The 284,110-nt window shown below is 53.0% G+C and overlaps 5 protein-coding genes and 2 long non-coding RNA genes across 9 annotated transcripts in view; 4 read left to right on the plus strand and 3 right to left on the minus strand.

The window, feature by feature from the left end:
* Positions 1–37,611: 37,611 nt before the first annotated feature.
* On the minus strand, positions 37,612–43,595 carry LOC311192790. Its single transcript, XR_014617357.1, has 3 exons — positions 43,532–43,595; positions 38,695–38,758; positions 37,612–38,002 (listed from the first exon to the last, which is right to left on the minus strand). It is a non-coding gene; the product is annotated as an uncharacterized lncRNA (long non-coding RNA).
* Positions 43,594–55,583, minus strand: LOC311192789. The gene is made up of 5 exons (XR_014617356.1): positions 55,522–55,583; positions 53,462–53,583; positions 51,924–52,035; positions 45,875–45,949; positions 43,594–43,699 (listed from the first exon to the last, which is right to left on the minus strand). It is a non-coding gene; the product is annotated as an uncharacterized lncRNA (long non-coding RNA).
* A 939-nt stretch (positions 55,584–56,522) lies between these two features.
* Positions 56,523–58,446, plus strand: LOC311192967 (uncharacterized protein; the record flags this gene model as incomplete). The annotated part of the gene is made up of 3 exons (XM_084265659.1): positions 56,523–56,885; positions 58,155–58,292; positions 58,408–58,446. The coding sequence occupies 3 exons, from the start codon at positions 56,523–56,525 to the stop codon at positions 58,444–58,446; spliced, it is 540 nt and encodes a 179-aa protein (XP_084121785.1).
* Positions 58,447–61,108: 2,662 nt separating this feature from the next.
* PRPF40A (pre-mRNA processing factor 40 homolog A) lies at positions 61,109–83,450 on the plus strand (the record flags this gene model as incomplete). Of its 2 annotated transcripts, none has more annotated exons than XM_084264944.1 (24): positions 61,109–61,189; positions 64,322–64,352; positions 64,612–64,634; positions 67,110–67,187; positions 67,295–67,405; positions 68,378–68,498; positions 69,684–69,708; positions 70,062–70,373; positions 71,446–71,551; positions 72,434–72,498; positions 73,021–73,185; positions 73,872–73,980; positions 75,064–75,214; positions 76,042–76,175; positions 76,536–76,650; positions 76,799–76,902; positions 77,016–77,132; positions 77,881–78,018; positions 78,585–78,680; positions 79,587–79,673; positions 79,763–79,859; positions 79,957–80,018; positions 80,765–80,899; positions 82,387–83,450. In XM_084264944.1, the coding sequence occupies 24 exons, from the start codon at positions 61,109–61,111 to the stop codon at positions 82,477–82,479; spliced, it is 2,556 nt and encodes an 851-aa protein (XP_084121070.1). In that variant the 3' UTR covers positions 82,480–83,450. The 2 variants fall into 2 exon arrangements, with proteins under 2 accessions (XP_084121070.1, XP_084121071.1); XM_084264945.1 differs by having other exon boundaries at positions 76,811–76,902.
* A 2,651-nt stretch (positions 83,451–86,101) lies between these two features.
* Positions 86,102–227,472, minus strand: FMNL2 (formin like 2; the record flags this gene model as incomplete). Its single annotated transcript, XM_084265733.1, has 26 exons — positions 86,102–86,211; positions 91,111–91,234; positions 92,064–92,162; positions 92,644–92,745; positions 92,994–93,157; positions 93,312–93,441; positions 93,709–93,789; positions 93,971–94,039; positions 94,708–94,942; positions 96,048–96,250; positions 96,840–96,964; positions 100,274–100,471; positions 100,878–101,193; positions 102,486–102,587; positions 103,950–104,099; positions 105,159–105,269; positions 109,023–109,097; positions 117,992–118,085; positions 120,316–120,392; positions 121,803–121,911; positions 129,586–129,738; positions 131,678–131,761; positions 134,447–134,523; positions 138,236–138,316; positions 146,724–146,807; positions 227,356–227,472. The coding sequence occupies 26 exons, from the start codon at positions 227,470–227,472 to the stop codon at positions 86,102–86,104; spliced, it is 3,270 nt and encodes a 1,089-aa protein (XP_084121859.1).
* A 21,273-nt stretch (positions 227,473–248,745) lies between these two features.
* On the plus strand, positions 248,746–275,304 carry STAM2 (signal transducing adaptor molecule 2; the record flags this gene model as incomplete). Of its 2 annotated transcripts, none has more annotated exons than XM_084265138.1 (14): positions 248,746–248,785; positions 257,248–257,332; positions 260,671–260,746; positions 260,950–261,063; positions 263,543–263,689; positions 265,291–265,360; positions 265,601–265,787; positions 266,924–267,018; positions 267,745–267,827; positions 267,994–268,081; positions 268,853–268,907; positions 269,516–269,669; positions 271,136–271,305; positions 271,899–275,304. In XM_084265138.1, 14 exons carry the CDS (start codon positions 248,746–248,748, stop codon positions 272,122–272,124), a joined length of 1,590 nt encoding a protein of 529 aa, XP_084121264.1. In that variant the 3' UTR covers positions 272,125–275,304. The 2 variants fall into 2 exon arrangements, with proteins under 2 accessions (XP_084121264.1, XP_084121263.1); XM_084265137.1 differs by having other exon boundaries at positions 260,968–261,063.
* A 1,928-nt stretch (positions 275,305–277,232) lies between these two features.
* CACNB4 (calcium voltage-gated channel auxiliary subunit beta 4) overlaps positions 277,233–284,110 on the plus strand; it is a gene marked incomplete at its 5' end in the record, with an annotated part of 92,859 nt that continues 85,981 nt past the window's right edge. The window contains one exon of the mRNA XM_084264768.1: positions 277,233–277,340. Coding sequence (XP_084120894.1) covers positions 277,233–277,340 — 108 coding nt within the window. The remainder of the gene's footprint in view (positions 277,341–284,110) is intronic.

Genomic DNA, 284,110 nt, shown 5'->3' on the forward strand with positions numbered 1-284,110 from the left:
CAGAAAACTGAGACTAAGAGAAGGAACCATGACACCAGCCACGTGTCACTCCCAGTCTGCACGAAGCAAGGGCTGGGCTGTGTTGTGAAGTGTATTTCAAGTCTTTTCCCCCCCACCCCATCCCTTTTTCTTTAAGTATATAGTTTAGGAGCCTTGCACAGCCAGCATGATGTTGTGTGGACACAGGGACAGCACAAGGTATCTGCCCACAGCAGGAGCTGCTCAAATCTGGTGATGGTGCCAGGTATAAAAATCAATCCTTCAGAAAGCATCAGTCCAGTCTGGGAGGGCAGAGAGGGGGATAGGAAGGGGGATAAGATGCTAACTAGGGAAAAATAGCTTTCCTGAACTGATCTCTCCAAGAGAAAGTGACAGCTGAAGGGCAGCAGCCCTGCCTGGGGCTCTGAACCCCCTGGAGCTGTGATGCCACCACACTGACCAGCAGGGAACACCAGGCACGTCAAGGGGTTAAGGGGTGCAGCTGACACTGGATTATGATGGGTTTCTCTTGCAGGAGAACCAGACCAAAGGAACAAACCCTCCTCTCAGGCTCCAGCAGCCCGTCCTTTGTCCGTGTTACTGTGCAGCAGCTGCAGGAGGTGGGCAGGAGGGGCTGTCACAGCTTGGGAAGGGATGAATGAGCAAAGCCAGGTGCCATGGGCAGAGTCACAGGGACAGGGAGCAGCTCCAGCAGAGCTGCACCAGGCACTCTGCACACCCTACAGCAATTAGCCCAGTCCTAATTGAACAGCAATGCCAATATAAGCAGCAGCCCTGCTGATCCCTATCCCAGAGGCACCAGGGTGGAAAAGCCCTTTAAGCCCACTGAGTCCAACTGCCCCTGTGCTGTCCTGACTGGCAGCTCAGGGATCTGAGACAGGGGCAGTTGGACTCGATGGGCTCAAAGGGCTTTTCCAACCCTGTGATCCTGTGGTCCTGCCCCTCACACAGTCACTCTACCTACCCAGAGGAGGTGTGAGCTCAGGGTAAGCACCCTTCTCTTCCCAACCCCCCAGACCAGGCTGAGGCAGAGCTAGCAGAAGCCAGGCTGGCTTTGAGGAGATGCCTTTTCCCACCAACTCTCACATCAGAGACTGCAACAGGAGTAGCAGAGCCAGCAGCAGAGCAGGAGGCTCTCACTGCCCTCACAGGCTCTGGTTTACACTGCAGCTTTACCTTGCCCATCGCTCTGAAGTAAGCACACCTTCAGGCTGCCCTGCAGAGCTCAGCAAGGAGAGGCAGGGAAACCCCCAGCACATCACCAGAGCTGTGATGCCTGTTGGGCCTGCAGCACTGAGAGTGATTCAGAGACTGGGGTGTATTTATGCCACTATGCACATCACACCTTGGGAGCCAAAACCAAAGCAGAATAGAAGGAATTGTAATAAACCAGCATTACTGTCTGACTGCTTTACTACCTGTAGAGCTGAATAAACCCAGAGAGCCATGTTTGCTTTCCTGTGTCACAGACAGACTTCTTCCTTGCTGAAATCTCCCAAATCAGCAGCTACACCCAAGAGCTGCTCCCCTCCAACAGTCATTTCCCTGTTGTAGCTTCCCATTGCTACAGAGTCCTCCTTGCACCTCTGTGGGATGCTGCTTTCCAGAAGTTATGGGAAGTCAAACATCAGCCAACGTATTTAACCCCAAGCACGAGTCTGGCCTGACTCTGAGGCACCTTCAAAGCAAGAAGTGTCCATCCCAACCCCTGCAGAGAGAGTGGCTTCCAGCTGAGACCCTCCCAGCCCTTCAAAAACCACTTGGCACCATCTCAGTGAGCTTGTCTGTGGTAGTTATTGGCCAGTGAGAACACAGCGGTGTGGGCACTCTCCATCCAGAGGTCTGGGCTCTTGGGGAGAGCTGACAGGTGAAGCAGCAGAGACCTGAAGGGCTCCCACAGGGCTGGCAGCAGTGGGAAGTGTGGATGGGGTGTTTGTAGCCTGGGCTGCGTTGTGACTTGCTGGTGAGATGGGGGGGGCAGAGATGGGGGGGGCAGAGATGGGGGGGGCAGAGATGGGGGGGGCAGAGATGGGGGGGCAAGAGATGGGGGGGCAAGAGATGGGGGGGGCAGAGATGGGGGGGCAGAGATGGGGGGGCAAGAGATGGGGGGGGCAGAGATGGGGGGGGCAGAGATGGGGGGGGCAGAGATGGGGGGCAAGAGATGGGGGGGGCAGAGATGGGGGGCAACCAAACATGCCTCACCTGGACCGACACCACACAGCACTGCAGGGTTCCAGGCCGGGTTGGATGGGGCTCTGGGCACCCTGGGCTGGGGAGGGTGTCCCTTCCCACGGCAGGGGGGTCACTGGGGGGGCTCTGAGGGCTCTGCCCACCCACACCAGACTGGGATGCTGTGATTCAGTAATCAGTCACAGACCAGCAGAGCTGTGACACGTTTGCAGACACCACAACAAGGGGCAATGGACTGACTGCTCGGTAACCTGCAGGGCCAAAGCTTACAGCCCAGCACTGGAAGGTGAGGAGGCAGCCTCACCACAGCATGAAATGACACGCCAGGGGAGGCTGCTGCTCCTGGAACCCAACCTTCAGCTGGGCAAGCCAGCCCTTTGAAGCCTGGATCACTGCTGGCATGAGCATTCCCTGCACGAGGCCAGGGGCTGTCAGCCCTGCCATGTGTCCAGCCCTTCACTTTAAGCTGTTAAGCTGTCTCCTTCGTGCTGTACCTCTCATCCTCAACCTTTGCAAAGACATGCCCTGTGTCTTCAGGCACCCACAGGGATGCTGAGCTGATGTGTGGTCCCAAAGCCAGCAAGCACAGCTCCCACCCTGCCTGGAACACACTGGGCCAGGGTGGGGACCCCCATGGCACTGCCCAAATTCCCTCTTACACCCCTCTCAGGCCACAGGGAAGACTCAAGAAGCCCCCAACAGCCAGTGCCTTCATCCAAACACCCAGTGTTTCCAAGGGAGAAAGGCTGCCCTGTGCTCATGCCCAAGGCTCTGCATCTGTAAGCAGGAGGAATTTACCCTGCAGTTCAGGTGTCACAGTTTTTCATCCCAGAAGCTCCTTTCCCTGCACACATGGGGCAGTTTCTCAGCACCACCACTCATGTTGGGACAGAGTTAAAGCATCTGTTTGGCCACACAAGAGAACTGTTCATCACAGGCAGGAACAGCCACAGTCAGCCAGGTCACACATCACAAGGGAACTCTGTTACCCAGAACAGAGAGCAGGAAGAAAATCTATATATTCCTCTAAAATAGGCTCTTTCTCCTGGACTGGAGTTTTCACAGTACCTCATTCTTACTATTTATTTCACCCCCACACCAAAGGGCCGTTGCTCACCTTGGTTCAAGGAACAAACAGCCCCTCAAGCTCTGCACCAGGCACCCCAGCCCTCCTCCCAACCCCCACCAGCCCCAAGGCTTGCCAGGGTCAAGACTTCAATCAGTTATTTCACAGCAAATGGAGATTAGACAAGGTGTAAGAGCACAGAGGCATTTTCTGCCAGTGATGTGAAGCAGCTTAACACATTCATCCCGTTCCTTGGCCAAGCATCCAGCTCCTCACAGCACCTGAGCACCCACCAAACACACCCAACTGCAAGGAGGCCCTGAAAGGTGCCTCAGTTTCCAGAGATTCATTAAATGTTTCGCTTAATTAACATCTATTAAGTGTCCAACATCACAGCAGCAAACAGGAGTTGCTCTCTCTGCACACAAGCCCAAGGTGCTCTCCAACCCACACCCCCCCAGCCCTTGGTTGCTCAGAGGGGAAACATTTGCTGGTGAAGCAAAAGCCACAGGAAAGGTGTGGAGGAAAAATCCCTCCCAGTAGCTCATGGGGACCATACACAAGCACCTCATCTCCCCTCTGTTCAACACCCCCAGGGCTGGGGACTCAGCCCCTCCCTGGGCAGCCTGTGCCACAGCCCCACAACTCTGCCAGGGAAGAACTTTTCCCTCCCAGCTGAGCTGACCCTGCCCTGGGGCAGCTTGAGCCCATTGCCCCTTGTCCCATCTCCTGTCCCCTGGCTGCAGAGACCATCGCCCACCTCTCTGCACCCTCCTGGCAGGGCAGGGGAGGTGGGGAGAAGGGCTCCCCTCAGCCTCCTCTTCTCCAGGCTCAACACCCCCAGCTCCCTCAGCTGCTCCTCAGAGGATGGAGCAGCAGAGTCTGCTCTGTGAGTAGCAGACCCAGCTGGGAGCAGCTGCTCCAGGCAGGCTGGGGGTTGTGCCATCAGCACCATGGGGACCACACAGGATGCTTGAGGGGTGATGCCAGACCTGACTTCATTTTTCAGTCAAAGATACAGGATGGAGGGGAAAGAAAGGAAGAGGGAGTGCTATTGCCTCATTTTCACAGATTAATTAAGATGAGAACACCATTGTTGGGGGAAGGAGTCCTTTAGTGTAATTAAGCTCTTCGGCCTCACCTTGCAAACAAGCAGCAGCTACAGCATTTCACCAGGTCCAGGCTTCAGCAGAAGGAGGTGCAGCCAGGGCTGTCAGACACAGAAACCCTTGCAAAGACCCAACATACTCAATATAAAGGTGACAAGAGTTACTTTAAAAACAGAATTAGTTTTTAGCTGATGGGGACATAGTTTCACAGCCAAGATCATGCAGAAAAAGGGCTTCCTGGCATTTTAATAATGGCAATTTTTTTACAGTCTATTTCTGTAGCACCAGAAGTATTTCAAGTAGTTACAAAATCACCAATGATTTTTAATGAAAGCCAAGAGCTTTTACAAAGCCAAAGCAAGATGCTGGGTGCTGTATAAAAGCAGCTGTGAGCAGAAGAGGGCTGGTTCTGTCATGCCAGTGCCTAAGGGCTGGGATCAGGAAGGTGAGCTCTGCTGAGCTCAGTGCTGTACAAATCCCAGCCTGGGCTGGGTTGGGAGGGACCCCAAGGGTCCCAGAGCTCCAACCCCCTGCCACAGGCAGGGACACCAACCTCCAGGCCTGGAGCTACACAAGGCTGACCAGGGCCCCAGCCAACCTGGCCCTGAACACCCCCAGGGATGGGGCACCCAATAACCTCACCCTGGGGAAGGCATCATCAAAAACAGGTGCCTTGGGGTGACCTGCCCCAGGCTTTGGAAGTACAGAGCAACTGGGAGATCAGCTGCTTTGGCATCACAAGACATCAGCTGGTTATCAGCTTTGGGGTGCTGCAGGTGCTTTCTGTGAAGTCTAAACAGGAGGAGAGTGAGCTGGGGGTACCAGCAGCCCAGCTTTCCCAAGTGTAGGGAAATTTATCAATGAGCCCAGGGACAGGAGAAGAGGTAATGGTGTTAAACTAAGGGAGGGCAGCTGGGGGGCAGAAATCCTCCCCAGGGAGAGGGGAGCCCCTGGCACAGGGTGCCCAGAGAAGCTGGGGCTGCCCTGGGATCCCTGGCAGGGCTCAAGGCTGGGTTGGATGGGGCTTGGGGCACCCTGGGCTGGGGGGTGTCCCTGCCTGTGGCAGGGGGCACTGGGGGGGCTCTAGAGTCCCTGCCCACCCACATCAGGCTGGGATGCTGTGGAAATACCCAGGAGCACAGGTGCATGTTGGAAAGGGATGCCTGGGCAATGCCACCATGAGCAGGGCAGGCAGCACAACAGGGGGCCCAGCCCAGCTCAGCCCCAAGGAGAAGAGGAGCCCGAGCTCCTGCTGTGTGAGCAGCAACTGTGGGGCTGCAGGGACCCAGCAGGAAGACGTGCTGCAGCTCAGCTGGAGAGCCACATTTGCTGACAGCACAGCCCAAAGTCAGGGTAACCCTGTAACTGGGTGATGCACCCAGTGCCCATCGCTGCTGGGACAGACCTGGGGCCAGCTGGCCAGCAGGACAGCACACTTGGAAACAACTCCTCCAAGCACTGAGGAGTTCTGACTCCCCCAGCAAGCAGCAGTGTGGGTGCTGATCCAGAGTGGGGGGGGTTCTGGAAGCCTCTGCTGCAGCCTTTCCCCCTCACTGCATCACCACAGCACTAATTACAGCCACGATCGATCCTGCCCTGGCTTACAACATAAGCCACTTCTCATGGCATGTGGCAGGGCAGGGACCCTACACACGTGCAGAACAGCAGGGTTAAGGGTGTTTCACCTTGGCAGTGAGCAAGGAGCCCCGGAGCATCCTCTCCCTGGGCTGGGGACAAGGCTCTGGTCCCCCACCGGAGCTCTGCAGGGGCTTCAGCCACAAGTGTAGGGAGAGCTGGGTGGGATGAGCATGAAAATGCAAATCAGTGTACTCCACTGCAGGCATGTGGCTATTTTTAGTTCCACAGAGCACTTTAGATCCCCACTGGGTTCAGCACAGCTCAGCAGCCAGCTCTGGAACTGCCTCAGCCACAGTGTTATCAGCAGCCACCCCCCAGAGCCCAGCCAGCTCCCCACGGCACAGGCAGCAGTGGGACCTGCTTCCCATGGAGTCACTTTGAGGTCCCTGCCCAACCTCACACACTTTATAGATATTACAGAAATGCTGGGGTTGGGAGGGACCCCCAGAGCCCCTGGGGTCCAACCCCCTGCCCAAGCAGGGTCCCTAGGACAGGGCGCACAGGGCGGTGTCCAGACGGGGCTGGAATCTCTCCAGAGAAGGAGACTCCACACCCCCTGGGCAGCCTGTCCCAGGGCTCCCTCACCCTCACTGGGAAGAAGTTCTTCCCCACATTGGGGGGGAACTCCCTGGGCTCCAACTTGAGCCCATCGCCCCTTGTCCTGTCCCCACAGACACTGGGAAGGGACTGGCCAGTTCCCAGTACATCCAACCATCCACGTGCCTTCTCCTGATGGCATCTGACCGACAGGTCATCATCCCTGGAGCCATTTATTGATGTAGCACAGGCATGCAGCTTGCCCAGGGCTGGGGGATACTCTGTGATGATGCACATCCCTGAGTGCCACCATCCCAAAGCAGCAGCCATGGGCTGGTACACACACCCCATCCCCCTGGCAACTGCAACCTGAGAGGAGCAGCAGAGGCTGAGGGTCAGTTTGGTCTCATTTTCATCTGAAGACCCTGGTGGGTTTGCTAATGCTGTTTGTGGCTTGAGACATCCCCTCTGTGCAGGGGCCTCAGGGGACGTTTTGCTGTTAGCAGAAATCCTTCCAGAAACATTTGTCTGCTTGACCAGTGTTACTGCAGCCTGTTAACAGGCAGCCCTGAGGAGACAGCAGGGGAAGAAGGCTCAGGTCCACACAGTACAGTCCTTCCCTGCAAGGGCAGCAGGACTTGGGAGAGCTGCTGCTGGAGAGACACTCCCCAATAGTCCCTGCTAACCACAGGGATGTTCAGAGGGCTGGAGCAGCTCCCCATGGAGAGAGGCTGAGGGAGCTGGGCTGGGTCAGCCTGGAGAAGAGAAGGCTGTGGGGGGACCTCACTGCAGCCTCCCCGTCCCTGAAGGGACCCCAGGAACAGGAGGGGAATGGGCTTGTTAAAGGGCAGAGACTGGCAGGACAAGGGGCTGGAGTGAAGCTGGAGGAGGGAAGGGGGAGAGGAGAGACTGGGGGGAAGTTCTTTGCAGAGAGAGTGGTGAGGGGCTGGAAGGGGCTGCCCAGAGAGGGGGTGGGTGCCCCGTCCCTGGGGGTGTTCAGGGCCAGGTTGGCTGGGGCCCTGGGCAACCTTGTGTAGCTCCAGGCCTGGAGGTTGGTGTCCCTGCCTGTGGCAGGGGGTTGGAGCTCTGGGACCCTTGGGGTCCCCTTCCAACCCAGACCAGTCTGGGATTCTGTGACTAACAGAACAGATACCCTGCTCTAAAGCCATACTGGGACAGGATCTGCTCCCTCCTTCTCAGGAAGCCAACACTACTCTCTCCTCACCATTTCTTGAGATTCTTCACTCAAACATTGTAGAATTTCAGATAAACTCCTGATGCCTTGAGAGCCCCTTCCCCTTCCTTGCTCCCTCCATTCTCCTCAATTTTCCCAGGCACCTGGGAATAAAATCCCAGGATCAGGACCAGAAAATTAGAGTAGAATGGTTCTGTCTGGGAGTTTGGGATCATTACTGCCCAATCAGCCATCAGGAGGGTTCTGAGGAAGCCTCTCCCAGCTCTACGTCTGCACAGGCAGAGCTGAGGACGGTGACATTCATCTCACACCAGAGAACCATTGGCACATCCAAATCCTGCTTTAAAGGGGGCAGAGGCAGAAAAAGACTCCCCAGATTAAAGTAGGGCTTTGGCAGTATCCAGCCCCAGTGAAGAGTCATGATTTACAGCTGCAGGAATTAGTAGATGAGTTTGGAGAGAGTTCCTGGGTTGCTGAGACAGGTTTCAGTGTCTGTCCCTCCTGAGCTGCTTGGAGGAGTCTGGCTGAGGCACCACACAGGGTACACTGAGCACCCAGCCAAAACCCAAAGAACACCACAACCCCAAATCAAGGGACTAGCACTTCACACTGCCAGAGAAGCACCCCTTGCCTCTGAAGGAGCCACACAGAACCCCACCCAAGATCTCCATCTTCACAAGCAGCTGATTTATTCCTTGTTCAGACCAGGAGGAGGTGAGGGCATCATAACCACAGCCCCAGCCAGCTGCCCCTTCTCCCCAGTTCCCTTCTGTCCCCACGTCCTGCCACTGAACCCACAGCCTCACATGTCCCCATCCCCATCCCCACCAACCTCAGGCAACCAGCCAGCGCTGCCACTGCTGTGGTTTGTTACAGTCCAGGGTTAAAGGAGGGGGAAAAGAGGAGAGCAGGGGAGGCACAGAGAGCAAACAGCAAGCAGAAGCCTGGAAGGAGCTGCAGATTTTCAAAGCACCCCTGTGCTGGTCTGTACTGAACTTCTGTGCTGGTGGTGGAGCCAGAGGAGCACAGGGTTTAGCACAGACAGCCCAGCAGGTCCAGAGGATGGGCAGGATGTGCAGAGCTGCCTGTACCCACTCTGGCTGGACAGAATCCAGTGGCAGAAGCCATTGATCCCTGTTTGTGCACAATCAATGAGGCTGGTTAATGACTTTGGGGTCCTTTGCAAGGGGGGATTTCATTAGTGGTCAGCACGTTAAACTCCAAGCAGCGTGGCCCTGAGGTGAGGCACAAAGCAACAAACCCAGGCAGCAGCTGCACATCTGACAGTGCATCATGAGGGAAACCCTCCCTCTGCCAGGAACCCACAGCTTGGGATCATCACCCTGCAGCCACTGCCCCTCCCAGGGGATTTTGCTGCAAGGATGTGGGGCTCACACTGTGCACCAGGACAGGGTCCCTGTGGGTGCCTGACAGATGGGGACTGTTGGGACACCCCTTCCACTGATGGGACACCTGAGAGGGGCCTGAGATGTGGCACTGTCATTCTGTTAGCACTCACTGGGACATGAACAAGTATGTTATCTTACAGGAGGAGACCTGTGTGACAACTCCCAAGACACATTTAGTGGCCACAACAAAGCACTCGCCCCTCTGAACCACAGCTGGCAAAGCAGAGCACCTAGATCTTAAAGGAGGAAAGCCTTTCTCCTTTTCCCTCCCCAGCACTGCAGATGAACCCTCAGAGCTCTGCAGGGGCAGCTCCAGGGCATGCTCACTGCTCCTGGCTTGCACTCCTCACCCACCTGCCCTCCCACGAGCATGGCAGTGACAAGCACGATGTGCAGCTGGCACCAAGTCAGTAGGACCCCCTGGTGCAGGAGGGGATGAGACAGGGGACAGGAGCTGTCACAAAGCCCCTGCAAAGAAAAGCAGTGGGGTGGAGAAGAAAGAAACAGGCTTTGGATTGGGAACTGCTGCCTGTGAGCTCCTAGGGAAGGGGACTCCCACGTGCTCCAGGAGCTGAACATACAACCTCTGACCTGAGATCACAGAGCATCTCTGAACGTGTTAACCCCATGCCAAGGGATTCACTGGTTCCCAGAGGCTCTGAGAGCAAAGGACCCTCAGGGATGCTTGTCACAGCCCCCAGGGCTGGTAGCACAAGCAGCAGCTACAGGAGGGGAGCTGGGGGCTCATGGCAAGCAGGGTGCTCCTGCCAACAGCCATGGGTGTGCAGAGGCACCGTGTGCCACCAAGGGACAGCAGTGCTCACCATTCCCAGTGGGAGAAGCCAGCCTGCCCCAGCAGCATGTCTGGGGACACCTTGAGACCACATTGCTTCTTCTCCATGAACTCCACACCAGTATCTCTCCTCCCCTCTCTCCAGGGGTTCTGTCCCACCAGCACTGCTTCCCAGTTCCAAGGGCAGCAGTGCCTCTGTGACAACACCAACTACTGTATTATTCTAGAATGACCCTCCAGAGCATTAATTGGATAAATTACACTTCTTAATTTAGTCAGAACAACATATTAGAGAAGTGAAGATCCATAAACCCACTGGTGCACCCCCCTATTTTATTTAGGAGCACCTAGAAACTCTTGTTGCCCTGTATTTTCCCTTCAGAGCCCATACTGCTAGCCATGCCTTCAGAACACGTTTCTGCAGAGCTCTCTTCTAGTGAGATCCCTACTTGACAAGCTGTCCATCAAACAGAGCCCTGTGAGCTGTGAGGATGCTGTGTGCCACACAGCAGCCCAGAGATCCTGACCTGTAGCTGTTTGTTTCCCAGGCTTGTCAACCAGCAGCCAGCTCGTGCCATGGTCTGGAAAAGCCTCTCCTCAGGAAGGCAGATGTGCTTCTGGGTTGCTTGGAGGAAAGCAGTTCTCTTTAATCAAGGCACAGCATAAAGAAGGCTCCCTTGCTCCTGCCCATCATTGCTTGGTTTGGGTTTCATTCTCTAAAAATTGAGATGTAGGCAGTGTCCAGACTAAACTGAACAGGGAGTGATGGGTCCCTGGGCCATCTGCTCGACAAAGGGAAGGAAAACCCCTTTACTCTGGGGCCAAACACATTGAACATCAAGTTTCCTTAACCCAGACTGAGGCAGGACTGGGTGGGAGGAGATGGGACCCTCTGGAGTCTCATTCCCCAGAACATCCCCTGGCAGCCCTTAAACACTGACCAGCTATGAGCCAAAAGACAGAGGGATAAAAGCTTCAAGGGACCTATCTTCACCTTTGAAAAGTAACAATAAGGCTGAAGTCCAAAGCAATTCTTCCCTGGCTGGGGAAGTGTCTGCCCTGTTAGAGGGAGGACAGGGGAGTGCCTGATGGAACAGGCTGGGGGGTTCAGTGTGGAAGCACAAGGGCTGGTGTTTGCCCCAGAGTTTCATTGTCTAAGAGATAAAGGGGAAAAAATTACATCTATTGCCACACATCCCTGGGATATTCAGGTAGCCACGAATACCCAGTGCTGACCTTCCAGGGATTACTACAAGGCTATATATATATATATAGCATGTGTTTAAGGCTACACAGATCAGCTGTGTTTTCCTCTGTCAATCTAGGAGATTTCAGTGTGAATGGAGTTGGTTCCCTGAGCTTTGGTCAGGACAATTAGACAGAAGCTGGTGGCAGCCTCTGCTCTGGCTCAAGAACACACAAGAGCAGAAGGGCAATGGGATCCTGGGCTCCATCAGCAGAGGGGTGGCAGCAGGGACAGGGAGGGGATTGTCCCTCTCTGCTCTGCCCTCCCCAGCTGGAGTCCTGTGTCCAGAGCTGGGGCCCAACACAAGGAAGATGTGGGGCTGGTGGAGAGGGGTCAGAGGAGCCCCGGGGATGCTCAGAGGGCTGGAGCAGCTCCCCATGGAGAGAGGCTGAGGGAGCTGGGCTGGGTCAGCCTGGAGAAGAGAAGGCTGTGGGGGGACCTCACTGCAGCCTCCCCGTCCCTGAAGGGAGCAGAGGAACAGGAGGGGAATCAGCTTGTTAAAGGGCAGAGACTGGCAGGACAAGGGGGATGGAGTGAAGCTGGAGGAGGGAAGGGGGAGAGGAGAGACTGGGGGGAAGTTCTTTGCAGAGAGAGTGGTGAGGGGCTGGAAGGGGCTGCCCAGAGAGGGGGTGGGTGCCCCGTCCCTGGGGGTGTTCAAGGCCAGGTTGGCTGGGGCCCTGGGCAACCTTGTGTAGCTCCAGGCCTGGGGGTTGGTGTCCCTGCCTGTGGGACCCCCCTCGGGGTCCCTCCCAACCCAGCCCAGTCTGGGATTCTATGATCTGTGGAAAGTCCCCCTCTGGAAAGGTTTCCAGTGCTGCAGGCAGAGTGCCTCATTCTTCATCACCACCCACTCTGACAAGACCCACAAGGAGGACGGATGGGGGCTGGCTTTACAGACAGGACATCTCATCCAGTGACCAACAGTTCCACACATCTCAGACTGTTAATTAAGCTGAAGACATTATTAAAGAACCCTCAGAAATTGAAGAGTCACTGCCTGCATGAACAGAGCTCCTGGTATCTCGGGGCTCATCAGAGATGAGCAGTGGGAGATCGCTCAGGATGCTCATTGCTCATCAGCTCCCTGAGGCTCGTGTGCAGGGGAGATTTTCCCTTCTGGTAGGCAGAGCAAGTGTCACATCTTTCAGGAGAGCCTTGTCAGAACAAACCCTACCAAAACAACACCAAATCCTGACACTGTAAGGGTTCATTAGGACAAAAGGCTGGATTTCATTACCTGTGGAGTAACACTGCACCCAGAGCTTTAATTATCAGAGACCAAAGCAAAGGGACCTGGTCAGTGACTGAGCTGCCATGGGAACACACAGCTGCCACCCCAGAACTCACTATTCTGGTCTGGAGAGCAGAGGTCCCAAAGATAAAGAGTTTGAGAGCTCTCTGAGCCTGGCAGGTTGAAGCTGTCTGTGCTCAGTCTCACCTGCAGAGGCAAGGCAAGCAGTTTGAGAAGGCTCTGTGGGAGATGCAGGGTACTAAAGCCCTTGGGAAAAGGCTGAACTGCCAGCTGGTCACCTGCCCCAGTAAGGGTGCAGAGAGTTAAGGGCAAAGGAGTGTGTGATCAACTTAACCAGCCCCAGTGAGAGAGAACACCAGGAGCAGAGTTCTGCCCTTCAGACAGAACACCAGGCAGCAGTATGGGCCTGAGGGCAGAGCAGCTGGAGAGCTGTCAGGCAGAGAAGGACCTGGGGGTGTTGGGTGACTGGAGGCTGAACATGAGCCAGCAGTGTGCCTGGGGGAGCCAGGAAGGCCAAGGGCATCCTGGCTTGTGTCAGACCCAGCGTGGCCAGTAGGTCTGGGGAGGGGATTGTGCCCCTGGACTGGGCACTGGTGAGGCTGCACCTGGAGTGCTGGGTCCAGTTCTGGGCTCCTCAGGATCAGAAGGACAGGGAGGTCCTGGAGCGAGTGCAGAGAAGGGCAACCAGGCTGGGGAAGGGGCTGGAGGGCAAATCCTCTGAGGAGCAGCTGAGGGAGCTGGGGGTGTTGAGCCTGGAGAAGAGGAGGCTGAGGGGAGACCTTCTCCCCACCTCCCCTGCCCTGCCAGGAGGGTGCAGAGAGGTGGGCGATGGTCTCTGCAGCCAGGGGACAGGAGATGGGACAAGGGGCAATGGGCTCAAGCTGCCCCAGGGCAGGGTCAGCTCAGCTGGGAGGGCAAAGTTCTTCCCTGGCAGAGTTGTGGGGCTGTGGCACAGGCTGCCCAGGGAGGGGCTGAGTCCCCAGCCCTGGGGGTGTTTAACAGAGGGGAGATGAGGTGCTCAGGGATCTGGGTCAGCACAGGACGGGAACAGTTGGACTCGATGGGCTTAAAGGGCTTTGCCAACCTGTGATTCAGAAGAGCAGCTACATGAGTTAAGGAGTCCTGGTTGTGAGATGAAGGATAAGGAGCCCCCTACCCACCCAGCCTGCTGAATCCCACCCATCCTTCCTGCCCACCATGCTTTACTGCCCTACTGGAATTACACCAGCAGAACTGTCCCACCCTGAGCCTGAAAGGGTGTGAAATTCAAGATTTATCTATTAAAAACCCACAGAACAAGCATGGTGAGCAGCAGCACTCCAAAAGAAAAACTTTCTAGAAACAACTCCTGAGTCTGAGAGGTTTCCTAACGAGCTGGGAAATGAGAATCCTGCCCTTTGGTCGTTATATCCTCCAGCCTTTGACAACACCATCCTGCTTTGATTTCTCAGCACAGAACCACACCTGGAATGGCAGGACATTGCCTCCAGATGACCTGCCATCACATCAATAGATTTGCTCAGCAAAGCTGTTATCTCCTGAAACAGATAACCAGGAAACTTTGCATTTTGGAGCTTAACCACCTGATTAGGGGACACAAGTACCCACCCTCACCACAGCCAGCCCCAACCCCAACCTCAACAACGCCCTGACAACAGGAGCCATCCTGGGTTATGGAGACTGAGAGGTTGTTTGCAAAAGGAAAAAGCTTGAATAAAGTTTATTTTATTGGCATTTGTTGTGCCTGTCCAAGGAAACAGGTTGAAGTCCTGTTGCCTACAGTTTCCAGAGGGCTGATGGGCTCAGAGTATTGACAGACATAACGAGGGCCAGGCTGCTATTGCATATAAAACTTAATTGAGGACTCATCTTGGCTGATCTTTCTCTTATCCACCACAGCAACAACCCAATTAAGCATCTTTATTCCCCCCACAGCAGGGGCAATGCAGTGTTTCCCAATGAATCTCAGGTGTAGAAGAACAAACTCCCCAGCCCATGGTTTTAGCATCACAGGAGCCCAGCAGCACTGCCCTAGGGGGCTGTGTCTTGCCAACCCCCTTGTCTGCTGCTCCAAGTCTATTTGCTGCTGCTGAACCAGCAGCCTCTTCCTATTTGCTTTTTTTCTCAATAAAAAGAGGGAAAAAGAATAACATGAGTCATAAATTGTAGAACAGATTTAAGTCCACTTTTCTTGCATGCTCAAAGCTTTTTTTTTTTAAACAGAGAGAGTGGTGAGGGGCTGGAAGGGGCTGCCCAGAGAGGGGGTGGGTGCCCCATCCATCCCTGGGGGTGTCCAAGGCCAGGTTGGCTGGGGCCCTGGGCAACCTTGTGTAGCTCCAGGCCTGGAGGTTGGTGTCCCTGCCTGTGGCAGGGGGTTGGAGCTCTGGGACCCTTGGGGTCCCTCCCAACCCAGACCAGCCTGGGATTCTGATTTGTGCAGGTTTCCACATGGTGCCTTTAGGTGATGAGTGCTGCTGGTCACACCAAGCACCAGCCACCTAAATACAGGGTGCACTGATGGCACCCAAGCTTTTGGTGCCTTGTTTAGGAACAGCAAGTGGTTTAACACACATGGGATTGGAAAACCAAGGCACTCAGATGAACAACTTATTCTTGCCCCAATCCTACCTCCTGCAGCACACTGGAGGCAGCAGGGGGGTCTATCACCCAGGCACAGGTAAGCACTGCTGGATCAGTCTCCTGTCAGAGTCACAGGGATTGGAAGGGCCCCCCAGAGCCCCTGGGGTCCAACCCCCTGCCCAAGCAGGGTCCCTAGGCCAGGGCACACAGGGCGGTGTCCAGACGGGGCTGGAATCTCTCCAGAGAAGGAGACTCCACACCCCCTGGGCAGCCTGTCCCAGGGCTCCCTCACCCTGTCTTGTCACTCCCAGAAACCCAGTGCTGGGAGTTTCATGCTTCATTAAGTAGATGAACATCTATTTATTACAATAATGCCTCACTCAGAGCCCCACATGTCTTTCAAGGAGCTACTTGGAGGCTGGTGCTCCTCTCAGAGCTCTGCTTTGTTACTCAGATACTTCCTCTCATCCCAGACCAGCTCTCTCACCTTGAGCACTCATCCCCTCCCAGGCCTCAATCAGATCTTTACACTAGTTAGCTTAATTGACAGCAACAGGTTTCAGACATCCTTAATTATGATTAAAACCATAACAGGGCTGTACATTTTGGGGAGGAGGTGAGTCATATCTACCTTTGTACACCCCAGGCCACCTGCACATCTTGCAGAGCTCTACCCCTTCGAAATAACCATCACCCCATCCCTAAATGCAGACACCACACACATTTTACTCTCCCTCTGCTATAGGGAGCATCTTCCCTCTGACATCCCTGGGACACTGAGTGGTCAGAGTGAATCCAGACGGTACCATGCATCATTGACAGCCCTTGCTCCATTCAGAGAGAACAAACACCTTATTCAGCTACAACTTCCAGACATTCAGCGACAAACACCACCCTTCCCTGCCTAGTTCATTGTGAAAGTGAGGATTTATCTGTGTGCTCAGGTCTGTAAAGTGCCTGGCTCTGTTTTATCAGGCTGTACGCAGCTAAGAGAGAGCTGAGTAAGTACAATTACCCACAGTGATGATAAACTACATCCTCTGTGCCTTATTCAGAGCAATTCTTTGGAATTTCAGAGCAAAATTTGACCAAGTAAGGCATCTGAGTCCAAAGTAAAGCTGAGCTATAAAACTTATAGTGCCATCTTCCAATGCTGGGGTTTTTCCAGTAATTAAAAAGAGAACACACAAACTTAGTCTGCTGTTGATTTATAAGGGCTACTGCTTATTTCACCAGCAGACAAGGAGTTTCTTGTGAGCAGAGCCAGCAGCTAAAGCATCAGCACTAGGTAAACACCTGATGGGTGCAGCCTACAGGTGCTGGGACCCCACCAGCCCTCATCCCACAGCTCCATCCCCAGTCAGGACCAGCTCAGGGCAGGGCTACGCTTCCACAAACACTCACCAAGCAGCACACAGCCTTAGGATAAGGAGTATCACTGGACCACAGAGCTGTAGGGGTTGGAAGGGCCCCCCAGAGCCCCTAGGGTCCCACCCCCTGCCCAAGCAGGGTCCCTAGGACAGGGCACACAGGGCGGTGTCCAGACGGGGCTGGAATCTCTCCAGAGAAGGAGACTCCACACCCCCTGGGCAGCCTGTCCCAGGGCTCCCTCACCCTCACTGGGGAAAAGTTCTTCCCCATGTTGGTGTGGAACTTCCTGTGCTCCAACTTGAGCCCATCATCCCTTGTCCTGTCCCCACAGACACTGAGCAGAGGCTGCCCATGGCCCCCTGTGTCCCACCCTTCAGCTCTTGATCCCCATTGATCAGATCCCCTCTCAGGCTGCTTCTCTCCAGGCTGAACAGCCCCAGCTCCCTCAGCCCATCCCCTTCCCAAGTACAAGGGACTCAGGAATCAGAGCAAAGTGTTCAAGTGAGGACAGCCCAAACCAAAGGTCTCCTCGGTGGCACCTCAGATGTGCCCAGCTCAGAGGCACACACAGTCAGCTCTCCTGCACACTCCTCTCCATGCAGCCCACGGGTTCAATTAGAGGAAGCCATCCTACCTGCCTTAATTGCACTTCCCATTACCACCGCTGCTCAGCTGCTGCGACTCTCCCTCTCCTGCCTGGCAGCGCTGCCAGGAGCTGCATCCCCTCCCCGGGATGCTCATTAGCTAAAAGCCCATGAGTCAAGCACAGGCCCTTTTTCTATTTTGCCTTTTAAACAGCTGGGCCTGGGGCTGGTTCCCAGCTCATCCCCCAAGTGTCTGCAAGCTCCTGCCAGCCCAGTGGTCCAGGGATGATGCTCACTGGGACCTGACCACACACAGCCAGCACCAGCACAGGTCTGACTCTGCCTTCTTAAAATTGAAGACTGCTGGTCCTCCAGGAGGAGTTCCTGTAAGGAAGCCCCATTAACTGCCCCATCCCTCTCAGAACAAATTCAAATCAGCCTGGAGGGGTGAGAGGAAAGGGTGTTTGCATTACCTGGGAGCAGCCCTGAAGCAATCTGCCTGAACTCCTCCCACAACAGCAAGTGAGAGCAGCTGAGCCTTTGTGAGGGCTGTTTCACCAGGCTGGGCTGCAGCAGGGGCAGGGAAGTGCATCACCCCCTGCTCTGAGCTGTGCTTTGAAGGGGAGGCAAGCAGCCAGGCTCCAGAAGGCACACAAAGCACAGAAGAGCTTTAGATCAGAATAATCACTTCAAAGTGCATGGTGTCTGCCCATTAGAACACTTTTATGTGTGTATATCAAAGCACACACACGACCCCTCCAGCCTAACCCTCTTCTCTGGCAGTACAAGCTGCACAAGCCACCCCCAGGCAGCAGGACAGCCCCAGAGCCAAAGGCCACGCTCACCCAGGAGCTGTTCAGCTCCTCACCTGGCACCACAAGGCAAGAGTGTTTATTCCACCAGCATGCAGACCCTCCACAGACTCTGCAACCCCACGGCAGAGGGATGGGCTTTCCCTCCAGGCTGCCAGCTTGGTCCCAGGTGATGGATGCTGACACGTTACCTGCAGCCAACACGGGCAGCAGCTCTGCAGTTTGCCGCCCTGTACTTGCTAAGCCCAGGCTTAGCAACAGTCTCTCCATTTTAGACACTCTCATTGGACTGTTTTTCACAGCAGAAGTCACAGGGCTCCAAACATCAGCTCAATCTGATGCTCATTTAAATGTTCAGAGCTCTGCTGTTGCTTCTCCTGGTCTGATAAGCTCTTTTGTTACCAACAAAGTCCTAATTCATTTAGCATCGATGCTAAGAACTGATCCCTCCCAACAGCCCAGGCTCAAGCCTAATAATTCCCAGCAGGAAAAGTTAATTGAACAGCCTTCTGGCTGAGACAGCATTTGATTTTCCTTTTTTTCCAAAGCCCATCAGCATCTGCAGGTGTTTTGGCCACTTTCTGGGAACAAGGAGAGGGAAGAGTGCTCCCACCTCAGAGACACACATCAGCCCTGATGAAGAACCATTTGGAAAATGGCATATGGCTTTTACAGGAGGGGGAGGTAAGGAAGCATGTGCTAAGGAAATCTGGTAACCTGTAGGCTGCTCGACAGACTGAAGGTCACTGGACAAGGGAAACAAGCTCAGTAAAAGCAAAGGGAGAGAGTGGAGACAAAAGTTACTGTGTCTGGGAAGTGAAGAGGAAACGCAAATTCACAGCACTGAAACTACATGGGACTCACCTCTGGAAAGTGGGCTGTTCCTGCTGCAGGGCTACAGACATGAAAGGCCTGGAGCATCTCCCCTGGGAGGAAAGGCTGAGGGAGCTGGGGCTGTTCAGCCTGGAGAGAAGCAGCCTGAGAGGGGATCTGATCAATGGGGATCAATAGCTGAAGGGTGGGACACAGGGGGCCATGGGCAGCCTCTGCTCAGTGTCTGTGGGGACAGGACAAGGGGCCATGGGCTCAAGTTGGAGCACAGGGAGTTCCCCCCCAAGGTGGGGAAGAACTTCTTGCCAGTGAGGGTGAGGGAGCCCTGGGACAGGCTGCCCAGGGGGTGTGGAGTCTCCTTCTCTGGAGAGATTCCAGCCCCGTCTGGACACCACCCTGTGTGCCCTGTCCTAGGGACCCTGCTTGGGCAGGGGGTTGGACCCCAGCGGCTCTGGGGGTCCCTTCCCACCCCTGTGACTGATCCTTTACTTTTCACCAGTTGGGAGCTGTTGGTATCAGTTCCACTTCCAACAGGTGGACACCCATGTGGATGATGCCCAAGCAGTGACCTGGAAGCAAGACAAGCCCAGAGGTGATGACCTGGCAGAGCTCAGTGATGTGCTCAGTGTACATCACACACAGCACCATCTCCTTAGACACCAGTGGATGCTTTTGGAGATCACAAGATGCAGCTGGTCACTGCTCCCAATGGAGAGGGAATCATCTTGATCATTGTGTGAGGAAGTTTGATGTTTCCCATGTAGAAGGAATTGTTTCAGTGAGGATGGTAGAGGTGCCAGCTAGAAAGATTATCTTACAGCTGAACTGCCCAGGGATCAGGGGTTTACCTTGGCCCCCACCTCCTCCCCTGTGCTGGTTTACAGGCTGGGATCCACAAAAAAATTCCAAGGACTTTTTGGTGACAGCAGTGGATAGTCAGGATAACATAGTTCTCACTGCAAAGGCTGTCTACTGTGCAGGTAGGTCAGGCACTCTGGGGGACAGCACAACAGACACCATGCAGATGGCATTATTCCACCCCCAGCCCTGCAAGCCACCATCCCAGCTGGGACACAGGGTCTGCCAGGGGATTCCCACAGCTCCACATGTCCAACAGGGCACATCTTCAGGGCAGGAGAGCTCCATCCTCTGCCCCAAAGCCAGCTCCTAGCACAGCCTGAGCCCTGCAGGGTGGGCAGGCTGCAGCTCTCACCCAGCACACGTGCACACACTCCCACCCCTGGGCACCAGAGGGCTTATCTGGAATATTTAGACTCCTCTGCCCTCAGACTCAATGAAAAGCACATGACTTATTCCTGGTATTTGTCTTTCATCTGCAGGTAACTTCTTTGTCACAAGATAAATTCCACCTGAGAGCTTTGGCTCTGCAGGGGATGCCCAGGAGCTGAGGCAGAGCTCAGCAGGCTGTGGCTGAGACACTGGTCTGCAAAAGCCAGTCAAAGCCAAGCTGCATCAGGGGGACTCTGTGTCCAGGTTAAATTACTCAAGGACTAATTAACTTCCCCCCATTTGTACTCCTGCCTCAAAGCTTCTGTTGTAAGGGTAGCCCCACCTTTCCCACCTACACCCTGCGTTTCCCTGTGCCTCTCAGAGGGACACAAGGGCACCCAGGCCCTGGGAGGACAGAGATGACCAAGGTTCACACGGACTGTGCAGACAGAAAACACCCCCAGTTTCTCTCCTGCCCCCTTCTCCTGCCAGGTGGGGTGCAGGCAGGAATTCAGACCCCCTGCACAGTCACCTCCATCAAGAGCTCTGCAGCCTCACTGCTTTCCCCCTCTGGTTTTGAGGGGGGAAAAGCTTCTGGCAGTGTTCTTCTGCTGGGGGCCAGGCTGGAACCCTGCTCTGACTTACCTGTGCTCATTAAGACATAAAAATAAGACCTGCTTGTTACCCACACAGCCTGAGCAGGCAGCTGAAGCTCTGTGTCCCATCAGACATGGAACACTGACACTGCAGGCTCAGAGCATCCATCTCAAATTGCTTCCTGACTCATCTCCCCTTCTGGGGAACTCAAGAGAAAATAAGAAAGCAGCAACCAAAGCAACTATCTCCTTATTTTCTGTTTCTTTGTTATTATTTCACCATTGCCACCTGCTGTGCAGTGCTTTATGCTCCATTTCTCCCACTCTGGCTATTTCTAGCTGGAGAGCAGTCATTTGTTTTGTTCAGGTGTGGGAGGCATCTATGCACTGCTCCCCAGTGATGGGCAGCTGTGAGACCTGAGGCAGAGGAACACAGGGAACATCAGCCCTGGAGGCAGAACAAGCCTGTCTCACCCTGTCTCACTCTAAGAACTGGGATCTTCTGCTTTCTGATTCCAGGAAAAAGGCATGGAGGAGCAAGACTCATGTGAACCAGTATAGAGAAGCATGCTCCAATCTGTACCAGTACAGGGCTGGGAGACAGGGGCAGAATGAAGACCCCACAACCCAAGGGGAAGCAGCCAGCCCCCTGTTACACTTAGACACAGGTCTATGGGGCCAGGTTGGATCCAGCCAAGTCCTGAGGGAGCTGGTGGAGGTACTCAGCAAGCCACTTCCCATCACTTATTAGCAGTCCTGGCTAAGCAGGGAGATCCCAGGCGACTGGAGCTTAGCCAACATGACACCCAGCTACAGGAGGGGTCAGCAGGAGGATCTGAGCAACTACAGGGCTGGGGAGTGTTATGGAACAGATCAAATGCCATCACAGGGCATGTACAGGACAACCAGGTGATCAGGCACAGTCAGCACAGGCAGGTCCTGACTGACCAACCCGATTGCCTATGACAAGGGGACCCATCCAGGAGATGAGGGAAAGGCTGGAGGTGGTGTCTACCTGGACTTGAGTAAAGCCTTTCCCCACAGGTCCTGCACCTGGGCCATCACCCCAGGCACTGCTACAGGCCTGGGGAAGAGCAGCTGGAAGAGGAAAGGACCTGGGGTGTTGGCCAACAGTCAGCTGAACATGAGCCAGCAGCGTGCCCAGGGGGCCAAGGCAGCCAACAGCATCCTGGCTGGTACCAGCAACGGTGTGGCCAGCAGGACCAGGGCAGGGACCCTCCCCTGGACCCAGCACTGGTGAGGTACCCTGAGTGCTGGGTTCAGTCTGGGTCCCTCACAATAAGGACACTGAGGTGCTGGAGGGGGTCCTGACAAGGGCAGAGGAGCAGTGAAGGGTCTGGAGCAGAGCTCTGATGGGGAGAGGCTGAGGGAACTGGGGGTGTTCAGCCTGGAGGAGGCTGAGGGGGGACTTGATCCCTCTCTGCAACTCCCTGAAAGGAGGGTGCAGCCAGGTGGGGGGTGGTCTCTTCTCCCAAGGAAGAGGAGAAGAGGAAATGGCCTCAAGTTGTGCCAGGGGAGGCTTAGACTGGGCATTGGGAAAAAGCTTCTTCACCCAAAGGGTTGTCAAGCACTGGAGCAGGCTGCCCAAGGAAGCAGTTAATACCTCTAGAGCTGATGACTCACTAGACATGTAGACATGGCACTTAGGGACATGATTTAGTGGTGGACTAGGCAGTGTTGGGTTTACAAGTCGACTTTATGATCTTAAAGCTCTTTTCCAGCCTAAACAACTCCACGGTCCCACACAGCTACTCCAGAACAGCATCTTCAGAAGATGTGACCAGCCCAGGAGGTTTCTCTGACCTTAAACCAACTGCAGCCACCAATTCCCCTCCCCAGACTGGCAGCTGCAAGACCTTCCCCTGCTCTTCCATGGAGCAGCTCAGGGCTGCTCCAGCTCCCCTCCATTTCCAGCCCCAGGGATCAATCTGATGCCTGAAAACCAATTTTCTTCCTTTTTGGATTTCTACCAAGACCAACCCCAGAAAGCCTGTCACTTGCTTTATAAGCTCAGAGGAATTATTACAGCAGCTGCCAACGGTTCTGGGACACACACAGAGTCCCTCAAACCTTCATATTCATCTTCACAAGAGAAACCCAAGGATTTCTCCCCTCCCCCCAGCAAATCTCAAGGCTCCGATCCAGAAGCAGGTTGTATTGAACAGGAGTCCTCTAAGCAAGATAATCTCTGCTCATCACACTCAGTGTTGCTAAAAATAGAGGCTGGAGAGGCACCCTGGGATGATGTTGTTAGAGGAGTCCACTTGTGCCCATCAAGTACATGATGGTCCCCACCACAGACGTGATGCAGAGGCAGCCTCAGCATTGGCCCCAGGGTTTGACAGGGCAGCACATGCTCCAGTTCTCACAAAACCCAAGAGAAGAGACATTTTCTCTCCACATCCTCCACTGTCAAGGACCCCACTGCTGGAAACAGTGTACACATCTCTCTGGGGGCTGTGGTATTCAGGGTAATGAGGTGCTTCTACTGACTAACCCCTGATGCTGTGATGCTCACCCTGGTTTCTCCAGTTCCTGGCTCCTCCAGGATGCTGCAGCTGACCACACAACAAGGAGAAATTTAAGTGAACAAGATGAGCAATTCCTAATGCCCTTTTACTGAGGCACAAGACACCAAAGCTGGTCACCACCCCTTCTGCTTGCACCAGGGAAAGCGATGCAGGGAGCACCAGGGGCTTAATATCTCCTCTTACTGCTGCCTAAATATCCATCTTCATACAGCAGTCAGTGATCACTCCTTCCTTGGGTGTTTCCCTAGGCAGGGGGTGGGTAACACTGCAGTATCAGGACCTTATCTTCCCTTTCACAGCGGAGTCTTGGGGTCCAAGTTCTCCAGGCTAAGCAGGAGCAGTGCTTACACCAACCCCAGCAGCCAGAAGGCTGAAAGCAAAGCCAGTGACCCTGGCTGCAAACCCCTTTGTTTTGGCCCAACTCAGCCAGAACCAGTACAAAAAGACTCTGGGCAAGTCACTCAGCTCTCAGAAATGACTGTAAACTCACTGTGGATGTAATTAAGGATGAGTTAAACTGACCATGAGGACTGAGGGTAGCTGAGAACTTCATCATGCTCACAGCAGGTGAGAGCTAATGCTCAACACCAGAGCAAAGGCAGGACCTTCACTGCCCACACCCCAGAGACACAGAAATGATGACTCAAGATGACTCAAGTAGGGCAAAACACAGGATTTGCCATACACAGGTTTCACTGGGAAGCTCATCCTCAGGAACTGGCATCTTCTGGGGTGTATTTGGCCAGTAGGTCTGGGGAGGGGATTGTGCCCCTGGACTGGGCACTGGTGAGGCTGCACCTGGAGTGCTGGGTCCAGTTCTGGGCTCCTCAGCATCAGAAGGACATGGAGGTCCTGGAGCGAGTGCAGAGAAGGGCAACCAGGCTGGGGAAGGGGCTGGAGGGCAAATCCTCTGAGGAGCAGCTGAGGGAGCTGGGGGTGTTGAGCCTGGAGAAGAGGAGGCTGAGGGGAGCCCTTCTCCCCACCTCCCCTGCCAGGAGGGTGCAGAGAGGTGGGCGATGGTCTCTGCAGCCAGGGGCCAGGAGCTGGGCCAAGGGGCAATGGGCTCAAGCTGCCCCAGGGCAGGGTCAGCTCAGCTGGGAGGGCAAAGTTCTTCCCTGGCAGAGTTGTGGGGCTGTGGCACAGGCTGCCCAGGGAGGGGGCTGAGTCCCCAGCCCTGGGGGTGTTTAACAGAGGGGAGATGAGGTGCTCAGGGAGCTGGGTCAGCACAGGACAGGGACAGTTGGACTCCAGGAGCTTAAAGGGCTTTCCCAGCCCTGTGACTCTGCATTCAGCTCCTCCTTCCACTCACAACCCAGCAGCAGCCTCTAACACATCAGGACTAAATGAAATGTTACAGTCCCAACCCCCATGGCCAATTTTAGCCTTTTGCCAATAAGAACCCTTCCTTTTCCACAGCTCCATCACTGTTGTTGTCCTTTGTGACCTGAAGTTAAGCAAACAAAGCCCTTCACACCCTCCTCTCACTTTCCTTCTGACCACTGTGAGCACTGAAAGGTCACACAGCTGTGTCTGGGAAATCACTCCACTGCCCAGCTTCTCCTCTCCTGTGGCAGGTGCCTGACATTCCTCAGAGGGATTGTGTCTTCTGTGCCCTCTGTTCACCTGCCATCTCCTTGGGAGAGGCAACATGTGTGTGAAGCCAAAGCACCTCCCAGGGGTGGCTGCAGGGATCTTTCCCAGCAGCAAAGGAGCAGCTTTGGGGGACCCACCAGAGAAACAACAGAACCCTCTCTGAAGGGAACCCAGATACCTTGGGAGCACACCAGTGGCACTGGAAATAAGCCATAAACCACCCCCAGGGCAGCAGGAATAGCACAGTTACCGAGCTCATGGTGGGTCTTGTGAAGCATCCCACCCCTCACCAGCACCTCTGTCCTCCAGCAGGACCCTGGGCAGCCCTTAGCCTCAGCACACACAGGGGCAGGAATTAGTTCTGTGATAATTAGGCATCCTCCCAGCTTCCTTCCCCAGATTCCCACTTCTGGTGCTGCTCTTGCCACACCTGGGACACTCATGGATCCACATGGGTTCACGATACGAATATCCCTGATGTCTCAGGCATGTCTTGTGAGCAGCCCTGATCTAACCTAAGCCCAATCTTTGAACAAGAATGACATCTGACACAGCTTTTGTGTTCTTAGAGGCACTTGGAAGGTTTTATTTCAATCTTACATGGAAGGAAAGGAGATTTTCCAAGCCTGTGTAGCCACTGTGAAATTGCACTATTGTCCTGCAGCCAAAGCCAGGCTCCACCTCTACCCAGGGGCACCAACTGCTCCTATAGACCCTGCAACACACCTAACTGCCCCCCACCCCCCACTGCCTTCTGTCCTTTATTCCTGAGATACAGCTGCTTTGTGTTGCAGGCACAGCAAGGGTAAGTGCTGAGAGCTCGTTTTGAGGGAGAAAATCAAGGAAAACTTGTCTAACTCAGGAAGAAAGTGTAATTCAGTGAATAAAAACCTGGGAAAGTTCCCACCACTACCTTGATCCACAGCCCCAGCTCTGCCTGGATCAGAGAGGCACAGCCATGTACCCCACAGGGGTTAGCACACCCCAGAGAACATTTCAGTATGTCATCTGCAAGTGGCTCCAGAGAGCAATACCAGCCTTCCCTGGACACAAGGCAGGGAAGCAAGCAGACTGGGATGGAGCAGAGGAGAACAATTAACCACTCATCCCTGCAGTGGACTGCCCAGAAGCATTGTCTTTCCCCCAGCCTAGGAAAGAGCATTGTCTGCTCTGCTGTTTGGCACTGGTCATGGGACCTGCTCACGCTCCCAGTCACCACTTCACACCACCCCATTGCTTAGGGACATTTGTCTTGGAAAGGGATGGATGACACTGTCCACACTGCTGGCCTGAGAAGGGACAGAGCCACCCAGCAGCACTGGCCACCACGCTGCAAGGCTTACAGCAACAGAGCAGCAGGCACAGTGGCACGTCCATCAGCTCATCACCCACAGACCTGAAGTCCCAGGCTCATTCCCAGGGGAAGGGCAGTTCAGGAGCTCCCTGGCTTTTGAGGGCCTCACAGGTTTTACACCATTTCCACCAAGACCAACACAAGCACCCCCTCTCCAGCTTCCTCTTGAGCAGCACTGTCAGTACACACTGACTTGGCACTGGACAGGGAGGGACCTGAGACTGAAGCGAGCACAGAGCTGCTGTTAGTGAAGCCAACACACACTCCCACCCCCAGCAATGGCCACTGATGGGTCCCCACAGCTCCCCCAACACAAAGTGATGGGGACACCAGCTTCAGCCCCACCTTGTAAAGGCAAAGCAGAGGTTTAGCAGAGCCAAGTGCTGTGTGGAATGGCTTGCCCTGCAGAAGCACACATTGCCCATCATCTAGCCTGGAGATCTCACCTGTTTCTTCCATGCCAAGCAAGCCCAGGCCTTCCTAGGAGGAAGACACACCAAGTGCTGTTTGCAGGTATGGTGGCACAACCCAGCTGCCCAATATTCTCCACTTGTAGCTCTGCCAACCACCCAAATCCCCAGCTTTCTGCAGAAAGTTACCTCCTAAATACTTAAAAGTTGAGGCTATCAGTATTATTTGGTCAAGCACATACCCTGGTGGAGATCATTCATCCCCCCTGAGACACAGGAGCATCCCTTGCTGTGGCATGAAGGGAAAATATTCAGTGTTGGCAACACCCTTGGCTTCAGGACTAGTTGTGATCCCCACACTCCTGCTCCTGGCACAGGAGACCAGTACCAGGCTGCAGGCTGTGTCTCCTAAGCACAGGTTTGTAGCTGGAAATCACACCTGGTAGTGCAGGTGTGGGTTGGCAGCACTGCTGATCCCCCAGCCCACGGTGCAGGAACATGGGAGATTGTTATTTTATGAGTCCAGAAAGGATGGGTTAGCTGAGTCAGCCAAGGCACCCATCAGTGACTGAGCAATGAAAAGCATCAGCAGTAGCTCCTGCTTCCTCCTTCCCCACTAGAACCAGCCCAGCATCTGGTGCCTGTGGAAGGTCTCCTCTCACATAATACATCCCCAAGAATCCTTGAACTGTTCCCAAATTCAGCTGCCTGGCAGGTACAAGCACGTTTCAAGGAGCAGCAGCCAAAGCAGATTGCTCCTCACACAGCAGGTTCAGGGCTGGTGCTGCTCCTGCTGAGGTCAAATGCCAAGCTCACAGCTCCACAGAGAAAGGCTGCTGATCAATAGGAGAGCTGCACCACAGAGCCATCAATTCCTTGCCTCCAAGGGGACCCAGATCCTCTCACTCCAGCTGAAGACAGTCATCAAGGTGTCTGGTCCTTCTAAACATCCCCTAATTGCCTTCCCTGAAGTATTGGGCTCATTTCACAAAGCCTCCCTTCAATCTTCTCCCCCCTTATAACTCACTCCACAGGCAACACAGCAACACACAGCAGCCAGAGGGACACAGATCATCCCCACACCTCCTCATCACTCCAGAGGTCAGCTGCTGGGATGCACAGTCCAGTAATAAGAGGACTTAGACTGCTGCAAGTAACCTGGTCAGTAAGAGCACAGGAGCTTCACACAGAGCACCCACAGCTCCCACCTAGGAGGGCAGCAGCTTCACCACCTTCACCACCATCAAACCCTCCAGATGACTAAACAAAGCCACCTCATAACTCCCAGCAGTGAATTAAACCTCAATGACAAGACAATTCCCAGCCTCCTGCCTTCATTACCAGGAAGCAGGACATTGTATCACAGAAATAAACTCCCCAGGAGGGTTTATCTTTGATGAGTTTGCCCAGAAATCTGCCACTGACAGGAAAATTCACAGGGTTTTTCTGCCACAGGCCCCCACTGCTGCAGGGAAATAAATGAGCCCTGGGCTCTGTGGCAAAGCTATTCTGATTTTCAGCAGCTTTCAAGTCACCAACACAATCTTGTTCCATCAAGAGAAAAAGAAGGCTTAGTTCTGTACAACAAAACAGTGATAATATTGAGGCCAAAATAAAGCCCAGAGCTAAAAAAAGGTCACTGAACTCACACTGACCTAGTGAAAAGGACAATAAGAGCCTCCCTGGAGCTGTAATTCTCACTCAGCCATTCAAACTGCTCCCACACCTTTATGGACAGAGCTTCAAAGCTCAGAGGCAGAGCCCCAGGACAGCTTTCTTTGGGAAAACAATCCCTAACAACAGCTCAAACGAGGCACATCCCAAAAGGGTACACACCAACACATCTCTCCTTACCACTCAAGCTCTTCACACCTTCTTTCCAGCCTGTTCTCCAATTTTTTTCCCCCTAACCCAAGTGATGCCCTGACTGACTAGACACCATCACCCTCCAAGCCCCACAAAGAGAAAGACAACCAACCTGAGCCAGGGCTGAGTCCAAAAAGCCACCATCAGCAGCAAGAAGCCAGGTCAGCCTCCTCCACATCCAGGAAACACCTCCTCCCCTGCCCCCCAACCCAATTTATATGGAGAGCAGCTACTACCAGGTGTAGGCAATGCTCATCCCACCTCCTCCCCATGGGGCTGCACCTGGGGGGGTGACACTACGAGCCTTGCAGCAATCACCGAAGCCTGAGAGATGCCACCTCTGTGGGAAACACCCAGCCCTGCTCTGCTCCTGTGCCTCCCCAGCTCAATCACTGGACAGGACACCATCATCATCATCATCATCATCCTCTGAGGGCATTTTTCATCTTAAGGGGAACAAACCCAACATCTGAGAAGCCTCTGACTCCAAAAAATGACAATTCCATGTGGTATTTGTGCGGGTGATTAATCATTAGCAAACAACTTCTTAATTAAGGCTGCTGATTAAAAGATGTAAACATCAAAGCTGCACCTGCTTCCTAAATTGATCTGTGTTAAAGTGTAAATATTTGATCTATAGGCAGTGGGAAAACAGAATGTCACTGGTGTTTAATCTGTGCCGCTCGTTAGGGATGTGTATGAAGCTCTGGGACAGCAGGGACTGCATCCCAGCGTGGGACATGAGCCACTATGAAGAATGAGCCCTGAGTCAATTAAAAATTGAAGGCTGGTGCTTTCCTAAAGGAGAGAAGATGGTTATTACTGCTCCACCACTGTGAGAGTGATCCTGGAGTCAGAGATGAAGCTGGGCTCTGCTGTGACATCAAGTCCACCTTCCCAATCACACAGAATCACAGCATCACAAGGGACCCCCAGAGCCCCTGGGGTCCCACCCCCTGCCCAAGCAGGGCCCCTAGGACAGGGCACACAGGGCGGTGTCCAGACGGGGCTGGAATCTCTCCAGAGAAGGAGACTCCACACCCCCTGGGCAGCCTGTCCCAGGGCTCCCTCACCCTCACCGGGAAGAAGTTCTTCCCCACATTGGGGGGGAACTCCCTGTGCTCCAACTTGAGCCCATCGCCCCTTGTCCTGTTCTCACAGACACTGGGAAGGGGCTGCCCATTCCCCCTGCATCCCATGCTTAAGGCATTTATAAACATTAATAAGGTCCCCCCTTTGTCTTCTCTTCTCCAGGCTGAACAGCCCCAGCTCCCTCAGCCTTTCCAAAGAAAGGCTGAAGAGATGCAGGCGAGCGATAGCGCCCGTAATTATGTCAGAGGCTAAAAAAGGCCTGAAAACAGGGCCTGAAATGAGCACTGCTGCTGAGTCCATTATCTGCCAGACACTAAATGACAATAGTTTTACTGCATAATTGCACTTTTATTGCTTTATTGCACTCATTAAGAAGAGCAGCCTTTCCCTCTCTATTCCTTTCTGACTACTTGTCTCCATTGCTCCTGGCTGCTGGCCTAAATCCCTCAGCCAAACCTCTCTGCAGAGCAGCTGGCAATGGTCTGGAAGAAGCTGGCTGGTCCCATGGCGTGTCCCTTTCCTGTTCCCAAACACTAAACCCTGTTCGGTGCCGGCTCTGAGAGGCCTCAGCACTGATCTCCATGGAGCCCCTTGCTGTAATTGGCACAGGAATCACAGAACCACAGAACAATCGGGATTGGAGGGGCCTCTGGAGATGACCCAGTCCCACCCCTGCCAGAGCAGGGTCCCCTGGAGCAGGCTGCACAGGACAGCGCCCAGGATCACAGGGTTTGGATGTCTCCAGAGATAGATGGAGACTCCCCAGCCTCTCTGGGCAGCCTGGCCCAGGGCTCTGCCACCCTCCCAGCACAGAAGTTCCTCCTCAGGGTTAGGTGGAGCTTCCTCTGCTCCAGTCTGTGCCCACGGCCCCTCGTCCTGTCCCTGGGAACCCCTGAACACAGCCTGACCCCTCCTCCTGAGCCCATCCCTCAGGGGTTTCTCAGCACTGAGAAGATCCCCCTCAGTCTCCTCTTCTCCAGGCTGAACATCCCTGAGTCCCTCAGCCTCTCTGCCTCAGAGTGATGTTCCAGTCCCCTAAAGAAGGTCATTGCTGTGTCAGGAGGAAGGGAAATGGCTCCTGCATTCACGAGGGTGTGAGGCTCTGGCCATGGGACCATCACACATGAGGCTTTCACCTCTCAGAGTTTCTTTTTGCTTGCCAGACCAACCCCCAATCTCTGGATACACCAGTGGCTGTTACATCTCTGACCACCCCTAAACCCAACGGGTCAGCTCAGGCTGGGACTCTCCTCCTAATTTCTTTTCCTCCTGGGCATATTCCCCTCAGTGTGGGTCCGTGCAGAGCTAACGCTAGCAGGGGTGCTCTCAGGTGTTGTCAATGGCACGGCAGCCACGCACTCAACATGGAGTAAATCCCTAGTATAATTATGGTATTCTAACCTGTGCAACAGCAAAATGTGAATGTAGCCCTCAAAGATAGGTGTAGGGAAGACAAAGGCTTGTCACCCACCAAAGAAATGACTACCAAGGGAAGAAAATCTCCACCCTCAAGTCCTTGGACAACCTCACAGACTGAAATCCACAGTCCTGCAGTCAGCGGGGTGGGATTTTGGTCAAGACCAAGGGGATTTCTCCTACTTTTGGCAAGATGATCTAATCCTTTCTGAAAGGCCACATACCAGAGGAGCAGTAATTACCACCCTCTCCTCAGAAGGACACTGCCACTCGCTGAAGCACCGTTTTACACCAGACCCAGGACCGAATCTTCATGCACTAATAAACAACTGAATTATTGACACGAAGTGCATGGCTGTGCTTGTTCCGCTCGCCGTGAGGGTTAAGATTGCCAGAGGGGATGGAGAGTCCCAGCTTGTCCTTTGAGGGCTCGTCACACCAGGCACACTGTGGTTATTTGAGTGCAGGTCACACCGACTTGGCTCGCGCTGTTTACTCAGGAGTTACGTGCAGGCAGGAAGGACTCATAAAGTCGGGCCCAGGGGCTGCCCACTTTTTAAGGCAAAGCAGGGCCTGTGTTTAGAGTTCTCCACAGCACTTGGCATAATCTTTCTCATAAAAGGTGGTGGACTGAAACTCCTGTTGATCTCCTGTCGGGGAAGGCAGCAGGCCTGCCGGCGGCCTAGCTCTCTTCACCGAAGAAACAGGCCCCGCCAGCGGCCTGGCTCTCTTCACCAAAGACACAGGCCCTGACAATATCCTCGTGTTCCCATGAGACAGGAAAGTTCCTCATGCTGAGAGGATTTTAATCATCACATTCCCAAAACACAGTGGCCTTGCAGACAGGGTACAGACTGCCCTAAATGAAGACGAAGTTATGGGAAGGTACTTGGGAGTAACGGAACATGTTAAGAACCAGCCATAGTAAGATGGTCAAAACAGCAGGGGTGTGGATGCTTTTAGACATCCAAGGTAAACTGACAATGTTTAGCTATAAGATATGCTTAACAGACCTCATTACAATCACTAACCAATCAGTGGGGTGTAAACAGTGTATGCAGCCAATTAGCAGGTTTTTAGCTTGCCATTTGCAGTAACAAATGTCCAGAATCTGTGTGATTTCACCCAAGAAATGGCTTCACCTTAATTCATATCGAATTGGGTTTGAAGAGTGGAAGTAGAAGCTGGTCAGAAGATACTGAGGTGAGGCACGTGGAGAACTAAATATACTAGACTTGTTTGGTAGGCAGGGTCCAAAAGTTAGGGTAAGGCTAATAGAAACAGTAAGTCTGGCCAAAAAACCCAACAGGAAGGTGGGTTGAATCACTCTTCACTAGCACCCTGCCCACCCACTTCTTTGGGAGCTTTGGGTTGCTACACGTTGCCTATCTGCACCAAACCTGGTGTCTCTCACCTCAGGAGCAATGTGGAAGCCCCAGAGAAAAGCCATGAGAAGACTGGCTTTGTTGAGCATCATGGGACCATAGCACCATGCTTGGGCAGGAGCTACAGAAGCCACAACAAACTAATCAGCCCCAAATGAGGGCAATCACTGAGATCCCCACGTAATCCAGGCAGTAATCCCACCGCCAGCAGGAGCCAGCCACTGCCTTGGCTCCAGCACGCAGTGACCAACCAGTGAGAAGGGGAAATGTTACCCAGGGACTTGATGATATTTCCCTCATTTTGACTGGCATCACGTTTTGAAAGGGGCAGCCAGAAAACCAAATTCACCAGGTTGCTCTTGCTGGTAAGAGCAGCAAAGGTAAGAGCAAAGATATGTGCAACAGCAGCTGAAAAAGGAGTAACTGCTGTGGTTTGTCTTCTTTCCTAACATTTTAATGTCTGTAGGTCAGGGTTTTACTCCCAGTTGCCGAGATAAAGTGGCCCTTGGAGCCCTTAACCATTTTTTACTCTGTTCTGCTACAGGACCTCACTAACACCCAGCTAAAGCTTTGCTCAGCATCGCTGTCACACACAAGAGGGTCAACTCAAGGTGTAGCAGACATTGAAGTGATTCAGACTTGACCATATAAAACAGCCAGGGATCTCCTGGAGAGAGTCCAGAGGAGGGACAGAGATGCTGAAGGGCCTGGAGCATCTCCCCTGGGAGGAAAGGCTGAGGGAGCTGGGGCTGTTCAGCCTGGAGAGAAGCAGCCTGAGAGGGGATCTGATCAATGGGGATCAAGAGCTGAAGGGTGGGACACAGGGGGCCATGGGCAGCCTCTGCTCAGTGTCTGTGGGGACAGGACAAGGGGCGATGGGCTCAAGTTGGAGCACAGGGAGTTCCCCCCCAATGTGGGGAAGAACTTCTTGCCAGTGAGGGTGAGGGAGCCCTGGGACAGGCTGCCCAGGGGGTGTGGAGTCTCCTTCTCTGGAGAGATTCCAGCCCCGTCTGGACACCGCCCTGTGTGCCCTGTCCTAGGGACCCTGCTTGGGCAGGGGGTTGGACCCCAGGGGCTCTGGGGGTCCCTTCCAGCCCCTGTGAGTCTGTGATTCTATGATTCTGTGATTAACATCATAAATCCCAGACTTGAAATCCTGGAAGTAAAAGAGCCTCTGACACAAAGTTACTGTCCCAAGAAGGTGGGATCCCTCCCTGGTGTAAACTGGCATCCCTTCCCACCAGCTGACAGCAATGCAGCACTTACACAGGGCACGTTACTGGTCAGATCCAGGTAGAGAGCATTTAGGGCCTGGAGTATTTTATATCTTAATACTTTCTCCTAGGTTAGTTTATATCTTTATTGTGAAGACATTTACAAGAAGGTGTGAGTAACGTACTGGTAACAGCTGCCTTGGCACCACAAAGACACACATCTCTAGACAGGGTTGGAGAGCTCTGAATGCCAACATGTACATGTGGAAACAAGCAAAGCACTGGTGGCTCCCACAGGGTAGTAAAGTACAACCTCTAGAAGGAAGGCTCATTAGTAAAGCAGAGTGAAACCTGGGAACTGTCCAAAGGTGATCAGTGAGGAGTCTGGCTGCAGTGGGATGTTCGTCCAGACCCTGGTCTGGGATGCTGCAAAGAGCCAAAACCAAAAAGCAAAAAGCAATTCTCCCTAAATCAGCTGATGGGCACCCAGAGAATTGACAATGCTGTGACATGTAATGCAACCAAAAAGGTCAGTTCTTAGAAAATACTGCCCCATATACAAGAAAAATGTTGAGACCAACAGCCCCGGGCACTGAGAGGTTAATATTGGCACTGAGAGCTTAACATTGGTACTCAGCACTTCTCATCCCAGGGTCCCCAATTGCAGAGGGTGCAGGAGGGAGGTCAGGCAGCTGTGCCAAGATACTGCAGTGACTCAACGGGGCAGCTGAGAGGCTCTTCTGACTCCCAGCCAGGATGTTGTGCCCTCACACACTCAGTTGTGCAGGGTAATATTTCAAGAGAGCCGCTCAGCGTGCTGGAGAGCAGGGAAGTTGTATTAAGGGCATCAGTCAGGGAAGCAGCAATACATTATTCAGAGAGTTTCTTCGGCGTTCAGCTCTCTGCTAGATGCCAAGGCAGCTCTCCAGATTTTATTCTTTCAATTTAGTGGGAGAGCTGCAAGAAAGAAAAGAAAATCCAATCAATAATCCAAAGCTGCACTCTCTGCTATTGAAATAGAAGTGGGAGTATTCAGCCTGCAGCCCTGGGAGTCGTGTCGCGCCCTTTCGTTAAGTTTTGCCTGAGATGTCATGTTCCCCGTGCCCGTTCGTGGTGCAGAGCTGCCCCAAGCACTCAGTAATTCATTAAGAAGGGGTTTGGACTTTGATCAAGACTAGTAATTTGTATGTGATAGCCCAAAGCCCAAGGAGACAGTGCTGGGAACAGGCAGCACTACGAGGCAGCGGCAAATCCCGGCGCCGTTAATAACTAATGGGAAATAATCACTTCTCTGGGGCGGTGACAACAGGCTCAGTGCTTCCCAGCTGGGTGTGAGGGAAGTGACATGAAACCCAGGCCAAGCAGCTCCTTAAAAGCCAGCAGTGAAAAGGCTACAGGTGGAGAAGCACAGTCGTAAGCTGATCCAGACCATAATGCTACTTCCTGGGGTGAGGGACACTCTTCTGTAAGTCCTGCAGCAGTTGCTCAGCACATCATGTCACTCGTGTCGCTGGTGTGACCTGTGGAGACCAACCAGGCGTTCCCTCCATGGCCCCATGGCAGCAAGCTGCAGGCATGGCTACCCCGTTAGCCAGTTTGGCTACTGGGAGGGAACTCCCCCATCACTGGGAACCGGGCCCTGGGACAAAGACCCGGTGCTGTGCCCGGTGCAGCAGCCGTGCCGTGCCGGGTCGGGGTATATCATATACTACAGTATCTCCACAGGCCGTGTGTACATCACACCCTGGTGTAAAGGTGTAGCTGTGCATTAAGTCACTCAGGCCAGAGCTGCAGGTTACAAGCACATGCCCAGCATTAACTGAAGCCTTTGCTTCCACCGTGGAGCCCGTGGGCAGGAGCCAGGCTGTGCAGAGGCACCGGGAGCACGTCAGTCCCACAGCTCACAAAGCACGATGATAATGGGGCTCTGGGGGAAAGGGCCCTGCAACCAGGGCAAGCACTTAGACAGTCCCCTGCCAGGCACACAGCCTGCTTACAAGAAGGGCTTTTCACAGCCAAATGCTAATTGAATCACTCAGAGAGGCCTGAAATTGTTCTGCCAGGCTTTAATTTCTCTTGGTTTTGATACAGCTCTTCAGGGGACAGAGCAGGGTCCTGGTTTCTGCCCTGAGCACAGTAAGGGTGCCACACGCTCCTCATGCTGCCGACAGACCAGCTTGGCCCCCGCAGCCCTTGTGTTGGTTTGGAGGGGGTTTCCACTCAGAGTGAAATCAAGGCTTCACTGTCACCCAGGGTGTCTGTGCTGCTGCTTCCCAACCAGAAATCCCAGCAGGGTGCCTGCACAGAGCGTTCCTCAGACCCTCGGGCTGCAGGAAGGAAATCCCAGCGCAGCCAGGCCAGCCCCAGTTCCTTCATGTGCCGTTAGCAGAGCTACCCCTGCTCCAAGCACAACACCCTCAACCTCCCCTGGCAGGACCAGGGCTCTGCATCAAGGGCAGAGAGTCCAGCCTCTCCCCCCAGCCCCAACACTCCCAGCTGGGGGCTCCTCCTGCCCCATGGGGGCTCCTCCTGCCCCATGGGGCTCAGCAATTTTGGTGCTAAAGCAGTTTAAGGGCATTTTTGTTAGGTCCATGAGATCTTCAGGCGTGTTTTCGCTGGGCTTTGGGAAAAGGGGAGGTAGCACACCTGGGAAGAGCCTGGGGCCATACCTGTGAGAGCTGTCACCTCTTCCCTTGGGGCTGGGGTGGGCTTGGGGGCTGCCTGAGCCCATCCTTCTCCTTCAGACCCCTCATCCTGACTCGTGAGCGCAGCACCACGGTGTGTGCTCAGCCATGAACACCTCACCAGCAATTAACATCCCAGCACTAATCAGGGAGCGAATACTGTGCAGGATGTTATTTGTCTTTGTCCTCCTCCAGAGCTGGGACGTAGCCAAGAGCCCCAACCCCCCCTTCTCCCAGACACAGCCCCAGCCCTTGGTCCTTGTCTAAGGGGAGGCAGCTGCCAGCTCGGTGTTTGTTGCTCTTCTGTGAGTGGTGGCACCGACACCTGGCAGGAGCTGAAACCTCTGCCTGGGCAAAGCAAGTCCTTGGCTGCCACAGATGCTGCACATCTGGTGACAACTCATTCTGCTGCCCTAGGATGTGCACACAGGGACCATGGGATGTGAGGAGCACATTCAGAACTTCCCCAGAGAGGGACAAGGACCAAGGAGACCAAAAGCAAACCATGGGACACAGCAGTGAAGATCTTCAATCAGGAAACACCCTCCTGAGGACTAAGGAGGAGGACCAGCTTTACCACCAGCTCCCCAGGAAAGGCTGCTTGGGGCCAGAGGGCAGGGGGATGGCAGCCTGCTCCATGCCCAGGATCTGGCCCCACAGTGGGCTCTGCTGTTGTCTTTGACTCTTACACCTTTTAGGCTGGTGACAGACAAACAGCTGTTGCAGCCACCATCACCTGAAGCAGGGTTCAGGCTGTAGGTGCCAGCCTGGCCAAACCACCCCTTGTGATCTGGGTCTATTAGTCTTCTGAAGGTCAGCCACCTTCAGGGGAGGCAAAGAGCTGAAGTGCTCAGGCTGGTCTGGCTGCATCCAACAGCAGAACTTGGAGGTGTGATCCTCAGGCACTTGCTTATGGCACCTCCACAGCATCCGTCAGGTTTCTTGGATCACACTCTTGGATTCAGCCATGGGAAGTCCAGCCAAGCTGCACTTTCTGGACCTCATTCCAAGAGTTTCCAATCAGTGAAGAATTTAAACTCGTTGTGGAACAGCCAAAGAGGTCTCATCACTGGGGCTCTTCAGCTTCCTTGCCATTGTAATAAAAGGCAGCATGAAGACTCACCCATGGGTGGGCTCTCCTGATGCAGCATCTCATGTCCCCCTGAAGATGAATCAAGGGGAATCAACTTGTTAAAAGGGCAGATAATGGCAAGACAAGGGGGATGGATTAAAGCTGAAGGAGGGAAGGGTGAGATGAGATATTAGGGGGACATTTTTTACAGAGAGAGTGGTGAGGGGCTGGAAGGGGCTGCCCAGAGAGGGGGTGGGTGCCCCATCCCTGGGGGTGTTCAGGGCCAGGTTGGCTGGGGCCCTGGGCAACCTTGTGTAGCTCCAGGCCTGGAGGTTGGTGTCCCTGCCTGTGGCAGGGGGTTGGAGCTCTGTGATCCTTGGGGTCCCTCCCAACCCAGACCAGTCTGGGATTCTATGATTCCCTGTGATGGAAGTGCTGGTGACAGTGGCTGTGCTCTCAGCCCCACCAGTCCTGGGTACCACGCGGGGCTGGGGTGAGCTCAGGGCCTCTGGTCTCACACACCTGGTATCTGTATGGTGCACAAGTCCTACTGAATGAAACTGGCACCACCTTGATGAATTCCCTGGCTCCAGAAGCTGGCAGCGTGGCTGAGGTGAACTCAGAGAGCAGCTCTGTGCTGGTACCAGAGGGTGGGTGAGACCTGAGGCTGGACACGCAGCAGGGGCAGAGGACGCCACAGCTCGTGGTGCAGCAGATGCTCCCCTGGTTGACTCGCTGCATCTTCTGACCACCTGGACGTGAAAACCAGCCAAGTGACAAGAAACTCATCCCCAGCACCAGGACTGTCCTTGAAGATGGGACTTGCAGCTGCTGGTTTAATTCAGGACACGACGTGCTGACAGGTGACGCCGAGCAGTGAACCACAGCCCCGCTCTCCAGACAGCCCCGCTGCTCCAGATGTGAACTGTTAAACACAGGCAACAGAGAAGCTGTTTTATTCCTTAGATAATCTTCAAATAAAGCCCAGATTTGACTGGGAGAGTGCTCTCTCTTTGTAGCACAGGCTCCTAATTTGTAGATAAACCACTTTCCAGGGGATATTCATCAGCAAAGGGATTATCTGTACATTTGTGCCCGTAACCATTTGCAGTTCTGACTGAATCACCAACAGGTTTAGCAGCAGTGTGAGCAAAACATCTCCATCCACTGCAATAAGGGAGATGACAGGATGCTATTCATCTGCCTTCTCTAGTGAGTATCACACAGAGGGGCCTTCTGACAGCTTGGAAGGAGATGGAAAGGGAAAATAGGCAAGGAGGGAAGGGAAAACACATCTCCCTGTGAAAAATGTTTGTAGGAAAAGTGACAGCCTGAGTTCTGCCAGTACCTTGCACCCAAATCCTTACTCACTGGTGTATGCTGAGCTACTCTAACAAGGAAGGATGGCAGAGACAGAGAAACATGGACCCAAATCCCTGTTGTCCCAGCAGCCTCTTACATTCCACCACCCACATTTCTAAGCCCCATTCTGCAGAGACAGAACAGAGCTCTGCCATGCCAGCATGATGCCCTGAACATTGGGCTGCAGAGGAACCTGGGGACCTTCTCCCAGCTGCTGCTTCTCACACAGCTGTACTTCACAGACATCACTCTTACCCAGAGGTTCGAGCCCGGCTCTCCCAGCATCCGTCACCTCCAGGCTGCAAGCTGCTCTCTGCAACTCAAATCAGATTAAACAATCCCAGTGAGGGAAGACAGATGCTACCACCAAATTCTCTGGGATGTGGGAATTCCCACATTTCTATCTACAAGTCAAGATTTGTGGATCTCCACCCTGGGCCTCCCAACTGCTGGTATAATGGATCTCCTCATCGCTGTCCATTGTTTTCACAGGTGGTCTGTGCTCTGTGCTCTGCTCGGATGGACGTGCCCCACATCCTCAGCCCAGCTCCAAAGCTCTGCAGACACAGCCCTCGAGCAGCAGGACCCTTGGAGGCAATGGAGAGCACCCAGGGAGTTCTGTGTTATAGTCATCTTGATGCCCTACACAACTGTAAACACCAGTTACATTTGTTAGAAAACAAGCCTGTGACAAACCTAAATTCAATTCTCATTTAAACCAGATCCATTTCACCTCAAGTGTGGGACACAGGGGAACATGGGCAGCCTCTGCTCAGTGTCTGTGGGGACAGGACAAGGGGCGATGGGCTCAAGTTGGAGCACAGGGAGTTCCCCCCCAGTGTGGGGAAGAACTTCTTGCCAGTGAGGGTGAGGGAGCCCTGGGACAGGCTGCCCAGGGGGTGTGGAGTCTCCTTCTCTGGAGAGATTCCAGCCCCGTCTGGACACCGCCCTGTGTGCCCTGTCCTAGGGACCCTGCTTGGGCAGGGGGTTGGACCCCAGGGGCTCTGGGGGGCCCTTCCAACCCCTGTGACTGTGATTCTGTGATTCACTTCCTTTGATTTCATTGTCTTCCCAACATAAATACAGCAGAAACTATCCGATATCTTTTGGCAGTGGGCTGTTTAAGATAAGTAACACCACAGGCCCTGCAGACCGCGTGATGAAAAGGCTCGGTGTCATCATGATGACAGAAGTGGATGTTCCCAGGGTTGTGAAGTCCTACAGAGAACAATCAAGAAGGCAAGCTACGATCCCTCACGTAGCTGCAGGGCTGCCTTTCTGATGGAAATGAGGCATCAGAAACGCCTCAGAGAGGGTTTGATGAGGCTTTGCCTAACGAATTGCTGGGTGTGCCTGTGCGCTGGCAGCGCTCTGGGTTTGCTCAGCTGCTGAGGTGGGACACGTCTGCTGGGTCAGAGAACAGAGGGTCTGCTTTCTCCTCACAGAGTCACAGATCACAGGGGTTGGAAGGGACCTCAGGAGATCATCGGGTCCAACCCCCTGCCAAAGCAGGGCCCCTCAGAAATCATGTCCCTAGGCACAATCATGTCACAAGGAGTATGGGATGTAGCGCTGAACACTGAAGGCTCAGAGGAGGAGGATGGTTATCCTTTCTCACTGAGCTGGGGGACAGACAGGCAGGGCTGGGGGTGCTCATTTCCTGGCTGCCTATTCCAAGCAGGTCTTGCTTTGCTCAGCTGCCAGCCCCAGACTGGCACAATGGGGGGCTGGTCACTCAGAGCTGAGGGGAAGATGCCTGAGCAATCCCACAGAGCGCAGGAGGACGAGGGGTAAATATAGAAGGGACAAAATAATCCCAGCAGACTGAGGTGAGAAGCAGCAGCTGTGGGCAGGGACTGCTGAAGGACACGGCCGTGCTTGTGGCACTTCTCATCTCCCCTGGTGATGTGCCAAGGAACCTCTTCTGCATTTGCATCAGGTTTGAGGCCGGTTTGGCTGATAACACAGGGGAGGTGCTCAGCATATCTCCACTGAACACCCCAGCTGTAGTGCTTCACTGCCTGGCTGCTGAAAGGTGACAGCAGGAGATGCCTGCGAGATAATTGCACTATGTGTTAATTATCAGGCTGCATGAGGAAGCATTCATATCTAGCTGGATGCCTAAGTCACCAACAGGAGAGTCCAAATGCTCCTTGAGAAGAAGGCTCTGAGCGTGGTTGGGATTGATCCCTCCTGATGGACAGCTTTACTGATAGCACCTCCAGGCTAACCCACTGGAGATTCATGAATCTCCAGGGTTTTGGGGAAAAACCCACCCCAGAAACTGCTGGATATAGAAAAAGTGTGGCAGCTGTGGAAGTGCCTGGGAATTCTGCTGTTTGTTTGAATGGCATGAGAGCATTGCCCATGATGTTCCACTAAGGACCTCAGAAGTACCACACACTGTCAGCTAAGCAGGACCACAGTTACACTCAGTGACATGTGCAGGATAAAACCAGTTCCCCAAAGGGTTCCCATTAACAGGACTCGTTTAGTATGTACAGAGAGTTTTTGGGCCGTGGAGAAAATAAAGGCTCCAAAATCAATCTCTCTTTACAGGTAGATGATGCACATCTTAATGCCTCCATAACTCACTGGAACATTATCAAATGACTGGAGGAAACCCCATCACTCATTCCTGGGAAAAAACTACTCAGAGGAGAGATCACTGTGGGCCCGGGGGAACCTCATGAGGTTCAACACTGCCAAGTGTTGGGTGTTGCACTTGGGGTGGAGGAATCCCAGATATAGATACAGACTGGGAGAAGAGCTCCTGGAGAGCGAGAAGGACCTGGGTGTGATGGGGGATGAGAAACTCCACATGAGCAGCAGTGGCTCCTGCAGCTGGGAAGGGCGATGGGATCCTGGGCTCCATCAGCAGAGGGGGGGCAGCAGGGACAGGGAGGGGATTGTCCCTCTCTGCTCTGCCCTCCCATCCCCAGCTGGAGTCCTGTGTCCAGAGCTGGGGCCCAACACAAGGAAGATGTGGGGCTGTTGGAGAGGGGTCAGAGGAGCCACAGAGATGCTCAGAGGGCTGGAGCAGCTCCCCATGGAGAGAGGCTGAGGGAGCTGGGCTGGGTCAGCCTGGAGAAGAGAAGGCTGTGGGGGGACCTCACTGCAGCCTCCCCGTCCCTGAAGGGACCCCAGGAACAGGAGGGGAATGGGCTTGTTAAAGGGCAGAGACTGGCAGGACAAGGGGATGGAGTGAAGCTGGAGGAGGGAAGGGGGAGATGAGGTATTGGGGGCAGTTCTTTTCAGAGAGAGTGGTGAGGGGCTGGAAGGGGCTGCCCAGAGAGGGGGTGGGTGCCCCATCCCTGGGGGTGTTCAAGGCCAGGTTGGCTGGGGCCCTGGGCAACCTTGTGTAGCTCCAGGCCTGGAGGTTGGTGTCCCTGCCTGTGGCAGGGGGTTGGAGCTCTGTGCTCCTTGGGGTCCCTCCCAGCCCAGCCCACTCTGGGATTCTCTGATTCTGTGACTCTATGATCACCATCAGGAGTTGTTTATTCCTTTGCTTCACATAGACAACAACATCAGGTAATGCACCAAGAACTGGATTTTCTCACTAACTCCCTCTTCCTGCTGCTGTGGGTACCAGGAGGAAACGATGAAGATTTATTATGGAGCAATTTCCTCACAGGCTTGGCTGCAGTCCTTGGCAAAAGAAACCTACATCTGGGTGTCTTAATTTTACCTAGTGCAGTTGCAAAGGCCCTAAAATTTAATTCTTATAAAATCTGTGGTTAATCTTTGTGGAGTTTCCTCAGGAGAAGCTAAACAGAATGAAATTACAAAGCCACAAGTCAAACACCACCGAATATCCAGTTGGACAGTAAAATGTGAAGCACATTTGTAGGGAACAGGAAAAACCCAAAAGCAGAAAATGAGGCAAGCAAAACGACTCAGGGCAAAGTTTGACGTGCTGTCCACCTAAACCATGGGCTCTGTAATGAAAAGGGGAGTCCTCAGTAAAGCAGAGCTGTGATTATCAAAGTGCTGCTGAATTCCATGTTTCCAAATTAGCAGAAAAGCCCTTTAACAACTCAAATGAGTTACCTGGAGGTGGGGATCCTCCCTGTGGGCATCTCCTGCCCTTCTCCTGCTGCCCAGATCAGTAACCCAGGCTGGCATTAAGATGGTGGGGGTGGAGAGTGGCCCCTTTCAATTAGGCATCAGAAGCAGACTGCACCAGAGGTTTTGATAGGGACAGTAAGGACTTTCCTGGGGCAAACACTGCTGGTGTTTTTCACACCTAGATGGCTCGGTGACAGTTGCTTGCTGGGTTTCAGTCATCCCAGAATTCAACACATAAATGTCATTTATGGTGGAAATCACAGAATCACAGGGGTGGGAAGGGACCTCCCTTCCAACCCAGACCAGTCTGTGATTCTATGATCCCAGCCCTCTCTGCTTTCCCAGAGAAAAAGAGGCCAGAAAAGGAAAATGTCTTTGAAAAAGCCCCATTATCCCCACTCCCTGGGATCAGAGCTCCACTCTGTGCTCACCATCCCTGCTGGCCAGGGCAGCGTCTCAGCCAGTGCCCAGGTTGGTCCTGCTGAGGGCAGGGCAATCAGGGGGCACTAATGACAGAGGAGTAACGAGGACAGGGGATTCACAGCAACCTTTGCTGCCAAGCTCCCTGATCTTCCTCAGGGGTTTTAGCTCAATTCAGAGCACAGTGACTGTGACAATCACATCTGCCCCGCTCAGTGGGCAAGACTCAGGCTTCTTCAAAATGATGGAGAGAAATGACCACTGATATTGGCACCTGCTGTTGAGTTCAAACACTTCACAGGCAGCTCACACTGAAAGCAGGCCAGGGCTTTATCCCTCAAGGAGATGAGGAGGCTTTGGGTGTACATCTTAGGAAATTCTGCTTGGGAAATAACCCTGAGTAGATGTCAAGAGGTGTAAAAGATGAGTGTCTGAAAACAACCCCACCAACCTGCAAGATAACATGTATCTAGATATAAATCATGAATATGAATCCAGCAGAAATCCAGACTTGGGGTGGGGGGAGCGTTATTAAAAAGGCAGCTATTTGTCATTATTTGTCCCTTTTAGCATGACAAACACCCTTATTGTCTCCTGAGCCTACCTAATTGCAGCTGGGAGGTTGTTGCCATGGATGCCAGGAAGGTATGCAGATGCCTGGATCCCATTTTTAATCTCTCACCAGTTCTGCATCCGGAACCAGGGGCAGCGCTGCTGGAATTCAGACCAAAGGGAGCAGGGAGCTGCCAGACCAGACTCAGCCACTTTGCCACTGGGTAAAAGCAGAACACAATCATTTTGTAGCCCGAGCAAACCTGGTTTTTGGAAGACTTCAGCTGCTCCAGCAGCAAATGATGCTGTGGGGAAGGGAGCATCTGGAGGCCCCTTCCAACCAGTGTGATTCTATCAAAGCCAGTAAACCAGCAGAAAGATCAATGTTGCAACTGGGAGACCTTCCCTAGGCCCTGGGGTGAGCGAAGCCAGCACTGACAGAAGGCTGATTGGTGATGGATGTGTGTATGAGCTTGGTTTAGCAATCTACAGTTGGTATAATAAAATTTGGCAATAGAATTACATTGATATCAAATCCCTAAGGCTGGAAAAGATCTCTAAGGTCACCAAGTCCAACCGTCTGTCCAACACCACCCTGGCAACTAACCCACATCCTGGAGTGCCACAGCCACACGTGCTCTGAGCCCCTCCAGGGATGGGGACTCACATTCCCTCAGCTGGGAGGGCAAAGTTCTTCCCTGGCAGAGTTGTGGGGCTGTGGCACAGGCTGCCCAGGGAGGGGGCTGAGTCCCCAGCCCTGGGGGTGTTTAACAGAGGGGAGATGAGGTGCTCAGGGAGCTGGGTCAGCACAGGACAGGGATGGTTGGACTCCAGGAGCTTAAAGGGCTTTTCCAACCTGTGACTCTGTGATTCTCAGGGTGTTCCTTGGCCTCCCAGAGACTTTCCCCGGCTGTAGCACAGGCCAAGTGCCAGAAGGGGAGGACCGATGGGATCAAAAGCTCAGTCTGGATTTCCAGAGCCACTCTGGCATCTCCAGTATGTGTTTGAGCATCTGAATAACTCATTGCTCAGGGTGTTCTAACACAGTGTTTGTAGGTCAGGGGTTTCAGCGGCAGACGTGCAGCATACACCAACTGCTGGGAACTGCTACGTAGAGGGAAATTTAATCCAAATCTGGGAATTATTTGGAAAAGCTAAAAATAAACTTTAAAAATCCCCAGTGGATGTTGCATGTTCTCTAGGAAGGGGAGAGGATGATTTCACACACCGAATAATACAGGAACAGTGAGTCATCTGCAAAATCCTGAAGACATTTCAGCCACGGCCAGGGGGATGAGGCTGTGTGGAGGGACTGGGGCTGAAAGATCACACTTCCAGCCCCAAAGGACTGAGAAAGCAGCTGGAAGGGGTAACACCACCCTGGCACGACTGCACAACCTCCCCTCACACTGTGTCAGTGACATGGAGCTGGACCAGTCTGACTCTTTGTGGTGCAATACGAGCTGGGGAGCTGCTTTGGCAGGGGGTTGGACCTGAGGAGCTCTCCAGGTCCCTTCCAACCCCTGTGATGCTGTGATTTCTATAAGGCTGAGTGGTAAGGAAAAGCTTTAAGCTGCAGTGAGGATGAGGCTCTGCTCAGGAGGACCGGTGCAAGGCTCCATGTCAGGGATGGGGCTGTGGCAGGGGGGTTGGAGCTCTATGATCCTTGTTGTCCCTTCCAACCCAAGCCATTCTAGGATTCTGTGATGGGCTGTGTAGATGAGGTGCTCAGGGATATGGGTCAGCACAGGCCAGGGATGGTTGGACTCAGTCTTAAAGGGCTTTCCCAACCTGGTGATTCTGTGTCTCCAATGCAGCCACAGACCAACCTCAGAGTCTCACTGTGACAGGGTCCAAGCACTCTGCTTGTGTACTTCACAGATGGGGAAACACCATGCAGGCCACTACTCCCAGTACACTCCAGTTCAGCTCACAGCACTCACTGGTGAGCCCCACACGCCCCAGGAGGAGGTCTGTCCCCTTCTCTTCTGGGAGCACCACTGCCTGCCTCCCAGCAGCAGCCCTGCTCTTCCCCACCATCAAGGCAGGGCTGTGCTCTGGCAACAGTCCTGCTGTTTCCAGCTGCATTCTGTTCAATAGAAGCATCCTCTGAAATGACTGGACCAGGCTCTGCAAAATCTCATCGACCTCAGAACACCTTTCTTTCTAACTTTCTTTCTAACTCTTCCATTAGTGGTGGTTACAGGAGGCTGGAAACGGGAGCAGCTGTTTGCTCTCCCACCCACCACGTCGACAGCTGGAGGAGGAACAGGACAGACCTTGTCTGACTGCTCTGTGTAACAGGCACCAAACCCCAGTGTGAAGTACCACAGGCTGTGTGTTAGCACAATGGGGGGTTATGTGTTCTGACTCTAAGCTGTCAGTCAGGACATACCTGCTGTGCGGGTGGCTGCTCTGTGTTCGCAGCGTTGAAGAGCGGCCCTTCCATGGACACGGGTTCATGGTTACCCTGCAAAGCACCAGGTGTAGCTCAGGTGAGAAACAGGCAGGATATCTAACTGCAACAGCCTTCTGGGTGGGATGAGGTGTGAGGGAAAGGTACTGCTGGCCAACCCCTGATGAAAAATCCCACGTGCTCTTTGGAGAGCAGGGCAATCCCCCCCCCGCCCCTCCCTTGCCCCCAACTTCATGCTGCTGCTTTCCAACAAAGCTCCTTTTCCAGATCAACCACCTAATCACAGAATCACAGGGGTGGGAAGGGACCCCCAGAGCCCATGGGGTCCAACCCCCTGCCCAAGCAGGGTCCCTAGGACAGGGGCTGGAATCTCTCCAGAGAAGGAGACTCCACACCCCCTGGGCAGCCTGTCCCAGGGCTCCCTCACCCTCACTGGGAAGAAGTTCTTCCCCACATTGGGGGGGAACTCCCTGTGCTCCAACTTGAGCCCATCGCCCCTTGTCCTGTCCCCACAGACACTGAGCAGAGGCTGCCCACACCAGAGGATGCAGCCAGAGCACCCCAAGCAGCCCCTCCTGCTGGGTGGTATCCCCTTTAGGAAACACCAACCCACCAACTTCACAACTTTAATGGATTCACTGAACCTCTGCCGCAGCCAGCGATGCTCACAGTGACTGTCACGGTCCAGGACCATCCCAGGGACTGAATAAAACTCCCAATAAGATTAAGCTCATTTTTATGCAGGAGCATTACAGATGGAAAAGCCTACTTGCTGTGACCCATTAGAAATTTAACTGTTCTGTGATTCCATGATTCTATTCATAGTATGTTTGATTCTCTTACATGGAGAATACTCATTCCATGTCAAGCCAGGAGCATCAGAAACAAGGCAATGCATTTTCAGCAGAAGCCTGATGACCAACACTCTTCTGTGTGGCACAGCTCCACTTACCCTGATTTTTCAGCTTAAAATCCCAGCAGACCATTACCCACAGAGACAACACCCTGGATCACAACACCCCGGATCACAACACCCCTGACTCCTTTCTAGATGCATTAAGAGGTTTCCCTAAGAAGTGAACCCCAGAACTGCAATCAGGTGCTGATGACAGCACAGCTGGGGGAAGAAAGAAACAACAAAAAAAACCCCACAAAACCCAAACCAGAAAGAGAAGAAAATAAAAAGGTATTCAGGAAGGTTATTAAAAACCTTCATTTGCCTCCCAGAGGGAAAGGCCACGCTTGGGTATGGAGTGAGCTGCATTTCCATGGCTATTTCCCAGCAGCCGTTTGAGGTCCTGCTCTGACTTCTCCATCACACTTGACATTCACTTGAAAGGCTGGCATTGTTCCTCTCAGCTCCAAAAGCCTTCCTGCAGACAGGTGCCGGAAGTGACAGCAGCCTCCTTCAGACCCAGGGAGAATGCCCAGGCATTAGAAGATTTATCTGCCTCCTGCTCCCCCTGTTTGTGATTTAAATGCAGCTCTATTGCCCTTTAAAGCTTTATCCCTGTGCTTTTATCTTTAGCTTCATTAGTCTCTTTAGAACACATTTCAGACGGGCTTCAAAGCTTTCCCATGTAGAAAATAACATTTGCAGATAACCCAGGCTGCTATTTTATTCTGATTTTTCTCACATTCCCCCCCCTCCCTGCTTTTATTTCCAGTATCTAAAGGCTTCAAAGGTTCTAACTGTTGGCTGAGAGGGCTGGATGCTATTAAGCAGATGTCATTACTCTCTTAGGTTTTTAACATTTCTCTTGAGAGATGTTTTTTTTTTCCCCAACTTTAATCCTCTCTTATGACTTCAGGATTTGTTTTTCAACCAATAGTCCAGAGTACATTTTTATTTCTAGCACTTGCTAGTAATGAAATACGGATTATTTGTCTTAAATCCATGAATTCATCAGCTATCCAGCAGCAGGATCAAGCAAGGAGCATCGCTGCGCTATGCTTCATGGCATGACTTGTATGAAACAAACCAGCATATGAACACAATAAAGTGGGAGATGCAATCATTTAGCACAGAATCCCTTTATTAGCTTTATCAGACTCACTAATGAGTCCCTTGCATCAAATCTAACCAGCATTCCACTGGAAAGCAAATCATGTGGAAGAAGTCCAACAGTTACAAGACCTGCAGACACACAAATTGCCTGGCTGGGAGTGAGAATTCCCCTGGGCACACACCACACAGGAGCTGTGAGCAGCTCCCTGAGGGGAAAGCCACTTTTTTTCCTTAATTATCAGACACTTGGGCTTTGCATTGTGCCTTGTCTTTGGCACAACTGCCTCTCATCCTTCATTTGGCACTGGGTTTAGGTTGTACTGCACCTCACAGCACCTGATAGCTCAACTCTCCTCCTCCTGAGCTGACAGAGGTGTTGGAATTCAGCTGGTCTCCCCAGAAATTCCTAAATCCCCTCAGGAATCTCGAGAAGCTTCCAGAGCCAAGATGCTCAAAGAAATTTCAGCCCCCCTAAAGCAGACATAGAATCCCAGAATCCCAGACTGGTCTGGGTGGGAAGGGACCCCAAGGATCACAGAGCTCCAACCCCCTGCCACAGGCAGGGACACCAACCTCCAGGCCTGGAGCTACACAAGGTTGCCCAGGGCCCCAGCCAACCTGGCCTTGAACACCCCCAGGGACGGGGCACCCACCCCCTCTCTGGGCAGCCCCTTCCAGCCCCTCACCACTCTCTCTGTACAAACATCTCACTTCTGGAGACATTCCTGTTCTGTTTCCTCTGACACCCCTCACACAAAGTGCTCCCTGGAAAGAACACCCTGTTCACTCTCAGCTTGAGGCTTTTTTTGGGGAAAAAACATTACTTTCCCTCCCCCACCACCCCCTCTGGATCCATCCTGCTCCAGGTCTGCTGTTTTCCATGATGCCAGTGCAGGTGGAAGCAGAACACAGTCACAGTAACATGCCATGGTAATATAGCACCCAGCCTCAAATACCATCCCACAGGTTGTAAGGACACTGCTGGAAAATCTGAATGCATTGCTCATGAAGAGTGAAAACTAAATGAAATTATTCAGAGGAAGAAATAAGCTGCAAAGAATGTGTGTGGAATGTGGGGAAAAGCTCCCTACAGTGCTTTTCAAAGGAGACTAGGGTGATCTGCCTGGAATAGATCAGACTTCCCTGGGACTCCTTGCAAGGAAAGAATTAAAAAACCCACCAAACAAATAAACCCCCAAACAAATAAACCCCCAAACCTAAAATAAAACCCCTCAAAACCAAAATAAACCCCCCAAAACCAAAATAAACCCCCCCAAAACCAAAATAAAACCCCCCAAAACCACAACATCAAAACATATTTTAAAAAATCCCAAACAGATATATATATATAAAAAAATCAATTCAATGCTTGAATAACTTATGAAACTCTAATGGAGAAAAAATACCTCCTTCTGTATCAGTTCAAGCACACCCCTTGTGGAACAATCAGCTGCAGCAGCAAACCAAACCCATAACTAGCTTCATGCAGAGTCTGATTTCACCTGGTTTTGGGCTTGGTTTTCTTAATGTCCAGAGAGATTTCCTTAACTGGATGTGCTAGAAGCCAGTAACTATCATCTCTCCAGAAACTCAGGCTCTAGTTGCTAAGGCAACCCTGCCTTTCAGTCCTGCTTGCTCTTGGCTTCACACACCAACAGTTGAAAAGACTTCACCAGTGTGTATGAAGCAGGACAGAATGCTAAACAGCCCTCTCAAATTAAAACCAAACCAAAGCAAACCCTTACAAGTGTTGTTTCCTGTTTCCCTTAACAAGCTGCTCCTGGTTTATCGACTGACTCCTGAGGCAGACAGGCTGGAAGCTTCCCTTACATCTGCTTTTCCAGCCCAGCCTCGAAGCTCATAGCATGTACAAGCCCTCACTCTGCTGGCCACACCACAGACTGCTGTGCTGGCTCCCAAACCACAGCTGTCTAGCAGGCACCTACAGAGCATCTGAGAGCAATTTATTGTTTACTTTAGACAGAAAGTTTAAGCTTGTGCTGCCCCCAAACTGGGGAGCAGCCCTGGGAGGCTGGTTCCAGTTGGGTGCTTATGATCTGCAGTGTGGTGCTAAGGAGCAGCCACAGCTCAAAGCTCACTGGTTCTGCATCTCCACTCAAGGAGCTCATGTTTGGCTGCAGGAAAATGGGTTTCACTGTAGGTACCCTCAGAGTGCAATATCAACAGTGCTGGGCAACAACAGAGTGGGTGGAGATCAGATGTTATTATACAAAAATGAAATCTCCCTGGGTATCTACTCTCTTCAAACAGGAAGACAAGTAACACATGAGACACAGTGTAACTCAGGAGAAGGAAAAGCATTTGCAGCTGTAGGAAGTACACTCCAGTTCCAGTTGTTACGTAGCAGCAGCAGCAGCAAGATAACCATGACATCACTCTGACAAATAAACTAATGCTCACTGTGGCAGCAGGTCTGAGCTTTTTTCCTCTAGACCCCTCTAGAAGTGAGTTCCACAAGCTCTTGAGCACAGCTGTTGGGTATTGACTCTTGGTTTAGCAGTACATCATCTCAGGGAAAGTTGTTTAGGTAGGAAAAGAAGTCCTTACACATGGCAGCACCAAGAAGACAGCACCAGTTTTTGAGTTCTGACTAAATCCTCACTCTCACTACACCATGGTTAAGTTCAGCTCACACTGCACTCAGGCTCCTCAGTCCTTCACTCCACTACAGCTGCACCAGCTGCCCCCACAGCTGCACCTTCCCAACCAACCTGCACCACAGCTCCATTCCATGTTGCAATGGCACAACCCCCCCCTGCTCTGCCCTGCTCAGGCCCCACCTGGAGTGTTGTGGGAAGTGCTGGGCTCCCTGGGATCAGACAGCCAGGGATCTCCTGGAGAGAGTCCAGAGGAGGGACAGAGATGCTGAAGGGCCTGGAGCATCTCCCCTGTGAGGAAAGGCTGAGTGAGCTGGGGCTGTTCAGCCTGGAGAGAAGAGCCTGAGAGGGGATCTGATCAATGGGGATCAAGAGCTGAAGGGTGGGACACAGGGGGCCATGGGCAGCCTCTGCTCAGTGTCTGTGGGGACAGGACAAGGGGCCATGGGCTCAAGTTGGAGCCCAGGGAGTTCCCCCCCAGTGTGGGGAAGAACTTCTTGCCAGTGAGGGTGAGGGAGCCCTGGGACAGGCTGCCCAGGGGGTGTGGAGTCTCCTTCTCTGGAGAGATTCCAGCCCCGTCTGGACAGCGCCCTGTGTGCCCTGCCCTAGGGACCCTGCTTGGGCAGGGGGTTGGACCCCATGGGCTCTGGGGGTCCCTTCCCACCCCTGTGATGCTGTGATCCTATGAAAACAGGACCATGAATTATTTGGAATTTTTCCTCCTTTACCACTCCTCCAGCCTCTTCTCCCACTTCACTGAAGTATCTATAATTTATTTATTGAAGTACCTATATATTGAAGTGAGTTCACAGGCAGCATTTTTAGTATTAAGGTTGCCTGATTACACACAGAATTTGAGCTGTACATTCATATTAGACCCATTTCCTCTAAAAACAAGAGTAGTTTGCCCAACTTTAATGAGTGCATCATACTTTAAATAATGCACATTTCTGCAATAATCACCTGAATAATAAATAATCACAAAATCCTGCTCCTAAATCTGTGATACACTGTAACAGCCCTACACATTAACTGCTGGGCTTTAACAGCCACTGAGCAACAGGACTTCCTGACTCTCCTCTGAAAGTAAAACTAAAACTCAAACATAACCACTTCTTAAACCATTGCAAAGGCTCCCAGCTATTCTGGCAGCCCACACAGACAACTCTAGCACAAGCCAAATCATAGCCCTCATTAAGCTCATTAAGCTGTCTGGTGAATATAGTGTATCCCTGCAATCAGCAAAGGAGGAAACCTGCCTGCAGGCCCTCTGCAGAGCCCAGCAATGAGAACACACAACAGCTGGAACACAGCTGGCTCTGTCCCAACCAACTGCTCAGCTTTGCAAGATGTTTTCAAGCAAGAGATCAGTTAAGGGCTGTGTTTCTTGCAGAACTCTTACCTCTGTGGTCTCTAGGATATGATTCCATCTCTGAGCACAGACTGGTAGGGGTTTCTATGGTGTAATTGTGACACAACTTGTTGCCTTTGCAAAGGACACAGTTCAACCCTCCCTAGAAAACAGAGAAATCATCCTGGAATTAATTCACAAGCACAAGTCTGTAGAACTTTTTGCCCTCTGCTCACAGCACTGCTTGCCTCCTCCCTTCTAAGAACAAGTGAAGAAAACACCTCCATGAAACCATGTCTGAAAGTGGCTTTTCCAGAACTTTAAACCCAAACATCTTTCCTGCAGAAGAAAGTGCATTAGGACAGTGGACAGGGGATGGTGTCCTGTCTGTTGGGAGCTGCTGCTTCAAGGTAACAAACCCCCAGCAGAGCCCAGGCACCTTGCTGGGCACACAGACACACCTCAGGTAACGTCTGCATCTTCACAGCTGCTCAGACAGCATCTTCTAGAGAACACCAGCTAGGAAGAGTTATGAATTCCAGGGGTTGGAAGGGGCCTCCAGAGCCCCTGGGGTCCAACCCCCTGCCCAAGCAGGGTCCCTAGGACAGGGCACACAGGGCGGTGTCCAGACGGGGCTGGAATCTCCCCAGAGAAGGAGACTCCACACCCCCTGGGCAGCCTGTCCCAGGGCTCCCTCACCCTCACTGGGAAGAAGTTCTTCCCCACATTGGGGGGGAACTCCCTGGGCTCCAACTTGAGCCCACTGCCCCTTGTCCCATCTCCTGTCCCCTGGCTGCAGAGACCATCGCCCACCTCTCTGCACCCTCCTGGCAGGGCAGGGGAGGTGGGGAGAAGGGCTCCCCTCAGCCTCCTCTTCTCCAGGCTCAACACCCCCAGCTCCCTCAGCTGCTCCTCAGAGGATTTGCCCTCCAGCCCCTTCCCCAGCCTGGTTGCCCTTCTCTGCACTCGCTCCAGGACCTCCCTGTCCTTCTGATGCTGAGGAGCCCAGAACTGGACCCAGCACTCCAGATGCAGCCTCCCCAGTGCCCAGTCCAGGGGCACAATCCCCTCCCCAGACCTGCTGGCCACACTAAAAATAATCACTTCAAACTTACAGTTCAGTTTGAGGAAGTAGCAGTGACTGGCAGACAGAGTTTTGCACTTACAAGCACATTCAGAATCACATCCTAAACCCCAGAACATCAGGAGGTGGATGAGACCTCGAAAGATCATGTATCCAACCCCCCTGCCAGAGCAGGAGCACCCAGACTAAATCCCACAGGACCTATAAAACAGTAAAGCAAGGCCATGGGTTTTCTATATTATTATTATTATTATTATTCCTGCTTTTGGTCCTGGCAAAAGCTAACAACAGCCTCAGCAAATTCAGTGTGTTTCTTCACAAAAGGACAGCTGAAGCTTAATAGAAAGAGGCACTGGAATTGAGAAGCAAGGAACGTGGTGCAAGTATCATTTCCCTCCTGCCTTTGTCCCCTTCAACACACAGAGCTGACAATTTGCTTAATCTAATTAGCTTTTTTAATAACTTGCCTACAGGAGCCAGCTGAAAGTGTGAAGATAATGCTTACCTGGAGGAATCTGAGGGCTGCACACACTGCTCTGCTCTCCCACACAGCACTCAGCTCACCTTGGACAACCAGTTGAGAACTTAATACCTTATTCAGCTGAGAACTTAATTAGTGACTCTCACCTAAACCCAGAGAAATTAAGACTAATTAGTACTCTTTCCTCCTGAATGTGGCATTTCATATTTAGAGAGTTTTAAAGTAATCTGTGTGTTTCACACACAGCTAATTGAGCTCTGACATACCCAAGTGCTGCTCCTAATTAAGGGATAACGAGCTGACTTGATGGGGGCATTGGGCAGAGAGGAAAGGCAGTGGTCTAACTAGGAACAGCTTCTACCCACACCCCCAAGTTCAGCACAGCTGTGCCCCTACAGTAGGATGATCCTGTTGTAGGCTCACACAGGGTGGAACTCTGGATCCCCATGGGCTCACATGGTAAAGGGATCCTGTTAATCATCACATGGAACTTGAGACTCCTACTGAAGGGAGTTGGTAAGCAGCAGGAGCAGGACATGTGTCCAGAACCCTTCCCCTTGAGAAGCCAGCACACTTGTTTGCAGGACCAAACCACCCCCAGCACGCTACACCTGCAGGGCCACGTTCACAACCGACTTTGAAAAGCTACCAACCACCACAGACTGTGCCCAGCTCTATTTAGAAACTCAATAACCCATCCAGCTGACACTGCATGTACACAGGTAGGTAAAAAGATTGACCCCTGCTGTACAACTTTTGTCTCAATACAATCAACTCCTCCCCACCACACTTTCCAGTAGGTGTGTCTGTCCTTACACAGCTCTAGCCACATACCACATGCAAAAAAAACCACCCAACCCCAACAGTTTGACTTTTTTTTTACCATTTTATTGAACACCAAGAGTTACATGTTATTCTCAGCTGAAGTTACAGGCAGTTTTTAACACTGGGTTAATGTTCAGCCCTCCTTTCAGTTCCTCCCCCTCTTCTCTCACCATTTCCAGCACCAAATCTGACCACAAACTGATGGGGTAGAGGGACCAGGTCTGAAGTGTAAAGGCAGGTTCTGGAGCAGTGCAGAGGGCAGGTAAGAGAAGACATGAGGAAAGCATGAAACTCATGTTTTCCATAGTCTGTTGGCTCAAGCCAGGCTCTAGCAAACTCAGCTTATATTATCTAAATAAAAAAGCAAGGGGCAGTGGCTTTTAATTAAGATGAATTAAGCATTCACAGCCAGGCTGGTTGGGCTTTGGGTACCCTGGGCTAGTGGAGGCTGTTCCTGCCCGTGGCAGGGGTGGTACTGGGGGAGACCTGAGGGCCCTGCCCACCCACACCAGTCTGGGGTTGGGTGGTTACTTTGAATCCCTACCCACATCCATTACACTATCTAGAACTGTATTTTAAAAACCTTCTTATTCATAAAAAAATGGATTTAATAAAAACACAGCACAGACCCCATGACAGAATTTGAGGCAGCAGAACATGATCCCTAAAAAAAGAATAAAACCTCTCAGGCTTCTTTCACAAATCTTCTTGGAAAGGGTAAAGGTTTCAGCTTCTGAAGAAGCCCTAATTTCACCTAGCTTTGGTGAGACTTTTCAACTACCTGAACATAGAATGGCCAGGGCTGGAAGGGACCTCAAAGATCACAAAGTTCCACCCCCCTGCAACGGGCAGGGACACCTCTCACCAGCCCAGGCTGCTCAAGGCCTTGGGCACCTCCAAGGATGGGGCAGCCACCACCTCCTGGGCACCCTGTGCCAGGGCCTCACCACTCTCAGAGGGAAGAATTTTTTTCCTAATATCCAATTTCAACCTACCCCTTTCCAATTTAAACCCGTTCCCCCTCACCCTATCACTCTGTGCCCTTGTAAACAGTGCCCCCCACCTTTCCTGTAACCCCTTCAGGGTCTGGAAGGTGCTGCACGGTCTCACCAGAGCCTTCTCTTCTCCAGGCTGCACATCCCTCACTGTCTCAGCCTGCAGAGCTGCTCCACCAGCACCCCCAGACACCCTAAACACCAGCGACTGCCGTTTCAGGCAGCACCCTCCTCCCTTTCTGTGAGAGGGGGGGAAACACTTACACACTGCCGGGGGCAGGAGCTCCGCCGCGTCCCAAAGCCCCCACAGGCCGCGGAAGGCCCCAGCCCGCGGGAAAGGGGGTCGCTACCACCCACCCCTCAGGCCGCATCCTGCCCACCGCGGCCTAAGAGGCCGAGGCCGGCCTGGAGGCACTAGGCCCGGAGAGGCCTACCTCAGCCCCGGGGCGGGAAGCGCTTCCCCGCCTCAGAGGGGGCGGGAGCTTCCTCCCCCCTCGCTGAGGAGGGGTCGGGCCTCTCCTCCCGCCCAGCTCTGCCCCCGAACGGGGCGGGAGGAGAGGCCCGACCCCTCCTCAGCAGCCGCCAGCGAACACGTCCCGCTCCCCCCTCCTCAGGCGGCACCTACCACCGCCGGTCTAAGGGGGGGAGACAGACGAGGCGCCGCTACCCCGCTCAGCACATACCAACGCGCGAAGGGATGGGGGGGAAGAGGGGGGGTGATACAGCCAATAAGGCCGAACCTCCGAGCCGGCGCGTACCACAGAGAAAGGGAGGGGGGCTGTGGAGAGAGAGGATGCCACCTCTCGGTCAGTATAAGGGAGAAGCGATGAAAGCGATGCGTTCGTCTTCCTCTCCCCGCCCCCCCCCCCCCCTTCAGGCGTTCGTGGTACCGCCCGGCTCCTCTCGGGCCCGCCCCCCTCCCCTCGCCCACGTGACCGCCTCCCAGCGTTCCCTCCGCTCCGACCCGCCGCGGCTACTTCCCCCCGCGCGCCAGCTCCGCGGCCCGCCGGGCCTGCGCCTCGGGTCCCGCCGGCAGCGGCCTGCTCCCGCCGGGGGAAGCCTCCGCCAGGCCTCCCCGCGCTCCCCTCCGCCCCGGCCGGCCGCCTCTGCTCTCCGGCTTCCTCCCTTCCCCGCCGCCGCCGCCCTTCTCCCGGCGCGGGGCCTTCTCCATCCATCCATCCGCCCGCTCCTTGTTGCTGCCGCCGCTGGGCTCCGACGCGAAGGGAGGCGGAGAAGAGCTCGTCGCGGCCGGGCCGGCGGCCAGGATGTCAGGTGGGGACTCGGCGGCGGCGGCCGCCACCGCCTCCCCGCAGCCGCTCCCCTTCTCCTTGCCGAAGCCCCCTCCCCTCATGCAGCTGACGCCGGGGGACGCCGTCCGCCCCGTCGCTTCCGCCGCCGACCAATCGCCGAAGAGCACCCGGCTGGCGGGACGCCCGGATTGGCCGGCCGGGAAGCCAGTCAGCCTGCTGGCCCCCTTGCTCCCGCCCCGCGGGGAGCCCGAGCCGCTCATGCCCTTTGGCCCCTCGTCGCGGCAGCCACTCAGAGGGCGGCTTCTTGGCAGGTGCAGCGGGGGCAGCCTGCTCAGCCCCTCGATGCGGCCCGGCGGCGTCGACCGCGGGTCCCTCATGGTGAGTGGAGGGGGGGGGGCGGCGGGGGGCTGGGCCGCGCTGGGCCTCCCCGGGCCGGGCCCTGGGCCCCGGGGCCGGGTCTCGGGGCGGCGGGCCCGGCTTTGTGGCGCGAGCGGCGGGGGGGAGCTGCGAGGCGCTGGGCCCTGGCGAGCTTCCGCCTCCGGAGGCGGCGCGTTGGCTGAGGGGAGGCACCGCCCGGCCCGCCCCGGGCTGCCCCGGCCCCGCGGGGGGCTGCCCGCGGCACCCGCCGGGGCTGGGCAGGCCCCTCGGGAGGCGCGGTGGAGCTCGGGGAGGGCCGGAGGGGGCTTTGGGAGGGGTGCTGCTGCCGCCCGGGGCCCGTCCGAGGCTCGGTGAGCAGGCAGGCTGGCGGTGCGTGGCCCGGGGCGCTCAGGGGAGGTGGGGAGGGGGGCTGGGAGGTAGCAGGCCCTTCCCGCTGCTTGTGTTCTCAGCGCGACCCGCCCGCTCCCAGCCTCGAGCCCTCCGGTAGGAAGCGGTGATGGCAGAATTGGTGTTAAACGCGTCAAAACGAAGCGTTTGGGGGGTTTCTTTCTGCCAAGGCCCTTTCTAAAGTGTTGTTTAGCTGAGGAGTGGGTTTTGCATCGGTTAACCAGTGTGCTTTCCTAAGCACAGCTCTGCATGTGTGTTTTCTTTGAGTTTAAATGCTTTTCGGGGTTTATCCTGAGGTAGTCTCAGAGCTCTTGCTTCTGACTAGAATAGAAAGTGCTGAATCAGTTATCATAACTAAAAAAATCAGGGGTAAGTGTCTTTACCCATCTCAGTGCTGGCACTGGGACCATACCAAGCCTTAGAGCAGCAACGGGACTCAAGGTTTTAGGAGGTTGTGGGGACAGTAGTCAGTGGAGAAACTATTTCAGGTTGGGAGTAGAAGATACTTTGTTTCTCTGACTGGGGTGCCACAGAGTTACTTGCACTCATCCCAGCTGTGTGGAAGAGCATGCAGAACCAGTTGTGTTCCTAAATGCAGTATGTCTTCTTGTGATGCCATATGGTTACATGATGAAAAGTTAGAGGGGTTTTTTTTTTCTTTAGGATGCTGGTTTTGAAGCTTTAAAAGGATTTGTGGGTTATGATTAACTTTGGCCCTGGGGGACCCATGAAGGACCCTGCATGCTGTTCTGCAGCATCCCTCTGAAATCACCCAAAGCCATTTTCAGCTCAGAGTGGAGCATCTCGTTGTTGTTAATGCCTCTGGGGGCTTTGGGGTGGCTGACTTCATGCTGCTAGCTCTCACTTCTTGCTGCCTTTCAGATGGGACACCCAGGCATGCCACATTACCCTCCCATGGGCATGCACCCTATGGGCCAGCGACCACCCAACATGCCTCCAGTTCCTCATGGCATGATGCCTCAGATGATGCCCCCCATGGGAGGACCACCAATGGGGCAGGTAAGGCACTTGGACAAGGTTCTTCTCTCTTTCTTTCCTCCATGATGATGCCAGGTAAGCCCTGAGGTCAGTAAGTCTCACACAGGTTAACAATTCAGGGTGTTCTGTGCCTCAGTTCCTGTTCATGCAGAAACATCTCGTTTGTGATGTGTAACTTCAACTGTAAATAGCCCTGGGTATGGAGCTGTGATTTGTTTCTTCTTAAGGCTTTTTGTTTGGGTTTTTAATGCATTTTAAAGAGTAAGGTCTCAGCAGTGCATGCTAGAATCATGAAGTGGTGGCTCTTCTCAGAGGTGGTGAGGGCAGAGAACTCTGTGTTTCTTTAATTCTTTAGCTCTCTTCTGTGCAGAGGAAAATTAGAGGGAGATGAAAAACAGATCTTAAATCTTTGCAGACTTCCTTCTTGAATCCTAGAGGGTGACTGAGTTCTGTGGCATATACTGTTGTTGCTCAGGTCCTGTGATTGGAAAAGAAACTTGGCCATTCAGCTGGACAGGTGTGAACCTGGGCTGACAGAGTAGCCAGAATCCTGCCCAGGCTCTTCTGCAGACTCCAAGCTTTTCTTTTAAATGATCAAAGACCTTTTCCTGTCTGGTTTCTGATTAAATTCTGAACTTCTAAAAGAAGCAATTCTCTTCCTGACTATAAGAAATGTTCTGGTGGCACTGCTTGTGGCAGTGGCTTGCATGAGTAGAAACTGATTGTCATGGACTAGATCAGAAGGATGGAGTGGACTGGAACAGACAGAGGGTGGCAAGAAAGATTGGTCCTTGGAGAAAAAGCCTGCAAGGTCGTGTTGGTAACTCAGAGTGTGTACTTCTTTTTAACTGGTGTGTAAAGGCTTGGCAGGAGTCCCTTCAGAGTGCTTGTGCAGCCTATTTCAGCTTCTGGTGTAAAAATCATGCAGGTTTAACAGAGGAGGAGGGTTTGAGGGACAGCAAGGTAGCTAACAGCCATGAGCTTTTGTGATTGTTCAGTGGAAACTTAAACACAATTCTGTTTTATTCTTCTGCTTAGCAGTTCTTTTGTAGTTCCTGTTCTGCTGTTCTCACTCCTGAGTATTGAGTATTTCAGTCTTTAATGTTTTAGTGAGCAATATAGAGAACTCAGGGCTCTTTGTTGTAGAATAAAAAGCCAAGTATAAATGTCATGGCAAAGAGATCAGAGGCTCAGTTACCCTGCAGCCTTTAGGGATGGGGCAGGGCAGTGACATTTCCACACCAGAGCTATTGCCCTGGCAGTGTCAGACCATCCTGGCTTGTTTCCTTGAATGATAAGCTCTTTCTTCCAGTATCTTTCAGTGGTTTATTGGTGAGGCTTTGCCAGACTGGATGTTTTATAGCTTGTTCCTCTCCTTTCTGAGGTGAGCCCCTGTAGGAGAAGTTTCTTTGCATAGGTAATAGCAATGGCCTGTCAGCATCATTCAGAGGAAGGTCTTTCAGAAGAGAATCCATTCTCCTTCCCATTTTTTTCCCCTTCAACTTTGGGTTAGTGTGAAGCAGAAATGGAGCAGCACACAGGGTGTTTCCAGGACCTGGGCTGGGGCTTTAAGAAGTTGCACACACTCAGAGCCCACTTAACCACAAGTAGTGGTGGGGCAAAGTGCTTTCTCCTCCTGCTTCTGCAGGAGGGTAGGCAATAGGAGGGGCTGCCTTCCAGGCTTTCCTTCCTCCCAAGAAAGCCTCGTGGCTTTGAGGGGGGAGCAGTAGCCCTATCACATAGCCCCCTCTCTGCATGAGGGGAGTGGTAACCTGGTGCTGTATCCCTGAAGATACAGGGGGAAGGGGTCACCTTGGCCAGCCTGCCAAGGGCAGTGGAGGTGAAGGGGTGCAGGGGGGTTGCCTTGTGGAGGCCTGTTTGGGATGAGTGGCCAAAAGTTCATGTTTGTTGTGGCCTGAACAATATACTTAGTTCATTTGCCCACTGCTTTTACAGCTTGTTAGTTCTTAAAAGCCAGGATCAGCAGAAGTAATGGGAAACATGCAGGTATTGAATGTGTGCAGGGTACCATTGCTAGCATCTGCCCAGGGCATCATTTCAGTGATGCCTAACTGCAGCATAGCTGTCCATCCCTTTCACACCATAAACATACACACTGGACAAAAGCTACCTTATCTGAGAACATCAGACCACCCAGCACTCTCAGATCCAGGGCTGGTCTGGAATGTTTCATTTCTGTAGCACAGTACCTCCTCATTTCCAAGCTTACACACTCCTGGATAGTTTGTCTGTATTGAGGGTTTTTTTCCCTGGACCATTGAAAAGGATTTCAGAACACTTTTAGAGCTTTGATGTTTAAATTTAATAGCTTGCTTCATCTTGAAGTTGCTTGCAGAAATTGATTCTTCCACTATTCCTATTTGTGAGGCAGGAGGAAGGGAGAGACAGGCTGAAAGCTGACCAAAAGTGTGAGCAGAACTGATTTTAGGCTCTGAGTTACCTTCCCTTGGTTGAGTTTGTTCCATGTGGCCTTGGAATTTTGGAGAAACCCTTCCCACCCTTTCTTTTTCCTGCTTTAGCTTGGCATTTCAGTAATATCCTATAACCAGATCATCATTTGCTGTTGTCCTTCATTAATAATTCCTTATCAGACTTTGGAGTACTTTAGACATGTTATTCCTAATGCCAGTTTTGTGGGAGTGAGCTGGAAGAGTGTGATGAATTCCACAGACCTGGCTTACTTGTGGCTTCCAGGTGCTTAAAACTGGTTGGGTGTGGGGTTCTTAAATTAAAAACTAGTGCCAAAGAACTGCTTTTAAATAAACCCAAAAGAATCCTCCTAAAATATCTACCTCTAAAATGCTGTGTGATTACAGATGCCTGGAATGATGCAGTCAGTGATGCCTGGGATGATGATGTCTCACATGTCTCAAGCTGCTATGCAGCCCACGGTCCCGGTGAGTTGTAGCTTTGCCTGGTTTTCCAGGGGTTTGTGTCACTTGGGTCACTTGTTTTCTTCAGCTGGACTGTGCAAAAGGCACTGCTGATTGCAGTGAAGGTTTATTTATGTGTAAAAAGCTTTCTGTGAGAGGTAGAGCTGGTCATACTTGGTGTCCTGATGCTTTTCATCCATCTTTTAAAACGTTTTTGTATCTCTGTCTGCTTTTGCTGCCTCTTCTCTGTCTGGATTCTGCTTCCCATGATGCTTCCAGCACCCCTGGTCTTCCCTTGCCCCTCACCTGCTTGTGGCTTGGCAGGAACCTGTGTGAACTCTGGCTGTTTGGAAGGTTACTATGTTACCTCATACCTGACCACTATATATCTCATTTTTATAAGAGTTTCTGAAATCCCGTGTGAGATCTTGAGTAAATGTGATTTGAGTAAAGCTTGCTGAGATCAGTAAAAGCCTGAAGAAGTTATGTGGGTGGAAACAGGCAGGTAAGTGGACAGGTTACAGATAGAGTCTTTCTCTGAAGTGGGAAAGGCTAAATTTCCTTCCTATTAGCATCCTCTCTTGTAAAAGGATTTCATGTCACCTGGAGTTGTGCCAGATGACCCAGAATTCATGTGAGAGAGGGGGTGTTAGTTGTCTGAAGAGTGGAGAAGAGTTCAGTGCTTGGGCTTTATCAGACACTAGAGAATCTGCTCGTTAATGAACACGTTTATTTCTTGCTGCTGGTGCCTGTTTAATGAGATGTGGGTGTGTGTCACAGCCTCAGTTTAATGCAGTGATGGTCAGTAGCTCCTTAGGCACGTCCTTGGGAGCCAGGCTTCCTTAGTTCCTGTCCATGTGTTGCTCCTTCCTAGTGCACCAAAGATTGTAGAAGGGGTGCTAGTGATTTTCCTCAGTTTCCCTGACAGAAGATGTTGTGAATTGCCATGAGTGCTGCTCATGGGGAAGTTGGGAAGACTTTCAGATCATGAGGGGAAAGATAAACATGTTAACAAGTGGCCTGGCCAGAAGAGACCTGAGAGAGGAAGGAGCAGTGCTAAAACACTCTAATTTGGAATTCTACTGTATATTTTTTACATACTTTGGCCAGATCACTTGCTTTTCTAATACTGGATTAGGAATAAGTCTTGCTTTAGGTAAACTCTGTGGTTATATGATATTTAAGAGGAAAAGTAGAGTGGCAGAGGGCTCCAGCTCTTAATTTTGCCCTTACCCTTCTTGTCAGTGATAGCAGGAGCGTGCTCACACCTTTCTGCATGCATATGAAAAGGCATTTGTGTGTCAGGGCAGCTTCTCCTACCTATAGCATGCATGCCACAGCCTGGAAAGTACTTCTAAGAAATAAAAGATGATTTCACTGCTTCTTAGTTGAAAATAATTTGTTCATGTGTAAAAAGTCATGACTCCTTAGCAGCCCTGGTGATTGGCTTGGTAAACTTGGAGAGCTTGTTGACTTGCTTTGCCTGCCTGATGGAAAGTACTTCCACCAAGTGTAAAGTGTGATTAAGTCTCACTGAGGCCAGCTGGATGAGTTGTACTCACATCAGGGCTCTTTGGTCTTGGCTCTTTCACCCAAGAGTGGTGGTCTTTCAGCCTGCTCCTCTACAGGTTCAATAGCTGTGTTGTGGCCTCTGGAAGTGTTCACATCCATGGCTGATTAGAACCAGTGTAATTCCTAAAAGCTATTTCAGGCAGATTACTGACCTTACAATCCACAGCAAATCAGGATGGGGTGGCAGCAGGGACAGGGAGGGGATTGTCCCTCTCTGCTCTGCCCTCCCCAGCTGGAGTCCTGTGGCCAGAGCTGGGGCCCAACACAAGGAAGATGTGGGGCTGGTGGAGAGGGGTCAGAGGAGCCACGGGGATGCTCAGGGGGCTGGAGCAGCTCCCCATGGAGAGAGGCTGAGGGAGCTGGGCTGGGTCAGCCTGGAGAAGAGAAGGCTGTGGGGGGACCTCACTGCAGCCTCCCCGTCCCTGAAGGGAGCAGAGGAACAGGAGGGGAATGGGCTTGTTAAAGGGCAGAGACTGGCAGGACAAGGGGGATGGGGTGAAGCTGGAGGAGGGAAGGGGGAGAGGAGAGATTGGGGGGAAGTTCTTTGCAGAGAGAGTGGTGAGGGGCTGGAAGGGGCTGCCCAGAGAGGGGGTGGGTGCCCCATCCCTGGGGGTGTTCAGGGCCAGGTTGGCTGGGGCCCTGGGCAACCTTGTGTAGCTCCAGGCCTGGAGGTTGGTGTCCCTGCCTGTGGCAGGGGGTTGGAGCTCTGGGACCCTTGGGGTCCCTTCCAGCCCAGACCAGTCTGGGATTCTGTGATTGACTGTAGGCATAGGGAAGAGAACATGCCTGAAGAGTGACTTGCTGGAGACACAGGTTGGACACCAGCCTTCCTTAGCTCCTAGACACAAGCACATGCACAGGGTAGCTCAAACAGCTCATAAGCAGAACACCCTTTAAAGGCCTAAATTTTGCCAGCAGTTCACCTGCTTTAGTCTGTTGGATAATAACAAACAGAATTAACCCAGTATGATTTGTGTTCTCCTTCTAACAAATTTTGCTGTTTCCCTTGGGTTGTTTGTTAACAATGTTAGAAGAAGGGAGCTGAAAGACAAACCCCAGCAGCAGATAAACCCAGGATATATTTTTGCCCAGATCAAACAAAAGAAACTGGGAAAACTCTGACCTCTTAATCCTTTCTTTCCTTAGTTTGAAAGTATTTAAGAAAGGATATCTGTAAGAGCTTTGGTTATTTGCAAGCGTTTTGGTGAATGCAACACTAACACATTCAAAGGCTTATCCCATGTAATTGGAGCAGAAGCTTAGTAATCTACTCCAGAAATTCAGGATCTCCTTTTTCTTCCCAACCTACTCACTTGGGAGATAAAGATGGGTGTGGGAACTATGACAGGGGACCCCTGGTGTAGTTTATTGTGTATATTGTCTTTCTGAAAAGTAGCTTAATGTTCCTCATTGCTTATTTAAGGAGCAGTAATTACTCAGTGGGGATGGGAAGCTGGGAATCCGTAGTTTAGGCAGTAGAGCGTTTTTGTTGCTGAAAGCACTTGTTTGGGGATGTTCTGTGTTTGTTGATGATTTAATTACACGTGCACTCAGTACTTAAATGTCTGTTGATTGTTTCTACAGCCAGGGGTGAACAGTATGGATGCACAAGTAGGTAAGTAAGAACAGTTTGTTACCTTTTCGAAATATTTCACCAAAAATGGTGAAACTTTAAAGAAAAAATATATATATAAATATATATATGTGCACACTGTTCTGTAACATGTGGTTTAGCACTTCAGTAACTGACTGCTTGGATCCCCTGAAAAACTTGTTTTCTTTCAAACACTGATTAATTAAAGAGTCTTTATGCAGAAAGATAAACAAACCAACCCCCTTTTTAATTATTTTTCTCTTTTAATTTTATTTTTCAGGTGTGACACCTCCTGGAACTCAGGTATGTGAAAGCCAGAACTCTAGAAGATTGCACTGTGCATTCCTGGCTTTGCAGCTCTAAAAGTAAACCTTGTGTCTTACTTTTCTTCCCATATGGAGTTGCTTTGCTTATTTGACTGCCAGTCTGTAATTAATGTTGGTAGCTACAGTGTGTTTTCTCTTCCCTTTCCACTGCTTGCTGAGTGCTGCAGCCTGTTTGTTTCTAGTCCTTCTGATTGCAGGCCAGCAATATGTTTTTCTCTGCTGTTTTTAGGTGTCTCTGCCCTACCTGAGCAGGGAGTGAATCATAGCCTAGACACCAGTGTAACTCCAGAGCTGGCTGTTTCCCAATTCCAATCTCTAAGTGTTGGACTAGAGAGCTACTCAGTGTAGACTTGGGGCTTTATTTGCAGTGAAGAAGACTGAAGATTGTTCCTTTTTGTGCTTTTCTTTTTTTCCTTCCACATCAGTGACCAGTTTATGAGCAGTTTTTAGCTGGCTTTGATGTTTGGGCAGCATTCTGCTTGTTGCACGTTAATGAATATTTTACTTTGACAGTTTGAATGTGAGAAGCAGAATTTGATAGGCAATGATTGTCCCCCTTTTGCTGTTCCTAATGCAGCCATCCTTAGCAGGAGAGTCAAGGTTCTGATCTTGTTCAGTCCTGTGTGGTTTACTGGAACCTTTGTTAGCATCATCAGCTACCAAACACTGAAACAGTAGAACAGCCTCAGTGTCTTTTGTTTTGGGTTTTTTTTGAAGAAAGGAATGCTCTAACCTCAAAAGGTTGGCTTTATTGGTTTTGAAGCTTGCTAGTAATTTGGCTTAAGTTCCCTCTGCCCTAGATGTCTTGGTGTTATTTGCATTTGCTCTTGTTAGTGTCTGTGTTTGTGGCGTGACAGTGTAATTCAGTAGTGTAACTAGGACTAAATGCTGGTTGCCTGGAAGGTGATTGAATGTAGTTTGAGCTTGTGAAGGTGGTGGCTTGCAGGCCAAACCTCCTTCCTTGGTCTTCCACCTTTCCATCAGATGGGAAATGTCTGATGGAACAGAGCTGGCGCAAAGTAATCTCAAGCTTTAAATTGGTCTTTCATGGCACCTTGAATGGCCACGAATAACTTTCAGCCACTGTCAGGTTTCCATTTAAATTCTGTAAATATTCAGTTACTTCTAGAAAGGTTTCTAGACATTTAACTTTCTAGTTTTTGAGATGATGGAGAAAATATTTTGGCCAGATAACTGTTTCTACAGATTTCTTCTCTTGGTTATGTGGCCTCCAGGATACCCCAATGTAAGTTTCTGCTTTGAAATCTGGGGACCTTGTACCTGGTTTGATTATTAAATGTCAGTGAAGAGCAGTTGTGCTTTTGAGCTCTGCATTCTGTGGCATCAAACAAGGCAGCTGGACCTGTACAGAAGTTTCTTCTCCTCAGCCATTGCCAGTGACTGAAACAGTAGGTGGCTGAAGCTGTGTTCCACTAGCCCTAATTTCAGAGGGCTTAGATGAAGAGCACTAGGAAGGTACTCCTCAGATCAGGATATTCTTGAAGCAAATTTTCCTTAGGTTTGAAAATACTCTGGGCTTCTGGGACTCTACCTTAGAGGTGTTTGTGTCCCGTTAGCTCAGAAGGGCGATGGGATCCTGGGCTCCATCAGCAGAGGGGTGGCAGCAGGGACAGGGAGGGGATTGTCCCTCTCTGCTCTGCCCTCCCCAGCTGGAGTCCTGTGTCCAGAGCTGGGGCCCAACACAAGGAAGATGTGGGGCTGCTGGAGAGGGGTCAGAGGAGCCCCGGGGATGCTCAGGGGGCTGGAGCAGCTCCCCATGGAGAGAGGCTGAGGGAGCTGGGCTGGGTCAGCCTGGAGAAGAGAAGGCTGTGGGGGGACCTCACTGCAGCCTCCCCGTCCCTGAAGGGAGCAGAGGAACAGGAGGGGAATGGGCTTGTTAAAGGGCAGAGACTGGCAGGACAAGGGGGCTGGAGTGAAGCTGGAGGAGGGAAGGGGGAGAGGAGAGATTGGGGGGAAGTTCTTTGCAGAGAGAGTGGTGAGGGGCTGGAAGGGGCTGCCCAGAGAGGGGGTGGGTGCCCCATCCCTGGGGGTGTTCAGGGCCAGGTTGGCTGGGGCCCTGGGCAACCTTGTGTAGCTCCAGGCCTGGAGGTTGGTGTCCCTGCCTGTGGCAGGGGGTTGGAGCTCTGTGCTCCTTGGGGTCCCTTCCAACCCAGACCAGTCAGGGATTCTGTGCTTCTATGCTCATGTTCATTCCTGCTTCCTTTTTCTAATTCCTGCCTCCTTTTCTGGGCTGCTGGCTGGGAGGGGGACGTTGAGAGACTCTTGATCCTTCCTGTCAGAAGCGTTTCTTGAACACAGTACTGCTTTCAATGTGTTTAGATGTTTGCCTTGCTGCCTGTGCTGCTGAATTAATGTCTTTTAATGTATGAATTCAAGTGAACAACTATTAACCAGAATGTCTTTTCAGAGCTCTGTTTTGTTTCGCCCTCAGACAACACACCCCGTAGTTTGCGCAGCCCAGCAAACCGCCACCTCCAACAGCTCTGTTAACGAGGAGCACTCTAAACAGGTTCATCTGCTTTCCACTAGTACTTAACTTTTAGTGGGGTTTAGATACCATCTCAGTCAGTAGTTATTCTTCATCTTTAATGCTTGGGGTTTGGTTCTTTCCCCTAGAAATCTACCTGGACAGAACACAAGTCGCCCGATGGCAGAACGTATTACTACAATACGGAGACGAAGCAGTCCACGTGGGAAAAGCCAGATGATCTCAAAACACCTGCTGAGGTAAACCAAATCCAGATGAAGATTGCTGGACTGTGTGAGACTGTGTGAACACAAGAGTTTGCTGCTGTAACTCTCAGGCAGGAGGGTCGCTGTGCCAATAGATTTTTATTTTAGTTTAATTTTCCCTCCCTGAGAGCCAACTTGAAATCAGAAATGTTGCCAAAATGTTGGTATGGCATCCCTTGTGTTGGTGGAACTTGAGGCTGCGACATGGACAAAGTTCTCCAACAGCTTTATCAATTTTTAGATAAGTTTTCTGCATTAGCTGTCTAATACTTGAATCAGCAATGTGCATGATTATCACTGGAGAGGGTTTTCCTGGGGAGGTATATCACAGAATCACAAGGTTGGAAAAGACCTTTAAGCCCATCGAGTCCAACCATCCCTGTGCTGACCCAGATCCCTGAGCACCTCATCTCCCCTCTGTTAAACACCCCCAGGGCTGGGAACTCAGCCCCCTCCCTGGGCAGCCTGTGCCACAGCCCCACAACTCTGCCAGGGAAGAACTTTGCCCTCCCAGCTGAGCTGACCCTGCCCTGGGGCAGCTTGAGCCCATTGCCCCTTGTCCCATCTCCTGTCCCCTGGCTGCAGAGACCATCGCCCACCTCTCTGCACCCTCCTGGCAGGGCAGGGCAGGTGGGGAGAAGGGCTCCCCTCAGCCTCCTCTTCTCCAGGCTCAACACCCCCAGCTCCCTCAGCTGCTCCTCAGAGGATTTGCCCTCCAGCCCCTTCCCCAGCCTGGTTGCCCTTCTCTGCACTCGCTCCAGGACCTCCGTGTCCTTCTGATGCTGAGGAGCCCAGAACTGGATCCAGCACTCCAGGTGCAGCCTCACCAGTGCCCAGTACATTGCCTTGTATTCACTGATCCTCTAGCTATTTCTTGGCATAGTGCCTGTGTCTCACTTGTAGCTATCCTTTTAATTTTAAAACACCATTGTGAGTTTGATTTTTTTTCTGTTTTCTGTCCATTAGCAATTGTTGTCTAAATGTCCCTGGAAAGAGTATAAATCTGATTCTGGAAAGCCCTACTATTACAACTCTCAGACAAAGGAGTCACGCTGGGCCAAACCCAAAGAGCTTGAGGACCTTGAAGGTAATGTGCATGGAAATGGGCAGGGAGTGTGGCAGTGAGTTGCAAGCTGTGTGTGTCCTTGACTTTGGGCAGAAACTTGCTACTGAAGTGTATCAGTCAAGCTTCTTTTTAATATGAAACCTAGTTAATTAAAGTGTATGTAAATAGAGCTAATGCAGGGTGAGATGTTGATGGAAAGGTCTTGTCCTGTGTCCTCACCACCTCATCACTGTCCCCTTTTGCCATGACACACCCTTAGTTCTTCCCTGTTTCTGTGCTGGCAGCCTCAGCTCCCCCTCGTGTCCCTGAACAGGAAGGGATTGGGAGGTGTGGTGCTGGGGTTGGTCAGGGCTGTGTTAGCTCATGCTTCAGGCCTTTGTTTTAGGGCTCTTGTAGGGTTTGACTCCTGCAGCCAGTGGTCCTTTGGAAACTCAGAGGAGCTTAGTAGGATTTGTGCCCAGACTGGTGGGGGAAGATGGGAGGCAGAGAGGAGACTGTACTGATCCATGTTCCCTTGGGAATCTGGGGTAAAAGGGTGCCAGGCCTCTGGAGTGCAATGTAGCGTTTAATTCCTGAAGGATTACACTTTGGGTTGGTGTCTGGGAAGGATTTTGTGAACAGTGGTGAGCTGTATACTTAAAGCACTGGTACTGGCTGTCTCCTGAAAGCCAGAATTGTGTGAAAAGCCTTGACTTGACCAAAATTATTCTGAGAAACTATGACCAGGCAAAAACATTAGTAACCTGTAATTGCTTTTTTGTATTAGAAATGCTTTTGTGCTCCTGTTTTTTGCTTTTAGCACATTTTTGTTTAGCTTTGTAGGGAGATAAGGACTTGATTAAAAACCTATAAAATCACTGGGGTAAGAAAGGAGCATTTTAAAAGCTTTACAAGGAGTAAGCAGGGTGACAGCATAAAAGAGGAAAGATCTGTTTCTGTTCTTTTAGCTAGGAGTTGAAATAATTACTTTAAAATGAGTAATTCTTCATACACCCTAATATTTATTTGAAGGAATTTCTGAATGGTGTTGGAGTTGATTTCAGCCTTTAAAGGGTACAAATATTAAAATATTAAAGAATATACATTTTTAAAAATATAAACCATAGCAAAAATATTGAAAGCTCTGCTTTTAAACCATGCTAACAGTAACTTTTTGACATGCATTTTGAAACTGTATTCTGATTGCTTTTCCCTTTCTTCCTCTAGCAATGATTAAAGCTGAAGAGAACAGGTATGTCTCTAATGGGGTGCTGATGTTTTGTCTGTGGAGCTGTCTGCTTCTTAAGAGTCTTAAAACATTTTCCTTGCAACTTTGCATTCCAAGTAGTGGCTTTGTACATAGGAGCTCAGGCAGTGTATTCTGAGTCTCTAACTGAAGAGATTGATCTATTAGCTGCAGAGTGTGAGGAAAGCTTTTACTGTCTTTGAGCTAAGACCATGTTGTGTCCTTCTGAGAAGCCTTTGTAACAAGACCTAAACCTCTCACTCTACTTACTAACTGAATTAAACTCCTTAATGGTTTAGGGAAGCCCTTAAGGTGCCCTGTGCTTGTCCATAACTGTTCCTGGTTTCTGACACCTGTAGCACAAAGCCTGAAGAGTCAACCACAGCAGCATCAGCTCCAGCTGCTGCAGCAGAAGCCACAAACACAGCCAGCACAGCCACCACCGCTGCCGAGCCTGCTGCGGGCGCTGCCGCCACCGCCGCCTCTGCAGCACCCGGAGCCTCTGAGGCAGAAACTGCTGCAGCTGCTTCTGCAGCAGAGAGTGAGAGCACTGGCACTGCCACAGCTGAGGAGCAGGGACAGGCCACCTCTGCACCTGCTGCACAGGAACAGAGTGGGGAAGGCGCAGCGACCGCAGCGGATGACTCCTCCAAGCAGGACGCCTCCGCAGAGTAAGTGAAGGCAGAAAGGGTGAGGCTTTGCTGCAGTGTTGTTCTTTCTCCTGGGATCTGGTGTATCTTCAGTTTTCAGTGGTCAGGCTTTGGCAGTTAACTGTTTCTTCAGGGACACTCCTACTGGCAGCAGGGAAGCATGGCAAGTAAGAGAGAGGAAGGGAATTTTTTTAAAAGGGCAGAGACTGGCAGGACAAGGGGGATGGAGTGAAGCTGGAGGAGGGAAGGGGGAGAGGAGAGACTGGGGGGGAAGTTTTTTACAGAGATAGTGGTGAGGGGCTGGAACAGGCTGCCCAGAGAGGGGATCCCTTCCAACCCAGACCACTCTGGGATTCTATGATTAAATCTATTTTTAGAAAAATTTAACACTCTCACCAGCCTTCTCCCAGAGCTCTAAACCCCCCAGTGAACATCAAGGGTGTGAACAAGGTATACATTTTTGATAGCTATTAGTTTCCTGGGGTAACATTATATGCTCACCCTGTGTGATTCCTCTTCTCTCAGTCTCTGCAGTTGGCTGCCATTAGAAGGAAACACAGTACTAAAGGAATACTAAATGCAGTTCTATCTGTTCTGCCAATAATGAGATCCTTTGGGTTTTAGTAATGGAGGAATTGATCATGCAGAGAATTACAGCTTGGCGCTTTTGTCCTAAACAAAAAAGAAAACATGCTGAGGGTTATTACAGCCAGCAAGAAATTAAGGGCAAGAGGCAAATTTTTAGGCACTCCACTTTATGTTTTTCTATAATATATAAATATTCTGGCTAAATTTCAGTGTTTTATTCTTACAAATCATGTTCTGATAACCTGAAGAGGAAGGCAATTGTGTGAGTGATAATTCTTTTCTGAATCATTTGCTTATTTGGATCTGTTGTGTATGGTGCCTGTAAGGGAAAGTCTTGTACAAACTGTGGTGTTCATCATGTGCAGAGTTACTATTTTTCTTTGAGCTGCCATGTAATAAGCTCATTTCTACTGATTATGGTGGCTTATACATCTTCAGTGGCTCTAACTTAGGAAAAAAGATGCTTAAATAATAAAACCACTGAATTTTTTATATATATATATAGTGCTGTGAAGAAAGAGGATGATGATTCCCAACCAGTGAAGAAAACCTACACATGGAATACGAAGGAAGAAGCAAAGCAAGCGTTTAAAGAGCTGCTGAAGGAAAAGGTACTGTGGCCAACTGATCTTAATACTCTGTGGAACTGTGACAGCTGCATTTCCCAGACATTGCTAGACTTTTTTTTTGAGAAGTCCTCACTCTTGTGGAGGAGAACTTTCGAGCTAGACAAATGAGGGAAGAGAACACTACAGTGAAAACAATCTGTGTTTAAGTCTTTTTGAGCTCTTTGGGTGAGGGGTTGAGTTTTGCTCAGGGCTTTCAGTGGAGTTATTTCATGTGTTCTTCCTTTTACATGATCCCCACACTAATTCAAACCTTTTGGTTGTCCAGAATTCAGCCTGGAACACTCAGTGGTTTCACCAACAGCTTCCTTAGGTGCTTCAGAGACAATGCAGGGGTGAATATGGAAAAGGGACAGACAGAGATGCTTGTGCAGTGTTTCCACAGGCTGGTCTGACTCAGACACATGTTGTTTTCCCTGTGAAGTAGTAATTCTAAAACTACATGCTGTGGAAATGAGGGTTGCCAGTATTTTGTCTGGCAGTGAGGTACATTTCTGGTAAAACTGTTGCCTTATTGTCTGAGCCCTCAATTTTTTAATCTTCATTTCAGAGATGGAGGTGGAGCAGAATTCAGATGAGACTCTGGTTTTCCCTCAGAGCACATGGGATCTGTTTGGTTTGTGTAGTGAGTCAACAGAGTGGTGCAGCAGACAAACTTCCAGGAGAAGTTATTGTAGGAAGGGCAGTCATCCCACAAGGACCTTGTTTGGTTTGCTGTGGTAACTGTTAATACAAAAAAGAGTAACAAAGAATGTTGTCTTAACCTCAGCAGTGTAGTGCTTTTCCTGGGGGCTGTTCCTTAAGGAATTGGGTCGTCTTGGATGTTGGTTCCAAATCTAATGGATTGATGATTTGGTGTCTTCACAGCGAGTCCCATCCAATGCTTCTTGGGAGCAAGCTATGAAAATGATCATTAATGATCCCAGATACAGGTACTGCTCAATTCTTTCCTCATTACATCTCTATACAAATCCCATTTCAGGTCCTTTGATTGTTCTGATTGTTTTAAGAGATGTTAGTGCAGTGGTGAACATGTGCCATTGCCAGGGACTTTTTTATTTCCTCCATAAAGAAATGCAAGTGCTAGGCTTGACTGCTCATTTGGAAAAGATGTGGCTGCTGTTGGTTGCATTTTGTGCTGTTTTGGGAATAAAAACATGAATTCACAGTGGTGGAGCTGAAGGCTTCCTAGGTGACTTCTTGGAATGGGTGGCTGCTGCAGACATTGGCAGGAAAGTGTTTGATACCCATGACAAAAAACAGCATTGTAATGTGGAATGTGACAATGCAGCCTGGAGGTGTGAGAGGAGCTTGTGGTTTATTTCCTGCTCTGTTAGCAGGTGCTGCTTTCATTGCCTTTTGTGTAATTATCTTTTTTGGTTCTTCACTTTCCTTTCTCTAACTGGATTCCCCTTTGCATAACTGACACTGTTTTCTTTTCCTCTGACACAAAGTGCTTTGGCCAAGTTAAGTGAAAAGAAGCAAGCCTTTAATGCTTACAAAGTTCAGACAGAGAAAGAAGAGAAAGAAGAAGCCAGATCCAAGTACAAAGAAGCTAAAGAATCCTTCCAGCGCTTCCTGGAGAACCACGAGAAGATGACATCCACCACCAGATACAAGTAAGACCAGTGCTGAGGGAACTCCCAGCCTTCACTGTTCATGATCAAATCTTGCTGGCCTGCTCTTGATGCATGCTGACCTTTGTAAGCACTCAGCTTGGAAAGCCTGTCACTAGGGCTTGGGGAGGAACACAAATACTCTCTTTTTCATAGACTGTATTTAAGAGCCAAGTGAAAAGCAATGGGTGATGTGCTGATGGTAATGGCTTGAGCTTCTAATAAGTAGAAATAGAACACTGACAGGAATCTTCTAATCCATCTGCCATGAAGAACAGAGTAGCTCTGATGGCTTGTTCCTGCCCAGAGGGAGGTGTGTCTGATTGGTAAGCCTGTCTCTGAAAGCTTCAGTACCTGATTGCAGGGGATGTTTGCTAGAACAGCAGCCTGCACATGAGCTAGCCCTCAGATAAACGTACTGAAGTCTTGCACTGCAGGTGAGCTTCCACATAGGTGGAGAGGAGCATGTAGTGGCATCAGCTTTAACTTTTAACTCTTTCCTTTATAAGAGTTAGAAAGGTGCCACACAAACATTACTACTAACACTAGAAAACACAAAAACATTACAACTTACACTTAAAAACATTCCTAAATGAGCTTAGTTCATTTAATGTTCCAGTTAATCTCTGATGGGACACGTGAAGTCAGTGTTCAGCAGTAAATGACCACGTGCTTTGTGTTCTGTGCAGGAAAGCTGAACAGATGTTTGGGGAGATGGAGGTCTGGAATGCCATATCTGAGCGGGATCGGCTTGAAATCTATGAGGATGTCTTGTTTTTTCTGTCTAAGAAAGAGAAGGTAACCTGCAACTCTGCCATCTCTAAATTAGTTTGTACCTTTTCATAAAGAAATCTGACAAGCAGCACAGTTCTGAGGGCTGTTCAGGGACAGTCGAAGTGCTGGCAGCAGGGAGGGGTCTGCAGGAAGGGCATGGAGAACCAAATGGGGACATTGCTGCATTAGTGTGACCCAGGCTGTGCTTACCAGTGTATTCTATCACAGGGGTCAGAAGGGACCCCCAGAGCCCCTGGGGTCCAACCCCCTGCCCAAGCAGGGTCCCTAGGACAGGGCACACAGGGCGGTGTCCAGACGGGGCTGGAATCTCTCCAGAGAAGGAGACTCCACACCCCCTGGGCAGCCTGTCCCAGGGCTCCCTCACCCTCACTGGGATCTGCTGGGGGACAAGACAGACCCCTGATTAGATTCTGAAACACCAATTTCTTTGGAAGGTAGTTGTTCTTAGTGAGATGTAGAGCTGCTAACTGCAATGTGTTTAATTTTTAGTTTGATTTTCATAAATTACATGGTAGCTTTTATTCTGAATGGCCCTGAACCAGTCTGTGAAACTGTCATGGGCCAGTTCATGTTCCCTGCAGCTTGGAGTGCTGCCAGCACCCTTGGGCAAGCAGAAAACAGGTGATTAGAAACAAATACTGTAGCAAGACTGTTTCTAAATGGATTTAAGTGAGACTGGTGTGAAGGTCCAGGCTTCCTCACAAAGGCAGAGGCTGCTGTCCCCACAGTGCCACTTACTGATTGGGCTGAGATGGGCACTTCTGGTCTGGAACTGCTCTTCAGCAGCACAAGGATGCAGATACAGAACCTCCACTGAATGTGCTGGCGCTGTCCTAGCAGTGTCTGTGAAGAGCAGCACTGTTTGGAGAGCTTCTCCAGCTCTTGGGCACAGTCAGAGTACAGACAGGCGTTACCTGGGGCTGCCAGCAGCAGTGAGCATGGGAATGTATGTGCATCTGAATTGTCTTGTGTTGCTCTACACATAAAAGGCTAATTTTGTGTTTCCTTGGAGAACAGATGTTTATCTCTACATCCTCAAATTTAACAGCAAAGGAAAACAAATAAACAACTCCTTGTTCTCCTCAGGAACAAGCCAAGCAGTTACGGAAGAGGAACTGGGAAGCACTGAAGAACATTCTGGATAACATGGCCAACGTCACCTACTGTACGACTTGGTCAGAGGCTCAGCAGTATCTGATGGACAATCCCACGTTTGCAGAAGATGAGGAGCTTCAGAGTATGTAAAAAGCCTGTGTGTCCCTTTGGGAAGGGGAAGGGTTTGTCTCAGCAGCCAGGACTCCTGACACGCTGTGATGGCTGCTGAGCACTGTGTGAAGGACCCTGTGTTGTCTGGCTCCCAGGAAACAGATGTCAGCTTCAAAAATCATTCCTGATTAATCTCAATGATAAAGGAATCCCTCTTTTGTGGGGATTGAATTGCCTTAGTAGTTTCTAGCCTTTGAAATTTGAAGTAGTATTTGACAACCTAGTCTGTGTTGCAGATACTGATGCTGCCTTCAACTAGACTAGAGTGAGGTCCTGCAGGGTTTGCTTTCCTACTGGCAGTAATTGTTTCTGTTCTAAGAAGGTGGTTTCCCCATTATAAGCACATTTTCCTTCTGGATAAGTCAATCCTGTGTTTTAAGAGCAACATGTGAATTTACACAACTGCTAAAGTGCTTCACAAAGATACTGTCTTCTGTCCTGTGTTTAAGATACGCAGGGTGATGCAGGGCCATGCACAAGTGCTCATCCACAGCACTCCTCTGCAAGGCTTCTGTGCTCTTACACAGAAACACAGGGATTGGAAGGGACCTCAAGAGATCATTGGGTCCAACCCCCCTGCCAGAGCAGGGTCCCTAGGGCATACCATGGCTCTGATCATCTGATCATCTACCCAGGCTGGGAAAGGTTGGGTGTTGCTGCTGTGCAGGTCTTCATGTGCTCAGTAACACTTCTACTCACAGTAGCAACTGGCAACTCTTACAGTATGAAACTGCCCACAGTTAGTAGGAAGAAGCACCTGATTTTTACTCTCATGGCTCTGGTGTGATCTGTTGCTAGACATGGACAAGGAGGATGCGCTGATCTGCTTTGAGGAACACATCAGGGCACTGGAAAAAGAGGAGGAGGAGGAAAAACAGAAGAGCCTGCTCAGAGAAAGGAGGAGGCAGCGTAAGAACAGAGAGTCCTTCCAGGTTGGTGGGCCTTGTCCTAGGCTGCTTGTGTGATCAGCTGGTCTGTGCAGGGTGGGCTGATGGGTGTGTGTAATGCCTCTGTTCTCAGCCTTGTAGCATTTTCTCCCCAGTGTAATGTGGCTGTTGGTGAGACAGGGGAAAGGCAGAAGAAGTAGGTTTGAATGGGAAGGAAATGGAATTGGCATGTGGTAGCTGGTGGAGGAAGGCAGGAGGGAACAATGATGTAAAACCATGATGTTTTTTTAGTCCTATTTTAACAAAAACCTGAATTCCAGTTATCAAAACTATCCATTCCAGCTGCTAGCCAAGTGTGACTATGAGAAGTGACCACAGATTCCCTCTTTTGCTTGTATTTTGCAGCTATTCTTAGATGAACTGCACGAGCACGGGCAACTACATTCAATGTCCTCTTGGATGGAGCTGTACCCAACCATAAGCTCTGACATCAGGTTCACTAATATGCTTGGTCAGCCTGGTAAGAACACTGTCTCTTCCAACCCTGTAGAAAGTGAGGTAACAGTTTGATGCAGGGCAGAACAGAACAGGGTTATTTGTATATTTTTTTTTCTAACTGTCTAAAAAAATGCAGCTCTTTTATTAGAGCTAGCTTTTGACTTATCTAGTTTTTTCATCAGGATCAACAGCACTTGACCTTTTCAAGTTTTATGTTGAAGACTTGAAAGCTCGTTACCATGATGAGAAGAAGATCATAAAAGATATCTTAAAGGTGAGAAGGGAAAAGCCCCCAGGAGGTGGGTTTTGTTACTGGGTGATGGGATTTCGTGTGTCAGTGCTGAAGTGAGAGGTCCTGACTTGCCTGATGAAGCAACTTTCTTGCAGGACAAAGGCTTTGTGGTTGAGGTGAACACTTCCTTTGAAGATTTTGTTACAGTCATCAGCTCAACTAAAAGAGCCACAACGTTAGATGCAGGAAACATCAAGCTGGCTTTCAACAGTGTAAGTGTTAATTTATGGCAAGGTTTGAACACTTGAAATCTCTTCCAAAAAGACAAATTGGTGCTTATTGTCACTGTCTGGCTGTGGCTACTTCTGTAATGCTTTGGTGACAGGAGCTGGGACAAGGGGCAATGGGCTCAAGCTGCCCCAGGGCAGGGTCAGCTCAGCTGGGAGGGCAAAGTTCTTCCCTGGCAGAGTTGTGGGGCTGTGGCACAGGCTGCCCAGGGAGGGGGCTGAGTCCCCAGCCCTGGGGGTGTTTAACAGAGGGGAGATGAGGTGCTCAGGGAGCTGGGTCAGCACAGGACAGGGATGGTTGGACTTGATCTTAAAGGTCTTTCCCAACCTTGTGACTCTGTGCTGTGCTTTAGTTGCTATGATGCTGAATAGAGAGTGAAGATTGTGAGTGTGTCTTTAGTCAAAACAGAAACACTTCAACTGGAGAAATCCCATGACAGGAATCAAGTTATGATCTCTCACTCACACACAACGTTTCTTGTGAGGGGTTTGTGTGTGTGTTTCTGTACTTGGGGCTGGCAGGGTGTGTGAGCTCTGGTTTAGGTTCTGTTGGAGAAGCAGTTGGTGTGTGCTTTAAAGGAAGCAGCTGGCTCACTTTCCTGGCTGCCCAGTGACTAACACAGAATGCTGAAGGTGAACTGTCGTTGGGCTGCCCAAAAAATGCCCCAAAGTGAATTATTAGCCTTGGGGTTTGGTACCTTTCAAGTGATGGTGGAACTTGGGTTTGATGCAGCTGCTGGAGAAGGCAGAAGCCCGTGAGAGAGAGAGGGAGAAGGAGGAAGCTCGCAAGATGAAGCGGAAGGAGTCTGCCTTCAAGAGCATGCTGAAGCAAGCCACCCCTCCCATCGAGCTGGACGCTGTCTGGGAAGATGTATGTATCCCCTCCTCAGCACTGACCCTTCCCAAACCACTCACTGCTGCAGGCTCCTGCTCCTAGGAGTAAACTGAGAGTCTCTAAGCTCTTGGTGTTTCTGTGTGTCAAACTCAGTCCTGTCACTTCTGCAGTGACACCTGTGAGTAGCTCCATTCAGTCCATGGGTTCATTTAATACACTTTAAAACCAAAAAACCCCTAAACCCAACCAACCTATGGAACAGAACCCACCACCCCCAAAAGCCCTAATCACACAGAGCCCCTGAACTTCATTTAAATGGAGAGAAAGCACTCTGCTTAGTGAAGTGTCTGCCTTTGTTCTTGAAACCCCTTCCCCTCAGAGTGTACTTTGTATGATGGTGCATGCCCTGAGGAGCTTGTGGGGCTTGGGTGGGTCTGACCCTGTGTGCTCCACATTAAGGTTTGCTCAAGAGGGTTGTGGTGATGAAGGTGGCACACAGAAAGTCCAGCCCTGTGGCAGCACAGTGACTTCCTTCAGCTGGTGAAATGTCCCTGCTGGTTGGCTCCCTTTCACTTCTGACCAGCTGCATTTCTTTCCTACAGATCAGAGACAGGTTTGTAAAGGAACCAGCCTTTGAAGACATCACACTGGAGTCTGAAAGAAAAAGAATATTTAAGGATTTCATGCACATACTAGAGGTAATTATTGCTTTAGGCTTTCCTGATTGGAGGATACAGGAAAAACTCAGAGTTGATAAGCTCTTGGGTCGTTGGGGGAGAGAGGGAGTTGAATGGATTCTGCTGACTGGTGCTGCTGTGGATGGTGCTGCATAAAGGTAACGAACAATAAAACCTCATCCTCCAAGTGAGGAACACATCCCAGGTCTTTGATACGTGGTGGTTCTCTTATCTGCTTCTCTATGAGACTTCTAGAAGTCAATTCAGCATCAAAACTGCTTGGTTTGTACTAGAATAAATGTGTATTGCTGTGATTTCACCCAAAGCTTGATGACACTTCTGCAGTGTTTTGTTTGCTGGAGGTCTGGGGGCTCAGGACACCCAAAGCTCTGCAGATGGAGCTGCTTAATTAGTGTTACTGCAGCCTGTGCTCTGCTGAGGCGCAGGAGGGACGCTGTGGGTTATCTCCCCTGTGGATGGGCTGGCTGAGAATGACACTGCACTCCTCCTCCTCGAGCAAGGTGCTGACTTCTTCCTGGGCAGCATGAGCCTTGAGCCCCAGCCCAGCTTCTCTGGGAGTTTGGGTTTGTTCTCTGGAGTTTGTCAGTGGATTTTACCATGCCTTTATTCCAGGGTCTGACCTTTGGCAAGGCAAGGCCTGCAGTGCTCTCTAGGCTGCCTTGAGCTGGGGCTTTAATTGGGAGCACTGCAATCAAGATGCAGGTACCAGGAGCTGTGTGCACCCTCACCTTTGAAGCTTGCTGCAGCCTTAGCGCGGCAGCGCAGCGGCTGCGTGGGGTTTGGTGTAGGGAGTGCTGGGTTTGCTTTGATTATAGCTGTAGGTGCCTTGGGGGTGGTGAGAAAGAGACCTGTGGTGGTTTGCTGTGTGCTGTAGCCAGAGTGACGTTTGCCTTCCCTTGTACCCAGCACGAGTGTCAGCACCACCACTCCAAGAACAAGAAACACTCGAAGAAGTCGAAAAAGCATCACAGGAAGCGCTCGCGCTCCCGCTCGGTGAGGCGCTGCCCCCGGTCCCAGGGTCTCCTCCTGTCCCTCCTGGTGATGCTGTCACCTTGCTGATGGTGTTGGGTTTGTGCCTGCAGGGCTCAGAGTCTGAGGATGATGACAGCCACTCGAAGAAGAAGCGGCAGCGCTCGGAGTCCAGATCGGTCTCTGAACGCTCCTCCAGCGCAGAATCCGGTAGGAGACCGGTTGGGGTACGGGTGGGGTGATGGTGGCATCGTCACTGGGGGACTCTGCTCTACCCATGTGTGTTTGTTTCTCCTCCTGTCTGCAGAGAGGAGTTACAAGAAGTCAAAAAAACACAAGAAAAAGAGCAAGAAGAGGAGACACAAGTCTGTAAGTGCCAGTAACTGAATTTGCCATGGGCATCCCGAGCCCTTACAGTTTGAGTAACCCTCTTTGGGGGTCAGTGACCACCCAGCTGTTGTAACAGTGTGATGTCAGGCTGGAGGAGGGTGGTGGTGATGTGGTGACTTCGTGTTGCACGTACACACACACACACATTCTGGGTTGTACCACTCCCCTGGCTCCAAAGCACTTCAAAACCCATGTGGCTTTTGTCTCTGTGACATTGGAGGGTCAGTGGTAGCTGTGTGGGTGGGCAGCACTCCCAGGGGGGCTGTGAAGTGAGGGGTGACATGCAGCACAGCTGGGATGGAGTGTGGAGTACAGCCACAGCCCTGCCAGCAAGTCCCTCACACAGCAGGTGACAGTCCAGCCTGGCAGCTTCAGAGCGGTCAGGTCTGGGTCTGGCCAAGCAGCTCTGTAACAGCAAAAGTGTTTCCCAGGTTTTCGCTGTTTCCAGAGATCCTGGGGAATAAACATACCCTGGAGGGATGTATTATGGGGTGTCTGGTGTCCTTGCACTCACTGGGAACAGGGGCAGTTCCTCTGTACTGAGCAAACCCCTCTCCCCCTCCTTTGGGGATGTTTATGTTACTGCAGGATGTGCTTGATCCAGCAGCTTTCTGGGATGGGCTGCACAAAACAAAGCCAGACTTTCCTGAGCTGTGCTGCTTCTGTAACTCAAATGTTACTTTTAAATACAGGAAACATGACTCTTTCCCCCTCTGTTTCCACAGGATTCACCAGAGTCGGATGTGGAACGAGAAAAAGACAAGAAGGAACGGGAGAGGGAGAGTGAGAAGGACAGAGCCAGGCAGAGATCCGAGTCCAAACATAAATCTCCTACTAAAAAGCGACCTGGAAAAGATTCTGTAAGTTTCTTTGTTGCCTTCTGGCCTGGTGCTTTGGGCTTTGTACTGGTGGGATGCCACAGGGCGGTACACAAGCTTTGCTGGTTGCTTTAAGGTGCTCAAGCTTTTCTTATGTTCCTTTTATAGACACCAAGGACACTGCTTGCAGAGCTTAATCCCAGTGATCCTATTCCCTCATCTAATGGGGGTTTTAATTGCTGGGTGAAATTACTGTTGGTTAAGGTGCTGTTTCTTGTTGCTTTTCTCTGGGGCTGCTCAGTCTGGAGAGAAGCAGCCTGAGAGGGGATCTGATCAATGGGGATCAATAGCTGAAGGGTGGGACACAGGGGGACATGGGCAGCCTCTGCTCAGTGTCTGTGGGGACAGGACAAGGGGCGATGGGCTCAAGTTGGAGCACAGGGAGTTCCCCCCCAATGTGGGGAAGAACTTCTTGCCAGTGAGGGTGAGGGAGCCCTGGGCCAGGCTGCCCAGGGGGTGTGGAGTCTCCTTCTCTGGAGAGATTCCAGCCCCGTCTGGACACCGCCCTGTGTGCCCTGTCCTAGGGACCCTGCTTGGGCAGGGGGTTGGACCCCAGGGGCTCTGGAGGGCCCTTCCAGCCCCTGTGGTTCTGTGATAAAGCATGAATGAGGCTCATTGGGTTCCAGCCACGCTGCAGTGTGGTCCCTACTGTGGCACATCCGTGTTCAGGAGTGAATCACTCTCCTCCCTCCACCCCGGGGCCGGGTTGGCCTGGGCAGAGCTGGGCAGAGCTGAGCAGCACCCCTGGCTGGCGGCTGACGGGCCGAGCGGCTGCGCAGGGGGAGATGGGCCTGGGCCAGGCTCAGCTCTTGTGTTTCTAGGCAGGGAAGGCTGGGCTGCCTGTGCTGGTGGCTGCTGTCCTGCCTTGCTGCAGGCCTTTTGGGTGGCTTCTGCCAGGGGCTTCAAACATTGTTTTCAACACATAGAAGTGTTCAAATGAAAGGTCTGAGCTCCTTTTGGTTCAGCATCTTGGGGGGGCTCTTCAGGAGAGAGCTGCTTGCCCCACTCTGCTTGCTGTCCTCATTGTACTGTATTTGGTAGTGCCCCTTACATCCTGCCTTTGGAGAGGAGATGGGAGCACATGTCTGCTTGGGAGGTTCTGGGCTTAAAATAAGCTGCTCTGGCCTCCAGGTACCTTTGGAAAACCCGATGTGGTGGCATCTTGGGCAGTGTGAGCTTGGGTGTGGTGAGCAGAGGCAGCCTGCCCACAGAGCTCAAGGGGCTGTGGTTCCCCTCTGACCCCCCTGCTCCTCCTGGCTGCTGCCATGCTCAGGTTTCCAGTGATGCTGGGGCCAAGCAGAATGGGGCTTAAAAGCATCTCAGGGCGTGGGAAGTGTGTGCCAGGGCTTCAGCTGGCAGGGAGCTGTCTGCACCCTGTGTTCCCCAGGGCTGCCTCTGCTCCCACCGGGCAGGAACAGTGGGGCACAGGCTGGAAGCAACTCCTGACCCTCCCTTGCTTCTCTCCGCAGGGGAACTGGGATACTTCTGGCAGTGAGCTGAGCGAAGGGGAGTTGGAAAAACAGAGGAGGACACTTTTGGAACAACTGGATGAAGATCAATGAGAACATTATTTATACCAAATATGTTTACATTGTGGCATAATAAAACAACAACAATGTCTGATCCGGGACGTGGGTTCTGCTCTCCTGAGTGCCCCAGGCGCAGGGACCGCGGGGTTGAGTTCCACAGCAGCAGCACTAGAGCGACAGGCCTGGCTTAAGGGAGAGAAAGGAATGAAAGGGGGTGTGGGAAGCTGAGCCCCTGTCCTGGTGCTGCCAGGCAGGACGGGGGCTCTGCTGCTGCTGAGGGAGCCCTGCGAGGGCAGCGCTGCCAGGGGCTCTTCTGGGCCTTGCTGGAGCAAAGCCCCTCTGGTGGGTCCTTCTTCTGGCAGTGGTGATGCTGCTTCCCTGGCTGCTCTAGGAGATCAATTTTGGTTTTAGAAAGAGATTCTTAATATAGTTTCTTGTTTTACTGATTTGATTTTGAAAAGGGGAAGGCAGGGGAGTGATGAATCCAGTTCTTCCTCTGTCTTGCAGGACAGTACATGATACTGGAGTAGCTCTGTTGTGAGCTGTGTCACCCCCCAAATTCCTGTTGAGCTCTTGGGCAGGACTCACTCCCTGGCTGAGATCTGTGTCCCTGGGGGCTCGGAGGGAATTTGTATGGCAACATTCTCAAGCTGAGGCTCATGTGGGTGCCAGCAGAGTCCTGCCTGTTGCCCCACCGCTGTCCTGAGCAGTGACAGGGCTGCTTCAGCATTTATCTTCACATTAAGAAAATGAATTGTAACTGTTCTTAATCTGTTGCCTTAAGAACCTGCTGAAGAATGTCCCACTGCAGCCTGGCAGCAGGACCCTGTCCCCCCACAGACCCTCCCTCTGCCAGGGAAGCTGAAGCCCTGTCTGTGCCCTGTGTGCCCTGAGGAAGGTGGTGCCAGCGCTGGGGGCTGAGCAGTGCTGCTGGGCTGCTCCCCCCTCGCTGCTGGGAATATTTTTGTACATTTTTATCACTGATTAAACCTTGTCTCCTAGTGTGTATTGTAGTATTTATTTCTCCTTTCAGTACTCTGGTTCTGGCTGTTGTGCTCGTGGTCACCCTCACGGGGTAGAGTTCAGCTTCCTTTTCAGCACATCCCTCCCCACAGGCTCCCTTCACCCCTGCTGTCCCTTGCTGGAAAACTCCTGGGACTGCTCTGAGTGAGGGAAGTGCTCCCTCTCCAGAGCACCTGCTGAGCCCAGGGTTTCCCTGCACAGCCTAGAATTGCTGCCTCACCCAAGGGACCCATCCCCAGCTTTGGGGAAGGGGAGGTGAAGGGATTCAGTGTAGAGGGGGGTGTGTCATGTCACAGCCTGGCTTGTCTGACTGTCCTGTCCCTCTGTGACGTGTAGCTCCAGGCCTGGAGGTTGGTGTCCCTGGCTGGAATGCTGTGACCCTTGAGGGTCTCTTCCAGCCCAGCCCAGTCTGTGATTCTATGATGATCTGTGTCTCTGCACCAGGCACCCACCTGCTGTGGGCCCAGCGCTCCTGTCCTGGCTCCACCACAGTGATGAGCAAACTGCTGCTGCAACTGCCTTCCCTGGAGGCTCCAGAGCCCCTGGAGCTGTGGACACAGAGTGAGGGGTCCAATAACCAATACGGACACACAGAGTGAGGGGTTCAGTAACCCATATTGACACATAGACTGAGGGGTTCAATGACCCAAAGCTCTGGCTGCTGCCCCCCCTCCAATCCCACCCCAACCATGACAAACCCCCAGGGATGATCGGTGTAGTAGTGTAAATAGTTTATTTACTCTTATGCCAGGAACAGACCAGGAAAGTAACATGAACTGCTTTATAAAACACTCCTAATATTGCTAAAAGAAGCAGATCTAGCACTAGAAAAATATTAAAGAGAACATGCCAGCCCTACAGTGACTTTTTACCTTCAATTAAAAATAGAAATACCTTTGCATGTGAGCACTGGTGCTTTTAACCCTTTGCCTAACAGTTAATTACATTAATTGGCAGCTTTCCTTAGGCAGCTGAGGCTGCTCTGCTGCTGGGGAGGGAGGGAGGCTGGGCATGTTCTCTTTAGCTGCAGGAAGGTGGCAGTTTGGGCAGTAAATTCCTGTAACTAGGTGAGCAGAGGTCAGTGTGGTACCACTGAGCCCCCCAGACTGGCTGTTGAGTTAAATATAAAACCAAAAACTATAAGTTAAAATAACATCCCGATTGTATAGCACAGGCTGATGCAGTATTACTGGGGGATTTTTTTTTTCTTCTTTTAAACAGTATTTACAATATTACCCAGAGGCCAAGGTGGGAGTCAGAGAAGTGTAAAAACCATAAAAAAACTGCACCGATTTTGTAGCAAAATATCTGTACATTTAAAAACAGATTATCATATAACTACACAGTATCTGGGGAGGGAATAAAAAGGGACCTTCACCAGTGGTTCACATAAGCACAACGTAAAAGAAAAAGGAGTTCAGTGGTTAAATACTATACAATAAACTTTACAAGGACCGAGAGCCCCGGGCGGGGACGCTGGGAGCACGAGGCGGTTTGGAGAGAGCAGAGCTTGGCCCAGCCCTTCGCTGCTGAGCTCACGTACCCAGCCGGCTCCGTCCTGCTGCTCTGGGACACTGGTGCCACCAGCCATGGAGGGGTGCAGGGGGCTGCGGGTGCTGCAGTCGGTCTTGGGGCTCTTTGGAAGCCTTAAAAACCGCGCTGGTGTAACCTCTGAGTATCAGGACTTCTAGGCTGGGCTTCCCTCTGCCCTGGCAGGGAAGTCGAACCAGATTGTCCGAGGGACTCGGGGCGGGTTTCAGCCCCAGGGAGCTGGGCACAGGACGGGTCTCCGCACCACCACCGAGCTGCAGTGGGCCTAACACTGATTACTGGCTGTTAATACCTTAGTGCTAATTAATAAATACACTGTTATGCCAAAAGCTGCCTCCATGGTGAAGAACATCCCTGTGCCGCAGCCACCCGGCTGGGTTCAGCACCCCTGGCCCCACACCATGGCCGGCAGCACCCAGAGGTGAAGACTCGTTAGCTGATGATGGCTGACACACATGGGACTGCAGTGTGTGTGTGTGTGGGGGGTGTCCATGTGTGGCAGGAGAAGGTTTGGGGCTCTGCTTGGAAGCATTTGATATTAAAGCCCTTGAATGTCTTCCCTTGTTGTGAGCTGGACCCCCAACACCACCAGCACATGCGGGAGGGAGCGCCCAGGGCGGGCAGCACAGGCAGAGCACAGCTGGGATGGGCACCCTGGTGCCTGTCACACCCCCCCCCCACACACACACGCACAACCCATGGGGGTGCTGGTCAGGCTGAGAGGAGACCAGTCACTAAACTCATCTCTCATCAAACCCAACTAAACCCCCACAAAACAAGCTGTATTTTACATTTTGGTTACAAACACTGAGTAACGTATCAGTGTCCAAAGATACCCAGTCAGCTCGAGTCCTATTGCTTGGGTTAATTTGAGCAGGTACTTCAGGTTTAGGCACTTGTTAGCTAGGGTAGAGCGGAGAGCCCAGCGCTGGCGCTCCCGGGCACTCCTCCAGGCCTCCCAGCCCCTTTCAGGGGGGAAAGGGACCCGTTCCCGAGGCTGCCGCTGGGGCAGGACAAGAGTTCCCAGGGCCAAGGCACGGCTCAGGCGCCCCCTTTTCCTGGGCAGCCGCGGGGCCCCGGCTCACATGGTGATTTCGGCACCGTTGGCAGAGCGCAGGGTCTGGTCATCGAAGCGCCGCCGGACGCTTCTCCTCACCGCGTCGGCCCGGCGGTACGGCTGGTTTCTAAGATCTGCGGAGAGGAGAGCGGCGTTGGTCAGCAGGCAGGGCCCCCCCTCAGCACACAGACACACACACAGTCTAGACAAGGAAAGGTCCTGCTGGAAGCCAATCAAAGCAGCTTGTGTAGGAACAGGAGAAGGGACCTTTGAACCCAGCCAAGAGCAGAAGGGAGCAAACGCTGCTGTGCCCTTTTACTACGCGCCCAAGCAGCAGGTAATACTGGTGAAACTGGGTGGAGTTACGGTGTCACGGTAGCATGGGCATCTCCCACCCACGGGTTTAGTGTTTGTTATGTCAGGGAGAGGGGCAACACCGACTGAAACCAGTCAGCTGGAGGTACACCTGGGCCCTTTGCGGCCTCCCAGTCACTGGAGGGGCTGAAGGGGGTTTCTGGAGCGGGTTGGAGATGGGTGACCCAAGGCATGATGGTGCAAGTGGTCGGGGGCACAAGTGGGGGGGGATGGTCCCTCAGCACCCTCTGCTTTAAAGCTGGGCACTGATGGAAAGCAGCTCTCCCACTGCATCTGGCTTGCAAAGCTCCAGCTGCCACCCTCTCCCACTGCCACCATCTCACCTGGCTGCAGAGATGCTTCATTAGCCGAAGGCAGCGGGGCAGCCAAACCCCTTCCTCCTCCTCCTCCTCCTCCCTGCTGCTGCTGGGGAGGCAAGAGCTCGGGGTGGGGATGAAGAGGAGGGGATGCTGAGCAAGCAACGCATGGAACAGCGGAGCAAGCTGAGAGGGGTGTGCTGGGGAAAGCCTGTGACATGAGCTGTGACATGAGCTGTGACATGAGCTGTGACAGGAGCAGCTGTGATACAAGGAGCACACGGTCCACTCGAAGTCTAATTAAATATTAGTTAATTAGTTAATTTCTCTCCTGGAAAACCAATTTGCATTGGACTGGGCAACCCCCCCACCCCTCCTTTTCCTGGCTGATACATCCCAGATCAAACACCACTCTGGACCGTGGCAGCTCTGGGTGCAGCCTGGCAGAAGGTGCCTCAGCTCGAGCTGCCCGCTCCCCGCTCGGAGCTGCTGGTTGTCCCTCTGTCCCACCCTGGGGTCAGTGGCAGTAGCAGGACCCAGATGGAGGCAGCAGAATTATCTGGGGGTGGGGGGGAGAAGACGCTGTGCCTCAGCTAAAGGAGAAAGGGCCGGAATGGAGAGGGTGTGACAAGAGTCAGCAGCCCGGGGTCCCTGCCGGGGGGGTGGAAGTGAAGGGTCCCAGTCTCCACTGGCCTTTAGGCTCTCACCAGTATTAGCTTTGCCACATCTACCAAGAGGCTGCCTGGCATACAGAGAGAGGAGGAAGCTAAGTAAAAAGTGATGCTTGCCAGCTCTGGGTATCCTCCACCACCGGTGTGCTAGAAGAAATCCTTACCCTCGAGTGAACATTGGGAAATTTAGTGATATTATTCTTCTTTAGGGCTAAACAGAAGAAAAAACAAAAACAGAAACAAAAACAAAACAAAACACAAAATGATGGTTAAGTAAAAAAATGGGATGGAAAATGAAGAGCAAGTCATGTCAGCGTTCCAAACTCCCAGGCACTGTGAGCCCACAGAGCAAGCGGGGGTACGGCCAAGGCTCCGAGAGGGGTTAGACACGTGGGGAAGGGTCAGGAGGGCCGCCCCCCCCCCCACTACCCCAAATTCCAAGCTGCTTTGAAGATTGGCTCCAGGAAGATACTACAGCAATGAACTGGACAGAGCAGATACCCGCTGAGGTGAGTACAGTCTGCAGGTTTATTAGAAGCATTCACAAAGTTACACGTGGTGAAAGGGAAACACTGTTGTCTTCTTAGGCCACTGAGCCCTTAAAGGAAGACAACAGTGCCAGAGACATGCTGGGTTAGACACCCCCTGACACGTTACACCACAGGACACACAGTGAGCCGCTCAGTTCCGTGTCCAGCCTTGTGCTGTCACCACCTCTGCTGCTCCGGCACGCAGCCGAGCGCTTCCCCGGCCCCGCTCCTTCCCTCTCCCCACCCCGGCTCATCCCCAGCAAGCCCAAGCCTGGCACTGCTGGAGGTCCCAGTGACTGGGAGCTGGCTGGTGCCCAGTGATGGGCTCTGGCTTGGGTTGGCTGCAGCTGGCACGGAACTGAAGGCAGTTAGAGGTGGATGTGACCGAAGGAGGAAGGATTCTCACGCCGTTCACTTCACCGCGCCTCTCCCATGCAGACAGACATGCAGGTGCTGGTTAGAACATCCACACAAACAGCCCCTTGCAGGGGACAGACAACCCTAGAGACCCCCCTTCCACACCAGGAACCAACCCCCAGCACGTCCCACCGCGGTGCATGCAGCCCGCAGAGCGTGCGCTGGCGTGTCCGGCCGCCGCGCTCCGTGCGTGTTACACGGGAGGGTGGGCAGGCAGGGCACGACCCATGGGTGGAAGAGATGACATAGAAAAGCCAAGTGACCCATCGCTTTTTGACTCCCCAGTTTGACAAACTGTAGGAAACCCTTCTCGAGCCCAGAGAAGGGCAACCAGGCTGGGGAAGGGGCTGGAGGGCAAATCCTCTGAGGAGCAGCTGAGGGAGCTGGGGGTGTTGGGCCTGGAGAAGAGGAGGCTGAGGGGAGACCTTCTCCCCACCTCCCCTGCCCTGCCAGGAGGGTGCAGAGAGGTGGGCGATGGTCTCTGCAGCCAGGGGCCAGGAGATGGGCCAAGGGGCAATGGGCTCAAGCTGCCCCAGGGCAGGGTCAGCTCAGCTGGGAGGGCAAAGTTCTTCCCTGGCAGAGCTGTGGGGCTGTGGCACAGGCTGCCCAGGTTGAGTCACCTTCCCTGGATGTGTTTAAAAAAGGGGAGATGAGGTGCTCAGGGATCTGGTTTAGCTCAGGATGGAATTGGTTGGACTTGATGATCTTCAAAGGTCTTTTCCAACCCAGTGATTCTGTGAAACCCAGCAGGGAATCTACCATGACCTCCAGCACTTGCTGTTCTATGGCATCTGTCCTGAGGGTGTGAGATGCCTTTGGCACGCAAGGATGGCCAAAAGCAAGGCACAGAGGTGATGGGATGGGACAGAAAAGTCACTTGAGACACAAGAACATGCAATGGAGGTGACATGAATACAACAACTCGAGGTGGACGCCGGACATCGGGATACACTCAACATTCACATGGTCCTGGCTGAGATCCATACAAATGGAGAAGTATCGGGGGGGGGAAAAACCTCTACAGCGACCTTTGTGTTTTCTAAGAGCATCAGATGTGAAAGAGGAATAGTTTAGTAATGGAATTCCTCAGTGAGAACAGGTTCGCAGAAGAACCGAGAGCCCCGCTTGGCGGTTCGAGCTGTAAAGGGCACAGTCTTCAGCACTGCATGGGAACAACAGGCAGACAGACAGACAGACAGACAGACAGCCGTGAGCAGCGGATCTGCGGCATTAGTACAGCGGCAGCGCTCGGGTGCGGCTCCCCGGGGCGCTCCACCCGCTCCTCGGGCACCGCCGCCGCGGCCCGGCGTGGGGGGGGTCTGGGGTCACACTGTTTGCAGAGGGGGCCAGGGGACCCTCGCTAAGGGTGCTGCAGGACAGGGTGTGTGGCTGGGCAGTGGCACAGCTTGGCTGTGCACCCAAGGGGGCACCAGCCCATCTAAAGTGGCACATCTAAAGTCCCATCATTTCTGTGCCACCACTGGAGACCCCAGGACCAAACTCCAGTGACCTCAGTCCAACCAGCCTGCCTGGCCCTCACCTTTATGTCTCCTGCCTCATGGGCCCCAGAGACCCCCAACCCTGGGACCTCCTCTGCACAAGACCCTGGGAAATGTTTGCTTTGAGTCTGGTGCTCACTCCCCTGGATTGCCTTTTGCGTGGGGACAGGCTTCTGCCAGCCCACCCCACAGCACAGGAGAACCGCTCCTCCAATTAAACCAGCTTCCAGGAGTGCAAAGGAGCTGCAGGAGTGGTGGCAGATCAGCTACTACAGTGACTCTGCCCTTGAAATAAAGAAAATGACCTGAGGAAGCTATTAAGCAGGTTAAAGAGTTGTGGAAGCTTCAAGCATTTCAGCCCTAGTCAGGCAAAAGTCCCCCAGCTTTCCCTGGAGAGCAGTAAAGCAGCTCTGCTCCCCTCCTGCAGGAAAGACTCACATGAAAACCACTCAGGAGCAGAAGCCAAGGAAACCCTGCCCAAAACCCTTCCCTTGAGCTGCTGTGCAATGCCAATGCTGCACTGCCGAGCTATCGGGGTGTTGAACTCCCGTCCTGTCACTCCACAGGTGAGGAACGTGCTGTGGAGTGAAAGCATCACGCTCAGAGCAGCTGGACAGCCTGAAAATGATCTGACTCCTGAGCAAAACACGGTTCAGGAGGCAGCTCTTGATCAGCAGGTCTTTGCACTGAAGCCCTGACTGCCCCTGGCCCTGAGAGCAGGTTCTGCCCCGCTCCCTCCAGTTTCAGGTCATACGTCGTTCGGGTTTTGCTGCCACTGCACTGATGTGGTACAATCCCTGTTAGTACATTTTAATGAGAACAGAGGGTCTTAATGAAGTTAAACATCCATTATTTGTTCCATTTATGGGGAAAAAAAGGGGTTCTAGGAAAGATCTGCACAGCATGCACATCCCCACCGGAGCACCCGCCGAGGCCAGGCCCTGAGCTGGCTACTCTAAGGATCAGAGACTGAGTACAGACCCACATGCTGCAAGAGGAGAACCAAGAACCAGAGTGTGTGCCCGAGCCTGGGCAGGCAGTGGGCACAGAAGGGCAGGTTACCAGGGCCTGTGTGTTACGTACCATCAGCAGGAGCATCTACACCTGGTTCACATCATATACACACATCCTAAGCTGTGCTCAAGTGACACTTGGCTAAGGACACGGAGCACGGTAGCTACTAGGCAGATACACAGCTGTGTCCTCTGTGGAAGGGGCTGGGGTTACAGAACAGGAGGTGTTTACCTGTTATAATATCTTCAATAGCACCGTCCTTCCCTTCGTACACATGCCTGTTGTCCTTGACTTGCCGCCGCCGGAGCTCTGCAATCAGCTCCTGCTGCTGCCTCTTGGTTTTATGTGAAGGGGACTGAAAGCAGAGAGGAGAGGACTCATGAGGACCGACCTCCTGCCACCCTGCTTCTCTCTTCCTGCCCAGTACCCATCAGCAAACCCTAAATCCTGTTGTTCTGCCCAGTTTTGTGGGACCAGGCAAACAGGCGTGTGCAGTTAGCTCATGGCCCAGGGAGAGGATGGGCAGAGTCCCAGGTTAACCTGGCTGCCAAGCTGCTTGTCCTTCTTACACCTGAAGCCCCCATCCAAACCTTCTCATCACCTGGACCTGGAGCTCCAAGCTCTTACTGCTGGAAAGCATGAGGGGAGCAAGGAGACCAGGCTTTCCTTCCGAGGGCAAAAGCTTGGCTGGGATTGAAGGTCCCAACAACATTCTCTGGCAAATCTGAAATGTTCCCCCAGGAGATAAAACCCACCCCAGGGAAACCCCTCCAGAAGGTAACATGGGGCTCAGTCTCACAGCCATGCTCCAACTGGGAAGGACAGGGACAACGGCTCCTTGTCCCTACGCAGTGGGAGGCTGCGCACTGCACGCCCAGGAGGTTTTAGCAGACACAGGGCCAGAGCAGAAGAGAGTTTAGCTAATGGCAACGTGGATGAGATGGCTTTCTGCCTCTGCAGTTTGTCTTCACTTCATCCTGCAGAGCTCAAAGCAGCAGAAACACACCCCTCTGTTCTTTCAGCTCATTTGGTTCCCTTCCCATAAGGAGAAACTCCCAGCGACTCACTGGGAGGCACCTGGAAGCTGAAGAACTGAAGCTCCTACACAGAGCTGATGTTTCTCCATGAGCAGGGAAAGCCTGTGAGCATGACAGCTCTGCCCCTGAGGCCTTTCTGTTTCGTACCTTTTGGTCCTGTTGCTCCATCAAAGCTTCCTGCTCCATCAGTTTCTCCATTAAGGCCTGCTCCTGCTTTTTCCTCAGCTCATTCTCTTCTTCTGCTTGCTGTTCAGCACAAAAACCCCACAGGTTAAAGCTTCCCACTGCTCATCCAGATCCTGTATTTTACAGGTGAGCCAGACTGTCACTTGCTACCACGGGGCTTTCCCAGGAACCACGATTAGGAGGAACAGTGGAGCTGCCTCTCAACACTGGGCTGAAAAACTGGGCTAGGAGAGACCCTCCTAAGTGGCCCAAACCCCCCCTCCCAGTCCCCAAAAGACACACAATGATGGGTTACAGGCATAAGCTGCAGCCACCCCCTGACATCTGATTTCTGAGGACTTGTCCTGCATCTCAAGACAGCCCCATGTTATGTTTCAGCCCTGGAAATAACCCCAAGCCAACAGTTTGTGCTGTCAAGGATGGTTTGCATGGCGTCACAGCTAGAGGGAGATGTGAGCTGTTTGGTTGGGCACCCTAAGCCACCCCAGTGCTGCCCAGGGTTCAGAAGGGCAGAAGAGAAGAGGAGGATGCTCCTGTTTACCTTGTAGGCCTTCACAAACCGGACAAACACTGGGAAGAAGACTGAAGGGGGTGTTGTCTTGGGATTCTCCCCAAAGTACTTCACAGCATCATCAAAGGCATCCTAGGAAAAGCACAGACTCATTGCATCACCCATATTCCAAGGTAACCTCAGCCCCCCACTTGCTGCGGTGTTCAGGGTCTAGATTTCTCCTGTGTGTGAAGCCCCTGGCTCAGAGCAGCTTGTCTACACCGAGTGCTTCAATTTGGGAACTACCACCCAGCATTGCTGCACCTTCTCCTCCCGCTGTGTCCAGAAAGAACACCCTTCACAGTGACAGGTCTCACTCACACCAGAGAACAAGGAGATACCTGGGCTATTTTGGCATCATCCTGCAGCTTCTTGAGCTTCCCTTCGTTGTTCTGGATGAAGTCCTTCAGCATCGTGTTGTGGTCGTGCATGGTGTACTCGCGCTTGGTCAGATCCAGGCCCCTCTGCAGCTCCTTCACGTCCAGGAGGACGTTCTCAAGGGATACTAGGACATAAAACAAAGATGCTGCCTCACTCCTGCTGTGCAAATGCCTGAACCCACAGCTCCAACAATTCCTCCCCTTGGAAAGAGCACCCACAGCCCATGGGTGTTGTGCTGTGAAGTCTCTCTGTGGCCGGGCACGGGATGGGGATGGTACCTGCAGCAGCCTTCTCCACGTAATGAAGCTCGTTGTAGAAGAGGGACACGTGCTGGTACTTCTCCTTGACCACGTTTGAGATGTAGTGGAGCAGGGTCTGCTTTCTGTCTGTGGACTTTGTTTCTAGGAGCTGGGGAGAGAAGGGAAACACGTCGCTGGGTGGAGGGGCAGCAGGCTCCGACTCCACGGGTGCTCCTCCACCTGACAGGGAGGGCTGTAAAAGCTCAGTACAGCATTTAGCAGGTGGGTTTTCAAGCTGCAGAGCCTCTGAAGATGTGTGGCCTTCCAAGGGGCCCCTCAGGACGATGAGAAGCAAAGCCAGCTCATACCACCAGCAGCCACATGGAAAGCATTTCCTCCCAGAAGGCTCTGCCCTCGGCACCGCCGCCTGACTCACCAGGTCTAAACTCTGCAGTTTAAATCCATACACAGCTCCTCTCTTACTGCTGTTCATGTAGTTTCCAAGGGCCAAGATTATCTGCCAGGATGAAACAGGACACAGCCTGAATTTTCACAACAAGTGCAGGATGCTTTAGAAACCTCCAGAAAGGTTTAGAACCCATCAGCACCCAGATACGGATTCCATACACAGAAAGATTCCATGCACAAGGGATGGATGCACTGGATGAGCTATTGAACAGATCTAAAATTGGACCTACCTCCAGTATCTTCTTGAGCTTCTGGGATGACTTTATGGAGACAGATGCTGCTATTATTGCATGGAGTTGCTGCAGGTAAGCATGGAAGAGCTTTGGTTAGCACACGCCCAACCCACGAGGAGAATTCAAACTGAAACAATCACATTGTGACCCACCCCACCCCCCGTTGTCTGTCCTGGGTGCTAATCCTGCCCTGACACGTCAGGATTTCAAACAATTCACTTGCACCACAGATTTACCACACTCAGATGTGGCTGGGTAAAACTATTCCCATTTCAGTCCTTAGGGCTCTGAAAGATACATCAGGTGGAATGGGACACACTGCAAAGAGCCCACGGACCAGTACTGGTAACAACTTCCCCTGGTGATACAAACAACTGTATTTTAAACTGGTTTTAAGCTTCTACAGGGTCAAGGAAGAGGATGGTTTGGAGCAGCCCAGGCTACAAGCTGCCACACACACAGCACCCACCAGATCTGACTCACTGATCTATGAAAACACGGACAAATGGAGAAATCCACTCTTGGAGTGTTCCCAGTTGTGTCCCCACGAGAAGTCCCCATCACCCCACAACACTCAAGCCATCTCAGACAGATTGAAATCCCTCTGCCCTCCACCTCCTGCCCCACAGCAGCGCGCGGGCGCGATGCTCCCGCCAGCCGAACCCTTGGGAAGCCCTGAGCCCCACACAGCCAGCGCGGCGCCCCGGCGTCCCCAGGGCTCGTCCCTCACCCACCGGGGTCAGCATCTGGATGCTTTCTGCAAAGTTGCCTATGAAAGCCATGATGGTCATCTTCTGCATCAGCCTCTCGATCTTGCTGAACTGCATCATGAAGCGGTCCTCGTCGGACAGGTTCTCGATGGGTTTCCTCTCACGCTCGTAGAGCCGCAGCACTTTCACCTCGTTCTCCGTGGGCAGGAACCGCATGAGGCACTCCACAAAATCCACTGGCAACGTTTTCAGGTCAAACCTACGTGAGGAACCAGGAGGAGGGATGTTATCCTGCACAGAGTGGTGACAGGAGATGGGACAAGGGGAAGGTTGCTGTACTCTGCATTGGTGAGGCTGCACCTGGAGTGCTGGGTCCAGTCCTGGGCTCCTCAGCATCAGAAGGACATGGAGGTCCTGGAGCGAGTGCAGAGAAGGGCAACCAGGCTGGGGAAGGGGCTGGAGGGCAAATCCTCTGAGGAGCAGCTGAGGGAGCTGGGGGTATTGAGCCTGGAGAAGAGGAGGCTGAGGGGAGACCTTCTCCCCACCTCCCCTGCCCTGCCAGGAGGGTGCAGAGAGGTGGGCGATGGTCTCTGCAGCCAGGGGACAGGAGATGGGACAAGGGGCAATGGGCTCAAGCTGCCCCAGGGCAGGGTCAGCTCAGCTGGGAGGGCAGAGTTCTTCCCTGGCAGAGTTGTGGGGCTGTGGCACAGGCTGCCCAGGGAGGGGGCTGAGTCCCCAGCCCTGGGGGTGTTTAACAGAGGGGAGATGAGGTGCTCAGGGATCTGGGTCAGCACAGGACAGGGACAGTTGGACTCCAGGAGCTTAAAGGGCTTTTCCAACCTGGTAACTCTGTGATTCTGTGAATGCTGGAAAAGTAAAAGTGAGACAGCCACCAGAGGCAGCTCTGCCTCCAACATGGCTCAGCTGCACATGGGCCTGAGCCAGGAAAGCCAGAACTGTGAGGCAGCTGTGAAGTTCCTCCTGCCCTGTCTGGGGTGGGGGGCACAGCCCTGCACATGCAGCTCTGCACAAGGAGATGTGACCAAGGGTACCGTGCTGACATGGACACTGCTGTGGGACAGCCTGGTGGATGGGGCCCTGGGCAGCCTTGTGTAGCTCCAGGCCTGGAGGTTGGTGTCCCTGCCTGTGGCAGGGGGTTGGAGCTCTGTGACCCTTGGGGTCCCTTCCAACCCAGACCAGTCTGGGATGCTATGATCCATGAATTCAGAACCAGTTCCAGCCTTACTCCTGGAGTTTTCCAGATGCAAAAGCATGGACATAACTGCCAACTCCAAGCCGTTCCACTCCCCACAACTCACCATCAACCTGGGCAGTCTTTCCTTGCTGACATGGGTTTTACTTACACATGAATAGCTTTGCAGATTTCATCTGCTGTCTTCCCAGCTTTCCTTAGGGTAATGGCGAGGTTTTTGGCCCTGTTGGCATCCAGTAACGTGACTTTGTTTGACCCTTTCTGAGTTATCTTCTGTTTGCTTGAAGTAAGATCAATGGCTGGACCTTGGGCTTTTGTTTTGAATATTTCTTCAAATTCATCCACGTTTAAATCCTGAAAAGGAAAGAAAATGATTTATCCCTCCCCTCTGCAAACACTGAACCCCACGCTGCTGGAACTGCTCTCTGAACCCTGGGATGCTGTGATGACATCAGAGGGCTTTACTGGGGGCTGCAGCAGGTAATGAACCTGAGTTGGTGACGGGGAAACCTGGCCTCCACCTCCAACAGCCCCACACATGATTGAAAGTTCAGGAAAATATGGGGCTTTTCCCAGCCAGGCAGCACCTCGGGGCGCGGGGAACATGCCAGACCCACACACTGGGCTCTGCCTCTTCACACCTCCAGCCCTGGCACCCACCCGACGTCGCTCCTGCAGACTGGACCAGCAATTTTAGGCTGGGAGCAAATGCATCTTCCTCACCTCAGCTGATCCACCGTGAATAAATTCACACTTTATCCCTGACACTACCCACTACCATCCCTGATCTCAAGCAAGGCGCCTGCACTGACCTTACACCCTTCTTACCGGGTACCAGGGGCCACCGGAGGAGCTGTTGAGCAAGATACTTGCTGCAAGCTACCCCTGCCAAGACTGATAGTTGCTTGTGCTACAGGCAGAAGGCAGCAAGCAGCACTCGTACCTCCAGGATCCTTTCGTCATCTATTTCATTGAAGACGGTCCCATTGATCTGGTTGGGTTTGAGGGCCACCCAGTTGAACACCGGCATGCGGAACTTGGTCTTGATGGGCTTCTTGATCTTCACAGCTGGAGGCAGCAGAGGAGCAGCAATGATCAGTTCCCGCCCTGCTGAAAACCACCCCACATGCCCTGACTGTGGCTCCCGAGCTGGGATTCCAGCACCAGAGGAAGAACTGGCCAGAGCTCAGTTGTCACACTGGCCAGGCTGGGAAGATCCCACTGCCCTTGGCTCTGCCAGGTCCAGCCTCTGTGCACCCCAAGGCTGGGAGAGCTTCACTAAAGGATGTTCTTCCTTTGTTACCACGTGTTCTCCAGATTGACTTAAAAGCCCAGGCTGGTTTTAAACACTACAGAAAATGGAGAGAGTGGTGGGATTTAACTCTGTCCCACCAGCTGCAGAGCCCAGCCTGGTGTGAGCTGATGCACACACAGCCCAGCTGTGGTCTGTGGTGCAAAACTCCATGCAGGAACAGGCACCAGGAAGGAAAAACACTCCATTCATGGGGTTTTGGTACAGGAGCTGCAGCAGGGAAGTGATGCTTCTCACCAGGCTCGTCCCTGAATGCAAACAGAGGTGGGCTGCAGCACCCATGGGTGATGTCACAGGTTTCACCTCCTGGCGCTGGGGAGAACCATGGAAGGAAGTGGTGACTTGCACACTAAGGAAATGAAGGCTGGCAGCTCTCATTGATCTAGTGCTGGAGCAAGGAGAGCAGCACTTCTCTATCACCCCTGTTCCTAACAGGCCTGGAAAGCCTGTGAATCGTTCCCCTCATTCAGATCTGATTTCTTTGTATCTTGCTGTAAACATGGAGTTGTCTGTTGCTACAAAATCAGGATGTTCACTAAAGTGATTAATCACCAACTGGCTCCTGAATTACTCAGAAAATCAAATGGTTCTTTCCAAGCTGCAAGCACGAAACAGAAACCCTGGTCCTTCCTCTCCAGGGCTGGTGAAAAGCCCCTCAGCCCACAGCAGCCACTGGCAGAGGCACGCAGGGCTCAGCCCCTGCAGCACACCCATGCAGCTCCACCGCTCCCCCAGCCGGGGACGGATCGTGTTTGGTTATTCAGTCCAGTGCTGGCCCGGGATCCCTGCCTGCCCTGCATTCGTAGCAGCACTGATCTTGCTAAGTATCTGATGCTCTACAGAGAGGGCAGATTGTTTCCCTGCGGTTTCGGGAGGTGGCAGATTCCCAGGTCGCAAAGCACTTAGCAAATAATTATTAGGCCTGGAGCATCTCCCTTGTGAGGAAAGGCTGGGTGAGCTGGGGCTGTTCAGCCTGGAGAGAAGCAGCCTGAGAGGGGATCTGATCAATGGGGATCAACAGCTGAAGGGTGGGACACAGGGGGCCATGGGCAGCCTCTGCTCAGTGTCTGTGGGGACAGGACAAGGGGCGATGGGCTCAAGTTGGAGCCCAGGGAGTTCCCCCCCAATGTGGGGAAGAACTTCTTGCCAGTGAGGGTGAGGGAGCCGTGGGACAGGCTGCCCAGGGGGTGTGGAGTCTCCTTCTCTGGAGAGATTCCAGCCCCGTCTGGACACCGCCCTGTGTGCCCTGGCCTAGGGACCCTGCTTGGGCAGGGGGTTGGACCCCATGGGCTCTGGAGGGCCCTTCCGACCCCAACAATCCTATGGTTCTGAGGTAGCTAATCACAGCCTCTGTACACTTCCCTTCCTCTGCCAGGACAGGGCCCTGGGGAGGTGACATCCCGGGACTGATGCCGCTGCCGGCAGTGCGGTGGGCACGCAGCGGGCATGTGGGCACAGCGGGGGCCCAGGGCTCGCCAGGGCACTCGCTGCTGCTCTGTCCCTTTAGAACCAGCCTGTCCTGGGCGTGACCGGCACTGAGAGGATGGCTTGAGGATGGCTCAAATAAACCACAAGTCTTCATCACTTCCTGAAGTGCTTTGCTGAATCAGGGCCTCCAGGGTGCCAAATCTTGATGGCTGGTAGCATCCCCAAAGCTACTGCATGCTCCAGCCAGCACCCCCCACAGCAGCCTCCCCCTCCCCACCCCCCCAGGGGCACACACACAGGCACAGCACAGGGGGAAATGCAGGACACAGGTAAATACTTAGCAGAAAGCAACCTACAGAAGAGCTTGATTGGCCCATCTTACCAGGAAGCAGAAAGAACAGAGAAAATAATGTTAGTAACAGTCAGAAAAGCACAGTTTGTTATTTCACCAACTCCTCTCTGAGCTGGAAGGTTCCTGCCCCGAAAAGTGCCCCATCTCTGGGGGTGTTCAAGGCCAGGTTGGCTGGGGCCCTGGGCAACCTTGTGTAGCTCCAGGCCTGGAGGTTGGTGTCCCTGCCTGTGGCAGGGGGCTGGAGCTCTGTGATCCCTGGGGTCCCTTCCAACCCAGACCAGTCTGATTCCATGATTCTGCACAGCCACTGGATCAAGGGAAGGCACTTTCCTTCTCCTCACCCATCAAAGGGGAAAACACCCATCCCACCTGCCTCTGGGCATCTCACCCATGTGAAGAGCTCTGCTGTGGGGGCTTGTCCCTGCTGTGGGTGCAGCTCAGAGCAGCCACACGTGGAAGTGATGCTTGCTCTGCTCCACTCCTGTCCCCACATCCTACAGCAAAGTCAGGCCAAGGCACGGTGTCCTCACACAGGCTGGAACAACCACCCTCCAAACACCACCGCAGCCAGAGCCACTCAGCCCTGCAGAACACACCAGGCAGGGACCAGCCCGAACCTCAGCTGTGTCACACCTTTTCTGCTTGCTTTCCCTTTCCTCAGGCACCCTGGGACCCTCTAGCTCTGGGATGCTTTTCACTCTCAGAAGAAGGCTGGAATACTTCATCAGGTTTCCGAAAAACTCATCAGAGCTCCTCAGTTTCTCCTTCTAGACTCTTGAGATTTCTAAGGGGGGGTGAATGGTGCGATACCAATTAATATTTGCTTGTTGGGCATGTGTCAGAGTCCATAAAAACCTGATTAAAGACCACCAGCACATTCTTCTTCCTTCCAAGAAATTACAAAAGGTTTGCCATTGTTTTTTGCATGGATATTTCTTCAAGGCCTCGGAAATCAAAACCATGACGCTCTGTGTTCCTTTCAAACCCATATTTTGTTTGCTTACAGCCAAAAATGATCATATTTGAAAAATATTTTTGGCAACAGCTTTAGTTTTGCTGGAGAAACCGTCTCTTCCAGACAAAACCAAAACTGGTCGCTTGATAAATACTTTTTCCTCTTATAAACCTGAGAATAACACCAGGAAGAAGTAATGAGTGTTACTTGGGTGACTAAAAGCAGCCACGTCCCACCTCGGTACCCCACGTGCTCTAGCTGGGGTGCACCGACCTGGCTCTGCTCACTGCCAGCAATCCATGGCACTGGGGAGACACGTGGGCGCCTTACCTGCGAGCCCTGAGTTGAACACCACGGTGGGAGAGGATGTCCCAGGCAGGGGGGGTGCTGATGGTGGGGGTGGTGGTGGCAGTGGAGCTGCAGGAGCCGTTTCCAAAGCTGGACCTGGGAGAGGAGGCGGTGGCGGTGGCGGTGGTGGCGGAGGCGGTGGTGGAGGCGGCATCGGCACCGACACGGGACCGTTTTGGACTATGACATGAAGGAGAAACAAGGTGTTGCTGTAGAAAATGCTGGAAGTATCACAAGCATCCACAGGAAAAGACACAACATCCTCCTCGTCCCCTGCTATGGGTTTCCACTCCAGCCCCAGCACTTGTTGGACCCTTCCTGAGGGAAGGAAACTACTAGGAGATGCTGGTGATGGTTCCTATCAGCTGTGGGGCTCAGGAACGGATCAGCTGAACATGGGGACAGCCCAGAGAGAGCAAACAGAGCTGTGGGACTCCAGCATCCTTGGCTGCTGCAAGGGGCTGTGGGCTCTTTACGACTGAGGGTGCTTCTATCAGCACGAGGCTGCTGTGCCCATCCCCAGGCACAGGGAACTGCACCTCCAGCTCCTGGCCAGCCCAGCTCCTGGGGACAAAACCCTTCTTACCTGCCTCAGGCGCTGCTGCTGAGGCTGGTAGCGGTGGTGGAGGAGGGGGTAACGGTACCGAAGGTGCAGCTCCGGCAACCGGCGCCACACACGTGCCAGCCGCAGCCTCCGGCCCTGCCGGCACCATCCCAGAAGCCAGAGCAACGGGAAGAATAGAGATGTCCCCATCACCCTTCTTCTGGATCTTGATGGTTCCCTGCTTCTCCAGTTCATGGATCTTTTTCTCCAGCGTTGACTGTCGCTGGATGGCCTCTTCTTTCTCTTTCACCATTTTCCTCAAGGTGTGAACCTGGGTGTTGGCGTCTTTGTAGATCTCCTGAGGGCCCCACACAAACAAGAGACCTGTGGTTGTAGTCACAGGACAGAACACCAGAACCAAAAGAACAGCCCAACCCGGGGAGGTCGCTGTGCCAGGCACTATCTAACAATGAGCTCTGATGCAAACCCTATGTCCTCTTCACTGGTAAGGCAGAATTCCTGTCAGCATTTTCCCCAGGTAGCTACAAAGATGATTAAAGGCCTGGAGCATCTCCCCTGTGAGGAAAGGCTGAGTGAGCTGGGGCTGTTCAGCCTGGAGAGAAGCAGCCTGAGAGGGGATCTGATCAATGGGGATCAATAGCTGAAGGGTGGGACACAGGGGGACATGGGCAGCCTCTGCTCAGTGTCTGTGGGGACAGGACAAGGGGCCATGGGCTCAAGTTGGAGCACAGGGAGTTCCCCCCCAATGTGGGGAAGAACTTCTTCCCAGTGAGGGTGAGGGAGCCCTGGGACAGGCTGCCCAGGGGGTGTGGAGTCTCCTTCTCTGGAGAGATTCCAGCCCCGTCTGGACACCGCCCTGTGTGCCCTGTCCTAGGGACCCTGCTTGGGCAGGGGGTTGGACCCCATGGGCTCTGGGGGTCCCCTCCAGCCCCTGTGATTCTGTGATGCTGTGACTCTGTAGCAGCAAGGCTCTGTATGGTACCAAGTCCTGAGAGAAGTCTCACCAACACCCAGGGGTGCAGAAGTTCTCCTCATCACTTGCTCATGGTGCCTCTCATTTCTTTTGCTAGACTCAAATATGTAGTGTAGGCACACGACCTTGATTTTGAGTTCAACAGATTCTCTGACACTTTGCTGGTGGTCCTACCTATGGGCAGATGTTGGCCATGAAGGGAAGCCCTGACCTAGAGGGGAGACTGTACCTGCAAGCACAGACCCTCAGAAGGAACCCTAGAAGCTCCACACTTTGGGATGACACCCAGGCTGAAGTTAGCACTGTATTCAGTGCTTTTGCTACTGAGTTTGCACACCAAGAAATAATGAGTCTGGATTGTGCACAGGGTGCTGGGTGCCCTTCCCAGCACAGACACAGCACTTGCTCCTGAAGGACTCCAGCTCGGGGTCTGTGTCCAGCTGGGAGGGCACACACTAGCAGTTCTACTTGAAACCTGCCCTAGGTTCAAAACCAGGAAGCTAACAACAGTCAATCAGGAAGGTATCAGACTTCAATCAGGAAGGTGACCCAAGCCACTTGGCCCATTAAAAATGTATTTGCCCCAAACACAAAGCACCCAGGAGACTGCTCCCCACAAGTGTGGCACCCAGCCAGGGCTTCCCCGTCGCACTCACCCGAATCACATCTAGTTCTTTGTTCCTCTGCATAAGCTGCTTTTCCAGTTCCACAATCTTTGCCATGGCTTCGTTCTCCGTGTCTTGGAGTTTCTCTGATAACTGTCATTCAAAGAAACAGATGCTACAAGTGAGCAACAGCAGCTTTGTCAACTGAAATGGCAGCAATACTGAGTGGTACGTGGTAAATCACTGATGCTCCCCCAAGCCCTGAAGTCTTTGGAAAGAGAGAGGGTTCCTGTGTGTGGTTGGGGGACACTACATGCTCCACTGAAGGTCCATGCTATCCCTCAGCAGGTATCCTGGCCAGACCATACCTTGGTGCCTGCTAAGAGAGCCTACTGGGTGATAAAGCCCTTCACATGCAATTGTTTTCAGACCTACTAAGTCTGACCTAAAACCCCAACACCCCACGGAACACCCCAACAGTGCTGCTGCAAAACCAATAGATGCTTAAGTGGTGGAACCTACAGATATCATCTCTCACTGTGAGGCTGATTGGATCTGTAATGAATAAAAGAGGGTTTTTTTTACTGTCTTTTGATCTAATTCAATTTTTTCCAGCCCCACAACCCTGGGATCTGAAAGCCACACTGCTCTTGTTAGATTTTCCACCACCAATCATGCCAACTCAGGGACGGCTGCAGAGGTGGTGAGGTGGCACCAGTTGCTGCCACTGGAGATACAACTTTTGCAATTCCATTATAATTCTATTATAATATATTAATAGATTACTAATATATTACTGTTACTATAATACACACATAATGTATATTAAAGTATGAATATATTATTAATACACAGGACAGAAAATAATGGCCATGCTCCTGGGATGAGTCCAGTTGATGTACTGAGATCAGAAGCAAGCCCTTCAAAGTCTGCCACCACAGTAAACCATCAAGTGTCCAAACATCTAAAAGGAGAAGATCTGTTAAACAAAAAAATGCCATTTCTGCTGCCTGGCTTTTCTCCAGCAGGAGAACACCTCAGAGTGGGAAATCCTGCCCAGCAAGTTGCCTTAGGAATGTATTTATTCTACATGATGGCCATATAGGACTGGTGACAGAATGACCTTCTACGGTGTCTTTTGAAGTACGGAAAACATCTGAAGTTCACAGCAGCCAAGCCATGTTTTCTGGACTAAAGTTCCTGACACCAAGAAGATATGGGACAGTAAAGCTGTGAGCAACCACTGGGTATCTGCACAGCACTGGTTTTCAGTCCCTTACCTCTCTTTAATGCCCAGCCCCACACTACCAAGGCAGTGCCACTCCTCTGTAGGAAGCTGGGGGCTGTGTCAGGAGAGTACATGACACAACAAGACATTTTCTCATCAGGTCAGCAAACAGCTTAGGAACAAACCATGCCTGCTCTTCCCCCTCCGAAATGGGCAGTAGCAAAGCCCGTGTGCAGACTGGGCTCTGAACTTAACCAGAGATAAAGGTGACAAAGCGTGGTACTAACGTGGGAAATGTTTTCTTCCAGTTCTTCAACCCTTTCCAGGGCTGCATTCTTGGTTTCAGCATCCTCCAGTAAAGCCCCCACGTCAAAAACATTGTCCAGGTAGGCTTGAATTTGCACCTGCAGCTTGTCGCTCTCCGTGTGCTTCAGTTTCTGCAAGCCCAAGAAAACAGGGAGCGTCTTACCTTGTGTTACTACCGAGGATATCACTGCTTTCCTCCATGCCTGATACCATGGCAAGCTCTGAATCCACCGCCCAGCCCTTGGACAGGGCACGGCCAGCAAGTGGGCAGCCAGCACTGGCCCTGCTGCTGCCTGCGGTGGCCAGCAGGTAGAGGTGAGGCCATCGCCTGTGTTTGGGCTGGAAGCAGCTATGTGGCCCTGAGCAAATGCTCTGCTTGCTCTATCTCATTTGGCACTGGGCTTGCCATGGTCATTTATTTACCTCTGGAGAGAGTATTGGAGCACACTTTGAAGTGCTCTGCCTGTCCCAAGGGGCTGCAGGGCTTGTGCCACCCAAACAGACCCCTGCTCACCCTGGGACCCCAAACAGACCCCTGTTTGCCACCACTTTGTACTAACACTTCTCACAGACAGCAGAACTACCTCTCTCCTGGTTGCTGCTGAGCTGAAATTAGCAGGGACAAACCAAGGCCTCGTCACCGTGAGCGCCGCTTTTGTGTGTGTGCACAAAGGGCAGGGACAGGGAGAGAAAGAGCCAAACGGGGAAAAATAAAAAGCAGCTTTTCTGAGGGAGAGAGAGAGAATGTTCTCCCAGGCCACCAGAAAATGCCTGGGTCTCAGGAGAATCCTCAGAGGAGGATTTTCTCCCGCAGGACCCCTGGCAGCACCTGAGCCAGGCCCTACATGAGGCCTACAGCCCGTGGCCGGAGGTCGGGGACGTGGCACAGGCCAGGATGGCTGCGGTTCATCCTCCCTTTGTTATAAGGCAAAGTTACAAATTTAGCTCCCGGCCTGTAATTGCAGTTAGCTGCAGCCCAGTTTCCTTCTGCAGGGTGGCTCCAGGCCACAGTCCCCAGCCAGAGGCCATGACAACCCCGCTCCACCCTGCCGAAAGGTCTCAGTGAGGGGGTTTAAGGAGGTTTAGGGCTGGGCTGGGCAGCGGTAGCAGTGGGGAATGTGTCATGGACCTTTCACGGCCTAGCCAGCCGCCCCACGCCGCGGGGCAGAGGAGACCCAGGCCGTACTCACGTCCAGGTACTCGTCCAGGCCGAGCTTGGTAAACTCATACTGCAGGTGGACCCTGAAGTTCATGTCCTCCACCGAGTGGACGACAATGTTGATGAACTGCATGCAAGCCACCTGCAAGGAGAAGAGCTGCACGTCAGAGGAGGCAACGGCACGGCCCCAGCAGCCCCCCCGAACGCCCCAGGGTGGGAGCGGGCTCTCCCGGGGCCCCGCGGGTCAGACGTGGCGAATGACCACATTTCCTTGAGGTTGTTACGAGGGGAAAGTGCAATCCCACAGCTTTTTATTCCAAGCCGGTGCTGGATTTCGGCTTACAGGGTGTTTGTCTGCTGTGATAAAGGCAAACATGGGTTCCAGAAATTAAGTCATGTCTGCAGAGTCCACCTTTACGGCGTGCCGGTGAAGGCTTTCCATGCCAGCTCGCACGGCCAGACACCATACACACACACAAGCCCTTAAGAAAACAATGCTGTTTCTGAGAACGGCCTGTAAAAGTGAGATTAATTTTGCAACTGGAACCCCCAGCTTAGGCAAGGGGACTTTCACAAAAGGTGCTTTGTTGTTTGCAGACAGCGTTATTTCCAAAGCTGTGGTTTGGTAACTGAACAAGGGACCAGATCATATGGGTTGGCAGCATCCATATGCGTCCAAGCCCAGCGAAGGAAAGGAAGAGGCTCTCGAGCGAAGCCAGTTGTGAGCAGAGGGAGGGAAACCTCCTGCAGAGCAGCTGGAATCTGGCCTTCATTTGAGTGTAAGGCACGGCCAAATCCTGCTCTGCACCAGTACCCCCAGCCCTCTTCCTGCATAGTCTGTCAGCCTCTGAGCTGCTTTAAGAGTGGGCTTATCTCATCCTTGCCAGGCTTCTTGAGGGCACAGCCCCATCCTGCCAGTAATACTGTGACTGGGGTAGCACCACCCTCTCAACATCGAAGCAACCTGACTTTACCTCCAGGCTTATCCACATGTCTGGGCCATCTTGAGGGAAGAACGAACTGAAGGGCACTCACTGGGTCACCAGTTCGCTACAGGAAACCAGCCAATTCTCTGTGGTCTGGTCTAAGGCCCAGGGGACAAACAGGTGGGCAGGCATCTGCTGCACAGTGGCCTTTGGCTACGGGTCTGGCCAGGATGCCCCAGGCTGCTCTGTCCAGCTGGAGCTCTCAGCAGCCGCAGAGCTGCCATAAACACTTTCCCAGCCGTACTGCCCAGCTCTGGAGGAACCAGGACCACAGGGACATAATGAAGTTCAGACAAAACCTTTCAGCTACATTTTCCCACGTCGAGCCTGACCAGCTTTAACCACTCCATTTCCAAACTGACTTTAACCCTAGATAACACAGAGTTGAGAGACGGGTAACGGGGATAACCCCAAGGAAAGACCCAGCCAGGAGCTCCTGTGACGCCTCCCCCCCTGCCTCTGAGTCTGTACCCATCTCTTACACAAACAACCTGATCCATGCAGTTGGGCACCTAATTTCAAGTTTCGAGTCCTTGCAGGACCCTTTCCAGTTCCTGCAGCGAACCCTGGTTCCTCCCAGCACTGGTACCAGCCTTCTCAGCTGAACCCTGCTGCCCCATCCTGCCCTGTCGCCCAGAGCCAAACTCCCCCACCTCAAACACGCTGACGTGACACTTGCTTTGGCTCTCTCAGCGTCAGGGCCAAACCCTGGTTTCCTTTCTCAGATCCTTACGTACACAACTAAGGAATCCACCGAGTCAAAGCAAGCTAATCCCAGCAAGTTGCTTTTAAAACGAAGTCAGTCAGTGTCAGCAGCAGGAACCTTCCCTAAAATGCTTTTGCCTTTTTGTTGCTCTTTCCTCCCTGTTGATCCAGGCCATTAACCACGGCCCCTTCCAGCTCCAGCTTCCCAGACAGCCTCACCTCCTCCACTGAGGGCAGCAGGAAAGCCAGGTCCTGCAGGAATAGCTCTCTGTTTATGTTCAGTCATTGCAACTCCTTGAATTACTACAGCTTTAACATTACACCCCGGAGCCTCCAGCACCCATTTTACCCTATGCCACAGAAAGGAGCAATGGCTGCCCTGGGCAGGCCCTGGCACAACCCACAGGCTCTGGCAGCACTGGTATGGCAGCGATGTCATCGGGCAGGCGCCCATGGTGCTCCCCCCTCGCCCCCTGACACAGGCTCATCAGCCAGCGCTCACAGCAGCACACCAAGCTCCTCAGCACCAGACAGTGACAAATCCTTTGCCATGAGCCCTCTCTTCTAGGTGTAGGCTTGTTGTGTAGTCAAGCCTTTAGTTGGGGAAGTGCTCCATAGATCCAGATTTTAGAAGTATTTGGGCAAGCCTGGACAAAATGCTATTTTATTTACCCTTTTTCAAGCAAATTTCACCACTGTCTTCAACCTATGGCCTGAGAGGTCTGGGGAATTTTCTTATAGCCCATCCAGACAGATGCTGAATCCTCACAGTTCACTGGGCAATGTATGGACACACACCCACATCTCTGTGACACCCCTACAATACTCATTTTGTATCTTAAATAAAGATGATGACTCGTTATTTTCTTGAAAACACTGGGAAAATCCTGCAGCTCGCAGCAAGCACCATCCTTCTTCCAGCCTGCACAGCCCTCCCCAGCCTGTGCTACCCTCCCACTCCCCAAGTATGATTACTGCTCCCTTGAGAAGGGGAAAAACAACCAAGTCAGGTGTTGAGGACTGACAGATCTTTCTGTGGACCTACAGACTAAACCATATGTACGTCTGAGAATACTTAATGTATACTGTGACCACCAGCATGTCCTTACTGGGACTGCAGCACCAGGGAACAAAACCAGCTGTAACACGTTACTCAGTTACTGAGAGCAGCCTGCTAACAGGAGTAAACACCAGGAATTGCTGTAAGGTACAGTGGGAATTGCTGTTTTGAACTTTTTAACACAAGAAAGAGGCCTCCCTGTGTCTCACACACCTCCTCCTTCCTGGTCTGCTGCTCACTCATGGGTGAGAGCCTGGCCTAGCCATGGGGCCTGCGTGCAGGGGTGCTTTCACACTTCCTTCCTGGCAGAAGGGGATCTTTAACACAAAGCCTGGCACTCCAACAGCATAAAGTGTCAGGGATGCTCAGCAGAGGCCTCAAAGAGGCGGGAAGCCCTCCTGCTCTGCTCTCGCCTCAGATCCCAGGCACGGGGCACAAGCAGCGCAAGGTGACTGTGCCCACCATGTCACCACCCCCTCCACCTGGTAACGAAATACAGGACTTGGAGTTCTCCTTCTGACTTGGGTTGCTGACTTCTGACACGAGCACTCACTGGCTGCAGAGGGTAGAGAAATGGGTGCAGAAGCATTTGTGGCATGGGACACGGAACCAGGCCGCGCACCCTTCTGTCCCCTTCACGCGCTGCCAACGTGCAAGCCGGGCCTGGGGTTGTGGGTGCCAGCCAGAGCTTCCTCTGTCCCCTTCTCTCTTGTGCCCCAGGGGAAGTGGGTTTTGGGTGAACAAACATGCATATGCACACTGAGGAACCAAAAGTGGCGCAGACTACTGCTATATTTACCAGCAGCATGGGACAGACAGCAGCTGAGAGTGTCTCTCCCACACTTCCCTGTCTGTGACTCGGAGGGTGCTGGCACGGGGACAGAATACACATCTGAGAGTGCAGAAGCTGCTGCTGTGCCACAGCCCAAGCAGCACACAGAGCCACTTACCTTCCCTATGGTACAAGGCCTTTCTTGAAGGGAACAGAACTGAATGGAAGCTAAAAATGAAACGCACATCATGTAGTTTGGGAGGTAACAAAAACACCTTGTGGGGATATTAGGCCAAGGACCAGAAGTGGATAGACCTCTGCCTACAGACAGCACCCAAACCAGAGTTTGCTGATGATAAGAACAGCACTCACCATGAAGTCTATATTGTTGTCTTCATTTCTGAAGTGCTCCATCAGCTTCTCGAAGCGCTGTTTCTCTCCACACACCTACAAAAGAACCACCACATGGCTGGTAAGCTGCAGCTTGCAAGAGAGAGCATTAGACACACTTAAAGCACAGCTTATCCGCCTGCTCAGAGCCTCCAGCCAGGCTATGTTAAAAATCATAGAATCCCAGACTGGTCTGGGTTGGGAGGGACCCCAAGGGAGCTACACAAGGTTGCCCAGGGCTCCAGCCAACCTGGCCTTGAACACCCCCAGGAACGGGGCACCCACCCCCTCTCTGGGCAGCCCCTTCCAGCCCCTCACCACTCTCTCTGCACAGAACTTCCCCCCAATCTCTCCTCTCCCCCTTCCCTCCTCCAGCTTCACTCCATCCCCCTTGTCCTGCCAGTCTCTGCCCTTTAACAAGCCCATTCCCCTCCTGTTCCTGGGGTCCCTTCAGGGACAGGAAGGCTGCAGTGAGGTCCCCCAGCAGCCTTCAAAAATAAAATTCTTCAGGACAAATACAGCTGAATAATCCTGTGAGCAGGTGAACTGCAGCTCTAAGGGGTCATGTACAATTAGAACACAGGTCTTTGTACCTCTTTCCCCCCTACAAATGTAATGACACCCATGGGTGGCACAAACAGGCTTGCATCAGGCCAGGGCACAGGAAGGCTTGGCCTCGCTCACAGAGCAGGACTGGCTTCCCACTGCAGCATCATGTAATTAGGATGAAGACCAAATTACAGGGAGAGGGGGAAAAAAAAGCACATTAGCACCAGCTAAAGGAGGAGTGAAATACATTGGGTAACTCTCAGCTGGTCAGAATTGCAGAGCTGTAACACAGGGGTGTTGGCAGGAGACAGATACACTCAACTTGAGGGAGAAACAAGATCTAAGATGAAACAGGACAGTGTTTAAATCCTGTCACTTCCAGTACCTTCTCTGGCTCAGTCCTACTTTTCTCAGCACACAAATGATCTAGAGTAATCCACACCAAAATCATAAACTATTACATCAATTGGAAAGGGAAGGGAGCAGAGGTGAGCCCCAGGAGATGCACCCACTTTCCCAGCCTCCTTACTGCATCTCCTCCCTCTGTGCTGCATCTTTTGGGGTGGTTTTTTCCTACTTCTGAACAAAGAGACTATACTGACCACCTAAGCTGCAGGGGAGGGAGCTGGTGCATGGGAGCTGCCCTGAGCCCAGACATCCCATAGAGCCCAGCACCTTTAGAGGGGATGAGGCTCCACATTAAAGGCTGAGTGAGCTGGGGCTGTTCAGCCTGGAGAGAAGCAGCCTGAGAGGGGATCTGATCAATGGGGATCAAGAGCTGAAGGGTGGGACACAGGGGACATGGGCAGCCTCTGCTCAGGGTCTGTGGGGACAGGACAAGGGGCCATGGGCTCAAGTTGGAGCACAGGGAGTTCCCCCCAATGTGGGGAAGAACTTCTTGCCAGTGAGGGTGAGGGAGCCCTGGGACAGGCTGCCCAGGGGGTGTGGAGTCTCCTTCTCTGGAGAGATTCCAGCCCCGTCTGGACACTGCCCTGTGTGCCCTGTCCTAGGGACCCTGCTTGGGCAGGGGGTTGGACCCCATGGGCTCTGGGGGTCCCTTCCAACCCCTGTGACTCTGTGATCTTCATTTTTTCCCAATATCCTTGCTGTCTTTGGTTGCCTTTCCGCAGCATCGGACAGAGATCCAGCCACATGAGCAGGAGCACCACGAGGGTTGTCCGAGCTGATCTTTGCTCTTGGGAGGTCTGGATGTGAACTGTATGGCCTGAGAGCCTTGCCAGGTGGATACAGATCTAAGCATCACTGTATTTTTCATAGCAGATCCTTTTGCTTCCTCCTAGGATCCTGTTGTACCTTCATAATGGATCTGGGACGGGTTTGCTTCGTTAGCACCCAGAGCCTTTCCAGAGACAGGACCCTTCGTGGGTGGTTTTCCATAAAGCCTCATTGTTCTTCTAGAATGACGTGGGCTTAATGCGACCTAAAAAGTCTCTTTTTGCAGCCTGAGTCGACACAGAGGGTTTTTATAGCTGTGGTGGCCCGTTTCATCTTGCTTCTTACGCAGAGTAACGCTAATAAAAGAAAGATCAGCCTTTCTTAGCCCCAGCCCTGCTTCCAAATGACAGACCTTCGAAATGTATTCAAATATAAATGGCAACATATGGTTTAATGTGGTGGGATTTGATTTCAGCGTTCCTCTTGGATTCCAGCCAATCTTCAGGCTGTAGGCTTCATCTCCAGTTTCGCTCTCTTTAATCTTCCAGGATAAATTATATCATTTCATGAAAGGCAGCTCGCTGTCTCTGGAAACACACATGTTCCCAGCACTGCATCTGATGGTAGCATGAAACACCCACCAGCCAACACCGAAAGCTGCAGGTTGTTGTTGCTTTTCCTCTTGCTATCAGCTGCTGCAACCCAGCCAGCCAGGGCTGCTCATGTCCCGGCATCGGCTGTATCATTTCGGGTTACCCCCTAATTTTGTTAGCTGTGCCATAAAAGGCTTGTGGCTGTTTATGTCAGCTTTCCTCAGCCATGTGGAACGGTTTACATTAGGCTTCCCAGAAAGCAGGCCCCTGGCTCTGAGTGCTGAGCGATTGTGTGCACCATTGTTGTGCTTGTTTCCACACCCCGTGACTGTATTTCAGTCGGCTCCGTTCTTTCTGGAGTGGGCACAAGAGGGACACGATTGTTTAGGGCTCAGGGTTGGAGATGAACCATCTTTTTTTCCTTTGTTACGTTGCCTCTTAACTGTTTTGTGGGGAGGGGACGGGACAGAGAGTGCTGGGGGAGTCTGCAGCTGGTTCAACTGAAATACCATCCCCTTCCAAGGCCAGGTTGGCTGGGACCCTGGGCAACCTCGTGTAGCTCCAGGCCTGGAGGTTGGTGTCCCTGCCTGTGGCAAGGGGTTGGAGCTCTGTGACCCCTGGGGTCCCTCCCAACCCAGACCAGTCTATGAGTCTATGATTCACTGCAGTGGGAACCAAATGGCTTGGGATAGGAAGGTAGGGATGAGTGTATCTCTGCAGCCGGCGGGGCGAGTGAAGGAGAGGGTTCCTCGGGTTTGCTTTGAGCAGGAGCTGGATCAGACCCAGCAAACGCCTCCAAAATCATATTACACTGGTGGGCAGCTGCTGCCTTTGATCCTTCCAGTGCCAGGAGGTTCCTGAAACTCAGCCAGATCCTGGTTTTCTCTTTGGCTCTTCCTGACAGAGGTCAGTCTCTTGGCAGCATCTCTTTCTCCTGAAGGGCGAGTTGCTCCTGCACGGAAGCGGGTGCCTCCCGGGAGGGCTGTTCCCCATGGCAGAGCTGTGTGCCTCAGCCTGCACCTTGCCAGCAGTGCTTCTGGGGGGGCCTCAGTAAGACCTGGGTTTCTTCACACTGAAATGATGCCTGGTCCTGCATGTGGAGAGCGAGGGAGCCCGACGGGATGCTGGTGGGAGCTGGAGCTGTCTTCTGCTGCAGAGATGCTCCACTCCCCAACAGTGTTCTCATCCTGCCTCTGGCTTTTAAATGCATGCTGTGAAAGCAGGATAGCCATGCCAGAACACACACCACCATCTCCCTGTCTTCCCAAGGCTGCTCCTGGCCATTTCGGGTCTGCCTTTGGCTGTTGAGTGGCTTTGCAGAGCTCGAGGCTTTTCACCAGTGCTATCAGCTCTTGACCCACCCTCAGAGAGCCCAGCGCAAGGAGGCTGGGCCAGGGGCTCACTCTCTTGGCCTCGACTGTTTTCGGACCTGCTCTGACCACCAGCACTGTGTGCACCACGTTTGGGCTTTGATCTCCCAGCAAGGCCATTCCTGATGCTGTAGGGAGGCTTTACCAGGATTCCTCCTGAAGAAAAGCCCGAGCTTTGTGTGCAGATTCACAGCCCGTGGGGCAATGGCAGTGCTTGTCCAAACCCACCCATCCATTCCACATCCTGGGGACCCCAGCTCTGCCTGCTTCACCCCTCACACAGGCAATGCCAAGGAGACTTGCTGCATCCAAGAGTGGGTCTGTCTTGGCCCTGGTTACTCCATCTTAGACTTTAATTTGTGTTTCATGGGCCTGGAGGAGCAGCCCCTGTGAAGGCACTGAACACTTCAAACCCACTTCATGGCACAGGCTGGAGAAAGTGCTGGGTCCTTGGGGTTTAAGCTCATGATAATTTGCTTGACCAACAAGTGCAGTCTGTCCTTCATGAGGGCACATGCTCTGTTGTTTAAGTGTGTTTATTCTGCTTTGTGAGTCTTTAAAGTTCAGCTGGAAACACTTAAATCCAACTCCAGTAAGTGCCTGTGTGTGCCTGCAGCGCCTCGGCTCCCCGAGGCTGTGTGCAGGGGGGCTGCACAGAGCCCCTTAGCTGCAACCTGTGGGATTGTGGCTGTGGATATTGATGGTAACAGTATCAAATAACTCACTGTCACCACCAGCCCTGTCCTCTCACAGGGACCCAGTGACACAATTCCCACTGACGCCAGGTGCCAGTGTCTGAATGATGACCCGGCTGTGCGGTTCTGCTCTGGAGTGACCAATGTGTGTCACAGGTGTGTCACACCGGTCTGAGCAGACAGCAGGAAGGTGGGAGACTGCCCAGCAGGGCATTGCTCACAGGGCTTTGCAGGTCACAGAACAATCTCAGAGTTCCCCAAGGACACCGAGCACCACTGAGCATTTCACTGGAGAACAGAGCTCGGAACTGAACCTCACTGCAACACAGCCTGCCCCACGAGCAGATGGCACTGAACACAGGCAGCACTTCAGGCTCTGGAACTACGAAGGGCTACGAAGATGATTAAGTGCCTGGAGCATCTCCCCTATGAGGAAAGGCTGAGTGAGCTGGGGCTCTTCAGCCTTGAGAAGAAAAGACTAAGGGGGGACCTAATTAAAGTTTATAATTATCTGAAGCAGGGGATGCAGGGGGAATCAGCCAGCCCCTTTTCAGTGTCTGTGGAGACAGGACAAGGGGCAATGGCTGCAAGTTGGAGCACAGGGAGTTCCGCACCAACATGTGGAAAAACTTCTTCCCAGTGAGGGTGAGGGAGCCCTGGGACAGGCTGCCCAGGGAGGTGGTGGAGTCTCCTTCACTGGAGAGATTCCAGCCCCGTCTGGACGCCTATCTGAGTGATATGTCCTAGGGAGCTGCTTTGGCAGGGGGGTTGGACCCGATGATCTCTTGAGGTCCCTTCTAACCCCTACAATTCTATGATTCTGTGATTCTATGATTCTATGAACTGCAGCTCGTTGGCCAGCGCTGCAGAACACACACATGGAGACCCGGCTGCCAGACTGTGAGCTCCTCCCCAGCTGGAGCACCCGTGTCCCACCCAGGACCAGGAGCTGCCCACCGCAACCGCCTGGATGTGCCTGCCGGTCTCTCGGCTGAGGGACAGAGTGAGGGCTCCTGTGTTCTCAGGAGAGGCATCAGTAAGGTGCCCTCGCTCCAGCAAGCAGGTAACGTCTGCTGATCCCAAACTCCATCCAGACACTGACATCATTCTGGCTGCATTTACTCTTGGCGTGGTCTGACACGGCCAGGGCAGCGAGCAGGGACCTCCAGGCAGGGACAACGATTCTCCAAGGACCAACTCTGAATCACTGAAACCTCAGCAAAAGGTTTTGAGACACAAGGAGTTTTCTGTCAGTGTAGATGTTCACAGACTCACAGAATCATAGGGGCTGGAAGGCACCTCAAGAGCTCATTGACTCCAGCCCCCTGGCAGAGCAGGGTCCTTGGGACAGATGAGCATCGTGTTGCCCCATGGTGGGTTTATGCTGCTCCCCTCTCCTTGCACAACCCTTCCTGTTCTGTAAGAGCAACAAGCAGTAGCACAACTGCACAGCAACTACACCACGCACACGATGGCAGCCCATGCTGACCTGGTGTTACAAACAGCCTGATGGATACACAACCCAAAACTTCACGGGACCCGTTGTGACCCTCTCCCCCTGCCTGCGCCCCTTTGTCCAGCAGCACAATGCTGCCTTTCTCTCCCCCACAACTGCCCACTGTGACCAGCAGATCCCACCGCCGGCTGCAGGGCTCCAAGGAGCACTTTGTGCTGATCCTGCTGACATTTTTGCAGTTTGCTGGAGAACAAGGCATCAGTTTTCCCCTGAGTTACTGGTTAAGTAAACAGCTAATTGATACTAACGAGGCTAAAATACCTTCCACTTCCCCACCAGTGGGGTCAAGGCATTCTCAGACTCACAGAATCACAGAGCCACCAGGTTGGAAAAGACCTGTGAGACCATCGAGTCCAACCGTCCCTGTCCTGTGCTGACCCAGATCCCTGAGCCCCTCATCTCCCCTCTGTTAAACACCCCCAGGGCTGGGGACTCAGCCCAAGAGTGTGACCCAGAGCCATCCTCCAGTGGCACGTCCCGACCCGGGCTGGTAGCGCTGCCCAGAACCATGTTCAAATGAAGCTGTTTTCACAGCCGATTCTCAGGGAGATTCAGATCAGCTGTGGTTTTCCAGCTCAGCCAGACCCTGAGAACCAAACCCCATCCTCATTTGCATCCAAGCAAAGCTCAAAGCCTCCTGAAATATTTGATGTTCACCCTGATGCAAATGAGAGCAGGATTTGGTCCGAAATATCCTGTTTTCCCTACTGGCTTTATTACAGGGTGAGTGTTAGGCAGGAGTTGGGGTTTCTTTTGAAGTTCTGTTATGGCAAGGAGATAAGAGTGGCAGAGATCCAGTCTGACGGGTCTAATCTATCCTGGGTATGCAGACAGGGTCTGAGGAAGGAACCCCAGAGAAGCTGTGGCAGCCCTGCAATGGAGAGTTCCAGAAGCCACGCAGCTATTAGTGAGCTTACAGCGAGTTACACTGCAAGTATCCTGCTAGGAATCTAACCCTGGGTGCTTTACACAGCAGCAACTTGCATATAACTAATGCTGAATGAGGTGGAAATGAGGAAACTTGAAACCATTCTGGAGAACTTGTGTGGGAGGAAGCTGGAAAACAACAGCATGGAGCAAGAGCTGGGCAGCCTGAAGGGAAGAGCAGCTCCCTGCAGCCCTGCGAAAGGTGAAATCCCTCCTGGCTTCACCTCCAGCACCCGACAGCTCCTGCTGCACCAACTGACCTGATCAACCACAAACTGGAACGGGATAAATAAATAAGGACAGACAAACTGGACGGGCTACACAGTGATTCTGGGATGCCAGTGGGAGGAGAGAGAGGTGATGGAGCCCTTGGGAGAAAGAGAAGGAGCGAAACCTTGGGTCAGGGAGGTGAGAAAGCAGGCAGGACCTCACAGAGCCATCCCTCCAACATGTAAAGAGCCTCTTTAAGGCCCTTACAGACCGTCCCCACCAGCAGCGTGGCGTTTCAGCTGCCATCAGCCCCCGGTCTGTCGCTGAGCCCTCACACTGTCCTCCTTAGCAGCTCATCTTTCTTCTAGGACAGAGCAGTTACAGGCCAGAAGAATTGAAGGCTGGAGTAATGACAGTGTACTTTGCACGCTTCCAGTGCTTCTCCTACTTAAAGCACTCCTCTGGCAGCACCCAGCTGCTCTTCCCAACACTCTCACCTGCCTTTGCTTCCCTGACTCCATCACTTCACCCAACAAAGACCCAGACGCCACCAGCTCACCCAAGGCTACAGATGAATGAAGGAAAGAACCAGACCACATCTTCCAGCTGGGTGCCACGGAGCTTCCCCCTACAGCTGGAAGCAGAATGTCCTATTCCTGCACCCCAACCATCCCTTCCACAGGTGTGACCCCAAAGCCAGGCTTTCTTGGCGGTTACATGGGACAGCCCAGCCATTCCCACCACACACATCCCACAGCTCATGGTTAGGACACTTTACTGGGCACTGGTGAGGCTGCACCTCCAGTGCTGGGTCAAGTTCTTCCCTGGCAGAGTTGTGGGGCTGTGGCACAGGCTGCCCAGGGAGGGGGCTGAGTCCCCAGCCCTGGGGGTGTTTAACAGAGGGGAGATGAGGTGCTCAGGGATCTGGGTCATCACAGAACAGGGACGGTTGGACTGGATGGTCTTAAAGGTCTTGCAGAGCTGAGGTTTCTACAACAGGCCCACGCTGCAGATCACTTCAAACCTTCTGCTCCAGCTCCATATAATGATGAGCTCCCCAGAGGTGCAGTTATCTGTCTGGGACAGATAACTTAGAGCAGATCTAAGGTAGAGACTGGTATCTCCCCACCAGAACCAGCTCCCCAGACACAAACAGTAAGACAGTTAATGACCACTGATGCTCTGCACTGACCCACTTACAGCAACGGCAGCACTAAGGGGAAACTCAAGGATGGGTCCCAACTGGACTCACCAAGTCTGAGAATCCTTGAGCTGGAAAGCCTAGATTCGTTTTTCCTTTGATAATAAACTCAGACATACATCCAAGATTCAAAATGAGCTACAGCAGCAGCTTTCTAGGACTCAATTCCCCCTGTGTGCTCCTGAACCTTCATGCAATGTGCTGAAATCCCAGTACCTCTGAACATATGCACCTCTGGAAACCCCATATTGATGTCAGCAATCAGTGTCCCATCACAGAGATCTGATTTTATAACTTCTTCACAAATAAAACTCCTACTGATAGCAAAAGCAGGAGCTTTGTGTGTGAGGGCTGGTGTAAATGGCTCTAAAAACAGAGGTTTCTATAAATCATTTAAAACACAGAGGATTTTATACACTATTCCCAGTTGTTTTGGAGATAGAACTGAAGGAACACTCTTGAGATCTAAGTTCCCACTTGAGGGATGCAGCTTGACTGGCCAAAAGGGGAAGGGAGTGATTCCCAGCCTGGGTGTATCTCATTGGGATCGTGGCTCCTTTACCCAAACCCAAACCAAACGATGGCATCACCACCACCGTCTGCAGCTCCAAGTGACTCGGGGAAAACCCTTACTCCAGGCAATGCAAAGCTCCAGCCAACTGTAGGAGAGCTGCTGACACACAGCCCACACCCTAAGGAAGCAGAGTAACATACCTCCTTGAAGTTATCAAACGCAGACAGAATGATTTCGTGTCCCCCTCTGACGAGGCAAACAGCTGCTAGAAGCTCTAAGACAAGGGCCTTTGTCCTGCAAAGGGAAGACAGGGGGACAATCAGCACCCACTTTCCTCAGGGATGTGAAGACACCTGGAGATGGAGTTTGCATCCTGGGAATTTTTAACCTCTTGGAATGAATAAGCCTGCAAGATGCAGAATGCTGAGCATCCCCTGATCCTGGGCACTTTGGCTCCCCCAGGATCATGCACTTCCCCCTCCCCATTTCAATGCTTCTCAAAACATGCAAAAACTTGAAATCACACATGATACTTGTGGAAACTCAAGCAAATCCAGGGCAGCTGCACGACTCTGGTAAAGGCAGAGCACATCAGCCTTCCACAGCTGCTACTCCTGGAGAGCTCACCCACCCAAACCCAGAGAAGGGGCAGTTTTCCACACGCCAGGACCACCACACAGCAGCCAACCATCAGTCTTCACCCAACGCAGCCCCGTTCACAAACCAGCCCCTAATTCAAATCTGCATTTGTCCTGATACAAATCTGAATTATTTTCTATGATAGTTTGTGCTATCCATAGCCAAAATTAACAGAAAGAAGAGGACAAGTGGTTCTCTGCAGTAAACACAGGATGCCCTGGGATGTCTTTCCCCTCCTGAATCAGGACTCTGGGCAGCTGATTGGCAGCAGTGCTAACAACAGGCATATTAAAGAGAGAAGACAAGAGACTACCAAAAGAAAAGCATGCAGGAGACTCAGTGTAACTCTCAGAGGAATAATCCCCAACACTTTCTCACAGGGTTCACACAAGGCAAAAGCACCCACTGGACTTTATGGCCAGATGAGCTCTGAGCAGATAGTAAAACCATGCAGACACAGAGGAAATTAGTCTCATGCTAAAGCACTGACTCAAACCAGATGTTACAGAAAAAGAAATACCTTTTGGCTTTCAAAGTGTCAAGGTTATCTTTGGAAACCAGATAAAATGTTCACTTTCCTAGGAAATTTTAAATGGATCATTTGCAATTCTTACTTATTGATGGGTTTTTCCTGCCATGAGAAGAAAATCTGAGCTCTGAGCAAGGAGCTCTCACTAGGGAGCTTTGGTACTGTCCCTTCCAGGGTGGGCTCTGAGCTGTGTGTGGGGAGAGGGGAGAGCCCTGACGGATGCCCGGGTCTCCCACCATGGCTGAGGCACTCAGCTGGGCTCTCACAGGGAGAGGGCAGCTACAGCTGTGTCAGGGGTGTCCGTCTGGGCACAAGCAGAGGGGATGGGGTTCCTACAGTCACATCCTCCACCCAGCCAGCCCACCCTGTGGCACTTCACCCCGCAGCGTGTGGGTCTGGGGATGGGTTCAGCTCCACAGCGTCTCCCGGAGCTGCCGCTTCCCTTCTCACATCTCAGCCAACCCTCAGCACTCAAACCTGAGATGGGGCTAAACCCAAAGAAAAGGGGTTCTGAACAGCACTAACATCAAGTTTCACCTCAGATTGTTTTAGCCACACTGGAAAGTGAAATGGAATCTAGGAATACAGATAACCCATTTCTTCCCAAAATGAAAACTTGGGCTGTTAATCACCTGATTTCCAGCATGGGACCGCAAAACCAGTAAAACCAGTAAGCTTCCCAGATCCTTCCCATTTATCCAGTGGCAAGGCTTGCTGCCTTAGGGCTACATCAAAGGAAGGAGGGAAGGACGGGCCCACTTCCATCAGGACAAGGTTTCAAGCAGTGCTCTGTGTGGCAAGCGGGCAGCCTCAGCAAAGGCTCGTGTACACACGTGCACAGTGCTGTTCAGCTCTGTCTCACCCCTGGGTTTACCTTCCCCTGTGAACACCAGTAAGGCAGGTCTGGTTTCACTAGACATGCAAGAGCTCTGCAGCTCCTGGCTTTGCTGGAAGCAGCTGCTGGGGTCATGGAGCAGAGGGGACACAGCGCTCCCGCTGCCCCCTCACTGCAGAAGGAGAATTAACCCCCACTGAAAGAACTTCCAGCCTAAGGGCCCTTTAGGCAAAATGCTGTCAAGACTTTCCTAGTCTTCAGGAAAATCCCAGGCTAAGCTGCTCACTAGCAGCAGGATTGCCTCTGCACCACAACAGGGCTGGAGTGCTTAAGCACTACAGAGTCAACTGCTTCTGAACCCAACAGCACCGGGTGGCAATTGCTCATCTATTTCCACCCATACACAGATTCAACCTGATTTCTGCTATAGGTTTGTGCAGAAGCACACCCCTGACATCCCCTTTTCTGAGTGCTCTTTACTTACCTACTTCTTAACTCTCATAAAAGTGAGTGCAGCCTACCTGGGGTTCTTGTTGTTCAGGCTCAGTGCAATCTCATTGACGGCGTGGGGATGCGACATGACCATATTGAACCCGTACTGGAAAGAGAAGGGAAAACATCCTGTCAGCTCTGACACTGAAATCATTTTTAAAATCCAACAAATCCCACCCCTCTGACCAGTTCTGGTGTTTCATGATGCTCTAACTCAAACAAACTCTTGAGTTCACCAAGTCAGCTCCAACATTTCCACCCCCCACCCTGCCCAACAGCTGCTCTGCCACTAACAGTGCCCAAAGTCCTTGGTTTGCCCATGTCAGCCCACAAACAGGGCTCCAAGAGCTGCTCCTACACCACTGCCAAGCCCCCTGCTTGTCATTTCCTCCCTCCAACCCCTTTTCATCCCAACAGCCCAGCGTGTCATGTACTCTTTAGAGAGGACTTGGTAATTCACAGACTGACCAGGCTGGAAAAGCCCTTTAAGCTCCTGGAGTCCAACCGTCCCTGTCCTGTGCTGACCCAGCTCCCTGAGCACCTCATCTCCCCTCTGTTAAACACCCCCAGGGCTGGGGACTCAGCCCCCTCCCTGGGCAGCCTGTGCCACAGCCCCACAACTCTGCCAGGGAAGAACTTTGCCCTCCCAGCTGAGCTGACCCTGCCCTGGGGCAGCTTGAGCCCATTGCCCCTTGTCCCATCTCCTGGCCCCTGGCTGCAGAGACCATCGCCCACCTCTCTGCACCCTCCTGGCAGGGCAGGGGAGGTGGGGAGAAGGGCTCCCCTCAGCCTCCTCTTCTTCAGGCTCAACACCCCCAGCTCCCTCAGCTGCTCCTCAGAGGATTTGCCCTCCAGACCCTTCCCCAGCCTGGTTGCCCTTCTCTGCACTCGCTCCAGGACCTCCCTGTCCTTCTGATGCTGAGGAGCCCAGAACTGGACCCAGCACCTAACATTTAGCTGCTGGTGTTTTAGCCAAAGGTCCCCAGTCTCTGAAGCTGCCTGGGCATGCAGCGACCCCAGCATCCCATCAAGAAGAAGAGAAGCCCCATGAAATCAGGTCAGCTTCACTCTAGCTGGTGCTTTGACTCGTTGTTATTGCAACTGCCTCACCATAAACGTGTTTAAATTAGATATTAGGGGAAAGTTCTTTGCACAGGGAGTGGTGAGGGGCTGGAACAGGCTGCCCAGAGAGGGGGTGGGTGCCCCATCCCTGGGGGTGTTCAGGGCCAGGTTGGCTGGGGCCCTGGGCAGCCTTGTGTAGCTCCAGGCCTGGAGGTTGGTGTCCCTGCCTGTGGCAGGGGGTTGGAGCTCTGTGACCCTTGGGGTCCCTCCCAACCCAGACCAGTCTGGGATTCTATGATTCCATCACTGGGGGTGCACAGGAACTGGGTTATGTTATCTCACAGCTACACTGCCTGAGTAAGAACTTAAACCTTCCATCAGTTTTACCTGCACAATCCACCTTTCCCTCCCCCTCCCACAGTTACATGGCCCAGAAGAAGAAGGAGGGAACTACCTGGTAATTCATTATGGCCCGTAAACACATGATGCAGACGTGGACATCATCTTTTTTACTCACTAATCTGGAATTTTTTAGTGTCCTTCTGCTTGGCAAGGTGTTATACCTGCAAAGAAAACCAGCTCTCATCAATCCAAAGGGTAGTTTTAGATGGCAAGAAGAAAGGGCTGGAAATACTCCTCCCAGGGTGAAAACACAGGTATGTCAGTCCTACAGAATGTACAGAGAACACACACACAACTGAAGCAGAAGGGGGGAGCCTGGGGCTGCTGACACCAGCAGCCACCCCAAGCCAGGCACCTCCACCTCTTGTGGCATGTGATAGGGAAAGACCCATCTACCTGCTAATTAATTAATTTAATTGCAACCCCTAACTGGTAAATCAACCTTGAATTCAATTAAATAAGTACATGGAATAAACACAAGGGGAATCCTTGAAATCTGTTGTTTCTTTAAGTGGAAACCAAGGCTGAGCTCTTCACCAATGACCTGCCAGAGGAGCAAACACACTTCCCCAGCTGGGCACAGGGTGCTGGGGCCAGGGAGATGGGCTGCCACACATCACCCATGGGTGCTCTTGCATGAACAAGCAACAAGAGGCTCCTGGTTGGTCAAGAAACCGTTTGGACAGTGATGCACCAACTGCTCCAACCAGGTCACCGTGTCTGTGGTGCTGCCCAGAGCCCCAGGACCAGCATGTCACACAGGACAAGCCCCATCCGAACCCTGAGGCCCCCCCAGTTCTGCCAGGACATGGCAGCAAAGCTGAGGGATGGTGTTTGGAGATGGAAAGCCACAGTCTTTATCCTGCTCCCAGCTTGCAGAGTGAAAACAACCCACAGAGAAGAGCCAGGGAGGATCTCAGTTAGCCACAGCACGGCAGGTCCCAGATTTGCTCCTGATTCATGCCCACAGAGGTGGGAGCAGAGACCAGAAGGGCATGGGGTCACCAGCTCAGGGGCTGCCCAAACCCCCTGGCAGGCACAGCAATCCTTTCACATTTCCAAGCCTGGAATTTGGGCCTGGAAATAGAAGAAGAACGAACCACCATCTGCTGGTGGGAAGGCAGGAGGAGAAGTAACCCGATGCACGGGCAGCGATGTGCAACCTCTGGCACCAAAACCAGCTCCAGTGGCAAAGCTCTGGGAGGGCAGCATCCTCAGCTCCCAGCACAGCCCTGACTGGGAGCACAACGTGTCAGCACTGGGACCCAGCAGTGACCCAGAGCACCACAAAACATGAGGCAGGGTGGGAAGGTGAGCAGGAGAATGGGAGAGCTTCCAGGGGATGCCAGACACAAGCTCTGCCATCTGAGAACCATCCCAGTGCTCCAAGAAATGATGGGTGGGCACAGAGTGAGTCAATGAGGAACAATCCATCGTTATTTCCCATTAATGTGGGAACTCTGAGGCATCATGTGTAACCATCAGGTGGCAGGATCGAAGCAAACCTGGTGGGTGTTGAGGCACTGCTCCACATGACACTCCAGAGAGCAGCAGCTCTTCTGCTCTGAGAGCACTTACACCAACCCACAGAGGGAAAAATCCACCCAGAACAATCAAACAGGAGATGCAACCCTGAGATCAGCATGCTCAGCTCCACAGGCAGCATCACCTGCCTTGCTCACAGGGTGAGGTGCTCTAAGCACCCCCTGCACCCAGCGCCTGCCCCTGGGCAGCACCAGAGAGGGTGGGAGGTACAGCTTCAGCACTGCCACCCTTCCCTGCTTCCCTCTTGCTTTCCTTTGCATCTGCCAGGGCATTTTTAGGGGGGGGGGGTTGCCTTCTTTATTCCCAAGTTCCCCAGCTTCAGTGATTACTTCCCCTTGCTCTCATTCTCCAGCACTGACATGAAAGAAATCCCCAAATTCAAAGCAGAATTCAGTCAAACTGCTTTTATCCCCCCTCTCCTGTATGAATGAATCAGAAACCAGCTCAGGGCACTCCAGACAGATTTTGGGTTTGTGGGAAACATGACCTAGTTTTGCCTGAGAACAGCTAGTGGTTAAAGCACAGGAGCCAGGATGAGGGGAACAGCCCCAAAGAGGGGTGCAGGATGTGCCTCAGAGGAAGGACCAGGACTGGACTGGGTGCTGTGGGGCTGTCCCCATGCCACCACGAGCATGTTGGATGGGTGCTGCTCTGTACTGTGCTCTGTGATGCTGTCTGGGTGCTCCTAGTGCAAAGCAGGACAGGCAGGGAGCTCCATCCAGGGCTGTCCAGCTGTCCATCTGTCCAGCCTGCATCCCCACAACCAGACTGACTGCCCAACACACCCCCAGCATTTGCAGACTCATCTGTCTTCCCCATCTCCCTTCCTGAGAGGAAAGAGGGGCACTGCGACCTTTAACTGGGAGCCCTCTGCTGGGTCTGAACTGGGAAGGGTGGAAGTGCTGCCAGGGTGGCTGGAGAATGTGAAAAACATGAAAAATACTGCAACAAAAAGCTTTAAATGTCATTTCTGGTCATGCAGAGATGGTCCCTACAATGGCTTAGCTCAGTGTTAAGCTACTAAAGGCTGCATATATTATTTCCCTTTACATTTTAAAGCAGCAGATTAATTAGATCTTAATCAGGCCACTGAGAAAACAAAATCTTCCTCAGTGCCTGGTGTACTGACTCCTTGCATTTCAGACTGCCTTAACCCCCCTGACAGAGCCTTCTCAGCTCTAACAAACAGGAGCAAGTCTCTGTGAAGTAATGAAAGATGAGCACAGAGCCCAAATTTGGCATTTCCAGGTGCTTGGGGAGTGAGGAGCCATGGCACCAGGGAACAAGGCTACGCTGCGATGCAGCAGGACCCTGGAGCACCCTGGGTCCCATCTCCCTGGGAGCTGAGCCTGGAACACCCTGGGTCCCATCTCTCTGGGAGCTGAGCCTGGAGCACCCTGGGTCCCATCTCCCTGGGAGCTGAGCCTGGAGCACCCTGGGTCCCATCTCCCTGGGAGCTGAGCCTGAGATCCAGCCACCTGCAGAGTCTCCCCATGCCAAGAGATGCTCTACACCCCTACACCTCCCAGCACCTCCCTGGGCACCTGCTTGCTGCCCTGCTCTGCAGAGCAATGTGGGCACCAAAAGGAAGGTTTCAGGTGAAAATAGGACTTGCTTTTTCTCAAGAAGGTGGAGAAGACCCAGAGAAACCCAAGCCAGCCCACAGCCGTGCCGTGCTGCAGTGCCTGGAGATGCTTTGGAGGATTCTCACACCAAAAACCAGCCACATGGGCACAGGGACACCTGTCCCACTCCCCCCAAAGCCCAAAATGACCCTCACCTCTGGGGACCCAGCCCCTGGGCAGGCACACACCTTGCTCTGTCCTCCCACCTTCCCCACCACCCCACTCGCTGTTAGCTGAGGGTGTGTTACCCTCAGAGCCTGCACCCATATGGGTTCCACCCACCTGAATTTGGGGGCAGGCTCAAAAATGGGTGGAGAATACACAACCAAGAGCTGCAGTGCAGAGAGAATCTCCCCCTCCAGCACAGATGGGCTGCTGCCCTACATTTAGATCGCTTCCCTTCAACAGATGCAAATTTCTTCACACAGACATGAATGCCAAGAATTAATGAGGATTTTTTTGGTCCAGAAACCCCTTTCTGACGACTCTGCACACTGGAACCAAGGTCTGAGTGAGCTGCTCCCTCCCCACCAGCAACAACTGCAAGGACCTGACGTTACCCACGCCCTTCCTGAAGGCAGGGCAGACTGGGGGGAGCTCTCCCACCTCCTGCTACACCACATCAGCCAAACCAGGGTGGGAGGAGGGTGTGGGTGGGTGGGTACCTTCATTTGCTTTCATTTCATTTCTTGTTACCAAACATGAGGCTGATCTGAGCATCTGGCTGAATTGTTGGGTTTGATTTCCTGTCTGCTGCAGGTCAAAGATTATGTCACCAAGAGTATATTTATCCTGGTAATTAAATTCAGATGGTTCCTCTTTCCTTCCCTCTGCCCCTCCTTTCAAGAGGAGCTGTAAAACCTTACTCCTGACACAAGGAGAAGCAGAAAACCCAACCATGTGCAAGCTCCTGCAGCGGGTAACGCTTCCCTCCTGCCAGGGATGGGATGTCACATGTGGGATGGAGCTGGCTCTGCAGCTTCATGCTGGAGCTGGGGGCAGGATCCAGCGTTGCCACAGCCAGGACATCACACCAAGGAGTGAGTTTCTCAGTTCAATCCATGTAAAAATTGAAGGAAGAAAGGGAATTTCTAATGGGCTGGGATGTTACAAAGTCTGCATTAATATTTATCTGATGGGAGAGCCTGGTGCTCGTGCAGAAGGGATGTTCTTTTTCCCCCAAAAAAAGCAGCAATTCAATCCCCAAAGGTTCATCCCCATTTTTATCCTTTCTGCCCTCATTTTGGTGTTTGCTTCCCCAATCCCTGTGCTTCCTCTTAAAAAAACCCACCACCCAAAAAACCCAATGGAACCCCCTTGGTTGCCAAGGAAACTCAGGGAGCTGGTGGGTTTAACACCACTCAAAAGAGCTCTGGGGAGCCAGGAATGGATAAGCTCACCCACGGTGACGACCGGACTGAATCCTGTGTGTCCACGTCACTGCTGGGCACAGCCACACCTTGGCAAGCTCATCCCATCCAGCTGCATGGGAACTGCTCCACACAGCATCACAGGGGCTGGAAGGGACCCCCAGAGCCCCTGGGGTCCAACCCCCTGCCCAAGCAGGGTCCCTAGGACAGGGCACACAGGGCGGTGTCCAGACGGGGCTGGAATCTCTCCAGAGAAGGAGACTCCACACCCCCTGGGCAGCCTGGCCCAGGGCTCCCTCACCCTCACTGGGAAGAAGTTCTTCCCCACATTGGGGGGAACTCCCTGTGCTCCAACTTGAGCCCATGGCCCCTTGTCCTGTCCCCACAGACACTGAGCAGAGGCTGCCCATGGCCCCCTGTGTCCCACCCTTCAGCTCTTGATCCCCATTGATCAGATCCCCTCTCAGGCTGCTTCTCTCCAGGCTGAACAGCCCCAGCTCCCTCAGCCTTTCCTCACAGGGGAGATGCTCCAAGCCCTTCAGCATCTCTGTCCCTCCTCTGGACTCTCTCCCGGAGATCCCTGGCTGTTTGATCCCAGGGAGCCCAGAGCTGGACAGAAATGATGGAGCCACATGGTTCACAAGCACAGGAGGGGTGTAGCCCTGGCAGTACATCCTCATGGTGCTCCCTGCCTTAGCCTGGTCCCTCTGCTGTGTTCACCACGTACGCCGCGGGGCCACGCAGGGCTCTGAGGGTGACCATGGGTTTGCTGCTACTGAGCCCAGGCAGGACAGTGGGTGCCACAACCCTGCCACATGATCCCAAATGGGAGAAAAACCAGTGCTTGAGCTGTCCAGGAACTCTGTGTCCCCGAATCTTTGTGCTGTGTTAAAAGGATCACAGGCCAGGCCCTGTCTCATTCTTCACGGTGCTATGGCACGGCAGGGATGAGTCTGGCTCCTGCCTTTTAAATTACCCTGTTAAGACCGTCAGCCTTCTCTTTTTCCATCCAAGAGGGAGGAGCACTCTTCCTTTCTCTCCACTGTATTATCCCAACCCCCTGGCTGGGCTCTCCCAGTCCCAGACACACTGCCTCCCCAGCGATAGGGCAGGAACCTCCCAGCTCTGACCAGAAATCCCATTTCAGTGAGCACCTCGCTTGTTCTCCAGAAAAGATTCTGCTGCAGCCAACCAGCAGCTCCTAACCCCACAAAAAAACCTTCTTAAAAATTACCTTTAGCTTTTACTCCTCTAGCAACACACACAGGGCCCAGCTATTGAACCCTCTCACAGTTTAAAGCATGGAATTAGGCTGGTTTATGAAACACGACCCAAAGGTGCCAGTGCCCTGTGAGCCTCCGGCACCCTGTGAACCTCCAGTGCCCTGTTGAGCCTCCAGTGCCCCCTGAGCCTCCAGCACCCCACTGAGCCTCCGTTCCTGCCCCAGCCTGCCCAGCACAGGCAGATCAGCTCTGCTCAAGGTCCCACTCCTGGGCCAGTTCCGGACGCGCGCGGAGCATCTCTGATTGTAAAAGGTGAAATAACAGCAGACAACGACTAAAGGCTCCATGACTCAGGTATGAAACTACTAATTGGGATACGATTAGAGAAATTAGCATCTTGTTTTGAGCTAAAACTCTTTTTTTCTTTGGGAAAATCCCACTCTAGAGAAGCTCTGAAGTTATAATGTGATAACCACACGCTTCGGAGGCCGCAAGCTCCCCCTGATGCTCAGGCAGCAGCTTTCCCAAGCCCTGTGATTACCAGATTATAAGGCATGGGGAGCAGCACGTGAGAGCTCCCAGGCAGGCTGCTCCCATGCCCCACACAGCCTGGGCTGTGTGTCACCTTCCACCTGGGACTTACGAGGTTTTCCGGCTCGCAGCCTCATCAGCAGAGCGCAAAGTGAAGCCGCTCCAGAGGCAGGTGGCTGAAAAGCAGCTCTGGCGGCGTTTGAGCTCAAGTTGCTCACGCAGAGAACCCGATCTGATGGTATGTGAAAGGCAGGAGAGAGAGAGAGAGAGGAGGGAGGGATGTGAGAGAGGGAGATGGAGAAGAGCGTTTCAGACAGGGAGGGGAATGGGGGGTGCAAGGAAGGAGACATTGACATGGAAAATGAGAAAGGGGAAGGAATAAACAGGGACATGAACAGGGATGGAAAGAAATTAAGAGAAAAACACGTAAGAGACATGTCATGTATACCTGGCTTAGGCATTTCTAGTGGGGCTAACCACCAGTGTGCCTCTCAAAGCCTGAGAGCAGGGTCAGACATCCTCCTGCGAGCACAAGACTGCACCATTCCTCTGCCACAGTAATTAAAGATCAAAGAAAACAAAACCCACTAGGAACACCTTCACTGCAGTTAACAAAACACAGTGTTTTGCCACACTCCACAGCCCAGATCTCTTTGCCAGTGCTGTGTGTGTCTCCTCTCCACTGCCTGAAGGTCTTGAGCTGCATCTCCCAGGTACTGCAGCCGCTGCAGCCCAGGCTCACAGTCCACACCAGCCAAAGAGCACAAGTGACCATCGAGTGACAAACCAAACTGACCCTCACATGGAAGAGGCAGGGAAAAGCTGCACTCCTCACCAGCTCCATCTCTTTTGGGCACCTTTGTGCTCGCAGTACTGTGTGAGAAACTCCCCAGAGGGCACAGGGAGTCAAAAAGCAGGTGAGGAAATGCCACCCGGCGCTCTGAGCTGCACCCCTCGGTTACAGGGCTGCTCAGCATGTTCCTAACACTGAAGCATTGCAGGAATGTCCCAGAGCTGACTGCCACAAGCCTTGGGAAGCCTTCCCCAAAGTCTCAGCAGGCTTGAAAGACTGAAGCAGTCTCAAAAAAGGGGGTAAAAAGCCTGGTTCATAGCAGCATGGCAGGAATGTGCTGCTAGAAGAGACAGTTTTTGGACGAGACACCAGATCAGAGCTCCAGACTGGCTGGGTCCATGGAAATCTGGAGATGCTCTCTGGAGAAGAGGCATTGCTTCCTCTGTGCAAGCCACCTGGCACCTGATGGGAACGTATCATAGATCCTTTGATCATTCTGCCACAAGAAAGGGAGGCAGAGCCATTCTCATCCCTTCCTCGACTGCTGCATGACACTGCCCTGTGTAACCAGCTTCGCACTTCTTTCCACCCCAAAACCACCACACAGCGACATGTTTCCTACATACACCAAGCCTACGCTGTGAAGAGAGGGAAGATGAGAAGTATTCCAAGTGGAAAACCATCCTGAGTCTTCTCACTCAGCTACTCACTGTCTGTAGGTCACCCACAGCCTGGTCCAACTCCTTACCGTAGAGTGGAGTGTCTGCCGGAGCGGGAGACGCTGTTGCCAACGGGTGAGGGTAGATTACTGCCCCTGTGCAGGTCCTCGATGGATCTGCTCCAAGGCTTGGACTTGTCCATCGAGTTTTCCACGTTGTTCTCCAAACTTTCAAAGTCAAACCTGTGAGGAAACAGAAATCCCACTGCAGGATGTGCACGGTGTCTTCCTTCCTGCCCAGCGTCTGGTGGCTGACGGGGTTTGGACCTGACGATCTCCTGAGGTCCCTTCCCACCCCTATGATACTGTGTTTTTAGGAGGTCTCAAAAGATTACAAAAGGAAGGGAAGGAAGCAGTTGGGGGCTGACCCCTTTGGCTGTGGTTCAGCACGAGCTTCAAGCACCCAGAGCAGCAAATCCAGACCTGGACAAAGGAAGCAGCTAGCCACACAAGCCTACCCATTTCAGAAGGATCCCACAGCTATGGATTCTCCTCCCTCCACTTACAATAAGCACAACATTGACCACTTCACTGATGAACAGCCCTGCCTCAAGGAGAGGGAGAACCCTTCAAGCTGTCCCCATCTCATCTCAATACACCGATACGCTGTGTGAGCACTAATTCGGTTTCCTCCATGCGTTTACACTGGCACCCCCAGCACACATGATGTATTACCAGAACCATTCAGGATTTTCTCTGATTTCTGACTCACTGCCCACTGTACTGCTATTTCAAGCACAAATTGCTCCTTCCCCATGCAGCTCTTGAGGTTATTACTCATGTTGACCACGTTAGAGAGGGGAAAAACGCAGCGAGCCAACGCGTGTCCGTCTGTACAGCCTGAGGAGGAAAAGGCTTTATGCAAACACTGCTTTTTGCTGCACACAGTTTTTTCCAGTGTTCCTACCATTTTAGAACATATAATCTTCCTTCATTAATTTTTACAGCATCAGAAATCTCCTTTCTGATGGCTGAATCTCCTCTAAAAATAAAGTAGTGGAGCTACTCAGCTCGAGTTCCCAACTGCAACAGTGTCCTTAACCTACTGCTTCTCCCCAGTTTTAGACCAAAACCGACTGCTGTGATATCCCACAGTGAAAGATGTGGATATACCAAACCAGATCCCCAGCCCAACCATTTCCAAGCGTGTGATATGAGGACTGATGGAAGCTGATGTGTTTCCCAATTTAACAGTCATTAATTTCATCACATGTAATAACGACTGAGTGATTTATGACCTCAAAGACTATCTCTGACTCTCAGCTAACCAGAACTGTAGAAGCCTTCCAGACTTGTAAAATCACCCTGAGATTCCCACCCCATCTCCCAGCACACCTACTGCACAAGACACCAACAGCTTGTGACTGGTGATGGGCAGCTCATGCATGGATGCTGCTCTCAACGTGCTGGGCAGCGTTACACTTATGTCCTTGGCCTTTACTGGGTCTTACAGTCCTGTTCCTTGGCAGAGCTCCTGTTCTCAGTTATGTGGGCACCCTGATCCAGTGAGGGTGTCCTTGCTTGTGGCAGGGGGTTGGAACTAGATGGGCTCTGAGATCAGTCCTTGGGGTGAGGACTCAGCTCAAGCCCACTGCTAAGATGCCTGCAGGCTTCCACACGTGCTGAACGTTTTTGCACTGTACCCCTAAGATGCTCAGAGGCCAAAAACCACGTCAGTAGAGTCTTAGATATTAGGGAGAGGTTCTGTACTGAGAGGGGGTCTGGCACTGGCACAGGCTCCCCAGGGAAGGGGTCACAGCCCCGAGCTGGGCTGAGGGTAAGAAGCCTCTGGATGATGCACTCAGTCCCATCTCTGACTTGGCTGGGCTGTGTGGAGCTGGGAGTTGGGCTCCATAGTCCTTATGAGTCCCTCCAAGCCCAGGAGATCCTGGGATTGGAGAGATAAAACATCTCCAGCATTAAACTTCAGGCTTTCTTTGCTCTCTACAATGTGTTACAATCCAATGGCTTTGGCCTGCAGTTACCATTTCCTTGGCTATAAGGTAGGTGCAAGAATTGTACCAAGCTGGGGGCAGGAGGGCCACAGGGACAGACCCTCTTGCTCCATGTGTGCTCCATTCTGGCCTGGCCTTGCAGAGAGCACAGGGGGTGTCCTACTTACGTGACTGCATACTGTGCAAAAGACAGGTACTCCACCAGAACATCCAGGCCTTTGTTTTCCTCATTCAGGAACTCCCTGACCCACCTGTAAGAAAAATCACTGGGCATCAGAAGCACTTCAGGGGCTTGGTGCTGCCACTGGAGTTCCTGTCAGAGAAACTGAAGCCAGAACCATCGCAGGAAAGGGAGCAAAAGTCAGCTTTCTCAGGAAAAGAGGGACTATATATTATTTGGAGGACTTCTGAGTCCTTCAGAAGACTTTACAGCATCCTGCAACAAGCTTTTCTGTAGCACTGGGATGGGAAAAACCTCCCACCCAAAAGCCCCACGGGAACTCCCATGCATGTTCTGCACCGCTCAGGACCTGGCTGTGTGCTCTCCAAGCACCCAGCTCCAGACTCAGCAGGGGCCTTTCCCACTGCAGGGGGGTTGCTGCTCAGATGTGCCATGGAGCTCCAAATCCAGGCTCAGCTCCTGCCCAGCACAGGCTGCTGAGGAACCATGGAGCAGTGGATACAGCCGCCTCCTAACGCAGGTGTCACACAGACCTGGTGTATTTTTTCTCCACAGGCAGCACACCAGCTTGTACCAAAACCAGTGTGGCCAATAGGACTGGGGAGGGGATTGTGCCCCTGGACTGGGCACTGGTGAGGCTGCACCTGGAGTGCTGGGTCCAGTTCTGGGCTCCTCAGCATCAGAAGGACAGGGAGGTCCTGGAGCGAGTGCAGAGAAGGGCAACCAGGCTGGGGAAGGGGCTGGAGGGCAAATCCTCTGAGGAGCAGCTGAGGGAGCTGGGGGTGTTGAGCCTGGAGAAGAGGAGGCTGAGGGGAGACCTTCTCCCCACCTCCCCTGCCCTGCCAGGAGGGTGCAGAGAGGTGGGCGATGGTCTCTGCAGCCAGGGGCCAGGAGATGGGACAAGGGGCAATGGGCTCAAGCTGCCCCAGGGCAGGGTCAGCTCAGCTGGGAGGGCAAAGTTCTTCCCTGGCAGAGTTGTGGGGCTGTGGCACAGGCTGCCCAGGGAGGGGGCTGAGTCCCCAGCCCTGGGGGTGTTTAACAGAGGGGAGATGAGGTGCTCAGGGATCTGGGTCAGCACAGGACAGGGACGGTTGGACTCGATGGGCTTAAAGGGCTTTTCCAACCTGGTGATGCTGTGATTCTGTGAGTGATGGCAGCAAGGGTGAGATCTGATGTCCTGGACATACATGTAACAGCAATTTTGCCCTCTTTTTTTAAAAGGTGTTAACTTGTTACTGTGAATCCTGGCCCTGGAGCATTATGCCAACTGATCCTCAGTTCAGAAAAGCCCATTATCTTTTTTAAAAACTCAAAAATGCCCAGTGATTCAAAAAGCGTAATTGTGGGGGTAAAACCAGGGAGCCTCAGCACAGCCTCAGCTCGGCTCTGCCCTGAGTCCCAGCTGGAGCAGCCAGAACCCCACCAGGAGCAGCTTGGGTGCCACTGGGATGAGTGTGGGGCCCAGGAGGGAAGGGGGCTCTGGGCTCGCTCTGCCTCTGCAGCGATGCACCTTGGGCTCTCAGTACAGCGGGAATCCATCGCCCCTGAGTTATTACAGCCTTCATGCTTTAAACCTTTGGCTATTTAGCAGCTAAAATAAACAGCCTGCCATTTCTATAGGGCATATTTTGAAACCCTTCTTGCAGCCAGGTGAACAGAGTAAACAAACCCCAGTCTTGCCAGCCTCCTCTGTCTATCTGGTGCCCCACCATGGTCCCTCCTGTGCACCCAGGAGCTGCCACCCATCTGCAGCCTGTCATGCTTTGGGTGCCCTACGTCTCTGGCAGGGAACCTCTTGTACTGCAAAGTGAGGGAAAACGTAGCAGGAGCCAGAGCAGGGGTGTGGGAGAGGCACATTTGTGGCAGTGTGGCTTGTGGGGAGGTCCCTCACCACCCCACACACCATCCTGTGTGCATCACACTGGGGAGCCAGCTCCTATGAAGAGAGAAGGGCTATTCCTCCCACAGCTTAAAACAGCCTCAAAGCCAGGGCAGCATCCTGTACAGCCCCTGGAACTGAGCTGGACATGTTGTGTGGTCACCAAACAAAGCACTGAGAAACCTTTTGCTATCTGAGAGGAATGGTGTGGTTTGGGGAAGTAAAATCCTGGTCAGCTGGGGTTCAGGAACAGCATCATGTTCAAGCTATAAAACAACTTGAGCTTTACATATATACATACATATAAAATATATAATATATATAATGAGCTTTATATATAAAAAATACATATAAAGCTCATGTTGTATATATATGTATAGAGCTCATATATATATTATATATATACACAACACAGGCTTTATATATATAAATATATATACACACACATGTATTTATAGCTGCAATGCCATTACTATTCTAGACACAATCACCCTCCCTGATGCTCTGACTGACTCGGGGCGAGCTGAAGTTGGCTGCAATCTTTTCTCAGCCCTCACAGAGCTGTGGCTGAACCCTGTCATGAAAGGATTAAAGCTGAATTATTCTGCTGAGATGCCCAGCTAAGCTGTAACTGAGCCCTTCAGGCTTTAACGATCCATCAAGTAGTATCATTGCTTGGGCATGCACAGAGGTGTTTTCTCATGGGAATCCATCAATAGATGAGGACAAGTATCCAGGCCTGGAGGTTGGTGGCCCTGCCTGTGGCAGGGGGTTGGAGCTCTGTGATCCTTGGGGTCTCTTTCAACCCAGACCAGTCTGGGATTCTATGGTTCTATGCAATAAAATCATAGATTAGAGTTTATCAAAACTTCTTACCCAATGTGATTTGTTCTTAAGGAAATTTCCAGTTCTCTGAGTACTTGGGTCGACTCTTGGACTCGTCTTCGGAATTTCTGTAATCAAAGAGGCAGAAATGACAATTAGACTCACATGATGCTACTAAAAACACCAACATCTCATGCAGTGCAGAGTGAACAGGGACCCTGCTTTGGCAGGGGGGTTGGACCCAATGATCTCTTGAGGTCCCTTCCAACCCCTACAGCTCTGTGATGCTGTGAAGGTAAACTGAGGCACGCTCCGAGTTCCAAGGAGCCACCACAACAACGGGCTGGCAGTCAACAAAAACAGCCAGAAAAATACCTTCTGTTCCCATCCACACTGTTGAGTTTCCAGGATTAAGAAGATGGGAAGCCTGCAGATAAATAAACCTTCCTCCACAAGTCCTGGTTTAGTATCAAAGCCTCTGTTGGGCACTACAGCACCTGGGCATCATTCTCATCTCGCCATCGCCTCTTCACACCAAACACCTGCTGTGATTGCTGTGTAATTAACAAACCCATGGGTGCCAGCCAGTGATGAGATACACACTGCTGCCATCTGCACACTGGAATAACTGCTGCTGAACTGTGTCTGCAGAATTAGAAGCTGGGAAAAGGCCATAGAAGGGCAGAAGGAAACCACTGGAGATGAGGCTCCACATTAAAGGCTGAGGGAGCTGGGGCTGTTCAGCCTGGAGAGAAGCAGCCTGAGAGGGGATCTGATCAATGGGGATCAAGAGCTGAAGGGTGGGACACAGGGGGACATGGGCAGCCTCTGCTCAGTGTCTGTGGGGACAGGACAAGGGGCCATGGGCTCAAGTTGGAGCACAGGGAGTTCCCCCACAATGTGGGGAAGAACTTCTTCCCAGTGAGGGTGAGGGAGCCCTGGGACAGGCTGCCCAGGGGGTGTGGAGTCTCCTTCTCTGGAGAGATTCCAGCCCCATCCTAGGGACCCTGCTTGGGCAGGGGGTTGGACCCCAGGGGCTCTGGGGGGCCCTTCCAGCCCCTGTGACTCTGTGAATCACAGAAGAACCTGCCCAGGTTGCAGCAAGAGCCCCACTTCACAGCTGAGAGCAGGCACCAGTCACAGAAGTCCTCTAAACACACACTGACTCATCTCAAGTTGAGTCAGGCAGCTCCTCTCCATCCTCTGCCAAACCACCCCACAGCAGGACTACCTTCCATGTGCAGACAGGAGAGCCAGCAGTGCCTCCTCCTCTCCTGGCTGGACAAACACTGCCATCTTCTCTCCTGCCTGGCGCTCCCTGCCCATGGAAATGCAGCAGGACAGCTGGGTAACCATTCTGGAGCAGTTGCTTTGGTACCTTCTCATTCATGAACAAGCTAAATGAGAGCAGAGGCGGAAGGACAGGGGTAATCATCCCTGCACTGCTGTGCTTAGCAAGCAGCTCGGTCATCAGCTGCCACACATGCAGACTCAGTGTGCTTGGAAAGGGCTTGGAAACACTCAGGACACAAGCGAAGCTGCTGCGTGTGGCACTGTGCTCCACACCCTGTGGAGAAAAGGGGCTCTTCTCAGCACCCCACAACAACCCCAGTAAAACCAAGGGGACTCCCACAGCTAATAATTCTGATGAGCTCACGAAGATGATGAAAGGACAGGGTTGACCCTGCCTTGCTGACCTACGTGAATATCACCAGCTGCCTTGCTCACCAGGGTGTCACCCTGGGGTGGGCAGCACCACTGGTTTACCTGAGGTGAGTCCCCATCCCAGCTCAGAGAGCCACCAGCCAGCTGAAATGGTCCCAGTAGGCACAGGGCACTACTCATTTCTGACTTGGAAAGAGCTGGTTGAGATCAGGCATAGAGCTTCCCCAGACCTGGGCTCATTAGCTCAGAGTACAAGCACACTGTGCCTCACCTCCAGAGAGCCTGTGCAGCAGAACTGCAAGCAGTGGGCAGCCTTACCTCCCCAGGGGTAAAGTACTGGGGTAGCAAGGGGCAGATTGGGGTGGGAGGGCATGGCCTGGGGTGGGAGGGCACGGCACAGCCCCACAGGGGACCGTTACCCCCAGCAAGGCCAGGCTGCTCTACGCAAGCACAGCAGAGAGCATCGCCCCAGCTCTGTGCTCTGTGGGGCTCCAGGACCCACCAAGCTGACATCTCTTTAAACCCCATGTCATTTCCACCACTTCCATACTCCCATTTCAGAGCTGTTTTCCTGGGCAGAGCCGTTAGGATCCCCGACTACAAGCCAAGACCTGCATTTTGAGGCACCCTTTGGAACCCCCAGCTCCCAGCCACGCTGGGGACCCTCAGCAGAAGATGCTGGCACCACCTCCCTGCCAGCAGCACTCCCAGTAAGGAGAGCTCACCCCACAACAGCACGTCCAGGAGCCCATTTGTCAATCTTTCCGCCTGGCAGCGCAGGCTGAGGAAAGGCTGCCGGCGCTCCAGCCCAACGCAACAAAGGAGAGGAACTCAATGGGAGTTATTTTTAGGCTCTTTGGGGTTTGTCATTTGTCATGGGACTCTCACAGCGGTATCAGGATAAGAAAGGCTTCAATGTGTGCCCAGGGAGTAACCACAGAGCAAAGCCAAACACTAAACGCATCTCAAAAGCCCTTCAGGAGAAGAACACAAAGACCCCCGTGTAAAAAAGCTATAACCAGCTACAGGCAAACGTCAAGGTTTCCTACTAAATGCTTTCCTACTCCTCGTTGGAGCCTCCAACAAGAGAAGCACTGTCAGAAGACATTACTCCAGCCCTGAAGACGTGAGCTGGAAGCGCGGGGTCCCTGGTGTCGGCCCCTCGGCCCTCACAGGGACAGAGGTGCACCTCTGCTGCGGCTGGAGCCAGCCCCAGCCTGGGAGCCCTGGCCCCAGCCTGGGAGCCCTGGCCCCAGCCTGGGAGCCCTGTCAGGAGACGTGTTTTACTGCAGGGCACCGACCTCAGCTGACTGTACAGCAACACAAAGCCCCGACTGTTGTGGATCAGGCAGAGCCAGTCAATGGCAGGACCCGCTCCGCTCTCGCTGCCTGGCTTTGGGCTGGGTTTAAAGGCTACTCTAACTATCCACACAGGATATGAGCTGATAGCCAAAGAGGTTAAATACCAAAGGTTCAGGGTGCTCTAAGGGGCCGGAGGTTTGCTGTGGTTCCAGAGTCCTGGAGGCTATTCCTGAGCACATCAAGCACGGCGCAGGGGTCTCAGACCCAGCACAAAGACATCCCCGCACGAAGCCACATGCAGGGACAAACAACAGGGAGAGAGTCGTGTATAATCACATAAAGCGATTAACAAACTATTTGGGATGAAATAATTAGCAGAAGGCTCTGCCATGTGAATACAACCCAGCTTAGTCCTTGCTTCCCAACCCTGAAACCTCGATGAGACCACAACTGAGAGGTGAACCGTGCTGGCTGTACTGAACTGGTGTCACACAAACACCTGGAGATGAGGACTCAGAACTCCCCCTGTCCCCTTCACAGGGGTGAGAGAGGTGCCATCCCACAGAGGTGTGTTCACCACCCACGTGGGAAGTCAGACCTGGAGTACAGCTCAGCCATACTCTGTCAGCCTATTTACTGAAGCTGAAGTGGTTTCATGTGTCAGATGGTCCTTTTCCTTGCAACATCTGTTCTCCTTCCTGAGCTGTGGAAACCACAACCTCTTCCCAATTTCTCCTCGCTTCTCTCTGCCGGTTGCTGCACCTCTGAGCCTTCTGCAGGGCCTGTCACACAAAGGCAGGAAGGAACCCAGACCCCTGGCCCATCCTTGCAGAGGAACAAGGGATGGGTGAGAGGAAACAGGACACTCCTCACCTTCCTGGTTACAGCCGGGTCCAGATAGCCCTTCAGCTTCTGGATGTACGTATGAGGAGGATTCTTCACTTGAAATCTTTCCTGCAGAGGAGAGAAGAGTAAACATCAGCCATTGCAGAACACCCTCTGTACTCCCTGTGTATAAAAATGCATGCACACACATGTGTATGGAAACAGGCTGTATATATAATGCAGCTTTAGATCTCCACACCTCACATTCACAAAGGTCCCCTCTTTGCATACAGGACATGCATGCAAATCAAACACCTTTGCATATGGCTTGATACCCTGAAATTTGGTATTTACATAGGATGCAGAAAAACACCCCCTACATATTCAGGGATGGCTTTACATTTCAGCTGCACATGCAAACACACACACACATAACAACAGGGCTTCTGCAGTACTGAGGGGCAGGAGAGACGGTGGGAGAGGGGACACGTGTCCCTGGCTGCCCAAAAGCTGCCACCACAGAAGCCAAGGCACTTGTCTGATCACTTGGAACAGGCCAAGGAACACACTGCACGGGCCAGTCCTGGGAGAGTCTCATCACCTCCCAGTTTGGAGGCCAGAAGGATGAACACAAGAGCAGCACGCTGGCAGCAAACTGGGAATATCCATGATCTTCAGCTGGCTTGCCTTTGGAAGAGGCTGCCCGGGGCCCAGCCCTGCCCTTACCACAGGTTCCCACTGGTGAGAGGCACCAGGCTGGCGAGGGCAGGGTGCCCCAGGGGCACAGGCAGAGCCTCCCCTGCCACGGGCACCCAGTGTGCACCCACTGCTGGGGCTGTGGGGTGGTCAGCAGGGCACAGTGGAGCCCCACACTCGAACCACAGCCAGCTCTATTTCAGTCACAAAGCACACACGAGGCTGGCCAGCTCTCCTGGAAGTAACCATGCAGATTTGGTACCAGCCCTGCCCAGCCACCACCACAGGCTCCTTTGCTCTACAGCAGCATCCCTCTTCCTACCTCAGCCCAAGGCTTGAGCCCCAGCACACTCATCGTGCCTTGGGGTCAGCCACCAGCACTGCTTTCTGCCAGTCCTGCTGATATGGGGAGGGTGCTGGTGGTTGAGCTCATCCCAGCCACCCACAGCTGCTGCTGACATGCAAGGTTTCCTTCTGCACCTGTGTCACACAAGGGCAGAGCTGAGGGTCCACCAGCATGGCAGGAAGCAAGCCAGCAAGCTGCCCAGGCCACCACTAAGACTTCCCAGGGAAATTATGGACCAGACACCGATCCCTGTGGCCTTGGGAATGCCCAGGACCCACCACACACCTCTCCTGCTCACCAAGGATGGAGTCTTACCAACCTCAGGACATGAAGGAAGGCAGATTCTTGCAACCACAGGCTGTACCCATGTAAAACCTCCCACTGCTGATGCCTGTGTCCCTCCTTCCTGGCGTGCTCTGGCAATGTGCCCCATTTCCCTTCCCCATCTCCCCTGCTGCTAGTCCAGCACCAAGGAGTTCCCACCTGCCCCTGAGCCTGGTTTCTCCCTGAAGGCTTCCCAAGGCCACCTGATCTGTAACCCAGCATCATTCAGAATCGAATTAAAGGCTTTAAAGACAGATACAAGGTGTCTAAGGTTTGCACAGTGAGAGCTGCTTGGTTCTCCCCTGCCTTTTCACCAGTCGTGCCCTACAAAGCCGCTGTGAAACAGGAGGAGTACACCGTGTCCAAACCTGCTAAGAGCACTTCCAAAAGCTCTGACACTATTTGTAGCTTGGAGGAATTTTAAGCTCTTCTGCCCTCTCCCTGGAGGAAAGATCTCATAACCATTTCCTCCCGAAATTTCCCGTTTCATAAGGGATCTCTGGAACCTCCTGTATCAGGCCAGGACGTGGTGCTGGCTGCAGTATCTGTTTCATAACCACACTGCTGCCCAGTTACCACATCCCACTGTCTGAACACCAAAAGCTGCTCCTGGTATTTATCTGGCTGTGTGCTGTAAAAGAAAGTAACTCAGCATGGTCAGAAGGTAAAAATGAAGGGCCAAGAAGATGCTCAGAGGGCTGGAGCAGCTCCCCTATGGAGAGAGGCTGAGGGAGCTGGGCTGGGTCAGCCTGGAGAAGAGAAGGCTGTGGGGGGACCTCACTGCAGCCTCCCCGTCCCTGAAGGGAGCAGAGGAACAGGAGGGGAATCAGCTTGTTAAAGGGCAGAGACTGGCAGGACAAGGGGATGGAGTGAAGCTGGAGGAGGGAAGGGGGAGAGGAGAGACTGGGGGGAAGTTCTTTGCAGAGAGTGATGAGGGGCTGGAAGGGGCTGCCCAGAGAGGGGGTGGGTGCCCCGTCCCTGGGGGTGTTCAAGGCCAGGTTGGCTGGGGCCCTGGGCAACCTTGTGTAGCTCCAGGCCTGGAGGTTGGTGTCCCTGCCTGTGGCAGGGGGGTTGCAGCTCTGGGACCATTGGGGTCCCTTCCAACCCAGACCAGGCTGGGATTCTGTGATTCTATGAAGCAGTGTGCCCATGGCTGGCACAGAGCAGGATTTTAAAGACATTCAATGGAGTGATTTGGGTTAAAGGATTTTAAAGACATTCTCCACCACCAGCAGACACCAGCAATGCTCTTCTCTAAACTACTGACCAAGAACCACTTGTGGCAAACACCTACTAGTCCTGGAAACATTTTTACAGCCCCTGAAAGTGTTATTTCTGCTCTGGAAAGCCATGAGGGATTACCCTCTGAAACAACCCCTTTCCTGGCTGTGATTACTGTCTCCATCTATCCCACTCTGTTTTACATTAGATGCTGATACATCACAAGCTGCAAGGCCCAGGGCTTGGTGCTGAGTGGTGCTGGCAGCCTGAGGCTCCCTGATGCCTCTGGGGATGTCTGCTTGCAGGTAGCACCCTCCCAGAAAGGTGATGCTCTGCCAGAGCTCCCACAGGGTGGGTAGGCAGGGTGCTGGAAGGACCAGCAGTCTGGTGGTTAGCTGTAGGTGACTCTGCAGGTTGGCCAGCTGCAGTCCTCCCAAGGTCCTCCTCATCCTCCTTACTTCCTCACAGGGGCAGCCACACTGCTCAGCTAACACAGAGGTCCTGCTGCTCACACAGAACCCACTTACACCTAAGATACTACATATAATGAGTTAAAAATCATGGCTTTTCCCTGTCCACTCCTCCTCTCCCCTTCTGACAGTCTGCAATCACTCCCCAGCCAAATCTGTCCTCAGAATAAGCATTTATAAGGGAAGGGGCTTAACACTGTCTGAAGGAGGAGGCTGGGGATCTTTTACCTCACAGAGAGAAAGTTTAAAGTCCCTCTTTGGGTCCCCAAACTTCACTGAGCGAAAGGCATAAGGCAGTGGGTGACATCAGGACTGGGACACAGCAGCCTCCCCTCCCCATTGCCCCAGGACTGGGCTGTTCAGACACAACAAAGTTAATAAATCCCCATGAAACCTATTTTATCTCCAGGACGTGACTCACATAAGCACCAGCACTATCTACAGCCCTGAAAGGAGAAAGGAGCAGCCCAGCAATAACTCGCCCCTGCCTTTGTCAGCCACCTAGAAAGCAAACTAACTTCATTTCCCAAGGATAAAAGGCTCTTTCTTACTTGAAAAATCACTGCAGCTTGAAGAACAACAGAGGAGCAGGGAGAAGCACATGCAAAAGGGCAGCAGCACCGGACCGGGGAGCAGGGAGATGATCTGGTGCCCAGCACCTCCCTTCAGGGTAATAAATGAGGATAAATGAGGGGAAGAGCTTGGGCAGGGGAGCACAGCACTGCTGCTGTGCTGCACTCAGACCTGCAATGTCCACAATTAGGGCTTTCTTTTCCTGATGGATACCAAAAAAAGGGGGTTGAGGGGGTACTTTACTCCAGCAGCCAAGAGGAACTGCTGGATTTCTCCATTTCCTTTTCCATGCAGCCCTACAAAGAGCTCAACACATCTCCTGTTCACCCAAATCTGGAAAACATATTAATTCAGTAACCAGGAAACTGTGGTTTTTCCAGAGATCTTTTACAGAATCACAGGGTTGGAAAAGACCTTTGAGATCATCAAGTCCACTCATACCCATCCTCTACTGCACCATATCCCTAAGCAATTCTGCTTCCTTAAATATTTGGGGTGTTTCTGCACGAGTGACAAACATTGTTGCTGTAACTACCTCTACTAACTTGTTTCATTCATTAGCTCATCACCCAGTGCATCCCAGTGGGTACCCAGGGGCAGGGAGTCACAGCCTGGGGCACCCAAACATGGTGAATGCTGGTGCAAGGTGGTGGACAGGCAGGGCTGTGGACCAGAATCTCCTCCCTCCTGGTGCACAAGCACATTGTAAACTCAGAGCACATTTCCACCCCATCCCACACAGACCTGGAGGGCAGCTCTGCCCCCATCCCCAGTGAGCTGCATCCCCGGGGCCAGACAGTTGGATTGGTGAAGCTGTGGGAGCCTCTACCTGTCCAAACACTCTTGAGTTCAGTCAAACACTGGATTTTCCAGCCTGTATTCCACCCACAACAGGGGAGGTGCAGTGGTAGGCAAAGCCTTTCACTCAACAGCTCTCAGAACAGAGCTGCACACGTGCACAGGGACAGAAAATGCTCAGTCCAAAAACCCCAGATCTCTGCTGCCAAAGGGGTAATGGGACCAAACCCCAGATCTCTGCTGCCAAAGGGGTAATGGCACCAGGTGGTGACACGCAGCACAAGGAGCTGCTGTTCAGTCCCTGTCTCTTCATCACATCTCTGAGGAGAGTTTTGGGGCTCACAGATCTCTGTGCCAAACAACAGACAGCACAGCATCCCCGTGAAGCCCTGAGCCTCAGCTCTCTCCCTTCCCTGGGGCTCTCTTGAAGGCCACCCCATCCCACACCACCACCCCAGCCCACACCACCACCCCAGCCCACATCACCACCCCAGCCCACACCACCACCCCAGCCCACACCACCACCCCAGCCCACACCACCACCCCAGCCCACACCACCACCCCATCCCACACCACCACCCCATCCCACACCACCACCCCATCCCACACCACCACCCCATCCCACACCTCCACCCCATCCCACACCACCACCCCATCCCACACCTCCACCCCATCCCACACCTCCACCCCATCCCACACCACCACCCCATCCCACACCACCACCTCAGCCCACACCACCACCTCAGCCCACACCACCACCCCATCCCACACCACCACCTCAGCCCACACCACCACCTCAGCCCACACCACCACCCCATCCCACACCACCACCTCAGCCCACATCACCACCTCAGCCCACACCTCCACCCCATCCCACACCACCACCCCATCCCACACCACCACCCCATCCCACACCACCAGGTTTCCGTGCTGGAGCTCCACATGCCAGGATGCTCGGGCAGGCAGTGAGCCCAGGGAGTCCCCTGCTCCCAGGAGAAGCCCATCCTGCTCCTCAGCACAGCCTGGCTTTCACCCCTGGAGCTGGAGGATTCTAGGAATAGCCCAGCGAGGGTATTTTGGGTGGAAATGGCAGGATTTTCACCTCAGGTCTGCGCCACACCCCCGGCTTCTCCAAAGGAGATGCCCCGGCGATGCCCCTGCCGCAATTTGCCATTAGAGGGCAACGAAGAACTTTGTGAGATGTGCCCAAGCCCTTCCCTCAGCATCCCTGTCCCCTCTGGAGCACACAGGGGAAGGGTGGCTGGCTCTGCCAGGGGATGGCATCCTCTTCCCCACCTGCCCCTCTCCAGGATGGGCAACAGCAGAACTGGCTTTGCTCATCCTCTCCTCCCTGCAGCTGGAGAGGCAGGGAACAAGCTGTCTGGACACTGTGACACCTGGGTGACTTGTGAGGTTTCCAGAGAAAGGACCAGAAAACACCACAGGGGATGAGCCCCCCCAGAGCCAGCCCAGCACCCCCTGCAAGGGCTCAGTGGGATGAGCACAGTCCTGCTCACAGCAGGCTTCTCACTTCCTCCTGGGTGGTGGCATTAGGCTGGGAGCTTCCCACTCTGTTCACCTCCCTCCTGCAGGAGTGGAATCCCTTTGGGGGCCAAACTCTCTCCCCCAACATTCTCAACGCGTTTCCCAGACAAATGGCTTTACAGGCTATTTAGGAAATAGAATTTCCAAGCAACCTCTGGGCCCTTTTTCCTTTCAGACCTGAGTTGAAAACCAGCACAGGAGGGTCAGAAGAGTTAATTTCCTCATGCTGGTCCATCAGGTTACATCCTCAGTCCTTCACTAAGCAAAAACCAGGCAAAGAAGGGCGCTGACGAGCGATAAAAGCAGCCAGAATGTGCATCCCAGACTGAAAACCATACATTCCACACAAAATCTATTCCTGGAGGTACTTCTAACCACACACCATAATTATGTGGACAGATATAAATATTTCACACCCCATCTGCTGTATCCTGGTGCTTCTTCAGACACCTGCTTCATGCTGCTGTAAGTCAGAGTGGCTGGCAAGCACCCTCCTGGGCTGCCAGGGCAGTGGGGGACATGCCACACATCACAGATACACAGCCCTGCATGTCCCCCCCCAAAAGGCTGGGCCCTGGGAGGGTGGCACACTGTCACCCCCATCCCCTCTGGGATCCTCACAGTGCTGGTTGCAAGAGTTCTAGGCTGCTTCTCTGCCTGCCCTCTCCAAGCAATGGGAAGCAGACTCATCCCAAGCTGGGGGTGGACTCTGCGTTGTGCAAGGAGCTATTAAGATACTTGATTACTCCAGATTGCAAATTTCCTTCCCTGCTTTTCCATCTGCTCATCCCTGCTATCTTGCTTGGAGAGTTTGGGAGTGAATCAGCAGCAGCTGCATGTTGCAAAGGGCGGATCTGCTCTGGGGTGGGAGTTTGCACATGGAGGGAAACTATACTGGGCAGTGGGGAGGCTGCAGCTCGAGTGCTGGGTCCAGTTCTGGGCTCCTCAGCATCAGAAGGACAGGGAGGTCCTGGAGCGAGTGCAGAGAAGGGCAACCAGGCTGGGGAAGGGGCTGGAGGGCAAATCCTCTGAGGAGCAGCTGAGGGAGCTGGGGGTGTGGAGCCTGGAAAAGAGGAGGCTGAGGGGAGCCCTTCTCCCCACCTCCCCTGCCCTGCCAGGAGGATGCAGAGAGGTGGGCGATGGTCTCTGCAGCCAGGGGACAGGAGATGGGACAAGGGGCAATGGGCTCAAGCTGCCCCAGGGCAGGGTCAGCTCAGCTGGGAGGGCAAAGTTCTTCCCTGGCAGAGTTGTGGGGCTGTGGCACAGGCTGCCCAGGGAGGGGCTGAGTCCCCAGCCCTGGGGGTGTTTAACAGAGGGGAGATGAGGTGCTCAGGGATCTGGGTCAGCACAGGACAGGGACGGTTGGACTCCATGGGCTTAAGGGTCTCTCCCAACCTTGTGATTCTGAGGCTGTGACCTCAGTGCTTCTGTCTGCCCTGCTGCCAGCTCGGAGCCTCTGGAGCACAGAGACCCCAGCAGGGAGCTCACCCTTCCATGTGCACACGCTCCCAGCAAACATCCAGGAACCACATCACTTACAGCACATTAAGCAATTAGTTCAGTGTCTCACTAAAGTGAAACTTTAAATAGCTCAATACTTTTAGTTTTCCACACAGAAAATTCATGGAAAAAAGGCTGGCAATCCTTGGTTCAGCTTTAGTTTGGGGCACTGGGTATATCAGCAACCCTACCAGTGTGAAGAGCTCCACAGGAAATGTGGCACAAATCTATTTATTGCAATGCTCCTGACCTCACAGCGTGGCTGGACCATCTGCCAAACTCATTCTCCTACCCCTGTGTTTACATTTCAAGGAAACATGCTCCTGTCTCAGCCCTGGATCAATTCCTTTCATTACTTCTGAAGTGAGGGCAGAACCTGAGTTTGCTGTTGGCTCACAAATGCACATCCCACCTCTCACATGCTTCATGGTCTCTAAATAACAGAGTTTCCCTTCATTTGTCACGGCAGAGCCAACCTGTTAATTGTTGTACACTGCTGCCAAGTCTGTGGGCTGCAGCAGAGCTCGGACACAAAAGATGCCTCAGCATATGGTGCTGCTTAATCTGAGGGTGTTGTTCAGCCTCTGGAGGGGACACCAGGAGTTCAGGCTGCATCATCCCTTCGCCTCTCCCTGGAGGTGACAGCTTCCACTGCCAGGATACAGGCTTGTGATGTGGAGAGCTAAACACTCCCTGGATTGAGATCACTTGTGCCTACTGCACATCCACACAGAGCAAACTCAAAGCACTCGCAGAGAGGCGACTGGAGGCTGGGCTCTTGGAGTCTGTGCTGGGCAAAATCAGTGGGGTTTTTGCCACCCAGGGAATTGGGGCACTGGGGTGATGGGAATTCCCTTTATCACTGCTCTGTGGTGACAAAGGGAATTCTTCCTGCAAGGCTTCTAGGAGTCATTACCAACAACACAGCACGAAGCCAAAGAAATGAGTGTCTGAAACTAGTCAAACAGTGGCCCTCTGTAAGGTCCCTGTTTGAGCCCAGGGACACTGCTGGTGCAGGGCAGGCAGGGCTCCCAATGCAACGTCTGCCCCAGACCCCCCCTACCTGGTCACAGATGAGCTCCCACTTCTTCTCGTTGTCGTACTGGCGCAGCAGCCGGGCTTTGTCAGGCGGCAAGTTCATCGCATTCTGCGGGGAAACAGAGAGCCAGCGTGAGGGAACACAGAGGACTCGGGCTCAGGCAGAGTCAGGCCCCAGCAGACCAGGGCAACGTGGCTGTGGTCACTTTATTTGCTCTGTGGGAATTCCCCTTGACAGGGTCATTCAGACACTTTTCCTCTAAACACTGTTTTTGACCCCAAAACCACCGAAGGGCTGGGCTCGGTGCTGGGCCCAGGAGGTGAGCAACTGGAGCTCAGGACCAGCCACCCCCATCCCGAGGAGTGGACGGGGCTCCCCGTGCTGCCCTGGCACAGCTGCCACCTTCCACCCCAGATGGGTCCCCACAGGGCACCCCATCCAGCTCCTCTTCTTTCAACAGCTCTTGTGGTTTATAAACATCTCCACACGCAGCCTTCGCTGGGTCACAGGGGCCCCGAGGCAGGGTCGCTGCTGCCTGGTGTGTCACTCCCATGTGAAGCTAATGATCCTGAAGCGGGTGACAACCACCGTCCCCAGTCAGAGGGCCGGGTGAGGCAGCACACAGATGATGCCCATCGCTTGCTGGCTCCTTGGAGGGCAACACAGACACAGGCAGCACAGGCCGGGCCCTCGCGCCAGGGCAGCTGTCCTCAGAGCTCAGTCGGCCCAGAGTTTGGCAAAGCCAAGCCCAGATTCTCCCCATCAGGTGAAGGGAGAACCCAGGAAGGACCTCATGGCCTCAGCTCCCACTCCCAGCCCTGTTACCCTCGATCAACCCTTGGGGACCACGCGCCAGGGCTGGGAGCGGAGCATGGCCGGGCCCTGCGGCACTGGGACCTCCCGCCTTAACCCGCGTTCCCCCTCACCCAGGCTGGGAGGCACGGGAGGAGCCCCAGGGCTGTTCAGCAATCCTGTGTCACTGCGGGACCAGCACCCTCTGCTCCAGAAGCACACACCGTCCCCACCCCATGGAAGCAGATTCACACAGTTACCAGAAGCGGGCTGGCTGGGGGTCCTCAGCAGCACCCCCAGAGCCACAGCCCGGGGCCCAGGCCTCCTCCATTTCCCTGCAGAAACCCGGTCCCAGGGAAGCAAAGAGGAGGGATGCAGACAACCCACGGCGCCACAAGCACCAACAAGAGCACATGTCACCATCAGCCCAGCCTGGGGAGAGCCCAGCCTGCTCACCCTGAGCAGCCCACACCACAAATTCAAAGCCTCGAGGGCAAGCCCCGTGCCTCTGACCACGCAGATGAGCAGCCCAACAACCAGCCAAGGTGTGGGGCATGAGGAGCTCTGAAGGAGAGCCAAGAAGTCCACCAGCAGGAGCTGGCTGCCCACAGCAGAGCCTGGTACCGCTCCTGGCTGGCCAAGGGGTACATCCCCATCAAAGGCGAGGCTTTCCCTGACTGTATCCCAGCATTTGGGTGCAAGGCAGGACCACCTCCCCCTACAGCTCCCCAGGGCTTCCACGCCTTGGCTGCCTTGCTAAGGCACAGGCCAGGCTGAGGGTCAGCCCAGCCCAGCCCAGGCCTGGGGGGATGCAGGCACAGGGCCAGGGCTGCTCCTATCCCAGGTCCCTCTTGGCCACAGCTTCAGATTTCTGTCTCCCTGGGTTTACTGGTGCAGCCCCAGCTGGAAACCAGGAGGGCTCTGGTGTGATCCAGGAGCAGATGAGGCATTCCTGCCCGCAGGCAGCAATAGCTGGGAGGAGGCAGGGCAAAGAACAGAGGCTGCTGCAGCCATCTGCCTTCCCTGTGCCCGGAGGGAGCAGCCCCATGTGAGCTGAGGTGCAGGGGTCCCCTTGCCCAAGGGCATCCCCAGCACACTGGTGTGATGCAGCCACCATCTCCCCTCCTGCCACCGTGCTGTGCCAACCCCCCCTCATGAAAGCAAGGGACACAGGCAGGAACAGCAATGCCTGCCCCAAACACCATCCTTCCACATCTTCAGAGTGCTGGCAAATGCCTCTCCTTACTGGGAACACTGGGGACCCAAAGGGACCTTTCTGGTGCACCTGTAGCTCCTGGTAGACACTGGACTGCTGCAGATGTATTATTCTCTTCCCACAAGACCTCATCTCCCCCATCACCCGCTCCTGGGGATCCCCTCCGCCGCCTTGCTGCCCTGGTGGCTGCTTGGTTTCCATCAGATAACAAATACTCTTCCCTTTGCTCATCTGTGCTGTCATGTTGACTGTATTTATAGGCTGAGATCCTATCTGCACTTGACTCTCCTCTCAGCCTCTCACCATGTACCTTATCAGTTCTACTTAGCATTTTAATGCACTTCTTGGTATTTTTCCTGGGGCTTCTTCCCCCACCATCCCTCACCTCTGAGGATACAAACACACTCTGGTCTCTACACTAAATCTCAGGTGTAGAAGCTGCTGCACTGTTTACCTGTGGTACACCCTCTGTCAAACCCATCTCCTTGCAGCTACCCACCTACCCCAGCAGGTACAGAAACCTGCCTGGAGGGCTCGGCACAGCGCAGCCCTGGTGAGAGCTCAGCGCTGATGGAAGCCTGCAACAGGGAAAACAGGACCCAGGCAGCGGGTCCCAGTGACCTCACTGGGACAGGAATCCAATCTGATCTCACTCTGCCCTGTCAACTCCTTCCTCTGCCCCACATCATCACGCACAACCACTCCCTGGGTTTCAGCAGGTACCCCCGCTGCTGGGTGACGCTGCTTGTGACCACACGTGGGCAGGTTCAGATCCCTCCTGCAGGCAGCAGGTGGTTTGTATCCCCTCCCTTCTCAATCAGAGAAACCTGCCTGTGTGCAGGTCCCTCCCCATGCTATGGACAGCACCCTCTGCCCAGGCAAAGCCCAGCCAGTCACCCCAGCAGCCCCTCTAGCCCTCTCCTTCATCTCTCCTGGGGGGAACTGGGAAGAAAACTACTACTTCTGCCATCAGCATCCCTCTGGCTTCATCACAGGAGGGAATGCACTGGGACCAGGAGGGAACGCACTGGGACCAGGGCTTGTCACACTGGCAGGGGCAGTTTGACATTAACTCTCATGTGTTAGACATAAATCAGAGCAACTTTCTTAGCAATTACACTCAGTTACTGGAAACTGTGGCAGGATGTTCTCACACATACCCTGAGGCTCTCTGCTTGTCCTGAGGGTTTACTCCCCTCTCCCCACCTGCTGAAGGGGGTGTCCTGGTGCCCTGGAGCTCCCCATCCTTCAGCTCAGCTCTCTCACAGACTCCAAGCCAGCGCACCAGCACGCTTGGCCCCCTCAACATACACCTCCACCAAGGCTGTACCAACTAACCCTTGTTCCCACGTACCAAAAGACAAGGGTGTAGCTCACACCTCCCCTCCAGCCTCCGCTACTGCTGTTCTTCAGCTGGTCTTACCACTAACAACCGTTCCCTGCTGGAAAACTAGTTTCCAACCCGTTATATTTTTATTTCAGTGGGAAGCAATATATTTTCTTTATGTTTATGCATGGCACCACACCAACTGGCTTCCTGAAAGCCAGGCGTGCTGTATCTAATTGCACAACCTTCAGCTGCTGCACCAGGAGCTGTGGCAAAGGCGGCTACTGAATTGGCTGCCCCGAGCTTCCCGGTTGCGATAGCTTTGAGTCAGTCAGAGCTCACCAGATGCACTAATTGTCTGGATTTCTCATTCTCTGTGAAATGACTCACCAACTGGCCACTTCCAGCCCTTACAACTGTGGGTTTGACACACACCAGCATTTTTCACAGGTCTGTGGCTCGTGGGTTTTCTTGTCATCTTCACCCCAGTTCCAGGTGATGCTTTGAAGGTGTTTGATAGCACAGCTATTCCACTGCTGATCCAACCTAAACCCCAGAAGGGATGGCTCCCTCCTCTCCTGCTCCTAGCCAGGTCATCCCTCACCTTTATGTGGAATCCTCATCTTCCATCAGGGTCCCATCCTGGGTCACAAAAGACTATTTCTTTGAGTGGTGAAGCAGCCCCCTGCCTCGTACCCCCACTGCCTTGCACCCCGCTGCTCTGTGCCCCATCCCTGTCCCCATCCCCATCCCTGGCTGGTCACACATACACACCTCCACAACTCATACTGAACATGGTCCAGATTAAACACAACCCTTTCTGGCCAAGCTGGTTTTAATCCCAGCCAGTGCCATGAGGCTGATGGGATGGCACGAGTGGAGCACCCATAGCTGCCATGAGACACGCTCCCTGTGCCTGGGGTTCTGCCTCCACACGCTGTCACTACCCCAGGTAAGATGCTGATGCCCACTGGTCCTGGCTGAGCACCCAGTGAGCTCTGCAGCCCCGCTCTGCTCCCTCCTGCCACAGATCCACTCCCTCAGGATATCAGTCCCACCTCCCTCACTGCACTGCGAGTTTCCACTACATCACACCGCTTCCAGGACTGGAGAGAGGTGAAAACACAAGCCTGAGGACATCCTTCTGCCTTGAAGTCCATGAGGCAACACCAAATCAGTGCCCACCACTGCTCTGCAGCCTCCAAGTGAGGTTTCCACCTCCTCAGAAACACCTCCCAACACAAGCCCGGAGCACCACACTCAGCATTAACCACCGCTAGATCCTACACGGCATCGTGCTGTCTGCAAGGGCCCGTTTCCAATCGTAATTTGGCTCCAGAAACACATAACTTCTCTTTTTTCCCCCCAAATTCCAAAGTTATTCATGTCTGCTGCTACGTGCCAAACCCTATAGGTAAGGTTTCCATTCCCCTCGCTCCGGGCTGGCATTAGAGAGCTAGAACTGAGCTTAATCGCAGTAGCAGATGGAAAACTGGGGGGGGGAAATACTAGCAGCCCTACAAAAAATTAAATTGCTTAACAGTTAAAAATAAACCCAGCAGCACATCAAGGAAACATATGTATTTTTAACCTATGGAACAAAGTCCAGCTCCGAGCAAGCTGGCAGCCCCAGCAGTGTCTCAAGCACTGGGGCTGGGAGACTGGGTTATGGCGCCGTGTAGCAGGACACGTGGAGTCAGCCTCATCCCCAGGAGATGCCTCATCCCCAGGAGATGCAGAGAGGGGGTGGGTGCCCCGTGTCTGAGGGTGCTCAAGGCCAGGTTGGCTGGGGCCCTGGGCAACCTTGTGTAGCTCCAGGCCTGGAGGTTGGTGTCCCTGCCTGTGGCAGGGGGTTGGAGCTCTGTGACCCCTGAGGTCCCTCCCAACCCAGCCCAGTCTGGGATTCTATGATTCTATGACCTCAGTGTGCCAGTGAGAGCAGCAGTCTGGCACATGCAGGGAAATGCTGCTTCCCAAACCAGCAGCATTATCTTCTGGCTGTGAGCAGCCAGAGGAGAGCAGGATGCTGGCACAGGTATGTCAGCTTGGCACTCGCTTCACGTGCCACCCCCAAAATAGAGAAGAGCTACTCAAGCACAGCTTTGTCCCCAAGAGCCCAACTCCTCACACCTCAGGGTAAAAGCTGTGGGGTGTGCTCAGGGCCCTGTGCAGAATACACCAGTTTGTGCTATCTACTACGATGGGCTGCCTTACCTGTTGGCACCTTCTGTCCTCCAGAAGTCTCCATAGAAAAGCAGTTTCAAGATAGGTTTTGAGGCCACAGAGCATCCAAATGTACCACAGATGCAGCATAGCCTTTGTTTAGATTATTTTGGCATTAAAATATCTTTTTGTAGGCTGAGAAGGCTCTGGGCAGACCTCTGAGCCCCTTCCAGTCCCTGAAGGGACCTACAGGAAAGCCAGGAAGGGCTGTAAGGGCAGGGAGCGGTGGAATGAGGGTTTAAACTAGAGCAGGGAGGTTTAGATGAGACATGAGAAGTTCTTCCCTCTGAGGGTGGTGAGACACTGGCACAGGGTGTTCAGAGAGGTGGTGGAGGCCCCATCTCTGGAGACATCCAAGGTCAGGGTGAATGAAGCTCTGAGTGCCCTGCTCTAGTGAAGATGTCCCTGCTCACTGCAGGGTGGGACTGGATGGGCTCTGAAGGTCCCTTCCCACCAAACACAGCCTGGGTTTCTGTGAACTGCAAGACCTGGGCACCACCATGACCACGCTCAGCTTCACTCTTGGCCTTGTGCCTGTCCCTCAGGGATCTGCAAACCACCCCCTGCCCAGGGCAGGGGGGCACTGGCTCAACCCACAGCATCGCTGGTGGCCACACACAGTGGTTCCCAGGCAGGACGCTCTCAGGGCATCACATATCACCAGCATCATCACACAGAGACCTCCTGACCAGTACCCAGGGAACTGGCACTAGCCCACTGAGCCTGTTCACATCACAGAGCTATCAAGACGTGGGGCAGCATTCGTGGTGTCCCCAAGGAAAGGACCAGCACAGGGACTACAGGCCTGCTCCACAGACCCAGCATCAGCACCACGTGTGAGCAGCCAGTGCTGGGACAACCAAGATGTATTTCTCCTAACTTGTTCCTGGGTTTAATGACAATTAAAAGCCTCCATGCTTTGGAAAACAAGCGTGGCAGCCACTTGACTGACTCAAAAGCATAAGCATTGCTAATTAATAGCACTAGGCTATGGCTCTTTCCTATTAATCTCGTCATCTTTAAGACTAAATCCCTTTTACTCATGAATCAGGACATTAATGTGCCAGCAACAAAGGTGGCAGAGTCCTCCTGGTCTATTTGTTCCTGTGAACAGCCCTGTAAGACAACTGGAGCACGTGTACACCTCAAATATGAGCTGCTTCCACCGAGCTACTCCCATCAGCTGGATGGTGATGGGAAAAGGCAGCCCCACAGCATCACTCCAGGCCTTGGTAAGGCAGTAAAGCTCAGCTGGGCAAGGCAAGGTGGGAGAGCCAACACTGCAAACTTCAGAGCTGGAGGAAGGCAGAATTTAGACCCTGTTTCAGCAAAGAGCAGACCTTCCCACTTCCACTATGACACAGCAAACATTCCATGAAACAAAGGTATCCCAGGAAAACCTAATGTGCCACGTCTCCAGCGTGGCAGGTTAATGCCCTTTCCTCTCTGAGATGTGCCAGAGTACCTTAGATGCTCTAAACCCAATTCCCAGCTACCTTTCTCCTCCTGTGCTTCCTGAGATTGGGACTGTCCTAGATCATTCACTGCCAGCAAGACAGAAAGACCAACCTGGGTAGTTTTTGGCTTCACAACAGCATCAATAAAGAAGATCAGGGCTTTAATCCATTTAAAACAATATTCCTGGCCCTAGTATATCAGGTTGGGATTCACACAGGCATACGAAAGCTCTGCTCCTTGCTCTGGAAATCACAACCTTCAGGGCCCCCTGATGCTCACCTGGAATTTCCTACTCCGAGCTCCCTCCCAGCTCACCAGGTGACTCCTCAGTTCCTCACAGCGTTCCGCAACAGCCACGTTTCGGCTCCAGCTCTCCGGGCTTTATCTCCACTGTCTCCACCACAGGGAGCTGCTAGCCTCACTTTTTCAGCACGACAGAGTCAGGGCTGGTTTAAGGCTCAGCCTGAACTCTTTTAAGCTTTTATTAACATCTAGTGAGTTCTTACAAAGCAAATCCAAAATCAGTTCGTAAGTCAAATCCGTACCTCCCATCTCTGCAGAACAGAGACAGAGCAGCCCCCTTCCCTGGCCAGAGAAGGCCTGAGAACAAAACAGGATCCAGGTTTAGTTCTTGGCACTGTGAGGTGCCTACATCTTCCCAGAAAGCAGGATCCAAAGCAACCAAATCCCAAAGATAATAACAAGAGAATGGGAAGCAACCTAACACGCAGCTCAGCTCTGTTTGTGCACATCCGTAACGATGCTGACCTCATCACAGAATGGCCTGGGTTGGGAGGGACCCCAAGGGTCACAGAGCTCCAACCCCTGCCACAGGCAGGGACACCAACCTCCAGGCCTGGAGCTACAACCTACCAGGTTGTAGATCCTGTAGTACCCCCAAAGAACTTGAACCCAGCCCCAACCTCTCATCCCTTGCATCGCTGGAGAAGGGCAGCGAGCAGCACTGTGCACCACACTGCCCAGGAGGACAGACTCTCATCCCACCCCTCGCTCTGCCCCCAGCTCTGCCCCTTTCTGCCCAGGAGAGAAAGAAAAAGGTCAGTGCTAACTCCTCCAGCTGCCGACTACACCAGCCCTGGGTATTTCAGTGCAGCATTAAAACTTAATGCCAGGCCCTGGCCCGTAAAACAGCCCTTCATATCCTTCTTCACCATTTTCTGGGCTACTTAACTGCCTGGTCCTGCTACAGTGTGTTTATTTAGGAAAGCCAGAGGCAGGTGAAGCAATCTCAGAGTTCACTGACTTTATGAGGATCCCAAGCCAGGTTAAAATTAAATGTCCTTATTGTTCTAACCCTTCTTTTTTCCTTTCTTTCTTCTCTCTTTTTTTTTTAAATCAGAGCCAGTCTTTGATCTAAAAATACTGATGCTCTCACCACACGAGTCCTTCCTCCTTCCAAACACAGCCTGGTGCTGTGCGGAGCAGGATGGGACTCGCCAGCACGGCGTGCGGTGCCAGGGCTGCAGCATCCCTGCCCAGAGGACACGGCGGTGGGGGGTCACCACAGCCCGGGGCTGTGGTGGGGATGCTCTCATGGAGCTCATCCTCAGCAAGACAACTGGAAAAGAACAAGGCAAACCCTTCTCCATGATCCCCCAGGTGTACCTCAGCGGGCCAGCCAGCAAGGTCTAATTCACACAGTGAAGCTGCTGTGAGTACCTGCGGCTCTCCAGCAGACAGGGAAGGACTAAACCACCCAGGAACCCGGCAGCCAGGAAGGGTAAATGCTGCTTGGGAGGGCAGGCAGGTCCTGGGTGTGCTCAGCCACACAGCCCCCAGGAGTTCTGCTGGCAGCACATCAGCCCCCAGTCCTGAGGGAGCACGGCCCGGAGAGGCTCCCAGCGAGGGAGCAGGGTGCTGGGTGACGTCCACGTGCCAGGGGACACCCAGATGCCAAGAGGATTCTTTCACCACTGATGTTTTACCAACACTGTGGTTCCCTGTGACATCCCTGAGCCCCTCCACGTCCAGCCACGCTCATCAGCCCTCTCTGAGCTCCCACGTGCTCCCGCTGCTCGCTCTGCTCTCTGCTTTGTTTCAGCAGCATTATCCTTTGCAGATTTAGAATAAATTAGCATTTCTCTTCAAAGCTCCTCCCAGGGGTTAATCCCCACACACAGAAACACCAGCATGGACTTTGCAGCCATGAAGAGCACCCACATGGAGACCTTTAACACACACACACCTGCAGGTGCAAGAGGGAATCAGAGAGCCACAGGGGTTGGAAGGTTCCTCCAGAGCCCATGGGGTCCAACCCCCTGCCCAAGCAGGGTCCCTAGGACAGGGCACACAGGGCGGTGTCCAGACGGGGCTGGAATCTCTCCAGAGAAGGAGACTCCACACCCCCTGGGCAGCCTGTCCCAGGGCTCCCTCACCCTCACTGGCAAGAAGTTCTTCCCCACATTGGGGGGGAACTCCCTGGGCTCCAACTTGAGCCCATCGCCCCTTGTCCTGTCCCCACAGACACTGAGCAGAGGCTGCCCATGTCCCCCTGTGTCCCACCCTTCAGCTCTTGATCCCCATTGATCAGATCCCCTCTCAGGCTGCTTCTCTCCAGGCTGAACAGCCCCAGCTCCCTCAGCCTCTCCTCACAGGGGAGATGCTCCAGGCCCTTCAGCATCTCTGTCCCTCCTCTGGACTCTCTCCAGGAGATCCCTGGCTGTTTGATCCCAGGGAGCCCAGACCTGGACACAACACTCCAGGTGGGGCCTGAGCAGGGCAGAGCAGAGGGGGAGGATCCTCTCCTGTCACCTGCTGCCCACACTCCTCCTGATGCCCCCAGGATCCCCTTGGCTCTCTCAGCCCCAGGGCACCCTGCTGGCTCATGGGCACCCTGTCACCTGCCAGGAACCCCAGGTCCTTCTCCACAGAGCTCCTCCCCAGCAGGTCACCCCCAGCCTGTACTGATAAGTGGTTATCCTTTCCCAGGTGCCAGACTCTACACTTAACTTTATTAAACCTCATCTGAAATCCCAGCATTCCCAGCCACTCTGTGCTCCTCCTGGGCCAAACCCCCTCTGCTTCCTCAGGGGAGGTGTCACTGGGCTGTCACCGCTGCTGAATCTTCCCCTGGGAAATCTCTCTGAGGTTTTGGTGGCCAAGGCTGCTGCTGCCACAGTTTGGGTCTTTCCAAAGTTCAGACTCAGCCCTGACACGCTTCACGTTCTGGAACAGCTGAAGCCTCATGAATTCACTGCTGAAATACAGTTTGGTGGTACAAAAGCTTCATGGGCCGACTCAGCACTGACTCAGCCAGCCTGGAACACTGCTCCAAGCAAGCCCCACGGCTTTATTCTGTCATTCACTGGCACTTGCTGCTGATAAGCCAAACCACAACACCCAACACTAAAGCCCATTTAGTGAAATGTCTGAGAAAGGGTCTTCCAAAGAACCAAAACACACGCCAAAGGCTGTGCTGGGGCTGGCACAGCACAGATCGTGGTCACCCCACATGACCTGGACCTGTGGGGTGAGAGGAGCCCTTGTTATGAGGCAGCCAACCAGGGTATCAGGGACTTATCCCGGGCACAGGGTGCTGCAGGACAGGGAAAGGGGGGCAGACACACAGACAAGGGGTTTCACTGGGTTTTACATCTTTTCCCATGCTGCTGCTGGCAGGAGTATGGACAGAAGGGCAAGGACTGAGCATCCCAGTGATTACCTCACAGACACCGATGGGGTTGGGTTGTTCTCCTACAGCTTTTATCCAAGTATCACTGAAAAAACACCTGTTACTGTAAATCCCACCCCCTTGTGACACAGTTCAGACTGCAGAAGTGAAAGCCAAGGCTGCAGAGCTACCTGTGTAACTGCACTGCTGGTTACCAATCCCTGGGGAGAAGGGGAGGGAAAATAAAGGGCCCCAGCACCCATCAGCCATCTGTGCACACAAGGCAACTGCCGGACCCCGGCACAGAAGCAGCTGGAGCAGGACAGGAGCAGCCTGTTCACAGGCCTCCCTCCTTCCTGAGGTGCAAATCTCACCTGTGAAATAAAGCACAGCCATGCAAGGGCCCCTTGATTTCAAGGGAAGGGGAGGCAGCCCCCAGTACCCTGCAGGGAGAGATGGAGAGGGGAGGGGATGGTGAGGGGATGCCTCAGGGTGGGAATCCACCACCATGACCCAGCCAACAATGTGAGCAGGACCACAGAATCCCAGCCTGGTCTGGGTTGGGAGGGACCCCAAGGATCACAGAGCTCCAACCCCCTGCCACAGGCAGGGACACCAACCTCCAGGCCTGGAGCTACACAAGGTTGCCCAGGGCCCCAGCCAACCTGACTTACCCACCACCCAAGGCCACGACCTACACACAGACCAGCTGCAAAGTCAACCATCCCATGGAAAAGAGGAAAACCTCCCTGGTGAAAGCCCTGGGAAGCCACAATCCTGCTTTGTCAGCAGAGAGGAGTTAAATGGCAAAGCCCACACTGCTGGAGGGGGGACATGCTGTCCCTACACGTCCCAGGGCAGGCTGCTGCCCAGAAACTCTTCTATTTAATCCAAATCTGGCACAAATACACCCAACACCACTGAAGCTTCTTCTCTGCAAAGATCCAGTGGAAGCTGCCCTTTGGAATTAGATGCCAAACGTGAGAAGCAGGTTTGAGTTACCAGCCCTGCTTCGCCTTCCCTCACGTGCTCCTGTAACACCACTGGCCACTTGCACAGGAAGGGAAAACAGCTGCTTCTGCCAGGAATCCACAAGAACGGGTCTAAAGCACAGAAGAGCTTCTATTTTTCACACTGGTGTACACTAAAGGAGAAAAGAAAGTGCTCTCTTTCTCAGCCTACCATCTCCAGGCTCCACATCACACTGAACGCCAGGACTGCCAGACAGATTCATCTGGCAGCACAGCAAACAGAGCCTGGACCCAGTGAAAGCCTGAACAGGTTCACATCTCTGAATGCTTTTCCCCTCTATACACACACACACACATAAAAATACGTGTCACCTAGCTCAGAGAGGCTGCCTGCCTGCCCCAGCCCATCCTCCTGCCCCAGCCCATCCTCCTGCCCCAGCCCAGCCCATCCTCCTGCCCCTGCCCCAGTCCATCCTCCTGCCCCAGCCCCAGCTCATCCTCCTGCCTCTGCCCCATCCTCCTGTCTCTGCCCCAGCCCATCCTCCTGCCCCAGCCCATCCTCCTGCCCCTGCCCCTGCCCCAGTCCCAGCCCATCCTCCTGCCCCAGCCCCAGCCCATCCTCCTGCCCCTGCCCCAGTCCATCCTCCTGCCCCAGCCCCAGCCCATCCTCCTGCCCCAGCCCATCCTTCTGCCCCTGCCCCAGCCCATCCTCCTGCCCTTGCCCCAGCCCATCCTCCTGCCCCAGCCCCAGCCCATCCTCCTGCCCCTGCCCCAGCCCATCCTCCTGCCTCTGCCCCATCCTCCTGCCTCTGCCCCAGCCCATCCTCCTGCCCCTGCCCCAGCCCATCCTCCTGCCTCTGCCCCATCCTCCTGCTCCTGCCCCAGCCCATCCTCCTGCCCCTGCCCCAGCCCCAGCCCATCCTCCTGCCCCAGCCCCAGCCCATCCTCCTGCCCCTGCCGCAGCCCCAGCCCATCCTCCTGCCCCTGCCCCAGCCCATCCTCCTGCCCCTGCTTCAGCTGACACACATTTAGGCCAGACAATGAGTAAGAAAAGCAAATAAAACCCACGTGGCCACTGTGCTCCAGTCCCAGCACACAGAGGAAATGGGGCAGGTTGGCAGCGCCCCTGAGTGATGTTGGTGTAGAAACAAAATCTTCATTTGAATAATATTAAGGGCCTGAATAAACCAAGAAAAATAAATGAACTCAGGGATAAAAAGCCTGGCCCCTGTCCCAGTCCCAGGTTCTCTGTCTCCAACGGATGTCAGCATGAGCCCTCCATGCAAAACTGTGTCTCAGACAAAACTTCTCTGCCTCTGAAGCAGACGTGAACTCACTGACCAAGTGCTCCGAGTTCTCTTTGCAGAGGTCACCCTTAGTGCCTGTTCTTCACCTTCCCTGCACAGAGCTGAGCTCTCATCCTGGCACGAGAGCCCTGTGGCACTGCCAGTGTGTCTGGGGCTCTGTGGCACCCAGGGCTCCACAGTCTGCAGAGCTCTGCAGCATCTGGGGCTCTGTGGCACCCAGGGCTCCACAGTCTGCAGAGCTCTGCAGCATCTGGGGCTCTGTGGCACCCAGGGCTCCATGGCATCCAGGGTTCTGCAGTATCCAGGGCTCCACGGCATCCAGGGCTCTGCAGTATCCAGGGCTCTGCAGTATCCAGGGTTCCATGGTACCCATGTCTCCACAGCCTAGAGAGCTCTGCAGTATCCAGGGCTCCACAGCATCACAGTGCCCAAAGGGAGCAGGTAAGTGACAAGCTTTGTTTTAAAGTTGCAAACGAAGAGTGAAAGGAATTTACCTGGAAGTTTGTCACACACAAAAGCCTGAGCACAGGGAAAGGCTCCCACCTGCCAAGCTTCAATCCCAAGTGAGTTTTTAATGAAGAGCTACAAACTCTGGTTTATGTTGGAACTGCACACTACTGCAGGCACAGCCACAGCCTGAAGGAAGAGGTGCACAGGGAGCCAAAGCAAACCACAGACGTGTGGCTTTCTAGAAACACTTCATCCAGCAAGCCTGCTTTGTCCTCTCCTCCGCTGCACCCAAGGCCTGGGCTGGCAGTAAGAGAGTCGGGATACAACAGGCAAGGAGGCACACATACACCTGTGTGTTATGGGGCTGGCTGAAGTGGGCACAGCCCACACCTCTCCAGACCCTGTAACTGCTGTTTCACCAGCCACATTTCTGTGTAACCTCCCTCAGGTGGTTTTTTGCCACTGCCTTTCGGGGTGGAAACATCAGGCTCCGAGTATTTGCCAAGCATGAGGCATCGGGACCTGACTGAGCAATCAGAGCTGGCCACAGAGCAAACACCTCCCTCCCCTCTCCCTTCCCAGAAAACTGAAGTAAAGGAGTTTTTGAACCTCTCCTCACCCATCCTGCATGGCTTTTAACCCCAAAGCCTCAGGATGCCCTTCTCAAGGCAAGCAGCACTAAGGGCCAGCGCTGACACCGCAGCCTTAGGGAAACCCCACCGAGCTCCCCAGCGTGGGACAAAACCCACCTTGGAAAAGCTCTGCTCTGGGAAACACGCTTTGGTTGCTCTTTAAAGCACTCTCAGTGCAGCCATCCCCAAACCCAATCCCCAGGGCAGATGCTAGACCAATAAATGTTTGCACAGGCCCATAAAAGCTTCTACTAGGTTACTTGTTCCAAATCAAGCCCCGACCGCGTTTTCCAGGCTCCTGCTTATGATCAGTGTGTGGGAGTTTCCAGCATACACCAGTCACCGCCGCTCCACAGACCTCAGCTTTCCTTGCACAGCTTCTAACTCACTTCCAGAAGGTTCCTCAGCCCATCATTGAGGTGCCTACGATGCACATCACCTAATGCCCTGCTCTGACACCAAACGCCGCGGCATCAGCGTGGAGCCTTGTGCACGCACGGTAAAACACCCATGCTAGGGAACACTGAGGCAAGTCTGGATGCTGGTTTTAATCTCCCTAAGAAGATTAAGATGGAGTTTCTGGAAACTTCTCGTCTGTAGCACACACAGGGACACCAACAGGCCCAGACAGGGCGTGATGCCCAGCCGGCCGGACGCGCGCGCAGCCGGTGCCGACGTGTGTGCGGTGCTGTGCACCCAACACAGCCCCAGCACAGCCCCTGCCCTTGGTCTGCTCCGAGCTCTGCTCCTCACCACAGCACTACAGTCACCATCCGATTCCCCATCGACAGGATGTTGCTCTGAGGGTTGGACTAGGTGATCTTGGAGGTCCCTTCCAACCGTGATTCCTTGATTTTATCACTGGGGAGCTCATGCCCCAGAGGCTGGGCACAGAGCTTGGCAGAGGCCAGCACCTCCTGCCCCAGCCATGACACAAACCAACCGCCTTCCCTTCGTGAGGATGGAGCCACCAGCGAGCTTTGCCCAGGGTCCCTGTGGCATGTGGCACCACCCCCAGCTCCTCACGTCACTCAGAAAAGCTCCAGCATGGACCACAGCCTGGGTCCCCCCACCACCATCCTGCTCACACCCCCCATCCTGCTCCCTACCCCCCCATCCTGCTCCCTCATGGGGACAGCATCACTTGACAGCAGCTGAAAACCCCACCCACTGTGTCACAAGCCCACTGTGCCTTGTCCCTGCAGTGAGATCAGGTAACAGGGAGCAGGAGGCTGCTGCACAGCTGTCCAGACAGGACATTCCTGGGAGAACCAGACTGGCTTTCCTGGGAAATGCTCTCATGCAATTGGGAGATGCCTCACCCCTGTGCAAGAAAGCTGAGAGCCCTCCCACGCTGCTCCTGCCATTCCCTTTATGACCTTGACACTGTAAATACCAACAAAGGGGCAGGGGGAAGGCTACACAATCTAATGCCTTTCCAGAAGTCTCTGCTGCTCTGTAAGAGCCCCAAATTAAGCACTAAGACTCTTCTGTTTAAGCCCATGAAGAAGAGGAGGCCCTCTGCAGAGGTTCTTGGGTGGCAGAAGGCCTTCAGGGAAGGTTTTTAGGTGTCTCCCAGCCTGCAGACTGGGAAGACAGGAGGAGGCGAGGGGCTGCTGGGTGCCTGCCCGCCCTCGCTGCTCCCCATCCCAGGAGGGCAGCTGCCCAGGCCGTGTTCTCTCACTGAAGTGCCACCCAGCTGGGCAGGCTGTGGAGCTGGCTGGGAACCCAACACGCTGCCCATTCCCTTCATGGAGAGTTTGGAGTCCTCTAAGCAGCGGCCACACCGATGTGTGAACCCCCCCCAACTCCAGTGGGGGGCAGAAGAGCTGCTGGGGGGGAGAAGCAGCAGTGCCCCTCATCAGAGAGGGCTCGGAGAGCCACGTGCTGTGCCACCAGCAGCGCTGCCATGGAGTCACTGGTTTCTGCACAAGGGGCTGGGGGGGGATCCACAGGTTGTCCCCGACGTGCACACACGCTGCCCACACAACACCCAGCCCAGCACACGCACCGGGCACGATCGTTACTCCCAGACCAACCACTTCCATGTCTGCAGCTGATCTCCCTGCCTGCTGCCTCCCTGCAGCTGCACACCAAACCAGCCAGGCAAAGCCAGGCTGAGGCCTCTCCTGTCTTATCTCCAGCACACAACCCACATTTCCTCCCTACATCACTCATCCAGCACAGCGCTCCCACGATGAGATCTGCCAGCAGAGACCCAGAGCCAGCCAAGCCATCCCCAGTTAAGAGCCCAGCATTTAGGGAACCCCCAAACAAGCCCCCGGGCACCCCAATTAAAAAGTTCTGCTCCTCACAGGGAGGCCAAGTGGATTTGGGTCCATCAGCTCCTGAATCCCACTACCAAGTGGAGATCCCCAGGTTCTGAAACACCTCGAGCACGTTTCCCAGCTTCCACTGAAACACCGGCCCCGCGGCACAGAAACGGGAAGCCTACTCCATGCACCTCCTCTTCCTCAGCTTCTTTAGGCCAGAGCTGCTGTCCTTAATTGCTGCTGATGAGCTGCCTCTTAATTAGTTAAGAGAGTTAGGACAGTTACAGAGGAGGAAGCTGGATTCAATTATGCTCCTCAGTCTAAATAACCAAGGCCCCTGACTCTGCCATCCCGGGCAGAAGGAGCTGTCAGCAAAACCAGTAAACTGAATAGATTTGAGCTTAAAAATACCACAAGAGAGAAACAGCTGAATCCAGCTACTTATACAGAGCATCTCATCCAGCAACAGGCTGGGTGCAGCCTCGGTGGCACAGCTCAGGACTGCAGCTCCTGGAGACACGGCCTGGCACGTACCCAGAGGGAGCGGGGCGAGGGCATCGCCTGGCGGCGTCGCGGGGGCACGCACGGCGGGCAGAGCTCCGCAGAAGCGCTGAAATGAAGATATCTTTGTTAAATCGAGCTCTGGCTTTCTTCAGCTTCCCACGCCGGGAGCTCAGGCTGTCCCTGGGATGGTAATTGGGTTAAGCAGCTCGTGGGCTCGCACAGAAGCATGGCACTGAATGAAAACCAGCCTGCCTGCGAGCACAACCTCCCCGCCGGCGTGTGACCGCAATGCTCAGCAGAATTAATCCCACCCCGGCGCCGCCAGCAACTTGCCCCCGACCTGGCGTGAGGACAAGAAGGCTGAAACACCTCAAATTCCACTTACACATTAAAACCAACCCCTAAACCTCACAGAAAACCCCTTTTATACAGTAATACATGGTACACCCAGAGCGGTTGTGCAGCCTCCATCCTCAGAGGCTGAACCAGACCCAGCCCTGAGCAGCCCACCTTGTACTGGAGCTGGGACCACCTCAGCCCACCATCAGCTGGAAAGAATCCCGGCAAGGACAACCCAGAGGATCTGTCAGCCATGGGAGGAGCAGCGCTGACCCCGCAGCAAAGCCCGTTTTCTCTGACAGACAGACAGACCCAGAGGAAACTTCATGCTCCAGATCACAAACCGCCTTTCCCCTTAGCCAGGGTTGGCAAGGAAAGAGGAATTCTTCCCAGAGCCTGTACTTCCTTATCAGCCTCACACTTCATTAGCCTTATCTGCATGAACTGGAAGATGCTATCGGCCAGGTCCCGCCCCGACCTGCTGGCCATGCCCAGAGGAAGAGATGTCACCCCAGAGAAGTGGGAGCCACATGGCTGGGTTCAGATACACTTGCTTTACACAGCGCAGCTGAAAGCAGCCAGGACAGTTCTCTTTCCAAGCCTCGGCACGGGGCCCACTGCCAACAAAAGCTCCCTGCCTGCCACGGAGACGGGTCCTGCCTGGGAGCCGCGGGCCTGGAGCCGGCCGGGCTTCCACTGGGGTGATGGGGCAGTGCTGGGGCTTGAATGCCAGACGGGCCCGTGACTTCTGCAGCTCCCAAAACTAAGTGCTGGTGCCTGGAAGCCTTGTTTGAAGTGTCCCTAAGGGACCTGGATTTTGGGTGCCACACAACGCAGCGTGGCATGCATCTGGAGAGCTCTGAGAAATGTCTCCCTGGTGTGTCCCTCCTGCCCAGCCTCCCCCAGCTGCCCCTCCAGCTCTCTGGGAGTCTCTAAGGGATGGCCAGCACGACTTGCAGGTTACTTTTTGTAGCACAAAGTAACAGAGGGGATAAAAAGCACCAGATAGAAATGCAGAGCTATGGGTCTGGCCAGCACCCACACACCCACCCCACCTCTGCTCCAGAACAGCAGCACCGACATCCCGCAGAGCCAGGGGAGCGATGGCATGGTCAGCTCAGCAGCTGCCTTCGCAGTAAATGCAAATGGACTCTCAGCTCTCTTGGATGGTGTTTGAGGACGATGCAGAGCCTGCAGCAGGGTGTCACCCACCAGCAGCCCCATCCCTGCTCAGAGACGGCTGGGCATCAGCCAGACACAGCCTTTCAGAGGGCTCCGACTCCTCATCTGCCTTCAGAGGCATCGTCTCAACCTCGACGGGCACCAGAGATTACTGCAAGGCCATAAATCCCGGTATTACCGAGGCTGCAACCAATTGCTCCTCCTGAACAGATGCTCAGCCTTCTGCCATGGAACACCGGGGCAGCTTTGGAAGCAGACGGAGCAGAACAGCACGGCAGCAGCCCCACAAACAGGATTTCACACCCCCACAGCCAAACGCCGCATCTGATCAGAGGCACCGAGGGTCCCCCACAGTGTGTGACACCCTGGGGATGCCCACAGCCTCACACCTCTGCCACTGCAAGCACAAAGTAAGCAAAGGCAGGCTGGGGTGAAGGTTTTCTGGTAGAAATAGTTAGAATTAAGCACCTAAGTCCAGGTTTTAGTGGCCTGGGCTGTCAGCGGTGTGACAGGACGGGTAATTCACCACCACCCACAGTATGCAGAGCTGGGACCAAATGCCTGACCTGAAATCTAGAGGGAGGGGAGACAAATCCCAGCTGAACAGCTCATAGACCATGTATTTGAAAACAGCATCACTGGAGGATGAAGCTGACACCAACACATCAGGGGAAACAGCAACAAAAGGAACCCCAGCTTTTCTGGCCACACATGCTCCCCCCACCCACTGGGCACACTGGTGCAGTGATTTAAATCACGGTGTAAGACCAAGTTTGGGCTGTATGTCACCACCACCTTCCTGCAGCCAAGCTGCTTCCCACACCACGCGTGGCACTGGGAACCCAAACAAGCATCATGAAGTCCACTTCAAATGGTGACTGTGTCTTTCTAAAAGACAACTGCCAGATCCTGGGGCTCCTGAGGAGCAGCAACCTCCCAGATCACTACTTTGGCTATTTTAATGACCACTGCAAGGCGTCCCAGAGGGATGTCACCCCCTTCTTACAGTCTCAAGAGATGCTGCTTGGAAGCCCCAAGCACAGAGCAAGCCCTTGAGTGCCTGCAGCCCCCTGGCTACTGCACTGTGCGGGGCTGTGGCTCAGGATAGCACCCACACCAGCCCCTCTGTAAATGCACAGGGTACCTGCAGGGTGAAATTGGGGTGGGAGGGACACAGTTGGGTCTGCCACGAAGTGGAGGGGATGCACTCCATGGGAGCTGGATGGGTGTGTGGGCAGCAAGGGCAGCCTGCCTGAGCATCCCCAGACAGCACGCAGCGCAGGGCAGCGCCGACGAGGCAGGCTGGCTCCGCTCCTAGGAACAGCACACAGCAGCCCACACTGAGCATGGCATGGGCTAATTAGTCTTCCTTTTCTGCTGAGCTAATGAGGGTGGGAAACAAGCACTGCGCTGTCGCTGTGATGTCTGCATTTCAGGACAGCTGACAGGAAGGTTTCCCTTGGCTGAGTAAAAGGCTGGGTAAGTTTCTTCTGCATGGCAAGAGGAGGTGACCAGTCACACAATCACAGGGCTGGAAAAGACCTTTAAGATCCAGTCCAACCGTCCCTGTCCTGTGCTGACCCAGCTCCCTGAGCACCTCATCTCCCCTCTGGTAAACACCCCCAGGGCTGGGGACTCAGCCCCCTCCCTGGGCAGCCTGTGCCACAGCCCCACAACTCTGCCAGGGAAGAACTTTGCCCTCCCAGCTGAGCTGACCCTGCCCTGGGGCAGCTTGAGCCCATTGCCCCTTGTCCCATCTCCTGGCCCCTGGCTGCAGAGACCATTGCCCACCTCTCTGCACCCTCCTGGCAGGGCAGGGGAGGTGGGGAGAAGGGCTCCCCTCAGCCTCCTCTTCTCCAGGCTCAACACCCCCAGCTCCCTCAGCTGCTCCTCAGAGGATTTGCCCTCCAGCCCCTTCCCCAGCCTGGTTGCCCTTCTCTGCACTCGCTCCAGGACCTCCATGTCCTTCTGATGCTGAGGAGCCCAGAACTGGACCCAGCACTCAAGGTGCAGCCTCACCAGTGCCCAGTCCAGGGGCACAATCCCCTCCTCAGACCTACTGGCCACACTATTTTTGATACAAATATAATGAAGTCAGAGCGTCTGGGGCCTCATTAACTGTCCACAGTTAATTAAATGAAACAAAATAAGGCAGCAAAATAACTGAAACAATTCTGCTATTTAGAGAAAAATGGGGTTTTTTTGGTCCTTGATGCCCCAGCCCACCACCAGCAGCCTCACTGTGCCACGGCTCTGCTCTGCCTCCTCCCCAGCCTCCCAGCTTCCTCATCCTCCTCCCCAGCACGCGTTTTGGGGAGGACAACACGCATCCCTCCTGGGACGGGTCCAGGGGAACGCTCCCTGCTGCAGGCCCGGGAGGTTTCACTTCAGGGCACTCCGAGGCCAACACGCTGCTTGCATAAATATTTGCAAAGCCAATTTAACAACGGAAATATTCCAAACATTTTCTTCCTCCTAGAAAGTGGCAATCGAAACCTGTTGCTAATGGTTTCCCTGTAGCACTTGAAACCCCAACAACCGCAGGCCTGAGCCACAAACCCTCCCTACACAAGTTAAAAGCAACAAGCAGAGGCTGAACCGGCTTCTCTGTCCAAACACAGGCAGGACAACAAGCACAGGTCAAAGAACACAATCTGGACAGAGGAAAAGGGGTGGTGAAAGCGCCGTGCTGGTTTGGGGGCAGGTGGGTGGCTGGAGCAGCACCCTCTGTGAGGCAGATGGGATCACCCAGGCCCAGATGGACAGGCGGCCCTGACAGGCCGTCACGGAGCAGGAGGCCGCGTCGCCGTGACAGCAGCGCTCAGGCAGCACATCCGGGCTGGCTGGAGGATGCCAGCAAGCCAAGGGGCCTGTGCCACTGGTGCCACACGTGCAGGACCTTCAGAGGCTCCAAAACACTGGGATTCTCCTCACACTGGTGCATTTTACCTGGGGACAGTCTCCAACACCGTCCCTGTTCCCAAAACGAGCCTGAGTGAGGCCCCGGGTGCTGCCGTGGGGGGACACCAGCCAGGACCATCCCCAGCACCCCAGGATGCGGGGTGGCCTCGGCTCACCCCTTGGACGATGCTGTGCATGGAGCTTCCATGGGTGCAGAGCCCCTGGGGCACGGTTCCACTCCGGCACACGGAGCTCCTGTGACTTGCAGAAACACAAAAGTGTGCTGGATGCTCACCAGGCTTTAATTCTGCCCGAGGGAAACCTCTCCCAGGCTCACACCTTGCCCATCAGCTTGCTGCCAAGAGCAAGCCAACTCGGTAGAGCTCCAAAACCTCAAAGATCTGCCAACCCCACCGACCCCAGGGCCAGGCACAAGTGCAGAAGCAAGGCCAGCACTGTAAGGGCTGGGAGAGGCCAGACTGCCCCAGGTAAAACGGGGATGGGAAAGGACAACGTGAAATCCCACTTTCTGAACGCCTGTCACAGAACAGGAAAAGCCCAACCTCCTGAAACAGGCGGTGAGTTGGGTCCTCTGTCAGGCCACTCTGCTGGAAAAGAGGATGGGAAGGAGGAGCCACCAGCACCCATCAGGTTTACCCCACTTCCAGGCCAAGCCATGTGCTCTACAAAATCCCCAGCACCCATTCCCCACCCACCACATGTGTCTTCACAGGCCCCAACATCAGCCTCTCCTAGCTCACAGCAAAGGTATGAACAGGGGCAAAGCTCAGACCCCTGAGGCAATGGGACAACCCTCCACCAGGCCTTAAAACCACCAGTAGGCCTGGGGGACCCTCCTGCCTCAGCTGTCCCTCCAAAGCGACAAGTGTGGCATCAAACCTGGCAGTGCCATGAGAACCAACGCTCTGCTCAGTTTCTTGGCTCACCTTTATTTCCCAGGGGTATGCTCACCTCTACTAGGAGGTGTAGACACCGAGTACCAAGCAGCTAAACAGGAATATAACACATCCCCTGCATGCAAACGGTCCCTGACTACTCCTTTTGCCTGATGGGAGTGCAGATTTCAAGCTGCAACTAACCCTGAACGTCCCTGGGCTGGGCCAGGAGGATTCCTGACTATGGCTTTGCCCAAAATACCTGCTACCCCGGCCCTTAGGAGAAGGGAGCGGAAACATTCGGAGGTGAATGCTGTGGTTTCACGGCCAGTCCTTCCCATAGCTGCCTTTCATGCCATTAAAATGGGTGGGTTTGCTGCTCAGTCACACAGGTAATGCCAGCTAAAATTACAGGCTGCTGGCTTAACGTGAGAGAAAGAGAATATTATAAACCCGTGTGAAACCCTCTGCACGCCACATCCACCTTCATTCCTCTCCACAGGAGCAAAGCAGGACCTGGCTGGGTAATGCCCATCCTAAGGCTCTGCCAAGACAAACACAAAGCAGCCGGATCCGTTCCAGCACTAGGGGATGAGGAAAGGTTATCGATTCCCAAAGCACAGAACCCAAAACATCGTAATCCACGCTCCTTCCCGGCAGACACGTTCGCTCCCAAGGCATCAGGGAGCTAATGGCCACCAGTCTGGAGCAAGCAGCTCCCCATGCAGCACCAGGGACACTGCAGAATGCCCATTTCTCTGATGGCATCCTGAATATTATCGGAGATGTGGCTGTGCTGGTTTGCACTGCAAACTCCTCCTGCTAGAGCTGATGTGCAGCGAATCGGAGAAGGTGCACTGAAGAACTTCCAGTCTTTCATCCCACAGCCTAAAAGCCCCACTTGCAGCTGAGGAAGGATGTGTACATGCAAAGGAAGAGCCTGTATTCCCTAAAATGACAAAGGAGCATCGGAAGAGACACAGGATCGGACACAAAAGGTCAGGCTGGACAAAAAAATAACCATCTGTGAGAGAGGAGAACAATAAAAGACTGTTCTGTTCCTTAATGCACTGCCTGCATCTCCCTTGGTGCCCCCTGAGAGGGCTGTGAGAACACCTCTCTCAGTGTTTCATTAATGCACTTTGAGCAAGTGCTCCGAGTTTCCGGATGAACAGCCACCCTTCTTACTGACCCCAGGAACGAGCGAGGGGGTCAGTTCTGGGAACACGGAGCACAGGACAGCTCAGCACAACGGGAAGGGGGAACCGGGCACTGCCTGACCCAGAGCCACCGGCCCCGAGAAACCAGAGCCCCACACCCTGATGTGGCTCCTCAGGCCCTGGCTGCTGGTGGGGATTAATCAGCTTGTGCAATCCAGGGCTCGGCCACCCGGAGCAGCACACGCCTTTGTCCAAAAGCATTTGTCAGAAGAAAAACAGAACCACCCAAAATTGAACATCACTCAACTCCTTCAGAAAAAGCAAGGGTAAGCAAGCAGCACAAGAGAGGGATGGACGTCTTCACTCACAGCAGTCCAAGGTGCTGGGGGTGGGATTTATCTCACCTTTAACAACATCTATGTATCTCCCACCACACAGGGGCTGAGCTGGTGGTGGCAGTGATGCTACACCTGATGTCTGGGAAGAAAAAGCAGGTACACCACCTCTGTGCTAAAAAGCCCCCGCTGCAGTCTGACTGTGACATGCACTGATACAAACTGCTCCAGGAGAAGGGGCAGGAGTACTCCTGCCACAAAGGATGAAGACAGCTGCTGCACTAGAAAGAATACTAGAACAAACATGGGAATTGCATCTCAATCTCCCAACCTGATGGTGCTTTCCCTTCCCCACGGCACAGCAGCAGTGGCCAGTAGGACCACTGACACCCCTGAACCATGGGGATCCCCGAGGGGCAAGAGGCTGATGACCTCCAGAACATGCTACAGAAACACAAGGAGCAAAGAAAGCCCCCTCCTGTGCTGTTGCACTGGATACTCAGGAGGATGCTCAACTGTGCTGGCCCAGCTGGACCAAAGACGAGGTGGTTACCGCATCCGAGGGCTACAGCAGCTCCCCAGGCAGCCAAACACCAAGAGTCCAGCCTCTGCCAAGCTACCTGTGGCACCTCAACTGTGAGAAAAACCAGGTAGAGCTTTCACAGCCTATTAGCTAAGCCAGCCCATGGCTTGCAAGCTGCGGGGTGGCTGGCTGGGACTGCAGCCCGGAGTGCAGCTGGACCCGAGCTCCTCACAGATACACCCATGCAGACCTCAGGCCAGTGAAATCCGGGCGTAGCCCTGCAGGGAGCTGGGCCTTCCTGTGCTTCCCATCTTCCCTGACAAACACTGTCTCTGCAGAGAGCCAAGCATGAGGGCAGAGGGCTATTTTAATACAACATGTTTTACCAATTAGGACCTCGTGACAGCCATCCAAACAGCCAACAAAACACAGCGAAGCCGCTAATAAAGCTCGACACACGTACCGGGGTTCTACAGGCACCACCTCAAGCCGTGGGTCCTTCCTCTCCTGGCTGCAACACCAGGAACCCCCTGAAGTGGAAGTGGGTTTAATTAATCACAGCCCCTTGTTATCCCACTCCCTGTTTAGGTGTGTTTGAAGCTCCGTTGCTCTGTTTCATCCCCATCCTCTGTTTAAAGCCCCGTCGCAGCTTGCTGTACAGTCACAGAATCACAAGGTTAGGAAAGACCTTTAAGACCATGAAGTCCAACTGTTCCTGTCCTGTGCTAAACCACATCCCTGAGCACCTCATCTCTCCTTTTCTTTAAGCACATCCAGGGAAGGTGACTCAGCCACCTCCTAAAGCTCTGCCACAGCCACCTTCTGCTCCATGAGGTATAAAAATCTCCGGGTCCTCAGAGCTGCCCCGGGAGGGAGCTGGCTGGGATCTGCATGGAAACACCTATGTGGGCACTTGGCAAAGCCTGAAGGAGGGATAGTAGGGAGTTATGAATAATGCAGGAACATTAGCATCCATCAAGGCCTGTTAGGATTTCGTTCAGCAGAAAACAGGAACCATTACTAAAGCCAAACCTCCTTCCCTTCCCACCAAACACAACAAGCTCCAGAGTCTGACTCCCCGCTGGCAAACACAGCTCTTCCTGCCCCACACAAGGGAGGGCAGCAGCTATTCCACACATAAACATGGGGGAGCCCAGGATGCTCCTTGCTCCCCCCTCTCAGGCCTGTTAGGGACCAGTTCTGGCCTCAGTAAGAAGTACCAAGCTGGCACACGCAGCCCATACATGAGGTCAGGACATGACAGGAAGAAGACGTTACTAATGGCATTACCAAGCTGATTTTAAACCTAATTTAATTGTCTTTATTGTCACCTGATTTCAACAGGGTCTGAAGGGAGATAGGTTAATCACTCACATTAGTTCCTACTGAGGTCTGGCAGACTCACTGAACTTTCAGCCTCACTACTGGTACACACAGATGGGACAGCCACCCAAGCCACCCCAAATCCAAAGTATTTTAAAGACAGGAGTCCATTTCAGCATGTTCCTCTTCTAATTCCTCCATCCAAGCTACACAGACACCAGCGAACTCCAGACACAGAGGCACAGCAGCAGCAAGAGGGTGCAAACACTGCTGCACACTAAAACAAGCTGCATAATCCTCTTCTAGGAGATTTCAATCTGCTACCAGGCTCGGTTATGCCCAGCCTCTGGAAGAAGGGCGACATGAGGAGGATGCCCAGAGGGGTCCCTAGGCAGGGCTCAGCACAGGGAGGGACAAGGGACCACGTCCCAGGGGCCCATCCTGTAGGCCCAGGGAGCTCTGGCTGTGCAGTGGGTTATTCTCAGGCACTTTTCTCAGGATCCAGTAAACAGTCAGATTCTGCCAATTATGCAAATTTCACGTATATTTATCTTAATAAACTTGGCTGGCCTTGCCAAGGGAAAAAAAAAACAAAACCTGTGGCTCTTGATGGTATCTGCCTTGTCTGGGCTGCTCCAGAAGAAGGGATCCCGAGCCAAAACCGCACCGACGCTGCGACGTGCCCGGGAAGCGCTCCCTTTACTGCCCCCCACCCCAAAAAGGCACCTATGGCACCCTGAGTTTCCAACCACCCTACCCCACCCCGGCGGCTTTATCGCCTTGGGTTTGCATTTCAAAGCCTTCACTTGCTCTTCCCCAAAGGCCTCCAGCCTGGCTTCTCTTTCCCAACACGGCTCCAAGAACGCCCACCTCCCAGAGCCGCTGCCAAGCTCACCAGGGAGGAGGGAGATGCAAAGCTCCCCTGTGCCTGTGGACCCCTCCTTCTTGGTCCCATCAGAGTCAGAGCATCTCCAGACATGGAGGGGGAACAGATGTTCCTCACAGCAAAGCCCCACTGCAGCCCCAAAATCCAGTGGGACCTTCTTTGCTCTCACAGGACTGCAGAGGGAGCCCAACACAGCAGTGCCCATCCCTGAAAATGCCTTAACAGGGTGGAAATCCCAGGAGCAAGCTAAGGATCCTGGATCAGGAAAGAGGACTGCCACCCCACACCCTGGGGCCGTTTAAGTGTGATTCCTCTGCCCAACAAGAAGACCGATCTCTGCCCCAGATGACTCACAGGAGGAGACACATCCAACGCTCCCTGGGGCACAGCTCCCCAGAGAGCCTCTTCTTCCCAGCCCAGGGCAGGGAATTGCAGGTGGAGAGGAAAAGCCAGTTGTGGGAGCGATGTGACACCGTGCTGAGGGGAGGTGGGGACCAAGCATGGAGCTTGTCACCTCCCAGGCGCTATGACACCTTCAGCACATGTCCCGGCGCGTGCTGCTCTTCCCATGGCAAACACTTCACGCTCCTGAAGGGCTCAGGCACTATCTGTGTGCTAAATCATGACTTCATCACTCCACTCTCCTGCTGCGCTCCCTGGCTCCGGTCTGAAGAGCATTATATTGATTTCCTGGCACACGACGGCTGCTGAAATGGGCGTTGGGATTAGTTTCCTGTCTGAGTTGTTTTAAGCCAAAGGCTCATACTTGTGTTGCAGTTCACGTTGTTAATATGCCTGTGCCTCAGTTTAAAAGCAGTGGGGTTATTTTACTGTAAAAACCCCAAGCAGTAGAATAATGTGATTACATTTCTTGGGGTCGAGAGCTCCCTGGGAAATGCTGTGTTCCAAAAACCCTTGAGGAAGTCAGCAGAACTGGTCACCTTCCCAATCACTACTGCAGATGAGCACCTTTCCCTGCCCTGACAAGGTAAGATGTTCCCAGTGAACCCCTCTGGAGGTCCACACAGCCAGTGCTAGGGTCCCACCAGCAGAAGATGGGACGCAGTGGGGCTGCCCCTCTCTTTGTGCTGAAGGGACCTTTGCACAACTCACTTGAACGTGCTCCAGGAGCAGGACCAGGACAATGGACATCCTCCACAGAGGGCTGAGCCCAGGTTTCAGAGCCAGCCACTGACCAGGTCCCTACCTACAGGCACACCCTTGGGAAAGGAATCTGCTTACTTAGGTGATCACACCCGGGTTTAGGAACCTACCTTTAGATCCCAGAAAGTTTTCCTAGTTAGCAGCCAAATGTTAATAACAATGACCCATGGACATCCAGCAAGAGCAGACAGACAGTGACAGATGGATCCAGAGACCCAACATCCACTGCTTGGAGGCTGCGTGCTCAGGCAACTCCTCCCTTCCGCTGCTCCTTCCAGCTACAGCTCCTCTCAGCCCCGCAGCCAGGAGAGCCCAGAGAAGTCCACCACTACCAATCACAGCCTCAGCACCTCTCGCTCCAAGTCCTAATTCCAGTCTGACTCCTCATTCTGCTGGCTTAATCCCTCAATCATTCTCTGCCCCCCAAAAACGTCTTTTAAGAGAAACAACAGCCAAACCCCCTTAAAATTCAAATCACCAGCAAGTTCTTCACCCCTTGAGAAAGCACCGAAGCATCAAACTCCCTGTAGGCACTGCACTGATGTAGGCTGCTAATTAAAACATTAGCAGGGGAAGAAAAAAAAAACCCAACAAAACCTTCTTAAGATTCCTGTTAATTAGATTTGTTTACAATAGCAATAGCATCTCGTTCTGGAGATATTCTGGGAAGGCTCCTGCCAGAAGTGATTTACCTTCCTCAGTGGCAAAGGTCAGGCAGGGTGCAGATTTAGCACTTTCATGGACATCTGCTGATGCATCCTGAAAACAAAGGAAGAGGCAGGAAGGGCTGGAGCCAGCCAGACCCTCCAGAACAGGCTCCCTCACAAACAGAACGGGGTTTAGGTGCATCCCAAGGACGATAAAGCGAACTCGGGCGGGTGTGGTTCAGGGCTTATTAAACCTGGCAGCTCCCTCCTCAAACCCTGCTGTTTGCTCTTGTGAAATCAGGCCGGGGCTGAGGGGTGACGTCAGGGCTCCCCGCACCCCGCCGGGCCAGCAGACAGCGTGGGTGTAGGGGAGCGGTGCAGCCAGGGCAGCCCTCTGCTTCCACCCTCCTCCCCAGAGCCTGAGCTCAGCAGGAGTCACCCAGGAGGAATGGTTCCCCTGGAGAGGGCAAATTAATGCCAGCAGAAGGAGGGAGGACCTCTGAAGAAAGGGTAATTGTCCCTTGAAATTGTTTGCATCTGTGGGATGCCTTTCGCTCTGGGATCAAAGCTCTTCAGCAACCTGAGCCAACTGAGCTGCCCAGAGCCGGGAACCACGCACCGTGTTATCAGTGCTCCTTCAACAGAGCTTTCTGCCCAGCCCAGCTGACAGGAGGCACACCAATGGTCCTCTGAAGGTTACTTGGTTATTCAGGGTAGCCCAAAGTTCTATAGGATGCTTCTAAAGGTCCCAAGTTTATGTTGAAAACCATGAAAACATGGGATTGGGCAAAGGGACTGTCTCCAGCACACAGCGTTTACTCTGTCTGCTGTCCATCTAGGCACCTGGCTGCAGAGCTGTCAGGCAGAGGAGGACCTGGGGGTGTTGGGTGACTGAACACGAGTCAGCAGTGTGCCCAGGCAGCTAGGAAGGCCAACAGCATCTTGGCTTGTGTCAGACCCTGCATGGCCAGCAGGTCTGGGGAGGGGATTGTGCCTCTCTACTCAGGACTGGTGAGGCTGCAGCTCAAATGCTGGGTCCAGTTCTGGGCTCCTCAGCATCAGAAGGACAGGGAGGTCCTGGAGCGAGTGCAGAGAAGGGCAGCCAGGCTGGGGAAGGGGCTGGAGGGCAAATCCTCTGAGGAGCAGCTGAGGGAGCTGGGGGTGCTCAGCCTGGAGAAGAGGAGGCTGAGGGGAGACCTTCTCCCCACCAGCCCCTGCCCTGCCAGGAGGGTGCAGAGAGGTGGGCGATGGTCTCTGCAGCCAGGGGACAGGAGATGGGACAAGGGGCAATGGGCTCAAGCTGCCCCAGGGCAGGGTCAGCTCAGCTGGGAGGGAAAAGTTCTTCCCTGGCAGAGTTGTGGGGCTCTGGCACAGGCTGCCCAGGGAAGGGGCTGAGTCACTGACCCTGGGGGTGTTTAACAGAGGGGAGATGAGGTGCTCAGGGATCTGGGTCAGCACAGGACAGGGATGGTTGGACTCCATGATCTTCCAATCTTGTGACTCTGTGACTGTAACTACAACGTACCCCAGTTCTAGGAGTAACACCTGGCACACTCACCAATGGGCCCAGCGTTCCCAATGAGCTGGAAAGACGCAAGAACCGAGTAGTCTGGATCCAAGATCAGCTGTCACTCACAGAACACATCCCCTCATTCCCATCACAGCCAACCCCAGTCATCTGCTGTCTACCCCCTTAAAAAGAAGCTCAGAGAAGAGTTCCTGGGCTTCCACAGTGGCTCCCCGTGTCCTGAGCACTCACAGTGCACACGCTGTGTCCTGACTGCTCCAGTCACTCTGTACTGGGAGAGGTGTGACCTCAGAGCTCAGCACCAGCGTCACCTCACAGCTCAGCATCAAGCCTGCCCTCAGCCTCAGCCAGCAGAGAGTCAGAGCAGGGTGATGCCCGCAGCCTACTCGCTTCCTTTAAACAGCAGACCCAGGGATGGGGTTGTAGGGTTACAGTGGTAGAGGACTGAAGCACTACAGCCCGGCCGGGTGTCTTCGGGCGGTGCTGGAACGCCGCGGTACCTCATCACCCGAGCGTGTGGCGGGCAGAGCTCAGCATCCCAAGGCACTGTGTGTAATACTGCTCCTTCCCCACTCCCACCGGGACTCTGAACCGCACATTTCCATTGTCGCTCCGTGAATAGCTCAATAAAAGGATGCCAGAAGCCTCACTGAGAGTTGTTACTCTGATTTCTGTCCAAGAAGGGACTGCTTACTTTGCCACTGCAAAGCTGTCCACATGGCACCGGCTGCCAGCCAGCATCATCCAGGTGCTGCTTCCACAGGGAGCAGTGTAATCTCTTTGACCCCAGTGCCTGGATCAAAGGGGTTTCCTTTCCGGGCTGCTGAGGAAGAGCAGAGAGTTTCCAGGATTGATCCACTGGTTTCAGGGTTACAGTGGTGAAGGATGGAAGCACCACAGCCAATGTGTGACACCAGACCGAGCTCTGGGCAAGGTGCTGTTTGCTCTCCTGTGCTGCCTTGCTGTGGGTGCTGTGCTGCCCAGCTGGTGACTCCCCCAAAACACGGAGCTTCACCAGACATCCATCACCTCAGGAGCTCCCACCACATGGGATGTGATGCTCGTGCTCCCTGGACCCCAAGGCTGGAAAACCACCAAGGCAACTCACAGCTGAGCAGCTTTACTCACCCACACTCATCACTTGTGCTCTGCAAGAACCAAACTGCCAGAGCCACCACCGATGCAAAACGATGCAAATTCATCAGGAATTAATTTGGCTCTTTACTACAGCTGCTGCTGCTGCTCTGGGCTCATTGTTTCCCCAGCTAAGACACAAATATCGCTCCTGACCCAATTAAACTGTCATCTAAAGATGACAAAAGGTGAGGAGAGGGTAGGGAGGGACCAGAGCATCCTTCAAATTAATTAGAGACACGGACTTCCTTCCGAACTGGCGAGCCACTAATGAGAGAAACAAAGGCAATATGCAAAGAGACTCTTCAGCCAGCTTATTGCACTTGGGTGTTTCAGGGGCTCATCAGAACAGATTTACATAAAAAACTGCATTCTCCTGGGTTTGATGCTGTGCTCCCTGCAGCTCCTTTTGATGTCACTGGGAATTTTCCCTGCCTGGGATTGCGTGTCCGGCTCGTCGCTGAGGGATCTCCTCCTGCACGATGCCACCCAGGTCACATGGATGCAGGAACTGCTCCGTGAAGTTAGGACTGGTCTTATGCCCTGAAATTATAACCAAGCCTGGGAACTCATAAAAAGTCCAAGCAGAGACCTGAAATCCTGGCCAGCTAGAAGAAAACAGCAAAAATCCCACTTAATCTTAAATAAGCCAAGATTGCACAGCCTTTTATCTTCTGGCTTTCCTTATCAGATACAAACCAACCTCCCAACAGTTCATCTTGTGACTGTTTTCCCTAACAGCTATTTTTGGGGTAAATTCTCCTTTATTAGCTATGGAAAATTCTCCATCCTTCAGTACTCCAGGCATCAGTGAACTCCTGGACATGTCAGGTCTGCCTTCCCAACACCAGGTACCTTCAGAACCCCCCCTCCAAAATGTAACACCTACAGAAGAGTGATCAGCCTGCAACTGTATATAAAGCAAAGACAAATAGCCTCTGGAGAGCAGGAAACTGGCCACCACTGCTGCCACTGTGTGCCCTGTCCTAGGGACCCTGCTCTGGCAGGGGGTTGGACCCCATGGGCTCTGGAGGGCCCTTCCAACCCCTGTGACTCTGTGGAGACCCAGGGATGCTCCAGACACAGCACAAGCTGCAGCAGTCAGAGCAGAGGTGGCCATGGGGGCCACCTACTTCATTTAGAGGGTGCCCAAAAGTTGGTGGCTACCCATCCCATGCTGTGGACTGGAGAGACCAGTCTTGGCAGAGCCAAGGATCTGTCTTTAGATCTGTCTTTCAGCCAGTCGGACTGGTTTGGGCCCACGCTGAGGCACCTGGGGTGAAACCATCCCCCAGCAGCTCTGCTCCAGCAGCACCCACAGCAGCCTGCACAGGGGCTGACCTGGCAGGAGATGGGCTCAGCACTGACGAGCAGCAAGCCCCCCTTTCCCTCCCCACACAAAGGTTAGAGCCAGCAGCAGTGAAGAGATGCTCACCCCCTCCCAGTGACACCGAGCGCTGGCCAGACGTAGGGCTCTGGCTGCAGGAATACATTAGGTTTACCAGCACACCCAGGGTGGCACGAGCCCCAGCTGCCTGCTGGAGGCCTGGCCACGGCACTGGGCCCTCACCACACTGAGAAAGGCCAAATCCTGCCCCCTGAACATGCTTCTAAAGCACCCTGCAGCTCAGCACCCAGCCAGCCCTGCAGCCACACTGCCGCGAGCGACCGACGAGCATCCATCCCGCACCATCTCCTAACCCAGAGTGAGGAAACGCTTCCTATTGATTTATCTGACATATCAATTGTTGAAAATCTTATTGCCTTGACATTTAAATGCAAAAAAACCCCCACACCCCAGCAAACACAGTGCCCTTCCCAGTGTGGAGCAGGACAGCTCTCTGCAGCTGCGAACACAGCCCATGCAGGACGAGGTACCAGGAGAAAGAGTCCACAGTTTCACAACAATGCTTTCCCTTTCATCTTTCCAAGCTCCTACGCTCAAATATTCCCCCAGCTCAAATCCTGGCTGGAATGGATCTGGGGGTGATTTTGCACAAGCCCATACCACGTCTGCCCTGGTTTCTTTCCCCAAAGGAGCCAGTCACCCTGCAGTCTCCTGCCCCTGCCACTCTAGCATCCTCTGCTCTCCCAAGGCAAGCCTCATCCCCCCAGCACACACCGTGCTCCACCAGCCACTTGGCCACAGCAGTTTGGGTAGCCAACCTCCAAGCCTCTGAGGTGGGCTGGCATCTTCCCCTGTGCTTGGAGAGGGTTCTGCAGTGTGATGCTGTGTTCACCAGTCTGGGTCCCCTGCTTCCCTGCTCTGACACATACTGGTGAACACAGCATCATGCTGCAGAACCCTCTCCAGTTGCTGTGCCCATCAGTTTAAGTCCTGCTCTGCAGAAAGAGATGGTGTCTGCTGGGAAGTATTGTCATACCAGTGTTTTCTTTAGCCCAGCTCTGGTTTGGAGGTTCAGATCCCTCCTACCCCATTGGTGCTGGGCTCTGGCTGGCTGTGCCCCTGCTTAAAATAAAAGCCTGGTGTCCAAGAGTTTAGGAGAGGGGAAAAAAAGCATGAAAAAGGTTTTCCTTCCCCATCTTCCTTCTGACAAATTTACAACAGCCTGCTATTAACTCACTTGCTATTAAGTCCTGGTTTGCTTGAGTCTCTCCTCTCTCCCCCACCCTTCTCTTCCCAGAGGACTTGCTGAGCCCCCCATCCAGCTGCACTGCCACTTCCCTGGAGAAGCAGGCTACACCTGGCTGGGTAACCACCACGTTCAAGGGGATCTTCAGGAGCAGGAGCCTGTGGTACCACGGGACAGAGCAATGCTCCTCCTCTGGGACACACTGCCTTGGGGAAGCACAGCTCCTCCATGCAGTAAAACCTGTAAAAACCCAAACTCATTCCTTCAGTGGGTTTTCCTGTGCACCACGCAGCACAGGCAGCGGGTCCCCCACCATGGATGAAGGCAGTGCTGTCCCTGTCCCTCACTGCCCTCACACCACAGGGAGCTCAGACCAGTTAATTCTCAGGGATAGACAAAACACACTGGCTGGAATCACAGAATCACAGGGGTTAGGAGGGACCTCGGGAGATCATTGGGTCCAACCCTCTGCCAAAGCAGCTCCCTAGTTCATACTGCACAGATAGGCATCCAGATGGGTCTTGAATATCTCCAGAGAAGGAGACTCCACAACCCCTGGGCAGCCTGTCCCAGGGCTCCCTCACCCTCACTGGGAAGAAGTTCCTCTCCACATTGGGGGGGAACTCCCTGTGCTCCAACTTGAGCCCATCGCCCCTTGTCCTGTCCCCACAGAGCACTGAAAAGGGGCTGCCCATGTCCCCCTGCATCCCAGACTTCAGATATTTATAAACATAAACAAGGTCCCCCCCTTAGTCTTTTTTACTTAAGGCTGAACAGCCCCAGCTCACTCAGCCTTTCCTCACAGGGGAGATGCTCCAGGCCCTTCAGCATCTTAAGGCAGGGCCAGCCGGTCCAGAAGCAGGATGTGGATGGCTGGACACAGCAGCTCTCCCTGCCAGCACACGATGGCCATGCTGCCAGCTGACAGAGCCAGGCACTGCTTTACCCAACACCCTGTCGCCATGGGCCCATCTGTCCCCACCACCGTCATTCCACAACCACTTCTTCTCAGGTGAAAACTTGAGGGGCCAGGATGCCATTTCTTGAGGCCCTGTCAAAGGATGAGCTGCCAGCAGAGACAGTGCTGCCCAGACCAATTTTGGGAGCAGGAGAAGCTTTGTGGTACTCAGGCTGGTGAAGGCCTGGGCCCTGTGGAGCTACAGGCCTGGACTCTGCTCCATGGACAGAAAATGCAGCGTAAGATGTCCCTCAGGATGGAAACTGGAAGAATAAGGCAGGTTTCCTCTCTACCATGTTTGCCTCAATTTATTTTTTAGGAGGCAAACATGCAGGGCAAAAAAACCCAGGGGGGGAAAAAGAGGGGGGAAAAAGAAAAAGAACCTAAAGGAAAAATTAAAAAGGGAGAAGAAAAAACACAAAAAGGAAAAGAGTTTAAAAAAAAAAAAAAAAAGGAGAAAAGGGCAAAAAAAGGGCACTTTGGAAAGGTCTGGGTGGGTGCCTGCACTGGAGCTGCGGAGCAGGACTGCTGCTGACATCTGTGCCATGACAGACAGCCCAAGATTGCATTTTAGGGTTTCAGGAAGGGCCAGGGAGGGAAATCAACAACTTCCTCGGGCATCCTTCATGTGTGGTTTAATAACAAAGCTGATGGAAGCCATCTGACAGCCGCCACATCAAGCGGGGACAGCGCTGCTGGCACAGGCCACAGCCCAGCCACGGAAAAGGGCGGGAAGGCCGGAGCCGGGAGCACTTCACATCCCACCACAGGCTGCTCCGAACAACAGGCGTGAGGGAGAGGCAGGGACCGTGTGGCCCCGCAACGAACACGGGAAGGGGTGCAAGTTCTGGGCATAATGGTTTCCATTATCAGTCACAGAATCGTTGGGGTTGGAAGGGACCTTGAGAGATCAGAGAATCCCAGGCTGGTCTGGGTTGGGAGGGACCCCAAGGGTCCCAGAGCTCCAACCCCCTGCCACAGGCAGGGACACCAACCTCCAGGCCTGGAGCTACACAAGGCTGCCCAGGGCCCCAGCCAACCTGGCCTTGAACACCCCCAGGGATGGGGCACCCACCCCCTCTCTGGGCAGCCCCTTCCAGCCCCTCACCACTCTCTCTGCAAAGAACTGCCCCCCAATCTCTCCTCTCCCCCTTCCCTCCTCCAGCTTCACTCCAGCCCCCTTGTCCTGCCAGTCTCTGCCCTTTAACAAGCTGATTCCCCTCCTGTTCCTCTGCTCCCTTCAGGGACTGGGAGGCTGCAGTGAGGTCCCCCCACAGCCTTCTCTTCTCCAGGCTGACCCAGCCCAGCTCCCTCAGCCTCTCTCCATGGGGAACTGCTCCAGCCCTCTGAGCATCCCCATGGCTCCTCTGACCCCTCTCCAACAGCCCCACATCTTCCTTGTGTTGGGCCCCAGCTCTGGACACAGGACTCCAGCTCATGGAGTCCAACCCCCAAGTCACTCCCCTGTGGCATGGGGCTGCCTGCAGCAGACTTCCAGGCCTGCTCAGCACAGGTTTAAGCATCTCCCCAGGAAAAATACCTGTTCTTTCAACTCCTACACCTTTTTTTTTCCTCCTAGAATATAAAGGGAGAATGCACACCACGTTCCTCCTCCCTTCCTCAGGCAGCTCTGCTGCGCTGGGGTCTCCACTCCAACCCAGGTAATTACTGGAGAAGAAAAGCGTTTGTGACTCCACAGTCACCTTCCATTCTTCCCACTCGGTATTCCCAAGAGCAGCGATCCCGCCGGCCGCTTACAGGCTGCTTTATAACCTGTCCTTTTACATAGGATCCAAGAGCCTTCAGGGAGAACAGAGAACATTTCCAGTACTAATTCAGTAAAGGTATCAAACTACATTACAGCACCTTCAACAATTTAATGTCTTGTTTCATAGCTGCTTGGTTTATGTACCTGCTTCCAACTACTGCCCACCACAGAGACCATGGGTACGCTGAGCTTTGGTGTAGATGATGTTGAACTTCAATGCAGGTGATGTTGCACCTCTCTGGTGCAACAGAGAGGATGGGGGTTCACCTCACCTGCAGATCTGCCCTCTCCATACAGACACACACCTCAGATCATGGTCCTCTGTGGCCAACGCAGAGGAACCAGCAGGTCCAGCATCCATCTTCCCCATCCAAAACCAACACAAACCTCTCACAGCTCCTACTCCTCCCCAGCTCTGAGGGGCTAGCTCAGATGTAAACAGCAGAGAGGAAGACATTCCCATTGCCCAGGGCGGGCACTTCCCAGCTTCCTGGGGGCAATGACAGCCCAGCTGGAAGAGCTCAGCATCTAACTCCATCGGATGCTTTGAAAACCTGGTTGTTCAGTTACTACTTCAAGAGGAGCTGAGCTCTTTTGAAAATCTAGTCCTGACTAGCCACGGAGCTGCTTTAGAAAACTGGTCCTTAATCTCTCCACATCTCGGTTTCCTCACCTTTAATTAGAAGCTATTCCATATATAAAACTCCTCCACTATGGCTCCATCACGCAAACTGCGCTCGGTCTCCCTTCCTGGGAAGGACTGGGCAAGCATTACCTCAGTGACACCCGAAAACACACGCTCCCCAGGAGGAAAGCCCAGGGGAACAGCCCACATCACTCCATCCATGGGACTCATGCTGTTTTTTTTATGGCAAGACCACACCTGGCAGAGGAAGAGACTTCTCAGCCCATGGTATCCCTCACGTCTAGCAGATGGGAGCAGGAGAAGGTTTGTACATCCCAGCTGCCCAGCCACTTCCCACAGCAGAGCTGCTGGGACAGAAACCAGGGCTGAGTTTGGAGGCCTGGTTAGTGCATCCACCAGCCAGGGAAGCGGATGCAGATATGGATTAGGTCACTAATAAAACAAGCCTTAAATTAACCCCAGGGGGAATACTCATCCCTACCACAAAATCCCCCAACATCCTGGCACAGATGAAAATCTCTTCCCAAGAAGAACCATGAAGGAAAAAAGCAGGGATGGGGGAGGAAGGAGGGACTGGGGAGACTGGTTAGCCCTGGATCCCGCAGCACAGGCATGCAAGGTCACCTGCCCTCAGTGGAGGCGGCTGTCGCAAGGATGCTCTCCTGAAGAGTAGGTCTGTCCTGCTGCCCCTTCCTTCCCTTCAGTACCATTCCCACCTCTGGGCACCGAGCAGCTCCTCGGGCACAGGAGCCTCTCCTGCTGCAAAGCTGACCCCGATCAGGCATCCCCACTGCTGTCCCAGCAGGTCCCCAACACCGGGGAAACCCCACATCATGATGGGTCAGCACCAGGAGCCACTCACAGGGGTCATAAACTAGTTAATTAACTGTTGTAGTGCTACAGCCACACCAATGACACACGTGGAGCGTGGTCATCATACCCAGATCCCCAGCTGGTGCCAAGAGGTAAGTGCAGCTACCCCTATTCCCACTGACCACCTCTCCCGGATGGATAACCTGTATTTTGCCTGCACAAGTACAACGCACCACCCTGGGGACCCTCTCTGCTGCTTCACAGCCCGTTCCCACCCTCAAACACCCACCCAGGATGGTGCCCAAGCCCCAGCCCCACAGAGCTGTGACTCCTGGAAGAGGCAGGCTGAGCGGGCACGGAGGAGACTGCAGTGAGTAATGGGTTCTGCCTTCACATGGAGCCCACAAAAGCTGTTTATATAAAAACATGGAAACTTGGAGCCCAACGCTGACCTGCATTGCAAACATGAATAGAGAGATCTAAACCCTTGGCTCCTCCTCTGCCTTGAGGCTGGCAGCCACAGGCTTCTCCAGGCTGTCCCACGCCTCGGCCAGCATGGGTCCCAGCGTGGGTCTCACAACTTCTGTTCCCTCTCCTGTGAGTCAGGGAAGCAAATAACTTCCTCAGGGTTTTCCTCTGAACACTACAGGCTTGTGGAACCCTGCCTGAGATACTGCTTGCTCCTGTATGACTGAGTACCTAGAGCCTCCTCACGTGTCCATGTTAACCCACACTCATCCTCTGGAGCATGGATCTCCTGACCCACAGCACGATGGGTCTCTGTGGGGCTGGCACACACCTCCGGGACCGACCCTGGTTGCTCAACCTGCTGCCAGGCTCCCTGAGGAAGGAAAAAGCATGGGTGCTGCTCAGGCAGCCACGCTGGGCTCTGAGAAGCATCAGTAGAGCGGTTACTTCACAGGGAAGGACTCTTACCTGGCCCAGGCACTGCCCAGGCATCAGCCAGCCCTTCTCCACAGGAATGCACAGCACTGTCCCACAAAGCCACCCGTCCCTGCCAAGTGCAGCCAAGCAGGGGAATGCCCCTCACTGCTGCTCCTGCTGCCCCCCCATCTGCCCAGCATTCGCCCCAGTGTCCGCTGAGGTCCGGTTTGCCAGCCCAGCACCTGCAGCAGGCCTGGGTACCCACAGTGATGGCACAGGATGGGGCACCCCACGAGCCATATGCCCCCAGAGTGGCTTTGTGTTCCACCTTGCTCCTCTCCAAGATGCTCACCCCTCAAACCTCCTTCTCCAAAGCACCACCCAGCCTCTGGGGTTTGTGCCAGGCAGCTGGGAAACCCTCCTGCTCTCCTGTGCAGCACTCACTGAGGCCGAGACAAGCCGGAGGAGGAGCAGCACTAAGACTCCTTCCCCATCCTAGCAGGGAAAAGCTAAACCTGCCTCTGGCACTGGGCAGAGCTCAGCTGATGGAAGGCACCGCTCCCACCTCCCCGCAGGCTGCACAGCGCCGCAGACCTGGCCAAGAATTCCTGTGCACAAAGGCAAGAGCATCCCCCTCTTGCAAACCAGATCCTTGTTACATATAAAACAGTATTTTCACTGCTCTAATTCTACCCATAAAGTCCCTTCAGCTCATCTCTTTCGAAAGGAGCCATTACTGCCATTGCTTCCAGGGGAATAATATTCCCATTAAAGGTGAAGAAACAACGCTGGGTTTTTCCTCAAACGTTTCAAGTGGTGACAGAAGCACCATCAAGTCGTAGCCTGTCTTGCCTCAAATGCAAAGGCAGAATAAAACACGAACTTACAGGTTTATAGGAGGAGTGTGACAGTTTCCACACTGCCCAGTAACCCCACAAGATGCTTTTATTGATTCTTGCAAAGTTTTTTTAAGCAGCATTCAAAGAATTTCACAGAAACACCTCACAGAGTCAGCAGGCTGGAAGAGACCTTTGAAGATCATCAAGTTCAACCATTCCCATTCTAAGCTGACCCAGCTCCCTGAGCACCTCATCTACCCTCTGTTAAACACCCCCAGGGCTGGGGACTCAGCCCCCTCCCTGGGCAGCCTGTGCCACAGCCCCACAACTCTGCCAGGGAAGAACTTTGCCCTCCCAGCTGAGCTGACCCTGCCCTGTGCTCCAGCTTGAGCCCATTGCCCCTTGTCCCATCTCCTGTCCCCTGGCTGCAGAGACCATTGCCCACCTCTCTGCACCCTCCTGGCAGGGCAGGGGAGGTGGGGAGAAGGGCTCCCCTCAGCCTCCTCTTCTCCAGGCTCAACACCCCCAGCTCCCTCAGCTGCTCCTCAGAGGATTTGCCCTCCAGCCCCTTCCCCAGCCTGGTTGCCCTTCTCTGCACTCGCTCCAGGACCTCCATGTCCTTCTGATGCTGAGGAGCCCAGAACTGGACCCAGCACTCCAGGTGCAGCCTCACCAGTGCCCAGTCCAGGGGCACAATCCCCTCCCCAGACCCACTGGCCACGCTGGGTCTGACACAAGCCAGGATGCCCTTGGCCTTCCTGGCCCCCTGGGCACACTGCTGGCTCGTGGTCAGCCTCTAGTCACCCAACACCCCCAGGTCCTTCTCTGCCTGACAGCTCTCCAGCCAGTCTCCCCCAGGCTACAAGCAGGGATGCCTGCATGGGATGGGGAGGGCCTTCCATGCAGCACAGCTCTCCCTGGAGCAGAGCCAGCGTGCAGCCCTGCACAGGACCCCAACCAAGATGCACCCCCCCCAATTCCCTGGGGTGCCACATGGACCTCTCAGTGCACCTCCAGTCCCAGGCATCGAGGGCAGGGAGAGGCAGCGGGCGCTCGTGCACGGCCAGGGCGCTGGCATTTCATCCCTCCCCTGGAAATGTGTGTGGGGACCACAGCATCAATACTCCTTTTGTCATCCCCTCAGCTGACTTCATTCCTAACATATATCCGCATGGAAGAAATTAAATTACGTGACAAACCCATGACATTTCCCATCTGATGAATGCTGAGAAGTATACTGGCTGGGACGAATTACCTTCCTCTGCTGCCAGCATATATCTTAAGGAAACTGATAGTTACTCTGCCAAAGGGTGGGGGGAGCCCAGATCCCTTTCCTGTCTATAAATATTTCTCTGCTGCCTTACACAGAGCTCTTCCAGATTTCGGTTGGAGGGAAGGGAGAGCTGGAGCTGAGTCCTGACTCAAGCCTGGAGCAACTCCAGAGAGACCAAACATGGAGCAAGGGAAGAATTGGGCATAAACCCCATGAACAACCCCCTACCACTCCTCTCCTCCCAAAGACTTCGCCCGAATTGCTTCACCTGTCTCACCAGGGTCACCACAGCCCTCCCAGGAACAGACCGCTGGGCTGCCTGACAAGGAATCATAGAATGCTCTGGGTTGGGAGGGACCCCAAGGGTCACAGAGCTCCAACCCCCTGCCACAGGCAGGGACACCAACCTCCAGGCCTGGAGCTACACAAGGTTGCCCAGGGCCCCAGCCAACCTGGCCTTGAACACCCCCAGGGACGGGGCACCCACCCCCTCTCTGGGCAGACATGCCAAAGGTGTCTCAGGATGTTCCCAGAGGCTCTTTGCTCCCTTGTCCAGGACTGGACTTGCAAAATCTGAGCAGCAGGTGCTTGGTAATCCACAAACCAGGAAGCCTTAATGTGCCCACTGCACTTCTGGAGCCTCCACAGTCACTTCTGCAACGAACAGGGGAGAGAAGCCCAGCGAGATTCCCGACATTTTCCACCAGAAAGAAGGTCTCCAGGTCATATTTTTAGAAAGCAAGCAAAGAAACTACTATGCAAACACTGGAGGCTTGTACCTTAAATCTGCTCACCAGATGTGAACTTCAAAAAGTCTCTCAGCACAATTTAGCTGTAGAAAATAGCTCTGGAAGTCCTGTGCTGTGTGCATCTGACCTACAGCCCGGCCTCATTCTTTACTTCTTCAGCAAAACTTGTTCTTTTTTTCACTTGACCTCTGATTGTTTCCTGTTTTATCCCAAAGGCTTAAAAGCCCCAAGAAAGCGCATCGCCAGCAATTTAGAAGCGAGGATGAGAGGTGCAGGGCTGGGGTGGAAACCCTTCCTTTTCGTGTTACACCCTCAGGGCCGAGCACTCCCCGGGCAGGCACTTAGAAACCCTCTACAAGCCAAGCCCAGGAGGCTGCTGGGGCACGGGAGCAGCTGAAGGAAGGTGTTGTTCACTTGGTGGAAGTGCTGGGCTGAAATTGTCTCCCCAGGTACTCTGAGGAGCACTTAAAAGGCAGGAGCATTCATGCCTGGTCCACTGGGCTGGCTTTCTGTGAGGGGGCTGACACCCTGCCCTCTCTGGGCACTTGCTCCAGCAGCACCGTGTGCTCTGCCCTGCTGCTGACTCCTGCGTGCCACACACGGCATCCTCAGCTCCAGGGCACGTGGGTGTATCAAGGGATGAGCCCAAGTGGCCCCAAGGAAGCGTCCCCATCCCACTGACACCTCCCCAGTCCTCTCACACGTACCACAGGAAGTCACTAGAAAGCCCATGAAGAGCTTCCAAGCACCGAGTGATGGCAAGCCTGGAAAAACACAGCACAGAGTGTCCAAAGTCATCCTGTAACTCTGGGGGACACAGACCATAGAATCCCAGACTGGTCTGGGTGGGAAGGGACCCCAAGGGTCATAGAGCTCCAACCCCCTGCCACAGGCAGGGACACCAACTTCCAGGCCTGGGCCGAAGGGGAAGGAAGGAAGGAAGGATGAAGGTTCAGCAAAGCTCTCCCTGTGTGTGTTCCTTCCTCAACAGCACTAAATGCAGCACTGCCAGAAAGGCTCAGCTGTATCCTGCAGCCCGATTTCAGTCCTGACCCACCCCTGAGCAGAGAGAGGGACCAGATGTCCTCAGGTCCCTTCCAGCCCCAGTGCCTCCAGGGTCTGAAAACACCCAGTGAATGTTGGGGGCTGCAATTCGCATCCTTCTACACAGCACCAGAACCAGCAGCACAAGGGCACAAGGGGTTCACAGTGTCTCTGGAGCTTAAATTACCTGATTCAAGAGAGGGGTCAGGTATGGGTCCTAAGTGTGCAGCTCCCATCCTAAATTTGACTATGGCATTGCAGCCCCCACTGGATGCCATGTAGGATGTTAGAAAGGTTGGGGTACTTGGTCCTTGTCAGTCTGAGAATGACACTTCCCTGTATCTGCTGACAGAGTCTTGAAAATGGGAGACTTGTTTATAATAGAGAGATGCACCCACAAATACAACAACAAAACCACCTCCTGAATGGTATATCACAGAACCACAGAGTCACAGGGGTGGGAAGGGCCCTCCAGAGCCCCTGGGGTCCAACCCCCTGCCCAAGCAGGGTCCCTAGGACAGGGCACACAGGGCAGTGTCCAGACGGGGCTGGAATCTCTCCAGAGAAGGAGACTCCACACCCCCTGGGCAGCCTGTCCCAGGGCTCCCTCACCCTCACTGGGAAGAAGTTCTTCCCCACATTGGGGGGGAACTCCCTGGGCTCCAACTTGAGCCCATGGCCCCTTGTCCTGTCCCCACAGACCATTGAAGAGAGCCTGGCTATTTCCCCTCGTACCATCACTACCTTATTTTCTTCCCGTGGTTTGTCTGCATGACAAGCACAGATGCACACTTGATGCCTGTGGTTTCTTCTTGCATTTCATGATGACAAATTCCAGGAGCAAGCCCTACAGACACAAGCCTTCTACCACAAACCCTCCAACCTGACCAACGTTTATTTTTCATGTCTCTCAAACAACACAGAAGCAAACATTCAAGTGCTACCAGGAAGGAGGTGGTGGTTCTGAAAGAAGCCTCCATCACTTGCCACGATGCTGGCTGACCTGTGAAGGCACCGAGAGGTGTCCCCTGATGAGGGGGACCTGAGGTGGTCCAGCAAGACGCTAACAGATCCTGCAGCAACACTGAGGTGACACGAGGTGTTCAAGGCCAGGTTGGCTGGGGCCCTGGGCAACCTTGTGTAGCTCCAGGCCTGGAGGTTGGTGTCCCTGCCTGTGGCAGGGGGTTGGAGCTCTTGTGACCCTTGGGGTCCCTTCCCACCCAGACCAGGCTGGGATTCTCTGAGGTACCAAGCGCAGCCGAGGTGTGAGCCTGTGGTGGATGCCTTCCCTGTGCCTCCTCGGGCACTTAGGATGGAAGGGAGGGAGGGATAAAGCTTTAATCAAGAGGCCTTGCCAGGAGCAGCCCAAGAGGTGCAGTGCCTGCTCCCAAACCCCCTGGGGGGGCAGCAGTGGTTACTGCTGGGCTGGAACGGGGTGTCTGTACACATCTGCACCCAGACCCAGCCCGGGTTCCTGGGAGGACAGGTTTGACAGACAGTGCCAAGCTGTTCCCACGTTACACACTGCTCCTGGAAACCAAGCTGTCAGGTGAGTCTGACCTCACCTTACACAGCTCCAGACCCTAAAAGGAGTTGACATCATCTGCCTGTCCCCCCTCATCTCAAACCCAGGGGTGTCAGTGATACCCCCCACAACACCAGGAGCAGCAGAGCTCAACAGAGTGCAAACACGCGCTCGAGTTCTCGTGCCATCGTGTTTCTCCTAAAAACCTGGTCAGGTTTCAGCAGATGCCTTCATCCCTCTGCCCACTCCTCCTCCCCTCATCAGGAGGATCCATAACTTCTTCCCATAGGAACCACCATCAAGTCATGGGCACACGCAGCCTCCACAGCACAAAGGAGCCCACAAGACCCCAGGATCCACCTTGCTCTGACTGGAAACACAGACACACAACTCACTGGTTCCATCATCATCTAAAACCACAACAAAAGCGCGGGTTTTGCAGGGGAATTTTGTTAATGAAAGAGCCCTTTCAACTCCAGAAGGCCTGACAAGGAAGTAAACATGCACGTGGGTGTAAGAAAATAAAGCCTTTTCATTTCAGCAACACTTAGCATAATCTCTAAAACAACAAGAAAATCCAGGCGTGCTTCTGCTGCTCCACATTGGGCTGGGCCCATGTTTCACAGCCCAAGTGAGATGAGGGGTTTGAAATGTGGACCAGGCCTGAGGAACCCCCTTAAAAAGCCCCTTTCTGCCACCCCCAGGAAGCTCCCCTGAAGCCACCAGTCGCACCCACCGCCTGCAGCTCTGGGAGGACTTGAAAGGGTTACTGAAGGCTTGTGGGAAACCTGGGAGATAAAGTTTATGGTGTGTCTCTTCCTTTAGCTCTGTCCTATCCAGAGAGGCCCAGGGAATCGGTCTCAGCAGCTCCAAAGCTGAGGGCTCAGGACAAACCTGCAGCACTGCTGGTGAGCACCCACATGGTGACCCAAGGGGGCACCCACTCCAGCCTCTTCCTCACCTCAGGATGCCAGATTGGGATACTTCAAGACCCCAGCATCTCCAGCTGGCTCTGAGAGGGTGCAGGAACCAACCATCATGTTGTCTGGAACAGAACTGTAGCTCCAGGCCTGGAGGTTGGTGTCCCTGCCTGTGGTAGGGGGGTTGGAGCTCTGTGATCCTTGGGGTCCCTTCCAACCCATGCCATGCTATGAAACCCTCTGCTTAGCAGTGTCATTGCCTGCAGAGAAGAGGAGGTGACAACCCAGAGCCACATCACTTGGGGATGGAAGGTACAGGAGGAAACTGGGAAGGGGTCCAGTCACTGCCCCAGACTGCAGTGCAGATGGTGGATTTCAGGTAACAAGGTTTCCCATTGTTCCAGTTAAGGGATAATGAGTAATCCTGACCCAGAGTAGCACATGGCACCCCCTCCCCATCCACTAGAGACCCATCCTCCCCAGGAGCCCAGCTTACCACCCGCTGCAAAGACACAGCTGGGGACTGCACTGGAGAGCTCACTGGAACCTGCACACATGGCAACTTGTCAGTCACTATCAGGCATTCCAGGCAGCCAGGGGGACTTCTCACTCCAGCACCTCAGAACAACAGGTTTCCACCAAGGCAGCAACTCTCCCAACCAGCTGCAATCCCTCCCCTATGGTGCAGCACGTCTTCCCACCCAGGAACATCAGCCATCAGCAGGCTCCCACCACGACATCGTGCTGGGGTGAAAATCACTCCTGCCTGGAGATAACTGGGAGACAGAGATGTCCAAAGTCTAGGGGTGCAATGCTGGTGATGTTAAAGGTTCCTGAGTTTTCCCCTTCTTCCTGATCTCTGGGCCACCCTGTGTCTGTGAGCTGCTGGGTGCTGGGAGGGGACCACAGGGAGCTGGTGGGAGGGCAGCACAGGCGGCAGCTCCCGGCGCTCCCTTGTCAGGCAGATCCTGCTCCCACCCCATCTCACAGGGAACACGGGCTGAGCACTGAAAAAAATCCTCCCCCAAACTCCAGCTGCCTCAGACAAGCAAGCAAAGGAAAGCAGGGACACAGGGAGGCAGGGATGCACCTCCTTCCCAAGGCCAGCAGCACGCTGCCCTGGGACAAGGTCTTCCAAAGTGCTCATGAGGACCACAAAGCCCAGGAGATGCTCCTTGCCCGCGGTCCCTGCAGCTCCCTCTCCAGCCACATCCTCTGCCCCGATCCCACAGCGGGGAGCTCTGCCTGCAGACCAGAAGGGCCTGTGGTTTTCTTTCACTTTTACTTTCCCAGCCACGCTGCAATCTCCCTAACTGGTTTGGGATCAAGGACTCATGCGTCAACTGCCCTGGGCCAGGAGCCAAAGACACGTCTCCTGGAGCCTCCACAGCCAGGCCAGCCCCACACCAAGCAACCTCCAGGCTCCCCACCATAAAGGGGACATTCAGTGGCAAATCAGAAAGGCATTTAAGAGGGTTTTCCCAGATGTCCAACTGGAAATAGAGCCGAGCTGACTACACATCCCCTCCAAGAGCAAGGGCTTGAAGAACTCCAGGCTCACTTTCCTCCTTTCCCTTCATCTGCTGGAAAAGCAAACACCTTTGCACCCAAGTTTGTGCAGCCACACTGAAGCCCAGCAGAGCCTCATCCTCTCAGCAGTGGAGCAGTTCCCAGCTACAAACACCCCAAAACCCAGCAAGGCAAAACCCATCAGAGAAACAGAGGGACCCACACGACTGTTTCCAAGTCACAAAGGGGTTTGAATTTCTCCAAGTCACTCCAAGGTCCTGCACCCTCCTGCGATGGATCTCTAAAAGCCAAACTCCCGAGCCAGAGCTCACCGTCACTGCTCAAAAACACTTCTGTGCTACTTAACCCAAGCCAGAATTAGTGATGTGTGATGCAGGCAGAGACTTGAGCAGGAGCCCAGCTGCCCGTTTCGCAAAGCCCTGCTCGCAGACTCCTGGAGCTATGTCACCCTCATCAAGCTCAATTAGAGCGTGCGTGGCTGAACCAGGGCTAGCACTGCTCCTGCTCTTTGTTAGCCTGTTGGGGTGTGCAACCCAGGTAATTACCACACATCATACCCCCTGCCTGTGCCAATCACACAGAAATTAAGGCTCCTGAGTTCACTCTCTATGGCGCCACAGAGCAGGTTATCTTCTGAAAGGACAGCACCTACCTGAGAGCAGAAAGGCTCTGCCCTCCTCTTCCTCTGCAGCCAGGAGTTTGCACTCGTGTTTCCCTTCTCATCCTCACATCTCCCAATGTTTTATGAAGAAGGATATGTGCTTTACAGTAATTTGAGGGAAACCAGGGAAGGTTAAGCTTGTTTTATCTTCATGCTGAGCTTGATTAATATTTTAATGCTCCAGACTTTTTAAAAGGGCCTCACACTCAGCCCTGAGGCTGGGGCTTTACAGTGCTCACCTCCCACAGCAGCTCCCCAGACACAGAGCAGCTCCCCAAGTCCCAGAGTGGGACTGCAGCCTCCCCATCCCTGAAGGGAGCAGAGGAACAGGAGGGGAATGGGCTTGTTAAAGGGCAGAGACTGGCAGGACAAGGGGGATGGAGTGAAGCTGGAGGAGGGAAGGGGGAGAGGAGAGATTGGGGGGAAGTTCTTTGCAGAGAGAGTGGTGAGGGGCTGGAAGGGGCTGCCCAGAGAGGGGGTGGGTGCCCCGTCCCTGGGGGTGTTCAAGGCCAGGTTGGATGGGGCCCTGGGCAACCTTGTGTAGCTCCAGGCCTGGAGGTTGGTGTCCCTGCCTGTGGCAGGGGGTTGGAGCTCTGGGACCCTTGGGGTCCCTTCCCACCCAGACCAGGCTGGGATTCTATGATTTCCAGCCTACCTTGGTTCCCCACTACAGCTTTGCCCAAGCTGCTCTGCCATCCCACAGTACCCCCATCCAGGCAGCATCCCTTCCCCAGGCTCAGCCCCGGGACTCCCCAGGAGCAGCTCTCAGGACAAGAATAAGTTTAGGCAAGTCCAGTGCTGAAGCTGGAATTCCACAGAAGGAAGAAGCTCCTGTGAAACACCTCTCTGTGACTGCAGGCAGGAATTTACAGTTACCCCTGCACACAACATGCAACAAGGATTTGTTCAGACATGTGGCCCGACTGGGAAGCACCAGCAGGGTTATGGAGTGATTCTGGAAGAGAAAGTGGCTTGGGAAAGATGTTACTCATCTGGCACTGGTATCCTTCATTACTGCTTTGTTAATACAATCCTCCCCTGCTGATGCTGAGCTTTTAGTCAGGACTCTGACCAGTATCTGGTACAGGGCCTGACCCCAGGCAGTTCAGAACACACCATCAGAATCCTCCTCCTGTTCACATGGGGGTTACTGACTTGTCTGGGATTTTATTTCATTTCCCAGCACAGCAAACTCACTCCATTAAACCCAATGAGGCTTCAACAGGAGCTTTCGTACCAGTAGCTCTGAATTACCCCGAGTAATAAAGAGAAGATGGGATGGAGACAGAGGATTTCTGCCTCACTCTAGTCACCCCCCACGCCCGGGGTCCCTGCACAAGCAGCATGCCTGGAGCAGAACAGGCTGTGCAGGTAAAAGGCTGAACTGGGGCCACTCCGCTGCATCCCACTGCAGCTCCAGCCACTTCCCCAGACCCCAGCCCATCTTCTGTCCCTGGACTGGGCACTGGTGAGGCTGCACCTGGAGTGCTGGGTCCAGTTCTGGGCTCCTCAGCATCAGAAGGACATGGAGGTCCTGGAGCGAGTGCAGAGAAGGGCAACCAGGCTGGGGAAGGGGCTGGAGGGCAAATCCTCTGAGGAGCAGCTGAGGGAGCTGGGGGTGTTGAGCCTGGAGAAGAGGAGGCTGAGGGGAGCCCTTCTCCCCACCTCCCCTGCCCTGCCAGGAGGGTGCAGAGAGGTGGGCGATGGTCTCTGCAGCCAGGGGCCAGGAGCTGGGACAAGGGGCAATGGGCTTAAGCTGCCCCAGGGCAGGGTCAGCTCAGCTGGGAGGGCAAAGTTCTTCCCTGGCAGAGTTGTGGGGCTGTGGCACAGGCTGCCCAGGGAGGGGCTGAGTCCCCAGAAGAAGGATCCCATCACTCCTGCCATGTCCAGCACCCTTGTGGTACCTACAGGGCATGCAGGCAGCATCCACAGCCCCAAAATAAGGTATCACCAAAGTGGGACAGCATCAAAGCCAAGAAGTCCAATTCCAGCTTCATTTTGGTCCATGCAGTCTGTCCCCAGCCAGGGACAGGCTTTTAAAGACACATGGCACCAACCCAAAGCTCCATCACGGAAGGAATGTTTTGAAGAGGGAGCTGTAGCCACCAAGGGTTCAGAAGTACCCTGGAGAACTACTGGCAGGGGAAGACACAGAAGCCTCCTGATTTGCTTAACCATAGCTGTATGTTTCTGCAACAATGTAAGGAGGAATACTCTGATCATAAGGAAAACAGACAGCAGAATGGTGATGACATGCAGAGACTGAACGTAACAGCACCAGTTCTGCTGTAAACATCAGTGGGACCTGAATTAATCCAAACATTCGTCCTCACTGGGAGAAAAAGCCAGCCTCTGCTTGGTGGGTCTCTAACACAAACAACACTGCACATCAACACCTGTCTCCACAGGTTTTACCCATGCCAAGAACACGGGATGGCCTGAGCAGGGAGCTTCAAGCAGCACCACCGCTGATTTCAAGTGACAAGCCTGTGCCCCAGCGCCCCAAAACCCGTCACTAACCACAGGGCAACACACAGAGACAAACACAGGGACATGAAGCAAGTTCCCAGCTTTCCCCCAGCACCCCAAATGGAGAACACAGAAAGGGCACAGTAAAATCTCTAAGAGATTGCAGAGTTTAAACTTGTAGCTCTGTCTGTCCTCTTGATTCCCTGACCTCCCACTTCAAATGCATTTGCACAGCGTACAACAGTAACAGGGCAAGAACACTAACCAGATCTGAGTGGGATAGGAATAAATTTGGGTCTGAAATGAGGGGCATCTGTTCTTTGTAATGGCAAGACACCAGAGACCTGGGTCTGGGAGCCAAACTGCAGGCAATAAATGCAGAGAGTCATGGAGAGAGGTGCACCCAGCTTCTCTTGACGTCAGTGAAGTTGTCTATGAGTTAACTAAAACCAGAATTTAACCACGAATATATACAGAGCTGAAGGAGAATTAAATGTAAATTGAACTCTTCTGAGGAGACTGTGCTCTGCTCACAAAGAAAACACAGGAAACACGAAGGATGGAACCGATTACTCAAGAGAAGCCACCACAGGGACCAAGTTTCCATCTGTCCCAAAAATAAATCATAAGTTGCATATATAGAACTCCAAATTCTGTGCAATGGCTTGAAAATAGAAACTTTTCCTAGGGATCCTTGAACTTCTGATTACACAGCTCCACCGTTATAAGACAAACAATGATATTATGAAAAGAGTATTAGGCTCTGCCATCATCTGCCACATCCCAGAGACTGGGATAGCACGCTGCAGCAGCCTGAGGCTGACCTCAAACCATCGCTGAGAGACACCAACAAAGCAATGATCAAGTGTGCCTGGGTCCCCTGGGCCCATCCTAAGCTCCAGCCTGACAGCCACAAAGGAAAGGTGACAAAGCTGACCAAAGCACGGCTCACACCACAGGACAGGGGGCCAGGGGAACAGGCTGGAGCAGAGGAAGTTCCACCTAAGCATGAGGAGGAACTCAGAGCCCTGGGCCAGGCTGCCCAGAGAGGTTGGGGAGTCTCCATCTGTCTCTGGAGACATCCAAACCCTGTAATCCTGGGTGCTGTCCTGTGCAGCGTGCTCGAGGGGACCCTGCTCTGGCAGGGGTGGGACTGGGTCATCTCCAGAGGTGAGGGCTTCTATTACCTACAGCCACCGAGCCCCACTGCTACCAGCAACTGGAATGAACTCCTTCTTTGGCAGCTTGCTTCTGCCCCAGGATTGCAGCATGCCTCTACTTCCAGACCCCTCAGCCACACTGACAGGGCCCCAGGCACCGAGTGAGGACCCCCAGGAAGGTGTCTGCATCGCCAGTGGATCACAGCAGCATCGTGCAGGGCATGGTGTGAGTGTGAGTGTGAGCATGAGAGAGGACGGTGCTGTTCTGGGCACAGGAACGCTGCTGTGCACTATGAGCTCTACATCTGTCCCACCTGAGCAAGTACCACATACAACAAACATCACTAGGTAGACATGCACCTTCTAATCCACGGCCAAACAAAGCTTTGCTTGGGGTTTTGTTTCTTTGTCAGGTCTCTATTTCCTCTCTCTGCTCTGTTTCATGAGAGGGTGACACCTGCTATGACTATCACTGTGTCTAATGACCTGCAAACCTGTTGGTACCCAACTATTATCTCTTTTGTTCTCTCCTTTCCTTTTGTACCTACAGCCATTAGGAAAGAACCTGAGGAGTCCCTAGGAAAGAGAAATAAAACCCCCTAAACACCACAAGTTGGGTACCAGCCTTCAATCTGTGAGACTTCCCTTAGGGATGGGGGGAGTGCTCACAGCCAAATTCACCCCCAAAGCAGCAGAGCTGGGCCCAGCACCAGGCTGCCTCTGCAGGGAGCATCCACTCCTCTCTCTGCCTTCAGATGTATTGATGCCAGAGCTGCACAATGTTCAACAGCAAAGGGAGCTGTAAAAAACAGCACAGGCACTATTATTAAATACACCTCAAGCCCTGGAGGCTGCAGCCAGACAGGAGGGTTTCTGGTAGACCTGGCAAGGCAGGAGGTGTACCCACACCTGGGTGTGTAACCACAGGCTGTCCCCCCCCAAACCTGGCATGGCTCTAGGGGCTGCCACACAAAACCCAGCTTAGGAAGGTGAAACCTTCCCAGGTCTCTGGTTTCTCTTTGTTAAGCAGGAACAGCAAGGAGATTTCCCACCGAGCTCAGGGACAGCTGATCAGCTGGACTCACCTCCAGCGCACGCACCGCCTGCAAGAAATCTTGCAGCAGGATTCCCAGGAGCACGAGTCTGAGGAGAGGGAAATGAAGGGCTCAGGGACAACACCAGAGCCTAACAGGGGAGCAGAGGGAGAGAAAAGAGCCCTGGCATTTCACAGAAAGAAAAGGGAGATGGAGAGACACACAGTCTGAGGCTGGGAAGAAGATCATTGTCTCCACAGGCTGTTTGTTAACTTGCTGTCATGTGTCTCCTGGGTCCTTTCTTGTCCAGACTCGTTTATTGAGTCCATCCAAAACCACTGGGCAGCTCAAGCTACACACACAGGTTTGGGGTACTGAGACTCAGCAAGGGCTTGGTTGAGCCCAGTTTATCTCTGTTCACTGAAGCTGCTGAGACAGCCAGGGTCATGATGCAGCCAGGGGAGGGTCTGCAGCAGAGGAATCAGAATCACAGGGGCTGGAAGGGACCCCCAGAGCCCCTGGGGTCCAACCCCCTGCCCAAGCAGGGTCCCTAGGACAGGGCACACAGGGCGGTGTCCAGACGGGGCTGGAATCTCTCCAGAGAAGGAGACTCCACACCCCCTGGGCAGCCTGGCCCAGGGCTCCCTCACCCTCACTGGCAAGAAGTTCTTCCCCACATTGGGGGGGAACTCCCTGTGCTCCAACTTGAGCCCATCGCCCCTTGTCCTGTCCCCACAGACACTGAGCAGAGGCTGCCCATGGCCCCCTGTGTCCCACCCTTCAGCTCTTGATCCCCATTGATCAGATCCCCTCTCAGGCTCTTCTCTCCAGGCTGAACAGCCCCAGCTCACTCAGCCTTTCCTCCCAGGGGAGATGCTCCAGGCCCTTCAGCATCTCTCTCCCTCCTCTGGACTCTCTCCAGGAGATCCCTGGCTGTTTGATCCCAGGGAGCCCAGCACTGGACACAACACTCCAGGAAGATGAAAGGGTGCAGTGACCAGATGGCCAGCCAAGAAATGAGGTGTAATTAGGGTGAAATTTTGTCCCCAAGTGTTAATGGCTGAAGCCCAGCAAAATAGGGTCCAGCCCACAGAAGCTCTCTGATCCAGGATGCTCTCACGACAACCAGCGGCCACACACTGCCACCCAAAAAGCCACATCCTACCCATGTCGTGCTCCAGCTGAGTGGAATTACTTTGGCTGCTCCCTCTTCACACAGAGAATCTGAGCTGCAATTAAATTCATTTACTTTATGAGAATGTCCCATTTTTCTGATTACCACCTTCCATGCTCGGTCAGGTCTCTCTCATGCTGCAGCAATGGGCAATCCCTACAAACTGGCCAAACCAGATAAAGCTTTATACTGGTGAGAGTGAGGGGAGTATTTAAAATAAGACCTTCTCCTTTCAGTGCATCTTATCCACCTTAAATTTTCTGAAGCTGCCCTTAACCCCTTGTGTCCCATCTTCCCCATCAAGGGGGGTCTGACACAGGGCTGTGGTGCCAGCTCCCACTGCACAGCCAACTTGAGGTGATGATCACCAAAATCTATGAAGAAAGATCTCTTATGGTGCAGACAGCTCTCAGTAAGGGCCACTTTGCCCTGACAATCCTAGATTTGGGGCTAGAATGGTCTGGGTTGGGAGGGACCCCAAGGATCACAGAGCTCCAACCCCCTGCCACAGGCAGGGACACCAACCTCCAGGCCTGGAGCTACACAAGGTTGCCCAGGGCCCCAGCCAACCTGGCCTTGGAGAAAGTTTAAAAAAACCCTGGAACATTAACATGAATTTCATGTGTTTTAAGGTGTTTTAACCTACCTTAAAAACATTCCCCAGAATGATTTTTCCATAAGTCCCATTGGACTGTATCAGCTATCCAGCTCTACTGGTGTTCCAGCCAATGCCACAGCACAAGCGTTAGTCAACCAACTCTGAATCATGTGTGCTTGTGTTTAGGGTGAGAGCCAAAAGGGATGGCTGGCAGAGCTTACAGACATCCTGGCTCTTAGGACTCCTAAGCTTTTCCAATCTGTGCCCTAAATTAATGCCCAGAAAGACTATTATTGCTGCTTTTCAGTTGTCCCATGTCGTTAAGGCCACTGCCTTGGGAGAAATTCACAGCGATCCATCACCAGACACCCAGCAGGGCAGGGTATCGCTGGGAGGGTGGTACTGCTTAGCTCAAGCACCCCCCTTTTCTGTGAGGCTTCATCTTTTGGAAGCCCTGTGGAAGAGAAGCCCCTATTCAGAAAGCCTGGAGAAGACACAAAGCTCTGTTTATCTCTCTGCGATTCGGCCGCATCATCTCTCTGGACGGGTAAAGTGCGTATTGCCTCCCAATTGTATTCCTCTCCCAGACAGCTGTTTGGTGCTACAGTATTCATCACCCAGCATCCATGGCATCAGCTCAACAATGCAGCCTCCAAAGCAATAAAAAGACCGGGTTTATTTTCCATAGGCCAGGAGTTAACCCCAGCTGAGACACAAAGACAAGCAGCAGGATTCATTTGCAACATCTGGGGGCCAGAGCCACTCTTCTTTACGTTAGGCTGTGTGTTAAGCTGCTTTCCAACCAGGTCTCCTGGTGAAAAGGGGAATGACAGCCAGCTCCAGCACCTCATCCAGCGGGAACGGCGCGGCTGAGAAGAGTTCTGCCTTGCTGCATCGCTCCCCAGCACACTGCCAGCCACCCTGCAGCACACTGACACTGCTCTGCAGCATGGGTCTCTGGATACACAGGCTGTGGAGAGAATGTCCTGCAGCTTCTGCCCATCCACCCAGCTGCACTTGGGAGAAACTGAGTCACAGAGTCACCAGGTTGGAAAAGCCCTTTAAACCCATCGAGTCCAACTGTCCCTGTCCTGTGCTGACCCAGATCTCTGAGCACCTCATCTCCCCTCTGTTAAACACCCCCAGGGCTGGGGACTCAGCCCCCTCCCTGGGCAGCCTGTGCCACAGCCCCACAACTCTGCCAGGGAAGAACTTTGCCCTCCCAGCTGAGCTGACCCTGCCCTGGGGCAGCTTGAGCCCATTGCCCCTTGTCCCAGCTCCTGGCCCCTGGCTGCAGAGACCATCGCCCACCTCTCTGCACCCTCCTGGCAGGGCAGGGGAGGTGGGGAGAAGGTCTCCCCTCAGCTTCCTCTTCTCCAGGCTCAACACCCCCAGCTCCCTCAGCTGCTCCTCAGAGGATTTGCCCTCCAGCCCCTTCCCCAGCCTGTCCCTTCCTGGGCAGCATGAGGGGTCTCTCCTTCCCGGAGTGTCCCGGGGCCGCTCCAGGCTACACCAAGGCTCCAGGACTGACCGTGCTACAAATCACCCTTGCTGAACGACTGGAACAACGAAGTTTTAATTGGGTAACCCAGGAAAAGACTAGGAAATGATCCTCATTTTTCTAGGTAAGCTGCTTAAGGGACACACAAGTAAACCTGGGAGCATTCAACAGGGACAACCCAGGGATAGTATTACCTGTGAGTGGAAAAGAGAAATAAGGATTGATTTAGACAGATGAAGATTAAGATATGGAAAAGGAGCTCTTGTAGCTCAGCCTAGAAAAGGAGTCAGATACAGCAGAGGGAGTAACAAGCCTCACAGCTGGGCATGAGCTGTATCAGTGAGTGCAGAACTAGTCTGGGGAGGGGGAGGGAGAGGACCCCTGGAAGGCCAGTCGATATACAGAGAAGTATACAAAGTGAAGGAGCCTTTTCAGAAGCCATGGTGGGCCTGCCAACCCACTCAGATCAAACCAGACTGAGATTTGATCAATTAAACTCCCCAACCTTCAGATGAAGGTTTGAGCAAGCATAAAGGGAGAACAAAGGTCTGTGAACCGCTGGGAGGTAGAAAACAACAGGGGTGAGAGATGCCACGTGTAATGGAAAAAACAAGTTATTTCAGCATGGGGAAGGGTTTTACAGAGCTAGAGATGGCAGGTGGCATCAAAATACGGTTCAGGAGTCCTGCTCACTTTGAAAGGTTATGAAAAATTACATTCTCCTAGCAGAGGAGAGGTGAGGAGGGATGGACTGAGACACACCAGGCTCCGAACAGGCAAGAGGAGCAGGGAGATAACCTTTCAGTCAGCAAAGAAACAGAAAGGAAAGGAGGCATCCTAGACCAATACACCTGAGAAATTCAACAAGAGGATCAGACAAAAGCAAATGTTTCCCCAGGCTCCTCAAACCTTAAAATAAACCACTGAAGTTGTTGCTTCAAGTGATGAACAACATGAGCATTCAATAACACAGAACGGATCCACTCACAGGTTATTTGCTGTTTGGAAACAAGTGGATTCCCTTATTTTTTCCTTGTTTTAATAGCTTTACAATATCCTGAGAGGCAGCTACAGAGGAAAAAAATACCCTGCTGACACACAGCCATACTGGGAGTAACACCTGGGTGATTCCATGGAGAAACGTGCTACAGAATCGAGCAGCTCCTCCCTCTCACACACAACAGCATTCCTCAATGCTCCCTGTCCAGGGAACAGATCCATGTCCCTGGGGTAACCCCACAGCTGGGGACTGGCACAAGGCTCCTCAGGGGAGGTTATACTGGGAAAGGGCCATGGCAGGGCTGTGTCTCAGGCCCTGGTGACTAGCTCCCACAGCAAAGGGCACATGATGGTGGTCTGGGCTCATTCCCACTGGGTAAATGGTTGGACTCAATGATTTTCAAGGTCTTTTCCAACCCAAACTACTCTATCATGTTCTCTGCCTTTGCACCAATGCTTATCAAGAGCCAGTGTTCCTCATCAGAGACCAGAACCAGGCAGGGATCTGCCCAGCAGTGGCTTGAACTTCTCAGCACCCTGTTTCCATGGGGCAGGGGGCCAGCAGCTCCTCTCCTTCCAGCTGTGCTGCTGCTCCAGAAGCAGGGCAGCGAGTTCCTGCATGCTGGCAGGTCCTAGCACACCTAACACTGGTGGATCAGCTGGCAACATGCTTGCTTTCCATTCAGAAAGCTCCAGCTCAAATCCCATGTGTGGGTTTTGGCTCACTGAGGTGGGGGTTACCTGCAGCACAGCAGCACAGCGGAGCACAGGCTGAGCCACCCAGTTTCTTCTACAATTAAAGTCCTAACAAAAAGTAATAACCCCATTAAATTAAAAAAGCACATGAAAAATGCAGAACACTCTGGTTCTATCTGCATTCCACAGCATCCTTTTCAGTCCTTGCCAGAGCATCAGGTGACACAGCCCAGCTGGAGGTACCCTCACCTGTGCTCTGCAGCACACGAGACCCGGCACAGAGCATCGGACGAAGGAAGAGACCTGCTCTTCCCTGGCTCCCACAGCTCCCTGGATCAAGACTGCCTGGTCTCACTCCTTCCCTTTCCCTGGATTCCCTCCGAGCAAACAGATTGCAGAACCTCCCCTAAACACCAACATTTAATGTAAAGCTGTTTCATTTCACACCCAGCATCTCTTCCAGGCATCAGTCTCTCGTGAATCTGAACAGCTGGCTGCACCCTTGGTGCATTTCCCACTCTGCTATTCCTGTGCTCGGATGAAAATAACACTCCAGTCAGAGCTGAGAGTCACTCTTCAATCAAATCATGCATTTTCAGAGACAAACATCTCACTAGGTCGGGCAAGAAACACAACTGACTCGGGGAGTGCTGCTTCCATCCATCCCTCCATCCATCCCTCCATCCCAAACAGCTCACATGCTGTTTGCAACCACCAAAACCTACAAACCTCCAGGGTTTTTAGCCCTCTAATGCTGTATTTGAATGGGGTGGTGCTTTGCTTCTCCCTTGATTTCTACTCCAAAGGATGATTAAACTTGACCTAGCAGAATGTAAGGCTGCCTGCTCTCAGTCTTCATTTGAAAGTAGCTGATCCATTAGCTGGCAATTAGCATAAACCCTTCTGTTCAAAGGACTGTCTCCATTGCACTTGACCCTCCAAATTCATTTCCAGGATACTAAGAAGAAAGGGAATACATGAACAAAGCTTTTTTTTTCCTATTATTCAATTCATCTTATGCATAAGTGCTGGTAATAGAGCTTATTAAATCTCACTCGAGGTTTTCCTGGCTTCCCAGTTCATAAATTAACAACATTTGAAGTTGAAAACAACAGCTTTTGAGGATGCAGAGCAGGAAATGCAGTAACAACCCTCTTGGGCAGCTCTCAGGAGAGGTGAGTCCACACGCCGTGCGATACCGCACCGACCCCGGGGCTCCGGCCTTTCCCTGTCCAAGGAATGGTCCTAATACTGCTAGTAACTCCCTGTGTACTTGAACAGGCTCTACCAGCATTCCCATTCAAACCTGCTACACATCCAGCAGCAGCTCCCAAACTCAAGGAGCGAGGACAGAAAGACATACGTGGTCTGAAACCTCCCCATGGAGCCCACAAGCAGCCCCTCTGACCCTGGGGCTCAGGGCTTTCCCTGTCCAGGGAACCATCCTACTAATTCCCTACGTACTTTAGTAGGTTCCACCAGCAGTTACTGCCAAGTTACTGCCCCGATGACGCTGCACTCGGGTATGATGCACACACCAGTACACACACACTCCTACCCAGATGGCCAGCAGCTCAGATTCTAGGTAATTTAAACTAAAATTCCTACAGAAGTAAATGGTTATGCTGCTATTTAGAAAAACCTCTTCTACTGGTAACTGCTTCTGGGTATTAAGCACCCTGGAGCTGGCATCCAGACCGCTCTCCTGCACAGTTCTCTGCTGTGCTTTAACTATAAAGTGGTGGCAGGAGCGTGACCCCACCATGGTATCACAGAGAACCACAGAGTGGTAGGGGTGGGAAGGGACCTCCAGAGATCATCAGGTCCAACCCCTTGTCAAAGCAGGGTCCCTAGGACAGGGTGCACAGGTTGGCATCCAGACGGGGCTTGAACACCCACGATGGAGCAGCAAGGGACTTGTGATGGTACCTGGCAATTTGCTCCTGGAGTGAAACCCCTGTAGCCAAGGCCTTCAGCAGGAATTGCAGCTGTGTGCTTCAGTGAGAGGCTCAACCAACACGTGTGGCACCTCCAGCTCCAGCCACCGCTCACCCCCGCTGACAGAACGCGGTGACGATCGTACCGTACGTGGTTCAGATGGAAGCAAGAGCAGGAGGAGGCTCTCAGGGATGCACAGAGAGCACAGGCACTTCCACTCCTCCTTTCCAAGAGTAACCCCTCCAGCATGAGAGGCCAGGTCACCCATTCCCAGGCCCCCCAATGCCTCTCCAGGGCATGAGCCCACGCAGCCTCCCATCCCGCCCCAGCAAGACAAGATCCACCCCACTAACACACTACCCACTTCACTGACACTAAACCCACACCACATCTTACCACAACCACGAGTCCTGATGTGAATCAACACGAGTTCTTGACATAAGTCACAGTGCAACCTTGATGGGTCGTGATGCAACACAGACTGCAGCCCGTGGGAGGGCAACAGCCCAGGCTGGCAGCAGTGAGAGTTCCTCTGCATGACCTCAGCACACGGTTTCTGCTTTGTCACTGCTTGCACAGGAAGGACACTCAGCCTGAAAAGCTGCCATCACAGCTACCAGATTGTTTTGGTACCAGACCAGGACCAAAAAGGACTCCATGCACCCTCTGGTACCATGGTCCCTGCATCCCAGCAGCCTTGCAGCATCCTCTGTCCACAGCACTCAGCTAACTCCCCTCCTGCCTTCCAGGACAGCAAAGGAAAGGCAGGGGCAAAACCCCACACACCATTACCCACCAGCAGAGCCAAGTGCCAGGGACACATCAGACTGAAGCAGTGCTTCTGTGTCCTCATGGAAAATCACTGCTCCCTGGCACTTGAACTTAAAAGGCTGGGATTTTGTTTTATTTCTGTGCCCCTGAAATTGCTTCTACCTGGTTATTGCAGCCACTCAGTTACAATATCTCTTTAGAAAGAGAAAGACCTGTGCTGTGGGCTTACTCTTTGGATTATTATTGTAATATTACAGTCATTAGAAAGGAGGATTAAAGCAACTGCACTCAGGCAGGGCAGCCTGAGAGCTTACCAGGTAAAGAGACTTTCTCATCATCTGGACGTCGTGCACCAGATTTTAGAGACTATTAACCTGTTTCTGACACAGCCTGTGCTGCCTGAGATGCTCTGCTGAGGAATCAGAGAATCCCAGACTGGTCTGGGTTGGAAGGGACCCCAAGGGTCCCAGAGCTCCAACCCCCTGCCACAGGCAGGGACACCAACCTCCAGGCCTGGAGCTACACAAGGTTGCCCAGGGCCCCAGCCAACCTGGCCTTGAACAGCCCCAGGGACGGGGCACCCACCCCCTCTCTGGGCAGCCCCTTCCAGCCCCTCACCACCCTCTCTGCAAAGAACTTCCCCCCAATCTCTCCTCTCCCCCTCCCCTCCTCCAGCTTCACTCCAGCCCCCTTGTCCTGCCAGTCTCTGCCCTTTAACAAGCTGATTCCCCTCCTGTTCCTCTGCTCCCTTCAGGGACGGGAAGGCTGCAGTGAGGTCCCCCCACAGCCTTCTCTTCTCCAGGCTGACCCAGCCCAGCTCCCTCAGCCTCTCTCCATAGGGGAGCATCATTCCCCAGGGCTGCATGCTGAGAAAAACTCACCCCAGCTTCTAGACTGCCTTAACATCAGAACAAATATACCATGTAACAACCTAAATATGTTTTCCAGATGATTTAACCAGTGAGTAAAAGAACAGTAAAAAACTCTATAGATCCTAAATCGTGTATGATGAAGATTCCAAGTGAAATGGTTACTCATGTAACACAACCTCTGCACAACATGGTGCTACCACAAGCCAGGGACTCTGGGAAATCTTTGGGAAAAAGATGTTGAGTATTAAAATGAAAGGTTTATATTTTCATGTAATCTGAGGATTTGAGGGCTGAGCAGAAAGGAGGAAAGAATCCAGCATAACATGCTACCCTGAGCCTAACTCAGGGAGGTTTCTAAGTACAGTTATTGTTTAATCTGAAGTGAAATAAAACCTTTGCATTTTAGAGGAGCTTACATATAACAGGCTCTGTTCAGAAGGAAATACATGCTGTTGTGGAAGGAGACAACACTGTGAACAGCCAGGACTTTGCTTCCCTCCTAAACTCCCAGCTAAATTTGCACTTCCAGTTCCACCAATGTCCATCTTGCTAGGCTAGCAGCAGGATTTATTACTCTTTCTTGCCAGCCCATCATCTCCAGATGCTTTCAACTGCAACAAGCACCGACTAGTTCACTCAGGTCTGCACGGTGGGTCTGTCAGGCTGAATGTTCAACCCAAACCCAGCTGCTCTCCTGAGAGGAGCCCTCTCTCCTGAGGGCCAGGGGAGGAAAAACTACCAGTTTTCACAGAGTCACCAGGCTGGAAAAGACCTTTCAGTCCATCAAGTCCAACCGTCCCTGTCCTGTGCTGACCCAGATCCCTGAGCACCTCATCTCCCCTCTGTTAAACACCCCCAGGGCTGGGGACTCAGCCCCTCCCTGGGCAGCCTGTGCCACAGCCCCACAACTCTGCCAGGGAAGAACTTTGCCCTCCCAGCTGAGCTGACCCTGCCCTGGGGCAGCTTGAGCCCATTGCCCCTTGGCCCATCTCCTGTCCCCTGGCTGCAGAGACCATCGCCCACCTCTCTGCACCCTCCTGGCAGGGCAGGGGAGGTGGGGAGAAGGGCTCCCCTCAGCCTCCTCTTCTCCAGGCTGAACATTTCACCCACGTTAAAAGCACTTTGGGGTTGGCAAACGGCACAGCTCCCACCCAAACCCCTTGAGACAAAACCTGGCAGTATGAGGAAGGAGAGAAATCAGGGAAGCAGTGCTTCCTGGTGCTACCAGAGGAGGAGGTACCGTCCCACACCTGGCACCAGCCCTGTGGGGGACAGATTCCTGGAGCCACCAGCCAGGCCTGCTCCAGGCTCAGGGCATTCCACAGCGCTCACAACATGGATTTCTAGTGCAAATCTTCTCTAGTTTAGGAATACAGGCTGTTGTAAGTTACAACTAAGAAAATACAGGCCAAACCCAGCCCTCAGCTGCATCAGCAAAGCTCTCACCATGGGTATTTCTCACCTTACATGTCCAGGCAAGAGAACAGCAGCCACCATCCCATCCCATAATGCTGATAATTACCATGCTTGGGTGGAAGATGGTGTTTCTGACTGAGGAGGAGGAGCAGAGACCACTTCTGGAGTCCATCAATTCCTCCTAAATTTGTCCAATTAGGACAAAAGGTTAGGTTTGCACCTACAGACAGGCAACCACCACCAACGTAGCTACACACACTGCTTACAAGGTGGAGCTGTTTGCTGCTGGTCCCCCACACAACCAGACACTGGGAGTTTGAATAAACCAAGAGGCCAACTCTTGCCTGACACAGGCCCGTGTGGATGAGCCTTTAACAGCAGTGAAGCCAGGCCCTGGGGATGTACTGAAAAGCACCCGCAGAAACATCAACAGCATTCAGATCCAAGGTGATTTCAGCCAGGTGCTGGGAACAAGATGTATGTTTCAGGTGGCATCAGGTCACCAGACTGCCATGTGCTTCAGCTGACCTTCTTCTCACACATGGAGCACTCAGATACATAAAGCCTCCCCCTCATTAAACAGCCCAGCTCGTTAGCACATCAGGGCACCCATACAAGGCTAATTTTCTGATGAAGCTCATCTCTGAGTTGACCTCATCCATGGCCAGACCAGTCCAGGAAGGTGGGGGTGTCCTTGCTGCTAGAAGCCAAGGTTGTCCCCCCTCCCTGCCACTGTTCCCCTGTGCTCCAGGCTACACCTGCTCACCAGTCCAACCCAGTGCAGCCCAAGCACCAGCCACCCAGCCCTGCCTGACCTCTGCTCAGACCTGCACCCAGCAGGACGAGAGGAATCGGTTAGGAGTCACAAACCCCACTTTTAAGACAAGCAGACCTCAGGGTTAGCCCATGTCTAGTCACCTGAAGGAGATCTGAGGGACCAGCTACAGAGCAGATCATCCTGAGTGCCAACACGTAGAGGAGAACGACGTGATGACAACCCAGTCAGCATGGGTTCATCAGAGACAGGTCCTGCCTGACCAACCTGATCTCCTTCTGTGCCAAGGGGACCCATTCAGCAGGTAAGGGAAAGGCTGAGGACGTGGTCTGACTGGGCTTCAGTACAGCCTTAGTCACCATTTCCTGGAGACACTGGCTGCCATGGCGTATCCTTCACCAGGTGGTGGCCCAGCCAGAAGAGTTGTGGTGGATGGAGGTAACTCCCATCGGTGGCCAGTTCACAAGTGGTGCTCCCTGGGGCTCAGTCCTGGGGCCAGATCTCTGGGGTATCTTTACTAATTAACTGGATGGGGGATTAAACACACTCCCAGTAAGTTTGCAGATGACACCAAGTTGGGCAGGAGTGTTGATCTGCTGGAGGGTCGGAAGCACTGCAGAGGGATCTGGGCAGGCTGGATCCATGGGCCAAGGCCACCTGTATGAGGTTCCACACAGCTCAGTGCCAGGTCCTGCACCTGGGCCATCACCCCAGGCACTGCTACAGGCCTGGGGAAGAGCAGCTGGAAGAGGAAAAGGACCTGGGGTGTTGGCCAACAGTCAGCTGAACATGAGCCAGCAGCGTGCCCAGGGGGCCAAGGCAGCCAACAGCATCCTGGCTGGTACCAGCAACCGTGTGGCCAGCAGGACCAGGGCAGGGACCCTCCCCTGGACCCAGCACTGGTGAGGTACCCTGAGCGCTGGGTTCAGTCTGGGTCCCTCACAATAAGGACACTGAGGTGCTGGAGGGGGTCCTGACAAGGGCAGTGGAGCAGTGAAGGGTCTGGAGCAGAGCTCTGATGGGGAGAGGCTGAGGGAACTGGGGGTGTTCAGCCTGGAGGAGGCTGAGGGGGGACTTGATCCCTCTCTGCAACTCCCTGAAAGGAGGGTGCAGCCAGGTGGGGGTGGTCTCTTCTCCCAAGGAAGAGAAGGGGAAATGGCCTCAAGTTGTGCCAGGGGAGGCTTAGACTGGGCATTGGGAAAAATTTCTTCACCTGAAGAGCTGTCAAGCATCAGAGCAGGCTGCCCAGGGACATGGTTGGTGTGGCACTTAGGAACATGGGGTAGCAGTGGACTTGGCAGTGCTGGGTTTATGGTTGGATTTTATGATCTTAAAGGTCTTTGCCAACCTAAACGAGCCTGTAACACCTGGCCAAGATCTGCAGCAGGCAGAGCCCACAGCAGTGCCAGCACTGCCTCTCTGGGCAGCGAGCAGCAGGGGCAGGTCGTTACCCTACCAAGAAAGGGGTTTGGCTTTTGATTTCTTATTCTGCTGAAACACCTGCTGACGTTTTCCAGAAACCATAATGTGACATTGAGGCAGAAGAATCCCAGCATCCCAGAGCCACAGAAACTTGTGCTGTGCAACCACCAGCCAGGAAGACACTGTGTGACCACCACCACGTTCTCCTGACCGAAACCCAGGGATGGTGCTCAGCAAGCTGAGCTGTGCTGCAAGCTACAGGCTGCTCCCATCACAGCTCAAGAGAAAGAAGAGTGTAGCAGTAATCCTGACGTGATAAAAGCCTGGCATTGCTTGTGGCAGGACAGACATCCTCTGCAGACAGACAGGATGTGGTTAAACACCGCAGCTTTAAGTCAGTCTCCTGCCAAGGAGCATTGGTTCCCTCAGCCACGCCAGCCCCCTCTGCAACTCATGGTGCCCTGTGAGGGAGAGCTGCTCTGGTGGGTCAGGGGCTGCCCAGCTGCAGGACACGCTCCCATTATGTTGCATTCATTGTTATACATCATCATACAGGACAGGGTGAGGGGCTGGAATGGGCTGCCCAGAGAAGGGGTGGGTGCCCCATCCCTGGGGGTGTTCAGGGCCAGGTTGGATGGGGCCCTGGGCAACCTTGTGTAGCTCCAGGCCTGGAGGTTGGTGTCCCTGCCTGTGGCAGAGGGTTGGAGCTCTGGGACCCCTGGGGTCCCTCCCAACCCAGACCAGGCTGGGATTCTATGAGTCTATGATCAAACTGCTCCAACACACAGTACACCAAGATCCCTCCCTCCACCACCCAGCACACAGGGCAGAATCAGAGTCACAAGGTTGGAAAAGACCTTTAAGGCCATTGAGTCCAACTGTTCCTGTGCTGACCCACATCCCTACGTACCTGGTCTGCCCCTTTTTCAAACACCTCCAGGGAAGGTGACTCAACACCACAGTTCAGCCTCCTACCAACGCAAAAGCAGCTTAAACTCTGCTCTCTGCTGAACTCCACTTGCTCATGGCATGTTGATATTTCCCCAGCTGCATTCCCTCCCACAAACTCAGAAATGCCTTCAAGATAGCTGAGGGGAGACAGAGCAGGCTGCTCTCTCCCCAGCTGCATCTGAAGTGTCCTCTTCATGCAGAGCCTGCCATGGAGCCTGGGTGCCCTTCCTTTCTCCAACACACACACTGAACGTGCCAGCTCGCCACTCAGCTCCTCCTAATTTTCCCATGCAAGACCACAACGCTGCCCACATCACTGCATGGATCCACAAACAAAGCACAGCAACCCAAGCCCAAGCCTGCATTTAGGCCAGCACTCATCAAAGTACCAAAAAGCCTTTAAGGTTCCCACATGGGTAATAAATAATGCTTGCAACCCCTCTGAGAGCCCTGATGGGTTCTCTCCTGCCCCACAAGCCTGGCTGGTCAACAGGAGCAAAGGCCACCCCACCAGAAAGCACTGCTTGCTAGCTAGAAGATGCCACCTGGTAAAACTCCTGGACTCCAAGATGCAAAGACTTCAAGGTCTCCATCATCTTACAAAGCCTCTGTCCTGCGCTGGCAGTTGATGTGGTGTGGAAACACCACCTTTGCTGAGGACCAAACTCCACTCTCAGCCACGCAGAACTTCTGAGAAGGTGGCTTTTTGGGGACAGAGAGGCACAGGCATCTCCAAGGACAGCCAGAAAAGTCCATAAAACTCCTGATCTGCTCTCTTTTATCGACTGCCTGAAGGCTTTGATGTTGTTGTTACCGTGTGCTGAGATGCTGGGATAGCTGCTGATTCCCACTCCTGTGGGGAAAGTGAAAGTATCCACCCAAAACCTGCTAATCAAGGGAATAAGCAGGAAGCTGAAAACCTCCACTAACAGAGAGAGGAGGAAGCAGCCCACAGCCCCAGCACCCTGAGTAAGTAGCAGCAACTTAGAAACTGAAATTAGGTCATTACTGAGGGCTGGAGAGCCAGTGTGCACAGCTTCCACTGAGGACGGGCAGACACAGACACGGTATCACACTGCACAAGGTCAGCCAGGCTGGGAGCTCGGCAGGGGAGCAGCAGCCACGTTCAAGGCCTTTGCCAGTGTTTTGTCTGCACTGCTCCACAGCTCAGCGACGGGCTCCAGCAGAGGCTCTGGGAGAACAGCTCTGGCTGCTGCACACCATGGCACCAGCCTGGCTGGGAAGGACACAGGGCTGTCACTGGAGCAGCATCTTCTCACCAAGGGATTCCTAAACACACCATTTCTGAAGATGGAATATCACAGAACCACCAGGCTGGGAAAGCCCTTTAAGCTCACCCAGTCCAACCGTCCCTGTCCTGTGCTGACCCAGATCCCTGAGCACCTCATCTCCCCTCTGTTAAACACCCCAGGGCTGGGGACTCAGCCCCCCTGCAGTGAATGCAAGCAGGCATTTCTTCCAGTGTTAGAGAGGAGGTGGGCTTCTCCTTATGTGCACATCAGCACATCAACAGCTGCTGGGAGAATACACCCAAATAAGCTTGCAGGGCAGCCTTTCAAGTATTACAAGAGGCATTCTTTTTTCTCTTTCGAAGTATCTACACACTTATTTAGGTATCCCACTTGGTTGTTTCAATCCCAGAGCTGTGCTCTGTACCAGAAACCCCAGGAACACTCCAGTCTGCACAGGATGGGGCCCAACACAAGGAAGATGTGGGGCTGGTGGAGAGGGGTCAGAGGAGCCACGGGGATGCTCAGAGGGCTGGAGCAGCTCCCCATGGAGAGAGGCTGAGGGAGCTGGGCTGGGTCAGCCTGGAGAAGAGAAGGCTGTGGGGGGACCTCACTGCAGCCTCCCCGTCCCTGAAGGGAGCAGAGGAACAGGAGGGGAATCAGCTTGTTAAAGGGCAGAGACTGGCAGGACAAGGGGGCTGGAGTGAAGCTGGAGGAGGGAAGGGGGAGAGGAGAGATTGGGGGAAAGTTCTTTGCAGAGAGAGTGGTGAGGGGCTGGAACAGACTGCCCAGAGAGGGGGTGGGTGCTCCATCCCTGGGGGTGTTCAAGGCCAGGTTGGCTGGGGCCCTGGGCAACCTTGTGTAGCTCCAGGCCTGGAGGTTGGTGTCCCTGCCTGTGGCAGGGGGTTGGAGCTCTGTGACCCTTGGGGTCCCTTCCAACCCATGCCATTCCATGATGCCCAAAGCAGTTTAATTCCTGAATGCCTTCCAAGCACCAGGGTACTTTTCACTAAGCAGAAGGGATACGTCCCTTTTAACAAACATTTGCCATCAGACGTAAAATAAACACTGGCAAAAACCAAGCAACAGCTTTGAGCTGTCTAAGCACAGGTCCTTTTCCCTTTCAGTTGTGCCACCTTTTGACTCAGAGCTGACCAAGAATCTCATGCTTAATCATTTTTCTCCTCACTCACATGTGCAGGTATCTGAGTTCCTGATCTTCACCGAGGACCCAGCGCGCCCACGATGCGCTCACTGCCCTCTAATTACCGCAGTATCTGAGGATGCAGGAGCAGCATCAGCATGTGAGAACTTCGAGCTGGTTTCCCTGCTCTGTGAAAGGATGGATTCATTTGCATCACACTTGCTGATGAAGGATCCTGCTGCTGCTGAGCTCTTGGGAAGGACTCTGGCTCATCTGAACTCTTGCACAATTTCTTTTACAACCTAATTGAAGCACTTCATCTCCTGCCAAAATCCTCCCCTGGCACAGAGGAAGCCCACCTGCCTTCTGGTCTGATCAACAGTCTGGATTTACGGGCATATACACACGTTTATTTCTGGAAAACATCTCTTGCTCACACAGCCTCTTGCTCACACACCAAGTGATGGACCAGGGCACAGCACCCAACGATCACAGGGGCTGGAAGGGACCCCCAGAGCCCACGGGGTCCAACCCCCTGCCCAAGCAGGGTCCCTAGGACAGGGCACACAGGGCGGTGTCCAGATGGGGCTGGAATCTCTCCAGAGAAGGAGACTCCACACCCCCTGGGCAGCCTGTCCCAGGGCTCCCTCACCCTCACTGGGAAGAAGTTCTTCCCCACATTGGGGGGGGAACTCCCTGTGCTCCAACTTGAGCCCATCGCCCCTTGTCCTGTCCCCACAGACACTGAAAAGGGGCTGGCCTATTTCCCCCTGCATCCCATCCTTAAGATACTTATAAATGATGTGCCACACAAAGCTTCTGCAGGCTCAGCATGACAGATGCCTCACGTACAGGGAAAGGCCATCATCACTCATGTACCTGATCAGGGAAACCTCTGTGTGTGGCAATCTGAGAGGACATTTCATTTCCATCTGCACAGTCTGACACCCTCCTGAATTCCTCTCCTCCCACTCTGGTCCTGTTTGATCCCAGTCAGCTGAATCTCTTTCCATTGCTGCATTCAGCATGGTAAACACACACGGGGAATACACTGTTGATTACCTATCCCAGGCATCACAGCTTCTCATAGAAGAGGATTTATTTTTAAAAACTTCTTCAACAAGTGTTTTAAAGTGTTTTGTGCACCTCACCCACCTGCTCACCCTGCCTGGCTGTGCAGCTCTGCGGGGCTCAGAGAGATCCCCTTTTTCACAAGGTGAGGAGTGTAACTCACCCACTTCACCCGCCCCCACAGCTCCGGGAGGCTCCCGAAAGATTCACGGATACAAAACGCCACAAGGTACAAAAGCCCTTGTTTTATTTCTCAAAACGAGCATTATACAATTGCCACACTTTGCTGTTCGTTTACATGATCAAGAGAGCTGACATCTGTGCTTGAAGCTGTGATGCAGAGCAGAGCTGTGTGCGCTTCCCGGCGCGCCGGGAGAGGCTGCCTGACAAGACCTGACAGTTCCTTCACTGTTTCAAGGAGTTAAAGAGGTTGTGGAGAACAAGATTCCCGACAATCTGAGTTACCTGTAAGCTCGATGCTATCACAGAAGGATCAGAATTATTACCAAACGCTTCCTGGCTGAATCAATGGGGTGCTTTAGTCATCCCACCACGCCGATTGCCTCACCGGCGTACCTGGAGAGCCTTGCTGAGCATCACGCAGTGCCTTGCGCAAGCACAGTGGGAGATAACCCACTAACTTGTGTGGCTCCAGGCCTGGAGGTTGGTGTCCCTGCCTGTGGCAGGGGGTTGGAGCTCTGTGAGCCTTGGGGTCCCTTCCCACCCAGACCAGTCTGGGATAAACCACAAGCCAACATCTTTGGTAGGGGTGGCACACCGACCAGCCCCACAATCCCAACCAGTAACGACTCCGCGCTCACTGTGCAGCCATCCACTCACCACCCGCTCCCCAGCGAAACGCTGTACACTGTATTACACCACGACATCAGGTGGAACACAGTCATCCAGATTCACAATATCAGGCTGATTATGCCTGAGAGAACAGACAAAGACAACACTGACCCACTGTATCTGTGCGAGCGTACAGACACACAGAGGCTCCCAAACACACGTGCAACATCAAAGCTCCTGTCTGACCATGCTTGAAGTTAAATATTTGTGAGAGTTAATTTATTTGATCTTCTGTATTTGCAAGGCTCAGAGCTGGGCAAAAAGCCCTTTGAAGGGCTCCCAAACTCACTAAATTATTGGAAACGTCTGTCAGAAAACTGCTGTATAAACTCCACCAAACTACTGAGAGTGGAGAGGGGCTGGAACAGGCTGCCCAGAGAGGGGGTGGGTGCCCCATCCCTGGGGGTGTTCAAGGCCAGGTTGGCTGGGTCCCTGGGCAACCTTGTGTAGCTCCAGGCCTGGAGGTTGATGTCCCTGCCTGTGGCAGGGGGTTGGAGCTCTGTGATCCTTGGGGTCCCTTCCAACCCAGTCTATGATCTCCATCACCTCATGGACCCTTTGATAACGGTGCCACCTACCTCTGCCAGAGCAGCTGCTTCCAAACTCCCAGAGGTAGACACGTGTTTTTCCATCACCTCTTGTAGGAGATGGGAAGTGGAGTGAAAGGAGTCAGCAGAGGGACATGCCAGAGCTTTAGATGGATAAACAACCAGAATTTCTGGATTGGACAATTTGCTGCTTCATTTTAATTACTGGCTTCTGAAAGACTTCAGAAACTTTGCCAATTTGTGCAACTCTCTATTCTTCGCTTTTGGCCTCAGCTGTACAGTCATTCTGCAGACAAACAAATAACAGATGTACCATCTATCCTCACCCCAAGTCCTTTTATAGTAAAAGGACTTCTGGCCAAATAATGTATATTGAAAAAACAAACCCAATACAAACCCAACAAAAAATAACCCAAACACAAAACCCACCCCACTGATTCCTGTATTTTAAGGTGTCTCCCACAACACCCAAATACACACTAAAACAAAAACCCCTAAGACTTCTTCAGGTGGCCTCAAGGATCTACAGGAGATCAGGGGAGCAACTTCTGCCCTCGGCCAACACCTGCATGGAGGAGAGCAGGCAGAACAGGTCGCCAACATCAGAGCAGGCAAGGGCAGCTCTGTGGGCTCCTGCTGCCATCACCAAGCCAGGATAAGACCTCTGAAAGGACAGGAGGCCACAGATATAAACACTGCACACTCTGCACTGTCCAGGCAGCGTGACAGAAGAGAAGCTGCATCTGCCAGGGGTTTTCCTGAGGATCCTTCTGAGATGGGAGTTTTCTCTGGGGCACAGGCCAGGCTGTGCCGAGTGCTGTCACCCAAGCGATCCCAGCATGGCCCAGGACAGTTCCCAGCACAGATGGCCACAGGGTGCCCGTGCAGAGGGAGGTGTCCCCACTTGCCTCTCCAGACCTCCAGCCGGGAAGCAGTTGGGCACGTTTCCAGCTCATGGTCAAGTACACACAGTTGCTCTCAAGAGCTGCAAGGCCGAGGCCCGGAGGTCCCCGCATCGCGCAGCGCTCGTCTGAAGACCATTCATCTCCAATACAATGCAGCTATTGTGCTGCCTTATGAATATCCTCCCCAAATATATGTTTAGCGATGCCCAGCTCCAGAGACCAGCGCCTGTTCTGTCAGGGATCCCACGGTACGCCGAGCCCCAACGCATGCTGAACCTCCCCAGTGTGTTGGTTGTAACAGAGCATGGGCCAGTTACACACCAGCCCAGTCCCTCACGCAGCAAAACGCTTGTGAAAGGCAGCAAGACACTGACCTAGGAAGAGATGAAGCCTGGGACAAATTAATGCTTGTGTTTTCCAATGTGTATATATATATATAAAATATATATCCATATATAATGTTGTATGTGCTGAGTTATTACAACCACAACACAGATGGTCGAGGTCACAGCAATCGGTGCAAGGGAAACAACATTCAGCACAAGGAGGGGTGCACATCCCACACCCCCCACCACCTACAGACCTGGGAGCCCTGCCTAGAAGTATTTGGGAAGGTGGCATTTCCCAGGGATGCTGTGATGTGAGTAAGATCACAGCCCTTCCATTTCAATCATACAAAGGCCAAGTGCTAAAAAGCCAATTGTCTTCCTACACTGACCCTTCGGAACTGGAATCAGCAGGATGGGATAAAACCTGACAAGCGGGATGAGGCCTTTGGCTACAGAAATTACAGAGTCACAGGGGTTGGAAGGGGCCTCCAGAGCCCCTGGGGTCCAACCCCCTGCCCAAGCAGGGTCCCTAGGACAGGGCACACAGGGCGGTGTCCAGACGGGGCTGGAATCTCTCCAGAGAAGGAGACTCCACACCCCCTGGGCAGCCTGTCCCAGGGCTCCTTCACCCTCACTGGCAAGAAGTTCTTCCCCACATTGGGGGGGAACTCCCTGGGCTCCAACTTGAGCCCATGGCCCCTTGCCCTGTCCCCACAGACACTGAGCAGAGGCTGCCCATGGCCCCCTGTGTCCCACCCTTCAGCTATTGATCCCCATTGATCAGATCCCCTCTCAGGCTGCTTCTCTCCAGGCTGAACAGCCCCAGCTCCCTCAGCCTTTCCTCCCAGGGGAGATGCTCCAGCCCCTTCAGCATCTCTGTCCCTCCTCTGGACTCTCTCCAGGAGATCCCTGGCTGTTTGATCCCAGGGAGCCCAGCACTGGACACAACACTCCAGGTGGGGCCTGAGCAGGGCAGAGCAGAGGGGGAGGATCCCCTTCTGTCACCTGCTGCCCACACTCCTCCTGATGCCCCCAGGATCCCATTGTCTCTCTCAGCCCCAGGGCACACTGCTGGCTCGTGGGCACCCTGTCACCCACCAGGACCCCCAGGTCCTTCTCCACAGAGCTCCTCTCCAGCAGGTCACCCCCAGCCTGTACTGATTCCAGCAGTTATTCCTTCCCAGGTGCCAGACTCTACACTTGCTTCTGTTGAACCTCATCTGGTTTCTTACTGCCCAGGGATGCTGCAGCCCAGGCCTGATGTTTGTAACGCAATTAGGAATCAAATTGAATGAGTTGGTGTCACTTCTTTCCCGTACCAAATTCCCAAATGGACTTCTCCAAACAAAGAATAAAGCAAACAATAATTCAGCTGGCTTTGTCTAAACTGTGGCTGCACACTGCTGGCTGCTGAGGTCTTCCAGCAGCTGGGACGGCTGCTTCGCTCCCGCGGCCTGGAAGTGGGTTTCAAACTCCTCCTCCACCAACAGGCAATCCACAGTTCTGCTCGTGTTCAGGTCCCATCTTCCAGCTTATAAAGAAAATCTCATTTACCTCTATTCCTGTATTTTCCTCAGCGCTTAGAAACCCCTGCTGAGTGGGGTACAAGTGCTCCTGGGGGACCACCCATCACCCAGCCCAAACAGCCGTGCCTTCTGCTGTCACACACACCCCTCCTGAGGACACAGCACCCAAAAGGGCCGGGGAAAAACAACCACCTCTCTTGTGGTTTTCTTTACAGCTTCCTGCACTGTAAAGTATTTTGATCCTGATCATAATGTGCTTAATTCAAAGTCAAGAGGCAGCCCAGATGCTTAAAAATAAACCGGAGCCGGGGAGCGCTGCTGCATTAGCATGTTCTGCATAATTCATTTCATCGGGCTGGGGAGAGCTCTCCAGTTCCCGCGCCGTGCGAGGGCACGATGGCAGCACACACACACGGGCTCCTCCATGGCCTTCCCTGGGCATCAGCCTTCCCTGCCCACTGAAAACATGCCAAGGAGGAAGGTCTGCATGCTGTGGGAAGGTGAAACAGGCTTGGAGTCACACCAGCCATCTCTCCTGGAGCCCCACTCTTGAAAACGATCAGTGGGACAAAGACCTTTCTGTTTTTTACACAATTTGAAACCTGCAGTTTCTGTTCCCTAAGATCACACTGTTTAGGAGCACCCTGTCCTTAAAAGGGGCTCCAAAAGAGTCAAACTGACGATGCCCTTTCACGTGAGGCTCCACATTTGGTGAGCACCAGCCAGCTCACCAACATCTGCCAGGCACATCCCCTCATGTGCCAAAGCACATCCATGAGCCACAGCTTAAACAGCACTAAACTCCTGCAGCACAGGGAGTTTCCCACCAATCTGGGGAAGAACTTCTTCCCAGTGAGGGAGCCCTGGGACAGGCTGCCCAGGGGGTGTGGAGTCTCCTTCTCTGGAGAGATTCCAGCCCCGTCTGGACACCGCCCTGTGTGCCCTGTCCTAGGGACCCTGCTTGGGCAGGGGGTTGGGCCTGATGATCTCTCAAGGTCCCTTCCAGCCCCTGTGACTCTGATTCTACGGAGGGACATCAGTGGCTCTGGACAACACCTTATACAGCAGAGTCAGCAGCAAAACCAAAAGGTCAATTTAATTCCCCATGCTACGCATCAGCAGGGAGCATCAGTGTTGACACAGGACCGTTTCATCTGCACTTAAGTAGGGATGGTGCCGCTGGAGCACAAACTGGTCCCCAAGGCCCTTCCCACCCACCACCAGCCCACACCCACCCAAGAAGCTGCTGCTCTGAAGCAAGCAGCCCACGCTGCAGGAGGACCTGTACTGGGGTCAGCAAGCAAAAGCAAAACTGAAATCAATCACAGGGGTTTTCCAGCGCTGAAGCAAACAGTGGGCTGTCCTCACTGACACCGCCCTGTCACTGAGCTGGAAGAGCAGCAAGGCCACCGAAAAGGCAGCAGAAACACTCAGAGCTTTCTGGGGGAGGAGGAGGGAACCAGCACCAGGTTTGCCTGTTGGTAACACCCCAATGCCCAAACAAAACGAACCTCAAAGCTTGGCTTCACTTCAGGATGGATTCCAAGCTGCAAACAGAGAGGGTAAACCTCCTCTACTCGCGTGGGGTCTTTCACTCCCTTCACTGACAGAACAAGATGATGGATTTAAACCACCTCTTCAAACAGACCAGAGGGAAAAAGTATCCTTTATTCAGCAGGAACAGGCCTCAAAATGAGAGAAAAAGCTGCTGGGCCCCACTGAAACAGAACCATTAGGTTAGAAAAGACCTTTAAGATCGAGTCCAACTGTTCCTGTCCTATGCTAACCCATATCCCCCAAGCACCTCATCCACCCTTGTTTTAAACACCTTTTTTTAAGCAGGCGGTGTTGAACCAAGATGAAACACCAGTCCGGTCCCTTTTGCAACTGCAAGGAGCACCCAGCACCCAGGCACCAGCAGGAAAAACCCTCCCCTTCCTCCCTTAAGCAGCGGGATGAACGGAGGCCACAGGTTGGTGATGTGCACACATACCTCCAGGCAGCCGGTTTGTTTTTAAAAGGTTTTGGATTCATTCAAAGAAAGTTGCTTGAATAATTAACAATCTTTGCTGAACGATGCAAAAATGTAATAAAAATAACCAGTGCCACCAAAGCTGAATTACCTGGGGTTTGCTCATACAAACACGGGGCAAGGGGGGGATCTAATGTTTTTGTCTGGTTTTGCTGTTTGATGGAGGGGGGAGAGTTTCTGCAGACTTTAATCCCTCCCTCCCAGCATGGAAAGCTAAAGTGACTTCATTGTTTTTGAAATGGAAGGCTAAAGGCAGAGTCCAGTGGCTCTCAGTCATTCCCTCATCGATCAGAAACACCCCAACCGCTTTACTGAAGATCGCCCTGTCAACCCCGACTGCCATTGAGTGTCTCTGGGGCTCCTTCCCAAGCATCCCCCCCTGCACGCTGTGCTGTGGCACAGACTGCTTCACACCTCAGGGCCACGTTTGTCACGGCCTTGTTTGCGAAGACAAAATATAAACCCCTTTATCTGGCAGGCAGGGTGAAGGAAGCTGAGAGACATGCTTGATAAAGCTTCAACACACTGGAGGAAAGAGGACGGTGGGGGTTAAGGGTGAAGGCCCAACTCTCTGCAGAACGGCCCCCTGAGCCCTGGGGTCACTGCACACAAGCCACTGGGGCAGGGGCACGGGCAGGGTAAGGACTGTACCCCACCAACCCCACTGGTGCTGCGCAGGGGCCTGTCCCCTCTCCAGAGGAGACAAGGCCTTTGGCTGCCACGCAGAGAGGCTGCGGGGTTCTACCCCCAGCCCTGCAAAAAAGCAGCAGGCTGGGTGGAAAGCAGGGTCTGCACTGCAGATAAAACTAAACCAGAGAAACCTATGGGCATCTAAAGGGAAAAAAATAAGTATCAATCCTGCCAAGCTCGTTGAGGCCCCTTTCATACCCTTTCACACCTTTCAGACCCCTGTCTGCTTTCTGAGCTGTCGTTACTCTCCTTAGACAAAAACACAGAGCAATTTCCAGGGACATCTGACACGATGCTGGGTTTACCCACCACAAGAAGGGTTAGAAAACCTCTCTGCCCCCATTCCCATGACCAGGTCTGCAGATTCCAGCTCTCCCACCCAGCCTGGATGCCCCAGAAGCAGCCCCCTCCCAGGCCATGCTGGATCCAGCCCCACTGCGTAGGCTCCAGAGAGCCATCCCTTCCACCCTGGGCCTTCTGACAACACCCAATCCTCACAGGCTACCAGGGGCTTCCCAACGAGTGACACACGCAGTCTGACAGAATGGGTTCATACCCCCAACCACTGCAGCCCAAGAAATTAAGGGGATTATTCTGGATGGAAAAATGGCATACTGAAAAATAAATGTGTCTACAGCAGCTCCGCCATTTCTTGAGTCTGCCAGTTTCCAGGACCTGAAATTAATCTTAGGACTGTGACTAACTTGCTAGTAGCTGAATACCCACCAGAGTATCCTTGTATTCCAGACATACAAATATATATATATATATAGCTTTACAAAAACATTCTCCTCTGATGTCTAGGTGGAAAAATTTACAAATGCTGTCTTCTGATTTACAAGGCAGCTTGACAGATGTGTCACCACCGAGCACTACTTCACCCTGTGAATTTAACCCTTTCAGGAATGCAACATGGATTTATTAGGCTGTTGCTTCAAGCAAAAGGTGTCATTGGTGGAATCATTAAATGAGACCTTGAGGAAAGAGCCTGTGTTGCAGAAGGCTGTCAGAGAGGAGGCCTGAACGAGAACACACGACATCAATATCTGAATTTCAGAAGTCTCCTTTTCCCCAGAAGCTGTTCCTAATTCTAATTTAGTCTCTCAACTTCTGTAGTATTGCTTTCAAATTCCATGAAAACAAGTGACACCTGATGCAAGACCTCAAGTGGAATTCATCCCAAGAGAGTCCTGTTAATTACCAGAAGGAACCCTGTGCCCCACTAAAGCAAAGGAGCTACCAACACCACTACTACTACTCCTACCACCTCACAGATACCTCCTGCAACCAGGTCATGCTCTTCAATGATCAGCAGACTCCTAATTGCATATATTAGAAACGGTGCATAATACATTAGAGAGAGGATTAGAAAGAGGAATGGAAAACAGCTGGGAAACGTTACTGAGTTTTCACACTGAGCTTTCAGATTCTTCAGCAGCAGACACTAGAACTCCCCTGACTGGTATGGAAAAACAGGACAAAATCCACTGTGAAGGAGGAAATTCTACTGGGACAAAGAAGTTCCTATCAGCACAGCCTCACTCAACAGGAGCACAGCTTATGCCCTGTCTCCAGGTAGGTACCGTCATGTTAAACCAAAGGTGGAGCAGCGCAGGGCTGGGAGCAGGATGGCAGGAACACCTCCTCCCTCCCTCCCTCCACGCTCCCCTCACCCTTCGGATGCTCCTCCTGCACCCTCAGGACTGGGGCACAGAAGACTCCTTTGTAAAACGCAACAGCGCTTGGTGGGGGTAAGAGGATATTTCCTGTTAACCTCACCGCAGATTTGTAATCCAGCAGTCAAATTATGTCAATCACAGCTCATTAGGCAACAATTTACCCTGCCAACTCCGTCCCGGCTGCTTCCTCCAAACCACGTGTCGTTTGCAAACGTGCAGCCCCGTTGCCGGGGCGGAGGAAGACCACCCCGCTGCAGCAGCCCGGCTTTCACCCCCACATCTCCCCGCTCAGGACCCACCGCATCGGACAGCCGCGCCACAACACCTACAGACGCCTTCGTTATGCTCACACACACACCCAACAATGGGTTCCTTGGCAATCAGCTAGGGCTGGTTACCAGAATTCTTGGCTTACACACTCTTGTCCCTTGCGTCCCCAAAGCCGGGGGGAAAAAAGTCCCACAGAGTTGAGGGGGGGAAAGGCAGAAGTCTGGGGGAGGGATGGCGATGGGGGGTTCCACAGGTGTGCACCCAAGGGACTGTGCCAGCATCGGCGAGCTCAAAGCCAGAGCCGGGAGCTGCCTCTCCATTTATCCAGCACCCCTCACTGGGAAATGGGGAACCTGGTGGCAATAACACACTGCCACTTCCTTGGACTTTACACTCTTGTGTAAACTTGAGGCTAAGAGAATTATTTCACACATCCTACCAAAAGGGGAGAATTCACATCAGTTGGAGGGGATGGAAAGACCAACACTGAGCTTACAGAAACCTGGACCTCTCCTGGCTTATCCTCCACATTTTCCTCCTCAAGACACCCCATCAAACACAACATCCACCTGAAACACACAGACAGACCCTGGTCCTCACTAGTGGAGATGTGTACCAATCCCAATGCCACAAGCCAGAGAAGCACATTTACTACACCAGTCCCAAAACCAGTACCAAGAGACACAGACCCACAGGGAAAATCCTCTGGTGTTATTTGCCCATCAGACCAAGAGGTGTGACACAGCCAGAGCCGGCATCACCACCCTTCACCTCGTCAGGCACTGCCACACACATGCTGAGCACACCCTCAGTAACATCCGTGGCACTGTTAGAGACTGGCTCCACCATAAAACCCTGACCTAGAGCACTTCCCATCGTCTCCTGCAATGTATGCACCTCAGACCTCAAAGAGCAAGGCTAACCGAGGTGGCAGCAAGGTGACTATGGCTGTTTGAAGTGCACAAACTACTTCAACAGAGACTTTCCTCAAGAGTAAGTCCGCTAACAACACCAAACACAAGCCAAAGTACGTGTGCATCACATCCAGGCACAACGCTGCCCATCCGTCCCCTTGCTGAAGGGACCATAGAGAGTCTGGAGATGAGCAGAGCACGTTCAAAGTGGCAAAAATAAAGCAACAGTCAATGTCATGGCCCTCACAGTAAAAACACAGCCAGGCCTGTGCTCCTCTCGTGGACACGGGCTCTTTTCAGAGGGCTGTGGCTCGCTGTGCCAGCTCTGCACGAGAAGAGCAGAATGCACCTTCACCACACTTCCGGGGAGGCTCTCCGTGCCCAGAAAGGGAACTGATGACTCTGTACCTGCACACAGCTGGGACTCAAGTGAGCCACACGTTCGTCAACGTCAGAAACAGCCTTGGGAACTCCTTTAGTGGTACAAAACCTGCTGCTGTCAGCAAAGCCCTTCGGGAACCCAACGGGGCTCTGAGTGCACGGGCGATGCTTGTGCCAGGCTGGCTTCTTACAGCAGCGTGTACAGAAGGTGAGATTTAGTCCTATAACCTCCAGCATCTCCTGCTTCGTACTCTCATCTCCTGACTAATCCTCTCTCCCTGCAGAACACACTCTTTTTTCCACACACACCCCCACCCCGACTGCCATTCCTTTCTCATTAATCCCTGCTGTTCCACTGCCCACCCCGTTCTGGGGTTTGACCAGTGGCACAGTCATCCTCCCCTCAGAGCCACAGAGAAAACAAAAGTAATGACAGCCTAGGACTCTTTCAGAAACTGCTCAGATATTTCCTGGAAGCTGCAATAACCACCAGCCATCTCCAGCTGGCTTGGAGAAGACGCTGAAGGTGATGTTGGGCCCCATCTTGCAGCTCCTCCCCACGGGAGCAGACCACGCAACACCCTGTTTGTACGGGTGTGCATCTGCACAGCCTGCTGCTCCCTCCAGCAAAGCTCCAGCAGCACTCCTCCTCCAACCCTTAATTTTGGTCCATCTTCTAAAAACAGATGCCATCTACTCCTGTCAGGTACCTCAATAAAATGACTGGAGGCACAGTGCTCCTACCTGTAACATAAATACAGGAGATGTCTAACACACTCTGATGTCTCCTCCTTTTACTGATCTAATCAATCCATCCTAACTCAAAACCACTTCTCCCGCAGACCATGCTCCCAAATTAAGCCAGCCACCCTTCTGGTGGGTTAAGGTGAACCAAGACTCGATTCTGAGCCACGCACGGCTGGTGTGGGCATCTCCCATCTGTAAAACAACCACGGGTTTCCCCAACGAGAGCAACGCGAGCTCAGGCTGCTTCCTCTGCGCCTCGTAATCGTAACATCTCACTCGCCATTTGGCTCGTCAGTGGGGGTTCAGGGCTGAATAGGCTTATTCTTTTCTTAGACATGATAATCTAATTGGGTCTAACCAGAAATAATCCCCAACACACACCAGTTTGTGAATCCTCGCTCAGCACCGGGAGCATTCCAAGTACCAGGGGGGTTGCTCTAGTATCCGATACGGGAATTACTCTGGCACCAGCTCGCTGGGTTTCACGGGGCACTACGGGAAACGCCAGGCATGGCACACACATGGGTTTTATCCACCCTCCTCCCTTTGCTTCTGCTTTTCATGTACACGTTGCTCCAAAGTTAAGCAGGGCTCAGGAGAGCAGAGAGGTAGAGAGGTAGATAACCTACCTGCGCTGCTTGGGTACCTGGAAGGGAACGGGACACTTGCCCAGCTCGCCCTATGAGGTGCCAAGGGAAGCGCTGCCCTTCCTTGGGAAGTTCTCCCGGGAAGGCGAGCTCAAGCCCCGGGTCTGTTGTGCCGCTCAGGTGCGGGAAAAGAGCGAGACCAAAACCAGAGCCACGCAGAACCGCCAGCAGCGTGAAACCAGCCCCGGCGGAACCGCACACACGGGATGCGGGGGATGGCGCGACCGGCGCGTCCCGGCGGGGACCCGCAGCCGGCCGGAGAGCCCGGGCCCCGTTCCAGCCCGGGCTCCGGGAAGCCGCCAGGCCGAGGCGAGGCCGCACCGAGGCTCCCTCCAGCCGCCGGCTCCCGCACCGGTCCGCCCGCTCCTCTCCGCCGACGGCCGGGGCGGGCACCGGCCAGCAAAGCCGCCTGGGGCTTCCCTCTCCCGGCGGGTCCTCGCAGGTTCGCCCGCGGGGAGGGGCAGCCCCCGGCGTGGGGGAACCGCCTCGGCTCGGGGGAAGGCGGCTCTTTGGGGGCTCCCGAGACAAAGAGCCGCGGCCGGCACGCACGCCAAGCCCCCCGCCCGTCTCCCCCCCCTCGCCGCGGCCCCGTCCCGCCGCCTCCGGCCGGGCTGCGAGGCGCGGGCGGCACCGCCCCGCCGAGCCCACCTGTGCCGCCGCCGAGGGGAGAGAGAGCGCGGCGGGGCAGCTCCCGCCTCGGTCTCCAACTTTTCCCCGGCTCCCAGCCGCGCACCAGCTGCCCCTCACGCACGGCCCCGGGCCGGGCGCGGGGCCCCCCGCAACTCCCCGTCGGCCCCTCGGCGGAGGCCGGCGGGAGCCCAGCGCAGCGCGGCGCCCCCTCCCCGGCGGCCCGACCCGCTCCCCACAGACAATGGGGCCGGTACTCACCAGGACGACGGCGAAGCGCTCCTCCAGCTCGCTGGGCTCGGGCATGGGCAGCTTGAGGGGCACGCTGTGCGCCCTGAACTCCGTCTGCTGCGAGTCCACGCTCCCCGCGTTGCCCATGGCGGCGGCGGCGGCGGCGGCCCCTCCGCGCTGCCTCCGCGCTCCGCGCTGGCGAGCCAGGCGGGCTCCGCGCCCCGCGGTCGCCCTCTAGCACCGACGGCGGAACGCCGCGCCGCCGCCCGTCATGGCTCGCCGCCCTCGCCCTCCCCCCGGGGCGGGCTCGCTACGGCTCCAGCTCCGGCTGCGGCTCGGCGCCGGCTCCCCCGCATGCCGCCCCGCGGCCGGCACGGCCCGCACAAAGCCCCGCTCCGCCCCCGGCCCGGGGCGCGCTGGGACTCGTAGTCCCGCCGCCGTCCGGGGGAGGGGGCCGGCGGGGGCCTCAAGGCGACCCCTCGGCGTCCATTTTACCTCGCGGGGCGGAGGCGGCCTTTCCCCACCCGGCCCAGCCCCTCGTCGGCCGGGCGGGGGTCCGGGCGGTACCTCCAGTGTAATGGCCTGAGGTGGCGGCAGCGGTTGGACCGGCGGGGACGCGGCCTTTGGGCTCCGGGGCCGCTTTCTGCCGCGCCGAGGGGCTGTCGGGGAGCCGGCCCCCGCTTGACACCCTCGCAGCCCGCAACTTGATTTAGCGAAATCAGAACAAGGGGGTGACAAATCTGTCGCTGCGGGTCCAGGGTGACACCCCAAACGCAGCCGTGATCCAGGCAGCGCTGCCTCGGCGTGATGGAGAGCTGCGCCCTCCTCCCAGCGCCTATCAAAGCTGGACCAGGTGTTACTGGCCCAGGTGTTACTGGCCCAGATGGCTCTTCAGGTGCTATTACTGTTTCCTTGCCACTCCCTGCGGGTGTAAGCAAAGTGGTCAAGCCCAGGCCTCATCCGTGCTTCAGTCGGGGTTGTTGCACAGGGGCTGTGTTGGGAGCACCAGGCGCGGTACCTCAGTACCTCACCTCCCTCGGGGTCAAAGACAATCCAACTTGAGCTGGTACTGACCCATTTGGTGTCCGTGCTGCATTGCGTTCACATCTGTTTCACTCTCTGGTCCCAAGACCCTTCCTGTTGCTCCCTGCCAGTCTATATCCCACCATTTCACATTAACATTTGATTATCCTTTATAGCATCCCAGACTGGTCTGGGTTGGGAGGGACCCCAAGGGTCACAGAGCTCCAACCCCCTGCCACAGGCAGGGACACCAACCTCCAGGCCTGGAGCTACACAAGGTTGCCCAGGGCCCCAGCCAACCTGGCCCTGAACACCCCCAGGGATGGGGCACCCACCCCCTCTCTGGGCAGCCCCTTCCAGCCCCTCACCACTCTCTCTGCAAAGAACTTCCCCCTAATATCTAGTTTAAACCTTCCCTCCTTCAGGAAGGTAAAGGAGGCTTTAATCCATTCCCCCTTGTCTTGCCATGGTCTACCCATCCAGGGAAGCATGATTTCCCCTCGGCTTCTGCTTTCACGATGGGCACACCTACCAGTGCTTCTCCTGGTCATCACCACTGCCAGCCTGCCCTCCCTTCGCCATCCTCGGTGCTCAGTGTTGTGCCAGCTCCCAATTACGGATAAAATTACAACCATCATTAAAGGCTTTCAGTGACTGTCAGCAAAGCTCTGCCTTTCCTTGCCAGCTAGCCAGGGAACCTCAGTAAATCAAGAATCAAGCTGTGAGATGATTTACTAGCGCTGTTACCTGGCGGTGAAATGGACCAGTGCGCTCTGCAGTGGGATGTGACCAGAGCCCTGCATTTCTGCTGCGGTGTGGGAGCATTTTGGGCTTTGCCTGGGAGGAGATGGTAACTATCTACATGGAGATTAATGGAGGGGGGGGCAGAAAATAAAAAAAAGCAAGGAGCATTATTCTTTAGAAAATGACCATTTCTTAACTCCTATCCTCTAGGATGGCAGCTGTGCTAGAGGCACGGCTCATGAAGCTGCCACCAAAGCAACGCACTGGGAGATGCACGCTGCAACACGCAGTTCTGCAGGCATAACACAAGTGACAGGAAGCATTTCTCTCTGCTCTAGCCCCACTGCTACTTACATGTGCTCGTTCTAATTAAAAGAAACAAAGACATGATATGTTCATGACAGGTCATGTTCTGAACACACCATGTTCGTGATACCCTCTGTCCCAGCTTGCACCTTGCCCATGTAGCATCAGCCAGGTCAGGGCTTGGCCTGGGCCCCTGGGTGATGCTGAAGGTGCAGATTCCTGCTCCTCGGGCACTGGGGAGGGTGTTACCCAGGGCTAGGTCAGAATTTCATACAGCTGCTCTGTGCTAAGCCTAAAATTCCTGCAATAGCCTTAAGAAAGGAAGTGTTAAACCCCTGGACAGTGCTTGGGAGTTAATAACAATGTCATTGTCGATAGTGAAGGAAACAGTAATGGATACTTTCCCTGATGTCTTTTATCTAAGTCTATCACGGTTCTTTGAAAGATTAATTAGTTAATTAAGCTCCACAACACTGCTGTGAGATAAGGGAGCATTAGCCTATCACCCATAACAGATGAGGCTCAGGGTACAAGGCCCTGCAGACAGTCTCTGGCAGTGGACCCTTCGCTGCCTCAGCAGCAGATTGCCAGCTCCGAGCACAGGAGTCCCGGGGCAGGACCACACCGACACCCCGAAGGGGTCCCAGGTGCCTAAAGCTGTGCAGTTCACTTCAGAAATCACCCACCCTTCCCCTCAGCTCCCTTTCAAACCCAGCAGGAAATGGTGCTGTGTGATGTCGGAAGGTGTAAGGTGCATAGGGGAAAGTGAGAGGCATGACACTGCTGGAGAGGGTTCAGAGGGGATGCTCAGAGGGCTGGAGCAGCTCCCCATGGAGAGAGGCTGAGGCAGCTGGGCTGGGTCAGCCTGGAGAAGAGAAGGCTGTGGGGGGACCTCACTGCAGCCTCCCCGTCCCTGAAGGGAGCAGAGGAACAGGAGGGGAATGGGCTTGTTAAAGGGCAGAGACTGGCAGGACAAGGGGGATGGAGAGAAGCTGGAGGAGGGAAGGGGGAGAGGAGAGATTGGGGGGAAGTTCTTTGCAGAGAGAGTGGTGAGGGGCTGGAACAGGCTGCCCAGAGAGGGGGTGAGTGCCCCATCCCTGGGGGTGTTCAAGGCCAGGTTGGCTGGGGCCCTGGGCAACCTTGTGTAGCTCCAGGCCTGGAGGTTGGTGTCCCTGCCTGTGGCAGGGGGTTGGAGCTCTGTGACCCTTGGGGTCCCTTCCAACCCATGCCATTCTATGATTCCATGATTCTATGATTCTCTGACACAGCTTTACAAATCACCCTACACATCGCTGTTGGTTACCTACGATAACAAACTTCCTCCAGCATGAGGAGTTCTTGACATTTGCCCACTCAGGAGCTCCCACTGTGGAAGCACTCGGGGAGCTTTAGTTTTCTGAATCCAGGAGGAATCATTTCAGCATCATTAAGTCCCTCTGGACAAAGGGAGAGGTTCAGGGAGCGGGAGCCGCTGCCAGCCACACGTACCTGGGAAAAGGTCAGGATAATTGCAGGGCAAGCTGGATTCCTCAGCTTACATTTAGGCCAGGAGCCAAAGGCAGCTCTGCATCACGAAAAGGCACCCACAGCTCAGCCCCAGACTCGCAAAAACTTTAATGAAACTAACCACCCGTACGTACAGCGACTGTTTAACATCAGTGCAGCCCTGCAAAGGAAAGGAGTCCTTTTTAAGAGAACAAGATGTTTTTTGAGCAATTTGTTGTAGCCTGTAACTGGGATGTTGGGATTTGCAAATGTCAGAAGCAGCGTGGCAGCACTGCTGAAGAAAGGAGCGGCGCAGCTGGCTCAAGGCTTAGGCTGAAGGAATTATTCTGGGGTACAAATTCATAAACAAGACCTCAGCTTTTACATCCAGTTATTTAAAATAAATAACCAGGCACACAATGAGTAATTTACAGAGCTCATCCTGAGCACCCAGGCAACTCACACCGGGTGATGCCACCAGGGAAGCCACGGTCGGCACCGGGGTTAACGGCTGTACCAGCTCTGCAAGGGCCCCGTGCCACCAGTGCGTGGGGAGTTTCCCCCAGACAGATGCTTCCCAGCCTCTGCTGAAGCTAACCAGCAGCTCTGTTCACCACCCAAACCTCCACATTAAGACAGAGCTGGAAGTTTAGGGCTGAGCCTTTCCTAAACTCCCCCTGAACCACTGTCTGCTTATCTAGGGAAGGAACTCCAAAGGGGGAATACAAGATTGTTTGATGGACCCTGGTCTTCTCCCAGTGCTCAGCGTTCCCAGCCGTATCCCGAGCTGACATCTCATGATGCTCTCTCTGGATGAACTGATTTAATGGCCTTGAAGCTGGAGGGTCAGCGTTAGGCTTTAATAAATAGCTAAACCCCAGCTCAGCAGTGGCCAAGGTAATATTCATTCCTAATAAAGATGTAGTGCCACCATCAACGCCGGCGCGAGAGCTGAGCGCTGTACACTTAAGAAGAGGTTATTGATTGCAGCACGTGACCAGCTGAGCTTGCCAAGGAGACTACAGAGGACTCCTTGCTGTAATAAATACAATAATAATAATAATAATAATAAAAAAGAAGAGGCTGCTTTTTGAGAACAGTCTCCTCCAGGAAGACCGGCTTCTGCAGGCACTTCCTGGTGATGGAAAGGGAAGGCTTGATATGCTGTATGCTCGTGCACATCCACGGTTAAAGGAGAGGTGGTTTCGCTTGGGTTTATCACGTTTTACCTTGTACAATGGATCTGCTTCAGTGCCCATTAGTCTTTTATTTATAGCGATTTCCTACAAGTACCAGCAACCTGCCTTATCTACCCTCAGCAGATTGGAGAAGTAGGCTGCAAAATAATGGCCGGGCCCGTTGGCCTGGGTGTTATTGCAGGTTATCTGAGAACCACACTCATTCTGCTTGACAATTAATTAAATACCAATCTAAACTCCACCTGGAACCTGAGAAGTTGGCAAGTGGTTATGAAGGGCCTCACCGATTGCCATATCGACCTCTCTGCCACAACCACCAGCAGGCAAAGCGTCCTCGGCTTCCATCCTACCCTGTGCCATGTAGGTGGGCATGTCTGCTTCAATTCTGCTGTCCCTTTTCACACCCCTGTCCACATCCTTGCCACACAGTTGCTGTTCCTGCCTCTTGCGCTGAGACGGGAGCTCGTGATCCCAGATGGAAACAGTCCCAGCACACCGAGCCCTTAGGTTCATATCTTATTAGCCCTCTGATTTTTCTCTGTCTGGGAGAAATTAAATTATTAACTCTGAATCTGATTTACTTGGAGCAGCTCTGCTCTGCTTTACCCGTGCTGACGTCCTTGGCCGTGCTTCCAACACTTGTTTGTGTAGATCAGACACAGTCAGAGCAAACTCTGATGTCGGCAGCGATGAGATCAGCCCCCAGTTCCTGCTCAGAGCACTCTACTCTACGAAGCATCATGCTCAGCTCTCCTACAGGAGCTTCATCCAAGCCTGATGGGTCCTTTTAGACTCACTGCTTCTTCCCGATGTGTGGGGATGCTCCCAGCCCGTGGGACTGGAATGGTGAGCAGGCTGTGTGCGAGGCTGGTACCGGGCATGTGAGGACACCCAGGGAGCAGCACGGAGGTTAAGTGCCACCCTGGTGGTACCTACAGGGAGGTTAAGTGCCACCCTGGTGGTACCTACGTGACATTGTTTTGGGAAACAGTACAATGACTTCTGCATCTTCTGACTTTCAATTCACTCCTTAAAAATGCGTAGGCTGAACTGAGAAGTGAGGGGAGTGTGTCCCCAGGAGAGCAGGTCGGGGCTCAGCAGTATGAGCTCCAGCTAGACCTGAGTGTGATCTCCAGAGGAAGCTGAGCAGATGCGTGTGGCACAAGAGCTGCAGCGATGGCAAACACACAGCCCTGCTTCTGCCCCTGCTGCTTTACTGCCCTGGGTGTCTGAGAGGTGAGGCAGGGCCCCCAAACTCATCTCCCATATCTCTGTGGGGCCCAGGCTGGGTTTGCTGCCCACAAAGGATGCTGAAGGCAGAGCTGGGGAGTCAGCCCCTCACACCCAGCTTGGACCGCTGGCCTTGCCCCATGGCTTTGGGCAGGACCAGAGCCTGATGCTGTCCTGAAACACTCCCACCTGGTCCCAGTCCTGATCATGCTGCTGCCATCAGTTAAAGCCAGCGGGGAAGCTGGGGGCAGTCCCATGGCAGAGAGGTCGTGGGGGTTTTTCTTCTCTTTTCTCCTTCTTTTTCCCCTACATAAGGGGAGGGCTGAGCGGCCCTCTGAGCAGCACAGGCTCCCCCTTTTCCCTCTCCTGCTGAGGGAAGCCTGGCAGGAAGAGCAGGCACAGGAGCACAGGACCATGAGGGAGGCCATCTGATTTTTGCAGCAGCTTTGTCACCAGTCCTGCCCGGGCTCAGTCCCCCAGCACCTTACACCTTCACAAGCACCCTGAGGCCACAGAGCTTGAAAGCCATGTGGGGCTTGGGGAAGGATGCACATGGGCCCCCCACCTTGCCCTGTCTGTAGTCCAGCACGGACCAGCAGTGCCCAGCCCTGGCTCCTGGGAAATCACCTCCAGCAAGCCCTGCTCCCTCTGCTTCCCAGCAAGAAGCCTGGCACCACGGGCTGCTGAGGGCCCATCCAATTTATTTTTAGCAAAGCTCAGATGATTCTTCTTCTCCGGACAGCTCGTCTGAATCATTTGCTACAGTTTGGGGGAAAATTCAGTTACAGAAAACAGCAGGAGCATTTGTTCTGTGGGATGGAGTACAGAGAGTGTCTGCGTTCAAAGCCTGTCCCCAAGAGAGGCACTAGCAGACAGGGTGCTCGCTCATCTGTCACGCTTCCTCAAGGAGTTAAATGCCATTTGTGGTTATGATTTGGTGTGCACTGAAACTGAGAGAATATGGGTTTGGGTTCCTGACTCAGGCTGTATCCCTGCGCCCCAGGGAAGCTCCTGGGACATGCACCAGCCTGGAGATGCTCGGACAGCGCAGGTCTGTTGGCAGCTGGGCTGGGCTGCCTGATGGAGGAGGTGAGCTCTCCTGCAGGGTCTGGGCACTGGCAGGTGGCTCGGAGCTTGAGGATTCACTCCAGTTAAAGCAGACAGCAAGACAACAAAGCTGAGCTAACGGGACATGGGGATCTCCCCAGCACAAGGACCCCATTCAGCCCACACCCGTCTCCTCCGTACCCCACCTCCCACCTCCTCCCAGCACATTGTAAGCAATTGGAGCATCCCACTTTAAAACAGAAATCCCCCAGAAGAGCACGGGACCATGAAGATGTAACACCCAGAGCTGGGGAGCGCAGAGCACCCTGCACCCCAGAGCACTGGCCAGTGTCAGGAGCCTCCAGCCCACTGCCACTGCCCACCAGAGCAGCCCCCCCAGCATAAGCCCTTCCAGACTGGTGTGGTGAGAAGATCCCAAGGTGATGACACTTCCAAGCAAGAGGTGGGATCTCTGTGCTCAGCCCCACACTGTCTCACTCATGACATTAACACACGAGGGTTGTTTTCTGGAACCATGAACCCTGGCCAGGAGCTCGTCCATGGTTTATTGGCAGGAAGGCAAGCAGACAAAACCCCACTTCTGAATTCCCAGAAAGGCAAAGAGTTGTAAATGCTAACGAAACCAGGGTAATGGAGCAGAGAAGAGCGGCAGGGAATGAGTCAATATTTAATAGAGCTTAGAGCTGAGCGTGGAGCAGGACTTTGTGAGCGCCGATGGAGACGGCGGCTGGGCTAGATGTGGGTCTGTGTGCCAAACCACAGCAAGGACAGAAGCATCACAATTATTCCTTAAAATGGGGACGTTTTCTGAGCTTTACAGACTGCAGATACCAATTGCAAAAAAAGATGTGTCTCTCTCTTTCCTTCCCCCCCTTCCCTGGAGCAGTTATGGGCGTGAGGGACGGAGGGGCTGTCGTTCAGTCAGCTCCTGGGCTGGCTCATGGCTCTGAACAGCAGTGGGACAATGCTGGCCACTGTCCCCACGGCAGGAGAGCAACACGGTGTGCTTCCAGACAGGCTCTGCACAGAAACACTGCACAAGTCCCCATTGGTTTTTCCACCAAAGGCTCTGGACAAAATAAAAACCTCCCAAGGATGGCTGGGCAGGAGGGATAAAATTAATTTGGGTTTTTTTGGCTGATAGAAGCTGTTTGGAGGCCTGAAATGGGGTTCAGAACTCATGAGAAAACACGGATTTCAATTTACAGGACTGATTAATAACATTGGTGTCCTGTCACTGCAGGGGGCAAGGGGGGATTTGCTGTGCCGTCCTTCTTATGGTGAGGAGCCCAGAACTGGACCCAGCACTCGAGGTGCAGCCTCACCAGTGCCCAGTCCAGGGGCACAATCCCCTCCCTGGGCCTGCTGGCCACACTATTTTTGATACAAACCAGGATACCATTGGCTTTCCTGGCCACCTGGGCACACTGCTGGCTCATATTCAGCCTGCAGTCACCCAGCACTATGGTTGTACATGTGTGGCAACGTCGCCGTGGGTACTGGTGTACCCTTGGAAAGGCGCATCCCAAGGTGCACATCCTGCATCTGGAGGGATGCCCGTGGTGTTGGTCCATCGGGGTTCACAGAAAGTCATCAGGCATCTTGTTCCTTAGGGCACAGCAGCCGCACCTCACCTCCCCCAGATCCCTGCTTCCATGGACTTGGAAGAGGACGGTGGCAGAGGACTCCCATCCCAGCTCCCACCTGGCTTGGTCCTGAATAAAGCCAGGAGCTCAGGCGCTGCTTTGGAGCCGGCTGCACGCTGTCCCCCGCTGCGCAGCCGGGAGGATTGCGCCGCGTCCTTGACCGTCTGCACTTTGGGTGGAGGAGGCAGAGGAGCTCCCAGTGCTGCCTCCCTGGGGATAAAGCCATAAGACAGAGGCTGCAGGACTCTGAGTTGTGGGGCACATATTCAAAGCCCCTTCTGAGGGGTCACACACTGAGCCCCCTGCTTTGCACGGCGCACGACTCCACTGAACCAAGGGGTGTGTGACATGCATGCCTGGTGTGTGTTTAAGACACACATGTATGTGTCAGGATGAACCTCTTGAATGTTCCAGAGGAAACGGAGCTGTTGCTAGAGGAAATATTTACAGAGGGGTAGCAGTGGCTGCATCCTTTTGGCCGCCGGTGGAATGCTTGCGTTGCGAATCGTCCCATTCAGCCCCCAAACCAGGCCAAGCCAGTAATTACTGCTTGGGCTGGGGATTGAGTGTGACCAGTGGCCGTGCAAAGTGCCAAAATGTGTGTCAGGGAACATGCTTAGTCAGAGGGATTTTGCACAGCGGCCTGACAGGGACCACAGGAACGGGATCTGAAAGCCATGGAGCAGAGCTAGCGATTGCTATCCGATTCCTGCCGACTCAGCTCCTCTTTGTTTTGCTTCTCCTTGCTCGCTAGAACAGAGATGCTGCAGTGCCCGATTGGGTGGGTGACCTCAGTCTCAATGCCAAATGGATGACTGAAATGAACACAGAAAATACAATCCATTGTCTTCTCCCTGAAATGCCAGCTTTGTTCCACGTGGAGCTGCCGGCTTATCGCTATAACCCCTTCGATGCTGCACCGAGATTTAAACTCTGCAGTCCCTGCCCTATCATTAATTTAGGGGGGTTTTTGATAGCAGTGTCACAGAAAGGCTGGATTCACACCTGGCAGGTGGCAGATCCAGTGGGATGGCAGGCTGGGGCAGTGCCGCTCGTGGAAAGCAACCTGTCCTCGCTGTGCGGAGGAGCTGGAGTCTGGAGCAACCCCCTCAAGAATCAGCTCTTTCCCCCTCTGGTTGTGGCTCTTCAGGGCTCAGAGGGAGGATTCAACCAAAAAAACACAGCCAGGGGATAGTTTCAGAAGGGGCAGGATGCAGCACTGGTCCCTTGCTGGTCTGTACTGGTCTGTGCATTCATACAGTGACATCTTCAGCCAGAACCCAGGGCCGGCTGCTCTACGTTTGCTCAGCAGGGCAGACCCCCATGTAACACGTGTCCTTCTCAGTGTCCACTCATTGTCAGGCTACAAAAGCCATCTAAAAGAGCTCGGGGTTTATGCTAAACATAGCAGGTGACATTTACACCCTACTCTGGCTGCTGTGATTTCCTGATGCTCGGGAGCTCCTCCGGCTCCGTCACTCGGAGCAGCACAAGCGAAGCTCCCGCCGTCAGACGCTGCTTGCAGGGATGGAGCTGTGGTCCTCACTCGACTGCACGTGAAATCCCACTCTGGTTCCTCCACAAGCTCGGGGATGCTACTCTCAGTTTGCTGTCGAATTTTCCAAGCGCTTGAACACGTGTCGAGCAAGATCGCTGCGGGTCCCAGAGAGAGCGCGATCACCGCGGCCTTTTAAATGAGTGTGATGTGGGCGATGGGAGGGGGGCTGAGCGCGGGGTGACGAGCTGTGTGTCCCTCTCCTGCAGCGCTCAGTTACCAGATAGAGCAGATAAAAGGTCTTTGCCTTAGATAAGCCCTGGCTGTGTTGACAAGGACAAGCGGGGGATTAAAAGTGGTGAAGATAGAAACCTCCTGGGAGTGGCACAAGAAGGCAAAGGGAATCCCATTGCCTGGGTGGGTTTCCAGTGCTTCCCAGTCCATCAGTCCGCTCCCTCCATGGGCAGACAGCTCCATGCCCACCCTGAGCCCGTGCCCCTGCAGCTCAGCCCCTCACTTCTCAGGTTTGCCCCCAAACTGGCTGGAAGCAGCAGAGCTTTTTGTGTATCCCGATCCCCAAGGGCCAGGCAGGGAGTTTGCTGGTCCTCACCCACCCAGCTGCTCCCTGGCAGAAACATTCCTGCACCCCCAATGACGCACCCACCCACCGATCCAGGTCCTCATTTGGGAAAAGTGAGTAAATAACCGAGCAGCCCACACCAGAATCCACCCTGGCCAACTCCTCACATCCTCCGTCTGAAAAGTGGGTTCAGGAGAGCCGATGGTTTTTCACGGTGTGGGTGTGATTAATGAACTTAATCACAGGATACTTTGATCCGTGCCTTGTTTTCAAGGGATAGTGGAAAACAAGAAGAACTGCTACCCTTTGTGCTCTTGTAATTTCGTTAATCGTGGAAAGCCAGGGCGACTTCTGCGTGCTCAGCACTCGCAGGCATTATAAAATGTATTTGCAAAACACACCAGCGCTGGCGCTGACGTTGCGAGCCAGCCAGCGCAGCCCAGTTGGCAGAGAGCTCAAAGGAGATTTATGAAGACCCAAAAAATCCTGCAGGAATTTAATTAAACGTTAATCTGGGTAACACTCATACATATCTCCTCACACGGTGTCATCCGCAAGCAACGCTGCTTCACTGTGTTTGTCCCTGGCTCCTCCCGACTCAGTTCGCTGACTGTCACCAGCCCGTCCCACCTTCCCACCCAGCCCTGCCAGAGAGGGTTCTGCTTGGGCAAATCCCATCTGGATCCTTTACTTGTGTCTCCTCACACACTAACGGGGTGGGGGTGGGGGTGGGGGTGTGAGGGGGGTGCTGCCGTATTGTGTGCAGCACCGTGTTTCTGTGGAAGGTGTGACTGCACGAGCAAAGCCCATGGCTGGGAAGAGCTGCCTGAGCTCATCTGGATGTTGCAGGTGGAGAAGTGGGGGCTGCTCACAGAGGGGACCGCTGAGGGGCCACGTCTGCCATGGAGCACGCCTCGCGAGGCAGCACCCAGCGGTGCCACCATCCCCACTGCTGCTGGGGCTGGGTGGCTGGTGGTCTGCCAGTCCCCAGCGTGGCCGAAAGGCCAGCCAGTCCTGCCAGCCCCCTTGCTGTGCGCCTGCCTCCCAACCACAGCGTTCAGGGAGTCATAGAATGATAGAATGATCTGGGTTGGAAGGGACCCCAAGGATCACAGAGCTCCAAACCCCTCCGGCTGCCTGAGCCGCCTGGGTGAGCCTGGGGGAGGTGAGCCGGGTCCCAGCACCGCCCCTCGGAAGCAGACGGAATGTTTATGTAAAGGGAGGAAATTCAGACCAAACTTAGAAATTAAACTTTTTTTTTTTTTTTAATTAGCAAATTCTTTTCTGAAGGAACAATTTCCATTGGTGAGGACATGATTCCTCATTGCTTGAGGGATTTAAAACCAGACGAGTCTCTGCTCCAGAAAAGTGCTACACGCAACAGTTCCCTGCTTATAATGAACTGGAAATACTGGCAAGGCTCCATCTCCTTCAAATATTTTCCCTTGTATCTTTGGAGGATAAAATAAATTATTCTGAGATGGAACAGATGTAGAGCCCAGTCAGGGACATTCCTCCAGCTCTCTGAGCGGCCTTCACTTCCCTCTGAAATACGGAAGCGGCAGCAATGGTTCATGTCTGCTCCCTCTGACCGGGATGATCTCCGGAGCAGGCGCTGCCCGTGCCAGAGCAGCTCTCCAGTGCCCTGCTCCTGGGAATGGAGAGATGGCAGTGGTGGGACCAGCCTGGTGAACACAGCTCCCTCCCATCCTGACCCCATCCAGCCCCACGCTAGGGAAACTATGGCCTGAATGCATCACGCAACCGCTCTGTGATACACCGATGCTCGTGGGAGCACAGATAAAGCCACCATGCCAACAACCCTGCGGCCGTTCATGCTCCCGTGCTGACATGCCTGAGGCAGAAGTGGGATTTTTGGACCTGTTCAAGCCACCCTGACACTTTCCCCCGAGCCCAGCTGCCCAGACCATGCAGCACAGCACAGGCAGGGCCAGACCCTAACCTAGTCCAGCCGAAGCCCACAGTGAGACTTTGAAGGGCAACCAAAAGAGGACCCACAGCACATTCACTGCAGCGTTGTTTTACACACCACCTTTCAGCCAAGGCAATGAGCATTTCTGGGGAGTCAGAACTGTGTGTCTGACCCCGTACAGCCCAGAGCCACCCAGCTCTCCTCTGGCCAAGCTGCCAGGGCCACTCCGTGTCCCACAGAAAATGTCATGCGGTTCTATTTCTGGAGCCATGATGAAATCCATCTTTTTAATCATTAAGAAAGCTGATGTGTCTGTGTCAGCTCGGACACTCATTCACTTGTCACCCTCCTGTTTTGAGACTCTGGCAAAGGAGAATAGTTTTGGTTTCAACATGAGTAAGAGACCGGGAGGCGCAGGAAAAGGTATTCAAATGGCCTGTCTGACATTCCATGGGGAAACGCGGCGAGGAAGGGATGGTTGGGGAAAGTCTTGGATGCAACAGCAACATGTCAGGATGAGGCATGTGCGTGTCCACATGGTGCCTGTGTAGCTACAGTCCAGGGAAACCTTCCTCCCCTCTCCCTGGCCTGGTGTCACCACGGTCACAGCCAAACCCTGCCCTGGCTGGGCCTGACAGAGCAGAACTGAGGCTTTTTCTGTCCATTCAGTAACTCCAGATAGATCAGTATCTCCTGGAAGCCATGCCACATCTCTGGGCTAGCTCACCAGTATGTATGTTTATCCAGCTTGGGTTGACTCAGAAACAAGGTAAAACACAACTCTGTGAGCACATTTTCTCAGAGACTGGAACTAGGAGAGTTTAGGAAACAGAAAATTGATTCTATGGGAAGAAAAGATTTGGTTTCTGGAATTGCAACAGCATCAGCTCAGGGTTTAATGTTACAGAACACAGTAAAGTGTTTTTAAAAACTGCATTAATTAGTCCCGGTATCTGGAGGAGGTCTCAGAGCTGAAGGTTACAGCCAGGAGAGGTGACCCCTCCACCCTGGCTTGGGCTTTGTTGGATTTCCAGTGACACAGGAGCAGCACATCTGATGTACTGGGGAAGGGAAATGTTGCCATTCTCACTCTCTCCTTTTTCTACATTTAAAAAAATAATAATAACCCCCCCAGCTTGTTCTGAGTTCAGGAGCCCTGGATCAGAACTGGGAGCGAGGAGCCAGCCTACTGGGATGCAGTCACCCCAGGAGAGCTCGGCTCTGGAGAGCTGAGACCAGCAGCTCTGCTCCATCGTGGTCAGCGCTGTGGCTGCCCATGCGTAAGTTCAGAGCTGTAACCTTTTTTGATGACATAAACAAAAGGGGCAGCAGCAGCCTTTCTTTAATTTAAACAAGTTCCCAAGTCCCTTGGCTCTCTGCCTTTCTCTTTTTTTTATTTATTTCCTAACAAATGCCAGAAGCCTTTTCTGCAGAAAACTGGAAATCACCAGTGGCCAAACCACCGGATCTGTGCTGTTGGTCCGTGTCCTAATGGGGTGTCAGCGCTGGCTGCTGCCTGGAAGTGGCAGATGGCTGCCTGCCCTGTTTATTCGGCATCCCCCGCCTCGGCCACGGCACCCATGGGTGCAGCATCCCTTGCCATGTGTGGCCAGATTTGGCTTGCCCACTCCTTAGCACCCATGGGTGCAGCATCCCTTGCCATGGGTGGCCAGATTTGGTTTGCAGTCCCCAGCACCCATGGGCGCAGCATCCCTTGCCATGTGTGGCCAGATTTGGTTTGCACTCCCCAGCACCCATGGGCGCAGCATCCCTTGCCATGTGTGGCCAGATTTGGTTTGCACTCCCCAGCACCCATGGGCACAGCATCCCTTGCCATGGGTGGCCAGATTTGGTTTGCCCACTCCTAGGCACCCATGGGTGCAGCATCCCTTGCCATGGGTGGCCAGATTTGGTTTGCACTCCCCAGCACCCATGGGCGCAGCATCCCTTGCCATGGGTGGCCAGATTTGGTTTGCCCACTCACTGCTCCATACCCAGCCCTCAGTACAAACTGCAGTGCAAGTATCGAACAGGAAATATTACAGTGGCTCTTACCGCCATTCATTAATTAGATTAAGCTGTAATTATGTTGCCTTTTTATTAAAAGCCCGAGCAGTGTATGGGTGCAGGCCAGGCACCCGCTGCTGCCTCTGGTTAATTATTGATCACTCTGTTTGCGAGCTGGCCCACGAGTAACTCATAAACTTCCCCAACGCATTCATCACTCGCTAAGCACAGCGCGTGGCTGCCGGGCCCGGCTCTGCCCCGGGTGGCTCACAGCCCGCCCGCCCCGCTGGTTTTGGCTTTCCCACTGCAAGTCTGGACTGGGGAAGAGGAGGGAAGAGGCAGGATCCCAGCTGGGCTTGCAGGGCTGTTTGAATTAGCTGTTTGGGGGAATGGCCTCACAACAAACGCTGTAGCTGATGTGAAGTGAAGGAACAAAGTCAAACCGAGCTGAACGGATTCCCGTATCCCAGTGAATATTTACAGGAAGCCTGGCTCTGACACCGTGTGAGCAAAGCACAAGGAGAGAAACAAAAGGACTACGAGGCCAGCTAAAAATAAATCACGGAATCACAGAATCATAGGGGTTGGAAGGGTCCTGGAGCGAGTGCAGAGAAGGGCAACCAGGCTGGGGAAGGGGCTGGAGGGCAAATCCTCTGAGGAGCAGCTGAGGGAGCTGGGGGTGTTGAGCCTGGAGAAGAGGAGGCTGAGGGGAGCCCTTCTCCCCACCTCCCCTGCCCTGCCAGGAGGGTGCAGAGAGGTGGGCGATGGTCTCTGCAGCCAGGGGCCAGGAGATGGGACAAGGGGCAATGGGCTCAAGCTGCCCCAGGGCAGGGTCAGCTCAGCTGGGAGGGCAAAGTTCTTCCCTGGCAGAGTTGTGGGGCTGTGGCACAGGCTGCCCAGGGAGGGGGCTGAGTCCCCACCCCTATATGTGTTTAAAAAAAGGGTAGACCAGGTACTTAGGGATATGGTTTAGCATAGAACAGGAACAATTGGACTTGATGATCTTAAAGGTCTTTTCCAACCTTGTGATTCTGTGATTCTGTGACCTCAAAAGATCATTGGGTCCAACCCCTCTGCCAAAGCAGGTGATGAAAATGACTTTTCCATTTTAAAAACTTAGAAAATAAATGTAGAGATGTAGAAATTTTATCAATTTATGATAAAATGCCAGCTGGGCTTATAGCAACTGAGGGAATTCTGTGTTTTGAGCTCCCAGGACACGTGATGGAAACACTGTTCCCATAACGCTGGTGCGATCGTGCCCTCCTCAGCGTCTCCTCAAATTTAAAATGATCTGTTTATGAGGTTAGAAAGACTTTGTCAACTTATTATTTTGCTCTCATAAATCCTTTTTCATCTGAGAGCAGTTTATAAACATGAATGAAGCCACAACACACCCATGCAGGGCCTGTCCTATCCTACCTGTTGGACGAGCGTGTAGTCAGGAACAGAGCTTGCCCAGGTTTCCACAGGAGAGGACATTTCCTTGCACTCTGCAGAGCTTCCTATACCATGGCAGATTCAAAATACTTACAAAAAACAGGAAAATGAGATGATGTTTCCTTAAGAGACACCGTTAAAAGGGGAAAATTGGGTGGTTAATTTTGCAGGGTTAATTGCAAACCACAGCGACAGAGAGTTACAGATCCTGAGGCAGCAGCACCCAGGAATCACCTTCGAGTAGCAGGGCCATCCTCTGCTCTTACACCTAGAAGTACAACTGGGTCCTGCTGTGAGAGGGACACATGCCTCGGAGCAAAGGATATCCCTGCTCCAAATTGCTCCCAAAGGCATCGCTAATCCCTTGGAGGTTAAGCCTGGAGGGAGCCAAATTCTCTAGAAAACACCCCAAATTCTCTAGAAAACACCCCAAAAGGCAAGCTGCTCACAGCCAAAGGGGTCAGGGAGCATCCCTCCGGGGAGGCCAGCTGCTAGCCCTGCCCTAGCCAGCATGGTGGCTGGGAAAAGGCAGCACTTGCCTTTCCTGTGTCACATTTCTGCTCCCAGCCTCAGCAGCATCTCCTGTCTTTGAGTTGTCCTTTCCAGAGGTGCCTCTTGTTGGTCCTCGAGCACGGCACCCTAGCCCCAGATCGTCGGGTGCCTCTGCTTTTCACTGTGCCACAGGATTGGGGTGAGGACCTGGCAGTTCTTCAGGTAAGCATCTCCCACTTGAATTGTCCTGTCATGAGGAAAAAAACATACTAGGTATTTGATACCCCTTGGGAGAGGAAAAGAATCGATGTGGCAACATGTTAAAATAGTACAGGAAGCCCCACTTTCCAGGTGAAGCTCTGAATTGCCAACGTGACACGCTGCTCTGCTGGGGAGAAAAGCCACAGAGAGAAGTGAGAGCTGTTGCTGGTGGCAGTGACGCTGCCGCCCTGCCGCACGTCCGGCTGTGCGGACACAGCTATTTCACCCTGTGCCAGCAGACTGTGTTGAGGTCACACGCAGGATCCTGCTGATGAGGGTCTGGGTTTGTCAATCATATCTGAAGGGCATAATCCAGTGCTTAACATGTTGATTTCTTTTACTTCTCATTCCATCAACCCCTGGCAGAACAATGTCTTCTTTTCTGACACCTCTCTCATTAACCTGTGTCACTAGTTACCTGCAAGGGTTAATTTGGCAGCTTGCTCATGTGTCTCATGACCTCCCTCATCTCTTTTGTGACAGGGTTCTGTTTTGATTCGTTCTCTTTTTCTGTTGAAGAACTGGAACAAGCCTGGCAGCACAAACCGGATGCGTTTGGTCATCCACAATCAGCTGACTGCTGAGCACACATTAAATGTGCAGGATGGTGCCGGTGTCTCTGACACGGTGGGTGACTGTCTGGGGCGGAGTTCAGGCACTCTGTCCTCTCCCCTCCATGAACAGCCATACAGGTGGCTGGATGTAGGCAGAACTAATTAAAAACATGCATCTGCCTATTCTAGACTGTCTGGCTAATTACATGCTTCAAGGCACGGTATGTCTGGATGCTCTTGTCTTGTGTCAGGACGTGTATCCCAAAATAACATGCAGTCTTGTCACCCTGCACTGAGTTCTGACTACTTGCAGCCACAACTCTGAAAAGCACGAGCCAGGCCTGTCAGGCATTCTCAAAAACGATGTATTTTGGGATGCATCAGTTGTGAAGCAGCACGGAACTAGAGCTGTCCCAGTACACAGAGTGTGATCACACACAGACAGACCCAGACCCGGTCTGTGGTCCTGCAGGAAGAGCAGCTTACACACTGTCTGGGAGCACACTGTTACCAGATAACGAGATGCAAAGCAGCCTACTGGCAGTTTTCATTCAGAGCTTAAACACTCCCAGTGAAAGGACATTGAACTTTGGAGCTCATGAGAGGAAGCATCTGATCTGAAGTTTGCGCTGGGAAACAATTGGGATTGCCTGACAGCCACATTCCTCCCTGGTGTATTCAGAGAAGGGGACGTGGCTGGAGGCCAAACTGTGCCAAAGGCTGGCAAATTTGTTGACAGGACCTGGAAAAGTGTTTCCCAAAGACTCATGGACCCAGGCCTTAGTCTTAGGTGGGTGCTGTGCATAACAGAGGTGGGGAAAAGCGGGATCAATCAGTTTTGGCTGCCTAATCTCTCCTTCTTTCCCCTCCAGGGCGGCTAATGTAAGAGGAATCCTACTGTGTGACAACAGGTACAAGAAAAAAGATCTAAGATTAGAAAAATAAACGCACTCCAGTTAACATCAACTTGCTTCCAAGCGTGCTGCAACAGCCACACATGAAAAAGAGTCTGGGATGCTTTTATGAGGAAACTTGAGTGCCTGGGCTGAACAGCAAAAGCCAAGGAAAGCGTAACAATAATGAATCAAGGTCTTTAAACAGCAAGGCTGTGTTCCATTTAAGTGGCATCAGACTGTGTGTACAGTAAAAGTTGTTATTAAAAACGCTCAGGCTTTTCCATGGTTGTCCGAACGCTGCATCGTTTCTCATGCAAGGGCACGATGGACACAACGTCTGTCTGTCTGCTGGGCAGAGGGACATAAAAACACAGAATATGAGCGTGCTTCTTGCCGACTCCCCTCGTCGCCAGCAGCACCTAACAGTAAAATCAGAGCTGAGGGGGAGAGAGTCTCCCCACGTACATCTTGAAATGCTTTACGCAGAACTATTTTCAGCGCTTCTCTGTTTAATCAGTTTCTCTGCCTGCACAACTCCTACACAGAGCACCAGGGGAGAGAGACTGTTATAGAAAGAGGGAAAAAAAATACTTCAGTAAACCACAAAGTAAACTAGAGGGCAGCTGGAGAAATACAGAGAATCCAGTCAGATACAAAACAAAGCTAGAAGCTTCAGCAAGCCGCTTCCGCGCGCTAGGAAAAAGCTTCCCAAGAGTTACCCAGGTTTTCTTAAAGTACACACTTTGGACAATATGAATTGTCCTTTAAAACATCTGTTACGAAAGTTAAGGCTGGAGATTAAATATTATGACAACGCGTTGTTACAGAAGTAACATGGAAAGCTCGGAGTTGGCCCCTCTGGTGTGTGGCAGGGCGGTGAGGAGGGGAAAGCACTGACTTCCTGCAAAGTCCGGCTAATCCATCAGTCTGGAAAAACAGACTCAGAAATCACTTTTTTTTTAAAAATAGCTGTTATTCTGTCCCCTCCAGTGCTTCCTCAGAGTCCTCCTTAATGAAGAGTTTGTTCCTGCAGGACTTGGGATAACTGGCAGTGCCCTTAGTATTTTCTTTCCTCTTCCCGGGCCTTATGATTACTATGGATTTTATAATTTATCGTGCATTTTATCATTTACTGTTGGATTTAGGTTTTTCCATTGTGAAACATCCCACGGCTTTGGCTGTGGAGTCACCTAGAGCAGAAGTTCTGTACCTGCTTCTGGACTACATGTTCCTGCAGCTCTGTGTGAGCCTGGGGGGTTCAGACTCGGCACAGGCAGGTTTTGGGTCCCACCACAGGCTGATACAAAAACTGGAGCAAACTTACATGGAGATGTGTGACACTGTGCTCGGTACTGAGGGGGGGAAAAGGACGTTACAGGATTTGATGGGCTGGAGAAGCTCTCCATGTATCTGGATGTGCAGCTCTGTGATTACAGCACCCCGTGTGATACTGCGAAGAGGAAGGGAGCTGAAGTGTGAGAGAGAAATCTCATTGTCTTCAATTATATGCGACTCGTTACAGTTTCCTATTTAATTCCTAACACTACTGCTTATTGCACCTCTGCACAAACGGGTGCTTCCTTTTTGAAGCAATTAAAGGAATTAGCGCCGTTTTTATCCGGCCCGGTCCGTGAGGTGGAATTTTAAGTTCCTGTTTAATTAGCAAATTTAAGGGCGAGGGTGAGGCGCTCCATTTTGCCTCAGAATTCTGACAGAAAAGAGCTCGTTCCCAGCCGGCGCCTCAGGGTGCGCAGCCATGGCCGCCAAGGCGGGACGAGGGTGCCACCTGCGGACTGCCGCCAGCCCTGGGACAGCACAGAGGCTCCAGCCGGGAGGTGAGCCTGGCTAGGGTGTAATTAGCTCGCTGCTGGTGCAGTTTATTCATCACAGGGCACCACGGCACGCTTGGCAATGCCCAGGAGGGGCCCGGGTGAGTTGAAATAGACGGTCCTAGCGTGCAGGACGCCTGAGAAGGGCGAACTGTGCTGTCGTTTCTGAGGGAAAAGGGATGTTCTCCGAGTAAAGCTGCTAAAAATGGGATCTAAACACATGGGGGGGAATAGTCTTTGGGGTATTTCAGTAAAAACCCTGCTGCAGGCGCGTATCGCAGCCGAGGAGAAAGGCTGGAGCCGAGCAGCACGGGAAATGCCGCCCGCTCGCACAGAGACCCTTCGGGCGCCTCGTTCCGCGCGGTCTGAGCGCCCGGCCCCTCCGCCAGCCGCCCTGAGGCGCCGCGCCGCGCCGCGCCTTCCCGCCCCGCTCCTTGCGGGTTAAGGACAGGCTCCGGCCGGCGCTGCCCTGACGATGACTGGGGCTCGCAGCCGCTCTGAGACGTGGCTCCGAACCTGAGGAGTGTGCGCACACCCCGCAGCGGACGGTGCCGGGGACGGACCCCCTGCCCGCCCCCCGAGACCGCTTCAGGCCTCGCTGCTTGGACAGAGCGGGCAAGGCGGCAGGGCTGGGGGGCCCTCAGGCGCGCTGCTCCCTGCCCACCGAGCCTCCCCTCCCGCAGCGAACTGCGCGGTGGCCTCTGCCCGCCACAGCCAGTCCCCCTCAGCGCTCCCCTCAGCGCTCCCCTCGCTGCGCCTCGCTGCGCTGCACCGCCCCTTCCCGCCCCCGCCCCGCCCCCGCCGCTCCCCAGAGCGAGGCAAGAGCAGCTCGCAGCCCCGCGGCCCACAGCAGACATCTAGCCGCCGCTAGATGGCGCTCCGAGACGTCACCGCCTTGCCCCGCCCAGGGAGGCGGGAGCGGGGCGGAGCTGCGCGCACGGCCCCCGCTGCCCCGCCCGCACCAGGGTCCCGGCCCTCCAGGGTGCCCCAGCCAGCGCCTGACGCCGCTGCTGCTCGCCCCGCGCTTCCCCGTCCCGCCCGGCGGTACCGATGCTCTCCTTCGCCTCCCCCGCCTGAGCGGAGCGTGGTCGCGGCGCCGGCGCTGCTGCCGTTCCTCCGCCACGCGGGGCAGGCGCGGCGGGGCAGGCGCGGGGGCCTGAGGCGGCAGTGGGGCGGCGGCGGCGGCGGGCCGGGGTGGCTGGCGGGGAGCGGGGCCGGGCCGCGCTGCCGAGATGCCGCTCTTCGCCTCCAACCCCTTCGAGCAGGACGTGGGTGAGCGAGCGGGGCGGCGGAGGGCGGGGAGGCCGGGTGGCGGCGGCTGGGTCCGGCTGGCAGGCAGGGCCGGTCCCTGCGGGGCGGCGGCCTTCCCCCCCCCTCATCCGCGGCGGGCCCTGGGCCCCCGAGGAGGAGGAGGAGGAAGAGGAGCACCGGCGGCCGGTGTTCCCAGGCCCGCTCAGCGAGCAGCCTCTCCGCCGGCACCCGCCGGCTGCTGGCGGAAAGCGCCGGGCCGTTTCTAGCAGAGTTCCGGGTACCCCGCGGCTCGGTGCCGGCGTCCCGGCCCGCCCTGCCTTCCCGCTGGGCTCCGCCGCGGCCTTGCGGCCTCCGCTCGGACACCGGCCGGTCCCGGGTGGAGGAGGTGCGGGCGCGGCGGCGGCGGCGGGGCTGTGGGATGCCCCGTTGCCTCCTGCCTCTCACCGAGGCCGCTCGGCACGGCCGGGTTGCCGTGGCGTCAGGCCGGGTGTAATGTTGGGCGTTCTGGGGCGGAACTCGAGGGCGAACCCCCGTCTGGCCTCGGCCGTGGGAGCCCGTGGTGGTGCCCCGCACAGTGACTGGCAGCAGGGCCTCGCCTCCAGCCTGCTTTGGGGCTGTCGGGTTGATCCCGAGCTGAGGCTTCTTCCCATTACAACACCGTGAGGCAACTTTGGCTGGAGCTGGTGCCACCGGCAGGATCAAGGCGATGACTCAGTTGTTTTGTTTGTGCTTCTGCTCTGTCTTGTGCCTGATCCAGCGTCCAACTTGTTCTGTGAGTTGCTTTTTTAGGGGTTCTTTTTTTTTTCCCCCTTTTAACAATGCATATTCTGAATCAAAGCGCTAGAAAAAGCACTTAAGCTAGGTGCAGAGCCAGAGCTAACTAAAATTCCAGTGTAATCAGAAAGAATTCAGCCTTCTTGGGGCTTCTGTCAGGCTGGGTTTTGTTGTCTCTATTTTGTTGTTGAGTTGCACCATTTTCTTATGTGTCTGCAAAGTTTGTGTAATAAAAGCATTCCCCTCCTCCTTCAACTTCTCACAAACCATCATGAGACTTTTAATGTTGATCCACGACTGAAATGAAAGCAGAAACCAGACCAGCTACGTGTACTTGTTCTGTCAAGCACCTTGTGATGGTTCTACATGTGCTATGCCAGACTTACATTGGTCAGAGCCATGTGAGAGGCATTTGCATAGGCAGAGGCTTCTTGAACTGGGGGCTCTCACAGCTGTGCACGGGTCTGGCACACCTCAGTGCTTCAGAAACTTTCAGGGCTGTGGCACTTCAGAAGTGGAAGTCTGTTCACTTTGTGTTTCCTTAAAGTTTACCTTGTGCACACGGTGTGTGACTGCTTGCACTTGTTACAGCTAAGTGTGACAGCATGGGAGCTTTGTGGTTGTCGAGGATAAATCCTACAAGTCCCTTCTCAGGGAAATAAAGATCAATTTACCATCAGGAGCATTTTAAAACATGCAGAATATCACATTATTAAATATGGCAGGTCTGTCCCTTTGCTTGTAGCATTTACCTGAATGATTTTAATATGCTTCTGTCAGATTTATTTTTTCTTTTACATTCTACTTCCTTCTTAATTTTAAAACAAAACAACCTAAAAACATAGTAAGGAAGTAGCTGAGCCCAGCTGATGGCCTGATGCTACTGGAGAGATCCTTTCCATGGCCCCATCCACCCATGTGGGGTCTTATTTGGGGTTTTTTTTGTGTTTTGTTTTAATTAATTCACCACTGAGCTGATTCAGTGCTTTTGGGCAGAAAACTAGTTTTTTGGGAAGAAAAGTATTTGGCTGGTGAGTTGCCTCCTCTGTGAAGGTGGTGAGTTTGAGAGTGTGGTGACTGGAACCAGCTGAGCAGAGGCTGTGAGGTGGTGGTGGTGAGGAGGTGGAGCAGGACACCCCTACACAGGTAAGGGGAAGGACAGGACCCGCTTCCCTTGGCAGCGAGGTAGCTCCAGCTCTCACCTCAGGGTCTAGTGCTGCTCCCTTCTTGGGGCACCGTTACAAGATGTAGGTGAGCACACGTTCTGCTTTGCCAGAGCTTTTTGCTTCCTTGGTTCTCAACCTGTGTGTTTGCTTTTCAGCAGAGCTACAGGGTGTCTTAATTCCTTGGCATCTGCTTTGGTGGCTTTGTGCTTAGTTGGAGTGCCACAAGCTTAACCCTACGGAGGAGCGTGGTTTCCTTCATCTGTTTTTCTCATCAAGAGGATACCCCAGAGCTCCAGTTCTTTGGAGTGTTAGAAGCTCTTTAATTTCCTGTCTAAATCTATTAGTCGTTAGTTCTTGTGCACTCGCTGTTTTTCCCAGCGTTGTCCTTCCTCTTAAATAACCTTCATCCCTTCAGCGGTCGCTCCTTGAGTGGAGAATGAGCCTGTTCCCTTTCATCTTTTGTTTAGTTAGCCTTCTTTCAGAAGGTTGTTGACACAATCAAGGGAGTAGGAAGCATTTTCCTGTGTAGTTTGACTGACATCCGGAGTGGTACACCGTATCAGGGCTCCCTGATACCTTGCACCATAGCCTTCCCTGTTTCCTTGTGCTTTGCTGGGGTGTTTACCTGGTGCCTTTCATTTCATTCCAGGATTCCATTTGACTTTCTGTGGCTGTGTCCTCCTGGGCTGGAACTTGATGTACTCACAGTCATTGGTGTCCTCTTGTTTCTAACAAGTGCTGAGCACAGAGTTTCCAGGAGAAGCTTTTATCCATGGGCTGCATTCATTTGCATTTTGTCCTATGTTACATTTCTCTACCTAACCCAACCCTCAAGGGTTTACACTTACATAGGTGTACATTCCCCCTTACTATGTTTTAGCCTTCCCTTTTTTTGATGATACTTTCCACCTTGGTGCTAGTTTCCCTACAAGAGCCTTATCTTTGTTGTCAGTGTTGACCAGGATATATTAATTTTGATTTCACTCTGATTTTTGAGGCATTTGAGGAGTAAATTCTCCCCACGCTCATTAGTGCTTTATGTTACTTGTAGAATGATCCAAGAACTCTAGCTAATAACTTGCATGTGACATCTTCTGAAACGTTTCCCTGTGATCTGAAGGGGTGACTGATGTTAGATTCAATAAGATGGACTTGCCTAGAAAAGAAGCTGCTTCCTGGGACATCTCACCATGTTTTCCCTTCATTTTTCTGTAGTAACTTGTCTTCATCATCTGGGGTGGGTTTTTTTTTTTTTGTGGGGTTGTGTGTGTGTTTGAGTGTTTCTTTTTGTCTTGAAATGTAGATACACCATTTTTCAGTCTTTGGTGTGTGGCTTTACCTTGATTTGACTGATTAAAATTCCTGAATTCTGAGCCTGCAATTTCATTTCTTTATCATTTTTGAGATTGGTTTGGTCCCTCACCCCTGCCTTGATTATTTTTCTAACATATCATGCCCTTATGTTTTTTATTTTACTTATAAAGGATGTTTTGTGATGTGACTGTTGGCAACTTTCCTTTTGCAGCTTTCCAGGCTCTGGAACACAAATCTTTGTACTCCCTCCTTAGTCTTTTCAGTGTTTTTCTTGTAGTTTGCAGATTCTGACAAACAAATTGTTTGCTTTTCAGGTTATTGGCCAGCTGCCTCAATGAAACAAAATGTCAGGATCACTTTTTAAGCAAAGCATGTATCTCAAAGAACCTTCTCAGTGAGCTGGATTTACATTTCAAAAAGTTGTTTTAATATCCCACTTTGATCCTGGTTTGTTTTTTTAGAATCTCCTATTCAGTGTGACATGAACAGGGACCTGGGATCCTTACAAGCAGGGTTGCCTTTTCAGCAGGGACCAAGTGGCCTGTGCAGTGTTACTGGAAATGCAAGTCTGACTGTAGTGTCATCGTGTCCATAATCACTAATTAAAGCCAGAATTTTCTAATTTTGCTATACAAAGGCAGAGTAAACAAATGAAGGTGCGTGGGATTCAATTCCTGGGTTTCATCCATGGGGTTCTGCTTTATCTGCTGAAAAACAACAGTCTGGAGTAGTCCTCAATTTGTTTTATGTTAACTCCATGTATAAACTCTGGTTTTATATGCTTAGAATGGCTCTGTGTAAAAGTTGAAATGTTTATCAGCAGATAAGATTTCACCTGGCTTCAGGGGGAAAATCAGTCTCTAGGAAAGACTTCCCTTAGTGACCACAGTCTTTAGCAAACACCGTGTCAGACTGACAAGTTCTTTGTGTGAAAGCTGTGCTTGACTGCTTGTTTTCTGTTTCTAGCATGAAAACATTGGCACAGGTGGGGAAAAAACCAGTTGCATTCTAATGTTTTAACTCTTTTTTTAACTGATGTGGTGTTTGGCAGTGCTGGCAAGCTTGGCTCAAGGGAATTCAGGGCTGAAATAATGTGTATTTTGCAGGTTTGAAGGTCGTGTGTTAGGCAGCATGGAGGTAGGGCTGGCATCAGGTGGGTTGCTGGTTTCGCTGTGTTGGGCTCAAATGGTGATGCTGTATGATGAGTGGGATATGGGTTTCTAGCAGCAGCAGTCAGGGAGAGATCTGTGCTGTGTAGCAGTTTGACATACTTTGGGTGGGAATGGACGTGTCACGTTGGTTACCTTGGCAGAGACTCTGCACAATTTCTCACACACAGACTCACAGAGCGTGGGGAGTTGGAAGGGACCTCAAAAGCTCATCTAGCCCAACCCCCTGCCAGAGCAGGGTCACCCAGACTAAATCCCACCGGAACACATCCAGGTGGGTTTGAATGTCTCCAGAGAAGGAGACTCCCCAGCCTCTCTGGGCAGCCTGTCCCAGGGCTCCCTCACCCTCACAAAGTTCCTCCTGACATTCCCACAGAACCTCCTCTGCTCCAGCTGCACCCGCTGCCCTTGTCCTGTCGCTGCCACCCCTGAGCAGAGCCTGGCTCCAGCCTCCTGACTCTCACCCTGTACATATCTATCTACGTGAATAAGGTCACCCCTCAGGCTCCTCTTCTCCAGGCTGAAGAGCCCCAGCTCCCTCAGCCTCTCCTCACAAGGAAGGGGTTCTGCTCCCTTCATCTTGTTTGCCCTGTGCTTTCAGGGTGCTCTTTGAAGGAGTTCTATGAACTTTGAGCTTACAAATACTTCAGGGCCAGCTTTTTTTGACTCTTTAATTTTAAACATTCTGGGGTGCTCCTATGCCTGGGGAATTCTGGGGACTGTGAGGTTCCTGCAGTTCATTCTTTTTTCCTTTTAATATTCATATATAGATTTTAAGATCTCTTGGTGGCTCTCGCTGTTTCCCTTGCTGCTTATCATTGTGCATATGGATCCTGCCATACCTGCTGAATCCTCAGTGTTGTACTGGAAATGGGAGGTGTAGCTGTTGGAGTTGCAAACCGGAGGGAATCCAGTGTTGGCTGTGCTCTGCTGAACGTGCTGGCGGCCTTGGGAGAGGCGGCGTGTGAAAGCTGTGAGGTGTGGAGCTCACGAGCTCTGCCTGGCATTTCCAGGCCCTGAAGAGCAAGTGTGTGGTAGTGCACTCAATCCTGAATGCAGATCCATGATGCTTTGACATCATGCCAGGATCTTTAGATGCCGAGGGCTTACGTTTGAAATGAACAGGGATGCTTTTGAGGATGCCACGTGCTGCCCAGTTGCAGTCCTCATAGTAATTTATCCCCATCTTTTGGTGATGTTTATGTGTATTACCCATCCCTTTTCAGGCTGGGAAGGGCGACATCCACCCTCCCTTTCAGATACAGGGGTCCTTCTAGATGTTGCATGGGGAGGGAGGGCCCTAAAAACCTTGGCTTCAGGATGCCATGGTGAAGCTGAAGCATTACCTTCTTTTGTGGCAGAGCTGGTGACAGTGTTTTAAGGCAGTAGCTTGACAAGCAGTTCATCTTTTGGCAGTAGTACCAGCAAACAGTTCCCATCCCCTTCCCAGCTGCTCACTTCAGTGCTCTCTCCCCTCTTGTAGTTGGCATAGGTTTTTGTGCAGCTGCATGGCAAATCAGATCAGGGAACTGATCCAGTTCAGAATGATTAATTGTGGAGGTTTTAATTCTTTGTGGGCTTTTAAAAATATACCAAGCAGCAATAAAAAGAAGCGTGTTTTGCTTTTGTTGTTACTTCTATAAAAGTAAGCTCAAATGTAGTGTTCCTTTATTAATTGGAGGACTACAGGGTATAAGTCACAGCATTTTTTAAAAGCTTATATTCTCTTAGCATGGAAAAACTCTTGGAAAATGCATCCTCCCACATCTGTTTCTTCTGATCAAAGTCCATGTCTCTGCATCTGTGAAGTGCTTATCCTCCAAGGTTATTCTTTAGCTGGAGCTCATGTTAAGCAAAAAACCAGATGCTGTTAAGTTTGTCATACTGGCAGGGAAGGAAACCCCAAAAGTTGTATGAGTTTTCCACAGGGCAGCCTTCATATTCTCTCCGGGAGCACATCTGCTCCTGGAACAGGCTGCGTAGATACAAGAGGAAGGAGTTTGCCTTTGATGTGCCTCCATGGACAAACGTGCTGGCCTGGAGAGAGCAGGAAGAGCACAGAGGCTGTGAGTAAGTAGAGCTCAATGTTGTAGCTGTCATGTTCTGCAGGGTGTAGAAGATACGGAGTTGAAAACTTCCCAGTGAAGCCTGGTGAATGTTAAGCCTTCGTGTTGACAGAGGAAGAGTTGGTCAGGGTAGCATGGGGCAACATCTGTCACAGCAAGCAAAGCTGACCATGACTTCAGGAAAACTTCAGTATATCCCCAAGGAAGCACTTTTGGGACTTCTGCAGAAGACACAAGTGCCACCTGTGTCTGTGTAACCAGGATGGTAAAGGGAGGAGAGCTGTTGATGCATCCCAGCAGGCTGAAGGAGCTGGAGCTGCATGGAGCTGCACAGCCATGCTTGTTCTGCCCTGGCTTCCATCAGGCTCTCTTTATGGGGACTTCTTCTTTGGCTTGGCATGTGACACTTCAGGCACTCCTTCATTGTCAAGAGCAAGCAATGAATTCTGTGTTAGTGTCTTCAATACTGATGTGCTTAAAGGAGAAGTTAACAGTTGTGTCCCAGGTAAATTTTTAAGGTCTGTGCTGTAGGAACGTCCTTCCCATAAACACGTGTATTTCCCTTAGATAGTCTGAGCTTCTGAAGATAACCTGTGGCCAAAATTGCAGATTTCCACCCCTCCTCTTCTTCCCTCTGTAACAAAAGGGGCTTGGGGGCATGGCTGGCTGCCCTGCTCTCCTTGGCTCCCTGGAAGCCCGTATCCTGAGCCAGCCCGAACTGGGTGGCGACTTCTAACCGCCCAAGTAAGCGTGAAGCTGATTATCGCAGGAGATGCTTAATTGCAGACATGAAATTGGGTTTATCCTGCACTGGTATGGCTGTCAGCAAGCCCTGTCATGTCTCAACAGCTGCTGTGGCAGAACACCATTATGTTAATGGGGAGTGACCATTATGATCTGCTTTAATCTAGTAAACAGTCCTTAAAGTACTTGGCCCCAAAGGGATTGAGTGGCTTCTCACCGAAGTAAAATGCTGTAAAAGTCCTGATGATGATATTGCCATGATTATCCAGTGCATTCTGACAGGATTAACATACAACATGAACATCTAAAAGCACTTACCTTTGGAATTTAGTTAAAATATCAAATTGGCAGGGTAAATTTAAGCCCCAAGGCAGCAAATGCAATGTAAAAAATCTTTAATTTGCTGTTTATAAGCTATTTTAATACAACTGTAATATTTACATGTGATTAAAATAACCTGGCTCTAATAAAAAGTACAAATAAATAACATCAAGTCTTAGCAGTTTATGTATGGAATGATACACAGCAGATATTAATTAGGGACACAGTCTTTCGATAGAGCAGTCTGGGTTTTGTTGCCCCCCTGCATGTCCTTTATTAATCCTTCTGTATCACTTATTTTTCTCCACACTTGCTGTGGTGTTTAGATTTCCTGAGAAAATACATTTTAGTAAGTGTGGTGCATGTGGAGATGGCTTTCCTGTAGGAGATCTTTGGGGTTTTTTTTGGACCATCCATCCCTAATGACATGAAGACTTTGAGCAAGCTGCAACCTAAGACTGTGACTTCAACGTGGAGTAACTAAACAGACTGTAGAGAAGCAGCTTCTTTCTGATCATTTACAACATTGAAGAGTTGTTCCTGCTATTGGCTCTTTTAAATACTTATCACATCTGTTAGTACAATTGTGCTTCCTGTATGAAGACTGGGATGTACACAATAGCAAGAGGTGGTGCTAAGCTGGAGAAGACACTGCCTCTCACCATTTTGTGTCTGGAGTCTTTCTTTTTTGTATGACTGAGTGTTTGTTGACTAAGAACCTGAACTTAATGGGATGTGCCCCATCCCTGGGGGTGCTCAAGGCCAGGTTGGTTGGGGCCCTGGGCACCCTTGTGTAGCTCCAGGCCTGGAGGTTGGTGTCCCTGCCTGTGACAGGCGGTTGGAGCTCTGTGATCCCTGGGGTCCTTCCAGCCCAGACAGGTCTATGATTCTATGACATTACACTTAATCACTCTTCTTTTCCTTTCTAGAAAAGGCTACAAATGAATATAACACCAGTGAGGACTGGGGTCTTATCATGGATATATGTGACAAAGTTGGAAGTACTCCTAATGGGTAAGTGGTATCTCAGCATTCCAATTCCAGCACGTAACTTCATGTTTCAGAGAGGAGGCTTCTCAAAATGCACATCACTGATCTGACACTTCTGCCAGCTCTTCAAACACCAAGTTGGCTTCAAAGTTCTTTGAAAGAAATGTTCCGACAGGATTTCTAGTAGAGCAATTTGTGTGTGCTGAGTGCCTTCCAATTCCTGTGGAGCTTTGCTCAGTAGACCCAAGTTATTCATATTTAATGATCTGGCATGAATTTCAAGCAGCAACTGTGCCAGTAGGAAAAAGTGAACTAGTTTCTTGGCAGCAAATGATCTAGCTGGGACAGTTAGCTGTTTATGATGTTTTGTTGGGTGTTTATTCATTAGGAAGAATGGGAATGATGGAGGAGGAAAGAGGGGAAAAAAACTGGGATCAAATCATAGCTCAGTTTGAGTTGGTGTAGCCTGAGCAGTAATACTGATACACAAGTTCTGTGATCTTGTAATGGCCAGAAATATTTCCTGAATTTTAAGGTTACCTTCTGAGTGATAATGTGTTTTAGTTTTTGAAGTAAGCCTGAATTAGTGCACAGGCTGAACTCTTAAATAATCTTAGACTTTTTATCATTTATATGTAAATTTAAATATTACTACACCTAAAAAGTTTTGGTGTGGTGGTTTTTTGTTTAGTGGTTATCTTCCACAGCAAATAATAGCAAATCTTTTCAATCTGGGAATCTTTAGTCTTGAGGAAAAAAAAAAGGTGTAGAATGTTCTTTGAGTCCTTGATTAAAAATATTGGAATTTTTTTACTGCCAGAAGGTTTTTTTAGAGGGAGCTGGTTTAAATCTGTTTGTTTTGGAAGAGGGAGACTGTAAAAATGTTTTGGGTTTTTTACTTGCACATGCTGAATGTATATCTACATATATAAAATGTCATTAAATCTTAATATATGTAATTGCATATACAATAAAATCATAGAGTATGTTAGATTGGAAGGGACCTTCAGAGCCCATCTAGTCCCACCCCTGCAGTGAGCAGGGACATCTTCACTAGATCAGGTCGCTCAGAGCCCCATCAAGCCTGACCTTGGATGTCTCCAGGGATTGGGCCTCCACCACTTCTCTGGGCACCCTGTGCCAGTGACCCACCACCCTCATATTGAAGGATTTTTTCCTAACATCCAACCTAAATCTCCCCTTTTCAAGTTCAAAACCATCACCCCTCATCCTACTGCTACATGTCCTAAATTCTCAATTTGAAATTCCCACTATTATTAGCATATTTGATGTTAATTTTGTGTAGTTTTCTTCCCTTCTGCCCCTCACTAAGAGCCATCTTCTGAAAACAATAAACACTGTTGCTGACCCTTAAGTAAACGTGTAGATGAACAACTGTTTTTGGGTTGTTTGTACCTTGGCTGCCACCAAACACACTCAGGATTTGGGCTAAACCCATACTGCTCTGGATACATGTATGTCACCATGTAACTCAGCATGATGGGGCTGGAATAGTGACCCAGAGCAGTTGGTACTGAGCCCACTGTGTCCATCCAGTTTGCAGCTCAGGGTGTTTGGGGTTTTTTTCCCCTCTATCAGAACAGATTTCATCTCTTCTCCTAAATTTAACAGCCACACTAGTGCTGGTGCAAATCTACCTGCAGATCCCCTCTCACAGGCTGTGACTCTCCTGGCTCCTTGAGAGGTCAGAACACACTTCTCTGCACAGAGGAGTTTCTGGTTTAGCTGCTTCCAAAAGGAGATAAATCTGCCTGCACAAAACTCCACCCTGAACTAAATGTGCCACACGTGGGAGTAATCAGAAAAATTGTTTCAAAACCAGACTACTGCTCTGAACCAACATGTGAATATAGATGCAGCTTATTATCTTGTTTAACACAGTGGCATCAAATCTTTCTCACAATACACTGAGACAGACATCTTTCAAAACAAAGCCTTGAAACAAACCATCTCCTTAAATGTCAAGAGTGCAACAAACAGTTCTGCTTTCATTTGTACCCAGCTTTTTTTTTAAGCTTTGCCTAAAGTTGCAGTTCTGTGGGAGCACTTGTGTTGGAGAGGGTGGGCAGGTATCTCCTCCAGCCCTTTGTACAAAGGATTCCTGGTGGATCTGCTCTCAATACTGGTGTGCTCAGCCAGATGGATTCCTTGATCCAGGCACTGCATGACTGCTAAAGCCTCAGTTGGGAAGGAACAGTAGGTCTTTGCTCTGCCACTTTCATCAGTGGCTTTCACTGGTGCCTGTGGAAAGTGAGGTGGGAGCCAGAGCCTCAGTGGTGATGAGCACAGGGTGTTTGAGCTGAGTTTGCTGGGTGACATGGTGAAATGTCTCATGGGGAGATGTTTCTGTGCTGGGAAAACAGAGCAGCTCAATAAGCTACAGTGATGTTAGTTGTAAAGGTACTGCACCAGGTCTTCATGGAGAGATTTGGTGGGTCTGGGGGCTTCACAGTAAGAGTGTAATGAAGCCTTTAACACACCTCAGCCCATGTCACAGAGTCACCAGGTTGGAAAAGCCCTTTAAGATCAAGTCCAACCGTCCCTGTCCTGTGCTGACCCAGATCCCTGAGCACCTCATCTCCCCTCTGTTAAACACCCCCAGGGCTGGGGACTCAGCCCCCTCCCTGGGCAGCCTGTGCCACAGCCCCACAACTCTGCCAGGGAAGAACCTTTTCCTAGCATCTAATGTCACTACTGTGTGCCTGCAATGCCCATTTTATGTATGAAACTCCTTAGCAGAGTAACACTGAGAGCTAACCATTATTCTATAGGTATCTCTATATATACATACCTTGGGGTGGGACTGGATCACCCCCAGAGGTCCCTTCCACCCCTACCACGCTGTGATGGCAGATTTTGCTGAAACCAATTATAAAGTCTTTATGTGTCCTTGGTGTCTTGAAAATGAGCTCCAAGAGCTCACAACCCATAAGCACAATTTTTAAATGAAATCCATTGAGAGCCCTTAGAGTAGCCAGTAAAATAACCATTTATTTAATCATCCCTGCTCCCCATTCTTTTTTTTATATGGACATTTCTTTCATTGTCCGTTTCAAATCCATTTCCTCAACTTAATGGCAATTTCTCCCTTTATGGCCTGTCAGCAGTTTCATGGAAATTAATACAAAATGCCAGTGTAAAAAGTGGAGTCTCTTCCAATCCAATACACATAAGAGCAAACAAGTTTTCCAGCCTAGCTCTGGGAACAGCTTAGGTTAGGCTACACTTGATCTTCAGTGGACCCAGTTTTGTTGGCTGAGCCAGCCTGAGTATCTGGTATCATTCATGGTGCAGATTGTCCATTGTGTTTATCACACATAGTTTCTTTGTTCCTTTTTCAGAGCAAAGGATTGCCTTAAAGCCATCATGAAGAGAGTAAATCACAAAGTTCCCCACGTGGCTTTGCAAGCACTTACAGTGAGTAGACAATCACTATTTTCACCCCCACCTTGTATCCTTCCATGAAATGCTGCTGTGAAATGTGTGCAGGTCAATGAATACCTGTGTCTATCTTCAGTAGAAGTCAGTGAGAGCGTGCAGGCTGAACTGAGAATTGAATGTACCTCTCTATGTATGCTTTTATTTGGGGTTATTTTAATTGTTGCCATCCATTTTCACGTTTCTGTTTCTCTTGTCAGCTTCTAGGAGCCTGTGTATCAAACTGTGGGAAAATATTTCACTTAGAAGTGTGCTCTCGTGATTTCGCTAGTGAAGCTCGGAGTATAATCAACAAGGTAACTCTTTATAGCCTAAAGGGTGTTATTTTGGTGACTCTTTTGTCTTGACATAGCAAAGAATTGGCAGAACTAATAATGTAGTTGATGTGCATGCTCTAGGTTGGGTGCAACTGCAGGTACTGCTGGTTGTTTGTCTTATCACTGAAACTCCTGTGCTTTAATTGAATGAAAATAAAATGTATTGAGTGACAGGCTGATAATACCCACTCCAAATATTTACAAAACCACACAAGCAATTTCAATTAAAGTCTGTGCCTGTGACGACTCTTAAGCTCTACTAAGTTGATAATGGTGAAGGCAGCTTTTTTATTCAAGAAGGTTTTAATTTGGCTTGAATGAAATTCATGGGCCGATGTGCAGAGGCAAAAGTGTGAAAGTTAAACTATGTTCAAAGTCTTTAAACTTTATTTCTAAACATTAAAGTCTTCAGACAACCAGCTTGAGGCTGATAATACCCACTTGGTATTATAATCTTGGAGGTAACCAAGAAGGGAAGACTGAAATGGTTAGGGCCAAGCAACTGGTGGGATCTATATCTGGATGTAATGAGTTGAATTAACAAACACCTTTCCTCTAATTACTGTTCCAGTTGAAGACAAAAATGGCTTAATGGGTTAAAAAAGTTAGTCTTCAAATATATGGGAGGCCTAGAATTGTCAGAGGTGGAGCAAAGCAATTAAGGAAACTAATAAAATTGCTGGGAAGCAAAATGAGTTCACAGCTCTTCTGTTTCTTGCTTTGTATGGAAAAATAGGTCTTAAAGTTCTCCCCTTTGTTCTCATTAGCCATGGTCCGGTCTGAAATAGAACATTGACCTTCATGGTCTGACAGCACTTGTGGGTGTAAAAACAAACCTTTAATTCTGCTGGAGAATGGTTTACTGCAGCATAATTTAATTTACTGGGGGGAAGTACTTATGCTTTAAGTGTCCCTGGCCCGTTTGGGGGAGTGATCTGCAGAGGGCAGATAAAATGATATTTTCTCCCTTTTTTTCCAAAAGAAGATGAGTTCAGACAAGTGTAACGTGTTTCTGCTGATACAGAACCTATCCAGCTGCATCTCCTCTTTCAATTAAATGCATGCTTGAGCCCACACTTGTCAATGTGACTGTTCTGCACAGGTTTGCATGAGAGGCACAGGCTTACAGTGTGATCTGAGCTACACCCAGATGAGAACTCCCGGCCCCCGCTGCACTGGTGCAGTCCCAGGCTCTTTGCCAGAGAAACCAGGTGAAGTAGGTGTAGGTGACCCCAGCAGCCCCAGAACCCTCACTCACTAAATGGGTATCTTCAGGTTAGTTTGGATGCTTTGGGTTCAAACTACAGTCTTTTCATCAACTGTCAACAAAAACAGAAACTATGTGGAGTCTGACATGCTGTGGTCCATCTTCTACCCCTGTAGTGTCAGCATGACCTTGACCTATGGTCATTGCTCTATTGAAGAGTCACTCTTTTTGCTCCAGTAATTTTTTTAAGGCTATTACACAGTTACAGGATCAACAGCAGAGATGTTGGGTGTTGCTGAGGTGTACTCTGAAGGGTGTTTAGCCATGCAGCACAGTAACATATTACTCTGACCTGCTTTTCTGAAGGTGGATTATCACTTTGGGTGAGGTTGGTAGCACATGAAATTTGCAGCATGAATTAAATCAGTGGTCCTACATGGATTTAGAGTAGCCATAAATCCTGTGGATAAGGGCAGAGGAGCTGTAGAAGCTATTTTGTGGGAGCCAGAGGAACCGCAAGCAGAGCGTGAACTTGACCTTGGTTTACCCCCACTGCAAGCAAATATCTTCCTTTACCAGGTGGTGTTCCTGCACCTCATTTCCCAGTTTGGGAGCTAATAGTATTAACTGTCCCACAAGCAGGGTGTCACTGTATATAACAGGTAATTCCTTTCTGTGAGAGTCTGAATCAAGGAGGCAGCCATGCACACACACAGAGGTGGTACACACAGAGATGGTACAGAGATTCAGGGTTTGTGAGATCCCGTCGCCTGAGAAATTAACAGGGAGAAATGTGTTCTGGCATCTAAGGAGAAGACAGCAGAGGTCTTAATGTTAGGGCTGGGGCATTGCCTTGTAGGGAAAGAGAATCTCATAAATGGGACCAACTTAGAGGCTGGGAGGGGAATAAGTAGAAGTATTGAAGAGAGCACTGAGGTAAAGTGGAGGGTAATTAACATAGTGCAGAAAAGTTGGGTTAAGTGTCATAGATAATCCAAATTTCTCCAAGATTATTGAGGTGGAAGTGTGGCTGGCATTTGCAAAGTCAAAAGGTTTGTCAGTCTTTTTCCTTAACCGTTCCTTAACTACCTAAAATTGACTCCACCAAAACACCAGCAGAGGTAGGTGAGCTGCCTGCAAGATGGGAGCTTTGGCTGTGCAAGAGAATAGCAAAGTATTACTGAGAGGGAGCAACTGTTCCTGTTCATGTGGAGGTACAAACATCCTTTCCTATGCCATTTTGTCTTCCAGGCCCATCCCAAAGTAAGTGAAAAGCTAAAAACTCTAATGGTGGAGTGGTCAGAAGAATTTCAGAAAGACCCACAGTGTAGCTTAATATCTGCAACTATCAAATCCTTAAAAGAAGAAGGTGTAACTTTCCCTGCAGCAGGATCACAGGTAAAACCTGATTTGGGATGTGTGGTACCACTAGACTCCCTGTTCCTGGCGGTGAAGGCTGCCCAAACGAGGGCTTCATTGCTGCCCATCAGAGGATCCTTGTTGTAGTTTGGGTGCCTCCTTGTGCTGAGGTTCACTTCTATTTGTTCTGCTTTTGTATGTCCATGTCCTCCAAAGAAAAATAAGAACAGGTTAAAGACTGATTCCTGATGCCCTTGTGAGTTGGTTCATTTTAGATCCTCGTTTTCAGAGCTTCATTGAGCTGTCACCACCTGAAACTAAAGCAATCCTACACCCACGCTTTGCACTTGGTGTTTCTTGGTTCTGATTGCTGACTTGGAGCACATACCTTCATTTGCCTTCCCAGGGCCTCACAAAACAAAGGACAGTACCTGGAACAGAGGCTTTTTTGAGATGATGTGTGCTATGCTTTCCTCCTTCCAAATCCTCCTTCCTTGTTCACACAAGACACTGGCTCGTGTCAGGATCTGCCCTGGCTCTGAGTAGGTGGGGTACTCAGTCCCTGACCTCACCCTTTGTATTTCACTTGTGCTGTGTGTTACACCTGCCCTTTGAGCTGGCAGATACAATGACAGGTGGCTTTTTTCTGTGCTGTATTATTGATGCTTCCAAATATTTTCATGCTAATGATGAGTCAGGTGCAGATCAGCCCTGAATATTGAGATTGCAGCTTCTATTGCGTGTTCTTGACATGCAGCTTGCTTTTCTCTGTATTAAACAGAGGGGTGGTTTTACTTCTACACTCTTTCCTTCCTCCACAAAGATGTTTTCACTTCTAAATGTAGGATATGTGTTAAAACATATGGCAGAAACATGGAAGATGTAGAGTACTGGCAACCAGTTATGCTTCCTTTCCTACAAATACATATAAAATGACATCTTGATGTTTTTACCTCGTGTGCTTCACTTCAAACAAGCAAAGCTTAGGCCTGTTAGGGTTTGGTACACTGGAACAGAATCCTGTTGTAGAACCATTGCTAGGTCCTGGGCATGGCTTGTGTCTGAAGTTGTGTGGGAAGGCTCCCCTGTGGAATGGAAGCTCTAGGAAGGGTGTCAATGTGAGACTCATTAAGTCAGCAGCTCCCAACTTGATGGACTGTTACTCTTCCTTCCCATAGTCCCACCAGCAGAGATAGAGAGTGGCTTTTTGCTCTGATTTCCCTTCTCAGCAACTCCAGCTGCTGCTTAATAACACAGGTCCCTGCAGATGTAGGGCTCCAAAGAGCTTTTCTTCCTGTTTCAAGGGAGGGGTGGAGGACAAAGGTGGAATGAGCAGTCTTCTCAATGAGTGGCCTCACTTTATTGAACGAGACTGCTGTCATTATTTAAATGAGATTGCTGATTTAAATTAGGTCTGATTATTTATTTTACTTTCTTCCTTGCTGAAAACAAAACCTGGCTGAGATTCAGAAGAGTGCTATTTTTTTTCTTCTAGAAGGTCATCTTGATTCAGTAATGAGATGCTTCAGTAAGGCAGCTCACCAGGAACAACTTCTTTCTAATTCTTTGAAGCAGATAATTATAGAGCTTTCTTTTTCCTGTGCAACCTGAACTTACCTCTATTGTTAAACCACTTGCAGGCTACCACAAATGCTGCCAAGAATGGCTCATCGTTAAATAAAACCAAAGAAGATGAAGATATAGCTAAAGGTAAATTGCTAGTCACGGTCTTCTTGTGCTCCAGAGGTTTTGCCAAAACCCACAGCAGAGGGAAGTTGTGCTCCCTTCCTCTGTGGGGGCTTGAAAGTGAAGGCACAGCAGGGTGGGGCTTTGGTGCTGTGACTTTCAAGGGGTTTTCCTCATGGAGGAAAGCTTCTGAGGAAAGCAAACTGCCTTTGAACACAGAAAAAATACATACAAATCTCTCTTTTTCTCCTCTCCCAATTCTAGCTATCGAATTGTCTTTGCAAGAGCAGAAACAGCAACAAATGGAAACAAAATCCTTGTACCCATCTGCAGAAATCCAGCCAAACACCCAGAGCTCGAGGAAGGTGCGAGCTCTGTATGACTTTGAGGCTGTTGAGGACAATGAGCTCACCTTTAAAAGTGGAGAAATCATCTTTGTTTTGGATGACAGGTATAACATACTCTGGTGAAGGTGCCTGTGTTCTTAATCTGCTGCTTTTCTTAGGATAGCAGTTTTCCCCTCTGATGCTTATCCCCAGAAATGCATATTGTCACTATGGCCTCCCTCAGTCCCTTTATCTTCCACTGCTCCTTCCCTGCCACCAGTGTTGATCTGCCTGAGGGTAGGGAGGCTCTTCAGAGGGATCTGGACAGGCTGGACCCATGGGCTGAGACCAATGGGATGAAGCTTAACAAGGCCAAGTGCAGAGTGCTGCACATGGGACATAACAACCCCAGGCAGCGCTACAGGCTGGGGGAGACTGTCTGGAGAGCTGTCAGGCAGAGAAGGACCTGGGGGTGTTGGGTGACTGGAGGCTGAACACGAGCCAGCAGTGTGCCCAGGTGGCCAGGAAGGCCAAGGGCATCCTGGCTTGTGTCAGAAATAGTGTGGCCAGCAGGTCTGGGGAGGGGATTGAGCCCCTGGACTGGGCACTGGTGAGGCTGCACCTGGAGTGCTGGGTCCAGTTCTGGGCTCCTCAGCATCAGAAGGACATGGAGGTCCTGGAGCGAGTGCAGAGAAGGGCAACCATATCATGGTGTAGGTCCAGTGTGTTTGTAGTTTGAGATAAATGTTAGTTGGATATAACATATCCAGCTGCTTCCAGAAAGTGTTAAGTCTTTGGCTATCAAACATCACATCTGCCAAGAATAAAACTGAAGAGAAAATCCTTAGAAGATAATTACTGTTGTTCTCTCCGTTGCCCCAATGATAGCTCAGCAGCAGAGCTTCTTCCCTGCTAACACTGTTCTAATTTAATAGACTGTGACAGATCAATTATACTTCTAATGTTAGTCCCCACTTGTGTACCTCTTGTAAACTTCAGATGAAGCTGTAATGGGCTATCATCTAATCAATCTAAAGAACTGAAGAGTTGTGTGAAGCTTTGAGTGATTGCTGCTGCATGATTTCACCTCCCTCGATCCCTCCTCTTCTCCTCCCCACCCGTCTGCCCCAGCTCCTGTCTTTTAGCTTTGCTAATCCTACAAATGTTCTCCTTTGCTTTTGGATACAGAGGGGAATATCCCAGGTTTTCTGTTAGCTAGCATTAATGTTCAGAGTTTTGTAACTCATCTTTATTTCCCCAGTGACACCAATTGGTGGAAAGGTGAAAATCATAGAGGAGTGGGACTGTTTCCGTCTAATTTTGTGACTTCAGACTTGAACGTGGAACCTGAGGCAGGTAAGTTAGCTATGAAGAGCTGGCAGGTTATTTTAGAAAGGTATTAGGTTTATGGTGGAACTGCTAATGAGCCCATCAGCAAACTAATTTCCTGAAATCAGTCCAAGGGAAGAATTGAGAGAGAAATCCTGCCCTTGTTTCAAACAGGCAAGCATATACCGCTGCTGTTAGCTCGCTGCAGTGATTTCAGTCTTTTGATTCTCTTCTGAGCTGTTACCTTTTTCCTGATAGAGAAATTCTGTTCAGTCTCCCATTATTCATTGTCAGTAACATATGACACTGGAGTCCAGCAGCTCCCCACTGAAAATGTCCAGGTCTCTTCTCAGACACCAGACCTGGTATGGAGTAATGTTCATACCCAGGTCAGTGGGTTCTGAGATCCCCTTGTTAGCTCTGTTCATTCTCACACCACCACCATCAATCTTGACCTTATGACTTGGCTGAAGTAACTCCACCTGCCAGAGGTGGCTTTAAATGCTGGTATGACTCAAGAGTCTCTCCCTCCCTGGGCCATCAGGTTCATAATCAGGCTGATGAAGGAAGCAGCTCGTTAGAAGGTTTTCCAGGCAGATCCGTTTTCCCCTTCCCCAGCAGCAAGGTGCATCACAGCTTAAAGTACTTCAATTTCCCTCTGTTTAAAGATCTGATGGCAAGCAGGGAAAAAATGTGTTTTAAGTTAACACAGTAACACAGCAGCAGAAAAGAAACTAACATTTATTCTTTCAGCAACTGTGGATAAAATCTCTGTTCCTGAGGATACTACAGAAGAAATTAAGAAAGCAGAACCTGAGCCAGTTTATATAGATGAGGTATGAAGTGGCTTTCCATAGCAAAAAATGGCTGCAGTTTTACATTGGTTGAAACATTCTCTTGTTACTGAATGCTTTGGGGATATAAAGATCTTTATTATTATTTGAAAGCAGTCTCTGCTATGCTGCAGGAGTAGCTGTTACTAATCCTCTCTCTGCCTTTCAGGATAAGATGGATAAAACACTGCAGGTACTTCAGAGTATAGATCCTACGGATTTAAAGCTTGATTCCCCAGACCTTCTGGACTCAGAAGGTACTTCAAACACTAAGTTAGATTCTCTATTTCTTCTCACAATTACCTTTTGTGGATTGAGCTGGTAATTCTGCATTTATTTTAAGCTTAGAGAATCCATGGTTGGGGCTAACAGTGTACTGTAGAGCAGCGATTTCCCACTGGGAGCACAGGGCTGTATGTATGACTCTAAATTTTCTGATAGTTGCCAAGCCAACTCCATGTTTAGCAGAGTAATTTGCCTGACTTCAGCTCATGTACAATGGAACCATCCACCCATCAAAACTCTGCTTGAAATAAGCAATTTTGTGTCAAGATTTCTCCAGAACGCTGCTGGCTTTGGAGGGGGAGGAAGTTCAGTTCACTTAAGAGCCAATTAATTCAAGGTGTGGAATAATAGTTGATCTTGCATTTAAAAAGGAGTGCTCCTAGGTGGGAAGGAGTGAAGGCAAAGGGAGCTCTGCAGTAGAGCAGAGTCACAGGCAGGTTCCACTGGCTGTTCTGGAAGGAGATGGAAGCTGTAGGTCTTGCACAGCACAAGCAGAAACACAGAATGTCCCCTGGGTTTCATCAGCAGTCTTTTGTTAGAGGGGAAGAGGAGGGGTGGGCAAAGCAGAAACACCACAGGTTTTGCTGTCTGTCTGGCCTGGAGGGGTGGGACAGGTGTGACACCTGGGTGCCCTCTCCCATTTCATAAGCTGTTTTAGCCTACTTGGGTAAAGTTCTGTTTTGGCTGCATTTACACTTGTAATTGTGCATGACACTGACTCCCTTGGCACTTTGTCTTTGCAGATATTTGTCAGCAGATGGGTCCAATGATAGATGAAAAGCTAGAAGAGATAGACAGGTGAGCCACAACATAGCTTTGTGTTATTAGCAATGATTTACTCCAAATTGTGCACTTGTATTAGGGGTCTTTTGAGTGTTTTGTCTCCCAAGCTGGAAGATTTTGCAGGAAAGAAATGTTAACAATTCAACCTTTCTTTTTTAACACTTAAGTACCAGAGTCATGGGGTGTGCACTAAGATTTGACTGCTGCTCCCCAAAACATACCATGCTTTATGTTAGTGCTTTGTCCATCTAGAGCTTGGCATCTTCAGTGTGCTGCTGACCATCCTCTGCAACAGGAACATCTACCCAAGGGTATCCTCACCTCTTCACCCCTCCTCAGACTCCTTGGGGTGTCAGGGTGCAAAGAAAAGGCAACTAACACCTCTGGGGTTGCTTGCCTTATTGCAGCTGGGCAAGGAGAGCTGTTCACTGCTTGGACTTCTCCTTCCAGTCCCATCAGTGTAAGAAACAACACAGCAGCTTTACATGTGTAGGAAATTTGCCATCTACCTCTTAAATGTCTTTTCTTTGCACATTCACAGCTGCCTAATGAACTGTTCTTTCTGCCACCTGACACTGGATGTTAGAGAAGCTCAGTGTCTGTGTATGTTTGTTTTGAAACAGGAAACATTCAGAATTATCTGAACTGAATGTGAAAGTTCTAGAAGCTCTGGAGCTCTACAACAAACTGATGAATGAAACACCGATGTATTCAGCCTACTCAAAGCTTCACCATCCTGCACAATACCCACCTACATCTTCTGGTGTTTCAGTGCAGGTCAGTATCCCTTTCTGGAAACAGAGACTCTCCTAATAGACAGGTTTCTATTTAAAAAGCTGACAGCACAAACGAGCCTACGAGCAATCTGACATTGCTGGGTGACTTTTTATAGCCCTTAGAATGAAATACCACTTGCTCACTAGAACAGACTACTTCAGTTTGTGGACAGTAAGGTAATTTTGCTCTACTTAGAAAGATACTGTATGGAAAATACCAAAAGATTCCTGCAGTGATTAATATTTTACAGTTACAATTCCATGTTCCAGCAGCTTGGTGGATGTTCTTGCTGTGAGTCATGGCCTCAGTTTTAAAGTAAAATGTTACCTTCTATCTAATAGCAGGGATGTGAGTGAGCTTTAATATCGGTGCCTTAATTGTGAGTGTGGTGTTCTTTGACTAAATATAGAAACACTACTCTGCTTTTGGCTCTTTTTTTTCCCCCCTTCAGAAATGAACATGCTGTATTAGGGGGTGTAGTTGCTTGAAACCAGTTTACAGTATCTCTGCTGTGCCATATTGATGCTTTAAGGAACCAAAAATGGAGGAGAAAAAAGGCACTTGAAAGATCCTTTTTGGAGAAAGCACAGAATGAGTGGTTTCACTTCAAGTGAATTTTACTTTAATGTTAATTGTTCAGTGGGAAAAGAATAGTTGCCATAGCAACGGCTAGATCTGAATATATGTCAGTTAAAAGTAATGCTGTGTCCTTAACTCCTGGCAACGATGGAAAACGCAGAGTCTTTGGAGGTTAAAAAGGCTTTTAAGCTAAAGGGCCCCTGGGGTTTACTGATTGTTCTGGGATGGTGTGCTTCCAGTGGGAAAAGCCCCAAGAAGCTGCTAACCCTGATGTGTGGTGCAGTGGCTTGGTACCAAGCACTCTGCCCTGTCAGCACCCATGGAGCATCCCAGATCCAACACCAGTGAGCAGCACTGACTTCTGTAGGCAAAGCCTGTCACACTACCTGGATTTTGAGTAAAAACCTCATTGTCTCAAACCAGAAATGCAAAGAACAAAGTGTTTTGCTTTCCTTTTTTTGCGTTACCATCTTAGGATGTTCTTAGGTTTTGTTATTTCACACGTTTGGGAAAGTAAATCTCATACAGTGCCCATCTTCCTACTCAACTCTGTGCATCGAAGTATGTAAAAGGAGCGAATGTTTTAAAGACAAGGGGAATCAGAGGAAGGAATCAGGTTTCTGGGAGGGCCGGAGGTCTGCCAAAGGTGGCTCTTGCAGACCCTGTTAGTGTGTTTCTGAAACGTTCCTTCTGGTAAAATAAAAGGTGCTGATTTGAAACGTGCTCTGAGAAGTTCTGGGTTTAGAATCTTGTTGGATTGAGTAACTGATGCCCATGAACCCAAACTTGCTTGTCCACTGCAGGGGGGTTCTGTGGGTCCTGCTCCTGAACGGGCAGGGAAAGGCACAGGACGTTGGGTTTGTTGATCTGTGGTGGTTTCTTTCCAGTCGTATCCTGTACAGCCGCCTGGTGGGAACTACGTGATCCAGGGTGCTCACCAGGTCACCGTTTCCCCAGGTTACAGCCTTGGACCCGAGCAGATGGGGCAGCTGAGGTCTCTGCCTCAGAGCATCAACTCCCCCGGCGCCGCTCGCCCAGCGCAAGCCACCTATTTAAGGTATTTGCTTCCACAAACTCTTCCATCGCTGCCTCCCCGATGGTAACTGTGCTGCTGTGTGTGGACACTGTGTGTCCCTGGGGTGCTTGTGGTGGCACTTGATGCTGAAAGAATCATAGAATGGCATGGGTTGGAAGGGACCCCAAGGGTCCCAGAGCTCCAACCCCCTGCCACAGGCAGGGACACCAACCTCCAGGCCTGGAGCTACACAAGGTTGCCCAGGGCCCCAGCCAACCTGGCCTTGAACACCCCCAGGGACGGGGCACCCACCCCCTCTCTGGGCAGCCCCTTCCAGCTCCTCACCACTCTCTCTGCAAAGAACTTCCCCCCCAATCTCTCCTCTCCCCCTTCCCTCCTCCAGCTTCACTCCATCCCCTTGTCCTGCCAGTCTCTGCCCTTTAACAAGCTGATTCCCCTCCTGTTCCTCTGCTCCCTTCAGGGACGGGGAGGCTGCAGTGAGGTCCCCCCACAGCCTTCTCTTCTCCAGGCTGAACAGATCACTTTGGGACTGAGCAGCCTTGTTATTTACAAATCAGCTCACGGGATGAACGGACCTGAGCTTGTCAGAATTAATTTGCTTTGATTCCTTCCAGCCCAGGACCGGATTCTGTGTTAAACCAGCCCTACGTGAACCAGAGCCTGCCGCCAGCCGCCAGCACAGCTGCCTACACCCCGCAGCAGATGGCAATGTCAGTGGATATGTCAGCCTTCCAGAACAACACGTCAAGTTTGCCTCAAGGACCGGGCTATCCCATGGCAGCTCCAGCTCACTCCCTTCTACAGCAGCAAACAAATTACCATCAGCAGCCTCTCCTCTAAAACCAAACCAAGCTCACCTTGCTGAGATAACAGATAAAGGTTGCCTGGCCTCATGATTTTTAGGAACACCTGTCAACGGATATCAGAATACCTTTTCCTTTCAAATAACCCAGCTTGCTGCGTTAGGGTGGCACAGAGTACAAACCTGCATCGGGTCTGGTCGTTAAGCCTTTGTGTAGAGATAGCTTCAGTAGGTTAGCTGATGGTTTGCAATGATTCATGATTACGGGGAGCCCTTCTTGTGGTGGGTTCCAGAAGCACCACTTGTGAATCTGAAGAGATTGTCCCAAAATAATTCGGTTTTCAGTGCGTTTGTGAAAACTTGAGGACGCCTAATGATTGTTAAACTCTCATTACACATTGCCTCCTCTGGTACCTTGCTGTCATCTCCCTGTCCAGGTGGCTTTAGAGACTCTCTGCAGCTGTAGAGACCGCGTTCCCTCTCGCTGTAGCGAGCGGTACAGCCTGATGCAGGCTGTGTCATCGGGACAGCCGCACGCGTTCGGCAGATGAGAGCTGGAAGAGGAAGTGATTGGATGCTGTGACAGTGAGGACTGTGCACCTACAGGGACGTGAGAGATGGGATTTTTTTACAGCCCTGCCTCTTAGATTTGGGGGAACCACAGCGAGCTTGGGACGGGTTCCTCTTGAAGCCAGCAGGTGGGGGGTGCTAGAGCTCTCCTGTGTGGTTTGGCAGAGGCAGCAGGTCCTGCAAGCACAAGTCTCCTTCCAAGCACAGGCAAGGGACGCTCCAGCTGACTGTGTGGGCACCCTGTGGATACGAGGTGCTGAGCCAGAAACTTGTACAGAATCTCTCTCTTTCCTTTCTGGATGCATGGAGAAGTGAAGGAGTACTGTAGTTCCTTGTGGTGAAGGAAGAGGGAGGGGGTCAGGAATGTTTGAAGCTCAAGACCGTGAGGATCTGCCCTGTTCCCTTTCCCGTGGGGACTGAGTGGAACAGGAATTGTCTTTATGGGACCAAGGGGTTCTTGCCTCTCTTGGATTTCTTTTCTCTGCCACCACCTCCATGTCAAATGCTGGTTACAGTCAGAGAAAGTCAGGCAGCTCAGAAAAGGTGTAACTAGTGTGCTGTCTGTACAGGCAGCACAAAGGGAGCGGGACTCTGCTCCTCATTTAATCCAGGGAGTGGCTGTGGCTTGCAGGTGACAGGGGTGTCTGTGGAACTGAAGTGTGGTGTTTGGTGGCAAAGAAAAGAAATCCAAACATCTTCTCCCAGATGCACTTTTTGAACGGGGGGGTTTATACATGGAGGGGGGGGGGAGCGGACGAGCTGGATTATCTTCCAGGAGTGAGGGGTTTCTTTCTCTTCTGTTTCAATCTCTGGAAAAAAAATAATCACTATTTACCTCCTCACTTTAGCACAGTCACATTTATACTGATTTTAACCCTTTTATGCTGAGTAACGATCGTTACACTGGGAATATAACTGATAAAAACGTCTTGATTCAATGTGTGAAGCTCCCAGCTGTCTAAACAAGGATGTTCAGTGTGTGAATCCTCCACCAAATGAGAACTGTCAGATTGTAGACTGTTGTTGAGTAATAAAAACCAGCCTTCACTCAGTGCCACCTCCCTTTCTTTGACGTTTTACTTAATTCTTTAGTGTCCTGACCTTGTTCGTTGGCAGCCTCGTGCTTATGCAATAAGGTGTTCAGTACCTGCTCTTGAAATCACTTTAATTTAACTGTGTGCAATGGGAAGGAAGCTTTTGTCTTCCCTTTTGACGTGACATTAACTTGTCTCTCCCCATCCCCTCAAGGTAGCAGAGTATAACTACCACACGTTGCAATACTGAAGTATTTTGATAACCTGTTCCTTGCTGCCTTTAAGAAGAAGAATTAATTTCGATGCTGCTGCTCAGAGTTCTTACTGTTTGGAGAGGTTTTTATTTCCTTTCTTGGGAAGAGTTTGCTTTGTTCCAAGTCAGTGTGTAGTCAAACTAACCCTTGCTGTCGTTTCTATCGATTCCCCCTGTGTTTGTCAGTAAATTCTGGTCAAGATAGGAATTTTTATTGGATTCAGGATTCTGAAAGTCCAGCAGAAATATTACTGAGTATTTTGCAATAGCAAGGCAGATGTGCTTAGATGTTTGGTTAATTGTTAAATATAAATACTGTATATACTCACTGGTCTTAGATTTTCTATATGGCTCAGTATCTGCATCCTGTTAAAGCCTGGACCTTTATACACCAGATTTCTCATGCTGTCATCTCTTGTAGTCCTGATTCTGTGATATACAACTTGTAGATAGTGTACAATAATTTAATGATTAAAATAGTGTCTTTAGAGGGTTGTGGTGTTCATAGGGTCTGGTTTTGTCTCTCTTCATACTTCTATACATGATCATATTTATTTTTAAGGCCTGATTGTAACTGAGCACGCTGCCAAAGGGTTTCTCTAACTTCCCATTTCTATGTTTGGATTCTACCTGCTGTTTTATATCAGGAATTCAAGGGTAGAGAACTCCTGCCTTTTCATACCAGCTCCTAAGGGTTAACACACTTGAGAAATTGGGGTCTTTTGTGCAGCTGGGGTGTGATATGGGGGGTGTCTGTTTAATCTGGGGCAGAAATGACACTGTTAATAACCAGATTGTCTCTGTAACAAGTGAACCTTGATGAGAACAGCTCCTTTTACTTTGGGCTTTGTCTGGGGGTGTTCCCATACTCGTGGAACGGTGTAATTCCTCTGAGGGCACCCCTCAGAAAGGGGTGCAGCTGCAATCCCTCCCAGGAATTGTTTCCTGATAGGAAGAGGAACTTTTTTCCCCCTTTATTTTTGTTTCTGCATCTTTTCTAAGAAATAACAGGCACTACTCTCACTTACATTGAACACTGTGATGTACCTGTTGAACGAACGAATCACTTTGTGGCATTCATGGCTCTTCCCAGTGGAATCCTAGGGGGAGCTGACTCTGAGAGGTTTGAATTGTTGAAGGGAAGGAGAAATGTGGCTGGGGCAGGAGCTGGGCTGAGCTCTCACAGCTCTGCAGCCTCCAAGGGTCAGCCAGCGGGGTGAACGTGTCCTGCTTCAGCCATGTTTCTGACAGACACCTGTCCTGGAGTTTGCAGCATTCAGCAGGGGGTATCTGCTTTACCGGGGTGTCTGTTCGGCCTGGGGTCTGCAATGTGTGCGCTGCCTTGAGTGAATAAACCCTTGTCAAACACAGGTGGGTGGTGTCTCTTCTGTTCAGTGCAGCTCCTCTGAAATCAGAATGAATCCTTGTGAAGGTACCGTTGTGCTGTGCTTGGCACCACACGCTGCAGGCAGGGACCCTCCCTCCCCACCAGCAGCTCTGGTAATGGTTATCCAGACAGAATTTGCTGTGTGTCATCCCTTGCTTACAGCCCCTTCCCCCTACTGAGCCCTGTGGGGTGGTTCCAGGCTGCAGATCTCAGTGTCCCAAAGCCTCTCTGGGGAGCTGCTTGGTGTGAATTGTGATTCAGAGCTCCCAGGTCTTGTGGAAAGGAAGCAGGGCTGCATCTTGCTGTCCGGACAGCATCGAAGGGGGGAGGTCAGCCCTGTCCTCAGTCACAGGAGGAGCCATGGCTGGAGAAAAGTGTCCTTCCTGGGGCCAAGTAATGGTTAAACTGAATTTAGAAATAATCTGCTGTAGACCCCAGCGTTGGTGACCCACATTAATGGTTGACAAAGAAACCAGGCTGCCTCATTTCATCCCAGGAGTTAAGCAATCCGTGTGGCTTGTGTGTGGCAGGAGAGAGGAGCAGGGGGAGAGAGGAGTGCTGGGTGTTCCTGGGGCCTTCACCCCGGGCCCGGGTGGGTGGGTGGCATTTCCTGGCGTCAAAGTGAGATCAGCTTCAGGACGCACGCGTTTCTCTTACTCATTTCAGTGGGAGGTGTAATGTGCTTGTAGTTAAGGCACAGGAGTGGGAAGTAGGAAATCCAGGTCCTGCTTCCAGCTCTTCCCCAGATTTCCTGTTTAATCCCAGTGCACCTGATCTCTCCTTTTCCCTCTCACCCTGGAAGCAGGAGCCCTCTCTGAGGAGTGGGTGGTGGGAGTTAATGGAGGGCTGGAGCAGCTCCCCATGGAGAGAGGCTGGGGGAGCTGGGCTGGGTCAGCCTGGAGAAGAGAAGGCTGTGGGGGACCTCACTGCAGCCTCCCCGTCCCTGAAGGGAACAGAGGAACAGGAGGGGAATCAGCTTGTTAAAGGGCAGAGACTGGCAGGACAAGGGGGCTGGAGTGAAGCTGGAGGAGGGAAGGGGGAGAGGAGAGACTGGGGGGAAGTTCTTTGCAGAGAGTGGTGAGGGGCTGGAAGGGGCTGCCCAGAGAGGGGGTGGGTGCCCCGTCCCTGGGGGTGTTCAAGGCCAGGTTGGCTGGGGCCCTGGGCAACCTTGTGTAGCTCCAGGCCTGGAGGTTGGTGTCCCTGCCACAGGCAGGGGGTTGGAGCTCTGGGACCCTTGGGGTCCCTTCCAACCCAGACCAGGCTGGGATTCTCGGATCACTGGGAGCTGTGGCCACCACCGAGACTCAGGCGGTCGGGGCAGCCGTGGCTCAGCTACCCCCGGCTCTGGGGCTGGCACGTCCCGTCTCCAGCCCGGCCCTGGGCTGTAGTGGGGGCGTGTGGGAGGAGGCGGAGTGGCCGGGATGGGGGTCAGGGGTCACCAGCGCAGGACCCCGGCTGCTGGGGGGGGTGGCCGGGAGCTGCCGGGCTCGTCGCTCGCTGCCCTCCTCTGCCGAAGTTTCTCCGGGCGCGGGGAGGGGCCGGGGCCGGCTGCGACCCCGGGGTCGGATCGGAACCCCACCCCCAGCACGGGGGGCTCCTCAGGCGGGTCGGTCCCCCCCCGGCTCCAGCCCCTGCCCCGTGCCCGGCCGGCGGCAGCTCCCGGGGCCGCCCCCCGCCCGGCGCCGCCCCGCCCCGGGGCCGCCCGGCCCCTCCCCGCCCGCCCCCCGCCCTTCCCACCGCGCTGTGTCTCGGCGGCAGGCAGCGCGACCGGGGCCGAGGGAGCCGCGGATCCTCCTGGCCGCCATGGCCGCGGTGGGTGCAGCCGGGGGGCGAGGAGGGGGGTGGGGGAGAGCGCGGGGCCGGGCGGGCGCGGGGAGGGGGGGGGCCGGCGACGCGACCTTGATGTCTTGGCCTCCCCCGGGGCAGGTGACGAGGGGCACGGCGACGCGGCGCAGCCGGCTGAAGCGCTCCGACGGCAGCACCACCTCCACCAGCTTCATCCTGCGGCAGGTGAGGGGCGGCGGGGCCGGGCAGGTGAGGGGCGGGGGCCGGGGCCGGGGCCGGGGCCGGGGCCGGGCCGGCCGCCTCCCCGCCGGCGTGGGGAGTGGGTCGGGTCGGGTCGGGTCGGCGGACCCCTGGCGTTCCGGGGGTTGCGGGGCCGCTGCCGGGCGATGCTCCGGCTCCTCCGGGCACCGCACAAGTTGTGGCCGCCGCCCGTCCCCTTCGCAGCCGGACGCGGGGGCAGTTTGGGGACGGGTCGGGGCCGGGCTCGGAACTATAAACCGGGAGGGCTCGGGCAGGGGGCTGAGGGGCGGGAGAGGGGCTGCGAAGCCCCGGCCGCAGCCGGCGCTGGGTCCGGTAACGCGCGGTTGCCGAGCTGCGCTCGCTGCCTCGGGTGATGCTCGGGCTGCGCCGTGTGCCGGCGGGGAGAGGCTGCACCCCCGGCACAGCCGCGGCTGGGGCCATCTCCTCGTCTGTGGGTATCGGGGTGTGTGTGGGGGGGTGTCAAGAGCATCGGCATCTCAGTTCGGGGCTTCGGGCTCGTCGGTGCTCGTTGCACGGCAGCGCTGCTTCTCCATGAGGAGGGTTTGGGGGGTAGGAACCCCCCTGGGAGCCGTCACCCACCCCCTCTCCATCACCAGTCACCCTCCTGCCTGCCGGCTGCCGCTCGGTGAAACGAGACCCAACACCCTGTGTCCTGCCGAGGCAGAGCTGCCTCTCTGGAAGGATGCCCCTGGGAGTAAACGTTGTCTGTTGGCTCCGAAAGTACAGGGGGCTGGGAGAACACTTCTCGGGGTGCAGACCCGTATCCCACGTGTGCCCCCAGACTCCTCATCAGCTTCACTAGAAACCCAGGGAAGCAGAACTGGGCCCCTGAGAAATCCAGGGACGCCCATCGCATCACGCCTGGTGGGAGCGGTTTTGCCCAGGACGTGGAAGCTGGGAGGTCTCTGCCAGAGCCAGAGATCCAGATAACCCAGGGAAGTTTTCTTTGGCTGTGTGGTGTCCGGGTGCCGCCGCTCCAGCCCGGAGCAGAACCGCAGCGGTGCCGGGCTGGCAGCCCCCGGCCAGCCCCGGCAGGACCAGGTCTGGGAGGTGCTGCAGGAGCTCAGTGTGTAATGAGGTCTCAGCTGGGGACTGATAAACGTGAAGGGAGTCTCAGTCACCTCGGTCTGTCGTGGCAGCTGAAGAGGTGTTGCGGGCGGCCGCGGGCCCCTCTCAGAGTCACCCCGGGGAATCCTTGTCAGAAGGGTTGTTTCACACAGGGGGGTTGGTGCTGGACTCACGTGGGTGATGAGGGCTTGTGATTTAGGCAGAGGGAGGGTAATCTGCATCGTCTGGAGCACTCGGCACCTGAGGGAGCCCTGGGTGTGATGTGGGGTTTTGAGAAACCGCCTTGGGAAAGCCTCTGTGTGCACAGCAGAGCCTGGGCTGCTCAAAGGGACGCGCTGGGCGTCACACTGGGACGGTGTGGACACCATCGGGCGCCTCCTTTGCCTGCAAGAGGTGCTGGAGCCTTTCCTGCACTCTTAGGTCTTGTGTCATGGTGCACCCCACGAGTGCCACCTGCCTCACGGCCCCGTGGCCCCTTCTCTCCTGTGGGAACGGGGGGAGACCCGCTGGTACTCCTGCCCCCACCTCGAGGGCCTTGCCTTGCCGTGCCCCACGCTGGGGGATGCTGCCAGGTAACGCCAGGAGCATCGGGCAGGGGGATGTTCCCGTTGCAGTCAGGGCTGTGCACCCCTGGTGCGGCCGCGTGGTGCCCAGGGGCCCAGCAGCGCGCCCACCCCGGCACCGGGGCTCTGCCCGCAGCAGCAGCTGCCCTGGCAGAGGGTGATGCCGTCTCAGGGGCAGCTGCTGCAGCTCCATGAAAGAGCCAGTGAAATGAGTCGATCCCCGTCGGAATTTGCTCAGCCCAGTGAGGAGGGACCAGGCGTCGCTGTCGCTTTCTGAGGTGACCCCCTCGAGAGCTCCTCAGTGGGGAAGTGGAAGGGTGAGGAGGGTGTGTTTGGCTTGTGTGAGCTGAGCAACACAACCAGCTCCGGGATCGTCCCCCCTTTTCCAAGGGGGGGCTGGGCTGGAGATGTGCTGGGGTGGGGGTCTCACTACTCCCTCCCATGGACTTGTGGTGCTGTTCCTCACCGTGGGGCGATTCAGCTCCTTGGGGCGATGGCTCCTTCACACAGACACACCGCTGCTGCTCCTTGAGTGAGTTCTCAGCCTTGGCAGTCAGTGGGTTCCTTGGGAGAGGAGGGATTTGGGTTCCACAGCCACAGAGCATTCCCAGGTGCCCAGCGTTCCCGTCCTCTCCTCCCCCTGTGAATCCTTCCCTCTCAGCAATCAGCTTCAGAAGTGTAAGTGGAAAGGAAGAGTCCTGATAGTGGGGATGAAGCTCCAGTCCCATCATGATGCTGTAGGTGGAATTGGGAGAAGAAAACCAGAAGAAATTCTGCCCATCAGATTTGTGGTAAATGTCCCAAAGGAATGTCCATCTCCTGTAGATCTCGTGTGCAGGAGGAACTGCACCAGTGTCCTGCCCAGGCCCGAGCTGCTGATGGAAATTGTCTCCTGGGTTTCCCTTGCTGTGAGGAGAGGTGGATCCTGAACTCCCTGCCTGACTTTTCATTGCATTGCTCCTGGTTTCAGTCTGTCTGTCTGTCTGGTGGAGTTTGGACAAGCTCTTTGAACGGCCCTTTTTGTGGTCACCACGTGGCGATGAGAGGGGGTGGGTGCCCCATCCCTGGGGGTGTCCAAGGCCAGGTTGGCTGGGGCCCTGGGCAACCTTGTGTAGCTCCAGGCCTGGAGGTTGGTGTCCCTGCCTGTGGCAGGGGGTTGGAGCTCTGGGACCCTTGGGGTCCCTTCCCACCCAGACCAGCCTGGGATTCTATGATGAGCAAAGGCCAGAGTGCTGTGTGTGCACTGACAAGGGCAGAGCCACCAAATCCGGCACCTCCGGGGTTTTGGGGAGCCGGCAGCGCCCGGAATTCCCACTCACTGTGGGAAATGCTGTGCTGGAGGGACGTGTGAGTGGCAATGGGTAGGTTGGGCTGGTGTGACACTGAGACCCACACCAGTGAGCGAGGTGACTTGTGTCCTGGTGTGACCTGGGGCACAGGGGAAGGCACAGGCTGTCAGACAGGCACCTCCATCCGATGGCACAGCCACGCCTGTGAGTAAACCCGGGGCTGAAGCTGTTAGGTGCAGTGTTGGGGCAAGGAATGGGTGTGCAGAATCATTCCTCTTCCGTGGCAGGTGCCTCTCAGTTCTGGCTGAGAACCCCCCTGAGGGCCAGGAGTCAATTGTAAGGCAATAAGTAGGTCAGCCGAAAACACAGGCTCCTTGTTCCGCCACGGGCTGTGCCAGCAGCTCATGGCTGGGGTTTGCTGGGACACTTTGTGTTCCCACCACCCAGCTTAACGTGGTGGGACGTGTCTGTATCCACAGGGTTTTTCCCCCCTTGGTGCCCTGGGATTTTTCAGGGACTTTATTTCGCTGAGGAAGGTGAAGTGACCTGTGGAGAGCAGCAGGACAGACCCAGGGGCTGCGTCTGAGCATCGCTCCTTGCCAGAGGGGAGCACCATGGCAGGGGATTGATCCTCTCTACCCCGGGTGACCTGGGGGGTTGGTGGCTGTGTGCCAGGAGTCGTTAATGCCTTTTGTGCTTGGGCAGATCCAGTCTTGGGAGGGAAACTGAGGCATGGTAAATGGTCTCATCTGTGTACCTGGAGTGGGGGGTCCGCAGTGGACAGTCAGCGTTGGGCCTTGGCGGTGGGTTAGTGGGGGCATGAACAAAGTCCTGTGCACTGGGTGAGGGGGTCCAGGCCCCCATACTCCTCTTCCTCACTCCTCTACCTGGCTGGGCATCTCCCCACAGCAATGCCCACTGCCAGGGCTGTGTGAAAGGCTCATTCCTACAGCTTTTCACTGCCTGAACCGCAGCCCTCGGTGCCAGGGAGGCTGAGCAGGGCGCAGTCCAGGCCTCCCTTCTTCACACAGAGGAGCCTTTGTGCCGCTGGCTGCCAGGGGAGGGTCTGTGCTGCAGAGCTGTGCAGCACCCAGAGCTGCCAGCGGAACCACCGCCGGGTCGGGTGCTGGAGGCTTGGGCCCCGTGGGGCTGTCCCCTGCCTGCTCACAGCCCGGGTCGCCTCGCTGGGGAGCGTGGCCACGGCTCAGTGCTCAGTGAAACACCCTCACCTGCTCTCAGATGCAGCTGGGCTTTGTTACCACATCTTCTCCAAACGCTCCCAGTGATGGGTGGAGCCCTTCCCAGCGCGTGCCAGCAGCGCCCAGTAAGGCCACAGAGCGCATTGGTCAGTCCAAGCACTATTGACCTTACATAAAATGATATTTAGATATAATTAGAAGGGGTTTTGCTGCTTAAGTTTAGAGACAGTTGAAGTCAGTTTTCTTTTCACAGAGTCACCAGGCTGGAAAAGCCCTTTAAGACCATTGAGTCCAACCGTCCCTGTCCTGTGCCGACCCAGATCCCTGAGCACCTCATCTCCCCTCTGTTAAACACCCCCAGGGGTGGGCACTCAGCCCCCTCCCTGGGCAGCCTGTGCCACAGCCCCACAACTCTTTTAAGGCAGAGTTACACCTTGTGTGGTGTCTCTGGTGGTGCTCATGCCGCTTCCCTCTGCTAAATATCACTTTTCCTACATGAAATTGGGAGAAGCTGATGACCAGCATCCTCTGGTACCTGACCAGCTCTCAAGGAGTTTGGAGAAGTTAGTGATGTTCTGACCAAAGGAAGGTTCAGTCATTGGGAAGCCTTTTGTTGCCTGGTTTTGGAGTGAGGCTTTGTGTCCATGGGGATGGGATGTGGTGGGCTCCAGCTGGGCGTTGGCACTCAGAGGTCTTGCTCAGCCAAGTGAAGTGAGCTGAAGGTGGGATTGGGGAAGGGGTTGAGGGTGCCTGAGTTTCGCTTGTCATTTATCAAGCCCAACATCCTCTCCCTGGGACGTGGAGCCGCCCAGCTGCCATCTCCAGGGCCCCAGAGTGCTGCTCACAGGCTCTGGCAGATGTCAGCTGACTGCTGCACACCCAGCACTGTCATGAGCAGCCTCGGGGCTGAGGTCTGCAGCTGGTGGGTTTGCTGACCACCCCGCACAGCAACAGTCTGACCAGGGGCTGTGCTCACCAGCAGCTTCAGCACCAGTTCTTACCAGGCTGTTTCTAATGCACAGGGGATTCTTCCCTCATTTCTGCTTTGTTTGCTTTGGGTTTGGGTCTTGAAATAATTCTCCTGAGAAGGGCTGGAGCCCCCAGGTGATGCTCTGGGGATCCTGGCCGGCTGCAGCGGTTTGGTTTCCCGGTACTCAGCAGGGGGCTGATGCTGTGGGGTGGTACCTGCTCCCACCTGGGGATGCCATGAGCCCAGCATTCCTCAAAACCAAAGGCTGGTGAGACTGAGGGAACAGGACTCTGTGAGGGAGCAGACCAGAATTTGAGGAATTCACCAGGATGAGCTCAACTCTGTGATGAGTCACTAATGTCTAAAATATAACTGACTGTCACAGAACATGATTGCTCCTTAGACACAGGGCTGGAGCATTATTCTCCCTCATACAGCGCTGAGAAGCTGTTGAAGCATCTGACAGGTGAATAGAAGATGCAGCCCTTTCTCCCAAGGGCCTAAGCCCCATCTGAGCAGCTTTGCTTTAACTCACCTTTTCCTTCAGGTAGGTGCAGGTAAGGGACACAGAGGCTGTGTCTTTCAAGTTAAACCGTGCCTAAGACCACCTGTCTCTGATTTAACCTAAATACTAAGAATTTAGGCAAGGGAAGGCATGTGGGAATGGAGATCAGTGTCTGTGAGGATCTTGCCCTGCTCCCCAACAGCCAGGAGACCCCCCCCCCAGGCTGCTGTGCAGTTTTCTCCTGTGCACAACACCATGGAGTAAGCTTACAAAAGGTCTTAGGAGCTTCAGGAGCAATTGGTGTTTTCCACCCATGTGATTGTGTCCTGAATGCCCTTTCCAAATCATGGAGGTGATTCCTGAAGGACAGAGGTGAGGCTGTCCCTGTCTGCACAGGCTGTGTGCTACGGGGGGCTGGACCTGCAGGAGCCATGGAGAATCCGCCTGGCACGGGGACAGCCAGAGCACCCTTGGCTGGATTGGCCTGGGATGGGTTAGAGAGCATCCATGGAGCTGTGTCCTGCCAGCTGGAGAGAATGAAGAGAGGCTGAGGGAGCTGGGCTGGGTCAGCCTGGAGAAGAGAAGGCTGTGGGGGGACCTCACTGCAGCCTCCCCGTCCCTGAAGGGACCCCAGGAACAGGAGGGGAATCAGCTTGTTAAAGGGCAGAGACTGGCAGGACAAGGGGGATGGAGTGAAGCTGGAGGAGGGAAGGGGGAGAGGAGAGATTGGGGGGAAGTTCTTTGCAGAGAGAGCGGTGAGGGGCTGGAAGGGGCTGCCCAGAGAGGGGGTGGGTGCCCCATCCCTGGGGGTGTTCAAGGCCAGGTTGGCTGGGGCCCTGGTCAGCCTTGTGTAGCTCCAGGCCTGGAGGTTGGTGTCCCTGCCTGTGGCAGGGGGTTGGAGCTCTGTGACCCTTGGGGTCCCTTCCAACCCAGACCAGGCTGGGATTCTGTGATTCCATGAACCACTGGACCGATGGGCACAGCTGCCTTTGGAAGATGCAGACTGTGCTGACCCTTGGTGGGGCACCCCAAAACCCTGCCCTGGGGAGGTTCCTCCTGGTGCAGTTGTGGGATGGAGGAGGTGGGGGACAAGCACGGTTGCAGGGAGGAGGAGGAGGAGGTGGTGGGGGACAAGCTTTA

This window comes from Gallinula chloropus, assembly GCF_964237585.1.
Source record: "Gallinula chloropus genome assembly, chromosome: 5".
NCBI lineage: Eukaryota > Metazoa > Chordata > Aves > Gruiformes > Rallidae > Gallinula > Gallinula chloropus.